The 256,965-nt window shown below is 38.8% G+C and overlaps 10 protein-coding genes across 25 annotated transcripts; 5 read left to right on the forward strand and 5 right to left on the reverse strand.

Annotated features, from left to right (window-relative positions):
* Positions 1-692: 692 nt before the first annotated feature.
* LOC117301400 (transcriptional regulatory protein AlgP-like) lies at positions 693-39,655 on the reverse strand. Of its 4 annotated transcripts, XM_033785364.1 has the most exons (10): positions 39,359-39,655; positions 39,066-39,089; positions 36,877-36,950; positions 35,805-36,004; positions 22,865-23,093; positions 13,867-14,265; positions 11,986-12,330; positions 11,158-11,256; positions 7,786-7,857; positions 3,720-3,807 (listed from the first exon to the last, which is right to left on the reverse strand). In XM_033785364.1, exons 1-9 carry the CDS (start codon positions 39,510-39,512, stop codon positions 7,792-7,794), a joined length of 1,590 nt encoding a protein of 529 aa, XP_033641255.1. In that variant the 5' UTR covers positions 39,513-39,655; the 3' UTR covers positions 3,720-3,807; positions 7,786-7,791. The 4 variants fall into 4 exon arrangements, with proteins under 4 accessions (XP_033641254.1, XP_033641252.1, XP_033641253.1 ...); XM_033785363.1 differs by lacking the exon at positions 7,786-7,857 and having other exon boundaries at positions 693-3,807; positions 35,838-36,004; XM_033785361.1 differs by lacking the exon at positions 7,786-7,857 and having other exon boundaries at positions 693-3,807.
* A 577-nt stretch (positions 39,656-40,232) lies between these two features.
* On the reverse strand, positions 40,233-50,408 carry LOC117301496. Its single transcript, XM_033785517.1, has 16 exons — positions 50,335-50,408; positions 49,829-49,889; positions 49,578-49,654; positions 49,376-49,458; positions 48,964-49,122; positions 48,242-48,365; positions 47,635-47,747; positions 47,267-47,363; positions 46,713-46,868; positions 46,120-46,200; positions 43,692-43,772; positions 43,204-43,257; positions 42,949-43,038; positions 42,383-42,451; positions 41,905-41,994; positions 40,233-41,562 (listed from the first exon to the last, which is right to left on the reverse strand). Exons 1-16 carry the CDS (start codon positions 50,344-50,346, stop codon positions 41,311-41,313), a joined length of 1,599 nt encoding a protein of 532 aa, XP_033641408.1. The 5' UTR covers positions 50,347-50,408; the 3' UTR covers positions 40,233-41,310.
* LOC117301678 lies at positions 50,360-53,335 on the reverse strand. Its single transcript, XM_033785708.1, has 6 exons — positions 53,298-53,335; positions 52,513-52,633; positions 52,052-52,112; positions 51,708-51,797; positions 51,085-51,297; positions 50,360-50,415 (listed from the first exon to the last, which is right to left on the reverse strand). The coding sequence occupies exons 1-6, from the start codon at positions 53,333-53,335 to the stop codon at positions 50,360-50,362; spliced, it is 579 nt and encodes a 192-aa protein (XP_033641599.1).
* Positions 53,336-66,317: 12,982 nt separating this feature from the next.
* LOC117301322 lies at positions 66,318-81,647 on the reverse strand. Its single transcript, XM_033785215.1, has 11 exons — positions 81,469-81,647; positions 80,075-80,179; positions 79,094-79,168; positions 78,228-78,624; positions 75,679-75,828; positions 74,773-74,846; positions 71,263-71,467; positions 70,567-70,722; positions 69,645-69,765; positions 68,607-68,719; positions 66,318-67,392 (listed from the first exon to the last, which is right to left on the reverse strand). Exons 1-11 carry the CDS (start codon positions 81,558-81,560, stop codon positions 67,303-67,305), a joined length of 1,578 nt encoding a protein of 525 aa, XP_033641106.1. The 5' UTR covers positions 81,561-81,647; the 3' UTR covers positions 66,318-67,302.
* A 4,321-nt stretch (positions 81,648-85,968) lies between these two features.
* On the forward strand, positions 85,969-144,387 carry LOC117301323 (sortilin-related receptor-like). 2 transcript variants are annotated; one of them, XM_033785216.1, is made up of 44 exons: positions 85,969-86,244; positions 94,034-94,264; positions 96,321-96,482; positions 96,815-96,882; positions 97,470-97,662; positions 98,122-98,238; positions 98,763-98,932; positions 99,601-99,793; positions 100,159-100,347; positions 101,441-101,529; positions 101,916-102,091; positions 104,216-104,405; positions 104,977-105,102; positions 105,987-106,069; positions 106,485-106,660; positions 107,128-107,345; positions 108,333-108,585; positions 109,014-109,152; positions 111,123-111,320; positions 112,766-112,879; positions 113,402-113,524; positions 114,594-114,722; positions 115,841-115,975; positions 116,941-117,060; positions 117,760-117,915; positions 118,361-118,507; positions 119,481-119,630; positions 124,527-124,682; positions 125,225-125,353; positions 126,822-126,939; positions 128,971-129,155; positions 130,680-130,786; positions 133,285-133,404; positions 134,204-134,282; positions 135,564-135,661; positions 136,642-136,720; positions 136,879-137,081; positions 138,427-138,610; positions 138,999-139,096; positions 139,438-139,630; positions 141,038-141,138; positions 142,080-142,341; positions 143,251-143,475; positions 143,853-144,387. In XM_033785216.1, exons 1-44 carry the CDS (start codon positions 85,975-85,977, stop codon positions 143,915-143,917), a joined length of 6,717 nt encoding a protein of 2,238 aa, XP_033641107.1. In that variant the 5' UTR covers positions 85,969-85,974; the 3' UTR covers positions 143,918-144,387. The 2 variants fall into 2 exon arrangements, with proteins under 2 accessions (XP_033641107.1, XP_033641108.1); XM_033785217.1 differs by lacking the exons at positions 138,427-138,610; positions 138,999-139,096; positions 139,438-139,630; ... (2 more) ...; positions 143,251-143,475; positions 143,853-144,387 and adding an exon at positions 137,937-138,029.
* Positions 144,388-146,486: 2,099 nt separating this feature from the next.
* Positions 146,487-150,478, reverse strand: LOC117301327 (trafficking protein particle complex subunit 4-like). Its single transcript, XM_033785231.1, has 5 exons — positions 150,228-150,478; positions 149,564-149,738; positions 148,848-148,951; positions 148,558-148,684; positions 146,487-148,221 (listed from the first exon to the last, which is right to left on the reverse strand). Exons 1-5 carry the CDS (start codon positions 150,400-150,402, stop codon positions 148,143-148,145), a joined length of 660 nt encoding a protein of 219 aa, XP_033641122.1. The 5' UTR covers positions 150,403-150,478; the 3' UTR covers positions 146,487-148,142.
* A 907-nt stretch (positions 150,479-151,385) lies between these two features.
* LOC117301325 (rho GTPase-activating protein 32-like) lies at positions 151,386-206,667 on the forward strand. 12 transcript variants are annotated; one of them, XM_033785220.1, is made up of 19 exons: positions 151,386-151,542; positions 160,128-160,313; positions 182,683-182,709; positions 184,355-184,451; positions 185,597-185,682; positions 189,431-189,515; positions 190,214-190,459; positions 191,724-191,816; positions 192,568-192,594; positions 193,959-194,081; positions 194,671-194,839; positions 197,110-197,118; positions 199,246-199,395; positions 200,065-200,306; positions 200,602-200,789; positions 201,600-201,733; positions 202,113-202,314; positions 203,645-203,847; positions 204,551-206,667. In XM_033785220.1, exons 2-19 carry the CDS (start codon positions 160,237-160,239, stop codon positions 206,596-206,598), a joined length of 4,206 nt encoding a protein of 1,401 aa, XP_033641111.1. In that variant the 5' UTR covers positions 151,386-151,542; positions 160,128-160,236; the 3' UTR covers positions 206,599-206,667. The 12 variants fall into 12 exon arrangements, with proteins under 12 accessions (XP_033641111.1, XP_033641116.1, XP_033641109.1 ...); XM_033785225.1 differs by lacking the exon at positions 151,386-151,542 and adding an exon at positions 175,669-176,869 and having other exon boundaries at positions 160,275-160,313; XM_033785224.1 differs by lacking the exons at positions 151,386-151,542; positions 160,128-160,313 and adding exons at positions 171,124-171,204; positions 175,669-176,869.
* A 10,024-nt stretch (positions 206,668-216,691) lies between these two features.
* Positions 216,692-221,089, forward strand: LOC117301328. The gene is made up of 2 exons (XM_033785232.1): positions 216,692-216,707; positions 217,411-221,089. The coding sequence occupies exon 2, from the start codon at positions 217,428-217,430 to the stop codon at positions 219,456-219,458; it is 2,031 nt and encodes a 676-aa protein (XP_033641123.1). The 5' UTR covers positions 216,692-216,707; positions 217,411-217,427; the 3' UTR covers positions 219,459-221,089.
* A 7,869-nt stretch (positions 221,090-228,958) lies between these two features.
* Positions 228,959-236,456, forward strand: LOC117301524. Its single transcript, XM_033785546.1, has 6 exons — positions 228,959-229,140; positions 232,008-232,114; positions 233,072-233,200; positions 233,817-233,999; positions 235,171-235,293; positions 236,384-236,456. The coding sequence occupies exons 1-6, from the start codon at positions 229,083-229,085 to the stop codon at positions 236,420-236,422; spliced, it is 639 nt and encodes a 212-aa protein (XP_033641437.1). The 5' UTR covers positions 228,959-229,082; the 3' UTR covers positions 236,423-236,456.
* Positions 236,457-238,759: 2,303 nt separating this feature from the next.
* Positions 238,760-251,113, forward strand: LOC117301653 (hormone-sensitive lipase-like). The gene is made up of 9 exons (XM_033785675.1): positions 238,760-239,149; positions 239,900-240,100; positions 243,207-243,325; positions 243,900-244,017; positions 244,438-244,617; positions 245,290-245,433; positions 247,072-247,216; positions 247,690-248,654; positions 249,510-251,113. Exons 1-9 carry the CDS (start codon positions 238,760-238,762, stop codon positions 249,753-249,755), a joined length of 2,508 nt encoding a protein of 835 aa, XP_033641566.1. The 3' UTR covers positions 249,756-251,113.
* Positions 251,114-256,965: the final 5,852 nt, after the last annotated feature.

Genomic DNA, 256,965 nt, shown 5'->3' on the forward strand with positions numbered 1-256,965 from the left:
AACTGAAAAATCACAAGGGGTAAGTTCAGCATTTGTATCCAATTTTAGCCTAAAAATGCAAAAATCACAAGGGGTAAGTCCAGCATTTTTATTAAATTTTAGCCAAAAAGTAAAAAATCACAAGGGGTAAGTCCAGCATTTTTATCAAATTTTAGCCTAAAATTTAAAAATCACAAGGGGTAAGTCCAGCATTTTTATCCAATTTTGGCCTAAAAATGAAAAAATCACAAGGGGTCAGTCCAACGTTTTTATCAAATTTTAGCCTAAAAATTGAAAAAAATCACAAGGGGTAAGTCCAGCATTTTTATCAAATTTTAGCCTAAAATTGAACAAATCACAAGGGGTAAGTCCAGCATTATCAAATTTTTGCCTAAAAGTGAAAAAATCACAAGGGGCAAGTCCAGCATTTTTATCAAATTTTAGCCTAAAATTGCAAAAATCACAAGGGGTATTTTATCAAATTTTAGTCTAAAAATTTAAAAATTACAAGGGGTAAGTCCAGCATTTTTATCCAATTTTGGCCTAAAAATTTAAAAATCACAAGGGGTAAGTCCAGCATTTTTATCCCATGTTGGCCTAAAAAATCAAATTTACACCCCTTTTGATGTTGGTTATTTGGTCCAATTTTGAAAAAAATGCTGGACTTTGCATTATGGGCCCAAATTTGAAATAAATTCTCAAAAAGCAAGATGTGAAGAAACAAAGTATTTTATTACCATGAAATCATAATGGAATAGACATTTAAAATAACACAAATAACAGAAACAAAGTTTTAACAGCGGCTCACAAATTATTCCCTTGCTTTTGCAGGATTTTACAATGGAAGTATTTTGATGTGTATGTTTGTTTCAAAACAGTTTTTCTTTCACTTAATAATAATCATTAAATCAAAAGAATAACTGAAACTCTTCTGTTTTAAGTTCATTTCAGTTGTCGAGGTAAATAAACAGCAATTATTTCTTTTGCTTATCCAACCTTTTCTTGGTTAAAGACGGGGTATACTTTTGGTAATTGTCAAAGACCAGTATCCTCACTAAGTGTCTCCCAAAATAACATATATGCACTAAGAAAAAACCTGTGAACATTTTGGCTCAATTCGTCATCAAAGTTGCAAGCAAATGATAATTTGTTTTTATTAACGAACATGGTTGCATTGAATTGTCTGTTTGTAGATGCTTGAGAAATCCTTCACGCCTGAAGCCTTTCTCAGATTCAAATTTTGGAGTGAAAAATTACCTCTCTCTCTAAATCTACATTACTATATAAAGAGCGTTGTGTCTTACATTGTTTCATAATATCAACAGCTCTCCAGTGCTCTTTACCAAGTTGTCTTATATAATCAACTTTTTGAGTTATTACTAAAAGTACACCCTACGTTTCTTAGGGTACAGTAAACCACAGCTAACTGAAATGGTAATTAAAATGTAAAATGAATAAAGTAAAGTTTAATTTCTATAAAATCGTAACGATTAAATATATACAACTGTCAACAGCACAATCTCTGTCTGTACATGTACTGTACCAATAAAACTAAAGAACATATCCACAGAAGAAAAACAAGTCTAAGTACAGTTTAAAGGTTTTTTTTTTTTTTTACAATGATTAAGACAAAGTGCATTAATTTGTTGTGTAGTTGTGTTCTTGTCAACATAAATTTTAGAGTACTTTTGATAAACAGTTTAAATCAAAAATAATTTATATAAAAAGCAAGTTTTGATAAATCTTAAGTAAATTTCTTCAAACCAAAGCTTGCCGACTTGACATGTAAGAGTGAATACAATTGGTCAAAATCCTTTGACTCAACTAAGGAGCTCTCTGATTGGTTGAAGTCGCTTTTAGCCCCATCAATCCATCTCTGACCCTTCCTGACAAGATGAAAACATTGTGCTTTTTATTTCAGACTTAACAACTTTACTCTAGTATTATAGATTGTAGAAAGTACCTGATTAGAGATTTAAGAATATTTGAAGACTGTTAAGAATAACTTACCATGTAGAAAATAATCCTCCAATAAATAGCTTTGTTGAAAACTAACAAATGAATACTACATTACTAAACATCCCACTGTTATAGAACAATAAAAGATACCCCAACCCGACCGAATTGATTGTTTCTGTAATTTTGTTGAATGTCTCGGCCATATTTCACGGTTCTGCTTACTGTAAGCAAAGAATCAGCACTTATGGAAGCTTACATCTAGCTTGTTTCACAGGTTAGTGGGAGATTGGTGCTTAATGTACTTGTGTACATTCCACGTTACCTAAACTAAGCATTCCTACAAAGCTAGCGTACAAATGCTAGCGTAGAAATGCTAGCGTAGAAATGCTAGTGTAGAAATGCTAGCGTAGAAATGCTAGCGTAGAAATGCTAGCGTAGAAATGCTAGCGTAGAAATGCTAGCGTAGAAATGCTAGCGTAGAAATGCTAGCGTAGAAATGCGACACTTGCACAGTATTAAAGTGGAGAATGATAGCCATTAATGCAGAACTCTTCGGTAAGCAGAGCCATGAAACTGGGTCCAAGTCATCTGAAGTAATAACAGAATATTAAGTAGTGGAATCTTGAGCATACTTACAGAATCTTACAGAATGAAGTCACCTAAAGTGGCCGAGTAAAGAACTTGTTAGGTTTGTTTGTAAAATGATTTTGTTAAACCAACCTTAAAGATGAATACCTCTTGCAGTTCCAAAATAAACCAGAATAAACTAATTGTTTACCTTCGTAAAAATCCAACTATTTTTTATTTAAAGTGCATAGAAAATCTGCTTTAGAGGTCTTGAAATATTTTGTTTTTCGACTGTCAACTCTCCTTGAGGAATTAAATACCTTTCAATTTTCTTTTCTTTTTCATTTTGAGAAATATTGCAATAAACTTGATGAGGTGAACACAAATCTTAGTAAAAAAGTTTCAATCTAGTGATCATAATAATACGGATAGCAATCTATAATTGATAATTTTACTGACTGACTGATAACTATAAAGAGAAAAATACCAGCGTTTTGTTATGAAAACTCTGTAAAAATGTACTACAAATTTAAGGGAGGTGTACACAATAACCTTCGAAATTCACAAATGATCTCAAAAACAAACTAAAACCAAACAAGACTTTCAGTTTTGGAAAGAACTTATTGTTAAAACAGATTGAAGTTATTAAGTCAAAGTTTGACTAAGCAGCAAATTCTGTGAATGTTCTCCTTTTGAATCGTATATTGCTACAAAAGCACCAAAAAAAACTGTTAAAACGTAGTTTTCAGTTTTGGTTAAATTTTGTCCTTCATCGTTGCTTACTACAAGAACCTTTATCGAGAAGTAGCCATTTTGTTTTTCATCGACCAAAGATGGAAGAGCAAAATAGTAAGGATACCCTTTTTGGAGGGTAGTATCATTTGTGACAGAAAAGTAAATCAAAGAACACAATTTCTTTACATTTAAAGAAAATAACAGTTCCTTTTTTGAAACATTTATAAGTCTGAATTCAGAATACCCACTGAAATTTCTCATTCCTGAACTACTGGTTATTATGTACACCACCCTTTGATATTGCTTTTAGATTACACTCATTTTAAACTCACTGCATTGATCTATACCAAATGAAAACTTGATGAATATATTTCAAGACCTCCAAACCATATTGACCTAGAGCTAGAGTCACTACTGACTGGTCCCTGACTGGGTCTTCTTCTTTTTAGACATGAGATTCTTAAAGCTGGACTGGATTTTGACGGCGGCTTTTGCGACGTCAGGGTCATTTAGATCGATGTCAATCTCCTCTTCCTCTTCGGGCTTCTTGTCTGCTACCGGCTTGACCTGAGGAGAGAGAGATTTAGGAACCATAAGAAACTTGTTTCATTGATGTCTGTTTTAGGACGGGGTAAGAGCTTTGGTTTGTGGGTGAAAGCATTCATTCCGATCTTACAGTATTCAAGAGCTGCTTGTTGTGCTTAAGCACACTATGAAATTGGCCCCAAGAGCTTGCAATGCAACAGGTTGCAAGCCACACTACATTAGGTCTTAGGAATTCAAGTTTAGCATTCACTTGTGACTTAAGAAGTCAATGTACCAGACATCAATCAAAACTAACTCGCAAAAGCCCAAGACGTGGGTGTATTTTCTTGAAAACTAGCAGATTGAAATGAAGGGAATTTGCCACAACTCACTGTATATACAATAAGGTTCTCTTTGAGATTCCTCTTTTCTTGTGATTAATGGATCTCACAAATCTTTGCTGGAGAAACTAGTTAGAGTTTTAATAAATGTGATGTAAAAAGAGCATAGAAATGTTTGGCAATGATTGAGTTTTAGTTTCTGCCTTAACCGATGGCATTAGAGGAGTGTTAATGCAAATCCTAGTTTGATACTAGCCCCTAAAGCATTAACCTACAAGTTTCTATAACCATCCTACAAGTGACCGTCATCTCCTAGTCCTAGTAAACTAAAATAAAAATTTGAGAACTAGCCAATTTGTAGTTCTATAAAATTCCTATTTTTTTTTAAACAACAAATTTCCTTTCAACAATTCCTAATCCTACCTGACTATCTACCATCTCTGTTTCTATCTCTGACCCCGTTTCCTTCATAGCTTCGACCTCTTCAGCGACCCTTGCTTCACCCTCCCCAGGTCCCGCCACTGCAACTGGCTCTCCCACACTCTCGCCCGAATCCTGTACTACTTCCTTCTCAGGTTCCTGTGCTACATCTTTTTCTGATTCCTCTGCAGTGTCTACCCCTGTCTCCTCACCATTAGCCTTTACTTCCTCTTTACTATTGCTGTCCTTGGCTTCCTCAACAGGAGCACTGACAGAACCTGAAGTGACAGCAGCCTCTACCTTGCTTCCTTTCCCAGATACTTCGCTGGAATCCTTGGCATCAGATCCTTCTTCTTTACCCTTGTCAAATTCCTCAGCTTCAACTTTCTCATCTCCTTCCTCTACATCCTTTGATTCCTCCACATTATTCTTTTCAGATTCTTCAGCAACAGGCGTTTCAACATCCATTTTCTCCAGTTTCTCTACCACAACTTCGCCAGAATTGTCAAGAATTTCTGTTTGTTTTTCATTGGTTTCAGGATCTGGAACTTCTGACTCAGTAGCATCAACTTCAGTTGTTTCTTCACTGCCTTCAACTACAGCTGAGATTTCAGTAGAAGTGATGTCAGTGGCAGTTGCTTCAACACCAACGACCTCTTGATCGACAGCTTCAATCTCTTGAACAGTTTCACTCTTTGATGCCATATTTTCCTCGACCTGAGTGGAAGGCTCTGTGGCAGCCTCTTCAGAAAGTTCACTTGAATCAACCGGAGCTTGTTCACTTTCAACAGGTAGAGTAACTTTACAGCCTTCCTCAGGGACCTCCTGGGCAGCAACTGCAACTGTAGCCTCAGCAAGAGTCTCAGCTGGAACTTCCTGGGCAACTTCAAATGTTTCCTCTTCAGCAGGTGAGGCTTCTATTGTACTGGCTTCTTCAACATCCAACGCAGCTACCTTATTTGCAGCATTTTCTGTAACCTCAGCAGGAACCTCAACAGATGTTACCTCCGTAGTAGGACCTTCAGCCTCAGCATCATTGGATGCTGGTTGATCAACGGCAGTTTCCTCTGTTACCTTAGTAGTTGTAGCCTCGTCCACAACAGGTGCAGCACCCTCTTCAACATCTTCCACAGCTGCTTCAATAGAGACCTCAATTGGAACATCACTAGATTCCTCACGAGCAAAGACCGGAGCATCTGAAATGACCTCTGCAAGAGGACATTCTTGAACTGCTTCAGACGCAACATCACCAACTTCTGTTGCAACCTCAGAGATTACTTCAGTTGGTACATCGCCAGAAATCTCATTTGTGGTGTCAGGCACTGCAAGCGGCTCAGTTGGCGGTTCCTCCACGTTAGTCTTGGGGGCTTCTTCTTTGACAACGTCAGCTTCTGCAGGAGCTGCCTCCTGAGTAGTAACCTCAGCTGGGGTAGCCTCAGGAATACCCTCAGACGGTACCTCTTTAGCCTCATCTATTAGATTCTGAATCGCCAGAATACCCTCTTGTGCCTCACTAGCTAAGATAACCTCAGTTCCTACAACCCTAGACTTCTGAATGTCCTGTTCTACTCTACCCTGACTAATTGTCTCTACATTCTCTGCTAAATCCTGAGGGGCCTCAGGTGCGGTGGCATCATGGAGAACGGAAACCTAGGAGTAAACACAAACAGAAACAACACAAGGTGACAGACAGTGGGTACATGTATGTGGGAGCGTCACCAACTTTGGAATGGCTGAAATTTTTTGCTCAGATCAAGACTGAGTTTCATAATGAAATAGCCTTTCCGACTTTTAAGACTGTTCTACAACAAGTTACACATTTAACAAATTGGTAGTGGAAGCCTTTGCTATAAATGAACCCTCAGACTAACAAAGTTTGCCTCAGAGTTTTGAGAGTGTCTCCACAGTTAGAATGGCTGGTCCGATTCCCTCAGATCATGACTGAGTTTTACGCTGACTGCCATTCAAACTCTTTAGACAGTCCAACAACAAGTTACACATTTAACACGACAGATGCAATCTAAATAATATAACAAAGTATTTTGGTAGTGTAAGCCTTTGCTATTAATTAACCCTCCAACTATCAAAGTGTTTCTCAAGATGACAAACCAACACCTAACTATGCAACAACAGTCATATTATAATGTACACACATATTTATGTAGAGAGTACACCCATTGCCAAAAGTCTGAGTTAGTAAGAGGAAAAGATTATGGTTTTAGCGGGAAGGGAAGACAGGAGGTGACTTGACCCTGTGGATACAAATACAAAATTAAAATGTGTGACAATTGGTTTCCAAGCTTCAGTTACATTTACACAATGTTTTGCTTCATTGATAAGCTTCATTTCTTTCTATCTGGAAAAATAGAGGAGTGCGCAGGAGGCAGAGTCACATATCACACAGGGGGGGGGGGGGGACTCTTTTCAAAACCGAGGCAGTTACACACAAGAGGCACTGTTAGAGTTATTTGCAAACTGTAAAACTTCCTGCTAGAAGTAGAGATGTGCAACATAGGATTGGGAGTCACTCAGCAAGGAGGGAGAGTGGGGTGCTGTGGTGTATGATTGAAAGCTGGAGACAGTGTTTGAAAAACTACCACCAAGAAATGAGTACCGTGCTTTTGGCAAGAGAAAAGGTAGACGGTCTGCCAAGAATTGAGGGGAGTGGTGATGGGAGACACACAAAAGGTGATGGATGATTTGACAATGTAGAGAGGGAGGGGGAGGTACGTCTTCTGCCACCGCAGCATTCACCCTTCAACTTTCTCAGTGACACACCAGAAGGACCTGCTAGCTTGTTATTTCATAATCCAACAGGTTTTCACTGGTCCTTTTTTAACACTTTCAGTTTAGGTCACCCTTTAGAAAAAGTAGTTGTAAAACAAACAATAAAGATTGCAAAGTTCAGATTTTTTTGGAGGTGCCATTTGCCCCCAAAAAGAGTAAACAATCAATGTTTCCATATGATAAATTTGTCACTAAAAAATGGTGCATTAAAGGGTTAAGGTTGTCTTGTAACGCTTTGTATGAAACCACAAACATCATAAGCAGGTACATGTAGTGGTTTTACACATAGCTTGGAAAGCAACGAATGACCACTTTAACTTAATTTTGACTGGTCTTCAGATTTTATAATTGGCATTTGTCCACTGTTAAAGAAGAACGCTTGGACAAAAGCTGGGGCAGAAAAGGTGATTACATCCAGTGCAGCACCAAAGGGTTAATACAGTGACAATGAAACCACAAAATCAGGACAAACCAAAACTTATTCTGTAGCTTCCTCCTGCTGGGGTTCCGGATCTGCCTTAGGGGCTTCTTCAGTTGCTTGACTCTAAACAACAAAATATTTACATGCAGAACAAAATATGTCAACAACTACAAACAAAAACAACAAAGATAAGTGTTTGATGAGGACTGCTTGCATAGTTCATAAGAAAATCACATGAGAAGTATCTAATTTGTGCAGAGTTTACAAACATGCAAGAACAAATACAAAGAAAGATCATTCAATTAAAAATAGATATTTCCAATGTCGATAAACAAATCATGATGGTTGGTATGGATGGCTGAATGTTTGCAAAATATTCAAGATGTTTAACAGATGTTGTGTACCAAGTTTAACATTTGCAACTTAACATCGTTGCAACTGGAACCCCTGCAAAGGTCTCACTAAGCAAGTTAAGTGGCCCAACAGCGCTTTTTGATGAAACATTTTTTTTTTTTAAGTGGGCCTTCATTAAAGGACCTGAAGTCTAGACTAAATTAAAATCACTCCATGTACAAAAATTGTGGGGGGACACAATAAAAAGTAAAGTAACACATACTTCACCCTTAATCTAAAAGTGCTCTTCACCCTGATGTCTGGTGACATGGATAAAGGCTTCATTCAAATGTTATTCTTAATCTTTAAAATGTCACGCGGGATGCAAAAGTCGTCAACAAATATAGATCAAGAATATCGTAGACATTTTTCATGTTGACTGTTTGCTAAGATTGGAGGTCGCAATGTCCCAAATGGAGTAAACAGTATAGCATTTAAGTGCCCCTGAGAACAAGAGAAGTTCACTTAATGTAGGGACTTGAAACACTGTGTGGACTTACACACGTCCACACAGTGTTATTTACTGTAATGAGGAGTATGAATTTCCTTGTGAGTTTCTAAACAAACAATTTTCCACACTGTGTTTTTTAACACCTAAGTGTGGACCTGGGAACAAAATAGGTTTAGATATTGTAGGGACTTGAAACACTATGTGGACTTACACACATCCATACAGTGTTAATAACAGTAATGAGGAATAGAAAGTTAACGATTGCTTGTTCCTCTACAAACATCCACAGCAAGTATAATTTAACCACTGCTAATCCTTTCAGTTTTCATGTTCCAGAACGTCGTACTAGATCAGCTTCCAAGCACATCATGCATGTTCCCATGAGCCGAGTTGATGTTACCAAAAAAGGGTTTGTTTCCAGAGTTTCATCTTCATACAACCAGCTTCATGAATCATGCGATGTGTTTGGGGCTAAAACATTAAATTGTTTTTGCAGACAGCTAATTAAATTTGCTAAATAATATTATTTTTTAAAATTTTTTTTGTAACTGTGAACATCTCATGTGCAGCTGCTGGTCAGTTGTAACTTCATCAAATTGCTTTGTAAATCTTAGTGTTTTTATTTTGTTTTTTATTTTTTAAGTTGTCTGTTTGTTGTTGTGTTTGTTTGTTCGTTGGGGTGTTTGTTGGTGTGTTTGTGTTTAAGTTATTGTTGGTGTTTGTGTTGTTTCTTTTTTGTTTGTTTGTTTGTTTGTTTGTTTGTTTGTTTGTTTGTTTCTTAGTTTGTTTGTTTCTTTGTTTCTTTGTTGTACTTAATTGGGGTTTCGTGTGTTGTTCTGTTTGTGTATTCTTACTACATGTGTTTGTTTTAATGTCCGATGTGTGTTTGTGTACTTGTTGGTATTCCCTGGTCTGTTTGATGTGGGTTTCGGTGTTCTATTTTTGTCTACTTATAATAATGTTTTTATCAATATTGTGTAATTTTTAATGTTATATATTGTTATATTTATATTCATATTTAAATTTATATTTTTACATAGTTTTTAAAGATTCCTGTAAGTGGCGGCTTTCCGCTGTTGGATGTCAATAAATAAATAAACAATAAATAAATAAACTTCATTAAGTGTACAGAATAGAATGTCTACAGAGTGACTACAACACAGAGCTGTGTCTAATTGTATGTGTGACATGTGTGCGGATGATCCAATGACTAAACTACATAATATGTGCTACATGTACAGTATACAGGTACCTCTACGAGTAGTCCTAAGTTTACTAGTCTATGTGTCAGTGCAAATTCGCTGTTCCATGAATTTTTCATACATTTTTTTAAAAAGACTTTGAGAAAGACTTTGCTATGGTCAAAACATCAGGCCATTAACAATGGACCCTTCCCATGAAATATGCTAATTACATTAACGCATGCGTACAGACCCTATTGGTTGGCAAACGCCATAGAGTTGTGCACTAAGCTACAATCCGTGTACAAAACAGCGCGATGTTCCCTCATCTTGCCAACCAAAACGTTTTTGCGCATGCTATAATGTGAAATTTACATATTTCATGGGAAGGGTCTATTGTTTGCATTTATACCTTAGGTATTTCGGTTGGTAAGCAGTTTGCAACAGCTAATTCTATTTTCTCAAATAGTGAGGTACGACATTTTGCACTGACGTGATGATGAAATGAGATTTATAACATCATCATACCGCTTGATCGTTTGTTTTTCGGACTAAATGGCCGCGATACACAGCCTGAATCTTCGTTGCTGCTTCATTTAAGTTTGTTTCTGTCGGCTACAAATAACCAAGAAAAATGGATGCATCTAGTGAATTCTACATCCATCAATTTTTCGGCAAATTTCTACTTAAAGGAACACGTTGCCTTTTACCTCATCGACTAACACGGTCGGCCATTTCGGGAGTCAAATTTTTTAATCCCATAAATGTCCGACCGTGTTAATTCGCACAGTAAAAGGAAAACCACGCAATTTCGAGGCAAATTTGTGTAGATCATTGTATTCTACTTTTAAAACATCTTTCCAATCATACGCATTTTATAACAAACGGTTACAAACGCTTTTCAAAGACCAACTCGTCCGATCCAAGGCAACGTGTTCCTTTAAAGTTAGAGAATAAACTAAGCACAAAACAAAACAGATACACATTATGACCAGGACAGTCCGGACTCTCCAAATCAACAATCACTATTCATACTTTCATACTGCATGCAAATCATGCAATAGTTAAAAAAAAATATGATACAAGACTCAACAACCCTGTCAACTTCGTTGTTTTGCTTCACAAAGGTTTGTCAACTGAGGCCTTGTCACAAACTGACAGCTTTGGCAATAGTGGCTTTGTTCCGGTCACTGAAAAAAGACTATTCTTCAACCTTGTCAATTGATAAGCACAAAATATCAATCTAATTTGTGCTCAGATAGAAACATTTGCTGAGCACCATCTTCTATTAAAAACATTTTGAGAAAGTTGAGCTCAGGTCTTTAAAAATGTGTCCCTGGTGGTAAAATATTCAAAGTTAAATTTTAGAGGGGGGCAATTCCAAGGGATTAGACTAACCTGTTCTTCTGGGGCTGGGGCAGCGTCTGTGGCAGTTGCTTCCATATCTTCCTTGGGTTCGCTTACGTCTTCCTTACTGGCTTTGTTTGCTTGGAATCGCTGTAGAACAAATTTTAAGCAATTAAGAGTTTACAAAGGTATTGTGTTGGCTTGCTGCTTGGATGCAAATGATTTTTATAAATTCCCTTGCTTGGCAACCAACACTTCTCCCTAAAATGTTCAGAGCAGAGTATACTGTTTAAAACATTGAGAACACATCAGCTTTTCCTAGAACAAAAACTTCACCCAAAGGAGTTCAGAGCAGAGTATACTATTTGGAACATCAAGACCACACCAGGGCCCAGTTTCATTGAGCTGCTTAGCACATAAATTTGCTAAGCATGAAAATTCTTCCTTGATAATAACAGGGTAAGCAACCAAATTTCCATGTGATTTTCAGGATAAGCAAACAACAGCTGAATACCAGTAACAAGCAATATGCATCAATACAAAAATTAGATTGATAAATCCTGTTTTTATCAAGGAATAAATTTCATGCTAAGCAAGTTTTTGTGCTTAGCAGCTCTATAAAATTAGGCCCATTTCTTCTCAGGGCCAACACTTCTCTAAAAGAGTGTTACACAAGGTTGTGCCTGCCAGTTTACTAATATAGTACTATTGCTAACTTTTTTATGATCCACAAAACTTCAACATCCGTTCATTTTTTCTATACTTTTTTTCTGCAAAAGTATCGATCAACACCTTGATGTGGAGCCCTTTTCTTTTTCTTTTTTTCTTTATTGTTTTTTTTTTGGGGTGGGGTGTAAAAGTTGTTTCTTGATAACTTACCCTAAATCCTCCCTGGATCTTCTTGGCAGCTTCTTGTACTTCTGGATCAGTGAGGTCAATATCAACCTCCTCTTCCTCTCCCTGCTTGGGTTCTCCAGCTGCCTCCTCTTCCTTAGCTGGCTCTGCTTCTTGAGCAGAAGTCTCTGCTGCCTCTGGCGCTGCGTCTTCTGGCGCTGCCTCTGCTGTTGGCTCCGCCTCTTGTGTTGGCTCCTCCTCCTTTTCTGGCTCTGCTTCCTTAGTGGGCTCCGCCTCTGCTTCAGCCTCTGGGGTTGGCTCAGTGGGTGCGGCTTCTGCTGGTGCTGGTTCAGCCTCCTGGTTAACGTCTTCCTTGACTTCCTCTGTAGTCTGAGTATAACATGAGATAATGTAAGAATTGGGAATTAGTATACATATATTAACTGTCAATGAGGTAACTAGTGAACGTCTATTCCCCCGAGGGAATGACTTCTGGTCACTCACTTGTCTTTGGAATGTTTTCTACTTGGTGTTTATCTTGGTGTTAAAAGCCCTACTGTTCAATCTGAGCCTTTTTTTAGGCATTTCAATTTTGTTTATATAATTTATTAATCTAATTATCATCGATTTGTGTTTGTTAAAGTGAACCACCCACGGCAATGTAACTCAACTCAACTCACGATTGCTTTTGTATGTTTGTCTGTTTGGATGTCTGTCTGTTTGTTTTGTGTTTTGATACAATGCTCTCCATTAACACAATCGGTTTCCAAAAGCCCCTTTATATGTGACAGTGGCAATTCAATAAGATGTAGCATCAAAGAAAGCAATCTCTACAACATAAAAGATTCTCTTCAAAAGATTTAGATATGACCTCACGTTGACATTTGCAAAAGGAAATACAGAACCAAGACTTATTGAGACCAACTGAAACATGTTCAAAGAAACAGGCACCATGTGGTTGATCTATTAGGAGATTAAATAATGCATGCACAGCTGCTTGTAGCTTTATTATGAGTTTCTCCGTGTGACCTTGGAAAAATGTACAACTGTCACGTTGATGTAAACACAGCAATTATCTTCCATAGTAACATTTTCCATCTCACGGATACAATTTCCATCTTTAATACATGTATCAATATCCATTTAAGGCATGTAGAGCATTTGATATTGTCAAGGAAATTTAAGTGTCATTTTTCTATCATGTACATGTACATGTACATGTAGTTTCCAATAAACAAGACACAATATAACCAACCTGAATCTTGTTATTGATCAATTTAGGAAATGATCTATATGCGGGACCATTATTAGAGATTTTTGATTTAAAAAAAAGTGTCGTCAGGAATCTATGTGTTCAAGTAATAAACCACAAGGGAAACTGACTAAGCACATTTTTTTACTAAAATGGTGTGGCTTTTGGTTTAACAGAGAAAAATTTACTATCTGGGCAGGATATGAACCTGCCATCTTCAGATTATCATTCACAATGCCCCTTATTTTTGACCGCGCGGGGGCGCTATAAATAGTATTTTGATCACTTCCGGGGGTACACGCGATTCGCCCTGCACAAATTAATAGGCGTTCTGTCACTTTTGTTGCGCCGTAGTTTCAATTTGCTTTAGAGGTGGATTATAACGGCTCCTTTTAAAGTCTTATTGTCTGTGATGGATTAGATGTCTGTGGTTATAATGTGTTCCAATCTTTAAAAACTGTTTTGCGTATGAATGAATATACCCCCGGAAGTGATTGAGAGCGCCCTCATGCGGTCAAAAATATGGCCCATTATCTGGAGGTCGCAGGCTCAAATCCTCATTTGCAGCTATTATGTGCATTTCGGTACAAGCTGTTTCCGGCTGCTATAGTCTCTGAAGCAGCACTATGAAATTGGCCACAGGGGTGTGGAGCATTCTGTATTTTAAATTTTACCTCTGCTGGACCTTCTTCTGGCTCTGTGGCTGTCTCTGCAGCTTGCTCTGTAGCTGGTTCTGCAGCTGGTTCTGCAGCTTCGGCAGGCAGTGCAGGCTCTGTGGCTGGCTCTGCGGCTTGCTCTGTGATTGGTTCTGCAGCTGGCTCTGGGGCTTGCTCTGCAATTGGCTCTGCGGCTGGTTCTGCAGCTGGTTCTGCGGCTGTCTCTGAAGCTTCAGCAGGTGTCTCAGGCTCTGCGGCTGGCTCTACGGCTAATGGTTCTGCTGCTGGCTCTGAGGCTTGCTCTGTAGCTGGTTCTGCAGCCTGCTCTGTGGCTTGCTCTGCGGCTGGCTCTGAAGCTGGTTCTGAAGCTGGCTCTGTAGCTGGTTCTGCGACTGGTTCTGCAGCTGGTTCAGAAGTCTAATACATAAACAAAAATAGAAATATGAAATTTGACATGCAGCCGTTTTAATGCTTAGCCTATAATAACAGACTTTATAAATGTGCACACTTCAATACAAATTTAAGAATTTGAGAATGTCAAATCCAATCTTCACGAGCTGTAATATGAGAATTGCAAAATAATGAACGATTCTTCTTAAAGTGAATATTGATTTTTGACATATTTTACATTTGGTTGTTGTTTGTTCGAGGTTTTTGAGGACTCCTTCACCGGAGTGTGGGTTCAAATCCCGGTCGTGACACTTGAGCAAGACACTACACTACATGTATAATTGCTTCTCTTCACCCATGGGTATAAATAAATGGGTACCTGTGAGGGTAGAGGTTGATATTGTGTATGAAAGCCTTCTGAGCACCATGGCAGCTCCGGGCTGTATACTTCCCAGGGAGATGAGAAAGATGCAAGGGAGAATATTGGCCCAATGACCAGGGCACTAATGTAAAGCGCATTGGAACGGTTATTGTGAAATGGGCTATATAAGAATTTTTTTCGTCCCTGAAAGTGGTTCTTTCATCCCAGATGTTTTTTATTTTGTGTAAATAAATATGTAAAAACATTTTCTTTTTTCTTTCAATCTGTGCCCCACAAAATAAAAACCAGAAGTGGCTTATTTTCTACATTTCAATCATTGCTCACTTTCTCAGCTGCCCTATGGGATAACAACCTGACACTACTCCCAAGACAGTGTGTGAGCCATCTGACTAAAAGCCAAGGCTACTACCCTCCCCCTTCTGCTATGTCTGGCCACTTTCTCGCCACACAAAAGTAGCACCTTGATGCTATCCTATTTTCTGCACTAATGGCTCGCAGAGACCTCAAGTGGTTAAGTGCTGAGAAAATCGGTGTTCAAATATTGATGGCGTTGGTGTTTGGGGAGCTGAGGTGGTGTGAGAGGGTCTGTGGTGGCATGAAGGGACGGAGACAGCAGGAGGGGGGAAGGGGGACAAAGGTGTTTTGGAGAGGGAAGCTTGGGGGCGTATAGTAACTGTTGATTATTACTACAGCTGAGGGGAAGACGAACCAAAGTGTTTGGAACTCTCTGCGGACTTGAGCATTTTTCAATGATCTTTTTACATCCAAGTTCAGAAATATAATCCTTCAATTACAGCTGGTCCAAAAAAACAAAACAAAAAGGGGGGGGGGGGGGGGGGCGGGAAAGGAAAGTGCCAGCAAAATTTTAAACTGTGTTTTTGAACTTTGAATGGCAAAGCTGAGAAGCCTAAACCCCAAAACCAGATGATCACCTGAAAACTTGCATGTCTAACATGGTAAACAAGTTTTTGCTAAACTGCGTTGTTCAGTTAATGGTTTTCATCAAACGATCATTTGGACTCCACACTACAAGTTTCTATCGGGAAAATGAGTGAACCACAAATATGAATTTGACTTGACAGCCCCCCCCCCCCTCTTTAAGAATTGGAAACAGTGAATTACAGTGCATTACAGTTCTGTAAATTTACATACCAGATATTCAGTATTCAGATAAATACGTGAACGAATGACTTGCTACCAATTGAAAACCTCCACAATGAAACCATAACAATTGCTAGATTCTAATTGGATTAAATTACAGTTTGTGATCTTGTTGTGATAAAGGATCTGCCTCCAAATATTTTCAAAACAATATTTGCGATTCATAAGAGCTACATCAACATCCGGTAGGAGCTGGCCTTGCTCAGATGTTATGGTCCATGCAGAGCAGATGTTGCAAGACATGGAGGCAAGACATGGAGGCAAGACTAAATATAAAAATGAAAAGGTTTTCCTGCAATTTGGAAAACGATTTCTAGGCATGTTACTTCATAATAGGCAAAAAAAAAAGCAATTGTCTCCATAACCCCTGGTCATTGCCTTGGTGCCAATAAAATTGCTCCGACAGTAGAAATGTCTTATTTCCTCACAGGGTGCCCTTTACCAAAAAGACCAAGGAGAAAATACATCGGTGCCCTTGTCCTTTCAAAAAACGAAAAATGCAGGCCTGTGTTTCCTCTTAGAGAGAAACTGAAGTTCCCTAATATTTAGCCTTCGAGAAAGACTCTGCTAGGGTGCAAATGTCAGGCCACAAACTATTTTTTTTTTTTTCATTTAAAAAACATACATTGTACTCGCTCAATTATTTATAATCACAGAATAGTAAACAAAATGGGCACATCAGTCAAACACAGGAACGTTGTATTAAATGTTTATGGATTTGTACATAATTTATGCACTCTCAACTAAATATTTTAACGATGTACCATTAAAAAAATGTCAGACAAGCAATTTAACTTCAAAAATATAGTTATCGTTTCTGACATTTCATAATGGTAAAATAGAAAAAAAATACACAGTCCTCAGCACTCAAAGCTACAAACTTAAGACACAAAAAGAAGACCCATTTCCAATTTATATATTAATACTTTTGCTATTAGTAAACACTAATAAAAGTAACAATATAAAACTTGGAAATTATTCTTAATTTTATTATTGCTTGGTCATAACCATAAATAAAAAAAAAGCAAATTTGTAGGCACGCTCTTCTGCACTCAAAGCCAATACCTTAAGACCAAAAAACGAAGACCCATTTCCAATCTATTATTATTAGTATTATTATTAATAATATTAGGGGGGCCTATTGTTTGGTTATTAACCATACAAAACTCTACCAGTTTGTAAGTGCGGTCATCGGCTAATTATCTTAAGACTAAAAACGAAGACCTATTTCCAATTATACATTACGTCACGACCATTCCCCAGTGGCGCCATTAGTACAGTCATTATGAACTCACAATCAAGGCACCAACATAATGCCTTGTCCACTTACTGCTTACATGTAAGCTAAAAATACAGTACAGTCACCCTACGGCTAAAAATGATTGTGTCGCATACTTCAGAATATTTTTTCAATGCTGTCCATTATATCAAGCATTTCCTGCGCCTGCAGAGTCGATATCAAAGTGAGAACAATTCTTGAACCTAATTTTTAGTTTCTTCTCTTCCTCGATTTCCTCCCCTGTCTACTCATTGCAAGAAGGCCTTTCCTGTTTGTCTTAACAAACGACAATCAAAGAATACCGCCCGAGGGGCCTTATACATGTAGTATGAACACAATATGACATGAGCTGCGTTCTGCTATGAATGAAAGAACCCAGCCAGAGCAGCAAGCCCTCCCTGGCAATTTTTTGTCTGTACAGTACATCAAAAATGCCACTGTCGTAGTGCTTTTCAACGGCAATTCTGAATCAATTCAAAAAAGAGAATCCCTAAAAAACAAAATCAGGAAAATAAATAAGGATGGCAATTCTGTACTACAGAGAAAAAAATTGAGCCCCCCCCCCTCCCCCTGATAGGATGACCAAGTGTTTTCAGAGACTTAGGATGTGAGATGTAATATTATATAGCGTGTATTGATCCCGCTGTTGTGAATGAATCATGGGTACAGTGTTAAGTTTACTAAGGTAACAAAATATACAAAACACTGTGTCTGTTTTGAAATGAGGAATGGTAACCAATCTAACACAGGCGTCGTGCCCCCGAAAAAAATAGGCCTACCTGTACCACACATAAAAACATCAATATTCCTCCATGAAGGCGGATCTAATTTCATGTGCTAGGCATGTAGCATAAAATATCGCTTTGCTAATTTATTTGTCACAATGCAAAGTTATTTCAGAGGAGAGATCAAAAGCTAAAAATAGAGGAAAATGGAGGCCTCAATGGCTCCTTGGTCATTGCCTTGGTGCCCCTCCAAATGATCCAGTACACTAGAGTGTGCCCTTTAATTCAGTAAAAACTGTCTTGCCCTTGCACACCAAAACCTTTCAAGAACATGGGAGCAAAGGGCTGGTCAAGTCGTTTCCAAAATGTCCTTTTTTAAAAGATAAAAAACCAACTTGTGTATATTTTATTTTGGAGAGTACTTTATAAAAAAAAAAACATAAAAAAAAACATTGATTGCCCTGTTCTTGACCTCGCTACCCTTTCACAAGTTTTCTTTAGACTGCACAATTTTCATTGGAAGTTCCTCTTGCAAAATTAAAGTGACCTTGCCTTTTCTCAAAAATGATTTGACCTGTCAGTGAATCCTAATGAAAAACTAATTGGACATCGCACTATGCATCATGAGAGTACTCTCAAACAGGGATAGTACTACATGTTAGCCAAACTCAATGCCTCTCCTGGCAAAAGCCTCAATTTTACACACCCCCCCCCCCCAAAAACAATATTATTTTGTACAATCCTTGTGTTAATGTTAGCTTGCATCCCTTTCAACCTCTATCTAGTGTGAGGGAATTCCTTGTAGGCACGCATGACAGACAACAAGACCTTCAGCAGCCCCCGAGGCTGTCTACCAAATTATACACAATCGAAAATGACGTCTTTGTTCCCGGGGACAAATTAAAAAATGACGTTGAAGCCAAAGTGGAATCGTACAAATACAGTGGGCAGAAAAGCCACACACGTCATAGAACTCATTGCGATTCACCGAGTCAATCAAGGCAAAATTTAAAATGCACATTTTGTAGTCCGGTAATTTTTCAGCCACTAGGCCGATAACCTCACAACTGGGAGGGTTACAAATTTACACTGGGTCCTCACCATAGGCCTAGCTGAGGCCAGAGTTTTGGTTGAGGACACATCCCCTCTTTTAAGCGGCTGGCAATCAGGGGGCGCCTACCACATTAACCAACCAAGGAGCACATCTTTGATTTTTCCAGAGGAAGGAAAACCATCAAGACATAGAAGAAACCAATGTAAAACTCTACTCACATAATGGCCTCAGCTGGGAATTCACTAGCAACTTATAAAATACCAGAATGAGCCAATAAACTCACAAGCATACAAGTCTAGCCAGAAAACAAATTATTTATGGTCTTGTCACAAATATTTCAGTTTCCAGTTGGAACAAAAAACTGGCATGTAGGAAAGTGTCAATTGATTACAAAACAGAATACCTTCCCCTTAAATTAAATTTTCTGCAAGTCCGTAACATGCACGGTATATTTTAACCTTGTCATGATCAATTCCAAGGTCTTCAAATCAATATTGCTTGGTCGCTCCTCGAGGCCATGAAGTCTGTTCTTTCTCGTTGTGTGGCTTCGTCAATAAGCCCTTGTTATTATACAATTACCAGAGGAAACTCTTTGCACATAGTGCTGTTAACAGAATCAGACAGATAAACTGTCTTTGTGCTTCAAGACGTCCTCTCATCTGGCATTGATGTAGTGAAAGATAATCTTGAAAGTTTCTTGAACCATTTTTTTTTCTTTTTTCAATTCAACAACATTTATTTTGATTTCACATAATATGTAGGCAAGTATTATACAAAATGATGATTTACATTAAAACAGAATACACTAATGATACTATAGTAGTAGGAACTAAAGGACAGAGTTAACTAATGTAGGCATGATCCCCAGTAAGCATTGCTTGATTTGGGAATGCCATTACAGGACAAGACAGACAACGGACACAAAATACAAAAACATTTACAGACATACAGACGACATGGCATGGAGGATGATAAGACTGAGTGATGAGGCGGATTTTAAGAGCGGATTTGATTTGAAGTCTTGAGCTTGATAATTTAGTTATCTCTTTGCCTTTTCTTTGGCTTTTCTTCAAAACAACTTTAATCACCATCATATTTTTATCTCTTCCGGGCAAAGTCGACGCCTGCACCATCACAAAATCTAAAGTAAAGGTTTTTCCTAATTTCAAAATTCCTCGTGTTTAAATTCCTTCTTAACCACTTCAGAAGAGAGGAAAGCAAAACAAAACTTATTCCAATTCAATTAGAATATTAGATAAGAAAGATGCAATTTTGATATATATTGGTTGTTTTGAGAGAAAAACAGAAACACACTGCCCTTGCTCTTCGAAAAAATGTGTTGCACCACAGAAACAAAAAATTAGACTGGAAATATAAGTTAATTGCATCTTGGATTTAAAAACAGATTAATTTTTTTTATTTTTTTAAAAACAGAAAGACACTGGCCATGCTCATCGCAAAAATTTTGTACAAGTACGCAAACAAAAAAATTAGGCTAGAAAACAAAGTTAATTGCGTTTGAGGAGGCCGCTTGCTATTTCAGTCAACATGAGACCACTCAATATTGTTGTCTCACGTCTTGAATACACGCAGACGACATGAAGACGACAAAAATACAAGATGTACTCAGGTAGAGAAGCTGGCTCCTGTGGTTTGGAAAACACTATGATCAATGACTGCATGGTGACAGTGTGCTCAGGCGTAAAAGATGCTTTGCTTGTAAGGGCAGAATGGAATTTCTTTTAGTAAAGGGCACCTCAGTCTGAATTTCTCTTGGAACATCTCAAAAGGCACCTGGGCAATGACCAGGGGCACAGAGGCAAATGCACACTGAGAGTATGATACGTCCGGCATGATACTTTAAATACAAGTACATGTAATACTGTTACTAATGTAAAGGAAGACAGAATTTCCTTCAGTAAAGGCACCCCAGCGAGAAAAGTGTAAATTTCTCTTGGAACATCTCAAAAGGCACCAGGGCAATGACCAGGGGCACAGAGGCAAATGCACACTGAGAGTATGATACGTCCGGCATGATACTTTAAATACAAGTACGTATGTAATACTGTTACTAATGTAAAGGAAGACAGAATTTCCTTCAGTAAAGGCACCCCAGCGAGAAAAGTGTAAATTTCTCTTGGAACATCTCAAAAGGCACCAGGGCAATGACCAGGGGCACAGAGGCAAATGCACACTGAGAGTATGATACGTCCGGCATGATACTTTAAATACAAGTACGTATGTAATACTGTTACTAATGTAAAGGAAGACAGAATTTCCTTCAGTAAAGGCACCCCAGCGAGAAAAGTGTAAATTTCTAATGGAACATCTCAAAAGGCATCAGGGCAATGACATGGGGCATTGGGGCAATTGCCTCTTGTGCCTCCCGTACAGTATCACGCCTACAGGCTGAGTCTATAGGCCTACATCTATGTTTGTGCATTTCTGTCATGTATACTTCATTAAGCACAGCTGGACACCGTTTTGTCAAAGACCAGTGCCCACACTTCATGAGACCCAATTCATACATGAATTACAAGAACCTGTGTTTTTATCCTACCTCCATGGTTTAAGTTAAAAGAGGGCCTCCAATGTCAAATTCAGTTGTCTGGTGCACTCATTTTCTACTTAAAACAGCACTTAAGGTAAAAAATAATTCAAGGGAAGATTTCAACCATCACCCTGAAAATATACATGAACGTGAACATCTATTTTTAAATCTTCTCAACATGTGCACACCATTTAAACTGTGTCAGGACATTCAAACAAGCATTCATGATGAATGAAGTGCCTAATAGCATACAGGATCAGGTTTTTTTTTAAAGGTTATTAGCACACAGCACTTTATTTCCCAGTGTCCTCTTAAAATTTAATACATATTTCAAGATACATACAGACCCTTTTTATAGGGAATGTTCTACCTTAGTCTAACAATGTTTTCTACCATTGCGCTAATTCTTTCCACCACGACACCCACAACAATTTTGCTGTAACCCTTTTTGAAAAATCCAAGACAAAATTGCAATTTCCCCAGATGTGCCCCTTACCAGAGGGAAATTGCCTGCCCCTTTAAGAGCAACGTTCAAGGCCTAGTATCTTCCACATGCATACACTGTGCACATGAACAGACATAAACACACAACCCTCAGAATTAACTCAATGAAAAGGGGAGAACAAAAAAAAAGTATCTAAATGCCCCGGGGAGAGAATTACGGGCCTGTCAAATCGACCCGTATAGATTGATGTCATCATAAACAGGTCAGTACTGAATGTACCAAATTTAATTAACGACTACTTGAGTATTGTACTCAGTAGGACAAGGGGTGTGTACAGTACAGTGGATGGCATTGGTGGATGTGGGGATATGCCTTGATACAGCCATCGTTGCTGACTGTTGGTCTCTTGTGAAGTTTCCACTTAGTGGTGCCTGTACGATTGGTGGTTTGGTGTGTATTGATTGATTCAAGATGAACCAGTCAATGGAACAAATTACTTTATGATCGAGGCGATGAAAAATCATTCTCGTTTAAATTCAATTAACTTTTATTGCAGTTTTATTCTTTAATAAAATGATAAAGAAATACCCTATTTTTGTGGAATTGATTGGGTTTTTGGATGCAATGAATTTCTGTGTCTGTAATGTATTACTGCAAGCCCATCAGCAGAGTCTACGACTTTCAACAGGTTTTACTAAACACAAACGAATGTTGCTTAGCAGAAACGGGCAACCAGCTAAAATTCTTTAAAGTTGTGCCCCACTTAATTTTTGCTTCAAGGTGAAGAAATTCTCTGAGCATTATGAAACTAGGCCCACGGCCCAACTTCATGTTCAGCAAAAAATACTGCTTAGCTAATTTATTTGCTACATTGTAAGCAAAAAATGTGTGGAGCACCAGTTGCAAAAATGTAAACTTTATTGAAATTCGGCTGTAACATGTTTCTGCTTAGCAATATTTGTCTGTGCTTAGGAAGTTTTTCTGCTTATAGGGTTCATAAAATTGAGCCCAGAGGTTGTTTCATCTTACCTGTACTTCTTCAGGCAATTTCTTCTCCGATAGTGTCTTTCTCGTCTTGAAGCCCTTGAATGTGGCTTGGATCTTCTCGGCTGCTTTCTGTACCTCGGGGTCGTCAAGGTCAATATCTACCTCTTCCTCAGCGCCCTCGTTGGCTGCTGCAGGTTGCGATGCCGGTTCTTCTGTTGATGTGGCTGCTGCAGGTTCTGATGCTTCTGTCGATTCGTTGGATTTCTCTTCTCTGTAAAAGAAAAGCGATCAGGAAAATAAAAAATTAATCATAGTTTCTTGTTAAGTGATAAATTGCTTTTAATTGCTTTTTTTTTCCTTATCAGATTGAAGCTCTTTTTATTCTTAGATCGTGAGAATATATGCTTGGGTACCAATTCAGGAAGCAAATATTATTTGTTATATCATTGACAGCCATGCCAACCAATCTGTTGTTGCATTAAAACAGCTTGCTGGAATAGTGTCCAGTGAACATGAACATTTCAGCTTGAGTTCACTATGTTGTGCCTTTGGCACTCTAATCTTTGGTTGCTACTGCAATCTTTTACAAATACTTGCTGAAATTCCATGACAAAATCACTGATAATGTAGTCTAGGAAATCAAATAGGAGACTTTTGGGACGCTTGGTGGCAGCAGACTTACCAGGTAAATTCCATTGTTCTCGGTAATGTGCGCATGCTCACAGCTACGTTAACAATGGAAATTTACATGGTAAATCTGCTGCCACCTAGCGTTCCAAAGTCTCCCATTGGAGTGTTAACACTTTATGTTCACTATCATTATCAAGTCATTGTAGCAAACATTATTCTAAATCTAACTCCAGGTATGTTCACTATCATTATCAAGTCATTGTAGCAAACCTCTAAATCTAACTCCAGGTATGTTCACTATCATTATCAAGTCATTGAACCAAACATTACTCTTAATCTAACTCCAGGTATGTTCACTATCATTATCAAGTCATTGTAGCAGACATTACTCTAAATCTAACTCCAGGTCTGGAATTACACAGACACCATGGCCTTAGTTGCCCCTGGTCTTGTCCCTGTGCCTTTAAAACTTTCCAGTGGAAGTGCCCTTTGCAAAATAGAAATGGCCTTGCCCTCTCAAAAATGAAATTCCAGGTCTGTAACTCACAAAAATTATGGCTCATTTAACCATCGCCAAACCAGAGGGACAATAATTCATTACTGTACAAATGTAACGCCTTATTGGAATGTGTACATGTACAGTATGCAATGTTGTAATTTTTCCTCATAAAAGTACCCCTTGACACAGGAAGATTGCTGTGCCCCTTCAAAAATGAAATGTACCAATGTTAGGCCTTATGGGAGTGTGTACAGTATGCATTGAATAGTTCCCTCACATCAGTGCCCCTTAACACAGAAAAATTGATGTGCCACTTCATGAATGAAATTCATGAACTATAATTCATTACATGGCAATGTAACGCCTTGTGGGAGTGTGTACAGTATGCATAATTTAAGAAACACCATTCATAGGATGTAGACCCCGGGGTGCATCTTGCAAGATGCAGAACAAGATGCGGAGTTAAGAATGTAGTAACAGCTGGAGATAGTATTGACACGAACACACAGAAGTTGATCATTCAAAAACAAATAAATGGAAAAAGCCACAGTCAGGTTATGCAGTTTGAGTTCAAACATAGTTCAGGCAAAGTACATTATAAGTTGAGATGTTAAAATGTGAGGTCTGAGTTGACAGAACAGTATTCTCAGACTAAAAGGTAGGATCAGAGATCGTTTTTTTGTCAACGTAATTCTGATTTATATAGGGGGCCTAAGATGCAACATTTTAAAGAAAAATGCAATAAAGTTTCATGTGAAAGTTAGTTTGTTTGAATGATCTTCCCATCAAGGGAACTCGGCAAACTCTCACAAGGGATATAAACACCAAGATGGCAACAACCAATCTCTGTGATAAACACATTGGTTTAACGTATTAACATTTGGACATGGGATATAAACACCAAGATGGCAACAACCAATCTCTCTGATATACACATTGGTTTAACGTATTAACATGGGATATAAACACCAAGATGGCAACAACCAATCTCTCTGATATACACATTGGTTTAACGTATTAACATGGGATATAAACACCAAGATGGCAACAACCAATCTCTCTGATATACACATTGGTTTAACGTATTAACATTTGGACATGGGATATAAACACCAAGATGGCAACAACCAATCTCTCTGATATAATAACAATAATAATAATAATAAGACTTGTAATGCGCACATATCCACCCTGCTGGGTGTTCAAGGTGCATATGGAAAACATATTAACATTGGTTTAACGTATTAACATGGGATATAAACACCAAGATGGCAACAACCAATCTCTCTGATATACACATTGGCAACAACCAATCTCTCTGATATACACATTGGTTTAACGTATTAACATTTGGAGTAGTTACTAAATCTATGACCCTACATTTTACCTTAAAGCAACACATTTGACAGAAAATGTTTGACACAACAAATGTACTTTTCGGCAAGGTATACCTTGTTACAAGAGCTAGTTATTATTGTTTATTATTTACATCATGCAGCAAAAGCAATCACCCATGACAACACAAATTAGAGTGGCCATGAAAATCCTCAATTTTTAAATAAACTGCAGAGAGGAACGTGGGAATTAGAAGTCCAAGTGAGAGACTGGTTTTAGATAACGCATCATTGATGAAATTCCATGGCCTCATATAGCGCTGGCACATCTGTTCATTAACTACTGTCTACATAGACAAAATATGCCTTCAATCATGTTAATCAACCCCTGGCAATCATCTTTTTATTTTAGTTTTCTATTTATTATTTTATTTTCAGGCCGGATACTTCAAGTATGACTCCTTTCAGTTTGTTGTGGTGTTTGTTTGTTTGTTTGTTTGTTTGTTTGTTTCTTTGTTTGTTTGTTTTTTTTGTGTTATGTGTCTTTTAATCATTTTCTCATTAATACTCAAAAGTCTTTATTGAATGTTTTTCTTTACCTATTCCAATTTATTTTGTGTAATTTTTTTGTGGTTAGATTTTTAGTTTTACTTCTTTTTATATTTTTATAAAATGCCTTGGGCATCTTTTAGGGCAGATTTTTGTGCAAATATTTCTTTATTTAGTAGTAAGTAAATTATTCTTGATCCATAGCATAGCCACACAACAGACATAAAAACGCTTAAAATTATACAAACAGTAAACAAAGAAAGAAAAAACGCTTGAGGCAAGTCGGATACTTTAGAATTTTACCAGACATCTTCAGGCCATGCAATACAATTAGCTTTACACACGAGTCATTTGGAAATTATCCTCAAACACAAAAGAAAGATTTTTCCTTGGCAATGGCCCCCAATTATCAGTTGTCTCAGAAGAAAGTTCTGAATAATTAAATTGTCTTCGCACTCAGCTGACCAGCGCTATCTCAAGTCTCCTTAAAGGCATGGACACTATTGATAATTACTTAAAAACAATTGTTAGCATAAAAACTTAATAACTAGCAATGGAGAGCTGGTGATAGTATAAAACATTGTGAGAAACGGCTCCCATTGAAGTAAAGTAGTTTTTGAGAAAGAGGTAATTTCTCACTCTAATATTAAAATGTTTCAGTTCTAAATCCTTTTTTAGGCATCTGAAAGTACATCAATTTGTATTACAAGGGTATTTTTTCTTTTGAATTTTCGATGATCAAATGAGTCCAAATTTTCACAGGTTTGTTATTTTATGCATATGTTGGGATACACCAAGTGAGAATACTGGTCTTTGGTAATTACCAAAGGTGTCCAATGCCTTTAAGCAAGAGCCATGGTGGCTAACTTAAAGGAATTCCTAGCAGCATTGGAATCTATGGAATGCATTATGTCAGAGATACTAGGTTTGATTTTTCTTCTTCTTCTTCCGTGTGCCTCAACCTCTTCTTCCCACAACCTCTTCTTCCCACGGATTCAGATTGAGATTCACTTTAATTCAAGGTTTTATGATAACAAAATAACAATCAGTTGGGATTTTCTATGGATAAAAATTATCCTAATCTCTCGCGGTATATTTTTCCAAGAGATAACTTTGTGAGGATGGACCTCGGATTAAAGGTAATTTTGTCGGTCACGGAGCAAGAGGATGTTAGGCTGCACAACCTTGTGCAAGTCACGCAAAGTAGAGCATTTTGTGACAGCACTGGGCAACAGAAAGTAGTAAGGAATAAAACGGCTCCTTATAAATAAACAAAAAGAAACTGGTGCAGCATTGTTTATGTTTGCTGCTGAAGAGAATCCAAAAGGAAACCGGTGCAGCATTGTTTATGTTTTCTGCTAAAACTACTAAGATTAGAATCCATGTTTTTCCATATCCGTGATATTCTTCCTACTTACGTCTGTTTTCCGTTTTTCTTTTGCACTTAGAAAATTAGAAGAGAATTTTTTTTAATGAGGACTGTAAAGTTCATTTGGTACTCAATATAAGGCATTGTGTTTTAGGAATCTTATGAGTTCGTTAAAGAGGTATTTGTCGCATTATAACAGATAAATAAGAATTTAAAAAAAAAACTATATTATTAATAAATATTTTATTTTATGAGAATGATTCATTATCCAAGAATAGCTTTTTCTTAACCAGAATCAAAATATTTTGTGTGAGTACCGAAACATTTCTTGCATTTATATTAGACCCTACATGTTTTAATACCAACAATTTTGTAGTCTAGGCCTAATTGTTTACGACCTTTTTCCAGACGCACCTCCATCATGTTCTTCAGCAGCAGGGCACAGGACAAGTTTATTTGACATGATTAGTTATGATTGAAAACAGTTAATCCCGATTGTGACTCCCAAAGCTTATGGTAAAACTCTTATGGAGAAACATCTGCCTCAAAAACATTTCCAGGTGCAAACAAAATTCCCCCTTTCCAAGACCAAAGTATAAGCACACTGTACACTGTCTGCTACTGGGTTCCTCCTTTTTAATTTTTGCTCAGAAAGGAATTCTTTTTAAAATTGTCATGGGGCCAAATTCACAAAAAGTAGCTAAGCAATACAAACTGTGCTTACAAGAAATATGTACTTGCTAAAGATCATGCCGCAGCACTATTGTGTCCTGCATATTTCTGCTAAGCAGAAAATGTTAGCAGAAAATGCTGCTGAAAAAAATCACCACTTCATATAGGACCTTTAAAGGGCAGCAAATACGCAATACACGGATTCTGGATTTAGGGATATTATTTCCAGGGTGTTTACCACAAACCTCGCAAGACTAGACAAACAGTCCATCCTGATACAAACAAACCGCTTCCTAATCAAAAATTGGGTTAGAGATGAAAGTCTTGATGTAGAACAAGGACACTAAACAAGACTTATTCATTATATGGCCAAGAAGTCTGGCTTCTGAATGGGATGGAGAGAGGTTGCCAGTGCTAATGGAAAGCTGGATCAGACATGAGTGTTATTAGATGCCTATAGGAATGAAAATATTAGCGGGGTGGTGGGGGTGATAACGGATACCAATTAAATGGACTGTCTTATCTATGCTTGGCCTCCCTTAAGTCCTATCTATGCCCCCCACCCACCTATGCCTGCCTGCATATTTAAATAAATATATCTCTTGCCATCTAAATAGCTGAATCAATGCACATTTGAACCAAGGCTTGATGTACAAGTAAGGGCAACGCTCTTTTGAAAAATGGCACGTGAGGAAAATTTAAAAAGTCAACTGGGAATATTTGAAAGGGCATGGGCCCAATTTTGTAAGCACAAAATTGTGCTTAGCACCATAACATTTGCCTATCATAATAGATTACCAGCCAGAACTCACTACAATTACTATTGCTGCGTCTGGAACATAAACACCCCTCATTCCCCGCTTTTAGCCAAGAATTTTGCTCAGCAGAATTTTTGTCTTTAAAGCTTTATAAAATTGTGCCATTTTCATGGTTGGGAGCAGACAGAACAAGCGTTTAATGAGTCGATTCTTCTAAGTACAAAATGTATACAAAAATATCAAGTCAACATTAGGACACGGAACAAGGATACATTATTTGCTGCTCACTAATCTTGATTTCCGGATCATCTTAAAATCATGCAGGCAGCTTAGGGTGAGCCTCAAGAGACGAACATTCTAGCTGCCAACAAACATTTTCCTAGGCACGCCCGAGATCCATTGGACTGCCAGAACATTGCGCTAGAGTGCCAAATTGTGCCGCAATCAGGAACAATCCTACACTAGTGAATACGCCCATAATTAGAATGTTCAGGCGGTCCAACGGAACCTGCACGGGAACACTTATTCACGTTAGATCATTCCTAATGTTCTGACTTTTGAGACGCTCCCTTATAATTTAATCTTCAAGGCCCTAGGCTACAATCTATCTGAGAGTCAAGTCCGAACGACACACTTTCTCAATCTAGATCTTGCAAGCTCGCCTGCACTGTTTTGTTTGTATACCTCAGATTTGATGGTATGAGAAATATTTATAATATTAACAAAATCCTGCATGGTAAAATTACACACTGTATCCTAACTTATTTATAACTTACAAAATAATTGATGTACAAAGTGTGTGTCTACCTCTTTACTTTTTTGTTACCAACAATATAACTTTCAATTTCTAACAAAACAATTCAAAATTTCTTGCCAGTGTTTGTGCAGAAAACTTTCCAAACAAATACTGCTATTTATTTTGAATACATACTGTGTAAGACATAGTACGACCACATACCTTTAGAAATTGTAAACCACACAGACCTTGTCTGCACAAAAATAGCATCCACACAACGTGAGATCCGTGTATTGCTGTCTGAAACTCTCCTACCTTCTAGCTATTAACACTCAAACACTGAACCCACAAACAGCACTCAGCACTGAAAAGTTACTACCTCATGAATAATGTATGTGGCCTAGAAAAAACAGGAGCACTGATTGGCCAAGAGAGTCACCTACACTAAAGAGAAATGGACTGGTCCGAATATCATTAGCATATTTTGTTTCTTTCCCAGAGAAGCTCCTTACTGCATGTGTTTTGCAGAGCCAAAATCATGAATAATACATGAGCAATTATCAAAACCGCCTGATTGGTTGTTCAGAATGAATAATGGACTAACCCAAATGAAGTCATGAATAATAAAGAGGCAGTTTGGATACACTTTGGTAGGGCCTAATAATTGTTGGTTGGTGAATGGCAAAATGAGTAAAAATGAAGAGCAGTTTATACAGCAAATTTTGCTCTGCTTTTAAAGTTAGAAATCCAAGCAAGAACACTTTTCTTTCAATGTGTTTGTTTAAATTTTTTTACTTCTTTTGGCAATAAGACAGATAAAATCTGTCTCCTGCACCAAAATATATCTCCAGAAGATCCATGTAACCATGCGTGCACACATTTGTATACGTGTGAGAAAAAACACTTGAACACGCAAGAATTTCATTGTCCGCATGACTGAGCGCCTGGCTGTGATTCTCGTCTTCTTTTTAGATACCCGCAATATCATTTCTTGTCATAATGGAAGTGGATGGGGTTTACTTAACCATGCATTATCTAGTGACAAACCAATAAGCTAAATGCACAACTTGATTGAAACTAAACACACAAATTAATGGAGGACAAACTTGGCATTATCTCTGCCCGCTGAATACTGATGTGGGAGGTCCCATTTCAAAATGAGGGGGGCGGGATTTACGAAGATTCCATCAATACAAAAAAGGGTGGTCGATTTCACACAGAGTATACTGCAACTGACCAGTTAGCCAATAAGCCATTACCGGAGTGGCACAACATAAATCCGTATTATTAAAAAAATGTAAAGAATTATCTCTGGCATTTTATCTCTGGACAATCTTAATACCTCTTTGATTAAGGAATGCCCCACGGCTACCTATATTAAAAAATATTATATTAAAAAAAAAAAAAAATACAAAAATGCTGCCTTGTTTGTAATGCAGTAATGGGTTTATTCTCCTGGGAATTTTGGGCAGGGATCAGATTCATTCTGTGTAACATAAAACAACCATCACTGCCTGAGGGTAAACAGATTATGCATTAAGAGAACAAACACACACAAAGTGAATAGTGATTATGGTTTTGGAGAAAACTGTGTGGAAAATGGACCCATGTTTAAAAGGAACTGTGGCAGTTTTTTCAAACAAATTCATTCATAAACTATCTTGTACTGCGATGAATTGTATTTTATAAAATAAAAAAAAAATGCAGTTCTGTCAATGTGCATTAAAGGTACATGTAGGGTCATAGATGTTTTTTTGTCAACAAAATGCGGATGTTTTGGGGGAAAAATTGATTTGTACAAAAAGTTTTTTTTACAAAATACGACGTCAAAATGGACTTCGAATTAAAACAGCAAATCAAAAGGAACATAGTCAAGCTAGAGTTTGTCTGCCTAGTGGAGAGCTATAACACTGGGCTCAATAATACACTTCTTTGGGATAAGACAGATCATTACAAAGTTTTTGGAAACCTGAAATTCACCCTGCAGACGCATTTTGGAGACACTTTAAGCCCGAACAAAACAGATTTCTCTTGATTTCTCCTGAACATAACCAAACTTCTACGCTACCTTTAATCCCGCTATACAAATTTGTTTATTCACTCTAGTGTACCTACCCTTCTAATATTAAGATTTACTGTACCAATTCTATAGCGATTAAGACCAATCCATCCACCATGGGGTGGAAATAACCGTCTCTTACGACCAATGGACAAACAACGATGGCCTTCCAGAATGGGCTCACACGATCCCCCTGAAGGACAAGGTAATGTGACTAGCAACGGACAACCCTTAATTTAATATAGTCGGCGAGGGTAGTTGATTTGTTAACTGATGGATTTGTCGGTTGTTTCAGGGCGCGGCTTGCATCAAATTGCTTTGTTTTATCCAAATCCAATGTGAATCAATTGCTGTTATAAAAGTGGAATTTGTGCTGGATCCTGAAGGAAAACAAAATATGGCAGCTCATTCTTTTGAGTTTAGGACTTCAGTAGAAAAGGCCTCCACACTACATGTATGTCACAATTTAAATAACTTTTAAGCTGGAGGCATACCAGATTCTAGGACATTTTACATATTTTATTTTGAATTTTGTTTATATTTTTTTTATGGGGGGGGGGGTTGACTGATTTCAAATAATTACAGGAACAATTTTGAAAGTGTTTTCTAGCAAAGTGTTTTTTTTTTCTTGTCCACTATTTTTAAAGGTAAGTTCTGTATTGTGTTTTTTTATTTTTTTATTGCTGTTGCTGTTGCTGCTGTTACTTATTATATTTGTGTTGTTGATGCTGCTGCTGCCACCATTGCTGCTGTTGCTGTTTTGTTTTCTTTCTATAGGCCGGTGTGGCCTACAAACTCCCAAGAGGGAAATTCCCCCAACACAAAAAAATAGTTTCTGAGAACTGAGCAGGTGGTTTCCTTTATGTTCAAGAGTAACTGTGGTTGAATGTACTTCAATAATTCACCATAGGCTAAACTGAAAACCTCAACTTGCAGGTGTTACATTGTCATATTATGGCTCAAGGCGACAATTATCAATTATTAATTATTGTGGTCACGTTAGACAGGGTGTCTAATTGACTACTTAGACAACCCTTCTCCATTAACAAGTCATTCTGTCACATAATCAATATATGCTCCCGACTTTGACGCCACTTTATCTGATACCGTTCTTTGCGAGTCTAGACTATTACTACCATTAACAATCAACTAATAATATTAGTATTAATAAGCTAAACAGTAGTAGCGCATATATTTTGAAAATCTTGAATGCGTTACACAGACAGAAAGGAAAACTTCTCAAACTGTGCAACCTACTTGTTTTTAAAAATGCTTAATTTCTTCCTTTTCAGAAGTGAACAATAAATTGTATATAATTATGTCAACTGAAATATTTTAGTTTATGGATAGGGATAGGGGGCCTTAGAATATATTCATTTTACAATTAATCGCTGCCATGCATCAGAAAGATATAAAAACACATGATTCAAATCTGGGTTACTAAAGCTTCCTTGGGGCAAGTAAAACTAGTCCAGTGGTCTACTTTACAAAAAGCTTCAAGAGAAACACAGCCATGCAGAAATGTACTGCACAATATGATCCATTGACCAAAGCCTACAGTAATTCATTCTGTAGACATTATCTCAAATATGCAGTGTCTTTCATTCAAGAACCCCACTACAGCACTCTTTCAGTGAAGAGGAATTAACTAACTTATCGATACAGCGCCCTCTACTGTTCAAAGTAGGGTCATCTCTGGGGCCTCTCAATACGCTGTTTAATCGTACCGAACATGGACCAAAGCCTACATAAATTTATGACAGACATTATTTCATACTATAGTGCCCTCATCATGGAACACACTAAAGCAATCTCTTTCACCGAGGAGAAAAAGTAACTGACTTATCGCTACAGCGCCCTCAACTGTGCAAAGTACTGTCAATACGCTATGGACCAAAGCCTACATGGACCAAAGCCTACAGTAATTTATTACAGACATTACATAGTGCCCTTCATTCAAGAAACACTACAGCAATATCTCTTTCACCGAGGATGAAATTTAACTGACTTATCGTTACAGCGCCCTCTACTGTTCAACAGGATCATCTGTGGAGCCTCTCTATACGCTACGTGTTACATTGGGAAGCGGAACACCTGCCGCAGCATTGACACAGGCGTGTTTTAAAAGCATTAACCGGTAGTTACTGCTGACTGCAGGAAACGCGCTATTCAATGTTCACTCTCGCAGCTGCATGCAGATAATTATAACCAAAGCCCCAGGTGCAGTTGTATGAAATTTGATTGAATAAATAATAAGTGTAGACACACTTTGGTTTAATATTGATATTGATTTCTCACACCAAGGTTATTTTTAGAATGTGTGAGTGTTGTGTGTGATTGTGAGTTAGCCATCTTTAATTGCTTGTGTTGTGTATGGAATTGTTTGGGTTTTGTATAAAATGGCTATTAGGAAAAGGGATACGTGTACAATGTGCCCCCAACCCATACCAAGTATTTCTGCCCCATAACTTGTTAACGTTGTATCCTATCACCAACAAACTTTCTGATTTTTCCCAATAAGGACTTATATAAACTGTATCTCTCGAGGGAATTATTTTACTTTTTAGGGGTAAGCCGTTACCATGGCAATTGTTTTTTGTTTGACCTTGGGTTAAATATTTAAACTTTTCTTTTGCATTTTTTCTCTCTGGAGGTTTTTTTTTTCAACAAAATGTCTAGATGTTTTCTTTTTCTTGGAAAATTATTTTCTTCTGGTAAGCATGGTACATGTAAGAGGCATTTCTTTGAGGAAAATGTCAATTTATGTTGGGACTTTGCAAAGGGCACCACAGCAAAAGCACAGGGCACCACGGCAATTGATGTGGGTGCAGTGGGTCAGTTCAAGATTAGGTCTGTGTACGCAAGCATGAAAGATTGTTTGCACCATTGCCTCTGTTGCCTTTATGCAATATCAGGCATGAATTTATGATACATTAAACGGCTTGATGAAGTACAATTAAATTCACAGATTTCAGATGGAAACCTACATTTAAAGTGGTTAGCTTGTTAGCTTGACTGGATTCTTTAAAGGAAGATTTAAACCATGGCTTATGAGATCATAATTGAATAAAATTTAAATTTAATGCAATAAAACCAAACTGTTGCGCAGGGCATGCTTATCTAGAGGAGCCTTTACACACATGCATGTTGCAACTTAGACAAACCTAACTACATTGTGTATGGTTAGGACAACCCCGATTATTAAAGGGGCAGTCAAAAGCAGCAGTTACGACAGGCCATCCGTAGTTGGGGTAAGGTATAGGTTTACACACATAATAAAATTATAATATTTTCAGTGCAATATCACCAATCACTGCAGCAGTGCTCCCAAGTCAACATCAAGCCACTACAAAGAAAGTTCACTGAACTACAACAGACACAATTTGTATTCTTTGTCTGAGGAAGTTTTGCTGGGCAGAATTGTGATTGCTTACAACAACAGACTCTAAAGCTAATGCTGTCTGCATTGAATCAGGCCTGGAATTCCATCTTTGAGAGGGCAAGGCCATTTTCATTTTGCACAGGGCACTTCCATTGTAAACTCTTGGAAGGGCACCAAGGCTGTGTAATTCAAGGCTTTGTAGGTACTTGGTCCAATAGAATAGGAAATGGTCAATTGGCAGTTGTGATTTGTAACTGTTTTCATTTCAGCAGCTAATTATACTTGCAGATTATTTTGTCTGTTTTTATTTAGGGATGAAACAGGTGTTTTCACAAGGACAAAGGGAAGCTTTCATTTTTGTTACTGATGGTTCATTTTCAGCACAACGCAGATTCAACCCAAGTACTGTTGTAGAATTTGGGGACGACTGTCCTCAAAGCCGACGCATGCGCAGATGATTCAAAATGCCATCATTACCATTGCAGAACCCTTATAAAAAAAATAGATCCCTTATAAAAATGCACTTCCACCGAGCTCAAACAATAATTGTGCCATCAACACCAGGGGTGCATTTTGCAATTGTAACTAATAACTGTTTCAATCATCAGCCAGTGATTAGCCGATGATGAAAATGCACCCCAGCAAACTCAAACAGCAAGAAATACACCATGAATAAACTGAGCCCAACTTCACAATAACTCTGCTTACTGTAAGCAAAGATTCAGCGCTAAATGAAAGCAGGTAATTTCGTTCTTTTATCAAGCGTTTTTTAAGGGTTAGCAGGGAATTTTGCATCCATGTGCGCATTTGTGCTCCATGCTAAACACATGTACAAGGCTCAGCTAGCGCAGAAATTCAGCATGTGAGCAGTAAGCAGGGATTGGTTATTGTAAGCGCAGAATTCGGCGGTAAGCAGAGCCATGAAATTGGGCCTTGCACCCCCTTCCAATGATATCGGTTAATAATGATAGAAAACTGTTTGGTTAATACGCACTTCAGAGCATTCACACGCTTTCTGGCTTCATACCCTCGGAAGCTCGTCTGTATCTTCAACGCCGCCTCTTCCTCATCGTTGGTCTGTTTGTCGCTCTCTAGTGCTTGTCTCTCTTGATGACCTCGGACAGAGCTCTGGATGGTGACTGCAGCCGCCTGTTGCTGGGGGTCGCTGACATCACCGATGTTAGCCTTGGTACCCTGACAGGGGGAGAGAAATTAGATTAATTACTAAGGAAAGTGTCACCAGAATTTAATTAATTTGATCAAAACTTTCACTAAGCTAGAATTAAATTGATTGAACACTCAAAATCACAATCCTCCAGTGCTTTTTATAAACATGAACCACCTTGATGTGTTCCTGTAAGTGTTACTGATAAAAGGGGTTTTAAGAGTGTTGGTGCAAAACAATTGTGTTTCTAGAAAACAGAGTGAACTTTTGTTTGGTTTTCTGTCATTATCACAAATCAATATAAGAAGGTTGAATTCTGCATGGGAGTGGGAAAATATATCATTGGTGAATAAAAAATTTAAAAAGTTACAGTTAAGCCTGGTTCATACTTTCTGCGAATATATAGTGCGATGCGAATTTCATTGCGTCACACAGGGAAAAGGAGCGCGTACCAACTGTTGCGTCACCAAAATTCACTTTGCATTCTCGGTTGCAGGAAGTATGAACCGGGCGTTACAGTTTGGCATATTTGTTTTGTCAAGTCTGAGCCATTTTAGTGCTACATGTTCATGAACTTCCGGGGATGATATTTAGTACTTTGTGTGCCTGAAAGAAGGGTATAAAGCCTTACGACCTTTTCCCTACTTTTCATAAAATGAACATTTAGTGAATAACTTTTAATGAACTCACACTCTGCGTTTTTTACATAGAATCTAAGATTGGGAAAGTTGCATCATGCATAAATCATAGGTGTAGATTTCATGGCAAACTGAACTGCAACAACTGACACCCTCAGCAAGCAGTCTTGTAAATGAAAATCCACAAGTGTTTTTTAACAGAACCTTTGCTGTGAAAATCTGTAAAGAGAATTGCGGGGAAAACCTTTACATAAAACACCCACCTTTCTGAAGCTTTTGTTGTTATAGTAACGGTCTTCATGTTTGGCTCCAATATCAGCCGGATCAATCCCGTGCTCTAAAATCAAATTAACAGTATTTTAAATTAATTTGGATTAAGGATTCCTTTACTAACACTTTTTAGAAGTCAGAGTGACTGACACAACAAGGCCTGTATGCTTTGCTTTTGAAAAGTCAAGGGCACCAAGGCATCTTCTCCTTGAAAAAAGGCACCCTATGAGGAATTTGTAAATTTCTCAAGAACATTTCAAGGGCACCAAAGCAATAGAGTAGGAGGCATGGAGGCAGTGAAGTATATCAGGCTTGCACAAAACAACTAACCATTTTCATGGCTCTACTGCTTAACGCCAAATTGTGCACTTGCCATTCTTCACTTTAAGGGCATAGTACTAAATTTCTGCCCTTGCTACAAAGTGAAGAATGCCTAGCTAGTGATAGTGCTCATGAAAAGCGAAAGGAAAAAATAGCGACTTTTTATAGTGCGTTTTACTTAACAAATACTGATCGCATTTGATCGCTACAACCGCCACAATATGCGCTGAAGAGGATGGTGGTTCTTTGGGGTCGCACTAAATACCGACAACTCACGACCCCTCACGACAACACTTTTTAAATGCACTTTAACAGAATATTTGAACATAATTCAACTGGTAAATATTATATGCACAAGAGTCATATGCATCAAATCACTTTCAAATTGTTGAAAAAATTGTATTTTTAAGTGTACAAAAAGTGTTTTTTTACCCAAATTTAGTAACGAACAGAAATATCCGCCATGTTGTCTTTCGACGTACTTGGACGATTCCATTACACCGCAGGGATGATACAATATGCAAGATATTTGTATAGGCCTACAACATAATATTTTTAGACACGCAAAACCAAAACGAAATTCACTGTACTAATATTTGGTTTTTTTACAAGTGACAATAAAACATTATTCTATTCTATTCTATTCTAAGATGATTATTTACCATTTTATGTGCCTCTCATAGTCCCCATAGAGTTTTAAAAAATTATTATATTTAAATCTTCCCTTTTATTGAATTCCAGAGTGTTGGCTTAGTGACTAACAAGAAAGAAAAAAAAAAAACAGCAGCTAAAACCAAAAAGAAAAAAATACAACTCAGCCCTCAGAAATTACCCATGCCCCCTACGGTGTAATAGAATCGTCCAAGTACGTCGAAAGACAACATGGCGAATATTTCCGTTTGCTACTAAATTCGGGGTAAAAAAACACCTTTTTAAAGTTAAAAGAACAAAATGTTCAACAGTTTAAACGTGATTTGGATGCATATGACTTTTGTGCATATATTTAACGGTTGAATTATGTTAAAATGTTTTGTTAAAGTGCATTTAAAAATTGTTGTCGTGAGTTGTCGTGAGGGGTCGTGAGTTGTCGGTATTTAGTGCGACCGGTTCTTTGCAGCAAAAAAGCAAAGACCTTTGAAAAGCCTTAAGCAAAATCCGCTTAGCCGTCCATTGCCAACCAAACACTTTTGTTCAAAGCCCAGCAAGCAATGCATAAAAAAAATGCCAGCGCATTTTACCGACATGGACAAAAACTTATTATGCTACCACTAACTAGGTTTGAACCATTCTTTATTGGTCCCACTCTTTACTCTTCCAGAAAATAGATGGTGAGTTAACAAACAGGCTGGTGCCGAGTTCATATGGTGCCAAATTGGTGCAAAAAAATGGGTGACGAGTTTGCACGGTGCGGAATTTGCACAATGCCAAGTTTGCACATTGTCAAGTTTGCAGGGATGCCCAATTTGTGTGGGCCGGCGGCCGGGTGCCAAGGTTGCAATGTGCCAAGTCTGCATTTCGCCTGCAAGGTGGTGAGTTTGCACAGTGTTGAGCTTGAAGTTGCAGGGTGCCAATTTGTATGTGTACTGTAGCGGTTGTGGGTGCCGAATTTGCACGGTGCCTAGTTTAAGTTTGCAAGGTGCCGAGTTTGCACAGTTCTGAGTTTTCAGTACTTGCGATAACGTAACTCTCCTCCGGACAGCGGCTTCGCCATCATATCACATGGCAGGCAGGAGGAGGGTTACATAAAAAGGCAACTATGTATGTTTTCACTTCAGGGCCAAATTTGTGGGTGCCGGGTTTGCGAGGTGGCAGAGAGTGTCAAGTGAAGTAGTCTAATAATCTGCACAAATACAAATACTACCTTCTGACTTAGTCACAGTGACATCTGAAAATTTTAAATTGAAAACATTTGTCAAAATTTACTATTTTTAATTTTTGTAAATTGTTAAAGTAAACACAAAGTCAAACTTCTGCTCTGAAATTCATATTGGATAACTTTCCGTATGGCGCCACCACTTTTTCACTCATTTTTACAAAAAGGGATATATCAATCAGGTAAATTAGATACTATATTATCTTATTTTGAATGAAAAAGTGGTGGCGCCATACGGAAACATTATTTTAAAAAAATTAAACGAGAGACTTCGTTTTTACCTTCTCGAATCTTGAGCAGGTTCTCAAAATACGCCGCCGCGTAGGCGTAAATATTCTCCGGCTGGTTTCGCAGCGTTTCACGGGCAAGTCCCTCCAGAAGATTTTGAAACCCTTTCGGTACCCTCAGCTTTGTGTTTGAAAACGGCACAGCCATATCCCTGGAATGTGAAAGTAAACCTCGAAGACTCCTTTTCGATGTTTTACTGAAGTTGACGGCACCAAAAAGTCACAATAAAGGAGTTTCTCGTGGATTTTTTCTTGAAAATTTTAAAGAACGTTCACTCAACTGCGTTTACGTGGTCGCTATGGAAAGATAATATTTACAACAGCGCCCTCTCTTTTTCGAACGTGGCCAAAGTTTATTGACCTTTGAATGCGAAAAGAATTTCAGTTCATCAAACCATGGAGGAAGAAATCAAACAGCCGTTGATATTGAGACATTACAAAATGAATCGATGATTATTACTCGAAAATTTCCCTTTTAGTCTTGTTTTGTTGTTGTTCTTGTATTGGTTTTATTTAAAGGGAACTTAGCCGGTGTCATAAATATCATACGGGATTTTTGGCCTCCGAAGTTTGCTCGTTATTTTATGACTGAAAGAATTGAGTCACAAGAGGGCGCTATCAGACTGATCAATTTGTACACAATTCAAAGTACATGTATTGTGGACATCATCACCGGGGAAAACATCCCCTGTGACACAACGAGGGCGGAGGACCTAACTAACCAAATCAAACCTCCATTAATTCGGCCTTTCCTTCATTAAAGGGTTAAACAAAAAGGTAAGCGAGAGGCAATTAGATGTGTTTAATTGAGAGCATTTTTTTTTAACACTTTAAATATTTCACAAAAGTTAACATGTTATACTTGTATTGTTATTTCAGTGTTTTTGTTCTTTGTCGTCACATAAAAAACAATATTTTTTCATCTTTTTGAAATACAAACTATTGCACATTCTTTACAACGAACTAATAATCAGCCTATAATCACGAAACTTAATAGTTTAAAAAAATTGGGTTTTGTATGTGTTTTTTTAAAGCATTTTTATGTAACCCATTCCCTCATCTGACCGTCCTGAAACGTAGCCCAAACATTGTAACATGAGTTAACATTGCTGCACCTGCATCCGATTTCACGAAGTACTGAGTATACAGTGATAACACATATCGGTGTATGGATAAAAACCAAAATTTATATTCTTTGTCCCCGGTGCAAATTTAAAATTACAATTCAATTCAATTCACTTTATTATCCCCGATGGGAAATCCATTTCGGCCTTTGATACATCAAAAATGCACTTAACCTGAAATCGGCTGCTGGGCTACATTGCAGTGTGGCCTTGGGTCAAGGTCTACGAAGTTGAGGAGGTCCGGGCTAGGAGACAAAATCCGTTTGAGCGAGATGTTTTGTAGGTCTAGGCTACATAAGAACAAAGCTGGGGCTACAATGGGTCCACATGGGTTTAAAAAGGACTGCCCTCGGACGACTGCCCTCAAGTTGGTCTTGGCTTACATGGTCTTGGCTTACATGTTTTGACCTACAATTAAGGTTCGTTTAATTCAAGGTTAGGGCTGCATTTCAGGTGTGTGGGCTTAATCGCAAAAAAGGGATGGATGTTAAATTTACATCAAAGTTGTTGTTACACAATTAAAGAAGCGAAAAAGTAAAAAAGTGTTCAACTTTGTTATGAGCAAAATTGTAAAAACATTTAAGATTGTGAAGAAAATAATTATATCAATATTAATACACAAAATATAATACGAATAATAATATCTTTGATATAAAGCAATTGTAATGAACATTGCTTTGAGGGCGTTTTGACGCAATACGCTCCTTGTAGGCTCCCACAGAATCTGCTGAGCTAGCGAACAGTAAACGCGAGTTAAGTCTTTTCTCACTGGGCTTATCAAAGATGTGAGAGAAGAAATATATTTTAACATTAAAAGTCCTTCTAAGGGGGACGCACGACGTTTTCACCAGACACGGTAAAAACGTGCCACGCCCGGCGTTTCTTTTGAGGAGGTCCGTCTTTGTCGTTATTTGGTGCCGTCGCTGGGGGCTTTTTATCGGCCTGTTTGTCGTTCTCTCTCCCGCCTGCATCTGCTAGGTTGGCTCGCCGGACGTACTTGGTGAGGCTGAAGGACAGGATGACAACGGCAGGACAGCACACTGAGATGATCGCAGTGGACAACCAGAGGGCGTGCTTCAAGAGAGAAAGGGTGTAAACAATAGTGTTAGTTTTGCAGGAGATAAATATAATAATGTTTGTACCCTTTACCGATGCTCCGTATACATCTTGCACTTTCCCCTAAGTTCTGTAAAAAGAAGCAAATTAATGTTTTTATGCAAGGACTGCTTTGGCTTCGAAATAAGCACAATGGCCCCAAAGGTCTATGGGTTTTTGTTTAAAGCCATGCATATTCAAAACCAGTATCCAAAGTGGTGGATACAGCAACGGCTGCGACTTTTTCCATGAGCATAACAAAATATTTGTGCGTCTTGACTTAAAATAATTCCAAATACAAAATGATAACATAATTCTTACAATTCCTGAGTTGAGATGTCCGCACATGTCCGTCACGACAGCTTCATATGTATTCGCCATGATCCCACACTTTCCAAAGTCATGCTTTATCTGAGTTGTAAAATAATAAGACATCAAGAAAAACAGAAAGATATAAGTGTAAAGTAGGCTGCAATGGTTTCCATCATAACGCTGATAAATTAATTGTTTTCTTTCAAATTATGTTGTTCGTAAACTTTTGCATAGTGTGATGGTAAAACTCGCAGCATTTTCAGCATTTTCAGTTTGGCGCTTGGTAGTGGTAGACAACAATTATCAGGTACCTCTCCATTTTGCAAAAACCAATACTTTTAACAAGGAAGTGCCCCCTAGCGTCCACACAGTCATCTTCAAAAGTCAAACTGACTCATAATATCGCCAATAACATGACCCAGATTCTTGTCCAGGTGAATGGAATTAGAAATAATATTGCGATATTCAAATACTTATGTCGTCTCACCTTATGGATTGGTGCAGCAATCAATTCCTCTGTTACTGAAAACACAGTAGTTATGACAGGTCCCACAGCCTATGGAGATAAAAAGTTAAAATCTATTTCATTTATTTATTTATTTATTTTAAATCTTTAGACATACACAGTAGTTACAAGTTGTGCAGGGGTTGTCAAGGTTAAAACAAAAGTATAAAAACTGTCATCAAAAGATGTGTAAAACCAGACCCCTGCCAACGATAAAAATATAATTATTCAATATAAAAAGGTGATTGCACTGAAACATTTAAAAATCACACAAAAGAAAACATTAAAACACAAGCAAAAATGCATAATGATTAGTTAAAATTGACGCTTGAAAACGCTTTGATATAGCATACATTTGTTTCATCATGGGCACAGATGCTCATCAAATAAAATATTGTTGCTATTATAATGGAGACCGCAAACGCAGGAATTGATGCCCCATCAGTTGTTGTGTCACTGGCATGCGGAAACCCGGAGTTCGCAGATATAAATACCACTCTGTTATTTTTGTTATGACTTCTTGCCGAAACGACACCGAAGATTCTCACCGTAGTTGCAGCCCTATTCACCCCCGACAACACGCCGGCCAACTCGTCAAAACCACCCGATGAACCGTCGATTACATTGGTAATGTAATTCTGTGGTTAAAAAGAGGGTGGAAGTAAAACATGGTAAGTTACCGTATTTGCAATATTATTGAAATGCAAATTATCATTGCTTCCCAATAAATACTGTGTAGAAATATCGGAACTATTCCATTTTAGGATGCGAAGCTGAGAGTAAAATTGAGAGTTACGTTATACCTTGAATTGATTGTAGACCCCCTCGAAGAATGGGATTTGGTTGACAATGGCTCCCTGGAAGAAGCAGAAGAAAATAGTTATTTGGTTGTATAATTATGTTGGTTTAGTTATTTATGAGTTCTTAAATACAGAAACAATAATTTTATGTCTTAACAAAAAAATTAATCTCTATTTTGAAAAAAAAAACAACAACAACAACAACAACAAGAACAACGACAATAAGCACAAGAAGAGGACGACGGCGGCGGCGGCGGCGGCGGCGGCGGCGGCAGCAGCAGCAGCAGCAGCAGCAGCAGCAACAACAACAACAACAACTAGTTTGTTTTTCTTCAATGATGTTAGATACAACTATTCAACGATACAAGCAGAGAACAATGCACTCTGGAAGCAAAAGAGTGCGTAACTTATTAGGAAGAGTGGGACAGTAGAAACGTGACAAAGAAAACTAATGTAATGTAAAATACAAAAATAATGTTTTTAAAACTTACCAAAAGATCCGTCAATACGGACAAGAATGCACCCAATGGATTTAATATATTCAGGATGTCGTCGATTATATTGCGTACAAACTGTTAAATAGAAGAACAAAGTAATTACTCAGAAATCATGTAATGAAATCAATAATTTAAAACAATTACACGTAGTTTTGGACAATTAGGTAATATTTTCTCAGTCAAAATAATTTTAAAAGACTTTTATTAGCATCTGAAACTAGTGTTTTTTCTGTCATTATTCTCTTGCAACTTAGATGACCAATTGAGTCCAACTTTTCACAGATTTGATCAAGTTTTATGCATAAATAATGTTGGGATACACCTAGTGAGAATGCTGGTCTGTATACAATAAAGCCTACCTCAATTCCTGGAGCCAACTTGGACCCTTTAGCAAAGTCTGAAGCAATCAATCATCACTTTGCCAACATTTGCAACCAGCTACCTTCACTTAAACTTCAAGAATTGCCATGTTATCTACCAGCCATGCTCCCACCTCCCACTATCTACAGAGCTCAAGTGTTGCATACTTGAAAGTTGAGACCATTACAAGCAGGCCATCCTTCAGACGTGCCAGTTCGACTGATCAGAGAGTTTGCTAATGAGTTGGCAAAGCCTCTTGCCCGTTTGTTCAACAAATGCCTATCGGAAGGAATTTTCCCAAATTTATTATGTGGAAAACAGCGACTGTTGTACCAATCCCAAAGGAAAGAAACATTTCCTCTTTCGACCAGCTGAGACCAATTTCACTCACTCCAATTTTCGCTCGAGTTTTTGAAACCTTCATTGCTAGATGGCTGCTAGAGGACATTTCAACCAAACTTGATCCCAAGCAATACGGTAATATCAAGGGCAGTTCCACTGTTCACTACCTTGTGGACATGCTCAATTATGTTCATCGGGGAATTGACATGCCAAACTATTAACAGGGTTAACCATAACATTGTAATTAATAAACTTATTCAATTAGGTGTAAGAAGATCCATTATCCCCACTGTCTGCAGCTTCCTCACTGACCGTACTCAGAACACTAAACTTCATGGTGTGGTTTCTACCACTCGGGATATTTCCTGTGGTGTACCCCAAGGAACAAAGCTGGGACCCATTTTGTTTCTTGTGTTAGTTAATGATGCATCAGTTGGAGGTTGTGGGCGGTGGAAGTATGTGGATGATCTTACTTTAGGTGAAGTTGTTAAGTATGATCAACAATCCTCTATACAAGATCACCTTGATAACTTATCTACCTGGTGTAAAAGTAATGATGTGCTTCCAAAACATGAGAAATGTTGCACAATGACGATATCTTTTTTGAAGCGCGATGTACCTCAAACTTCGGTTTCTCTCAATTCGATAAATCTCAGGTGTGCAACTTCAATTAAATTGCTTGGTGTGATTGTTCAAAACAACTTAAAATGGGACATACACATTGCGGAAGTTGTTTCTAAGGCATCCCGTAGGTTGTACACTTTGTGCGTACTACGTAAATCCAAAGTACCTACTACAGACATGGTGGCAGTTTATACTTGTTATATTAGACCTGTTCTGGAATACGCTAGTCAAGTTTGGCACAGCTCTATTACTGAGCGCCAGGTTATTGCTGTTGAAAATGTTCAGAAACGTGCCGCCCGCATTATTCTTGGCCTTCAATATCAATCCTATACCATGGCACTTGAATTACTGGGCATCTCATCACTCAAGTCTAGAAGAGAATACCTTTTTATAAAGTTTGGTAAGAACTTACTTGGATCCTCTAAGTTTAGGAACATGCTCCCCCGGAAAAAACTGCTACACGTGATAGGGTACTTCGAGCCAGCACAGTAACCGGGCTTCACATTCCCAAGTGTCGTACTGAAAGGTACAAACGATCCACTATTCCTGCTCTTGCCCGCATTTTGTGAACTTCTGGCCAAATCCCCTCAGCTTAAAAATATCTATCTTCTTTTTTTATAGTAATGGATGGTTTAATTGTAAATTGCCTGTTTTTAAAAAAATTGTTATTACCAAATGTGTTCTTGCCAACTGTGATTTGCCATTTCTTTATTTTTTGCCATGTAGCGACTCCTAGTCTCATAAGTAATCATTGCTGTAACTTTGATGACAATTATATTGGTTTTTCTAAGTGAGCGATGGTTGGTTTTCTGATCTCATCAAATTGTTTTTGTGCTCTTTTTAAGTTTATACATTAATATTTTTTAATAGTAATGTTTTTCAATGACTATTTGTAAACTGTGCATTTCGGCTTTTTAGCCGCTGTATTGCAGTGTTTTAATAAATAAACCATGAATAATAATAATAATAATAAGCTTTTGCGTAGTTACGTAACAGTACCAGAGAGTCCACAGTGCCAGACAATTCCAGCACAATGTTTGAAATCGCACAATCCAAACTCGCATTGTCGGGTGCGTACACGCAGTTGCAAACTTACAAACAAGAGTGGGCTGCTCCTGAATCCTGCCAGCATATCAATAATTGGCTGCAGTGGTATCGCATTCAGTATATCCTGAAGCTGTAATGAAATAAGAGCCAAAACTGCCGTTAAAAAATGCAAACAAATAAGTTTGTCAAGACATTGCTTTGTCAAACACCCACGCACATAAACGGGCCCTTTTCGAAACCTCAGATGGCTCAACGGCTTTTGCAGGCTCTGGCTTAGGCTTCGACCACCTATTTGGAGCATTATAATGAAAAGTTCTGGATTTCAACTGAAGGAGCCTATAGCTGATGACAACGCTGCCAATTCCCGAAAAGAGTCACATAGATAGCAGTGCCCAACTTCATAGAACTGATGAAGTATAGGCTGATCCCCTGTCGTTATCGGATAACGACAGGTTTGTTTTATGTGTAAACATGTACGTCAGATTTGAATGCGAGTCTCCAGGACCATGAATGCCATGCAAATAAAGGCGAGTCTACACCAATGGTTCTTTTTAGAACCACCCCAACTTATTTAGAGATTATCATAACATGGTGTTACTATAACCTAATCTAATCCAATCTAATCTAATCTAAATTACTCACGCTCTGGGTGGAGCTTTCAAAGATCTCCCTTGGAAACTCCGGTATATTAACATTCGAGAGGATGGGTTTCAACATCTCCATCAAGTCAAGAGGTTCCAGCGCCGTGATGGCTTCAGTCGATCCGTAGATTAAGAAATCCTCAATGGGCTTCAAGAACTGTTATTGGAAGAAGAAAAGTCAATTAATGATTAATTATGAATACTTCAGAAGTACAATGAAAAACACCTTAAATCTTTACAGGTAACCTGTGTGCACGTATGATGTGCAATCATGGAAAAGGCCTAAACAACCTCGTCCCCAAGGTTTACTTTGTGTCCAACCATGTTTACATGGCAACGTGCAGCACTTGAGTATTTGGAAAGGTGTATAGACCCCTTGCATTGACCCCCATCTTTGATGAAACGTCAACTTGTGAAAGCTATCATTATGGCTGAGAGTCATGCGCAGTGCACACACGCGTGTAATTTCCCATTGTTTTACATCAAAGATCCTCTAATTGAGGGCACTGTTGGAGCTCGTGACGTCATATGCTAGGGGTCACTGACTAAACTAACCTCATCTGGGCTTGCATCAAAGTCAACGATGTCCAAGTCATGAAGGAATCCTGAGGTATAAACCGCCTCGTAAAGAGAATGGTCCAGCTGACATTGCCTGGTGGGTGAGAAAAGAGTTAATTAAGTACACCATGTGTTTTCGAAACTCTGACATCCATAAACGGCTCTGTTGAAGTCTTGATCAGTTTGATCGGTATGAGCTCACGGAACGGGAATCGAACAAATTGCCTCGACAAGTGAATTCTCGACCCCACAAGAGAGCTCTTTATAAAAATGAATAATAAAACAACATTAGCAGGATCCAACGAACCGAATTCGTAGGTTGTGCGCACGCGTGTGACGTATGTGTATATAAAGACCGAACTTACTCCATAAAATGTCGGACAGTGAGGTTGTGCGGTGAGTCACCGAGACTGATGAAAGATTCAACCATAGAGTTTAAGAACGTCTTGCCTCCCCACATAGTAGGGTTATCAACCGTCTGCCAAGAAACCAAAGAAATCAAAAACATTGAATGAGTGTGTATTATAGAGCAAGTTCGGGTGGCGACTAGACTTGATTAAACCGACTAGAGACTATGGCCAGAAACAATAGAGCACATGGAGATTGACTATTTCGAACCATGCACTGGAGCATGGTCGACTATGGTCAATTCGAGAGCAACTTTTCAGCTCTGGTCAAGTCTATATTTGCTCACTCAAACTTGCTCTTAGCAACACTGTTGAGAATCAGTGGGAGATTTTCAAACGCTAGGTGGCATCAGACTTACCAGGTAAATTGTTTACGTAGTTCGGAGCATGCGTACATTGACAAGAACAAGAGATATACCTAAAGTCTGCTGCACCTAGAGTCCCCAAAACATTTACGGAGTGGTTCAGAGCACAATATTCAAGCTCTGGTGTTTCTGATCAGCAGTGTGTGGGTTCAAATCCCGGGCATGACGCATGTGTCTTTGAGCAAGATATTGAACATTACCTTGTCAAAGATGCTGAGATCCACCATTGTGTTACACATCAGAGTCAAGTTAGCCCCAACCATGAATAAAATAGCCGTCGGTATCCAGAATAACACAGCAACACATACAGCCATTGTTGTCGATCTGCATTGGCAACAACAACAAGTTGAGCATGAATTAGAAACATTCGACGCTTTTCTTGAAGAAGAACTGAGTACGTTGGTCGAAACATTTTGGGTGGTCGATCTCGCCGCGCCATTTTGTTTTCAAGAAAGCCTTGCTCAGGAGCGTCACTGCGTAACGGACCTGAGCGCTATATTATAAGAAGCCACTATAATTATTTGTATTATTAACCCATGGAATTGGTTCATCAATTATAGCCTAGAATCTGGCACATTTTGCTCATGGCCGATCCACTCTACGCGCCCCTCAAAAGTTGCCAACAAGTGTGCACGCGTAGGTGAGCCAATCAGCGTTGTTTATTAGTACATGTCATACCTGGCCGTAGGGTTTGTGACGAGAGGTATCTCCACTACGGTTTTTTTTTTTTTTTTTTTTTTTTTTTTTGGGGGGGGGGTTGCTGTTTGAAAGCGTGACGTCATAATAAAGACAACGAATAACGGATCCCCATTGTAATGATCAACCAATTAACAAAATGCATGCGTGTTCACGCGTGGTGTAAACGATTAGCTTACCATAAGACGACCACTCCATTTTGATGTGATATAAATGATTAGCTTACCCAACCATAAGACGGCCACTCCATTTTGATGCCTTTGTACGGATCCGCGCAGTAAGCAGACTAGACTTGCTGTACCTTGCAGCCCCCAACACCAAGCCGCTGATGCAGATTATTGACAGGACCAACGCCATAGTGGAGAACACTGCGAAAACTCCGTAGCTAAATAGATATACCATCGAATGGATTAGTCAAATTTAAAATTGTTTATGAAAGAGGTTTCCTCCCCAGGCCCCGGATCTGGTATCTGGCATACTCTATGGTTTAGTCAGCTGATATCTTTGGGCATAGGCAAAGGTAGCACTCAATTATCCCCGAAATTGTGCGCATGCCCAGCGTGACGTAAGCAATGACAAGCTACGTACACAGTTTGTCTGCTGCCACCTAGTGTCTCAATACAATTATTTTGACTTACATTAAGGAGCTGTAGCTTTCTGCCATGTCACCAACTTCACCTATCATGCCACTGTATTCACTCGTATTCAAACGTGCCATAGTCTACATTCAAAAGGAATGAACAGAATGTAGCCATTATTGGAGTATGGGTGCACGATGTAGTAATATCTTACCACAGACAAAGCTATACGCGGTGCGCCTTGACGAAAGACTACACCTACCTCGACTTGGGTGACTACGTCATCCGTAATTGAGGATACCATTGGCTGCATCGAAGCCAATACGACGTCAACCATACCTTCAACCAAGAACAAACAAACGCATACACTTTAAACAAATTCCAAGTAAGAATTGACCGAGATCCGGGGCCGGGGACGAGGCCCTGACCCGGACTATGTGTCAAAATGAGCCCGAAAATGGTCAAAGTAAAGTTTGGAAAATGCTTCTCATTCAAGAAAGGACAACCTCGTACCATGTAATGCCCCTGTGGGTCGACGGAGAGTTTGATGAACTTCGGTTAGAACGTCACCACCCTGGGGAAGAGAACAACACAATCTTGTTACGGCCTGCATTAGGTAAAGCAATACAAATAGGTTTTCCCGCCTTAATTTTGGCAAACATTAGAAGTTAAGTTCAGACGCATCCAAATTCACGATTTTTTTCTCGCATAGAACATGCCAGTCTCTGGCGTTTTCAAACATTCTGAATTAGGACCCCTATGGCCCCGATCCGTGATATTTCTTTAATATTTGCAGTTGAAATATTTGGCATGCGCAAGACTCGCACAGTCGATAGTCACACACGTTTCGGAACAAGAAAACACGTCAAAGGAAGAACATATTTTTTTCTGAAATGAAAAGGGTTTCACAAAGGGCGAGTGAAATTTTCGGTCTATAGTCCGATGAAATAAAATGAACAGCTGGAAAAGACGTACGCAGTGAGATCAAAGTTTGAATCAATGAGTATATTTGTGCCTACCGTATACAGCATAGCCGTCGTCACTTCACCAACCAGTGCACCAATGCCCACCAATGATGCGGACACTTCCGTCAGACTGACCTGGTGGTGTCAACAAGAATCAAAGAAGAAGAATAAATAGTTTGTTTGTCAAATCTCAAGTTTTGTTAATTTTTGTTTTCAATAGTCACTTCACAAAACAAATTCCACTGCATAAACTGAACAATAACAAAATGCAGATGCCGAAAAACAAAAACACCAAAACAGGCGCAGCAGAAAGAATTGTGGCAACAACCGCAACAAAAACGCCAACACCAAAAAATCATTAACAACAACAGTAACGCAGCAGCAATACTAAAGCAACAACGCCAACAACGACATTAACAACATCAGCAGCAACAGAAGCAGAAATAACAAGAACAAACACGACACCAACTTTAACAACAAGCCAGCAGCAAAAAAAAACAAATAAACAAACAAACAAACAAACAAACAAACAAACAAACAAACAAACAAACAAACAAACAAACAGAAGCGGCATCTACAGTGACACGTAGCGAAGTCAACACAATCATTATCAACCAAAACTATTAATTGCAATTTACATAAAAAGAAACATTAACAGCATCGAATTAATGGCTATCAAGAAACTCAATAAATATTATAGCACGAATTACAACAACAACAAGAACAACAGCAACAAACAACAAAATAGACCAACAGTAAAAGGTAACAAGAAGCAGTTGAAGTTTAAATAATGATTCTTTTTACCCCTTTTTATAAAGGAGAGATCGTCGAGAAACGTTGACGGGCTGGGGATGAGGTTGCAGATTCCCAGAATATTCCCAATATATCTAACACAGAGCTGCTTGACATCGTCGATTAAATCTGCAATAGTCTGAAAAATGGCTTCCACTAGCTGATCAAACATACCCTGGAGTGACGGAGCACGGACTATATCCGGTAGACGGTCAGAGGTGAAAACTGAAGTGACAATTTAAATAGTTAAATTTAATTAAATATAGCGCGCCCCCAAGAATTTCATTCAGAAAGGTTCGAATTCAAAGCACACGAACGACATCCAGCTTATTATATACACACACACGTTCTGTGTCGGTGTCCCAGGGAATTATGTCCCCCACATAATGGGAAATTAACATCGGCTGGAGAAGGAGGATTCAAATTAGTACACAGTTTGGGGACCGACGGGGGGACATAATCTCCTGCCTCACCTGAAAATACATTTTGAAGCCTCGCATTTAAAATAATACATAAACACACATACCGAAAATTAATGCTTTTAGCAAACTATTTTTGTCGGGGGTGGGGGTGGGGGTGGGGTGGGGGTGGGGTTTTGGAGTTGGATGTAGTAAAGCAACAGAGGGCGTTCTTACGTGTTGAGAACTGTGACAGTGTATTACTCATTGGTCCCATGATTCCAGCCAATCCGGTGTGGAACGTGGAAAACATCAGATCTATGACATCTGTAGAACAGGAGATACAAAAACATAAAGGATAAGAAGAGCTGCGTGCAAACTGCGTACCAACCAACAGGAGTGGACCTATGATATTTTAATGCAAACATTTTTTTTTTTTTTTTTGGCATTAATGCTAGGTTTATTGAACCTTGAATAACTTGAGCTTCCCATTTTGTAACTATTGGGGTACTTTGTGAATTTTTTCAGCCGGATGAAAATCACATGGGAGATACGGGAGGGATTCCAACCCAATCACTTACCATTCAAATTGTCTTTGATAGTACCGGACAGGGTGCTGATATTAAACAATTGCCGTACATCCTGAAAAGTGTCAAATAAATAAAAGTTAAATTTCCATTGACGGGTGCCAACATTTTGGTGTTGGTTGGGCCTCCATGGCTGAAGCAAAAAAAATTGTAGTCTTTATAATGAAATAATTCAGCAAGCCATACTCGATGGATGGCATATGACGCTATCGACCGCCATCTTTGAAGGCAACAAATGGACACGTGCACGCGTAAACGCACTGTGCACGACTCACAGCCAATGACTGCCTTTCACGCATAAAGTTTCTTGAAAAATGGCGGCCAATGCAGGGGGTCTATAGTGTCAGTTTAACGCGCAAACGCTCAGTATTGTTCCACTTTTGTCTTTAACAAAGTATATTAGTTTCTTTTCTCCGGGGTTGATGGGGAGGGGCGGCTATTTTCCAAACACTTACCTCAAAAAGTTCATCCTGAAAGTCGTCAACGTCGTCAAGGATATTGTAAGCCGTGTTTTCGAAGCGCATGAGACTCTGCGAGACTTGGTAAGCTGATGCTAGAGTGAAGCAAGCTGCAATCCTATTGGTTTACACAATAATGGGAGAGTTACTTATTGGCTTTTGGAAAAGGTTATCACGGTCTGAATTGGCGATTGCGAATATGTCTGGGGCTGTTGCTAAGGGCCAGTGTGGCTACGGGAATCCTTCAACGCATGTTCCCACACCATTAAAAAATAAACAGAAAAAAAACCATTAGTTTTTAGCAACCAAAATTTTAATCCGAGAAACATTACTGTCAGATACGTTTCTTAGATTGTGTAATTCATTTACGGATTATTCTTCCTGTGTAATCATAACCTCTCCGGATTTTTGGCGGTCTCTAAAAAAAAAACTATGCGACCATTTTCCCAGGGCCCAGCTTCATAGAGCTGCGTCAGCAACAAATATTGATCAACAATTTGATGCTAATTTATTAATGGCAGAAAATAATAAGCAGAACATGAGTCACATATTGTATATTGTACATGTTAATGGTTTGTTGGCTCACTGGTAATCTTTTTTGGTAAGCATAATACTAAATAGTGTTGTGCTTAGCTAGTTTTTGTGCTTAAGCAGCTCTATGAAATTGGGACCTGGTTAGTTTTATTGTATATATATGTACATTTATATAGGATTAAAACAATCAAACGGCTCAAAAACCGGTATAGTTTCACTTTAAAATGAACAAACATAATTATTCTTACAGGACTATGATGGACAGACTTAGCAACGCAACACCCATTTTGATCCCAGTGCGGTCGGTCAATTCCTTCGCCTGCTCTCCCTCTGGATGCACGGCGCTGCGTTTACGGAAACGCCGCCACACGCAGAAGATGATGCCGAAGATCGACAGCCCGAGCCCCACCAAGAAAAACAAGATGGTCACGCCAAGGAGACCTCCCTCGGAGTTTATTATCTGACCCATCACATCATCATCCTGCAGTTTACAAAGATACGCCATTTTAGTTATGAAAGTCCTATTTTTATTAATTTTCCCACAAAACCGCAAAAAATGGGTAAGATCAAATACCGGAAACTGTTTTTTCTTTTTTAAATAGAACTTTAGCTGACGGTGATTCTAATCCGGGTCATTTTGACCCAGAATGGGTCAGGCTGCCTGGGACTCATGATCGAGCCATTTCTGACCGGAAAATGTGTACGGCACTGGACACTTTTGGTAAAATGTCAAAGACCAGTGTCTCACTTGGTGTACCACAACAAAATGTATAGAATAACAAACCTGTGAAAATTTGGACTTAAATGGTCATCGAAGTTGCAAGAGAATAATGAAAGAAAAAACACCCTCGTTCCACAACTGTGTCTGCTTCCAGATGCCTAATAAAAGGCTTCAGCTGAAGTCTTTTATTATCTGAATGAGAAATTACCTAAACATTTTTTTAAACTACGATACTTTATTGAGGAAGCCAGTTCTCACAATGTTTAATACTACAAACACTCCATTGATCGTTATGAAATAAGTTTGTATACTATCAATTATTTGAAGTAATTACAAATAGTGTCTATTGTCTTTTATGACCAAGTTTCTGTCACAGGAAATGGTTTCGTAAGATGAAATTTGCCATTTTGTTGTATAGCTTTGAGCTTACCTGTATGGACTGCAGAGCTATTTCTATGGAACCTCCAGATTCGGCAAAAGCATCAACTATCGGATCTGAAAAACCACATAATGGTTTTTTGGGGGGAGTAGGTATAAGGTAAAGTTACGCTTATCAAAAATGTATGAAAAAGGCACACCAAAGGGGCGCATCACCTTCAAATCTCTCAAATTGGACACTTGGTGACGCCAGGTGGCAGCAGACTTACCATGGCCCAATGTTAGGGCTCTGCTTACCGTAGGCAACAAATCGACGCTTGCGGAAGCAGGGAATTATGTGCTTACGTCAAGCGTATTTCACGAGTAAGCGGTGACTTTTGGCTTGTGCGTGAACGTACTCCGACCACGTTACGCGTTACAAGGCATTCTTCTCTTTCACAGCTAGCGCAGAAATTCGGCGCTTGCACGTAAGCAGGGAATCGTGATCGTAAGCGCAGCATTCGGCGGTAAGCAGAGCCATGATATTCGGCCCTGTCATGATACATCCATTGCTCTCGGTAATGTGCGCATGGTCAGAACCACATAAAAAATGGTTAGTCTGCTGCCACCTAGCGCTCCAAAGTCACTCATTGTTGCTGGTTGGAATGTTACCATCGCTTATTTTTAAAAGAGTTATTCTTGAACCAAAAAAAAACCTAGTTGTAATTGTGACTAGTGAGTAAAAATGACTTAAATTTTGCTTCTAAAAATTCAAGCAGTGGTACATACGGTCTGCCATTTTGTGGAGTCAAAATTTTGTTCTACAAAATGACGGACCATGGTCTGTCGTGAAATAATATAACTCTAAAACCATACAATTTCAAGGGACATTGTGAATCATTCTATTCTAATTTAAAATAGTTTTCCAGCCCTAGTAATTTTCTAACCATTTAGCCACTGGACCGCCCAGCCACCTAAAGCGATACACTGTATTATGCGGTAGGAGGAAACCTCGCTATAGCTTTTGTTTGTAGAAAATAAGAAACATCAAAATAAAACTAGGTAGTTAATAGTATGCCTACGCATTGGTGAATCCATCTAGTTATTTATAGATCATTATTAATTTTTCTCTTCACAGTTGACTTGACGAAGCTAATGAGGATGAAATAATTTAGCACTTACCCAACAAAACGCTTATTAGTAAACACAAAGGACACTGTATTTATCATTCATGGTGATATTGTCGAAAACTTATGCCTTCGCAATTAATCAGCACTGAGCCAGATAAAAGCCTTGAAAAGCTATTGTATCCATTTTATCATTATACAAAAATAATCGCCATAAATATTACCGTAGGGTTTTTTATTTTTCCCCAATGAGGACTTGTACAAATATTACCGAAAGGGTCAAAAAATTGTGCGTTTAATTATAAATAATAAGCCTTGGCTATCTTTAAAAAATTTGAACTACGATTTCAGTAAAGTTGCTACAAGAATCTTGAAAAGAGAAACAAAATTATTTCGGCAAACTCGAGCGGTGCAGGGATAAGAGACGTTGTATATCCACAACAGCCCAAACCCGAAGCAAAGGTAATGCCCCCCGAGTGTTAACATTGACAACATAGGTATGGTCACGTTATGGACACCACAACAAAATCAACATTTACCGTAAGGGTGTTATCATTAATTTCTGCAAAAACGATTACATTTGTATTATTTTAACTTTGATTCTCTATTCGGCATGTAATTACACCCATGATGTCAATTTTAACGCCCTACCCATCTTGGTGTAGCGTTTTCAGTTGTGTCTTTGTTCCATCCCTAATTCAAGTACATGTAGTAAAAGGGGAGATTCAGTACACAGCCGAAATGGGCAAATGTCAAAGACCCGTAGGCTAATCCACACTTGATGTGACCGAACACGTTTGAAAGAACAAGACCGTGAAAGTTATCTCAATCGGTCATTGGTTTCACCTCTCCTTCAACAACTCCACTGGCTTCCACCACATGTGTGTATGAAACTGCACCCCCTTACCTTACTGAGTTTAACACTCCTAACCAGCCAAATCGCACTCTCCGCTCCAGCTAAGATTCAAGGATTCTCACTAAACCTAAAACCAGATACACTTCATCATCCAAAGGTTTTTATGCAGCAGCACCAAACCTTTGGAACACTCTTCTTTATCAAATACGTCATGCTAATTCACTTTCCGATTTCTAAATATCACTCAAAACACACCTTGTCCATACTTATTTCGCCTCCTAGGCTATTTATTTATATCTCATTGCTTAAGTTTGTATTTTTAATTTTTAATTGCTTGTAATTATTGTTGTAAGGCGTCGTGGTACCTTTTTTGTGTAAGAACACTATATAAATGCTTAGATTATTATTATTATATAATAATAACTGTTTCAACACTGTTTTCAAATATTACATTTCGGCCTCGCGAGATAAACACTTATTGTTTTCACCTATTAAAAAAAAAAAAAAAAAAAAAAAAAAAAAAAAAAAAAAACGCTTCAGACAACCACTCTGGCAAAGAGCCATATCATGACGGACAACTCTTTTAAGAGTGAAAGACGGGTATTTTAAACTCGATTAAGAGTGAAGTTCGTTCCAATTTCACCCAAAAAGAAAGAGACACATATTGACTTTCACTCTCAAAAGAGCGAAACTCGGACAAGAGAGTGAATTGGTCACTCTTTTACATTAAGAGAGTTTAGGGTTCCGTAGTGTGCACATCCTTGAATAAAAACAATGGACACCACTCGAAATAGAAAAGGTGGGGATGGAAATCAAAAGGTAAAACATACTCACCCAGTGGAAACTCCGAAGGTGAGAATCCGTACGCAATTCCCCTGGCCATGCCCGCGAGGCCTCCAAGGCCCCATGCGACGTCCGTTCTCACTGCTCTCCATCTCTGATGCGACACCCGGTCTTCCGTGCCGTTAATCAACGCCAAAGCCCCGCCGTCATCTCCCTCCTGGGCGGTGGAGATCGCGATGGATGCTGAGAGAATCAAGATTAACCTGACTACTTCACTTGACATTTTGTACTTTTTGGAAACAGTGGTGGAGAGCAGAGCTCTTCCCACCCGGTAAATAAACAACCAAAATGTGGAAATTTCAAAGCGATTTGTCTACCGGCATCACAACTGGAAAAGGCTCCCTACACGACAGTTCTTAATACAAACTAGTTTCCACTGCAGTCGTGAAATGAGTGTCTGGTCTATTAACTCTTAAATTTCCAGAATAAAATGATCAACTAGTGGGTGCTTAGTGATGTGGGTAGGGCATGCGCACTTCAGTTAAGAGCGAACGACTATGGCCCTTTTCGAACCAACGGCTTTGACTTTGGATTCGGCTCCAGGCTCCGTCCTCTCGTCTAACTAAAACCCTGAGCACGTATACGCAAAGCACGCGCAATATTGTCAAAACAACCGCGCGGGGCAAAGCTATAGCCTAAGCTGAATCTGGAGTCGAAGCCATGGTTTCGAAAAGGGCTTATGATAAAGTCATGCCCATGCGACCATGATAATGTCGTATTGGTTTTCGTTATTTTCTGATAACTGGTCCTCTCTGGACGGTGCAGTGGAAATGGCTGTTGAGAGCCAGCTATGGTTAACAGTGGTTGATAACTCAACGTTTCGATCAGTATGCTCTGATTGTCTTCAGCAGGATGCGCAAAGACAATCAGAGCTACTAGTCGAAATCTGCCGTCAAGCACCAGTTTTTCTGAGAACCAACACTCAAAAGAGATTTACACGTGGTGCTTCAGCAAACCTCATCTGATTATTACACTCAGAAAAAGAATGGTAAAAAAAAGTTATGTTAAATGTGTTAAGTAAAAAAATACTTAACATTAGTAAAAATTAATGAAAAATTTAAACAAGATGTTTGTGTAAATAAAAAACTACTCAAATAGTTAGTAAAACTAATAGTTTACATAACTTAGCAACTTTAAACACATATTATGCAAATTTTACTGAACTGGTTGTAAAAGTTTACATGGTGTTTAGTAAACCACGATATTTTACTCAAGTATTGTGCAAAATACGCAGCGTGTGACTTGTCTGCTGGGGTCGCGCTCTGCAGTTCCACAGTGTAACCACACACAACGTAACGAAATGGATCTCATGAAGGAAAAACTTCTTGAGTGAAACTTTCCTCATTTAGTTGAGACGTTTGACGGTAAGTACTATAACAGATTTCTGTGTTGATGTTATTATCTGTAGTGATAGACTATAAACGACTCGTTAGCACAGATAAAGGGACAGTTGAACGTCATATTTTGACTGACAAAACTTTTGAACAGTGACTTGAATATCACAAATACATACGTAGGTCTGATCAATGGTCCCCGTATTGTGCACACAATACACGTACAACATGCATCGTTGGAGACCATTGTACACATGTACATCGCCACTGTGTTAAAGCTTCACCACTTCATACAGCCACGGTGCATCAGGCCAATGATTGGGCTAACTTTAATCTCTCATTTGTTCAGAAGAACAATCAAATAACTTTTCAACATTTTGTCTTTACAAGATACTGACAAATGATACAATTGACTTAAAATGCAAATTCTGGGAGAGGGGAATCGCACAAACACATCTACCCTTTGTTTATTTTAACCTGTTAAAGGAATTATTCAAGAAATCTCACCCCCCCCCCCCCCACACAAAAAAAAGGAAGAAAGAAAAAGAACAAAAAGAAAAATCAGATAAAGATCAAGAAAAATCAAAGTTTTCAGGTAGCCTACTGTTATGTGGGATTGCATATATAGCACCAAAATTATCTCTCCTCCTGGGATCCTATCACCTTATTCCAGAACTGCAAGTCTCCATCATTGAACCTTTTGTTGATTTGTTTATTTTTTAAGCCCCTATGTATTTGTTTATTTATTTTATTTTATTTCAATTTTTATTTGTACTTTTTTAAATTTATGTGCATGTACATCAGGTACAAATTGTATTGCACATACATTGCAGTACTGGAACGTTGTCTCTATTGATCTATAAGTGTTGTAATATGATAATTAAACCACTATTGATATAAAATAATGATTTAATCTGACATTGTGTGTACCCCATCCTTAAGACAATCAGATTAAATCATTATTTTACAGCAAAATTTGTTTAATTGTAATATTACAATACTTTAAGTTCATTACAGACAATATACACGTGTCATACAATTTGTACTGCACCCCCATTGATATTTAACCTATTGTGTTTAATGTTATTCCCCTTTATGCAGGAAAACACAAGTTTGGACCAGTATTTGAAAGACATCAACAGGGACACCAGATCGCAACCATGGTGATACTAGGTGGGTCTGCACTGGCTCCACAGCAAGTGTTCGTAATTTTTGAGCAAATGCATTTGAACAGTCATCCCTTGTGAAAGCACTGGATGTGTGTTTCAAAACACATTTTGTCTTCGACTTGAGCTACCAGGAGAAGTGTTCTGGCGTTTGGGAGTTCATTGAATTGATTGTGTTTGAACTCAAAGGCGGTGTGAAGAGCAGCACTATTCGAGAGTTCAGGGCTTACTGTTCATCTCATGATGCTTCTGATTAATGTTGACCATTCCATAAGCATTGTAGTTAAAGAAGTTCTTGCACAAAATGTTTGCAAATACGTATCAAAATCATAAGAGATGTGATAGTTGTGATAGTTTAGATTTATGGAACAACCTTACAGTTTAAATAGGAACTCAAAGGTCGAATTCAAATTTGTATTCAATACCCTTCCAGTTTTGTCAAATTTGTCAAAATGTCAAATTCAACGTCGTTTTGATTGCTTAGAGACAATTAGGATAAACCAATAATTCCCCATACAAATTGTTCAAACCCAAAATTGAATTTGACCTTGGAGTTCTTCTTTAAGCTGTGTTAGCCTGGAAGTATTTATTCTGACCTTGCCAATTAATGTAATTTGACCATTCCAGAAGCATTGTAGTTAACCCTCTAGTCCCTGCACCGCCCGAGTTTCTGAAAACCAATTTTTCAAGATTCTTGCAGTAAACAACTGGAATCGTAGTTCAATTTTTAAAAGATAGCTTAATATTTATGCACAATTTTTTACCCTTTCGGTAATGTTTGTATAAAAGTACAAGCTCCCTTTGGGAACAATAATCGGCTCTCGAATATTTTTGTGTAAGGATAAAATGGACACAATAGCTTTTCAAGGCTTTTCTCTGACTCAATGCTCAAACTAATTAAATGCGAAGGCGTTAGTTTTCGACAATATCAATATTAATGATGAATAAATACAGTTTCCTTTGCGTTTACTAATTGGTATGAGCTAAATTATTTCATCGTCATTAGCTTCGATGAAATAATTTAGCTCATACCAATTAGTAAGCACAACGGAAACTGTATTTATTCATCATTAATGATGATATTGTCGAAAACTAACGCCTTCGCATTTAATTAGTATGAGCATTGAGCCAGATAAAAGCCTTGAAAAGCTATTGTGTCCATTTTATCCTTACACAAAAATATTCGAGAGCCGATTATTGTTCCCAATGGGAGCTTGTACTTTTATACAAACATTACCAAAAGGGTAAAAAATTGTGCATAAATATTAAGCTATATATGTTAAAAATTGAACTACGATTCCAGTTGTTTACTGCAAGAATCTTGAAAAATTGGTTTTCAGAAACTCGGGCGGTGCAGTGAAAGTTCTTGCACAAAATGTTTGCAAATACGTATCAAAATCATAAGAGATGTGATAGTTGTGATAGTTTGGATTTATGGAACAACCTTACAGTTTAAATAGGAACTCAAAGGTCAAATTCAAATTTGTATTCAATACCCTTCTAGTTTTGTCAAATTTGTCAAAATGTCAAATTCAACGCCGTTTTGATTGCTTAGCGACAATTCGGATAAACCAATAATTCCCCATACAAATTGTTCAAACCCAAAATTGAATTTGACCTTGGAGTTCTTCTTTAAGCTGTATTAGCCTGGAAGTATTTATTCTGACCTTGCCAATTAATGTAATTTGACCATTCCAGAAGCATTGTAGTTAAAGAAGTTCTTGCACAAATTGTTTGCAATAAAGTATCAAAATCATCAGAGATGTGATAGTTGTGATAGTTTTGATTTATGGAACAACCTTACAGTTTAAGCTGTGTTAGCCTGGAATATTTATTCTGACCTTGCCAATTAGGTAGATTTTTTGTAATTTTTTAAATTCACTGAAATTGTTGACTGATTATGAAACATACAGAACACCCCATTTTGCACATGTGATGTTTTGGATTGTTAATGTCATTACCATTAAATTTTTATTAAAAAGTTATAAGTTTTCTATTCACTCCTAAAAATTAATGGCAGTGCAACATTTTGGCTGTAAGCTTACATCAGAATTTGATAGTAAAGCATGGGACAAACGTTTGACTTCGGTATAAAAATGTGGTTAAGTTTTTATAATCCAAAATTAAAATTTGTATTCTTCATTTGTGGATATAATCGCTCCGTAATGTCGGCGTGATAATTAAGATGTGTACTTATTTAAAGAAGACACAACTGTCGGAACAATAGACTACCCGAATGCCGAATGGCAACCTAAATTTGGAAACAGAAGAAGCCTTCATCCAATTTTGACTCCCATAAATGGCCGACCGTGTTAGTTCGTAAAGTAAAAGGAAAACCACGCAATTTCGAGGCAAATTTGTGGGGATTATAATACTCTACTTTTTAAAGTTAGCCCAACATCTTTCTAACCATATGCATTTTATAAGAAACGGTTACAAATGCTTTCAAAGAAAATAATATCAACAGCTCTCCAATGCTCTTTGCCAAGTAATTTGTCTTGAGCATTTTTGTTTTTTTAGTAATTGCCTTTTGTATACATTTGTACCATGCCTTTTAATAATAGATCGTAGATTGAAATGACAAACAAACCAAGGCATCAAAAGTCATTATGAACTTCAGAATTCCATCATTCAAATGTAATGAGTGCTATTTTTTGTTTGGGTTGATTTCTAACATGAAGACATAAGACATAAGAAAACTTTATTGATCTTCAAAAGAAGAAAATGCATTGCTCACACAAGTTTTTAAAAACACACCAAATGTGAAAATGTAACAACAGGCAGATAGCACAATAGCACAATAGCAAAACTAGCACAAGATACACGCACAAGGATTTAAGAATAAAAAACAATTATACGCCGACAGGCCATATGCCTATACAACAATATAAAAATATAGAGAATAATTTCTGTTAAAAATATGCAAATGTGATCCAGAACTTATCTTTTATACAAAGCGTTAAAAAACGTAATACCCATGGGAACAAAAGAGCAAAGATGACGGTTAGTGCGAGGGTGCGAGCAGCCGGCAGTCTCATCCTACCACTTCTAGGAATAATGTGATCAGTAAGTTCACCATGAAGCGGGTGGCTATCATCGTCTAAAATACGACGTGACAGACTAACTTGTCACCCGCTCCTGGTGAACAGAGTCCACCGACTGCAGACACACCCCCGTCATTCTCCCTACTTTCCTCACCAGACGATCAATCCTATCTTTATCCATTTTCAAAGCGTTCCCACCGCAGCCCGTCACACAATAACTCCATACCACACAGATCACTGATAAATAGAATATAACAAAACATAGGATTCGAACTGCCTCTAGCTGCCGGGCAACCTCGGTAGTCTAGTTGGTAAGACACTGCTCTAGAATTGCAAGGGTCGTGGGTTCGAATCCCACCCGAGTAACATGCCTGTGATATTTTTTCACAGGACTCGGGAAAGTACTGAGTATACAGTGCTAACACACATCGGTGTATGGGTAAAAACCAAAATTAATAAGAATTTCATTACTGAACCTGAAAGCATTCAGAGTTAAGCTTTTTCATTACATAATCCATGTGAGCACTCCAATCCAGTTTATCATCACACTTAACTCCAAGGTATTTATATGTATGAACCCTTTCAACACAGTTGTTATCAATCACAATATTACAAGGCTTAGGCTTACTTTTACGAAAGTCAATGACAAGCTCTTTAAGGCCGAGTTATAGTCGGTCGCGCGATGGTCGGGCGTCGGAAATCTTGACGCGCGATCATAAAAAGACACGGTTTTTAGGCCTGTCTTAGGATTGCGCGCAAGATTTCCATCGCGCAACCATCGCGCGACCGACTATAAACCGGCCTTATGTCTTAAGGTAATTATCTTTGCAGTACTCAACAAAACGTTCAATTTCAGCTTTATAGAGAGTATCGTCATCATGTTTTATAAGACCTAGCAAAGCAGTATCATCAGCAAATTTAATAACTGGACAGTCAATATGACAGGATCGAAAGTCTGACGTATACACAGTGAATACACAACTGGCCTCGATTGATTCAAAAGAATTTTCTCAAATACTTTCATGGCAACAGATGTAAGAGCAATAGGCCTCAAGTCATTCATACATGCAATGTATTTTTGGAATAGGGACAATACATGTAGTCTTCAAGATATCTGGTAATTTTTGTAAGCTAAAACACATAATATTATTACAAATCAACTGGTCAGCACATGTTTTCAAAATACGAGACATTAATTTATCTGGACCAGAACCTTTACAGGAGTTAAGACGTGTAAAATGTGACCGTACTTCATCTTCGTTGGTAGTACACGCCTAGCGCACTATAAAAAAACACCATTAATTGTCGACTGTTTTTTGCCATCATGTTTGTTGTCTGTTGTATCCATGGCAACTGGTCGTCATATTATCTAAATATTCGTTCTAGGAATATATTGGGGGGGGGGGGGCTGATAGTTCACTGATACACTTTGCGTTTGCGGTTTTAAAAGCATCAACCTTATAAATGTGTAATAATCTACAAATACTACAAATTTAATAACGACCTTTACGGCTGACCGAAGGCGTCTTATAATTTATTCAGATGTTCAATGGTAAAGAGAAGGGGGAAAAATGGTCCATTAAGTCACAAAAATCATAATAGAGGTAAATAGTTTAGAAAGGGTCGTGTGAACCTCACTGAGTAACCTTGCATTCCTGTTACATTATTCAGCCCAACAAGTTTCAAGAACTGGCACAGTTCTCTTTATATCAAAAGTTGACATAAAATTAGACCGTGTAATCTTAAAAAAAAAAGTAAGATCTTAATTTGTCTGTTATTTTGTGGGTTGTGTACAAATTGTGCTTGTAAGACGTCCAGGCTCTGTGGCTCTTGTAAATATGTTCAATGCGCTATAACAATGTAGGCCAAACTTCATAGAGCTGCAAAATACTGCTTTAAATTGGGGGGTTTCCGCCCAGAATTATCGTAAAATAACACAACATGGCCACATTTAACAAAAATTTCAATCTCAGAAAGAATATCTCAGAAGGTTTACTACTATTACCATCTTCATCGGTTTAAATGGATTTCATCTTTTCACAGAGATCCTCACATAATCTGACATACTTCAAATAATTTGAGATAATTAATTCAGAATGTGACTAGAATTAGTACTGCAGTCTAATTACTGAATCATAGTTTCTTGATTAATTAGTGCAATTCCTAACCAACAATACAGTGTAGTTAGAGAGATTGGCTGTCGCCAGCTTGGTGTTTATATCCCCCTTGTGGGAGTTTGACATTCACAAACAAACAAATAAATGTATAATTTAGGGTGTTGTGTATAAGTAATTACCGCCAATTGTCGTATTGTAATAGATTGTGCATTAAAGGCACTAGCCACTATTGGAGTAATGGAGAGCTGCCGAAAGTATAAAACATAATGAGAAATGGCTCCCTGTAAAGTAACGTAGTTTTTGAGAATTTTTCACTAAAATATTTGAATTAAATTCGAGACCTTAGATGAAAAACTACAGCATTTATAAGGCGCACTTTACTGAAAAACATTTAAAAGTGAACTTAAATTCCTGGTCATTGTATGGTAGGCAAGACATGCACTGGTCATTATGGGGATTTTTCCGCATAAATTATCCAGGAGTTATACAAAATAACAGCCCATCAAGTTTCAAGAACTCACAGTTCTTTTTATATATAGAAAAAATTGAATTAGACCATGCAATCTAAAAAAAGAGTTTTTCTGTTATTTTGTGGATTGTGCACAAATTATGCTTGTATAAGAAGTCCACAGGCTCTGTGGCTCTTTTGTAAATAATGTTAATAACTCAACATGACCCCATTTCACAACAAGTTCAACCTCGGATAGAATATCTCAGAATGTTTACTATCATAACCATATTTATCAGTTAAAATGGATTTCATCTTTTCACAGAGATCCCCACATAATCTGACATACTTCAAATAATTTGTGATAGTTAATTAAGATTGTTACTAGAATTAGTACTGCAGTCTAATTACTGAATCATAGTTTCTTGATTAATTAGTGCAATTCCTAACCAACAATACAGTGTAGTTAGCGAGATTGGCTGTCGCCAGCTTGGTGTTTATATCCCCCTTGTGGGAGTTTGACATTCACAGGCAAACAACTAAATGTCATTTAGGGGGTTGTGTATAAAGCTAAATGTTCGGATCCAAACGACACGTAATTACCGCCAATTGTCGTAGTTGAAATGATGGTAGATTAAAGGCACTAGGCACTTCAGGTAATTACTCAAAATAATTGTTAGCAAAAGAACTTACTTGGAGACCTGTTGATTGTATAAATTATGAGAAATGGCTCCCTGTGAAGTTTTTGAGAAAGAAATGATTTCTCACTAAAATAGTATTTGAATTTAATTCGAGACCTCAGATGAGGTCTTGAATTCAAGGGATCTGAAAGCACACAAATTGTGCGACAGGGTGTTTTGTCTTCCATTATTCTCTAGCAAACTCGACGACCAATTAAATTCAAATTCACCGGTTTGTTATTGTATCATATGTTGAGATACGGTCTTGGACAATTATTACCAAACGTGTCCAGTAACTTTAACTATTTCGAAGCCACTGGTGGTAACCATGACCCTTTCCGGGAAACAAAAATTAACAGAGTGTGACTAATTATTAATAATTCTTCTGCAAGTTTCCCAACCCATTAAATATCTCATCCACCGAAAGCTATCTATTTCATAAAGCCTGTACACATAAAAACTTGCTAAGCACAGAAAAATCTTGCTTAACATAAACTGGTTACCAGCCTAAATCCCATACAGTTAGCATTGTTGCAACTGGTGCCCCACTAATTGTTTGCTTAGCAAAGACATTTGCTAAGCAGTATTTTCTGCTTAACAGCTTTATGAAATTGTGCCCAGAATTGGTAAGGATAAAAACATCAGTATTTGGAGGCAGGTGCACTTTGGGTAACTACTGCAGTTAGTAATACAGTTATCAAGAAACAAATATAATGTCATATTTGTACACATCTAAATAATTATAATGATATTAAATTATTAATAATAAAAGAACAATTAAATAATTGTAAGGCAAGAAGTTTGTTCTCGATCAAAGTTTCAAAGGCACATTCTAGCAAACAAATTCTAAGAAAATAAAAATCCTTAATCATTAAAGACTGATTGAGGATCAAAGAATTTGAAATGTCGTCAGGATTTTCGAATTGTGAAGAAACACCACATTTCCTTTCTAGTTTAGTCTCAAGTCATAAACCACAAAGGCAAATGACTGTCATAGTAAGGTTGGTTACCGTTTACTTGATATTTGAAATAAAAAGTCACATCCCCTTAAGTTGATTCCCTGGCTGCCGCTTCCCATGTTCTGTCGTAAACTTGGGTGTGATCATTGGCTCCTTTCTGACTGGAACCCACAAACAAATATATCGACTGCCAGTAAAATGGCTCAGTTGGTAGACCAGCAAGTTAAGCCAGAGGTCGGAGGTCCAAGTCCTCCAAGTTCTGTTATAGTCAAATTCTCTTTATTCAACCCAAATTTGTGACTAGCACACACAAACAAATATATCGACTGCCAACAATATGGCTCAGTTGAAAGACCAGCAAGTTAAGCCAGAGGTTGCAGGTTCAAGCCCTGCTAAAGTCATTTTTCTTTTCAACCAAAATTTGTTTTTGATCCCTAGTACAGTCTCACTGAAGCCTTCATTCACAGTCATCACTAATGGAGTGACCCAAATAAATTAAACCTTCTTCTTTTATTTACACAACAAAATACTTTATACATTTTTATAAAATTGGCCAATGAGCAGCTTCCATTGAATACTAATGGCCAATCAGGGTCCATCTTCAAGTTGAGAGGCGTTGTTCATCTTCATTCAAGTCTTCTAGGTCCTCCGTTAACTGATCGGTAAGCTCGGTGAGTATTACGTCTAATGCCTGTAAGAAGACGAAATAATTTCTTTATTGTCAAGGAAAAGAAGAAGGGGAAAAGAAGAAGGGAAGGGGGGCAATGTTAACAATCTTTGAACAAGGTCTGCTGGGGAGTACGTTCTTTCTTGGTTACTGCAGGGAAGGTGTGGAATAGTCTTCCCTACCACAACAGGACTGCAAGTAAAACATTTTCTTTCAAAACTGTCCTCAAAACCCACCTCTTTGCAGTTCAACAATGACCAGCGACTCTCTACAAACTTTTTCTGTTCCTTTCTTTTGAACTGTTTATTTTGTATCATGAGCGAGCGCCATGAGCGCCTTTTTGTGGCGGATACCGGCGCTATATAAGACTCTATTATTATTCCAAAAAAAGTAGAATATTTGAAAAATATTGCAACTAGAAAAAGTGCTCAGGAGCAATAGTGTCTGGACATGCACACACAGTTTTAGGGATCCTCGAAAGTTGGAGCGTAACATTTTGTGCATCAATTTTATGAACTACGTTTAAACAGCTACCTGAGCGGAATGTTTTCAACAGAAATGGTATTTTAACTTGTTTATAATGCACTTGTTCACCATTTTAATGTAATTTTGATATATGTACACTTCTGAATTTTTCGTAATTATCGATTAAAAAATCAGGCACCAACCTAAAGGTTTTGAAAAACTAAAAACACTTCTGCCGTTGAGAGCGCGCGTGAAAGGACAATGCCGCTGACGTCATCTCTGGGAGCTTGCTTTGATATGCCTCCACGCTGCAACAAAGCGGCTTTACAAATTGGAGCTCCCAGAGATGACGTTTTGAGAGTGATTACGTAACAGGACTTTTCGCAAATCTCTCAGAAAAGTGCTGGATAAGGGCATTAAAAATGATTGTTTTTTTACACAATTGAATTTTTTTTATAGTCATATGACTCGATTTCCCTATTCTTTGAAAACATTTTCAGTGAATTTCAGCAAAGTTTACGACTTGACATTTTCGTTCAAGCAGGTCTTTAAAAACCACTGATGTAGCAGTTATCTCAATGTTATTTATATATCAATTAACAATTGCTGTGTCATTGATGAATAATAGGAGCCTGAGTTTGTCAAATACAAGGTATGCAAAATTAATTAATTTTATTAATGAACCCATGATAGTGACTGTGCACTTAGCCAAATTGTTGTGACTACCAACTTTAAACAAATTGTTCGCTCAGGCTCTGGCGTGACTAACTTACCATATCGGTCATGACTTTTTCATGCAGTCGCTTGAGGGGAATGCATTCTTCAGTTGCTTGTCTGTTGTAAAGTATTCCAGTATATTGACCCAGCAATATCTTCAATAATTGATCTGAGGTAAAGAACAGAATTAATAACATATGAGTTTTTTAAAAACACACTTTTTTTTCTCTTTTTTCAGGCCTAAATGCTTCGTTTTTGAAAGGGCAAGGGCACCAAGGCATTTTCTCCTCGATAAAGGGCACCCTATGAGGAATTTTCAAATTTCTACTGGAGCATTTCAATGGCACCAAAGCAATGACCAGGGGCATGGAGGCAATTTGCCTTTGTTGCCTCCGTGAAGTATCAGGCCTTCCCTCTCCCCTTAAAAAGCTCTCATGAATTCCTGAGACTCCAAGCAAACAGTGGAGACACAATAGACCGTATTGAATAACACCAGCTTGTAGGGCAAATCAATAAAGCACGCAGCACGCAACATTTCCGGTTTGATTACTACGTGAAAGTGTCGTGGCCGAGCGGTTAAGAGCACCGAATTCAAACTCTCGAATCCCCAGCCGTGACACTGTGTCCTTGAGCAAGACACTTAACCATTGCTTCGTCCTTCAGATGGGACGTAAAGCCGTTGGTCCCATGTGTTGTGTAACGCATGTAAAAGAACCCAGTGCAATTATCGAAAAGAGAAGGGGTTCGCCCCGGTGTTCCTGGTTGTGGCTGCTTAATGCTCCGTAGCACCTTGTAAACCCTTATAAGGTGCTAAATAATTGGGTCTCAGAATTCATCACTGCAATTGCCTATCTTTCTGAAAGTTTGTATATACTCAGCGCCTTGAGTACCTTGTTTGGTAGATTTGTGCGCTATATAAGACTTTGATATTATTATTATATTATTACTACGGCACATGCACGCACACACGCATGCACACGCACAGACACCATCTTGTAGGTCAGATATTTGAATGGTGACGTCATATTAGGGGTAGGGGTGGGAATGACCAGCTTGAAAACTGCTGGGACCATTCTGGACCGAGGAGTAATTACCGTCAAGAAATCTGTCTGTTTGCTCCAGAGGGTTCCAGCTCTGGCCGTTACGGACCACCGCCAGTAAGAGATGATCAAGAAATGTGGTATCCACTAAGAAGCTTTCAGCTACTCGGGCCACCTGCATTAAAAAGAAATACACCCATGTATTGAAATAAAATCTACAAGTTTACATATAACACTTAATTAGACAGACCTGCCAACATTCATATATTTTTATATATATTTTTTTATTCGTTTTTATATTTGCAAAACAGAAAAACAATAACAACAACTCTAAAAACACAAGACAGGCAAACATGGACAAAGGACAAACAAAACAAAAACAACTGAAGATTAGAGGCTTTTATTTTAAAACATTCGTATTTGGCAATCAGGGAGATATCTACAACTAAGTTTTAGTTAAGAGGGCAAAACATTCATAATCAAGGAGTGTTTATAAATTTGTTAATCAGGACATGGACAAATTGGTTTATATTCTTGACCAATACCCCATCTCAGATTAATAGAGCAACTTAAAGGTACTGGACACTATTGGTAATTACTCAAAATAATTATTAGCATAAAAACTTACTAGGTAATAAGCAATGGAGATATGTTGATAGTATTAAACATTGTGAGAAACGGCTCCCTCTGAAGTAAAGTAGCTTTTCGAGAAAGAAGTAATTTACCACGAATTTGATTTTGAGACCTAAGAATTAGATTTTCAGGTTTCGAAATCAAGCATCTGAAAGCACACAACTCCATGTGAAAAGGGTGTTTTTTCTTTCATTATTATCTCGCAACTTTGATGACCCATTGAGCTCAAATTTTCACAGGTTTGTTGTTTTATGCATATGTTGAGATACACCAAGTGTGAAGACTGGTCTTTGACAATTACCAATAGTTTCCAGTGTCTTTAAGGACGCCATTATATTGTTACCTCTCTCCTCTCTAGTTGTTCATCTGCCGTATCCAGCGGCATCTTCCCCATGACGAAGGTTTCCTCCAATAAGACACCGAGGCAAGATTGCGTCTCTTCATCGATCAGATCCTTCACTACCGCTTCCATGGCAACCTCCATACCAGCCTCATCGAACTTTTGGGGTTGAATTTGACAAGAAAGTTATTTAAATGGTGGGTAAAGTGGCAAATTCAAGTTCTTTTTATTGGGGGTGGGGGGGGGGAATTATCCAAACCTTATCAAATTAAATGTCATCCTTTCTCCAAATAAAATATACTTTTAACAGCTGCAGTGGTTCTCAGTAAGTTTTATGGTCACTTATTTTTGGAGTAGTTACCAATCTATAAACCCTTTCTTCCAAACAGTTACCAAAATAAAAACAGTTTTGAAATTATATTTAAATACCTAGTTTCCTAAAAACATCTTCAGAAATCTACATGTAGTGTTCATTTAGTATTTAGGGGGAAATTCCTATTCTAAATTGCATACAAAGTAAGTCGATAAATGAAAAATAGCTACCAAGAGTAAGATTAAAGTAAATAGAAATATAAATAATTTCTATAAACAGATAAATAAATAAGTAATACCTCCGAATGCAGTTGAGAGAATATTTTTAAAGGAGGCAAAAAAAACCGCTAGAAACCAAAACAAAGACAAAGTTATCCCTGAACTTACAGCATCCGGAATCATTTCTTCCACGACCTCTGTGATGATTTGATTCGCTGAATCCGCAACGACCTTTGCCCCGAAGTAATCTTCTACAAGTTCATTGACCCCATCCAAGACGAGATCTTTGTATTCCTCCTGCAGCACCTCTAGAATGAGTTTAGCTGCTACCGGTTTGTGAATGTCTGGCCGTACCAGCGCCTCCCGCCAAAATCTTAGATAGAAGACAAAAAAAGAAGGGAATATTTATTCTATCGACCCACTTCATAATAATAATAATAATAACAACCGCATTTCTATAGCGCCTAACACCTCCAACAGAAAGTCTCTAAGCACTGTGCCTGGTTTTATAGAGCTGCTAAAAGACACTGGACCCTATTGGTGATTGTCAAAGACCAGTGTTCTCACTTGGTGTATCCCAACATATGCAGAAAATAACAAACCTGTGAAAATTTTTGCTTAATTTGTTATTTAAAGGATTTGGGTACTTTTTGTAACACAAAACACAATGTCCACAGAATAAATTAAACTTACAACGTTTGAAGATAATGATAGCAGAAAGCAGACCTAAAAATATTAGTTTCTGAGGTGCTGTAGTTTTTGAGAAATGTGTAAAACAATGTCATGAAAATACGTTTTTACATGCTAAAATAATTTTCGTCTCATGATCACTACAAAAAGTACATAGACCCTTTTAAGTGGCAAAAGAATAATGAAAGAAAAACACCCTTGTTGTGTGAGAAAGGATTCAGGCCTTAATTCTTTCTCAGATTCAAATGTTTAAGTAAAAAATTACCTCTTTCTCAAAAACAAAAACTATGTTTCTTCAGAGGGCGCTGTTTCTCACAATGTTGTATATTATTAAAACAGCTCTTTGTTGCTTGTTACCATTAGTAAGCTTTTATGCTATAAAAGACACACATAAATAAAACAGTAGAAAATAACACAAACAGCTTACTTATTTTTAAAATGCTTTGAATGAATAAAGCCACCAAATCTAGGGGGAAAAAGCTCTGTTTATCTGCACAACTAATTTTTTATTTTTATGTCCAAAGGCACTGTGATTATAAACTTCATACCAGTATATTATCAACATCTACAGACTAAAAGCACAGCGATAGCAGGCAAAAATATAAAATCAAAAGCATATCATATAAATACAGAACTATTTTGGAAAGTGCCGACCGGATATTGTACGGCAGAATCAAGGCCATCCCTTCCCATCAAATCCAACCCCCCCCCCTAACTCCTCCTGAATAACGCTAAGCACCAACCACCAATATTGCCGTTCTTGTTCTACAATTACCACTTCTTGGTTGTAATAATAATAACAATAATAGTGGCTTCTTTTATTGCGCTCATAATATCCACCACTCAGTGACACTACAAAGATTCTAATAACAATGCATGAGACCATAACAGCAATTATAAAGCAATAAGGCAAACCGCAATTTTTTACTCATTAGGAGAATTATGGAAGTAGGATGATTAAGACAATAAATAAGACAATAAATAAATCTAACTGTACTGTGGTGGAACCTTATAGGAACTCCAAGGTAATAGCTATTAATAAAACCTCCTAATGTGAACGAGTGTCTTTTGTGCATGTATAACAGCCCTTTTCAAATTAGAAATCCCGCCATGAAGGAATGGAACATAGTTATGGGAGAATAACTTGAAGGTTCTAAAAATGTAGGTTGCAAAAAATGCATATTAAAAAAAATTTTGGTAGCAGGATTTTGCACAAAATGCACAATCTAGAATGTTAGGGTCGTGCAAATTGTGGCCGTCATACAAGGATGGTCCAATATTGTTAGTTGTGGGAGAACAACTTCTGTTCTGAAATAAAAGTCTGAAAAATTGTACTGTATTAACAAAAAGGTCGGTACACATTAGGAGTTTGCAGATGTTTATACCAGCTAAAAATTTTGAAATTTTGATAACTTGGTTATTTTGTATAATCCTTTCAGGCATGTATGATATGTTTCGTTTTTGAAAGGGCAAGGGCACCAAGGCATTTTCTCCTTGGTAAAGGAGGGCACCCTATGAGGAAATTGTAAATTTGTACAGGGCTGAGCATTTCAAGGGCACCAAGGCAATGACCAAGGGGCACGGAGGCAATCGCATCTGTTGCGAGTTTTGGTGTTTCTCTTTCATGATTTTGATGGCGTTTTACTATTACAGTGTTTGTACTCCAGTGCTGGGCACTGATCAGAGTTTACCGTCATTAAAGATGACGTAAATAAAGATAAAGTAAATAAACACAGGTTTACTCAAATTAAACGTCCCATAGACTAATACACTAGTTGATTCATACACTGACAATCTTCTTCATCTTTATATTTGTAATCACATTTTTGACTGACATGTGGTATCTATGTTTGGACAAAGTCTAGGCCCAATTTCATAGAGCTGCTTAAGCACAAAAAGTAGCTAAGCACAACAAAATTATGCTTACCATGAGAAGGTTACCAGCTAAAATCGCATGTCACATGTACAATCTGTGACTGGTATCTTGCTTACTTTTGCAAAGCAAAACATTATTAAGCATTGTTTTCTGCTTATGCGTCTCTTGAGTTAAACCCAGTGCCATCTCCAATAAAGCCTGTAAGCGTAAACACTTGCTTAGCACAACAAAGTTAGCAAATAATAACAAGATTTGTATAGTGCCATTCTATCTAGCAAAAGTAGCTTACCAGTCAGATTACCTCAAAGTTACCATCTGTAACTGGCCTGGTCATTTCTTGCTAGCAGAGAAACTTGCTAAGCAGATTGTTCTGGGTTTTTTTTTAATGAAATTAGGCCCAGATGATGACTGACAGGGTTGGAAGGCAATAAACTCCTCATTACAAAATTGTTTGGATAAAAACAATTACTACTCAATCAATCAATCAATCAATCAATCAACTATTCAACTATATATTGAGTCCTTCAAATTGATCCTTTTACTTTCCATTTATTATTGAAATGCAAGAACACCCTGCAATTAATTTGTTGTTTTTGTTTTCATGACCAAGTGAATCAATCATGGCCAAGAGACTTAATTCATCGACCTCAAAATTCTGGGGTTCAGGAGCTCATACACGTCGTAGAAAAACGGATACTGTTTTGCAGTATAAGGGTTTACAAGGTGCTACGGCACATTTAGCAGCCACCGCCAGGAACACCGGGCACACCCCTTCTCTTTTCAATAAGTGCACTGGGGTTCTTATACATGTACATGCGTTACACACCACATAGGGGTAATGGCTTTACGTCCCATCCGAAGGACGAAGCAATGGTTAAGTGTCTTGCTTAAAGACACAGGTGTCACGGCTGGGGATGCGAACCCACACTCTAATCAGAAACATCAGAGTTTGAATTCGGTGCTCTTAACACAGTGTTTTAGCAGCAAGTTCAGCAACTAATTAAAAGACCTTAAAATAACATCAGGAAGACAACTTAACGTAATTGGATTTGTGTTAGCTTTGTATACCCAGTACTTTCCTGAGTTCTGTGAACAAGTTGTTTTTGTCTTACCTTTGAGTTGGTGTAGGGGAATGTCGTATCGTCAATGTGTTCACTACTCCCTGATGAGATGCAGTTGCCCTTGCCTGGAATTAAACATTCAAGAAAAACAAATAAAGAAGAAATAAAGATTGTTTACGGTATGCAGACATATTTTGACATAATTATTTTGATTTTTTTGATTTTTTTTTTTTTTTTTTTTTTTTTGGGGGGGGGGGGGGGTCTTCAAATGCATTTAGAACAACATAATTGTACTAACCAGAACAGAGTTACCAGCCAAATTACCATGTCACATATAAAATTTGTGACTGGTAACCTGCTCATTTCTGCAGAGCATAAAATTGCTAAGCAATATGTTCTCCTTAGAACTGATGCTGGACCGGGAGATGGTGTCAACTGGGCCCAATTTCATAAAGCCTGTAAGCACGAAAATTTGCTTAGCATGAAATTTCTTCTTTGATAAAAAAAAGATTACCAACCAAATTTTAATTTGTTTCATATTGCTTGTTACTGGTATTCAGCTGTTGTCTGCTTATCCTAAAAATCATGTGGAAATTTGGTTGGTAAGCCTGTTTTTATCAAGGAAGAAATTTCATGCTAAGCAAATTTTCGTGCTTACAGGCTTTACAAAATTGGGCGCAGTAGACAATGTCTTGCTGAACTCACTCACTCAACTAGCTCTACCAAACTGGGCCCTGTGTTTGAGAGTGAACTAAATCTACTTAGCTCTACCAAACTGGGCCCTGTGTTTGAGAGTGAACTAAATCTACTTAGCTCTACCAAACTGGGCCCTGTGTTTGAGAGTGAACTAAATCTACTTAGCTCTACCAAACTGGGCCCTGTGTTTGAGAGTGAACTAAATCTACTTAGCTCTACCAAACTGGGCCCTGTGTTTGAGAGTGAACTAAATCTACTTACGTGCATGACTTTTCTCCCTGTTCGAGCCTCCACCAGCACCTCACATACCACATCTAAGATGATGTCATGCTGGAGTAAATCCTTCAAGAAATGATGCATGAAGATACCGGCTGAAGTAGGATGCTGAAGATAATGCAACATCTCAAGACTCTGGGAAGAAAGTAAAGAAGTTATGATGAGTAGGATTTGAAACTTTGCATAGTGGAAGTATAACTAGGTAATGTTTGTCGTAGGACCATCACTGAATGTCTTTTTTGAGTAGTGTTGGTTCTAAAATAAAAACAGTACTGTAGTTGACATTTTGATCAGTATGCTCTGATTGTCGTCTAGAGAACGAATGTTACAATGAAAACACATCAATCCTCTTTCTTTTTCTTTTTGGAGGGAGGGGGGAGCTAAATACTTCTTCCAATAAGAAGGCAGGTTTTTTAATCCATAGCAAAGGGCACCTCTTTGATGTGAGAAATAACCCCTGGTTTTGGTCATTTAAAATGTGCCAAAATAAGGCACATAAAATAGGCCTGTGGCTGATCAACTCTATGCACCAGCTCTATGTGTGGCAGCCCACAAAAGAGGCATCATGTCAAAGCACCTGGACAACTCTATGCACCAGCTCTAGTGTGGCAGCCCACAAAAGAGGCATCATGTCAAAGCACCTGGACAACTCTATGCACCAGCTCTATGTGTGGCAGCCCACAAAAGAGGCATCATGTCAAAGCACCTGGACAACTCTATGCACCAGCTCTAGTGTGGCAGCCCACAAAAGAGGCATCATGTCAAAGCACCTGGACAACTCTATGCACCAGCTCTAGTGTGGCAGCCCACAAAAGAGGCATCATGTCAAAGCACCTGGACAACTCTATGCACCAGCTCTAGTGTGGCAGCCCACAAAAGAGGCATCATGTCAAAGCACCTGGTCCACTTTCATTTTTCTTTCATGTTGTGAAATTTCCAACTGCTGCCCATGGTAGCAAGACTGGGTACATTCTTAACAAGGGTTTGTAACGAGAGGTATCGATACGGCACACTGCCCATAGTGAGGCTGCCTATGGTAACGAGGCTGCCCATGTTAGAGAGGCACTAGCCTGAAGTATCAGTGTTATGTTCATCTCTGCCCCCAAAGTTACGCCCTTTTGGTATAGCGCCCTCTCGTGTTGCGCTAGTGCTCTTCGACAATAAGTTTTCTGTAGAATTTAGTTTTCGTCAAACCACTCAGTAGAAAGTGCCTCTTTTTCACCTTGTAGGCCTTTTTTGGACTTGTTGTAGTGAAGATTAGTGGTAAGCTTGGATTATATTTGTAATGGGGTTTTAGATTAATTTTCAGTAAATGTTGTCTAATTAGCATGTATTTTTCAGTCATGTTTTCCCGCCGTATCATTTTCCGCCTTCTAGTCCTTCTCCCATTCACGTAGTTTTTGTTCCTTGGTAATTAATTTTTGGCAAGGCCATTGTGATTTAGCTAATGGGTAATTCGGAGAAGTAGCCGTGCAGGCCCCCTGCTTAGTGATGTTTACTCTTTCTGGAAGTTCTGGGTCCTTTTTATGGTTGTGTAACTATATTTATGTGGGGGAGTTGTAAGGTTAAGACTTGGTTTTTGTGCGTAACAGGGCCTGCCTAAAAACTTCCACTCGCCATTTTTATTTTGACGCTATGAATATTCATGAGCTGTTTTCCTTATTTGGGCCTTGCCTGCTTATGACTGGACATCTCGCTGTGTGTACGTGTATTGAGTGCATTAAACAATTTATGCATTTTTTTTTTTTGTAGGTTGAAGATGACGAGAAGAGTAGTGTTTTGAGGAGAAGTTTAATATAGTTGAGGACATCTTGAGCCCGCAGAGAGAACAATTCTGTAAGAGTAATTTCATGCTTGGGAAATTGTTATTTCTTTAATTAAGTGGTTTTTTTGTGATCTTTTTTAGTTATTTGTTATTCCGGATGTTGTTATTGTGCTATTAGTCTTGATTCAGTTTGTACTTAAATCTATTGCTCTGTACTTATAGTTGTTGTACTTTCTGCATTAAACTTTCAGTTTTACCGTTTTGTGGTACACTACAATTGGTTATCTGTTTGGAGTAGAGGGCGCCCCGGCACCCCAAGTCCTTCACAATCAGACAGAGATGGGGCCTTCAGACCTCAAAGTTAAAGGCAAGACTTAAAGGAACACGTTGCCTTGGATCGGACGAGTTGGTCTTTAAAAAGAGTTTGTTACCATTTGTTATAAAATGCAAATGGTTAGAAAGATGTTGTAAAAGTAGAACACAATGATCCACACAAACATGCCTCGAAATTGCACGGTTTTCTCTTCGACTACACGGTTGGCCATTATGGGAGTAATTTTTGACTCCCTTAAATGGCCGACCGTGTTAGTTTGCAAAGTAAAAGGAAAACCACGCAATTTCGAGCCAAACTTGTGTGGATCATTGTATTCTACTCTTAAAACATCTTTCCAATCATATGCATTTTATAACTAACGCTTACGAATGCTTTTTATAGACCAACTCGTCCCATCCAAGGCAACGTGTTCCTTTAATCTGTATCTGACCATACCTTCCTCGTTCTGTAGCCTCGGTAATGTCGCTGAACCACAGTCGCTGAATCATTCTCTAACTCTGCCTCCTCCCTCGGATCGCTCCATACATGCCTCCCATGGAGACCGACCTCATGCCGCCCGGCAACCCGCATTCCCCCATCCTGCGGCCGCCGAGCTTGCCGATGCTTCTGATCAGCCGGCAAGAAGTACCTCATATCCCTCTTCACCTTAGTGGAGGTGTTCCAGGGGTCACGGTTTGCCTGTGGGTTCGGATAGTGACCCCTGGCCGTACCATTATGAGAATAGGGGGGACTTGAGGATTGGAGGGAGAATGTTGAATAGTCCTCGTTAAGGGATATTGGTATTTCAGAATCATAGCTTTGAAGGCTGAGATTGTCGTCACTTTCAAAATATCTAAAAAGAGAAACAGTAAGTGTATCAAGACAGAATGTTAATGTCAATTATTGCATTTCATCTTTTGTTACTTTGTATGCATTTTACTCCAAACAGGGCCCGTCCCATCTCAAGCATGGTTTAGTGTCTTGCTTAAGGAAACAGGTGTCTAGACTGGAACACAAACCAACACTCTGCTTATCAAAAACACCAGAGCTTGAGTCCGGTGCTCTTAACCGCTATGCCACGACTAGCGTTTTTATAAGAAGCCAGTAATAACAATAAATAATAATAATAAAACATTCTTATATAGCGCTTATCACCGTGAGGTCTCTATGCGCTGTAAAAGGAGATCAACAATTGTACAAAGAAAACACATATGTTTTTAACCGGGTTTTGAATTGTTCTGATGTCTCAGCCTGTTTGACAACCTCTGGAAGACTGTTTTATAACTGAATTGCTGCATATTAGAAGTCTTTTTAAACCTTACCTATCGTTGGCAACAGGAGGTATGACCGGGTAGTGGGTGCCACGAAGAGGAGCCTCAGGGGGTGAATCCAATAATCTGCATAAATTAAAATATTGGATCAAACAAAAATGACTTTATAAAATATTATAATTGTTTATTTAGCCAACCAATAAGGTTGAGTACATCAGAGATGTTAAATTTGCATCGGGGATAAAGATTATTAATTTTGGTTTTTACCCATACACCAATGTGTGTTAGCACTGTATACTCAGTACTTTCCAGAGTCCTGTGAAAAAAACTATCACAGGCATGTGACAAATCTCAAGGTTGAGTACCTTGCTCAGTGGCACAAGTGTCATGACCGGGATTTGAACCCACATTCTGCGGCTGACAACACCAGAGCTTGGGTAAGGTTAACAAGACCACTCAGCCACTACATGCCAGATAAAATTATCAACATTCTACTTTCAAGATGTCGTCATCCCAAGATAAATCTTCTCATGATAACTTCATCTTAAAGGCAGTGGACACTATTGGTAATTACTCAAAAACTATTAGCATAAAACCTTTCTTGGTAATGAGTAATGGGGAGAGGTTGCTAGTGTAAAACATTGTGAGACACAGCTCCCTCTGAAATGACGTAGTTTTCGAGAAAGAAGTAATTTTCATTGAATTTGATTTCAAGACCTCAGATATAGAATTTGAGGTCTCAAAATCAAGCATCTGAAAGCGAACAACTCCATGTGACAAGGGTGTTTTTTCTTTCATTGTTATCTCCCAACTTTGATGACCGATTGAGCTCAAATTTGTACAGGTTTGTTATTTTCTGCATATGCCTTAACTTGAGATACAGCAAGTGAGAAGACTGGTCTTTGACAATACCAATAGTGTCCAGTTTCTTTAAGTAAATGATGTTATCATCCTGCAGTCAATTATTTCAGAATGTTAAGAAGTTGGTCGCCACTTCCAGAGCCCAAGATCGTTTTTCTTTTTTCTGTGTACCTTGGAAGTGGAGCTGGTTGCGGCTTCTTGTAACCGTTGAAATGTTTCCCACCACCAGAGTCACGATGCGATCCAAAACCAAGTTGATGTCTTTTCCTCCGTAAACTGAAACAAGAAATATTTTGAAACCATCAGAAGATGAATAATTTGAATGAGGTAACACCTTTCATGTAATAATACCATAATGAACAAACTTGAACAAATCGTCTGTCATAGCTCTAGTTCTTATAATAATAATAATACTTGTTTTTTATAAAGCGCTTTATACACCATGTCTCAAAGCGCTTCCAACATTATTACCCTGATCGCTGGGCCATTTTTTATTCCTTAAACCATCTCAGCTCAGCCTGTGTCGCCCCTGTGTCGCCAAATAATTTATATAGTGCACTAATTAAGCTAAACCATGGCTAACCCAACTACGAGAAGAACCATCATGACTGCCCTAACAGGTACCCATTTACCCCTTGGTGAAGAGAAGCAAATTGTAAAGTGTCTTGCTCAAGGACACAAGTGTCTTCACGGGGATTTGAACCCACACTCTGCTGAACAGAAGCACCAGAGGCATGACACCCGACTTTATAGGTCTATCGGGCAAAATCTCTGGGCACTTGTGTGGAGAAAGTACAACTATACCATATCAGACTAGGTTGCATTTGACATCACAAGCCCAAAACAGTTCCCTCTCCTCCTCATAGGTAGAACTTCGCCATTCTAATTGGTTGATTTTGGTATAATTATAAAGCAGAAAGCCACTTTGGGAAAAAATGAGGACACTGTATCATGTGTGTTTGCCCCCTTATCATTCCCACAGTACCTTTCGGCTATTCAGCAAAACCAAAAAGGTTGAATCGCGATACGGTCTATTGGCTGAGACTGAGAGTCGACGCATCACATTTTCATTATTTCAAAAGAAGGCGGCCAAAGCAAGGGGTCTACTCTTACACAGTTCACCTTAATTTTAAGTCCCTCCTTGAAAATATAAAATTTGCCACAACACAACACAAAATCATTAATACTTAAATGCACAATTGACAGAGTGAAGGCACCGAGTGGAAGTGTCTATCTCTAAACTAAACTAAAACTAGTAAAATTAATTGGATTATTGGAGATATAAAAAATCCACAATCTTACAAAAAATACAACTTCAAATTGCACTGCAATTTGCAGCATCTTCTTCTGCCTGACAAAAATTGGCATCGAGTCGAGCCGACTGATTTGGCATATGGTAAGACTCCAGATGATTTAAACCTATTCTCTCTTAATCAAGAGACAACAGGTAAAACATACAAAGACAATGCTAAGCGCCATCCGTTTCCATGACAACCAATAATGATAGAAAAATACACAAGTTTGACGTTTTCGTTTCTTAACAAAATTAATAAAAATTAGCTTACTTCTCCTGAAGCTGTGCCCATGTTTGCTCTTGTGGAGACAGGGCCATCGTAGTGCAAGTAAATTTCACATTTTTATAAGAGAGAACCACCATCAATTGTTCATTTACAAATGGTGGAATTATTTTTATTCTTTCTTCGTAATCCTAGGCCATAAAAACTCACTGAATTTTTAATGGGAAGAATGCTTGCAAAGTGGTACATAGCGCCCTCTCTTGACACTAAAATATCGATTTATTTTATTTTACATTATCTTGGTTGAGTGTTTGTTTGTATGCGTAGTGTCTTAGGTTATTGATCACTTCTCGGCACCAAATCGATTTTCTTTTATTTGTGATAAACCAGTGTGGAATCTGCACGATTGATTTTGATCTAGATGCGGACTCCAGCTGATGGGGTCCCACAGGGGGATGGGAGCATGTCTGAGACTGTCTTTGACTTTGTCTAATAATTATTTATTATAATCCAGAAGATCCTTCTAAGCACTGCAGCCGAAGCCGCCGCTATTAGACGTAGACACGTCGCGCACTTTTCAAGGTAGTGGCAGTCAAAGTGATGAGGTCTGAATCTAAATTCTTAGACCACCAGTTTCATGAATCAAACACCCGGACAAAATAAAATTAATTTTAGATTTTAATCATGTACAAACAATACATTGGACACTATTGTAATTTTGTCAAAGACCAGTCTTCTCACTTGATGTATCTCAACATTATGCACAAAATTACAAACCTGTGAAAATTTGAACTCAATATTGGTCGTCGAAGTTGCGATCAAAGAAAGAAGAAAAATACCCTTGTCACACGAAGTTGTGTGCTTTTGATTTCGGGCCTCAAAATCTAATTCTGAGGTCTCGAAATCAAATTCAAAAATTATTTTAGTGGACAATAATTTACTTATTTCTCGATAACCACGTTACTTTCACAGGGAGCCGTTTCACTGTTCAGCAGCTCTCCATGGTGCTATTATGCTAACCATTATTTTTGAGTGTATACGAATAGTGTCCAGTGTCTGAGACAATGCTTTTGTATAGTCCGAGTTAAAAAGTGGGCACTCAGCTCAGATAAAGAAATGTTTCCCAAAACCGCGTGCTAAAAAGGTTTGAGTAGCCAAATTCACGATTTAGGACTTGCATAATAAAGTTAATCATTAATGGTTAGTTTGTGGGCTGGGGGTTGGGGTTGGGGGACCGTCTCCTCTGCGGGTCCCGGCGGCCAACGCGCGCGATATAGTGTAGGCCTTAAGTCCGCTCCTTCAGTGCTCCTTGCACCTTGGCGTTTGTCCACTTTCTCCATCTTCATTATTTTTATAATTTCACAGGAAGTACGCTGATACCAACGAAGATTGGGAACGCAGGCAGGAAAATCATGGCACCCGATGGATTTCAAAAAACAGGAAACTAATCCTTTTCACCAGTTACTTCATGAGCTACTTGGGTCAATAGGCTTATGGGTCGATATTAATGATTAAACTTAGGCCCTATATATAATGGATGAGCAGCTAGATAATCTACCTGGGCAGTCAGCACTGGTTTGAAAATGATCGAAATGAAGTTTAATGTTTAGAGCAGTAATTACATGGAGATAACATGTGTTAGTTGTCATCAGATGAAAGGATGTTTATCTGACCCAGATTCACTTTAAAATGTTAATCTACCACATTCAACTCTTTTCTTTAAAAAAATGAAAGTTTTATCATCTTATCGTCTAATCTCAAATCATTGAGCCACAAACTTTATAGTCGGCATTACGAACACTGCCGAAAGCATGCAGCGGGTACGGTGTGCTCGCGCACGAAGTGCAACCCGTACAAGTATGCAGGGCGCCCTCAGTTGATTTCTCATCGTAATAAGTAGTTCCGTCACTTTGATTGTTGCCCCCGCCCCCCCCCCCCGACACGGATTTTATGGTACAGACATAGTTGTTGTGCAATCGGACGCTGCACCTGTGGCTGCTATTGCACTCAGTCAGTCAACTCAGCAGGCGGATGGGGATGTCCGATGTTATTCAATACAATATTGAAAGTCAAAAATAGGAACTTGCATTTAATGGTTGGTCATGGTCACGAGTTCCTTCCCAGCTTCCTATAAGTTCGTGGCCATTCTATTGCGGCGGACCACCCTCATTTGATCAAACTCAAAGTGCAAACTCCCCCGGCTCACAAACTCGCAACTCTATGAAAAATAACCAATTCGCAATAGTAATAATTATTTTGTTTTCGTTCAAAATTTGAAACGAGCTCGTCTTCTCCTCTTCTCGGTAACCATTATGCTCCGTTGATAATGCTGAACGAGCCGGTCCATTACTCTTAAAAAACTGTGCTGTAGTTTCCATGATGATTTTGAGCTTTGTGTTTAATTAGAATTAATTTACCTGCGGAGTTTGAAACAACCAGATTTTGAGTTTGGTTCATGGGGCAGCACTATATGAGGCCCCAATCCCACTGGGACCCCTCAAAGCTTGGTCGTGCAATTTGAGAAAAGGGTGATCAAAGGGAAACAAACGTCTGGAAGCAGGAATCATAGGCCTAGATACAAGAAAAATAGTAAGTGTTGCAGTCCGGCCCGCGGCCCCGCCCGCGCTTCAATATGTCAAAAATACCAGTCTATGTGATTGCGTGCGATGTGGCGATTTAAGCGCATTACATCATTCATTTTTATAGACGATGCCATCACCTAGTTTCACATTGAATGAATTTGCAGTTGTTTCCTCGTGTATGTAGAGCTCATAATTAAATTGTATGATTCAGTCCCTGAGGCCATAATTTCACATTGGAGCTTGTGCACTTGAGCGCATCAGTCACTTTTTGTCCCGATCATAAACACAGCAATACACAGTGCCTAGACTTGATTTCAAGTCTGAGATTGTGGTTATTCCTCTGCACAAGCCACACCATAGGCTATATAATACATAATTATAGCTCTATGCTAATAACGGAGGTTAATTTACAAGAGGGCGCTATTTCGGGCAGAAATATACACCGAGATGTATTAGCTATCGGTTCGGGTAGACTAAAATCCACAATCGCAGACTTGCAATCAAGTCTATACGGTACCAGGTACGGGTGGTGCTGATAATACAATACATAAACTTCACAGCTATACCGCATCACTTTCCATGCGCGCAGTATTTCTCTTAATCTTTTATTTTCAATCCTATTATTGGTAACTTATTGTAAGTGAACAAAAACGAACGTATGTATGACAAGTATCCATAATTTTACATTGTGAAAAGCAATTTTTCAATTAAAATTCATTTGTTAATGGTACTACATTTTGACGCGTAGTCCAAATGTTCTATGGCCCATTGGTTCAGTAGTCGGCACCAAGCAAACTCGGCACTGCCAAACTCGGCACCATGCAATCAACAAACACAGCATCCGGTTTGCATGTTTTTCTCCGCATGCAGTATAGATTTGCCGTACCATCCTCATAATTATTCTGATTGTTTTTCTTCAAGTATTCTTTTTTTTTAATCGAGTCTTTATACAACTAAATTCCCAATTGAAAACGACAAAAATGTCATCCGGTTGGGGGAGAGGGGCCGACGACGACCACCTGTTGTGAACTAGCTTGGGCCATTTTTTCAAAACCCCCTACGTGACGTCAACGCCCCAGCCCCTGCTGCGGTCATGAAGACTTATCATTGGCTGAGAGTTAAGCGCGCGCGTACACATTGAAATGCTCCCTCCTCCCCCTACCTCTCGACCAAACCATGCCACCAAAAAGGCCAAGTGTGCGTTTTGCTTTGGTCGATTATATTTTGATCTAAAGTTTTTGTTCTTTTCTTTTAAAGTGCAAACACTTTTTGGTATCTACATATACATGATATCAACGACTATAAATAGGCATTGGCTTTATAACTGCAACTTTCAGATCAAATTGAAACTCAAAATTACTGCACACACAGAGTAGAGAGTGAGGAGAAGCAAAACAAATTCCAGGAAACTAATTTAATGCAGCACTAAAACAGTTTACAGAGATTATTTTTCAATATTATAGTATCCACACTCGCACTTTAGAATCACCACGGCTCCCAAAAGAAGGCCTCACTTGAGCATTTCGCATTTTTTTTTTTTTTTTCGATTAATGAACAAGTGCATGTACAGTGCCCAATTTCATAGAGCTGCTAAGCACACAAATTTGCTAAGCATGAAAATTAAATTTCTTGATAAAAAACAGGTTACCAACCAAATTTCCATCTGCTGCAAACTGCTTGTTACTGGTGGTCCTATTCAGCTGTTGTTTGCTTATCCTGGAAATCATGTGGAAATTTGGTTAGTAATCCTGTTTTTATCGAGGCAAAAATTTCATGCTAAGCAAATTTTGATGCTAAGCAGCTCTACATGAATTTGGTATAGCTAAAGCTGCCGACTTTCCTCACTAACCGAGTTGGTGTCGAGTTGGTTGTGTAGCGATTTCGTTGGTGCCGAGTTTGCTTTGTGCTGAAGTAACCGAGAGAGTCGAAGTCATTCAAGCACGCACGCAGCAAATCCATAAAGCCAATCAAAATGGCGTCTGCCGTGAAAGTACTTTTGGGAGTGGGGCTTGTTTTGGCGTTCATTTCGCCTTTACTTCAAGCCGAAAGGTTTGGCTCCAGAGCCAAAACTCTTCATCTTCATTCCTCGAAGAGAAAGGACGATCTTGGGGATGGATTTGTGAGGATTAGGCGCTCTGAAGACATGAAGTTTCAAGAGGAAGAAAATCATGACAGGGCTAGACGGTCACCCGACGACAGCAGCCGTTTTGGGGATGTTCACGACAAGGCGAAAGTGACGAAGGTTAGCAATTTTTCTTTTTACGATTTAAACATAGTTCTCATTTTAAAGTCTTTGTTTGTGTTAATTTTCAACATTTTTAAACCTGACTTTTACTCAGCAGCCATTGTTTTCGTTTTGTTGTGTTTGTTTTGGGTAAAAATAAATATGACGTATTTCATTTTGAGGAACAACAAAACCGTAAATCTGCGTATGATATATAACGGTATGGTACCTGGACGCACTTTGTCGTGTCTTATTTGTTTATTATTATTCATCTCCTTTTTAATTTAGCTCCATGATCTGACATTCATTGAATTGTAAAAAAAGAATGTAGTTTTCTAATCCATGTTATAACTGTCGTTATTCTTTATGAGAGTATTGACATAAATGTATTCTTGAATTGGACAAAAATATTGCTGTTTGTAAGAGACAAAACAAATACAACATTATATAATAATTTTTGTTTTGGAAAGATTTCCGTATCCTATAGTACCAGTATCAGTATCACCACTTTTTTGCTAATTATTTGTTTGCCCAAAATGATCGAATATAATTGTTAAATATTATATTGAGTAGGCCCAAAATAAACTAATATCAATAATTAAACATTTTTATATTTATGAATGATAAAGTTATTTTAATAAGGAAGGAATAAAAAAAGTGGTAGGCCATGACATAGCAGGATGTCTAGAAACAAGGCTCCTCCGAGCCTCATAGTTTCTAGAAGTAAGCAGGATATAGTTGCGATAACGTAACCCTCCTCCCGACGGCGGAGCCGGAGCAGAATGCACAGCTTCCCTATATTTTCTTTTCCCAAATCGAAGATGTAGTAACCCCTTGCCCACCTTGTTGAGCTGAATATGGCTCTCTTTTAACAATCAATTCACCATTGCGACGATGAGACCGATGTTAAAACTAAAGATAGCCATATGATATAACAACTCTAAGAGGTGGGCTAAGTAAAACCCCTTGCCCCCAAAACATCAGTAATATGACCTGCCATGCTACCACTGTTTCACTCATTGTTCACAACAACAAAAAATCAACAGGGAAGAAGTATCTCATTTTCTTATTAAATTAGATGCTAATTTATTTTTTAAAGGTTGAAAAAGTGGTGGCTGGATACGACAATTTTCCCCTCAAATAGTTGTTAGCGAAAATGAGGCCTTACACCATGCTTGCACCATACTAAACTTCGAAAACGGCATCTCCTTAGTTAGAGTCATAGAGTTATATAAGAACAAGAGGGCGCACTGACCTATATATGCGACCCGGCATGCGCGCAGGCGGCCATTTTCTAAGTTGACAAAACAGCATCGCGTATCGTTCAATGAACACAAACTCCAACGTGTGTTTCATATTCATCGCGCGTATAAAATGGCGCGTGCGAGTCTCCTTGCGGTCTCGTCACGTTTGTTCAAGAAGCATCACCAGTGTGCCCTCTAGTTCTTATAACTCTGTGGTTAGAGCATGGAGGAAGAGCCAAGTGTGGAGGGCCCATAGACATTGTGAAATTACTGTATTGCTCATCACGTGGAATTCCCAACTTGCTGAGTGAAAGTGTGCAATAACTTTCCGTAGTAGCAGTACCATTGCTGCTGGTCTACAGGCCTACTGGTGGTAAATCCATTAGGGATTGATTTTCCAGGTACTCTACTTGACCTTGACTGATTAGAGTCGTGACCTGTGACCTGTTCCCTGGCATGCTTGTTAAATGTACACTTACTCCATGTATGGAGGGCTCCATGGAGGAATGAAATATATTTTCTCTAGATATATTTGTGTATAGTGTCTTTATTCGGAACAAAAAAGACGTACTTCAAAGCCCAGGACAAAAGGTTCACAATCACAGACTTCAATAAATGATGAATAGCAATGTGAAAAGACAATGTAGGAAAGGCAAAATAAAACAAGTATTGCAAGTTAAAAAAATTACACATTGTTTGGTATGTGTTGGAACTGTAAGTACATTTTACAAAAATAACAAGTAAAGTCTTTAAATACTTAATAAATAAATAAATAAATAATTTATACAATAAGATAAATAAATAAATAGTTGTTTTTTTCTAGGTTAAAATTCTAATAAAAAAACACATTGTAGTAACTGCATAACTTTGTGACGACTTTTGGGTAAGACATTTTGCACTTCTGTGTAATTATAGAAATAATCTTTCCAAGACGCTAATAATTTCCTGGTACACAATACGCGTGATCCAGTGCACATGTTTGTAGGTTTCCTTTAATCCGTGCAGGCATGATAAATAATAATAATAGTAATAATGATATTCTTCGAGTCTGATTTCTGATTTATTGTCAGAAAAAAATGTGCTTTAAATGTACTAGGTAGCCTGAAAAGTCTTTCTAAGACCTACACCATCATATACATGTAATAAAAATAGCTGTGTTTGTCTGAATGGATAAATTAAAGGAACATATTACCTTGGATCGGACGAGTTGGACTTTGAAAAGTGTTTGTCACCGTTTGTTATAAAATGCATATGATTAGAAAGATGTTTTAAAAGTAGAATACAATGATCCACACAGGTATTACTCGAAATTGCATGGTTTTCCTTTTACTTTGCGAACTAACACGGTCGGCTATTTATGGGAGTCAAAAATTTGACTCCATAAATGGCCAACCGTGTTAGGCGACAAGGTAAAAGGAAAACCACGCTATTTCGAGTGATACTTGTGTGGATCATTGTATTCTACTTTTAAAGTCTCTTTCTAACCATATGCATTTTATAACAAACAGTTACAAATGCTTTTCAAAGACCAACTCGACCGATCCAAGGCAACGTGTTCCACAGGGTATGTAGTCCCATATTTTGAGCTTTCATAGGGGGACCACTTTATTGGATACAATTGAGAGGACTTGTAAGCCAAGGGAAGTGCAGACAATGATCCTAATGTAGTACCTAGTACTAGTAGATCACAGAGAGTTAGGAGGACTAGTCCTACTAGGAGATACAAATTGCATGGATAGTCCTAAGTTAGGATGAGTAACTGGTCCTAACTCATGATAAGACTAGTCCTAACCCTTTGTGAAATCCACCCCCTGCTCTCAATAAAATTTGTATTGTGTACCTACTTTTTTTTCAAAAGACCAAATTATGCCTGCATACAGTGTTTGTTGTGTCACTGACGTGTGACCTTGGAAAGGCCTCTTTAGTAAACATTTGTCATGTCATGTGTTGATTTAATCCACTTCTACTAGGGGCCTTCCACTTCAATGGAAATAAACCAAGATAACAAATGGATAAGGCAGACTGAACTTTTGTTTAGATGACCTTTTTATTGTTAGTCAATAAGTTTCATAAGTTGTTTGGAATCATGTTATGTATAGCGTGACCTTACTTGAAAAGTTTCAGGGACATCCAAAATGGAAAAACCCAGAGTGAGTAAACTGCCCATGGAGTCCATCTCGGAAATCGAGCCCAAACGCTCAGCAAAATAGGGCAATTTCAGAGAAGGATACTACCCCAAATATTCCAGGTTGAAAGTCAACCAGCTTGTTGAAAGTCAATGGGCATTTACTACAATGAGAACATGACTGAATTCAGAAAATTTGATTTTCTGAAACGTTGTGGTTCTACCTTCAGGGGTAAGGTTGAACCGCAACTTTTCACCAAATCAAATGTTTTGAAGTCATGTCATGTTCTCATTGTAATGTGCCCCTTGACTTTACTAGTGTCGATTCACTATACAAATGTTGCACGAATGCACGCTGTGACCGGGTCCATGGCGTTTTGTACACTCGAGGGGGAAAATGACATCCAATGCGATGCCGAGGGTGCCATTTGCCCTCGAGGGTGTACAAAACCCATGTACCCCAGTCACATCGGCAACAATTGTTTTGTTATACCTTTGTTTAATTGTTATTCCTCTTCTCAAAGTTTTGTTGTCATCTTCAAACATTATCACAATGGACTATTCATTGTTTAACATGTTTAAAAAGCAGACGAACAAGAAACAATTCCCTTGAACCCGTGGTTGTTTCGTACACAGCGCTGGAAATCAACCAACGCTGGGAACGATCAAGCTGATGTACACCGGTGTACATCACTTTTCATGTTACCCGGCGCGTCGAGCCATGTAACATGCGTTTTTGTTGCGCGTCACATGATTGGTTCTCGACCAATCAAACTTCACAGTTTGTTACCGAGGTATAACAATGTTTATTGTGATGATGCACGTCGACAGAGATGCTTGATTGGGGGGATATTCATGGATATAACCATGCTGATGTAGTGAAGCTATAACTTGGGATATTCATGGATATAACCATGCTGATGTAGTGAAGCTATAACTTGGGATATTCATGGATATAACCATGCTGATGTAGTGAAGCTATAACTTGGGATATTCATGGATATAACCATGCTGATTTAGTGAAGCTATAACTTGGGATATTCATGGATATAACCATGCTGATGTAGTGAAGCTATAACTTGGGATATTCATGGATATAACCATGCTGATGTAGTGAAGCTATAACTTGGGATATTCATGGATATAACCATGCTGATGTAGTGAAGCTATAACTTGGGATATTCATGGATATAACCATGCTGATGTAGTGAAGCTATAACTTGTGACCTTCCATTTTCTGAAACAGGGCCCAATTTATTAAGCACAAAAATTTGCTTAAAACATGAAATTTTTGCCTTGATAAAAAAGAGATTACCAACCAAATTTCCACGTGATTTTTAGGAGCAAACAAGAGATGAATACCAGAAACAAGCAATATATGCAACAAATGGAAATTTGGTTGGTAAGCCTGTTTTTTGATAAGGAAGAAATTTCATGCTAGCAAATTTTGTGCTTAGCAGCTCTATGAAATTGAGCAAAGGTGACCTACATACGTACACATACTGTAGATAACATTCATTATTCTGAAACAGGTGTTATAAATTCTACAGTAGAACAGTGCCAGGATGACAGCAGTTTCTGTTTTCAAAGTGAACCAATTAATTAGCCACAGTGAATGAATTCCCTTGTATTTTATTAACAAATTTAACTAGGAGAGTAAATATTATTTGAGAGCAGTCTTCTATATCAATCAACTGCCAATTTTAGTAATTGTTGTATTATTAGAAAATTATTGGACTATTTGCATAAATTTAATAAAAAGCTTTCTTTCAGATTAATTAGGCCTTAAAAAAATAAAGCGTTGTTTACCATCCTTCCTTTCCAATTTCTGCAGTTCGTGTGGGACTTTTTTTCTTCCTTTCTTTTTCCCCCCCACAATCACTCACAATTCCACCATCAATGTCTTTTTCGCCAGTCTGGTAGGAACGCTTAGCAACGGAGGTCGTGGTCTTTGCCTGGATGAAGGTTCCCATTCATAGACTGCCATAATTTCTAAAATGGAAGAGCTCTTTGCTAAACGTGACATGTAGGGTTGTATTATACTTCCTGCTACAGGCATAACATGCACCGATGCATAGAGTATACAATTGTTGCACGCTGTGATGCGAGGGTGTACAAAACCAATGGACCCCAATCACAGAGGCAATAATTGTTTTGTTATACCTTGGTACACGTTGGTAACATTAATATTCCTACTCCGCGGCAGTAGAACAAAGCAAAACAGTTCTCTGAGAACAACTCTACCTGGCAAGTAGATACACACATGGTGTTACCGCAAACCAAATATACATTGATACCTCACCATGCAATGCCTCAAATCCTATATTAATATTCCTCTTCTCGAAATTCTGTTGTAATCTTCAATTATTATTACGACGGAGTATTCATTGTTTAAATAAGCAGATGAATTAGAAACAATTCCTGACTGTTCCCTCGAACCCGGGGATGTTTCGTACACAGCGCTGGAAATCTACCAACACACTGGGAACGATCAAGGTGATGTACACCGGTGTAAATCATCTACCAACACACTGGGAACGATCAAGGTGATGTACACCGGTGTAAATCACTTTTCTTAATACCCGTTGCGCTGTGCATTACGCGCACATCCTTAGCCATGGTACGTGCGTTTTTTTTTTATTGCACGTCACGTATTTGGTTCTCGACCAATCAAACTTCACAGACTGAGGTATAACAATGTAACATGCAAAATGTCGATGAAACCATTGCAATAGACTATATTACAGTATAAATGCATTACATACTTATATATATCCAGACACAATAAACAAAATTCTATGTTTACATACAACCAATGTACATTGTACACTGAAAACCATGTCTGTGTACCAGGGAATGTACACCAGCCAGTCCTGCATTGCAGAAGTCTATACAGTCCATTTATTGAGCAATCAATGACGTACTGTTCCCATGGATACCAGTCTCCTGATAACAAAACACTTAATGAACAGAGAGCTCTCATAAAAAAATATAACATTTGTCATGTTTGTTATCATGTTGATACATTGGTGCACGATGTAAGTCATACATTTTTAACGGCTCTACCAAGGTAGGATTATGCGATTTTGCGCGAGACAGCTTTTCTGCAAGTTCTAAAGATGCATAATTTTTAAAGCCGGCCTCAGGTCGACCTTGTGTCAATAAAAAAACAGTCGGCGACTAACTTTTTGAGTTTTTATGAGTGCTTGGATTTATAGTTATTTTTTAACATGTATGTTTTTTCCTCTGTAACTGTTTATTATTTTATTTTTATAGAGCATTTTGTTGGTTTTTGAAAAAAATAACTTTAAATACAACTTTTTTAAAGTAGTTCCCCGAAACGAGGATCTGCATTCAACACTCAACAAACGAGGAAGCTGCGTTCAACACTCAACAATCAGGAATCCATTTAATTTGGAGCGTTTTGAGTTTCAATTGAAAAAAAGCAAAAGAAAAGCGTGGGAGTTGCTTGACAAGTTGCCAAAAAAATAATAATGGGTGGTCACACCACATGCATAGTTGTGGGGACTTATACACAATGGAATGGAAGGTTCTCATGCTGTTTTTCGTTGTTGAATCAAGTAACCACATTTAGAATTGTTCAAAAAAGGGAAAAAAATTCAGTATTTGGATCAATAGTCAACTTGCAGATCAGCAAAAAAAGAACCTCTAAAATGGAAGTGGGCCTTGAAAAGTTCAGGGCAAACCCATTTGTGCATGCAATTCCAGGTTATTCCACATCAAGAAGACTATACATTTGGTCGCCTGTTTTCCACATACATTACATTTGCTATTCGGATGGCAGTATAGAACTTAAATAAAGCATGAAAACAAACAAGGAAGTTGAGGGTGGTTTGAAAGTAACAGTGTAGCCCTAAACATTGATACACAATCCTTAATTTCCTTTGGTATCTTGCATTACAAAGGTAGAGTCATACATTACTTAGGTTAAATGCCGGTCTAATACTTCATGATACTGGAGGCAACGATGGTGATTGCCCACTGGGCTCGATACTCTTTGTCCTAACTTAGGACTAGTCCTAAGAGATCAAAAACGTATAGCTAGTCCTATTAGGACGAGTTACTCTTCCTAACTCGAGATAAGACTAGTCCTAACTCTTTGTGAAACCCACCCCTGGTCATTGCCTTGATGCCCTTGAAATGCTCCAGTAGAAAATTACATTTCCCTCTTTGGGTGCCCTTACCATGGAGAAAATGACTCAATGGTGCCCTTGCCCTTGCAAAAATGAAGCATACTGGCCTGGAATATAACAAAACAAGAAATTGTGGTTGTACAAATTTTGTGAAATTGTTTTGCTGTCTTATTATTAAGTTCATGTAGACTAGACTCTGTATTCAGCTGTGTTCAGCTGAAACCCCAATATTATTATTTTATTTTTGTATTTAAAGTATTTTTCTTTTTGATTTTTTCCGATAGTTTGACCTGCACGATCACAATCCTGAACTCATCGTCCACTGGGCTGGTAAGAATAGCGACATGATTGTCTGTCTGACTAGACAGATTACGCAAACCATTGGCAGCGAGACTCACGTATATTTCTCCTATGACTACGGGAAGAACTTCACTGAGAAGACAGATCTGTTGTTGGAAAGTGGAGCTAAGGCGGTCTTTGATAAGTTCTACCACAGTCCTGCTAACAACATGAGGGTAAGGTTCTAAAATGTTCTTTGATCAACCAAGAACAAACTGGACAACGGCCTGAAAACCGAAATGATGTTATTTTTTAAGATGGTCCCATGTAAGTCCACTTTTTAGCAAATTGTTCACAATCATATACATTGAACCCCAATTTACCCCTAGATGAGAGAAGCATGTGTCTTGCTCAGAGACTCGGGGACACAAGTGTCACAACTCCCGAACCCACACTCTGCTGAACAGAATCATAAGAGCTTGAGTTTGGTACTCTTATCTGCTCAGCTACATGTATCATAAGAGCTTGAGTTTGGTACTCTTATCTGCTCAGCTACATGTATCATAAGAGCTTGAGTTTGGTAACATCTTATCTGCTCAGCTACATGTATCATAAGAGCTTGAGTTTGGTACTCTTATCTGCTCAGCTACATGTATCATAAGAGCTTGAGTTTGGTACTCTTATCTGCTTAGCTACATGTATCATAAGAGCTTGAGTTTGGTACTCTTATCTGCTCAGCTACATGTCAGGGCTGTATGCTTCGTTTTTGAAAGGGCAAGGGCACCAAGGCATTTTCTCTTTGGCAAAGGGCACCCTATGAGGAAATTGTAAATTTCTACTGGAGCATTTCAAGGGCACCAAGGCAATGGCAAGGGGCAACGGAGGCAATCGCCTCCGTTGCCTCCGTGAAGTATCAGGCCTGACATGTATCATAAGAGCTTGAGTTTGGTAACATCTTATCTGCTCAGCTACATGTATCATAAGAGCTTGAGTTTGGTACTCTTATCTGCTCAGCTACATGTATCATAAGAGCTTGAGTTTGGTAACATCTTATCTGCTCAGCTACATGTATCATAAGAGCTTGAGTTTGGTACTCTTATCTGCTCAGCTACATGTATCATAAGAGCTTGAGTTTGGTACTCTTATCTGCTTAGCTACATGTATCATAAGAGCTTGGGTTTGGTAACATCTTATCTGCTCAGCTACATGTATCATAAGAGCTTGAGTTTGGTACTCTTATCTGCTCAGCTACATGTATCATAAGAGCTTGAGTTTGGTAACATCTTATCTGCTCAGCTACATGTATCATAAGAGCTTGAGTTTGGTACTCTTATCTGCTCAGCTACATGTATCATAAGAGCTTGAGTTTGGTACTCTTATCTGCTCAGCTACATGTATCAGAAGAGCTTGAGTTTGGTACTCTTATCTGCTCAGCTACATGTATCAGAAGAGCTTGAGTTTGGTACTCTTATCTGCTCAGCTACATGTATCAGAAGAGCTTGAGTTTGGTACTCTTATCTGCTCGGCTACATGTATCAGAAGAGCTTGAGTTTGGTACTCTTATCTGCTTAGCTACATGTATCATAAGAGCTTGAGTTTGGTACTCTTATCTGCTCAGCTACATGTATCAGAAGAGCTTGAGTTTGGTACTCTTATCTGCTCAGCTACATGTATCATAAGAGCTTGAGTTTGGTAACATCTTATCTGCTCAGCTACATGTATCAGAAGAGCTTGAGTTTGGTACTCTTATCTGCTCAGCTACATGTATCATAAGAGCTTGAGTTTGGTACTCTTATCTGCTCAGCTACATGTATCAGAAGAGCTTGAGTTTGGTACTCTTATCTGCTCAGCTACATGTATCACAAGAGCTTGAGTTTGGTACTCTTATCTGCTCAGCTACATGTATCATAAGAGCTTGAGTTTGGTACTCTTATCTGCTCAGCTACATGTATCATAAGAGCTTGAGTTTGGTACTCTTATCTGCTCAGCTACATGTATCAGAAGAGCTTGAGTTTGGTACTCTTATCTGCTCAGCTACATGTATCAGAAGAGCTAGAGTTTGGTACTCTTATCTGCTCAGCTACATGTATCATAAGAGCTTGAGTTTGGTACTCTTATCTGCTCAGCTACATGTATCATAAGAGCTTGAGTTTGGTACTCTTATCTGCTCAGCTATATGTATCATAAGAGCTTGAGTTTGGTAACATCTTATCTGCTCAGCTACATGTAGACACCCTACGTTAGAAGGTCCTAAATCATTTCATTGCTTCCCCCCCCCCCCTCCCCCTCCAGTATCTCTTTGTGGACGTCATCAACCAGCAGATCTTCTCAACGACAAATGGCGGGCGGACCTTCATCTATTTCCCGTCGCCGGTGGCGATGACTACCATCTCGATGCATAAGACAGATCCTAACATTATTCTGGGTATGGATGATAACGACAGATATAAACGGGTAAGATTTTTACACAAAATTCTGAATGCGAGCTCGCCCCAAACAAGGCTTAAATGTCCACAGATTTACGTCAAACTTACACACTTTGAAGATAATGATAGTAGAAAGCTTCCCTTGAAATATTACTTGCTGAGGTGCTATAGTTTTTGAGAAATCAGTGAAAAACAAACCACAAAAATAATTTTCGTAGTTTTTTAAATTTCATTCTTGTAACAATAAAAAGGGTGTGTTGAGTGAAAAATGCGGTGAAGTTTTCAAAGAATAAATCACAATCCACAAGTATGGTTTTTATTTTTTATTTTTTCTGATTTGTTTTTCTTCTGTATTTGTAGCTTTGGAAATCAGAAAATTTTGGAGGATCCTGGGTCGCAATTCAAGAGGATGTGAAATCATTTTGGTGGTAAGTTTGAGTTTTTGGGGTTTAATTTTTGGATTGTATTGTTTATTCTTAATCGTGCTAAGCCCAATAGAGTTGCTTAAGCAGTAAATTTTGATTAATCAAATTCTGCTGTTTGCAACATTTAGCATGAAACTAGTCAAAGGCTGTACTTATGGAATGGTAGTTCTGCTGGTAACCTTATCCAGGGCCTAATTTCATAGAGCTGCTTAAGCAAAAAAATCCTTGCTTAGTAAAATCAGATTACCGGCCAAGAATCCACTCAATTGTTATTCTAAGTAAACAACAGCTAAATACCAGTCACAAGCAATGTATATGGCATGAAATTTTGGCCAGTAACGTGTGTAAAATAAGCGAGCTATTTTTGTGCTTAAGCAAATTTTTTGCTTAAGCAGCTCTATGAAGTTGGCCCCTGGTCTTTCCCAAACGAAAACAATAAAAGATTTTTTATTTTTTTAAAGTCCCGTAAGTTGTATTTGAGGTCTTTGATTTGGGTTCTCTATAAATGAATTTGGTTTAATTTTATGTTGATTCATCAATTCTCACTCTGCGCCTAAGGAAAATCTTATGTTTTTTTTCTGACCTTGTAGGGGTGATGATGTGTCCAGTAAGCCGGACACACTCTACGTGGAACGACAGGAGATAACAGGATCTTCAACAGTCGTCATGTCCGAACATTACTTTGATTATGACTACCGTCAAGAGATGGTGATCAGCAATGTGGTGGACTTTGAGCTTCATAGCAATTACATGTTTGCCACCAGACATGCGGATGGTGGAAGGGTTAGTGCTCATCATTATTATAATAATAATAATAATAAGGTATTTATTCCCAATTAGAGACAGACAAGGATGGACAAAACTCAACATGATTCTAACCTCAGTCCACTAGAGTGAGAGAGAGATTTATATAGCCCCTTATACTAGGCCTCAGAGCGCTCTACACAAAAAACTATTGAAGTTTTTGTTCTTTTCTTTGTCTAATACATGAGGAATAATAATAATACACAGTATCGGGAATAGAACCGTTCAAAGGTGCCGGTTGCTAGCAAGCTGACAAATTGAGCAGATAAGTATTGAGGTTGCGTTTGAATGTTGACAGATCAGGTGTGTCCCTCAACTGATGCGGTGCGCAGCTGGAAAAAGCATGGTCTCCGTAGCTTGCCGGACGAGTTTGGGAACTTGGTTGTGAATGACCAGGAATAACCAGCAAGTGTTTGTTTGTCTGTTTTCCCTTCACAGATTGATCGCCGCCAGGCTTCTGATGCTTTAGATAACCGGCCCAAACTCGATCTCTTCGTATCCCACAATGGTGGGAGCTTCGCCAAAGCATCATTTCCAACAGAGCTCGATAAATTGGTGAGTTTGATTTCATTGATCGCCTCTTACTGAGGCTTGGCATGTTGTGGTGGAGTGGATAAAAACATCGGACTCAAGCTCTGGTGTTTCTGTTCAGCAGGGTGGGTTTGAGTCCCAGTCAGGACACTTTTGTCCTTGAGCAAGACACAAGTAACACTGTTATTGCTTCGTCCTCAGTGACACAATCCTTTAATCCTTTCAGCGTGAATGTTTGCTCCCAGGCCTAAAATTGGTTATAAATTGCTTCTCCCCTAATGGGTACAATTGGTTCCTGTGAGGGTAGGTTTTAATTTTCTGGAAAAATCTAAATTTGTTCTGTTTTCATTCAGTATTTGTACATGGCAGATGCGGCAGAACCCTATGTCGTTTGTTTTCGTATTTAAATTTTAACTTTTTGTTTTCTAAAAAAATGTTTCGTTGTTTAACTTTTTAACATTTTTTTAAATTGTTATTCAAAGTGTTCTGTATGAATTAATTCAATTGTTCTTGTTTATAAATAATTCATTATTATAATTTTCATTCAGGATTTCTACATTGCTGATGCCGACGAGGACCAGGTGTTCGTTTGCGTCAATCATGATAAGATCAAAACTAATCTCTACATCAGTGAGATCGCTGGATTGAGCTACTCTCTTTCCCTGGAGAACATTGTATACTACAGTCCGAAAGGTCCTGGCAACACCACCTGGCTGAGGTAGTTTGTTTGTTTGTTTATTTATTTGTTTGTTTATTTATTTGTTTGTTTGTTTGTTTGTTTGTTTGTTTGTTTGTTTGTTTGTTTGTTTGTTTGTTTGTTTGTTTGTTTGTTTGTTTGTTTGTTTGTTTGTTCGTTTGTTTGTTTGTTTGTTTGTTTGTTTGTTTGTTTGTTTGTTTGTTTGTTTGTTTGTTTGTTTGTTTGTTTGTTTGTTTGTTTGTTTGTTTGTTTGTTTGTTTGTTTGTTTGTTTGTTTGTTTAGATCACCAAGGGAACTCTGCAAAGCTCCCACAAGGGGTATAAATGTCAAGCTGGCAACACAAACATTGGTTTAGCGTTTGTGAGTATGAATTGCAAAAAAAAAACAAGAAATTGTGATTTAGTAACGACGACAAAACTAATTGTGGTCATTGTGAAATCAGAATCAGCTTTGGGGATTGGAACCCACAACCTTATTGATTAGGAGAGGAGACTGTTTATGTTACTTCATGATTAACGTCAACGTTTCTTGGATTACGAAAAATCAGAGTTTATTATAAAATAAAAAATATCGTAACTTAAATTTGTGTCTGATTGTAATTCATAGTGTTCTGTATGTATTCTAGTGCTTCTTTTTAGCCTGAGTGAATAAATCAGTCATTAAATAAAAGCCTTTGTTGTTGTTAACAGTCGATATGCTGATGAGGCATTCGTTGATTTACATGAGGTGGAGGGTCTACGAGGTATCTTCATTGCCTCTCAGTTTAACTCCACTAAGGAAGAGTTTGTAGAGAGTAACATGGTGAGCGTCATCACGTACGACAAAGGAGGGGAGTGGAACCCGTTGGATCCCCCACTATCGCAAGAGAAACAATGCACACCGGTAAGTAGAAGCAATCTCAATTTTATTAATTATTTTATATTTTGTTTGATTTTGTCTTAACCCATATTGGCCCAATTCACTTGACGTCATCATCAGAATAATTTTGGAGTCGTCAAACTGGTATCGCCACTTTGCATTATTCATTGAAGTGCACATTTTAGGTGATGCAGCGTTTACATGTAAACCTATTGCCCACCAAAAAGGTGAGCGCGGCACAGTGGCCGCATGTGATGTGCGTGCAATGGGTCAATACATCAATGTGTGTTAGCACTGCATATCTAGTACTTTCCCAAATTCTCTTCATCCCCAATGCAAATTTAACATCTATTAAACTCTATGTTTCTTTGCTGTTTTCCACTCCACAGCCGAGTTGTTCTCTCCACTTGTCGCAGCGTTTCAGCCAGTATTACCCAGGCTCCCGATCGGTGCCAATCTTATCCAAGGAATCCGCCCCCGGTATGATCATGGGAACGGGTACAATGGGGGCGAATCTGGGCGCCAGTACAAACTTTGACGTCTTCAAGTCGTCATCAGCTGGGGCATCTTGGTACAAGGTAAGAAGGTGTAACCTATCGACTTGGCCCAATTTTCTTAAGCAGAAAATGTTGCTTAACAACTGTCTGCTATTGGCAGAAATGAGGAGGATACTAGTCGCAACAAATGGTACTGGTGTTGATGACGAGTTTGGCTGGTAACATTAATCTGGTAAACTTAATTTCATTGTGCTTAGCATTTATTGATTTTTTGCTTAAAGGCAGTGAAAGTGGTGGCAGGAAATGGAAAGTTTTCCTCTACCAATAACACTAGCCAAGAGTACATCGTGTTGGAGCTAGTAAACACCATTTCTCAACTTGTCATTTGGAAAACTAAAAACTGTGTGACATACTTTTCACTGTAATGGTCATATTTCTTGTACTCATTGCAAAGACTGAAAACTAGCTGAGTATACTGTTTAAAATGGCGAGACCAAACGGGCTCTTTTCAGAGCCAACACTCCCTCAAAAGAGAGTTAGTACACGGTGTTGACGGTTGTACCTGCAAGTTTGTTTTTATCCTTCTCAACATGCAATGCTTTAAACATCACTTAATAATCACTGTATCTCGCAAGCCTGAGGATACCAGGGCCCAAGTTCATTGCTCTGCTTACCGTAAGCACAGAATCTGCACTTAGGGAGGCATGGAATTCACTGCTTATATCAAGCGTATTTCACGGGTTAGAGGCGAATGTTGGCTTCTGCGCGTGCGTACTCCACGTTACTAGGCATTCTACACTTTGCTAAGGCAAAAATTTGGCTCTTCCGCGTAAGCGGGGAATCGTGACTGTAATCGCGGAATTCGTCGGTAAGCAGAGCCATTAAATTGGGCCCTGTGAACAAGGGTGTTTGCTATGCAAAACAGAAACTCTTGAGGTTAACCCTTAAGTGTTCTGGGTTCATTTGTGTGCACCACCAACACACTGAACCTATAGCTTAATGTCTCATCCAGAGGTCAAGGAAATTATAGAAAAGTATCTTGCTCAAGGATACTAGTGTCATGATCAGGCCTTGAACTGTTGTGTTTTTTTAACTAATATTACTGTAACTATTTGCTCTAACGTTATTCTAGTAAGAACATGAGAATAATTTGAAATTGTTATTTTTCTGACAGGTTTTAGAGGGGCCTCACTTCTTCTCATTTGGTGACCATGGGGGCGTGTTAGCAGCTGTCAGTCAGTATGGATCCACCAATGAAGTCAAGTAAGCACCAATCAGCAGTCTGGATTATCATAGCTCCGCCTTTTGGATTTGCATATCTCTGCCTCGTTTGCATACTGAGAACCTGTATACTCATGTTAGGATTAAGGATGAGGGCATTTCATACGTGGTATATGTTTGTGCATCTTTCAATGAGGAGGTTGGAAGCGACGTTCAAATTCAATAAAAATGTGCACGGAAATTAATTTGGTATGTGGGAGTGCGGTGTTAAATTATGCTTTTATTTAAACAAGGTTACCAGATAAAATACCATGTAACATGTACAGAATGCAACTGGTATCGTGATTGTAAGCGCAGAGTTCGGCGGTAAGCAGAGCCATGAAATTGGGCCCAGGTCGTAACTGTTTCTTGAATCTTTTTTAAATTAGATATTCAGTGACCGAAGGCGAGGGCTGGACTACAGAGGCATTCAACGATGAGAAGATCATCGTCTATGGGATGATGACCGAACCAGGAGAGAAGACAACAACCTTCACTGTGTTTGGTTCCCTGACTCGTGAACATAGCTGGCTTATTGTGCAGATTGACATGAAAAATGCTCTAGGTAAAAGCACCACACTTACGATATTATGGGTCATATGAAGTTGATGGCTTTGTTCCTAGAGGTGATCGAAGACGACAACGTTCACTGTGTTTGTTTCCCTGACTCGTGAACATAGCTGGCTTATTGTGCAGATTGACATGAAAAATGCTTTAGGTAAAAAGACCACACTTTAAATATTATGGGTCATATGAAGTTGATGGCTTTGTTCCTAGAGGTGATCAAAGACAACAACCTTCACTGTGTTTGTTTCCCTGACTCGTGAACATAGCTGGCTTATTGTGCAGATTGACATGAAAAATGCTTTAGGTAAAAAGACCACACTTTAAATATTATGGGTCATATGAAGTTGATGGCTTTGTTCCTAGAGGTGATAGATTCGCAGCGCCATTTCTTTGTGTGTATAGATGTTCGACCCTGACTAGAATGGGCATCAGGCCTTAAAACCAACATGATGATGGGAACCGGAGGGTCAAGACAGTTGTGTAATGGATTGATCCGCTGGAGTTATTTAAGCTGCCTGTGGTTGTATGCTCCCCAGGGAGTTATAGGAACAACAATGCCTTGGATCGGACAAGTTGGTATTTAAAAAGCCTTTGAAACTGTTTGTTATGAAATGCATATGTTTAGAAAGATCTTTTAAAAGTAGAATATAATGATCCACACAAGTGTCATACGATATTGCACAGTTTTCCTTTTTCGTCGTGATCTAACAATTTTATTTCATAACAAACGGTTTCAAACACTTTTCAAAGACCAATCGATCGATCCAAGGCAACGAGTTCCTTTAAGAAAGTTGGAAGAGTGTTCTAAAAGTACGTCCACTAAACAGATATAGTGATGTTGTAAAGGGCCTTGATCTACAATCCCGGCCCTTTCTTGTTGGCCCCCTGGCCCACCGTTAAATGTTGAGTCTCATTGCACAGTCTGTGCTCCAGCTGGGGTTAACAACATTGACCAGGGGACGGGGAGAGTATGGCCGTGTCCGAATTGGTGACTTCAGCTACGGCTAGTGCACGCGCGTCTGTTATTCTTCAACTCTGACAGACACGCTGATCTAGCCGTAGCTGTAGCCAAAGTCACCAATTCGGACACGGCCTTTGTTTATTGTCACATGGCCTAAGCATTTTGCCCGGAATTGTAGCTACTAGGTCATGTTAGAACTTTTTGACATGTTAATTTCTGTCATGTTAGAACTTTTTGACATGTTAATTTCTGTCATGTTAGAACTTTTTGACATGTTAATTTCTGTCATGTTAGAACTTTTTGACATGTTAATTTCTGTCATGTTAGAACTTTTTGACATGTTAATTTCTGTCATGTTAGAACTTTTTGACATGTTAATTTCTGTCATGTTAGAACTTTTTGACATGTTAATTTCTGTCATGTTAGAACTTTTTGACATGTTAATTTCTGTCATGTTAGAACTTTTTGACATGTTAATTTCTGTCATGTTAGAACTTTTTGACATGTTAATTTCTGTCATGTTAGAACTTTTTGACATGTTAATTTCTGTCATGTTAGAACTTTTTGACATGTTAATTTCTGTCATGTTAGAACTTTTTGACATGTTAATTTCTGTCATGTTAGAACTTTTTGACATGTTAATTTCTGTCATGTTAGAACTTTTTGACATGTTAATTTCTGTCATGTTAGAACTTTTTGACATGTTAATTTCTGTCATGTTAGAACTTTTTGACATGTTAATTTCTGTCATGTTAGAACTTTTTGACATGTTAATTTCTGTCATGTTAGAACTTTTTGACATGTTAATTTCTGTCATGTTAGAACTTTTTGACATGTTAATTTCTGTCATGTTAGAACTTTTTGACATGTTAATTTCTGTCATGTTAGAACTTTTTGACATGTTAATTTCTGTCATGTTAGAACTTTTTGACATGTTAATTTCTGTCATGTTAGAACTTTTTGACATGTTAATTTCTGTCATGTTAGAACTTTTTGACATGTTAATTTCTGTCATGTTTTGTCAGTTATTCCTTATAATATATTGTGCTATTTTATGTAATATAATGTTTGTATCCATCCTGTTATAGGAGGTGCGCTGTTGGATGTGGCTGGAAAAAAAGAAACTTTTATTCAAACCGATTGCTATTTTTTTTCTGGCAGGACCAAACTGCACCAAAGATGATTATAAGAGTTGGTGGCCCGGCGAGGAGTTCCCTGGTACCCACTGCCTGCTGGGTAAGAAGATGGTGTATGAGCGACGTATCGCACATGCTGTGTGCTACAACGGACAGAACTACGATCGCCCGGTATCCGTACAGAACTGCACGTGTGAAAGGGAGAACTTTGAATGGTGAGCCGTTGTCTTGAACAATAGACTTATCCATTAGGCTCCGCCCACGACACACCTGTGAGCAAGAGCATGTGAGCCTCTCAAATGCCTTTCTGCATAACTCTGCCGCCCGCACCAAGCATACGCGCATGCATGTCGGACTTTATTTGTCGGACCTTAGTTGTGTTGTGATTGGTCAATACGCAATAGCTCCAGCAGAGCTTAATGGATCGGTCTATTAAGAGGGCCATAAGTTAGAAAGCTTTTCAGCAGAAAGTTTTACTCTCGCTAAACAAGAACTTGAAGGGAACCCAGCGTTTTTCAGCTGCATGTTATTGTTGTTTTTGTAAAAATGTAGAATAAAGATTATAAGCTTGGAAACAGTGATGGTGATTCTTTAAAAAAAAACTTGATTTGTTATTTTTTCCAGGAACAATATTACCTCCGGTTTAACGACCCAGCACTCTAGGCAGTCTCCCTTTTTTAGGGATTGTCTAAGGAGCATGCAACTATTTTTCCAATATCAAGTGATTAGCCTCAAAGGAAACTTACTGGGTTAATATTAATGTTTTTCTTGTCTTTTCTTTGGTAGTGATTTTGGGTACATGGAGGTATCGGACTGGCAGACGTCTTGTATACCTGACCCAGAAAGCCCAATTGATCCCCATCAGATACCCACGCCCTGCCCAGAAGGATCATTCTATCGACGAACCAAAGGGTAAGATCCAGCCTTAATCATAGCTCTTTTATCTCTTAACCTTTTTTACTATGCCTCATACATATTCATGACCGAGAGTCAAGTTCTTACTGGTCCATTCATCATCACGTGCCATGTGCTATTTTTGCTATTTACCAAGCGGGCACGCAAGTATTAATGCAGCCCAGGCGCTATTCTACTTGTCATGCGCATTTACCATTGTGCAACCGGTCAGCCCAGGTGCTGTTCTACTTGTCATGCGCTTTTCGATCGTGGTACTGTTTCTTACACACGCACAAACATCGCTTTAGCTAGCGACATCCGTCAAACATACAGTATCATTGTGCATTTTATTTCAGTCGTCATTTTCCCTTGCTCAAAACAACTGAATATGTAAACAGGTATAACATGGTTTATTTCGGGTGACTAGTCAATATGCGGTCCCATCGGTAGTGGAATTTGGCACCCTGGTTCCCTCGGCTTCGCCTCGGGAACTAGTTCGTCAACTTCCATTACCTCGGGTGGCTAAAATCGACTAGTCACCCTCTAACCATGTTATATTTGTATAGTAGACCATGGCCTGCTTTCATAGAGCTCTTAAAGGTATGGCCATATTCGTGTGCCTGCACAGTGAAATCCTATAGCTTATGAGCCTCTTGGAACGGGCTCGATTAACAAGACAGTCTCCCTAAAACTAAACCATATGAGAAAATCTGACCCCTGTGACATGTCATGACCCAGAAGTCTAGTTCACCGGAACCAAGCTTAAAAATGTTTGAATATTCACAAGACTTGCTTAGTCTTATTGGTCCCCCCCCCCCCTAAACAAAAAAAATAATAATAATATATAGAATAAAAATCTACGGCAAGCATTTGATAATTTTCATGTGACCTTTGACCCACAGATACCGCAAGGTCGAAGGTGATTCGTGCAGCGGGGGTGAGGAGTACATGTATGAGGCAGATCAGGTGATGTGTCCAGTGAGAGGTGAGTTTCATGAATATTCATTAGGGGTCATGAGGGGTCAAATTTACATGGTCTCTAAGAACAACTAATTCAAATAGATATGACCTTGTTGTACATACCCACAATGCACTGTATCAAGTCTGCAAGATTCAAAACAGTGACAACCTCCTTGCAATTGCATGAAGAAGTTGTCCTGAACTAAATAAAAAAATAAAAATCTGAAATACTGCTTGCAAAAATTGAACAGAAACTAATCGAGAGATTCAACCTAGGACCAATTTTATAGAGCTGCTTTTGCACAAAATAATTTGGTTACCACCCGAAGAACCATGTTTTCGTGTACAATTTATGACTGGTATCCTGCTCATTTTTGCTAAGCAGGAAATTGTAAGGCAATTTTTTCTTCTTGAAGACGTTTTTTTCTGATTTCTTTTAGAAATGCCAGAGTTTTTGCTGTACGCCACTCGGACGGAGATCCATCGCTACCTGTTGAATAACGATCAGGATGAGAGATTGAACCTTGGTGTGACTCTACAAGCAGCGATCGCTGTAGACTTTGATTGGCATAGTAACTGTCTGTACTGGGCAGACATCGTTGAAGATGAAATCCATGTAAGTTGGGAACTCACCACTATTTTTTTTTTACTTCCTGCTCAAATATGGATCCCTAAGGCGCTGGGTTTTGATACCTTTCGTAGATCTAATTTTTGGCCATGACATAAATTCCTACTCACTGTGAATAAAGATGTGTGTGCTATTATTTACATGCAGAAGTTTGAGCTTCATTGGTCGTCAAGTTGTTAAGAAAAAAAAGAGAAAAAAAATCGCTGAACAACGTTTTCAGGAGAGTCACATAAGTACGTTGTACATGCTAAAATAATTGTTGTCTCACTGAGACCTTGTTTTACTCATTTCTCAAAAACTACAGCACTTCAGCAAGTATTTTTTTATTTATTTAACAGATTTAAATGTAGGCTGCTATTAGGCAAATCGGTATAAGCCACTTGCAGCTGATATATACCTAAAGAACTGAATATACTTCTTTACTATAAAATAACCTTTTTTTTTTTCGCTCATAGAAATACTGCTTGGATAACGGAAACCACACGATAATCGTAGATAGCCGTATGTCTACAGTAGAGGGCCTTGCTTTTGATTGGTTGGCTATGAACCTTTACTGGGTCGACTCAGGACTGAACAAGATTGAGGTCGCTCGTCACGATGGACGTTTCCGTCGGACCATCGTCAATGGTTCACTGGACAAACCTCGTGCGATTGCATTGGATCCAAAGAAAGGGTAAGAACACATTTGGTGAAAATTAGTTTTTAGTGACTGTTTTCCAAGGGAAATGTTATTCCTCCGTTTTAAAACTGGACTTTTTTATATATTTTTTTAAGATCAAATTCTAAAAGAATACATATAATAGGCCTCAGAGTAGGGCTTTTAAAACTATAGATACATTTTAATAATTAGGGTTCGTGCTCGCAAGTTTTTGAGCTCACATGCTTTCGCGCTTTGCACTCAGAGTTCAGTTTTTTTCTCGACAGCCTATCACATCTTATTATTCATTCCGTCTGTTCATCCACACTAAAAGGGAAGGTATTCATTTGGTAATCGCTTTTAAAAGTAAAAAACTTTAACAGAAGCCTCCGATTGTATAAAGCATTTTGAAAATCATTTCACTATGAAGTAATGTGGTAATGGCAATAGATATCAGTTTTTATCCCCCAAAGTTTGAATTTTAGAATCGTTACTGTCAAAACGTTTGTTCAGATAATGTTTTTCAATCATGGATTATTCTTTCTGCGAGGACATAACCAGTATGGTTTTTTTTTGCGTTATCTAAAAAACGCTACTACCTTTTGAAGTTCAATTCAATTTTAAGTTGTTAAATACTACATTTATAAAGGATTGAAACAATCAACAGTTCCTAAACCAAAGGTATGCATGACCTTTATCTATACCCTTATTCATTTTGTTGTTAAGACAGAGCATTTCTGCTGTCTCTTATGGTTTCCTATGCCTTCAAAAAAGGACTTTTTTTATTGCATTTTTCAAAATTCAATTATCTATAACAAAGAGTGTTGATCACGAACATGAATTTTGATCAAATATTGGACAGTGCTTGTATAGCGCTATTCCAAAGAGCATGATAATAGTGCTTTACAATGGAACACTCATATACACCAAAGTTGCGAAAAATAGACAAAGCAAAACAATAATAATTTCTTAGCAAAGCAACTACCCCCTCTTTTGCAAATGTTCATCTTGCTCCCTTTTCAGAATGATGTATTGGACAGATTGGGGCAGCTCTCCCCACATTCGTAGTGCCAGCATGGACGGTAGTAATATCCGCTATGTGATCTCCACCAACATCCATTGGCCTAACGGTATCGCTATCGATGATCAGACGCAGAAGTTATACTGGACCGATGCTTACCTTGACCGAATTGAGATGGCCGAGCTGGACGGCTCTCATCGACGGGTCTTGCTGAGTGAGAATGTACCCCATCCATATGCTATAGGGATTTATAAGGTATGTCAAGAAATCATTTTTAGAATTTTCCTGAAGATGATCAGAGCAAATTGATCGAAATGTTGAATTGTTTTAACCAATAGTTCTTTTGAGAACCAACACTGCTCAAAAGAGATTTCAAATGGTACTGGACACCTACAGTATTTTTCCAAGACCAATATTCTCACTTGGTGTATCCCAACACATGCATGTAATACAAAATCTGTGAACATTTTTACCCAATTGGCCATCAAAGTTGCGAAATAATAATGGAAGAAAAAACACCCTTATTTGGGTAAGAATTTACCTCTTTCTCAAAAAATCCATTTCTTCTCACAATTTTTCATACTATCAACAGCTCTCCATAAATAGGTTTTTATGCTAACAATTACTTTTGAGTAATTACCAATAGGGTAATGAATTGATCAAAATAATCATTTCTTTCTCAGGATGAAGTGTACTGGGATGACTGGTCCCAAGAAGCCATCCTCAAGGCCAATAAGTACACCGGGGAGCAAAGGTTTACCGTCAAGGGAAATCTCAGTGGAGTTATGGATCTTAAGGTCTTCCACAACGCTTCTCAACAAGGTGAGGCTGTGTATGAATAAGCGGCTATGGCTACTGCTATGGCTAGATTTCTGCAGCAACACGCGTGGAGGTATAGGATGTCCTTAGCAACACCCTTAGCAACATTTGTAGCCGTGGCTGTACGGCTATGGCTAGATTTCCACAGCATCATGCATTGAAGTATAGGATGTCCTTAGCAATACCCTTACCAACAGACATAGCCGTAGCTGTAGACGCCAGTTTGGATATGGCCGAAGTTCAGATAAAACGGAATGGTGGCTTCAGATTGGCTGCTTTGTGATAGAAAAAGCATTAATAACTTTGATATGAATATGGTTGGAAAGATGTTTTTAAAAGTAGAACATAATGATTCACACAAATTTCCTTTGAAATGGTGTGTTTTTTGTGTAATGTCATGAAAAAAACACGGTCCGCTAATTTGTTGAAGCAACAACACAAATGACTCCTCAAATTATCCAGTTTAGTTATTATTGCTATTATTGTTATTCTACATGGCATGCCATGTATATATTTATTGAGTATGTCTTCTGTTGGTAGGGGACAATCCGTTAGAGGTCCAAAACGGAGGATGTCATGACAGGGATTCAAACCAACACTCTAATGACGTAAAGGAACATGTTATTTATATTATTTATTTTATTTTAAATCTTTAGACATACACAATAGTTACAAGTTGTACAGGGGCTGTCAAGGTTAAAACAAAAGTATAAAAACTGTCATGTTGCCTTGGATCGGTCGAGTTGGTCTTTAAAAAGCGTTTGTAACCATTTGTTATCAAATGCATATGGTCGACTAACACGGTCGGCCATTTATGGGAGTCATTTTTGACTCCCATCGACTTTTGTTAGCAAAAGGAAAACCACGCAATTTTGGGGCAAATTTGTGTGGATCATTGTATTTTACTTTCATAACATCTTTCCGACCAATGCACTTTGTGTATCACGACTTATATATCAAACAACAAACCTGTGAAAATTTAGGCTCAATCGGTCATCGGAGTCGGGAGAAAATAACGGGAAAACACACTGTTGTTTCCGCTCTTTTCGCCATGTCATGACATGTGTTTAAAATAAATCCGTAATTCTCGCTATCGAGAATTGATATTGTTTTAATGTTTTTTCAAAAAGTAAAGCATTTCATGGAATAATATTTCAAGAGAAGTCTTTCACCATTACCTTCTGTAAACCCTGTAAATTATTTGAAAATCTGTGAACTTTTTTTTTTTCTGAAGTGTATAATGGCTTTAACCACCAGGGCCCAATTTCATAGAGCTGCTAAGCACCAAAATTTGCTTAGCATGAAATTTCTTCAGGATTATCGACTAAATTTCCATTTGTTGCATACTGCTTGTTACTGTATTCAGCTGTTGTTTGCTTATCCTGAAAATCACGCGGAAATTTGGCTGGTTATCCTGTTTTTATCAAGGAAGAAATTTCATGCTTAGCAAATTTTTGTGCTTAGCAGCTCTGTGAAATTGGGCCCAGAACTTGAATGCAATGCTCCAAATTGCATGCCTGTGACACCCTATGTCCAATTATTCTTCTTCTTCATAGCATGCAATGTATATTGAATACGTTTTTATGGTTTTCTTAAATACACAATATTTATTTTATTGATTGTTTTCAGTGCTTTATTGTTTCTTGTTTATTTTTTCTTACTTGATGATACCTGTTACAGGCATGCAACTTTTCCTCGGATTAGCTGATTTCCATTTTTTTAAATCTCAGTTTTAACATTCAAAATTATTATTATTATTTGTATTATTATTATTATTGTTATTTATTTGACCAATACAAGCAAACCAAAGTTACAACTGCACAAGAAAGAACAAATTGAAAATTGAAAAATACTATACAAAATCATTGACATTTTGTAATTTTTTATTTTGGTGAAGTTACAGTTGCATGCCTGCTGTTAGTAATCAATAAATAAAAATAAAAATCAATAATTAATACGTTGTCTGTTGACAGGAGACAACCCGTGTAAGGTCCAAAATGGAGGATGCACCCATCTCTGTCTAGCGGTGCCCGGTGTTGGAGTCGGCTCAGTCAGTAGAAAATGTTTGTGCCCGGATGACTTCCGGAAGCAGATTGGACCAGACGGCTCGGAAGCTTGCCTTTGTGACCATGGCGAAGTACTGTTGCCCAACGGAGACTGCCAGAGAAGCGGTAGGACAATCTTATGTATTTGCTCACCTTTAAAGATACATGTACTGGACACTATTATTAGGAGTCAAAGATCAGTCTTCCCACTTGGTGTATCTCAACATATGCATAAAATATCAAACTTCTGAAAATTTGAGCTCAAAATTTGGCCCCTGTCACACGAAGTTGTGTGCTTTCAGATGCTTGATTTCGAGACCTCAAATTCTAAATCTGAGGTCTCGAAATAAAATTCGTGGAAAATTACTTCTTTCTAGAAAACTATGCTACTTCAGAGGGAGCCGTTTATCACAATGTTATATACTATCAACCTCTCCCCATTACTTGTTACCAAGAAGGGTTTTATGCTAATAATTATTTTGAGTAATTACCAATAGTATCCACTGCCTTTAAGCTTGTGAATTTATGTCAGAATTTTGATTTCACATTCGCAGGAAGTATGAACTGGGCTATATAAAGATGGGCTCCAAGGTTTAATTTAGTTTTGTGATGCACTTACTTTCTAAATAAAAACAGTCCTTATAAACGTGTGATAAATTACAAAATCTGTAAACCTTGCCTTAGGGGATCTGCCTAAAATTTCCCTGAAAAAAAACCCCCAATAAAACGAATCCCAATTTTAGCCAAGAGTAAGACTTGCAAAGTCTGTACTCAACAAAGCCTTTCTATATTCCTTTTTTAAAGCGCTGGACACCTTTAGAAATGTTCAAAGACCAGTCTGCTCACTTGGTGTATCCCAACATAAGCATAAAATAACAAGCCTGTGAAAATTTGAGGTAAATTGGTCATGGAAGTTGCGAGAAAATGATGAGAGAAAAAACACCCTTGTTGGACGAATATGTGTGCTTTCAGATAGGAATATCTTTTATTATTTTAGTGAGAAATTACCTCTTTCTCAAAATCTATGCTGCTAGGGAGCAGTTTCTCACAATGTTTTATACTATCAACAGGTCTCGTGATTTATTTTATTCACGATATATCGCCGACAATATATCGCGATATTCGATATAATCCCGATTAATTAAATTTGACAACATCTGTCTTCAAACTCCCAGTGAAAGTTGTAGAAGAGACAGTCATAGCATAAGAGAGGTGTTCTAATGACCTATTCTCCTGGTTTTACTCCAAACCTATGGGGTGCAAGATGTCTCAGCTAGAAAATACATCCCGATATTGCGATATTAAAACGATATCGCGATATGTCGCGATATATCGATATTTCGATTAAAACCAAATCGATCCGATATCGAAATCGTTTCCAAGTTAGTATCGCGATATATACGATAATATCGTGATATCGCCCAAGCCTAGTCTCCAATGCTCGTTACCAAGTCAGTTTTTAAGTTAGTATTTGTTTTGAGTAATTACCAAACGTGTACCTTCTCTTTATGTAATATCACGCTTGCCTTGTTTGAGTAAATGTTGTTTCTTCTCCTCTTTCTGATACTAAGGTTCAACTTGTGATCCTGATCAGTTTCCTTGTGCCAATCAAAACTGTATTCCACTGCTTTGGAGATGTGATCGAGATAATGACTGTGGCGACATGAGTGATGAATTGAACTGCCGTAAGTTTGACGCTTTTTTTTTGTTAAGCTTTTTTTGCTCTTGAATGCGATCACATTGCTACAAAACTCAATCCATGTTGGAATAACGAGGATAATTTCAGACCTTTATATCTTTTGTGGCGTAGGGGTTCGATTCCCAGCTAAGGACATATTGTGAGTAGAGATGTGCGCTGTGTCTTTTTCCTGAGCAGCTACCAATTTATACCCCTGGGTAAAGAGAAGCACTTACAGTAAAGAAGTGTCATGACTGAATGGCAACATACATCTTAAATTCAATGCTCTAACTAAACCCAGACAACAAACCACCCATGTGAACACCTTGTGCCGGGACTCTGGACTGCGTCGGGAAGTGCTGTGTACAGCAATGGAGGACCAACGTGTTTGGAGATCATCCGATGCTCCGCATCGACTGAATGATACCATGACAAAAAAAGAAAGCAGTTGCTGAATGAAGAAAGAAATAGTTCAAATTGTGTCTAATTGTTCTTTTTATCGTCTCTTTTATTTGTCTTTCGCTCACAGCCTATGAAGATTGTCACAGTGATGAGTTTAAGTGTGGAACTACTGGACAATGTATTCCACTGAGCTGGAAATGTGATGGTGATAATGACTGTGGTGATATGTCCGATGAGCCAGAAGAATGCAGTAAGTGGTTATGGATCACAGACAAAAATTAATCCCTAGTTTTCTTGGGGGTGATCTAAAAAGGAACAGTTTCCATTTTTAAATTTAGTTTTTTAAATAAAAAATGATTTTCCTTCTTTTTAATTACAATTTTTTTTAAACAATTATTACTCATATTTACTTAGTTTATTTATTATATTTTTTTCTGGGTGGGGGTAGGTGGGAGGGCATCTAAAAAAAATGTAAAAATCTAGGGGTAAATCTAGAAAGGAACTTTTAGGGGGGGGGGAGGGGGGGTAGGGGGGCTGAAATTCTCTGATGGAAATGTCCACTATTGTCTTGGAGAGGGTGAGTCTAAGAAGGAACTATTCCTTTTGTTTTTCTTTTCGGGGGGGGGGGGGTGTAGAATCCCCACTTAGTTGGGTGATATTTAACGTAATTGTACCTGGATTGATCTTGAGACCAAGAAGAGACTGTCTTGAAGGTTGTGTTTACACCTGTCTTGCTTGTGAATCATACTCCGCTTGGCAGCAAATACAATGCAATACAATACAGGGCAGGCCTGTCATATCCGCTTTTTTTATTGATCAGGGTGTATTTGTATTTCCTATAGAGGCCTTGCCATGCCTTATGTGAACTCGGCAACAATATTGTAAAATTTCAATTGTGTGAGATAAGCCTAGTTATTGGATCAATGGGGTGCCCCAATTTCCACCAGCATAAAGTGCGTGAAGCGCGCTCACTTGGCGTTACACGATTATTCTTACCTCATGTAGTGTTTCAGCTCTTTTTTTTGAGGGTCCACTCACAGGCCTGACAATGAGCCTTTATAAAGCGTGCGCCATTTCATTTAAACAGCGCTTAAATCAGACAATAGCAATGCAAATAATAAAAAAAAATAACAATAGCAGTTAAAAAAACAAAAAACTAAAAGCACTCAGGAAAAAATGTGTTTTTGAAGTGCTAATGACAATAATAATAATAAGACTTTTAATGCGCATGTAACCACCCTGCTGGGTGTTCAAGGCGCAGACAAGGTGCTTTCTTGAAAATAGGTAGCAAACATTTCCCTCTTCCATTTTCCCCGCAGCCTATGGAACATGTTCCACTGGTCAGTTTACCTGCGCCAACCATCGTTGTATCCCAACAACCTGGGTATGTGATCAAGATGATGATTGTCACGATGGCTCCGACGAGATGACGTGTTCATCTGCACCACGTAAGTATTCCAAGTGACAAACCTTAGACAAGTGGAGACAATCTGATAGACTCTGGCAAATTACATCAATGGTATCTGAAGGATTCTGGCAAACTCCTTCAATCACAAAGGCCTAAATTCATGGCTCTGCTTACCGTAAGCAGAGAAACGGCGCTTACGGAAGCAGGGAAGCAGGGAAGTCTGTGCTTACGGCAAGCATATTTCACATCTCACCGGCGACTGTTGGCTTCTGCGCATGCGTACTCCATATTACTAGGTATTCTATGCTTACAAGGCTAGCGCAGAAATTGGGCGCTTGTATGACAGCGGGGAATCGTGATCGTAAGCACAGAATTCGACAGTAAGCAGAGCCATGAAATTGGGCCCTGTTGACTCAGGATGCAAGCTCTTGTCGGTTTCTAAGAAGAACCAGAATTATTTGTTTATATAAGATGATGATTGACACGATGGCTCGGATGAGATGATGTGTTCCTCTACACCAGGTGTGTACAGGGCCAAATTTCAAAGAGCTGCTAAGCGCACAAATTTGCTTAGCGTGAAATGTCTTCTTTGATGAAACTAGGATTAACAACCAAATTTCCTTGAGATTTTCTGGATAAGCCAACAACGGCTGAATACCAGTACCAAGAAACATTCAACAAATGGAAATTTTGTTGGTAACCTGTCTTTATCAAGGAAGAAATTTCATGCTAAGCAAATTTTGAAGATAATGATAGTAGAAAGCTTCCCTGAAAATATTACTTGCTGAGGTGCTGTAGTTTTTGAGAAATTAGTAAAACAATGTCATGAAAATAATTTTTGTCTCACTGATCATGAGACGAAAATGATTTCAGCTTGTAAAAATGTATTTTCATGACATTGTTTTACTCATTTGGCAAGAGCTACAGCACCTCAGCATCTAATATTTTAAGTGTGCGTTCTATTATCATTATCTTTAAACGGTGTAGGTTTAATGTAAATCTGTGGACGTTGTGTTTTGTGTTACAAAAGCAGCCGGCCCTGTTTCTGCTTAGCAGGTAGGTTCTCTCGGTTGCTCGTTGACTTGGGATGAAATGCTTTATAGAAGTGGTTCAGCATCTATCCATTAATCAACACCTTTTTCCCCCTGCTATATTTAGCTCCCACAACGCATTACAGCGGGACATGTAATTCAAACGAGTTTCATTGCACCAGTGGACGCTGCATCCCTGGGAGTTGGAAATGTGACGGTGACAACGATTGTGGCGACATGTCAGACGAGCCGCCAAGTTGTGGTAAAATGGCACTTTTCTGTCACTGATATTCTTATCCTGTATTATTTAACTTTAGGGACGGTGATGACTCTGTTTTTAACCGTGACTTTTTAATTTTTTTCCCCTCAAAAGAAAAAAATAATAATAATAATAAAAAAATAGTATATAATATTTTACCATTGAAGAAAAGATCTCATGCATGAGCAGGTTTTTAGGTTTTCAGTTGAGCTTGCAGCCTATGAGGTCGTTCACACACAGTACTCAAGTCGGTTTAACTCATGGTTCAACCAGATCGAATTTAACTCTGTGTGTCTGAACGGTTCTAAAGTTAGTCCGAATCGAGTTCAACCCACAAAAGATAGACCGTCCAGTGAGGGGGTTTATCTTTAGACTGCTCTGGTTTGTCTTTTAACACTGTGTGTGGACAGAATAAAAAAGATCACATCCGGTTTAACTCACAACAGAAGACCCGTTGACCTCCGTAATCATTATGTAAACACACGGTGACCAATGAACAAGACAATAAACCGGATGTTAGAGTAACGGGGTCGCATTTGCTTTGACCTCTTAAAACCAGAGATAAACTGTATTGGTTCAACAAGGGGAACACATTTTTACGACCACCTCGAAAGTTAAATCAGTTCGGGTCTAACTTATAGTACGCTGTCTGAACAGACCCTATCACATCCCTCTCTGAAGGCTGAGTCACACTGCAGCGATAATGATAATGACTTAAAGAGAACACATGCTATTGGTTTAATTGCTCCATGCAGAAATACAGCCACGCTTTTTCAACCAATCGAGGGTGTGCATTTTTACCATTATCGTTTTCGTTCTCGTTATCGAGGCCTGTGTGACCAGGCCGTTACAAATACCCAGGGCTCGAGTTTGGAGACAAATCAACAAAACAGCATTCGCTTGTAGCTCAAAAGAAATTTGGAATGTAAATTTAATATACAACATTGAAATTAAATCTTTGCCTACAGCCAGGAGGACTTGCAACCAGTTCCAGTTCAGCTGTGTTGGAAACAACACCTGTATTTCGTTGGGCTGGGTATGCGACGGTTATGATGACTGCGGTGATGGAAGTGATGAACGCTCATGCCGTAAGTACCCCTTTCACACCAGAGCAATTTAGCAAGGGTCCCTTGTTATTATTGGTTATTGTCAAAGACTAGTCTTCACAGTTGGTGTAACTCAACATATGCATAAAATAACAAACCTGTGAAAATTTGAGCTCAAACGGTCGTCGAAGTTGTGAGATAATAATGAAAGAAAAAACACCCTTGTAACTCTAAGTTGTGTGCTTTTAGATGCTTGATTTCGAGACCTCAAATTCTAAATCTGAGGTCTCAAAATCAAATTTGTGGAAAAATTACTTCTTTCTCGAAAACTACAATACTTCAGAGGGAACCGTTTCTCACAATGTTTTATACTATCAACCTCTCCCCATAGCTGGTTACCAAGTAAGGTTTCATACTACTAATTATTTTGAGTAATTACCAATAGTGTCCACTGCCATTAGAGAAAGTTCGGGTGTTTGCGTATTTCTTACTTACATGTATTTGTTTTAATGTTTGTTCTGCGTGTTTGTGTACTTGTTGGTGTGCCACAGTCTTTTTTTGTGGGGGTTTCGGTGTGTTATTTTTATTTGTATCAATTATTGTGTAAGTGTTATTTTCAACTATTATAGTTACACATAGTTTTATCTGGTTTTAATGATAACTGTTAATGGCAACTATACGCTGATGGATAAAATAAAAAACGACATCTTTTAACGGCATTTTGTCGGTGTATCCTTTCAGCAACCAGTCCAACACAACCCATGACCACATGGTGGTTCCCTGAGGGCTCCTGCTCACCCTCTGACTTCCACTGTCTAAACGGAAAGTGCGTCTACGCAAGCTGGAAATGTGACGGAATCCCTGATTGCGAAGATGGCTCCGATGAATTTGACTGCAGTTAGTAACAAGGCCCCAAGAAACAAAAACATGTTTAGTGTCCCCACCCACTTTCTTTTTAGAAGCAGCCTCCCTTTTTTTAAATTTTTTTTTTAATTAATTTTTTTATTTTATTAATTTTTTTATTACAAAAAAATGATACTTTTTAACGATCCCAGACAGATTTCTTTTTTTTTTTTTGCTAAAAAAAAAAGGGAATAAGTTTAAGTGACCTCAGACAAAAAAATTAATGTTGAAAAATAGCAAAGGAACAATAAAAAAAAAAATTCCCTCCTTCCTTTTTCCAAAAGAACATGAACTCTTTATGTTATTAAAACCTTGCATAGTCTTGGCTGTGATATGGAGAACCTCACCTTTGCCCTGGTCCTTTGTTGCGCGGCCACCTTCCTGCTCCTTGACACAATTTTTTTTCCTATTTTGAAACTATTTAATTGTTTTTTTTCAGTGACCGGTGAGCCGACAATTTCTCCCGACCTGACGTGTTCACAGTACCAATTTAAGTGCAACAGCGGAGCGTGTATTCCAGCGAGTTGGAAATGTGATCTGGACAATGACTGTGGGGACTGGTCAGATGAATGGAATTGCCAAGGATGTAAGCATTAGACAAGGTGCTGGCTGGCTGGCTTGCTGGCTGGCTGGCTGGTCGGGTTTGTTGGCTGGCTGGGTTGGTGTTGGGTGGCGGGCTGGCTGGCCTGCTGGCTGGCTGGCTGGTTGGAGGGTGGATGGTTGGCTGGTGGGTGGGTGGGTGGTTGATGGGCTGCCTGGCTGGTTGGGTGGTGGGCTGGCTGTCAGACTGGCTGGTTGGTTGGTTGACGGGCTGGTTGGTGGGTGGTTGGTTGGCTGGTGGGTGTGGGCTGGTGGGTGGCTGGCTGGTTGAATGACTGGCTGGCTGATGGATGGGCTGGCTGGCTCTTGGGCATGCTGGTGTGCCAGCTGGTTACCTGACTGGCTGGCTGTTAGGCTGGCTGGCTGGTTGACTGGCTGGTTGGTTGACTGGCTGGATGGTGGGTGGTTGGTTGGCTGGTGGGTTTGGGTGGCTGGCTGGTTGGATGACTGGCTGGCTGATGGGCTGGCTGGTTGACTGGCTGGTTGGTTGACTGGCTGGTTGGTGGGTGGTTGGTTGGCTGGTGGGTTTGGGTGGCTGGCTGGTTGGATGACTTGCTGACTGATGGGCTGGCTGGCTCGTGGGCTGGCTGGTGGGTCAGCTGTATACCTGACTGGCTGGCCATTGGGCTGGCTGGCTGACTGGCTGGCTGGCTGGCTGGCTGGCTGGTTAACTGGCTGGTTGGCTGGCTGACTGGCTGGCTGGCTAGCTGACTGATGGGCTGGGTGGCTGACTGGCTGGTTGGCCGGCTGGTTGCTGACTGGCTTGCTGTTGGGCTGGTCGGCTGGTTGGTTTGCTGGCTGGCTGATAAGATAAGACCTTTTGACATTCTAAAACTTATGTTTCTAGTAAACGCTAGTTTAAGAGAAATTACCTTGATGCACTTACACAACAATTAGAGTTCCCCAAGGATCAATACTCAGTCCATCATAAGAAAGCTTTATGTCTTATTCTCTTTCAGCCACTACGATGCCAACTACGACGGCTTCCTGTTACTATTGGCAGGTACCTTGCGGACCAGGAGCGAGTGTCCGATGTATCGCCTCCAGTTGGGTCTGTGATGGTGATAATGACTGTGGGGATGGAAGCGATGAGAGGAACTGCCCAACAGGTATAGATGATAAGGGAATAATAATAATAATAATGGAAATAATGGACACTTTTATAGCGCCATTATCCGCCGCAAGCGGCGCTCATGGCGCTGCTTTACAAAAGAACAACCAACAAGCAATGAAAGTAGCATGACATAGTAAGAAAAATAAACTTAACAAAATGCCTCTCTGTGTAGATGAGTTTTTAAACTGTTCTCTGAATATGTTAAGTGAGTTGGAAAGTTTCACAGTTTCAGGTAGGGAGTTCCAAAGCTTTGGTGCTGCACTCTGAAAACTTCAACTCCCCCAACCATGATTTGTCGGTTTTTTTTTAAGGAGTTTGTGTGTTGTAGATCGTAAGCGACGATGTCCTGGGGTGTATATCTGCACAAGATCACTTAAATACATGTATGATGGGGCATCACCTTGTAAGATCTTGAAAATAATGAGGCACAGTTTATATTTTACCCTTTGTTGGATGGGGAGCCAGTGCAAGTCGGCTAGCACTGGTTTAATGTGTTCTGTTTTCTTGGTGTAAGTGATCATCCTTGCTGCAATATTCTGTAGTCCTTGAAGACGAGAGTTGTGTGTTGTCAATTCCATAGCAACCAGAGTAGCGACCTGTTCTTAAACGGCCGTTAAAAACCAGCAGGGTCGTGGCCGCGCAAACCCCACGGCCATGGCACTGCAAGGTTTTAAACGGCCATTTGCAGGAAAATACTGAATGTTGAAGCCCATGCTTGAGCATCACTAAGTGCGGATATGAGCGTTAAATAAAAAAACACTATTATTGTAAATACTTTATCACATCCCTAGGGTAACGTTACCCTAGGGACAACGTTACCCTAGGGACATATCAAAGCGCTCAACATCCCTAGGGACATATCAAAGCGCTACATCCCTAGGGGCATATCAAAGCGCTCACATCCCTAGGGGCATATCAAAGCGCTCACATCCCTAGGGACATATCAAAGCGCTACATCCCTAGGGTAACGTTACCCTAGGGACATATCAAAGCGCTCACATCCCTAGGGTAACGTTACCCTAGGGACATATCAAAGCGCTCACATCCCTAGGGTAACGTTACCCTAGGGACAACGTTACCCTAGGGGCATATCAAAGCGCTCACATCCCTAGGGGCATATCAAAGCGCTACATCCCTAGGGGCATATCAAAGCGCTCACATCCCTAGGGGCATATCAAAGCGCTCACATCCCTAGGGGCATATCAAAGCGCTCACATCCCTAGGGGCATATCAAAGCGCTCACATCCCTAGGGGCATATCAAAGCGCTCACATCCCTAGGGGCATATCAAAGCGCTCAACATCCCTAGGGGCATATCAAAGCGCTCAGTATTTTTTCCGGTAGGTATGTGGAGCTACATTTTGAAGTGACATACTGTTTTACGGCAATTATAATAATGAATAGGGTAGATGGCCTTAGCTTTCGATCCAATCCGGACCTTCTTCAGAGGCATAAGACAAGTACAAACAAATACATATCCATTTATAGAAAAAGAGAGGGGGAAAGGGATTAAGGAAAGGATCCAGAAAGAAGCGGGAAAATAACAGCCAATCAAAGTTCCTATTTCAGAAACAATATTGGGGGCTATGAACCAATAGGAGTGAAGTGGCGAGGACAAAGGATGTTTAGAATGAAAGGAAGGGTTACTGGACCATAAAAGTGGTAAATGTATTGTTCGACAACAATGGAGGGAGACATGAAAGGGTAGGATTAGAGAGCAAGTTGCATCATGATGCAACTAACAATGGTCAATTAATAAGAATAGCAAGATCAAAGGTATGATGATTTTAAAAATAGGTATGAGGGACCTGTGGAAAAAAAGGGGGGGGTTACTTACATCAGATAGTTACAGTGATGAATTTATAAAAACAACTTTAAACTAGGTTAATTTATATTTCATGTACAGAATATATACAACATATGAGTTCTTAGGCAGAAGTGAAGTGGAGGGTAATGAGAAGTTATTTAACACCAGTGTTTATGTTAAGTCCAAAGGGTTTGACTGTCTTGAGTTGGTGAATCCAGTGTGATTCTCTATTCTTGCGGTGTGTGTCATCACCATTGCAAGCTTCAATCACCAGAAGTTCAACATCAATGACACTATGATTGGGGCTGTTGAAGTGGATAGAGACTGGGTACGGTTTCTTAGTCTTTATGGAAGAGACATGATTCGCAAAGCGAAGACTAAGTTTGGTCTTAGTCTCTCCCACATATTGTAGCCCACATCTCTTACATGATATGACATAGACTACATTAGACGTGCTGCATTCAGAGTCGGTCTTGATGTTGTATGAAGAGCCAGTGGTATGACTCTTCACCTTAAGTGAGGGCTTAATGTGCAGACACGTTTTGCATTTGGAACGGGTACATTTGTGACAGCCCAGTATATCTGTCGGGGGTTGTGTTTGGACTGTACCTGGGGGAAGTTTGGCCCTGACTAGTATGTCACCAAGGTTCTTAGGGCGGCGGAATGCAACCATGGGAACCTCAGTGATTGCTGAGTGTAACCTGCTGGAGGAGTGAAGTATAGGCATGTTATTATTGAGAATTGAGGGAAGTTTGGGTAGTTTGGGGTGGAAGGTGGTGACCAAAGCAACTCTATTGGTAGGAGGTTTTTTAGCTCCCGTGTTAGTCAACAGAGTATGACGAGGTACGTTGAGAGCCCTGTTGATAGCAAGGGTTTACTGTAAACATCTGTGACAAGGCCATTAGGAGACTTGGTTATTGTCACATCTAGAAAGTTCACACTGGTGAGAGATTGTTCGGTAGTGAACTTTATGGTGGGGTGAAATGAGTTGATATGGGCAATAAACTCATCCAAGCTGTCTTGGTCACCACACCAGATGGAGAAAATATCATCAATAAATCTCCACCAAACTAGTGGTCGGTTGGGGGCGGAGGATAGGAGTCTGTCCTCCAACTGAGACATGAATAGGTTAGCATATGAGGGTGCCATTTTGGTACCCATGGCAGTACCCTGTACCTGTAGAAAATGCCTGTCAGAAAATGTGAAATTATTCTTCATTAGAATGTGGCTCATGAGTTCCTTAATATGACTCACTGAGGGGCGGGACTGATTACTAGCATTGAGGGCAGAGACACATGCACTCATGCCTTCATGATGGGGTATGTTAGTATACAGTGATGAAACATCAAAAGTAACCAAAATAGCAGAGTCAGGTATTTGGTGCTTGACCTCATCTAGTTTGTGGAGAAAGTCTTTGGTATCCTTGATGAAGGAAGGAATACGGCAGACTAAGGGTTTGAGGTAGCTATCAACAAACTCAGAAATGCGCTCTGTGGGGCTACCATTCCCAGATACAATAGGTCTCCCCGGGTTATTGGGCTTGTGTATCTTAGGTAGAAGGTAGAACCTTGCTGTACGGGGGTCATGTGGGAGGAGATAGTTAAATGTATCTTTCTCAATATCATTGGCATTATAAATCTTAACCAGGGTGTCACTGATATCTTGGGAGAAAGATTCAGTGGGATCAGAAGCACATTCAATGTAATGATCAGTGTTACTGAGCTGTCTAAGGCCCTCAGCAATGTAGTCATGTGTGTTCATGACTACAACTGCGGACCCCTTGTCAGCCCGTTTAATCACTATGTCTGGTGATTGGCGGAGTTGTGTAAGGGCGTGACGCTCATCTTGGGGGAGGTTGTTGGGAGTAGGGGTACTGGGGGCCTTAAGAACCTCGGAGTTAACCGAATTGATGTATGTCTCTAGAGACACATCTCGGTTCTTAGGGGGTACCCAAGTACTCTTTTCCCTGAAGCGGTTGCGGGGAATAGGTTGGGTCTCCACAGATGACTCGTCATCCATGGAGGGCTCTACATGAAAGTATTCACGTAGGCGTAACCTACGATTGAATTGGGCCATGTCCTGTTGGAAAAGAAGTTGGTTAGGTTCTCTGGGTGTGGGGCAAAACTTAAGACCCCTTGAGAGGAGTTTAACCTGTGGGTCAGTAAGGACCATGTCAGACAGGTTAACTACAGTATTGGTCTCTGGCAACCTAACAGTAGGAGGAGCAATGGTGGCTCTCTTACTGTGGAAACGTCTATGGGTGTGTTTCTTATGGTTAGCCAGGACATTCATACGTTTCTTGTTCTGTTTGTCCATTAGGGTGGACCTTAAGTGTTTGACGTTACATAGTATGGTATCTTGTAACTGTTCAAACTCTTCAATAGAGCATGACTCCTGGAGTTGAGACTCAGTGTTTGTTATCTCAAGTAACTGATTATCAATGAATTGTTGGCATTGATTTTCCAGCAACTTGATCAAACGGAAAGACGTATTAGTGAGTGTCTTGTTCCATTTCTTCAAAAAGGATGGGTCAAGGTCCCCAAAGGAAGGGGTACACTTGATCTGTAGGCAATTATGATTGCAATGTGATGCTAATGGTTTGTCTCTTATCACTTTCTAGTGAGTGAGGCATAGTCCAATAACCATTATTTCCTTTCTTTTCTTCTTGTTTGTTATCGTGGGATGGTCTGTTGAAATAAGCCATTGGCTATACCTATGGATATTATGCTTGTTTTTTATGAAGTACATTGTACTCCTTAAAAACAAAAAAACAAAAATAAAATAGACCCTTCCCATGAAATATGTAAATTGCACATAGTGCGTGCGCACTAGCGTTTTGGTTGGCAAAATGAGGGAACGTCGCACTGTTTTGTACACCACTAATGGCTGCGTGACGCAGATGCGATTGCGCGTCTGCTCAGTGCACAACTCTATGGCGTTTGCCAACCAACAGGGTCTGTACGCATGCGTGAATGTAATTAGCATATTTCATGGGAAGGGTCCATTTATAAGGTATACATAAAGGATACGGTACCCAAAAATACTTTGCCTCAGAAATTCAAAAAAATATTTTTCTCCATGACAGATTTGCCAACAGATTCTCCAATTGTTTACACCACCATCACAACTTGCCTGCCTGAAGCTTTCCGATGCGTCAATGGGGAGAAATGTATTCCGATGACGTACCGCTGCAACGGGTATTACGACTGTGAGGACAACAGTGATGAGCAGGGTTGCACTGGTAAGTATTCTTCTTCTGCTAAGCAATAATAAGCAGGATACCAGTCACATTGATACCAGTCACATTGATACATACTAGGGCCCAATTTCATAGAGCTGCTAAGCACGAAAATTTGCTTAGCATGAAATTTCTTCCTTGATAAAAAAATTTGTTGCTTTTCCTAGTTACTGGTAATCAGCTGTTGTATGCTTATCTTGAAAATCATGTAGAAATTTGAATGGGAAATCCTGTTTTTATCAAGGCAAACATTTCATGCTAGCAAAGTTTTGTGCCTAGCAGCTCTATGAAATTTGACCTTGATGGTATTTCACGTGGTAACCTTTTTCTGGTCAGCATAGATGAGCAGGGTTGCACTGGTAAGTATTCTTCTTCTGCTAAGCAACAATAAGCAGGATACCATTTACAGATGCTACATTCTAGATGGTATTTTAGCTGGTAACCTTTTACTGGTCAGCATAATTTTGTTGTGCTTAGCTTATTTTGGTGTTCTATGAAATAGGGCCAAGAAGTAAATGGTATATTTTTTTATTATTTCTTTATAGTGGGCACTACCACCGAACTACCATGTCCTGGATTTAAGTGTTTGAGAAGTTACGGATGTTTGCCGGCTTACATGAAATGTGACGGTAACATTGACTGTTGGGATGGATCGGATGAAGCCGACTGTAGAAGTAAGTGTTTAAAGCAATTGACACTATTAGTAATTGTCAAAGACCAGTCTTCTGAATTGTTGATCTCAACATATGCACAAAATAACAAACCTGTGAAAATTTGAGCTCACTCGATCGTCGAAGTAGCGAGATAATGAAAGAAAAAAACACCCTTGTCACACGGAGTTGTGTGCTTTCAGATGCTTGATTTCGAGCATCAAATTCGTGGAAAATTACTTCTTTCTCGAAAATTATGTTACTTCAGAGGGAGTGTTTTTCACAATGCTTTTTTTTACTATCAACAGCTCCTCATTACTCGGTACCAAGTAAGGTTTCATGCTAAAAACTATTTTGAGTAATTACCAATAGTGTCCACTGCCTTTAATAATAATAATAATAATATCAAAGTCTTATATAGCGCATGTGTCTACCAAACAAGGTACTCAAGGCGCTGAGTATATACAAACTTTCAGTGAGAAAGGTTATTGCCGTGATGAATTCTGAGACCAAAATATGTAGCACCTTATCAAGGGTTTACAAGGTGCTTCAGCGCATACAGCAGCCACAGCCAGGAACACCGGGGCGAACCTGTTCTCTTTTCAATTAGTGCACTGGGTTCTTTTACATCCGTTGCACAACACATGGGACCAACGGCTGTACGTCCCATCCGAAGGGTGAAGCAATGGCTAAGTGTCTTGCCTAAGTGTCACGGCTAGGGATAGCTATGTTTACCATAGAGCTATTTATATTGACTAGAACGCTAAACTTGTTCTGCGTTTAGAAGCCATCCTGGGTGCAGACATGATTGATGTGGTGCTTGACCTTGGAACAGTTTCCATTTTTAGAGAACAAACTGCCCATTTGTGTACGAATGCATGTACCTCTGCTATTAAATAAAGGATTCAAACTGATTCTAGCTACCAGGCAATCTCAGTGGTCTAGTTAGTAAGCCATCTGCTCCAACTGGCAAAGGTCGTGGGTTCGAATTCCACCCGAGTAATTTGCCTTTGATTTTTAACAGAACTTGGGAAAGCACCGTAATTGGTGTGAGGGTAAAACCAAATAACAGAGTTATATCTGGCTATGAATATTATATTTCAAAAATATGTCTTAGAATGTTTGCGTCTGTTAAAGCACCTTGGAGACCTATTTAATGGTAGATACATTCGCTGTTTAAGACCAGGCCTCAATTTAACTCATGGCACCCACTGGAATTGCTGTGGTGCCCCTGTGCTTCTGCTGTAGTTCCTTTAGCAAAATTTCAATAGGCCCCTTGCATTGCCCACCATCTTTTATTTAAAGTGCAGGCATGAAAGGCTTTGATTGGCTGAGAGCCATCTGCAGCGCCATCTGCAATCCATCTATACGAATTGACATTTCTTAGAGGTGGCTTAACCAGAATTGCTGTACCCCTTGGAGCCAAGCTCAAAACCTGCAAGACTATATTTATTATGTCAAATTACTTTTTATTCCCGTATTTGCTTTGTAGGTGACGAATACCAAGTTTCCGGTTTCAGTGCTTCTGCCATTTCGTCTACCTCTGTTAGAATAGTTTGGACCCCACCTTCCCATCAACCTGCACTCTATTCATACAACATCACCGAACGGTAAGCAAGAAACCCACAAATTAGGAATAATATTTCACAATAATCGTCTCAATACGTTTTTCACTATTCGTACACCATCATCGAACGGTAAGCGCGAAACCCAAAAATTAGGAATGATAATAATAATAATTACTAGTTCTTATGTAGCGCATTTCACAATAATCGTCTTAATGCGTTCTATATATCAGTGCCCTGGTCATATCAAGAAGGTAGTGGTGAAAGACTTCTCTTGAAATATTATTCAATAAAATGCTTTACTTTTTGAGAAAACATTACAACAATATAAATTCTCGATATCGAGAATTACAGATTTATTTTAAACACATGTCATGACACGTCGAAATGTGCGGAAACAAGGGTGGGTTTTCCCACGACACCGATGACCGATTGAGCCTAAATTTTCACAGGTTTGTTATTTTATATATAAGTTGTGATACACGAAGTGTGGGCCTTGGACATCACTGTTTACCGAAAGTGTCCAATCGCTTTAAGCAAAAAAATCCTTGCTTCGTAAAATCAGATTACCGGCTAAGACTCCACTCAATTGTTATGCTAAGTAAACAACAGCTAAATACCAGTCACAAGCAATGTACATGGCATGGAATTTTGGCCAGTAACATGTGTAAAATAAGCAAGCTATTTTCGGGCTTAAGCAAATTTTTTGCTTAAGCAGTTCTATGAAATTGTCCCCCTGGGCAACTGTAGCGCTCCAAAGGCTTTTTCATACACAATATCAACCTCTACCCTCAAAGGTACCCATTTATACCCTTGGGTGAAGAGAAGCAATTATAGTAGGGTATCTTGCCGAAGGACACAAGTGTCATGACCGGGAGGGGGAAGGGACTAATTTGTACTCAATATTTCAGTGTTGGTGTAAATTACTGGTAGACAAGAAATATTTTCTGCATTCTTGTGAAATATTTTCTGTATACTTTATGTCCCTAAGCATTTTTCACTTAGTCCAGAAATGCGGCGCTTACCCTCTTAGTGGAGAATGCGGCGCTTACCCTCTTAGTGGAGAATGCGGCGCTTACCCTCTTAGTGGAGAATGCGGCGCTTACCCTCTTAGTGGAGAATGCGGCGCTTACCCTCTTAGTGGAGAATGCGGCGCTTACCCTCTTAGTGGAGAATGCGGCGCTTACCCTCTTAGTGGAGAATGCGGCGCTTACCCTCTTAGTGGAGAATGCGACGCTTACCCTCTTAGTGGAGAATGCGGCGCTTACCCTCTTAGTGGAGAATGCGGCGCTTACCCTCTTAGTGGAGAATGCGGCGCTTACCCTCTTAGTGGAGAATGCGGCGCTTACCCTCTTAGTAGAGAATGCGGCGCTTACCCTCTTAGTGGAGAATGCGGCGCTTACCCTCTTAGTGGAGAATGCGGCGCTTACCCTCTTAGTGGAGAATGCGGCGCTTACCCTCTTAGTGGAGAATGCGGCGCTTACCCTCTTAGTGGAGAATGCGGCGCTTACCCTCTTAGTAGAGAATAGTGACCGTAAGGGAAACTGTTCTGGTAAGCGGAGCCATGAAATTCAGCCCTGTTCATAAACGTATCAGACTTTTTCCCCCGAACTGTTTTGCAGAAAGTGATGCTTAGCAAATTGTCTGCTAAGCATAAAAAGGGAGGGGATTCAGTCACTAAATAAACAGTATACTTTACAGATTTGTTTCAGCTTGCAACCTGTTTCTGCTAATCAAAAGTTTTTAAAAACTCTTGATTAGCAGAAACAAGTTGCTAAGCACATTGCTAAGCACTTAAAAGTGCTTAGCAATTTGTTTCTGCTTCTCAAAGTAAAAAATAAGAAAATGGAGAAACAGTAAAAAGCAGTACATTTAAAGCACCTCAGTAAGTAATATTTGAAGGGAAGCTTTCCACTATCATTATCTTCAAACCCTGTAAGTTTAATGAAAATCTATGGACATTTTGAAAAGGTACCCTAACCCAAATCCTTTAAGATGGTATCCCGGTTGGTAAACTGTTTCTGCTAACCCTGAGTTTTGATTGCTTAGCACTTTGTTGTGTTTTCTTCCACACAGGCAAATTGCTGTTGGTAGCAGCACGGTTGAAAACTCAGTTATCGTCCCTTCTACAAGTTTGTCTGATTACATTTGGGATAATCTGAGTCCAGGTTTTGGGTACCAGTTCACGATGAGTGTTGTCGTTGGGAATACACACTACAAGCCTGTCGATTGGTTTACTGTGTACCTAGTGGAAGATCAAGGTAATTATATTTATATTCATTTCATTTATTGGGTAGATAAACAGTACAGTTGTGGAAGTGTCGTGGCCGAGCAGTTAAGAGCACCCAATTCAAACTCTGGTGTTTCTGATCAGCAGAGTGTGGGTTCAAATCCCCCAGTTGTGACACTTGTGTCCTTAAGCAAGACACTTGACCATTGCTTCATCCTTCGGATGGAACGTAACGCCGTTGGTCCCATGTGTTGTGTAACGCATGTAAAATAACCCAGTGAGCTTTATCGAAAAGAAAAGAGGTTCGCCCCGGTGTTCCTGGCTGTGGCCGTTAAATGTGCCGTAGTACCTTGTAAACCATTATAAGGTGCTACATAATTGGGTCTCAGAATGTATAACTTTCAATAACCTCTCTCTCTGTTAAAAGCACCTTGAGTACCTTGTGGGTAGGTTCGTGCACTATATAAAAATTGATATTATTTATTATTATTACAATAATGCAAGTGATATTTTAAACTTAGCATGGTGGAAACACAATCTAGTGAGGTTTGCGGTAACACCATGTAATGATAATCTCTAAATGAGTTGGGGTGGTTCTGAAAAGAACCGTTGGTTTCAACTCGACGTTTTGATCAGTATGCTCTGATCATTTTCTGGAGAAAGCTGGAGAAATCATTACATGGTGTTACTGCAAACCTTTCTTTATACAATAATGCACACCAATGAGTTGAAAACATTAAAGGACTTGGATACTTTTTGTAACACAAAACACAATGTCCACAGCTTTACATTCAACTTACACAGTTTGAAGATAATGATAGTAGAAAGCGTACCTTCAAATATTACGTGCTGAGGTGCTGTAGTTTTTGAAAAATGAGTAAAACAATGTCACGAAAATACTTTTTACATGCTAAAATAATTTTCGTCTCCTGAGACGGAAATACTTTTTGTGACTTGTTTTACTCATTTCTCAAAAACTTCAGCACCTCAGCAAGTAATAATTTTAAGGGAAGCTTTCTACCATCAATAACTTCAACTGTGTGAGTTTAATGTAAATCTGTGGTCGTTGTGTTTTCTATCCTACAAAAACTACCCAGACCCTTTAAAAGAGACAGCAGTGAGTAAGTAAAATACAAAGGAAGGAAAAAGGAACAGCCTTTGGAAAATCTGGAAATTGTGTCTAAAATACCTTAAAATACTCTAGTAAATATTTCTAGTTCAGGCCTTTGTGCATCACCAAGCTAATCCGCATCATCAGTAATTATGCAGCATCAGAGTCCCGCTTTCTCCAGAAGACGATCAGAGCATACTGATTGACACGTCGAGTTGAAACCACTGATTCCTTTCAGAACCACCCCAAATCATTTAGAGATAGTCATTACATGGTGCTACCGCAAACCTTTACTAAAGCGTATTTCCACCATGCAAAGTTTCAAATCCTACTTTACAAATTTTAATTGTTTTCCAATGACCAAATATCGTGCCTGGTTGATACGTGCCTTAGCTAGAATTGTAAATTTCTTTGAAATTATTTTTTTAATTTGTTTAAAAACAGTGCCTGGTGTTCCAAGATCTCTTCAAGTTTCGTTGGTGAGCATAACTACAGTAAAGCTTCAATGGAGTCCTCCCAGTGTAGTACACGGCCCATTGACCAGTTACAAGGTAATAATATGTCAATTTCCCATTAATAATAGTGGATTCTTAAATAGCACTCAGGTCCGTCACGCAGTGATGCTCATAGACTTCCAACACTATTATCCCTGGTCCCTGGGGCTTAAATCATTCCTTAAAACCATCTCAGCTCCCTGGGTAGTATACAGCCCTTGCCGCCAAATATGTAGCACACTTAAGCTAATCAATCACATGAACCAACTCGGCTCTCACAGGTACTTATTAGGAGTAGACCTGAATTTTCTAATGATGTGGTCGAGTGGTCTGGGTCACAGGATCAAAGCTCTGGTGTTGTCTGCAGCAGAGTGTGGGTTCAAATCATAGAGTTATATATAAGAACTAGAGGGTGCACTGGCCTGTATACGCGCCCCGGCATGCACGCAGGCGGCCATTTTCTAAGTTGACAAAACTTGCATCCCACAGCGTGTGTATGTGCGGCCGTTTTGTAAGTTGAACAAAACAGCATCGCGTAGCATTTAATAAACACAAACTCCAACGTGTGTTTTATATTCAACCCGCGTACAGAATGGCGCGCGCGTGTCTCCTTGCGGTCCCGTCGCGTTTGTGCACGAAGCATCACCCGTGCGCCCTCTAGTTCTTATAATATAACTCTATGTTTCAAATCCAGCCCTGGCCAATTTCCCAATAGGAGTAGACCCAAATTTGCCTATGATGTGGCGTGGCTTGGTCGAGGGAGGAGTAGACCTGAATTTTCTAATGATGTGGTCGAATGGTCAGGGTCACCGGATCAAAGCTCTGGTGTTGTCTGCAGCAGAGTGTGGGTTCAAATGCAGCCCTGGCCCAATTTCCCATTAGGAGTAGACCCGAATTTGCCTATGATGTGGCGTGGCTTGGTTGAGGGGTCAGCTTAACTCTCCTCAAAAGATGCATTAAAATTGAAGGATCTTGATCCTGTTCTGATCCTGCTTAAAGACACTGGACAGTGGACACCTTTGGTAGTTGTCAAAGACCAGTCTTCTCACTTAGTGTATCTCAACATCTGCATAAAATAAAAAACCTGTGAAAATTTGAGCTCAATTGGTCGTCGAAGTTGTGAGATAATAATGAAAGAAAACAACACCCTGGTCACACGGAGTTGTGTGCTTTCAAATGCTTGATTTGGAGACCTCAAAATCTAATTCGGAGGTCTGGAAATCAAACTTGTGGAAAATAACTTCTTTCTGGAAAATTACGTTACTTCAGAGGGAGCCGTTTCTCACAATGTTTTATACTATCAACCTCTCAGCATTACTCGTCACCAAGAAAAGTTTTATGATATTAATAATTTTGAGTAATTACCAATAGACTTAAGCTTGGGCGGTTCCAGAAAATTGGGGCTCGGTTCCGGTTCCAAAAAAAAGCTCGGTTCTGAGACATACCCGGTTCCACTCTATATAAAACATAAGCCGCCCGTCCCGAGCTCACACACACACAATTGAGCCGATCTATTTTAACTGAAAATAACCAAGTTAATCAGACATCGGTCCGGAGCTCACACACACACAATTGGAGCCGATCTATTTTTAACAAAAAATAATACCAGAATACCCACCAAGTCAATCAGACATCGTGCCACCGAGCACCTATTCTCCATGCATTTATACAAGTCTTTGATTTGGCCGGCAGCAGTACGTCCGTAATGCAGTACGGCCGTAGTGCAGTACGTCCGTAGTGCAGTACGTCCGTAGTGCAGTACGTCTGTAGTGCTGTACGTCCGTAGTGCATGCAGTGTGCCGTCTCTGTACATAGAAGTGTACATGCCTGTACATGCATACAGTACTGTGTGTTTTGTGCATGGGACAAGCTTTTATGAATATGGATATATCGGCAGCCAATCACAACTAGCTGTCTGGTTGGACTTTGGACTCTGTATATCTCAGCATATACCTATGCATCTGTGCACTGTGTGTTGTATAATAATGCAGCCACATGTGATAGTTGATGCTCATGTCGGCTTGAAGCCTTTGCACAGTGTATCTGTGGTCACCGTTTTCAACATCAAGCCTCAATTTGTGGAGCCGGTTCGTCCCAGGATCGGCTCCACAGAGTCTTTTATAATTGGGACTCTGTCTTTTGAAATCGGAACCGACTAAAGCGGGTACCCGGTTCCACAGAAGAGTGGAACCGCCGGTCCGGTTTTCAATTTGGAACCGGGTAGAACCGGGTAGAACCGGGTAGAACCGGGTAGAACCGGGTAGAACCGGGTAACCGAAGGAACCGCCCAAGCTTACCAATAGTATCCAGTGCCTTTAAGATATGGGTTTGATCCACCTTTCTGTAAAAATTGTTAATACATTTGCAATACATAAATTACTTTTATTTCATTTATTTATTAATAAATGTATTTTTTAATACATCTATTTGTGCTCTAGTGTAAAGATGGTCCCATGGTGCACTGTTTATCTTCTAATAACTTTAAGCAATGGTGTCTAAGAGTGACACCCCTCCTTCCTTTTGTGATTAATTGATTGATTGATTGATTTGAACAGGTGTCGTACAGGGCGATTGGACAATGGGTCATTCAAGACCCAATTGTAAAGACCGTGCCAGGCACTCAAAGCTCACTGCTGATTAATGGTCTGTTAACACAGACGATGTATGTGTTCCAGGTACAGTATGTGTTTCCCTTGAACCTTTCTTGAAGAACGTGCAGAGCACAATTCTGCTATGCGCCAAATTCCGCGCTAATGTTGTGCTAGCCTTGTAAGGGTAGAATGCCTGTAGTACGCAAGCATACAAGCCAAAAATTCCCTCTTACCCATGAAAAAGCTTGGCGTTAGCACAGAATTCCCTGCTTGCGCAAACGCCAATTCTTTGCTAACGGTAAGCAGAGCCATGAAATTGGGCCCTGCAGGCGATTTCACAAAACTTTACACATCTGCGTAAGTCCAGTTGCGCACGTTTATTACGCAAAACCCTACACTTTACGCATCTGCGTAAGTCCATTTGCGCACGTTTATTACGCAAAACCCTACACTTTACGTATCTGCGTAAGTCCAGTTGCGCACGTTTATTACGCAAAACCCTACACTGGTACTGCAGGATAAAACACTGGTACCGGTGTGATAACGCATGTTAAATTTTTCAATATTCCCTTAAGCAAAAAAACAAACAAACGTGTTTTTAATAGCGTTGTGCCTTTTTGAAAGAGGAAGGAGGGCCTCTTTTTTTTTCAAAGACAAATTTTTAAAGACGACGGGCTCAGCTTCTTTTTTTATTTTTATTTGCATGAGATCGTTAAATTGTATCCTCTTTTTAAAAATTTTGAAACAAATCTATATATATTTTTTTTTTCATAAAAAAACCCTGGAGGCAGCCTTTTAAAAGGAAGCCAGGAGGCGGGGACGCTAAATATGTTTGTTTTCTTTTTTATCTATTTAACCTAATTGTCTGTTTTATGAATTGAAGGTGGCCGCTAGCAACGCAGCAGGCATGGGATTGTATTCACCATCTGTGAATATCACAACAACGCTGAATCCTGATCAAGGTACGTTGTCAACCAATTCAAAAAGGCCTGGGAAATCTCCGCTTTAAAGGATTTGGGTACTTTTTCAAAATGTGTATAGATTTACATTAAACTTACAGGGTTTGAAGATAATGATAGTGGAAAGCTTCCCTTCAAATCTTACTTACTGAGGTGCTGTAGTTTTTGAGAAATGAGTAAAACAATGTAATGAAAATACGTTTGTACATGCTTTAAATAATTTTCGTCTCATGAGACGAAAATTATTTTCATGCCATTGTTTTACTCATTTCCCAAAAACTACAGCATCTCAGCGCGTAATATTTTCAGGGAAGCTTTCTACTCTCATTATCTTCTGTGTAAGTTTAGTGAAAATCTCTGGACATTGTGTTTTTTGTCCTACAAAAAGTACATACACCCTTTAAGAGTGGATATACATTTTATTTTTTATCAGGCAGATTTTTTATTTTTTATTTTTTTTTGGGGGGGGGGGTCACCATCCCCCCTACCTTCAATAAGCTTGGTAATAATTGACAACTACATGAAGCGAGATAAGTTACTGGAATAATGGGGTGCTCTAATTCGACCAGAGTAAATGCGTGACACACCCTCACTTGACATTACACGATCATTCTATGTACGAAGCATCATGGTGTCATGCTTTAAACGCAGTGGAATACAACCGTGTTGTAATAGATGCCAGTATAACCTTTGTGGTGATCCAGTTGTGTCTTTTGTTCAATAACCTCATTATAGATATCAGATTTGTCCTTTTTTGCACAGATGTTTTTTTAATATTTTTTTTATGCAAGACACTAGACACACAAGGCCTGAAGGCCACTTCAAGGTGTGGGCTAAAATTTTTGTTCAAGAGGACGTTGTCACCTACTCCTAGGGCTGAAACAGGGTTACACTCTTTACAGTCCATACAGATAGGCTTGGGTATCTTTGAAATTATTGCGCTATCCAGGATCCTAAAATACCGGATTTAAACAGCCACAATGGTCTAGTTTATAAGACATAGCTCTAGAATGGCAAGGCCGTTAGTTTTTAATCCCACCCCTGTAATTTGCTTGTGATTTCGTTTATAGAACTCTGGTAAGTATTGAGTGTACAGTGCTTACATACATCGTGAAATAAAACCAAAAAAATTGTTCTTTCTCCCCGATGCAAATTTATTATCAATTAAAACTTGTTTTTTCTTTCTTTTTCTTTTTAACCTTATTGTAGATGTCAGGTTTGACCTTTTTTGCACATATTTGACCTCATCGTGTTGATGTCTTTATGTCTTTTGTTTCTTTCTAGATATCATTACAGCTCCTACTGATTTGTCCGTTGATGATGCAACAGATTCTGGAGTTCATTTGAAATGGAAGAAACCTAGAACGTCAGCTGTTGTCAATGTAAGTAAGGTGTCAGATCTTTTCTTCCCCCCCCCTGCCCCCTTGTATCGCACCCAGTGTCTTAAAACCACTTGAGCAACTGGTTGTATCTTCTGAAACCAAACATTAGACACAACCTTAAACTGGGATTAATCCCCTAGAGTCAATAATCCTTTAACAATCGCCCATTATGCTCCCATGGAAGTATGGTCAGGGAGATGGCTCAGTAAGCTATTAATCCTAACTGCTTCAGTAACTTTAAACTAACAGCTCCAGACCAGCCAGGGCCCAATTTCAAGGAGCTGCTAAGCACAAAAATTTTCTTAACGTCAAATTTCTTCCTTGATAAAAACAGGATTGCCAACCAAATTTCCACCTGATTTTCAGGATAAGCAAACAACAGCTGAATACCAGTAACAAGCAATATGCAACATATGGAAATCTGGTTGTTTTTATCAAGGAAGAAATGTCATGCTCAGCAAATTTTTGTGCTTAGCAGCTCTATGAAATTGGGCCCAGGAAACTGGTCTGGAAGACATATGGGTTGGGATGGATGTGAATATCAGGTGAGCTTATCAGGGGCAGAAGTATCTCACGCCTAAACCGGCTTTAGCTTGTTCATTTGAAATTCTTGTTTGCTGTGGAAGTGTTGTAGCAGAGCGGTTTAGAGCACCACATTCAAACTCTGGTCTTTCTGGTGCAAGACACTTGACCATTACTTCATCCTTCAGACGTGCTCTACATGTATATAAGACTTTGATATTATTAATAATGAATAGGGTAGATGGCCTTAGCTTTCGATCCAATCCGGACCTTCTTCATATAATGAATAGGGTAGATGACCTTAGCTTTCGATCCAATCCGGACCTTCTTCATATAATGAATAGGGTAGATGGCCTTAGCTTTCGATCCAATCCGGACCTTCTTCATATAATGAATAGACTTTGATATTATTATTATTATTGTGTTAAAGATTTTGTACTTTTATTATTCTTTTCCAGTTCTATCTGATTTATTGCGGCAAGTCATCGATTGCACAGGACAGACTCTGTGATAACACCACACAAACAGAGCGCACTGGTAAGTAACCTTTAACCCTTTCCTTACAAACTAGGTAGCAAAAGTCAACTGCACTCATACCCCCTCTTCCTTACATCATCATAATCCCCCCCCCCCTTCTTTGATTTGATTGAGTGTCAATGTGATAACCACCATGATGTTATTTCCATCGGTTACAGTTACCAGTCTTTGCCCAGGCACCAAGTACGTCTTCTCAGTGAAAGCCGGCAACGCTTACTCCTTGGGTCCACTGTCCGACCGTGTTACTTCAACAACCACAGGGGATGCCCTTCAACCACCAACCAACCTGACAGCACAAAAGAAATCATCTTCGTCTGTCTTGCTCTCATGGGATTATGAGCAGAGAAACAAAGAAATTAAGGTATCGTCTTCCATCAGAATGATCATACAATGTTCATACGGACTCTAGTTTTCAGCATTTGTTAATTGCTAAAAGTAATAAGATCTTTTCGCCATTTTAATCATGTCATGGTTTTTCTGTTTAAATAATTTAATTGTGCAATTTTATGTAATTCAATGTTTTTATCCGTCCTGTCATTGGCGCTTGCACTGTTGGATGTGCTGAAATAAAAAATATATATAAAAAAAAAATCAATAAATACCTCAGACAGTTTCGCTATTCCTATTGGTGGAGAGCGCGTCACGTGGGTGTGTATAAACCTTTGTTTATGACCAGTGAAAAGTGTTGAAACATGGGCGTGACACTCGAGTTTGCACCTGTGCTTATAAGACAGTTTCTTCATTCCTATTGGTCGAGAGCAACGGCCGAGACAGTTGTGCCACATCACGCGATATGCGTGACGCGCACAGCATTTCCTTATAAGGAGTTGTTTACCCGAGGGCCTTGACTGAGCCTTACCATTTCATAGCTGGAGGGGTGTTGTGTTGAAAGAAATCATTGAAAAATTATAATTTTTACCTTTATTTTACTTTTTGGCCTTAGTTGATGTTTTTTGACCTAAAAGGTATTTATGAATGGGAATCAAAGTGTGTTGAATCGGTTTTCAACTAGTGGTTTAAACCCGCCGAGGCCTGGTTCTTGACTTCGTCTCGGTAAAATTATCAAGAACCAGGCCTCGTTGGGTTTAAACCACTAGTTGAAAACCTCTTCACCACACATTGAATCCCTTTTAATAATAGCCAGTTTTGATATTGCAACTTTTCACACCCGATTATACTCACATACCTAATACTATCTTCTCATGTTCTACTTCAGGCCTTTGATATTTACTACGGGACTTCTGGATCCCACATACCTAATACTATCTTCTCATGTTCTACTACAGGCCTTTGATATTTAATACAGGACTTCTGGATCCAACATACCTAATACTATCTTCTCATGTTCTACTACAGGTCTTTGATATTTACTACGGGACTTCTGGATCCAACATACCTAATACTATCTTCTCATGTTCTACTACAGGTCTTTGATATTTACTATGGGACTTCTGGATCCCACATACCTAATACTATCTTCTCATGTTCTACTACAGGTCTTTGATATTTAATACAGGACTTCTGGATCCAACATACCTAATACTATCTTTTCATGTTCTACTACAGGTCTTTGATATTTAATACAAGACTTCTGGATCCCACATACCTAATACTATCTTCTCATGTTCTACTACAGGTCTTTGATATTTAATACAGGACTTCTGGATCCAACATACCTAATACTATCTTCTCATGTTCTACTACAGGCCTTTGATATTTACTACGGGACTTCTGGATCCCACATACCAAAGCAGGTGGTATCAAGTTCAAACCCTTTCTTGGTGACTGGCTTAACGTCTGGAGAGATGTACTTCTTCCAAGTCAGCATTCATTCAGACAGCTGCCCGGACCCTCCGAGGTCAGAGCTAGCCAGTGGGCGAACGGATTACGGTAAGTAATCTCAATGCATGATGGTTTGGCAGAGCTGCTGACTGTTCCTGATTCTACAGAAAGTTCCCTGAAATTTAAAGACACTGAACACTATTGGTAATTGTCAAAGACCAGTCTTTTCACTTGGTGTATCTCAACATGTACACGCTTGAAGACGCTGGACACTATTGGTAACTGTCAAAGACCAGTCTTCTCACTTCCTGTATCTCAACATATGCACAAAATAACCAGCCTGTGAAAATTTGAGCTCAATATCTACAATATCTCTCTGATTACTAGATGCAAATGTTGGTAGCTCTGGTGTTCTGGTGTTGGAATCTAGCCAAAGTCCTAGCCCTAGCTGTAGTCACTAATTCGTACATGGTCTATGTATATTTTGTCCTACTAGATGAAACTTTGCCGGTTCGCAGTTTGAAAAGGAAGAGTTCCGCCCTGACCTCAATAACTCTAGCATGGAAGTCTCCTCGAGATATGCCACAAACACTGGTAAGTCTCCTCTTTGTTTGATTAATGTATTAAAGGATTTGGTTATTACTTACTTACTAATAATATTACTTACTGAGGTGCTTTTGTTTTTGAGAAAAGAGTAAAACAATGTCACGAAAATAGGTTTGTTACATGCTCAAATATTTTTTGTCTCAGGAGCAGAAGTTATTTTTGTTACTTGTTTTACTCATTTCTCAAAAACTGCAGACCCTTTAAGCGATGGATTTATCCTAAGCATCAAATTTACAAAAATCACATAAAATAAAGTTTTTTTATACCAATGGTGTACCCTGCCCATCATCTTCATTGTCAGCTTTTCTTTTCTTATCCATCCTCCCCAGGGCTACGTGATCGATTACTGGCAAATACTGACAGATAAAAAACTTGGACCGCCCAGCCACAAGATCCTCGAGAAAAGTGCAGCCGTGGAGCTGAACTATACTATCGTTGGACTGATCCCAGGTGCTAAGTACCTTGTCAGTGTCCGTATTGACGCTGAACACTCCAAACCAATGAATATCAGTGCCAAAACAAGTATGTAGTTTACATAACTGTCTTTCATCCACTTCTCAATAGGGACTTTTCGTTTTTGACGACGGATGGTTCTGTGATGGTAAAGATGACATTTGGCGTCATCTGCGCATGCATCGGCTTTGAGGACGGTCGTCCCTCAATTTCTACGACAGTACTTGGGATGAATCTTCGTTGTGCTGAAAACGACAACGTTTAGCTGAACAACCGTCGCAGAACCATCCGTCGTCGAAAACAAAAAGTCCCTATTCTTTTTTTTTTTTTTTTTTTTTTTAATGATCTTCCCATCAAGGGAACTCGACAAACTCTCACAAAGGGATATAAACACCAAGCTGGCAACAGCCAATCTCTCTCATACAAACATTGGTAACGTCTATGATTATGAATAACACAAATCAAGAAATTGTGATTCAGTAACTAGATGACAATATTTATTCTAGTCATTGTGAAATCAGCGGTTAGCTGGGTGATTTGAACCCACAACCTTGTGATTGAAAGTCCTGCAGTCTAACTACTTGACCACGGTGACTTGTTAGTTTGTATCGCTTCTGCTTGAACTGTTCTGCCATCTTGTCGCTAATATTTTGAACTCGTTATATTTCCTCTGATCTTATGTCAGGGTAGTTGTCATGTCTTGTTCGTTCGTCCTTTTGTTTGCGCATCTGTCTGTTTGTTTTGTTTCTTTGTCTGTCTGACTGTTTGTTTACAAGCTTCTGCTTATCAAAGCAGCCCCATGCTCTATTTATTACATTTATCCTGCTAAATGTTATTTAATGGTACTTGTTTTACCTCGTAGTACATGTAATTGTCAATGTTTTTCATGGAAGTATGGAAATAAATGTGTATTTGAATTTTAATTTGATTTGAATTTGAATATTTTGACTAATCCCGATCCATGAGATTTCTTTTGTTTGATTATAAAGCTTGATTAAGTGGGATTAATGCCTACTGGTTCTACCCGTTTTTTATTTTATATTTAATGAGATATCGCCCAACTCACAAGGCCAGACGGCCACTTCAATGTGAGTGCTACACTTATTAAACTGATGTAACTGATTTGGGCTGTCGACCAAAATGAAAAGCCACCAGGGGCACTTTGCAGCCTAATCGTGGGGCTGAAACAGGATTACCCCCTTTACAGTCCATAAGGATGTTTCAGCTTCATAAGTCGTCAAGTTTTTGAAGAAAAAAAAGTGAAAATCACAAGAGTCACGTAAATCCGTTGTACTGAGACAAAGGTTATTTGTTTTACTAATTTCTCAAAAAGTACAGCACCTCAGCAATGTTTCAGGGGAAGCTTTCTACATGTACCATAATTATCTTTAAACTGTGTATATTTAGTGTAAATCTGTGGACGTTAGTTTTTTTGTGTTCCCAAACCCTTTTATGTTCGTCTTCGCTTTTTTGCAGGTTTGCCCGCTGCACCTGAAGAACTGTACGCTGTACTTGAGGAATACAACTTTATTTTCCTCTCCTGGCAGAAATCATCTAATCCATTCAATGAGTCTTTGGTGAGTTTCATTTTACAATGACTGTGTTTTTTATGACTTGCATTGCCATTTGGATTGTCCCGCCTCGTTCCCTACGCTCCTTCTCAGAGAACCTCTTGGCCGAACATCGCACCGTCTCTGCAATCACATCACACCTTGGCCATGCAACTACACTTAAACAATTCAAGAAACTTTATTAGACTCATTTATACAGAAATATTTGACTGTTTTATTTGACTATACATTGGAACATCTTGAGGTCGGACTTTTTGTCAGGTCTTCTGCAGGCGCTTTATAACCTGAGGAAAAAGGCGCCATATTTTGTTGCTGATATATGTATATCTATCATGGCTTTTGTTTGCTCCTGGCTTTTTACACCTGCCTTGCCTTAGATTAACCTTACTGTCCCTTTCTCCATTTTTTTTTACCTGTGTATTCAGTTTATGTATAGTGCCTTTTAAGTATGTTTCATAAATGTGACCCGCTCTGTGAAAATGAGTCACATGTAGGCAATTTCAAGAATTGAGTTATATGCATGGCTGGAAAGAACACATCAGCAGCAGTAATTTGGTATGTGTCTAAGCTTTGGGCCGTATCGCGTTGCTGAGTTACTCCCATATGAAATTAGCCACTACACCATTTTTTGTGAAAAACGAATTACAAGTAAAATGATATTTTAAACTACCATTGTGTGCAAAAGGATACAAATTAGACATAAGTATGATCACAAAATTGTTGAATTCATAGCTTTATTGCCTAAAAGTAAGTGTTCTAAAGGTTAACCATGCAACTAAAGATCTTAAAAAGGAAGAAAAAAAAATAATTTTTTTTTTTTTCATTTTCCACATTAAACTCATTTGACTCATTTTCACAGAGTGGGTCACAAATTGCTTGTATTGTTCAAGGCAACAACATGCCTGTTCTACCTCCTCTTGATCAACTTGATCTTCATTTTTTTTCAGGGTTACACAGTGTTCATGTCTAATGTGTCCTACGAACCACCCCAGCCAATTGAAAATAGAAAGCGGCGGGAGAATTTAGGTTGTGAGTACATGGACACCAACAACAGAACGGAATTCTTTCAAATCGGGAATACTTCGGAGCATATCTGGCGTGTGAAGTTACCTCCGGGTAAGACCTTCATGTTTAGCGTCAGTACGGCTGCCTATAAAGGGTTCTTCGGAGAGATGTCAGAGGTGGCTTGTGTGATGACGTCTTATGACGGTAGGTAGTAAGGGCAAGTGCCCAATTTTTATCATAATAATTTGGGGGGCTAATCATCCTTACTCGCTTGCGAAGAACGCGGCTACAACGTGTTCGAGAAGCAGGTATGCGAAAGTGTTTGATTTTTCCCTGTGGGGCAGAAAATACTGCTTGACAAATTTCTTTGCTAAGCAAAAATTGAGCGGGGCACCAGTAACAACAATACAATCTTGTAACCACGTACCCCTCTCAGATTGTGTATTCCTGTTAGGGATTTTTCTTCTTGCGTTGATATAATTGATTTACTTTGGATTTCCAACGATACCTCAAAAACCCGACCAATGAAATGAAACTTTCAGATGTTAGTTTTATTGTGTGCATCTACATTCATATTCGTTTATGTTCCAAAAACCAAAGGTACACTTTGCTTTTCAGGGGAATTTCTAATAACTGATGATTGCTGCTTGACAACTTTTTTCCTTTCAGCTTTCTCCAGAAGACGATCAGAGCATACTGATCGAAACCTACAGTTCTTTTCAGAACCACCCCAACTCATTTAGAGATTACATGGTGTTGCCCGCAAACCTTACTATGTTTTATCAATTTGTATTGCTATTTATGGTCATCCTATACAAAAATGTATTTTGTAGGGCTTCAGTTTTAATTGCAAGGGAACTCGTTTTTAGGTGGTTTATTTCATAGTTGGGTTCATTGTATAAGAGGGTTCCACATCACCCTGTGCTTTTTATAATGCCCTTTCAATGATTTTGGTGGTGCTATTAATTTTATGTCTTTTATCTGTGTAATTTTTAACAATATTTTTACCTTGTAAGGCCAAATAATTCAGCTTTGTGCTGTCAGTTGGTTTTTTAATAAAAATGAATGAATGAATACCTTTTTTTTCCTGTTCCAACCCATTTTACCCATCAGGTTACAAACCCGGTCCCGAACCCATCGGTCCTGTTGCCGGTCGAACCACTTGGATAGCTGGTATAGCTGCAGCTGGTGCCCTCATCCTTCTCCTGGTCGTGTTTCTGGTTTTCTTCATCGTCCGTCATCGTCGTCTTCAACGTAGCTTCATGTCCTTCGCTAACAGTCACTATGATCCCCGCTCCGGTACGGCTACGTTCTCTAATGATGACGATAATGATCTAGGTAAGAATGTTTGGAAGGAGTAAGCTACAGCCAATGATTGGCGGTTTCTCTTAGGATGAGGATTAATTAACATAAATGAATACTAATGATTCATAATAGATGGTAAATTTGCAGCGGGGATAAAGAATATTAATTTTGGTTTTTGAATGATTCACTCAATCCAATCACTTTGCATGTGATGAAGAGGATCAGCCAATGATAGGTGTTTTCTCTTAGGATGAGGTTTAATTAGCATAAATGAATACTAATGATTCCCTTTGTCCAATCACTTTGCAGTTGATGAGGAGGATCAGCCAATGATAGGTGATTTCTCTGAGAATGAGGTTTAATTAGCATAAATGAATACTAATGATTCCCTTTGTCCAATCACTTTGCAGGTGACGAGGAGGATCAACCAATGATACGTGGTTTCTCAGATGATGAACCTCTAGTGGTCGCCTAGAGAGTTAGAGAGGATGATAACCCATTCTGTAAAAACACCACAACATCAACAAAATAAAAACAAGTAACTTCTTGCTTTAAAAACAATATTTTTAGATAAAACATTGATGCAGTAAAAAACGAGAAATAAAAAAGAAATAGATGAGATTTCAAGTGGTACATGGAATAAAGAAACAAAAGAAGATGATTTGGTAGTAGTTGCTCTGTATCAAGAAAGTTGGTAATCTAAAAAATAAGTTCAAATTCAGAGATAGATTGGGAAAAATATCAATGTTGAAATATATAAAATTTAACAATTTCTGATGCAGTGAGGATAAACATTTCAAGTAGAGTTAAAAATTAATATAGAAATTAATTTTAACTTGTTCGTTGGGTACATTTTTATTTCTGTGGAGCTGCCAAAAAGAAAATAAATTTGCTTACGAGATTCGTTTAAACTTTAGCAAGAAGTGGCAGGGAACCGGGTACAAAGGGAATATATTGGCAGGTGATTTAGAATGGTAACCAGTTTTACCATGTTGGATTGTTCTGTGATAAGGTCACTATCTAACAGGGCCAAATTTCATAAAGCTGTTCAGTCAGAATCATCTGCAACATAGCAGGCGATTGATTTATGCAAGTTAGGTCACTACTGTTTGCAGAAACTGGTTCACCCTTTTCTTAACTTAATATGTAATCTTTAAGTTGACAACACACATGCTCCTCTTCCTTTACCATAGGCAAATTTAATTCACCAAGGTCACACACAAAACAGCAGTTAAGCCTGAGCACAAAGGCTAAAGCCAAGTTGACTGTAAAAACTGCCTCGTGTGACAAGACCCAGGCCAAATTTCAAAACTCTGCTTACCGCAAAATTCTGTGCTTACGATCACTATTCTCCATCTACATGTACGTGCATGGAACAAGGTTTCTGAGTAGTTGTGTAAGCAGGTAATGCCTAGAAACATGAAGTAGGTATGCGCACAAGCTGAAATTCACCGCTAACCTGTGAAATACGCTTGACATAAGCATATAATTCCCTGCTTCTGCAAGTGCCGATTCATTGCTTATGGTAAGCAGAGCCATGAAATTGGGCCAAGAAGATAGATAATCCTAGCAGCTTTATAAATCAAGAAGGTGAAAGGCAGTGGACATTATTGGTAATTACTCAAAGTAAGTATTATCATTAAACCTTACTTGATTACAAGTAATGGGGAGAGGTTGATAGTATAAAACATTGTGAAAAACGGCTCCCTCTGAAGTAATGTAGCTTTCGAGAAACAAGTAATTTTTCACAAATTTGATTTCGAGACCTCGGATTTAGAATTTGAGGTCTCGAAATCAAGCATCTGAAAGCACACAACTTCGTGTGACAAGGGTGGTTTTTCTTTCATTATTATCTCGCAATTTCGATGACCGATTGAGCTCAAATTTTCACAGGTTTGTTATTTTATGCATATGTTGAGATGCACCGACTGTGAAGACTAGTCTTTGACAATTACCAATAGTGTCCACTGTCATTAAAATAGTGTTTCTATATGATTCACATTGAAGAGTATATATTGTTTAGATATATTTTATACAGTAAGTTTAAAATTTGCTTGTATAATTTTGCTTTGATTTAGTATTTTTTTCATTTTTAATTTCAATATGCTAAACAGTTATTGTGTTTTGGGATTTTCACTTAATGGTATTGAAGTAGGTTTTAAAAGAAGCAGCGCTAATGTCTGATTATACTCGAGAGTCTTGTCAGAGTCATTGCCTGTGTAGTTTGTGTAGTTTTCATTAATACCGAAGCGATCAACACACCATGGTAGTTTGCATGTATCAATCTTGTCGCTTGCGCAGTCGTGGTTTATCATAACTTAAACAAAAATGGGGGGGGGGGGGGGTCTTCTGTCTTTTGGATACTGTGGCGACACTCCATGTTACGATAATTTCTTTGATTCCGAGTTGATTAGTTTGTGTTTACGCTGAAGAACCAACATTAAAACCAACAGTACTGAATTCGTTTAAAATTAAAATTTTGATATTGATATGAAAGTTTACTAGAAGTAGAATTAAAAGCACATGAATATTATTGTTTTTAGTAAGCCCCGCCCACAAAGATATTGTCTAGCAACACAACTCCGCCCCTTGATCATCAAGCAGCAGTGCTCTATATGGGGGCAGCTCATTTACGTGAGCTCATTTACAGCAGTTGTGATTGTTCAATACGAAAAGAGGCGGGGCTTAATGAATCCATTTCAATGAATCTAACAATAAACTTATATGAATTGAAAAGCGATTAGTCTTTATGCATTACTCAGCAGTAAATATGAATTCATTGAAGTATTTCCACTTATAGGTTACTCCAAGAGAGAAGGTCCGATCTACATAATGACACAACACCAACAAAAAAACTGAACTGAATGAGAATGATGATTCAGTGTCAGCTGTTCATCTTATTTCAGTCACTCAGTCAAACGATTGTTTAGGCCAGTTTTACAAAAAACCTTGGCAAATTTTATGAACTTCACAGCAAACTTCATGAACTTCACAGCTAATTTTACAAAATTCTTGGATTGAGTTTATCCACACAATGGTCCGCATTTGATTTTCATGATTTTTATTTTATCCACCATAGTTTTTCTATATATGCTAAAAGTACTGTAAAATTTATTTAGATTTACAAAAAGGTCTTTCTTGTACAAAAATTAAATATTTACCACTATCAGATATAAAGCCTCAATGCAGAGTGACAAGTGGAAGGACTTTGTCAAGTTTATTCTATTAGTTTTTTTGTATGTTTTTTTTATATGATTGGTCTGGTTTTAGACTTTTGTTTCACCTTCTTGTTTTTCTCCAATTTCAAATCAAATTAACTGAAACCACGGCTCGCTTTACATGATCCTTTGCGTATGTCAGAAGCTCATAACAGCGCCCTCATTGAGGATAAAGAGTTATGCCTAGCACGTCTATGTTCCATGTTCAACATCCTGTAAATAGCCCCTGGAAAAAGGGAGATTATGAGCATGATTTCCAGTTCCCCCTGAGCACGCTATACAATAGTGTTTCCAACGGCGGGTGTACACGTCATTTAATTTTTGGTTCGGATACATGATTGCGAGCAGTAGCTGGTTTTTTAAGTAAACATGGGTCACTATATTTTCGACTTACCTACTCAACTAGTTTTATGTCTAATAAATATTTTACGAACCTTTTGTTAATTTTGTTTTCTTATTGCAGTAAGTATAAAAATCACTTCTTGTATTTTCGCTAAGAGACATTCCGTTGTACTTTAAACATTTACAATAATTGTTTTATTTACCCAGTTGAAATAATTGAATCAGTTGTTTGCACAGACTGTCGCGATGTGAAATAAAAATGATTTACATTAATAAAAAACAAGTGCTTGTCTCTCATGGTTGTGATTTGCAAGTAATTAACCCTCCATAATAATGTACACTTTTAATTAATGAAATAAGTCCAGGGGTTACCATAGAGCTAAACATGCATGGGATAGTGGCAAGAGCAAACACACAGAGAAAGAGGTTGACACTCACATGATAATCTTTTCCATATTTATTTACAGTATTTATTACACAATATTTTATTAATTGTTTATTTACATATAAAACATTAAGCCCACCCATAGTTGGAGACTTTAGTCTATGGAAAATATGTGGTGTTGGATAAAAAAAGTCTGGCCCGTATGCTTGGTTTTTGAAAGGGCAAGAGCACCAAGGCATTTTCTCCTATGAGGAAATTGTAAATTGCTACTGGAGCATTTCAAGGGCACCAAGGCAATAACCCGGGGGAATTGGGGCAATTGCCTTCGTTGTCTTCATGAAGCAGCAGACCTGAAAGGTGTGTTTCATCGTACTAGATATACAAGTAGTCTAGCTGTTGTGTTGCTTTTGATGCAATCACCTCATCACCACACAGTACACAACTAAATAATGTGTAGGTGAGACTACAAGCTCAGCCTTGGAAAGAGACTAGCCATGGTTTGTCATCCATCTAGATTATACAGAATTGAGATAGTTTTTGCCTTGAAACGGAGACTAGCTGAACTCCAAGAACATCCAGTTCACAATAGGGAGGGGCTGCTAGGTTGAACTTAGACTTTTGTAGTTTCTGCTTATCACAGCACTAAGCATTGCAAACTTCCTTGTAGTTGTTCACGCCTTGTTGAAAGACTAGCCATGAGCCTAGGCTATCAAGAGGGCTACCTGTATCAGTGTCTTGTAAGAAGACTAACCTTCTTATATTCCAGCTCCATACATGCCAGAACGCTCAGAGCTTTCTACTGCTGCCTGAAGATTGGTTTCAAATAAATCACATCTGTGGCGATAAATAAAGAGAGAGAAGTACATGTAAATTGCCAAACAAAAATTGTTTGTGCCCATCGGCATTGTTTGGAACTTGCCATGGGTGTGACAGCTTTTTCTGAACTTTTTAGAACTTTTTGGGAGAGTCGCTTTGAAAATATTGTTGCCACGATAAAACCCTACCTTGATAAAGGAAAGTCAACCAAGGTTCTCATTTAAAGCATCAGGATTGGTTATTGTCTGGTGAGAAAAGGTTGAGTAGGGGATGTTAGGAGCATGATCTCCAGTACCTTCTGTCCTTCTTAAAACCAAAACATTGGATTTTTGGAGATGACATTTTGATTCTTACCTAATGGGCATGTCTATTGAGTAGAAAGGATTCTTTAAAGCGAAGTCTGCGTACACCTCGGAAATCTTTCTTAGAAGGGCATCCACACCTCCTTGACGAGGATCGGCTAAGATGATCAACTTGATCCCTGCAGGTCAAAGGTCACAAAGGTCAATTATCAAGACACATGATCCTCTGACTAATTTTGTTTGTTTGTTCTCAGTTGACTTTGTACATACAGCACATTGGGACTCAGTGTGTAATGCGCTTCATAAGAATGGTTTATTATAATTATTATTATTATATAATACCTGTGTGCGTCTGTAGACAGTGAAGTTTGAAGGAATCCGTCTCCAAGACCTGTATTCCTGAAGACTTCATCTCTGGTGACAACTGACATCCGATGGCATACAAGCTGTTTAGGAGAGAAAAAACACATAAATATTACCAAGTTTTTATATAGCGCTTTATCGATGGCGTCCAAAAGGCACCTCAAAGCACTCTAATATGCCTCAGAAAAATTGCAAAGTGCACTTGAGTAGGACTGCTGTTTAATGTTACAAACACACTGTATGTTTACATTACTGCTTTGAAAGCTTAAGACAAGAGTTTGGTGTGGCTTTATGTTTCGACCGTAGCAGGGTCTTTTTCGAAGGCTGAATGAGGCCTCCGGCTACTCACTTAATTTTGCATTCATACCGACCGTACAGTACATGTTCATGTAGGTTGTTGGTAAGCAGTTTGCAGGCCTGATACTTCTCGAAGGCATTGAAGGCCTTTGCCTCCATGCCCCTGGTCATTGCTTTGGTGCCCTTGAACTGCTCCAGTAGAAGTTCACAATTTCCTCATAGGAGAAAATGCATTGGTGCCCTTGCCCTTTCAAAAAAGAAGCATACAGGCCTGAGTTTGCAATTAGCTTAATCTATTTTGGGGGTTTTTGTGGAACATACTAGCAAGCATGATGCGTTCATTAGTGGAGAGTTTGGGACGGCCAAACTTGATGGGTTTGGGTAATTGTCATACTTACGAGTGGAACATACTAGCAAGCATGATGCGTTCGTTAGTGGAGAGTTTGGGACGGCCAAACTTGATGGCAATTGGGTAGTTGTCAGGGTTTGCAATCATCTCCAAAACGTCTCGACCGTCCTCCAGCTGTCTCCCTCGGACCAGTTCACCATTAATCCCAAGAATAGTGTGCCCAACTGTGAGGAAAATGGAAGGAAAATTATTACCATTCAGGAGAAACATTTGAGTACATGTATGGTGTCAGTCAACTCATCGTATCCCCCCTACCCACCCCCACCCACGTCGTGGAGACGAGCATAGCGGAGTGAGCCCCGACTCATTTAATAGGTAAAGTAGTAGAGTAGGTTCAGAAAATCCATCTCACAAAAACAACGTGCGAAAATCAATAAATTCTCACTCTCTGCGACCGTTGGGAGGATAGAGGGTTACGATTTACAAAAAAGTACAAAAAAGTAGGCCTTTTGGAAAAGTTTCCGCATGGCGCCACTACTTTTTCATTCGATATGAAATAATATAGTAAGTATCTAATTTACCTCAATGAGATATCCCTTTTTGTAAAAATGAGTGAAAAGTTGGTGGCGCCATACGGAAAGTTATCCCATGGGGGTATTTACATTGAACGACCCCGTGTGAAGTGGGTGCGGTGTACTGTTTAATGTTTTTACCTTTAATCCCGTCTCGTTGGCCAAACGACACGACAACTCGTTCGTCGTAGATTTTCAGCGTCAACTCCAGAGGAAAACTGAAGGTTTTTTCAACTTCCGTCTTGGGCATGGTGTGGTCCATCTGATAGATCAACCCACCGGCCCGGTTGATCACGTACACGCTGTAAATTGTCATTTCAGTGGTCTTAATTTGCAAATAATAGTCGTACAAATGTCTAAATTCGTCTACTTCTCAACATTAAAATACGCCTTTTTCTTCTGCCTCTTGTTTGCTGGTGATACCGCCCTCAAGCGGCGGGACACTAAGGCCGTGTCCGAAACGGCGACTTCGGCTACAGCTACGGCTAGATCGCGCGCGTCTGCCTATTCTTCAACACTGGTAGACGCGCTGATCTAGACGTAGCTGTAGCCGAAGTCGTCGTTTCGGACACGGCCTAACCCTAAATTGTATAAATAATTAAGCCATAATACAAAAAAATCTGCCACTGCCAGCGCCAGCCCATTTTGTGCAGTTAATTAAAAACAAATCGAGTGCAGTTTCATATTTTCGTTTTTTGTTCTCGTATCCTGCCTTTATTTTATTGAACTTGAACAAAACTTGAATAAAACCTAAATAAAACTTGAATAAAACCATGGATGGAGTAAAACCTTTATGAAATCTCAGTAAAAGCTGTATAAAACCTGACCTGAATAAACCCTAAATAAAACCTGAACAAAAACTGAATGAAAACCATAGAGCTAGCTATATAAAAATATAGCTCTATGATAAAAACCCATCAAAAAATAATCACCAAAAAATAAAAATGCCATAATATATTATAGAATTATTATTTCAAAACGCCCTCCTGTGGTTGGGCTGGTGGGTCTTCCCGTTAGCCAAGTGAACTTGTTCCAGTCGACTTCCAGTTCTATTTATAGTAACTGTTATGAAACGTGTATATAAGTGATGATATTGATTTACACAGATACGCGCATAGACTTGGTAAAGTTGAGTAAATCTGTGATGAATCATGCTGAGCTGTGTTTTGTGATCACAGAAAAAAACATAAAACCGTAGTGACTAATAGTCTGATCTCTGCCTCAGCTTCACCGCTTGACTTTCTAACGTAAATGAAGCATAAATAGTCTGGTGAAGGAGCTCATGATAATTTCAAAATGGCCACAGAGTAGAAAAAAATTATGAAAATGTCGCGCAACAGATTATGATTTACTGTATAAACGAAATACTTCTGGGCGCTGTCATCCTCGCTTGAAACTGCTTTCACGAGAAGGATTTGGGATTGTCTGTGGAAGATTTGTAGCCGTTTTGAGAAAGGTAAGTGATATTTTCTGAAGATTTTGTTGTGGGTTTCCGCCCTCTGATGTTTAATACCGTGAGCAATGCAAAATATTACGACTACGCTAGCTGCTGTGCTTCACGTCTGCCTGCTGGGAGCTGGGCCGGCTATACGCGTACACAGCCGGCAGTCGGTGGTGCTATTTTTCCGAATAGTCCTCGGTGAACTTGGACTCAGTGCTGCCAAAAAAGGGCACAATAAAAGGCAGCAATTTATGTATAGACTGTTGAACATTATTTTAAAAAGATGATTTACACCAGATGTCAGAAAAATGAGGAAAACAACAAGGACAAAATGTCCAAATTAATAACAAATATAAAATTTAGCCTATAAATTGCTTTTTGAAAATGATTAGATTGGTTAACATCACTGTTGTAATTTATACAAAGTGTCATTGATGCATGACTTACCAAATTATAATTTTTAAATAGATTTAATAATGTACACTTACTACTCATTACTAGTTAGTAGAAACAATAAATGTCTGTTTGATTTTGATTGATGAATGTTTTATTAACTTAAATTAGATTATCATTTCTGTAAACAAATAAATTAATAAACTACACCAATGAACATCATGATGAAGAGAAATAAATCAGCAAACTAGTTTGTCAACTTGAAACATCTGGAACGTCGGAAGGCCATCCAATGTTTGTCCCTTCTTTACAAGTTCTGTCCACGAGAGACACTGATTCAAATCTTAACAAAGTTTAAGTCCCTGATTGCGTGGGTTTTCCCTGAAACATATTGTATCTCTCAACAGGTTTTCCTCCCACACCTAAGAAAACCCCTGTCAGTGAGTGAGTGTCTTCCTTTCTTGTCTTCTCTCCATGTTTTAAAGCCATTGGACACTTTCGGTATTACAGTATTGTCCAAACTTCGTGTACCACAACTTATTATGATATGTATAAAATGACAAACCTGTGAAAATTTAGGCTCAATCGGTCATCAACATCAGGAGAAAATAATGGGGAAATCCACCCTTGTTTCCGCATGTTTCGCCGTGTCATGACATGTGTTTAAAATAAATCCGCAATTCTCGATATCGAGAATTGATAATTGTTTTAATGTTTTCTCAAGTTAAGCATTTCATGGAATAATATTTCAAGAGAAGTCTTTCACCATTACCTTCTGTAAACATATGTTATTTGTAAATCTGTTGAACTTTTTTTTTTTTTTTTGTTCCGAAGGTGTCCAATGGCTTTAACACAAAAATATGATTATCATATTTTTTTTCTTTTGAGAATCCTTGGCTTTACAACCAGGTCCCAATTTCATAGAGCTGCTAAGCACAAAAATTTGCTTAGCATGAAATTTCTTCCTCGATAAAAACAGGATTACCAACCAAATTTCCACGTGATTTTCAGGATGAGCAAACAACAGCTGGATACAGTAACAAGGAATATGCAACAAATGGAAATTTGGTTGTTAATCCTGTTTTTACCAAGGAAGAAATTTCATGCTTAGCAAATTTTTGTGCTTAGCAGTTCTATGAAATTGGGCCCACACCAAGTAAACATCCAAACCAAAGTTTAAGTTTTACTGAATACCTTGCTTTTGGACGTTTTTGAAGTTTAAATACTTTGCATCGAAAGATACAAACAATGTCACCCATGAAAGTTTCAGTTGAAATACAAAATTGTTGCATTATTTGTTATAAAGAATGTCCAATCCAATGGCTTGAAGTTGACACTGGACTGCAGGCCCAACGCCAGTGATGTCAGCCTCGGGCCAGTAAACTCAAGACAGTAAACTCAAGACAGTAAACTCAAGACATGACAACTAGCCTGTTAGTATTGTGTTTTTGCACAGTCGTTGACTTTGAGTTGAATAAATCTTACTCAAAAAATTAATGAGATTTAAATCTTCTCTGATTACTTGTTCAAATTACAACAGATCAAGTGTAATAATTTGTTTGTTTTTGTTTGTTGCTTTTTGGCTTAAATTTAATTAATGGACACATCTGAAATTTGAAAACATTTGCCTGCCTGCCGACATCTTAGGGGATTATAATTTCAGAAGGGCAAACTAATGAAAATGATTTGTAAAGAACTGTGGAATAAATATTGAATAATAATAATATCAAAGTCTTATATACATTTGTAGCGCACATATCTACCAAACAAGGTACTCAAGGCGCTGAGTATATAAACTTTCAGAAAGATAGGTTATTGCAGTGATGAATTCTGAGACCCAATTATTAAGCACCTTATATAAGGGTTTACAAGGCCACGGCACTTCCACAAATGTTTTGTTTATGCTGCCTCCATCTGTTGGCAATGAATATTCCCTTGTTACCAGTAGCAGTATGGATGCTAGTATTCATCATACAAAAAGGAACCAGACTATTGGCCCTTGAAGCCTCAATTTGATTACATTGTTGAATGGGGCAAAAAACAAAGATGGTCGCTCGATGATAAAGGTCTATTGCCTTGACAAAGATGTTTTTCTTTTCATTTCATTTCATGTTCATGTCAACATCAACCTAAGTACAAAGTGTGATAACATTGCTCAGTTGGTTAAAACATGCACTGTAACTTGTAAAATGAAAACCTGCTCTGGGTATTAACATCATGGAGAGCTAAAAAGGATACCTCCATGTTAATATGTAGGAGGAAGGAGAGGCAATGTGCTTTATGTTCCCCTTCATGTTTTAACTGCATGACAAAGATCGTTTGGCATGATGAACTATTCGTACACAGAAAACCATAACACACCACGCTGGATGCATAAAGGCACTGGTCATGTTTGGTAATTATTGTCAAAGACCAGTATTCTCACTTGGTGTATCCCAACATAAAATACCATAGAAACAAACCTGTGAACATTTGGGGTGGATTGGTCATCGAATTTGCGAGAGAATATTGAAAGAAAAACACCCTTGTTTACTTTGAGTGCTTTCAGATGCATAATAAAAGGCTTCCTCTGAAGTCTTTAAATTTTATTATTTTTTGTGAAAAATTACCTCTTTCTCAAAAACTACGTTACTTCGGAGGGAGTCGTTTCTGACAATAATATCAACAGCTCTCCATTGCTCGTTACCAAGTAAGTTCTTATAACAATTATTTTGAGTAATTACCAATAGTGTCCAGTGCCTTTAATAATGGTAGCTCCCCTGTTGACATCCTAAGTTTAACCAGATGTGTAGCGTTACAACAACCTGTGCCCATATTAATGCCTTTAGCAGGAGGTTCATCAGACATGTGTGCAAATACAATGACTCAGGTTTCAGCCTCTAATCATTTTTGTATAGTCAAGTCCTTACTCTATGGTTAAGTGCATACTATGATGCTCATTTAGTACAAACACAGTACATGTACAGACAGTACATGCTTTTATCATGGAGGTAGAATACACTTCATTGCACATCAAGTACAGATGTATGTACAATGTATAGACAATGTGACCTGTGACATCACATGTTTACAAAAGAGCCACAGAGCCTGGACTTCCTGCAGGCAGTACTTGTACACAGCTCAATGGAAGAAAACATCAAATCTTATATTTTATGGAGATTGTACTGTCCAATTTTTGTAAACTTTTGATTTGATGAAAGGGGCACATCTCAAAACTTGTCCAGCTTTTACTTTCATAACTCTTGGATGTATGTGGAAATTATGACACAAAATGTCAACTTTCACATACATGTAGGACCAGTGTAGTATCTTGCCTGCCAGAATACAGAAAGAATGCAAAGCACAAGGTCACAGTTATTGTTAACAAAGTTCACATAGTCTATACAAGTCCGTGTACTGACTACAATGGCAGGTATACATGTAGCCTAATGATGTACACTTAAATTGTTGACATTCTGTTATCAAATCCTGGCTAAAAGCTTGCGCACTTACATTTTAGTACATACACTATTACACTGTACAAAAATACACTGAACATTATAGTATGACTAAATGAGTTGATTTTGTTCTCGCTTTTATGAAGGGGTTTGCCAGTTGTTGGTACCCTGTAGGGTAGGCATCCTACACACATTCCTATCATGAACTGTAGACTACAGCTTGTTACCAGCTTTGGTCAGAAGTCAGAACACCAAATACGTGAAATGAAATATTGCGGTCAAATTTAATATGACAAGTATTTATTACAAGAATACGATTAGACGAAGAATGTAGAAGCACTGTTGGTACGCTACAACATGTAGCTGACTAGTGTGTGTGGTACAACAGGGCTGTACATGTTGCGTTTTTTAAAGGGCAAGGGCACCAAGGCAATGACCAGGGGACACGGAGACACCTTGGTTGCCTCCATGGTGAAGTATCAGGCCTGGTACAATCAAGGGCACCAAGGCAATGACCAGGGGACACGGAGACACCTTGGTTGCCTCCATGGTGAAGTATCAGGCCTGGTACAATCAAGGGCACCACGAGGCAATGACCAGGGGACACGGAGACACCTTGGTTGCCTCCATGGTGAAGTATCAGGCCTGGTACAATCAAGGGCACCAAGGCAATGACCAGGGGACACGGAGACACCTTGGTTGCCTCCATGGTGAAGTATCAGGCCTGGTACAATCAAGGGCACCACGAGGCAATGACCAGGGGACACGGAGACACCTTGGTTGTCTCCATGGTGAAGTATCAGGCCTGGTACAATCAAGGGCACCAAGGCAATGACCAGGGGACACGGAGACACCTTGGTTGCCTCCATGGTGAAGTATCAGGCATGGTACAATCAAGGGCACCAAGGCAATGACCAGGGGACACGGAGACACCTTGGTTGCCTCCATGGTGAAGTATCAGGCCTGGTACATGTACAATCAAGGGCACCACGAGGCAATGACCAGGGGACACGGAGACACCTTGGTTGCCTCCATGGTGAAGTATCAGGCCTGGCACAATTTTACCCTGTTCAATGCAAATCCAGGGCTAGAGTTTTTGTGGAAACCCACAAGACCCCAGGGCTTGTACATTTGAAGCTCAATTATTTTCTGGACCAGAATTTTGTGTTCAAGATTAAAATTAATTTTGAAGAAGAAAAATGGCTAGTACACTTGTTAATAATTTAAAGTTCTGTGTTAGTTTGAAAAAGCACTACAAAGAGAACATTTATCACATTTGTATGGTACATTGTACATTTTTAAAAGTGGTCTTTGATAATCAACAAAATTATGTTTATCAGACTGAAAGGCAACATTTGAAGAGGCCATGACCTCAGTGGCCTGCATGGGGAACGGCCTTGGTGCCCCTTGAAATGTTTCTGTACACAGCTAGAAATTGTTAAATTCTCTCATCATAGAGATGCCCTTTACTAAACTACCTTGCCCTTTCTACCTCCATGCAAGAATGAAGTACATCATAGGCCAAGGCCAACATGACCAGGGGCAACGGGGGCAGTAGGTTTAATATGACCATCATCAAGTACACAAACAAACTGCAAACTCTCCCCGATTCTGCAGATTGGTTTATTTCATTCATATAGTACAAAGGAATGAACAGTATGACAACCGATATGGTTGAATTGCACTAGAACATGTACAGTATAACAATTTCTTTAAAAAGAGCTAAAAGGTTAAACGTTAAACAGTTAAAACACACAATAGGTAATTAGCAAGAATTACAAACAATCAAAACAACAAATAATCAACCAGCACTAAACCAAAAAGAATGAGACTTAACGGAAAAAAAACATAGTCAATGGGACAACTTGTGGATAAAAAGCCAGCATTAAAATCCATAAATAGTTAAACTTAAAAGAATCATAAATAAATCTGTCCGTGTTCTGATGAACAAATTAAAAAATCTCCCTGATAAGGCCTATGGAAACTTTTCACCAAATTGCAATTCTATAGTCTACTTTCATGTCTCCCTGGTTGTTGTACACAAGCTAACTGAGTTGACAATGTGTGATACATAAGCCTGGCAATTGACAACAATAAACCAATCAAAGCAAGTACATCATAAAACATGACAATTGGCGATGAAATAATCTTTGAAATATTCAAAACGAACAGAAATAGTGAATAGTGAAACATGAATATTTGAACAGGATCCATGTAGTGTGAGTCATAGCTGTACTGACTATAAACTCAACTCTCATAATGTCAGTTTCTACAGTTTAAAGGGAAGTCCAACATTCACAAAGTTACATGTAGCACAACAAATCTGGGCCCAATTTCATAGAGCTGCTAAGCACAAAAAATTGCTTTGCATGAAATTTCTTCCTATGAAAACAGTATTAATACCAAATTTCCATTTGTTGCATATTGCTTGTTACTGGTATTCAGCTGTTGTTTGCTTATCCTGAAAATCACGTGAAAATTTGGTTGGTAATCCTGTTTTTTATCAGGGAAAAAACTTAATGCTCAGCAAATTGTTGTGCCTAGCAGCTCTTTGAATTTGGCCTTTGTCCTAAATCAACTGATACATGAGTTGTGTAGGAATAAGATCTACTTTATTCTACTGCCTCAATCCTCTAAAATCAACTGATAGTGATATTAGTTTATTTAAAGGATTCCTCTGCCTCACTCTCCAAATCAACCGATTATGAGTTGTGTAGAATCCCTACACTACATGTACATCAATCCTTCAAAAATCGACTGGGGCAGACCTGATACTTCATGGAGAGGCAACAGGCAATTGCCTCAATGCCCCCTGGTCATTGCCTTGATGCCTTGAAATGCTCCGTTCGAAATTTACAGTTTCCTCATAGGGTGCCCTTTACCAAGGAAAATATGCCTTTTATTTGTGCCCTTGCCCTTTCAAAAATGAAACATACAGGCCTGGTTAAAAAGTAGGATTCCTGTTGCCTTAATCTTCTCAAATCAACTAATATGAGTTGCATTCACCATTCTCAAGAAAATATAAAATTCAGCCTTGAATTGATTTAGATCAACAAGGGCATTTCAGAAGAAATAATTTTGCAGGGTGTTTTACCATTACATGTACCGTTCTTTACAAAAAGTATGTAAGCCTGCAGATAGAAAGTGCACATTTTTGTTATGGGGTTCATTACCAAAGTATGACCCTTGACCGTACCTTCATGCACTGTTTGGCTGATTCAAGAGAACATCATAACAGATGGTTGGCAGTGATCATACACAAGACCTTGTAAAAGTGCCCAATACAGAAAACGGATAGATTCAGATGTCACTTCAGCACCTGTTGAATAGTTGTGTACATCTATTGTTAAAAACGAGCTGACAATAAAACATCAAGCCAGCTTTTAGCTTCATGGCGTATACATGCAACAATAAACTTTTTAGCTGATTTCCTCTTTTTGATCCTAGAAATGCTATTGAAACTAAAAAAATCATGAATCTTGAATTTTGAATTGCTGCTGTCGCGGAGAGGTTTGGTTGCAAAATCTATTTGTGCTTAAATGCTGTCATTATTGTGCTTATCAGTTGTGGTATTTTCAATTTGTCCTGAGAGAGATTGGAAGATCCACCCCTCTTATTTATAGCTGGCAGTGCTTCTCTCTGGAACCCTTGCAGATTTGTTGAAGCATAGATGGTTGAAGCATGGAGGAAGGAAGAGAAGGAGCTCGAACGAAGGGACTTCAAAAGTCGAACCCGTGGTACCGCGGTTGTTTAACGACACCTCGTAATCACCCACATACCTTACACAAACAATGGGCGACCTGGCGTGTGTGAGTTTACGCGTGCGCACTTGGTTCTTCACCAAACTATGGCGTCATATGTCGTATGGATATAATAAAGGAAAAACTACTTTTTTTGAGACACGATAACATTTTTGGACGCTATCGGACACCTAAACGATGAACACAATTGAATACCAACCACCCTCGTGTGCTTATACCGAAATTTGGATCCACCGCTAGTGACCGGAAAGTTGCAAAAAATGAAAAAAATATGCTACACGCGTATGATATTTCCATGTAAACATCACAAACGGTTAATGTGTATTCACAATTCTTGTCTCCAATGATTCAACTTTACACGAAGGCAACGGTGCAGAGCGGCGGTACCACACCTTCGGTACAAAGGGATCTAATCCTGCTCGTTAATCGGCCGTCCAGCTGGAGGTCTCCTATCTTTTTCCACTGGTCAGACAGGGGCATTGTCAGGGTACTCTTTTGTTACTCTGCGGTTTTGCGGGTCGTTCAAGCTCCTTCTCTTCCTTCCTCCATGGTTGAAGTGACTGCAGCCAGTAGCCTGTTCCATAAGCCTTTTTGAGGTATGATGGACACTGAAGGAGTGTGCTGTTTGGTTTGGGTCTAATCACACAAAATGTACCCAAACCTTATAGTGTTGTAGCGTTGTGTCCGCCATATCTCATAAAGGCTTTATAGAGCTGCTTAAAAATAACAAAAGTAGCTAACCAAAATAACATTATGCTTACCAGAATAAGGTTACCAGTTTAAAATACCTTCCCACATGCACTATTTGTAACTGGTATCCTGCAGAATTCTGTTAAGCAATTTTTGCTGCTTAATGAAATTGAGCACTGATACTACATGATATTATTTAAACAAAAATTCCCTTTAATAATTTAACATTTTAAAATCAGTTTCTGGTACAGAAAACCTACTTTTACTTATTAGTTTAAAAAATCCAAAGACATTTCATGTTTATTTCTTTTTCCACTAGGAACCCAGGCTGTGAACTGATGACTTCATTAACTGTCGCTCCGCCCTCTGGGTAGCCGTCCCACTCTGCCTGTACAACATAGCAACGAGGGCTGGTTCCAGAGGTGGTAATGGCAGAAGTATCATCAGCCCGTGCATCATGCCCCACTGTTGTAGGGTGCAGTGATGACTTTGACATTCTTGATGGGTAAGAAAATTTGATCCTTGACCTTTGACATTGTCAGGAGACCCTTGACCAGAACATGTAAGGTCATGTCACACAGGGTAATTTTTTCAGGCATTTTGATGCAGCCACATCCCAATGTCAAGGTTTGCCATAAACTTTTTTAGTGACTGGCAAGCAGGACTAGTTCACTTGTCATTTCACTAGTCCGTCAGTTTGTTCAATATTCCCTTATTCAAACGAAATAGGGAAGCTTTTTAACACTGAACTAGCCGGCTGGACCACTTGGAGCGAGTTTTGACTGGTCCTCAGGTGTTTTAACTTGCATTGCCTGTAAAATGTAAGTTACCTCTTGTAACATGGTTCTTATGCACTTAATGTATTCGTACTGCTTGTAAAAATAACCTGAGACTGAGGGCCTTTGCAAAACCACTGCGTTTGCTCAGGCTCTGGTTTGGGCTCTGTTCAGCCGTTTCTATTCTGAGCTTTTTCTTCAAGGAACCACCAGTGATGTTATGCGCCATCCCTTTAAGCAAATTTCTTGTAGGGCAATTTGATAGCAATCGGTCGGTGTTGAATGCCAACCGATCGGGTACAACTTCTAGGGTGTGTGTGCTCCGCCACGTGGCTCAACTTTCTCTCCAAGTATGATTCAGAAAAGTTTCTTCCCCCCTCTAGGGGGAAAGAGGGATTTCTAAATTTAGGGTTTGATTCATGTCGTACATTACCGTCCGACGTCTGGCCTGAACACCCTCATGTTTAGGACTAGGTTTGTGGATCATTTTTCTAACCTAAAAGTGTCGTCTCGTGAACATGATGGAATTAGTGAGCACGGATTTGATTTTAGTCATCTTCGGAGCTGCAGAGTTTCTGTTTTGAGCTTCTTCCTGAGTCTTCACCATTTTTAGGACTAGGTTTGTGGATAAAATTTCTGGTCTAAAAGTGTTGTCTCATGAACATGTCGGAATAAGCAAGCGTGGATTTTTTTTAGTCCTCTTCTGAGCTGCATAGTTTTTTCGGTTTTGAACTTTGACTAAAAGATTTTTAAACAAGGTGAACCCCAGTGTGGAAATAGTTGCTTATTTTGTGCAATGTTGAATCGTTGACTCATCTGGATTTTACGATTGTGAAAGATTATCTGTGGATGCGATGTACATGTAGGACTACCAGTACCTGTACAACATCATCACCAAAATTGGATTACACGACTCATGCAGTATCCTCTTCCTAATGTATTGGAATAAATTTGACAGCAGTCTCAGATGATTGCAACCTCATCGATTATTTGTAGGCATTTCTTTTGATGTGATATTTCAGAGAGCTTGTGGAATTAAATCACGTACATGTTTTGACTTATATCTTTGAGAGCGCAAGGCCATTTTCAATTTGCAAAGAACACTTTCATTGGAGAGTCTTTAAGTCAATGGGAAACTTTTAAAGGGTACCAAGTCCAAGACTAGGGGTGACAGAGGCCAAGACTAGGGGTGGCAGAGGCCAAGACTGGGGGTGACAGAGGTCATGACTAGGGGTGACAGAGGCCAAGACTAGGGGTGACAGAGGCCAAGACTAGGGGTGACAGAGGCCAAGACTACGGGTGACAGAGGCCAAGACTAGGGGTGACAGAGGCCAAGACTAGGGGTGACAGAGGCCAAGACTAGGGGTGACAGAGGCCAAGACTAGGGGTGACAGAGGCCAAGACTAGGGGTGACAGAGGCCAAGACTAGGGGTGACAGAGGCCATGACATATGTGGCCTCCATGTAATGCCAGGCCTGCTTCTGACAAAGTTAAGCCACCCACCCGAAATGTTTTTGCAACCCACTTTTTGGTCCAACGGAACCAATAGTTTGTTTGCACGAGGTGTTTTTAGTCAACAATACACAAAACATGTGTAATCTTGGCTTCCTTTTTCATTGTACAGTACGTGTGTCAATCTTAAGTGTTTTTTTTTGTTTCACTCTTGAACTTATTTCATGTGAGCGCACGTCGTTCAATGTTTAGTCTTTGAACGAACCCACCTTTCCTATATGTACACTATGTATGTGACTCATTCATATCCTAAGTCTTGTTTCCGGAAGACAAAAGTAACATTTGTACAATGTTTGTGATGGTAACCTTACTATAATGCCAACATTTGCCATCGGGCAAGTTCTGTTCTTTCAAATGTCAACTTAGAATTCTATGTGATTTTGAAGGACAGAGCGCAGTTGAAGTCACACGGACAGTGTACATGTAGCACTCTGACCCTTTGCCTTCATCTGCTGACGTCTACTACATGTACAGTAGCACATTCCTCCTAGATTCCCAAACCAATGATGGATGGAGTGTGTAGCCAAACCAATATGAACTGACATACTGTGTGTACTGCACATAAATGTTTAGCAAATGATTTGTAGGTCTAACCAGCTCCATGGACTATCACACCCCTTCTCTTTCCTGCAAGATCTGCAAAGCAGTTACTCAATGGTCTGTCGTTCAATTGGTGTATCTTTGTTACAAAAAGTGTACCCTCGACTGTGGCTGTGCACTATTTCTATGCACGAGTAGGTTTTGAGAATCAGTAAAAAAAGACAATAGTTTTGATCTTGCGAATCCAAAACCTGATGTTTGACAACCCTGAAAACATTTTATAAGCTTTTAAATTCACTATTTTTGGTGCGACTTTGACAGCCGATTGAGTTTAAACATTGACAGTTATGTTTTTTCATGAGTGATTTTGGGACACAAAAAGTGTGAATACTGGTCTTTGACAATAGCCAAATTTATCCGTATGTTTTATTTTAATTTGATTTACATGATTAGAGTTATCGCAATGATGTTCTCTGTCACTGTCACTGTCAGTATAGCCTGAGCCTTCAGCCTGACGTCAATTATTTTACTTGTTGTTTCGGTCAAAAGGAGGAACCAGGAAGCCACCAAGTCACGTACTCGTGTAGTTTTGAAATAACTGGGTTTGTACATTTTGTAAACGGCAGAAGAGTTGCTGTTCGTGCAACCACCTCGTCAGAATCAAGGTTATGGAATTAAATAAACCTCAAAAACCTCGGCAACACGCTTTCAACAACTTTCAGTTTGAACGGCTTGACGTGATGTTGGTCACATGTTCAGTTTGGGAAAAACAAAGGAGTAACTTGGATCGATTCCAAATGAGCTTCAACAATGCAAGGGACGTCACTTATTGTAGGAACTCACTATCATTCCTATCTTTACCACAGTCGTATTGTTCTAACAAAACCATCAGGAAGTATTCGGTTCACATGATTGTACTCAGTGAAACTCCGATTTAGAATTCAAAAGTTTGTTTTTCTTTTCCTGAAACTACTTTGGAAAAACTAACTCTGACACACGGATGATGAAGCTGTGTAGCTATGAATGGATCGAACTGAATAATCAATCTCTGACACCACTCCCAGCCTTGGCGTTGGTTTTGACTTGAGTAGAGACTAGAAAGTAAAAAATAGGGTTGGATTTTTAGAGTTGGATTTTCACATTATTGGGGACATTGACTCCGAATTGACGATAAGAAAAGCTCATTACTGCTCAAAAAGAATTTGATTTTTGACATTGTTGGGGTATACTCTGACTCTAAAGTGCCGAGCTCATTACTGCTTCGCTACATTCAGATCACCAAGTGAGCTGTGAAATTTAAATACAATATAAAGCTTGCCAGGTCTTTAATCTAATTTGGTGAATGTTGCCTGCCACCATTGACTTCTCACCACGGATAGAGTTTGGAGTTGTCATGGTGTGACTGTTGTTACTAGTTTAATGTGATCTACAAACTTCATTGACTTGAGTCATGTTCCGTAAGAAGAATGTACGTGTTAGGTCTTCATTTGCTGGAACTAAAAGATTCAAGCGAGCCTTAAGTACGTCTAGTACATGCAGGTGAGTCGCTGTGTTCTTTTCTTCTTTTTCATCGCATTTTAAAAAATTTCTTTTTGTTTTGCATGGTCCATGGATGAGAAATTTATGACTTTTATCTGAAATAAGACTTTTGAAAACGGTCTGCCTGTTCAACAAAAAACTGATGTAATTTTCTACACTAGGCCTGTATGCTTCGTTTTTGAAAGGGCAAGGGCACCAAGACACCAGGTGTGGCAGCATTTTCCATGATCAATCTACTTTCAGTTGGGGAGTGAACAACTTCAGTGCAAGCAACTTGTATTGGGGAAGCAAATTGCCTCCACTTCTATTGCCCATGGTCGTGTTACTAGAGCTACATACATACATACCAACATCAGTCTAACATCAGTCTAAATTGTTTGCTACATGTACATGTATGCACAAATTTCTAATTTGGGTCCAGAATTCCAGACAGTTTTGAAAAAATCCTGGGGAGGACCCTGCATGAGCTACACTTTGGTTTGCTCGGTTCTAAATACCAGGGACAAAGTAAATAGTTTTTAAGTTTTTGAGTTCAGGAAGCGAGTCGTCTAGAGAACAGGATGGGTAAAGGTTGTTTGGATCCAGACCTTGAACATAATGAGGATGCAAGACGCTGGCCTTAAAAATACAAACCTCAAAAGACAAAGTGCAGTACATACACATGATTGATATTATTTTAATTATTTTGTTGACTTTTACTTCAGACAATGAATTCACAAAAGTTTGAAAGATGAAAGTGATTAAAAATGGCCCAGCCCCGATTGTACGGTAGGGTTTTTAGAATTGTGATTTAAGCACCAAATAAAACAAATTCAGAGTATTTAAACACCATTCCAGGACCTCCAAACTTCAACTATTTGAGTCCAGAACGCTCGACAGTTATGAAAAATCCTAGGTAGAACTCTTGCTTCGACCCAGTCGAGAACTTTGTGTAGCTTTTGATTGCACAGGGCTTTTCAAACCAAGATACACTGTACATGCAAACAGCAAGTAAAATACATCCTAAGAACCTACATTCTGGACCCAACATTTTGAAGTGTGTACATGTACAAACTTCAATGTTTTTTTGGTCCAGAACGCTTACGGTTTAAACAAAATTGTGGTAGAACGGTTGAGAGCTGAAGTGTGTATTGCAAAGCTAGGGAAGACTCTGTGAATCAATAGTACATGTGTACATAGTACTGTATAAATATACATGTATCATGTACATTATAGGAATCACTCAGCAGAAATCAATATACATTTTGTAAAATGACTGGAAGAATGTCAGCAACATCTGGTGAAAGCTCTAACTTAAAGGCAGTGGACACTATTGGTAATTACTCTAAATATTAACTAGCATAAAACCTTACTTGGTTACGAGTGATGGAGAGAGGTTGATAGTACAAACAAATTACGAGAATCGGCTCCCTCTGAAGTAACGCAGTTTTTGATAAAGAAGTCATTTCTACAAATTTGATTTCGAGACCTCAAATTTAGAATTTGAGGTCTCAAAATCAAGCATATGAAAGCACACAACTTCGTGTGACAATGGTGTTTTTTCTTTCATTATTATCTCGCAACTTCGACGACCAGATGAGCTCAAATTTTCACAGGTTTGTTATTTTCTGCATATGTTGAGATACACCAAGTGAGAAGACTGGTCTTTGACAATTACCAATAGTGTCTAGCGTCTTTAAGGGTTGAAGATGAGATGATACACATTGCTACTGTGTGGATGTACATTGTAAATGGATACCAGGCCTGGATTACATTTTGTACATGGAGGCCACAGGGACCAATTTCATAAAGCTAGTATGAAACAGAAAATACAGCTTGAAACATTTCTTTGCTAAGCAGAAAATTTAGTCTGGCACCAGCCACAACAATGCAAACCTAGGGTAGTTTGGACTGGTAACCTATTTCTGCTAAGCTAGACTTTTCTGTGCTTAGCAAAGTTTTGTGCATTTATTCAGGCTTTATGAAAATTGAGCCTGACCAAAGTAAAATTATGCTTATGAGAATAAGGTTAGTCAAACCACCATGTCACATGTTGATTTGCTGTTATGCTGATCATTTCTGCTTAGCAGACCATAGTTAAGCAATATTTTCTGCTTTAAAAGCAGCTCTTTGAAATTGATCCTTGGTCTTGGCCTTGGTGCCCATTTATGGAATACACAATCTGAGCAGTATCACTTCTCATTCCATGGAGGAAGATTTCCTTCTTCCATGTCATTCCCTTCTAACAAAAAAGGAACACGTTGCCTTGGATCGGTCGAGTTGGTCTTTGAAAAGCGTTTGTAACTGTTTGTTATAAAATATGGGTGGAAAGATGTTGTAAAAGTAGAATACAATGATCCACACAAACATGCCTTGAAATTGCACGGTTTTCCTTTTACCTCGTCGACAAACTCGGTCGGCCATTTAAGGGAGTCAAATCTTTGACTCCCATAAAAAGCCGACCGTGTAAGTTCGCAAAATAAAAAGAAAACCACGCAATTTTGGGGCAAATTTGTGTGGATCATTGTATTGTACTTTTAAAACATCTTTCTAACCATGCATTTTATAACAAACGGTTACAAACGCTTTTTATAGACCAACTCGTCCGATCCAAGGCAACGTGTTCCTAATAAGAGCACTTGATTACCATTTCTATCTTCCCTTTAATGACCTTTATACATTAGTCCTGAGCTAATGAAATGTGTTTGTACTAAAAGTACCAAAAAAAGTGCAAAGATCTTGGTCATCACAAGATAGACCAAGATAGGATGTGTCTTGAGCTTGAGAAGGGCAGCGACCTCTTGATTTGATAAACCATGGATGTTAGAAACCTTCACTGGACTGGCTGGACAAGGGTGTCATTTGCACTGTGCACCTGTACCTTATTAGCATATAGTGCTAATCATCTGACCATTTACTTTTAAAGGCACTGGACACGTTTGGTAATTGCTAAAAATAATTGTTGGCATAAAAACTTATATGTTAACAAGCAATGAAAAACTGTTGATACTTTAAAACATTGTGAGAAACGGCTCCCTCTGAAGAAACGTAGTTTTTGAGAAAGAGGTAAATTCTCATTAATTAAAATATTTAATTTGAAATTGGGGCCGTGTTCATGTTGTTCTACTTTGTACGTATTAGAGTCGATAGTGGACAGGTTTTCATGAAATTTGAATTCTAGAGATCTATCAACAATTTTAGTGAGAAACATGAAATGTTTTCACATAAATCACACTTAGGGCTGAACAAGTTTTCTGTTTGTTCACTGTTTATTGAAAGAGGGCACACCTTAAGCATGGTTCCATTGGAATGAAATCTGGAATGATTTTATAATTTACTGTTTATATGCCTCCTCATGTGCTGAGCAAATGTTTGTATTTTCCCATAATGTAAAAAAATAATCCCAAATCATAACAACTTTCTGTTTGAATGGACATTCCTAACCCAGTGTCGAACCAAAAGAAAGTTATTTAATAAACATATCCTACAACTCCACATTGTCCGTGACAGCAGCCCCGGGCAGTTTCTGTACTTTAAACCAAATGGAAAAAGTATAATTTCCATACCAGTTGTCTTGAATTATTATCAAAAACCCATTGGAATGGCTAGTGTGGAAAGAAAAAGGAAAGAAACCCCACCATATTCCGATGCATTGTGTTTCATATGCCATAAGAATTACATGTAGTGAACTGTGAATGGTTAATGGTGCGTTACACCATTCATTGATAGTGTTATGTGTGCCTCAGGCCGACCGTCGCAATTCTATACAGCAACATGTACCAAGATTGTACATAGAAACCTATAGCTTATAATTGCGTATTTCAATCCTATGCTACAACCCAATACTAATCGTTTGACACACAGTACAGTATTGTAAATTGGTTTTATATTGCTTGCAAATTTATGGGCTCACTTTACGTAGAAGTGTGTGGTTTAGTAAAGTTATGGTAAATTACATGTACTACTTAATTGGAGGTCGTTTAGACAGTCATTCACATGCCATTAAAATCAGTTGGACACCATGAGTATGAGGTCACCGAAGAAATAACTTTAAGTATTTTATTGAATCCTTGATTTGACCATTTTAAGCAAATGTCATGACTGAATGAACGGGAATGGCCTATAACTTTTACCCCAAGGTTTATACAACAAATAGTCATAGGTGAAATGTGTTTGTTGTAAAGAAAAGGGAATTTAGAATTAGCTGGCTGCAAATTGCTTGCAAATCACAAAGACCTATATAGGTATTATGACTTTAAAAAATTAGTCTTCACACACAAAAAGTATTCAAGAGAGATTATATGCTAGTGTCAAAACATCAGACCATCAACTATTGTTAAATAATTTTATTTCAAGATGATACAAGACCTGTATGATGTAAGTCAATTTTTTGCAGATTTTAAATTTTAAATGGTTGTACACGTACGTACATTAATATTTGAGAAAATTACAAGTGATCAAAATAAGGTATTGCTATAAAAAAATGTGCAAATGATAAGTGGTAGTTAATTAACAACTTAAATGTTCAGGTATGTGTAGATCAGCCCTGGCTTCACAGTAAATGTTCCTACTTTTTTTTCAAAGACCAAACATCAGACCTGTCCTACATGATGTAGGATTCAAGAAAAAAATCTTTCAAAAATGTCTTCACTCGTTGGGTCTATTTATTTTGTTACTGAGCAGTTCTTGGCTCATCGGCTTGCCTTGACGTCATCGAAAGTGTTATTAATGACGACTAAAGCTATGTTTATCTCTGAAGGGTGGTGCATTCATCATCATGCCACAAAATAACCCACAGCACCCACAGGTATTGGAGACTTTTGAGCATCGGCGGCAGCAGAACACAAAGTTCTTTTTTTTGCAGGCTGAGCGTGCGTACACATTCAGTATTGCGCATAGGTCTGAGCAGGCGCACTACTGATGAGAACTGTGAAAAAGGACCGTCCAAAAGTCTTCCATTGCTGTGGTGCCCTGTATTTTTGCTGCGGTGCCCTTTGCAAATTCCATTACAAATTTCAATTGTGCCCCTAACCAGAGGAAAATTTGTTTTCCCCCTTCAACCAAGAAAGAAAGAAAATGCAATGCCTGAATATAAAACCAATGCATAGTATTATTGCCCTACGGTCCATGCAGATCTGATAGTAAAGGTGATTGCCTCCATGCCCCCAGGTCATTGCCTTGATGCCCTTGAAATGCTTCTGTAAAAAGTTTACAATTTCCTGATGGGGTGCCCTTTACCAAGGAGAAAATGCCTTGGTGCCCCTGTCCATTCTTAAACGAAGCATAAAGGCCTGTACATCTACAACTATTGAACATATTTGGTGTATGTATTGGGGTTTTTTTTTTCAGTGGGGGGGGGGGTGGGGGCTGGTTTTTTTTTGTTAGAGAGCAGAGGGTTGCCCATTAGACATGTTACAACAGGATATGGTGTGCAGCATGTATTTCCTATGATTCAACGTCAGCCTTAAACTCACTTGGCAGGAAATCACCAACTGTAATGTACCGAGGTGAAGGAACGCAGGTTTTGCTCGTAACTTTTTTAATGATTAGCCAAGGGGACCACGGGCTGGTTTCACAAAGGTAGTTCAAACTAACAATGTAGGATTAGTCCATACTTCACAAAACCTTAAATTACTTCACAAAACTACAGAATGTGTTGTTCACAAAGTATTGTCAAAGGAAAACTAGGGGGAAACCAAGACTCAAAAGTCAATTTCAGGAATTTTCACATTTGGCAAATCTTGTTGCTGATCAATAAATGGTGCAAAAAAAAAGAGTTAAGAATTGTTTTTAAAATGCTAAAATAACAGTCTCTGTATAAAAATAGCAAACATTTGTACGTTAACTACATACTTTTACAAAGGATAGTTTAGAAACGTATTTATAACAATAGTTTAGTTTGGTTTTGTATCATGTGGTTTCCAAATGACTGCATTGGGTGCCTGGGAACTTTTGGGCTATAAAAGTAGCCTCATGTTGTAGAAAAAGTAGCCCAAGACTGTCAAAAGAAAACTTATTGTAAATTGACCTGTGTAAAAACAGACAACAGGAAATGGTCACAGGGTTTTAAAGGATGTCAAGCTTCAATACAATGTACATTTTGTACTCTTTCATGTACAGACTCAAAACGAGGTCTCAAGTTCAGCCTGACCCCTGACACTGAGGTCAAAGAAAGCCCAAGATCATTGGCCAAGATTTGTGTTGGTTCGTACATGTGCACAATTTCCTTTGTTTGACGTCAGCACTGGTGGTAGAGGGCAGACTGGGGTCAAATATTTGACTCAACAAATTTATAGACTTGGTTAGCCCAGGAAGTAACAAAGGAAAACCTTCACAATTTCAAGGGATATTTGTGTGATGCATTAAATTCTAGTTTTGAGACATCTTTCTAACCATATTAATTTCATAACAAATGCTCTTTATAGCTGGGAGCACCCAATCCAAAGGCTTCATGTACACACGTCAGGTCCCTTTATAAAACAAAAAGTATGTGGGCATGTTTTTGCACTTGTCCCCTGTTAAAGAAACGTACAGCATGTAGTTTTTGAAAGAAGTGAAAACAAAATATTGTTAGTTGTTTGGTTTAAATTTGAAACTCAAAGTTCACTGATTTTTAAGCCACATCAGAACTATTAATTTGTACGATTGGATGTTATGTACGTGTACAGTTACTTTCTTTAAAGTTGTTGTGAGCCTCCTAATTTCATGGGTTTCTACAGCAAAAACAGCACAGTAACTTTCTGAGCCTACAAATGACAAAAAGAGCCCAACAAACTTAGAGATAGCAAAACACCAGAATCATTGTGAGAAACAGGAAACAGTCATCTGACACGGCAGGAAGTTGAAGATCCTGTGGCCGTTCCCTGCACGTTCCCTGCACGCATCAAGTAGTCATTTTAATTCATTAAGTTCATTGTCATTGAGGATGGATTACTTGTAATGTGCCTCGCGAGACCATCCAGCAAAATCGCTCCTTGGCAATAGGAAGAAACTGTTCGATCGGCTCGGGATCGCAGGTTGGAGAAAATCGTCATTACGCAGGAATACAATGTGATTATCCGTGGTTTGTTACTTGATTCAGGATTTTGATTTGAATCTACGGTGGAAATCAAGGTGGTTTGAGCTTTCTTAGACTGTGTTACATAAGTACGTTGTGTCTGTGGATTTTGGTTGGAATATTTGCAAATGTACGCACACTGATGTGCGTTTTGAGTTAGTACGCTTCTCTAGAGGGGGCTCTATTATTTTCTAGCCTGTGACAGAGAGAGGAGAACGCATGATGATCCAAGTATTGTAAACTTCATGATGTATGTTTTTCTTATTTTGTTTGCGTAGTGCGAAATAATTGACACACAAGTTGAATGAGTTCACAATGTTAGTCATACATGTATTTCAACTTGAAGACCTGACCGTATCTTTCTTAATTTTGCAGTTGTTGCAAATTTTACTTATTTCCTGCTGTCTTGTGCCCAATTTCATGGAGCTGTCGAAAAGCACAAAAATAGTCCGAAACATTTTTTTGCTTAGCAAAAATGAGTTGGACACCAGTCACCAACGGTCACAGATGTGACATGACACTTTTGCTTTGAACGATGTTCCATGGTAAGCGTTATTTAATTTTTGCTTGGCTACTTGTTGTTCCTTTAGAAGTAGCCCCTGAGGTGGGCCCCACAAAAAGCCCTTGTCGCAGTCTGCGTTTTCCACGCTACATTCATTGTACTTAAGTCTTTAGTTTTCTTTGTCAAGTCTTCCAAGAAACCAATGACATGAATTGTGTGAACTGCGTCTTGTGATAATTTGTAGACTTCGCTTGTCAATGAAAAGTGAAACTACTCATTTGCCACATTAAATTTGTTTCAGGCAACTCTTAAAGCGGTCTTTAGTAAAGCATCAATGGCTTTTCAGAATGCGGTAACCCACACACAGATGAAAAAAGAAAAAATGCACAATAAAGTTGCTAAGTGGAGTTTGACATTGCACACATTCAAGATTGCTGGCAGGTCATAGTTAAATGTAGAGCCATAGTTTGTTTATTGTCAATTTAATTCTGCTTTTCTGGCAACATTATAAAGAAAGACACAATAAAAGTCACCATTCAAAAGTTTCAGCTGAATAAAGTATCCATTTGTTGAGAATCCGGTATTTTTAAAAGAACATTGAATCCATCCCTGGTTAGCGGGGTGATAGTGGGAACCAACCACATCTCTGGCCGCAGCATTCACAAATGGACACCAACTCTCAAAAATCAGAGAAATCTGAGAAACATTCATGCATGAATCTTTTCTCAGATTCAAATGTATTCAGGTGAAAAGCTATCTAAACCACCTTCACATTCAAAGAAAATCCTTTCTCAAAATACATAGTTTATACTATCAACAGCTACAGCGCTCTTCACCAAGTAAGTTTTTATAGCCATTATTTTTTGGAGTACTTTTCAAATCTATGACTCTACATTTAAGCACATTAATGCATGAAGTGTTTCTCAGATTCAAATGTTTTTGGGGGTTGAAAAGTCATCAAAACCATATTAATTGAAGGGAAACCTTTCTCAAAATAGTTGATACTATCCACATACAGTACTTCTCACCAAGTAATTGTTAATGACATTTATTTTTTGGAGTATTTCCGAATCTATGACCTTACCTTTAAGCTCATTGGAGTTCTGCCAGAACGATTGCCAATCAATGCATCCCTCAGTTTTGATCCCCAACGGGGTACATTTGTCAATCAGGCGTTCCCCCATCGGGAGATACTTGTGTTGCCGATAGGAAATCAACATTGATAATAAAGATTACAAATTGTTGCAATTTAAAAGTCCTCAATGTATGAGAACTTCCTGCAAACAGTCCTTATTCTTTATTTGATTCTAGGAAGGTGGCTTTGTGGTTCTTGAACATTTTAAGTCATTCTCTGGAAGATGGTCGGAGCACACTGATAGAAATATCAAGCAGAAACCGGCTCTTTTCAGAGCCACCACTACTCACAAAACAGATTTGAGCATGGTGTCACTGCAAACTTTACGTACCGTGTTTTAAAACCCTGTGCCTCAGCATCGTACGTACATTTGGACAAAGCTGACCCTACAAAATAACTAATACATTTTTTTTCTGTGGCGTTTGCAAAATTTCTTGTATGTTTTTCATTTTGGAACAGCAAATTTCATTCCGAGAAACAAATTTAAACACAAGTTTCCTTTTGGCAAAAATTGGGCCATGCAAGTTCAAGGGTAGAGAACCTGCAGTGTCAAATTTTTTTTAGTGTGGGTCCAACTTTTCTCACTTTTTGTGAAATGTGTAGTCTTCCAATACATGAAATACGCCTAAAACATATAGTGGACTTTTATTACCACCACTTTAGACTTCATTACTCATATTATATGGCCTTTGTCTACCTACTATTATCCAATTTTCCAATAGCGTCCTCAAGCGAAACCCAACCTTCTTTATTTGTAACCCAATGCCTTGGCACCCCATGGGATAAATAACCCTTTCTTTGTGTTGGGGGGCAAGGAGGGTGAACTGTGGTGGCGTGTAGTATTATACCCAGTTTCAGTGTTATACCCGGTTTCCAAGTCTAGCTGTTTGGTACAGAAGCGTGACCTGAGGAATGGCTTACAAATTTATTTATTTTATCCTCTGGTAGCTTTTTTTTTTTTTTTTTTGGGGGGGGGCAATAAAACAAATCAGTGACAGAGGCAACACTTTACAATGTACGCAGTTTGTACAAATGTGGAATTATTAGTCTCTGTAAGAATGCGTAATGTACTTTGAAAGACCCCTTGTATTGACTGCCATCATTTAGGTCAAACAATGGAAATAGGAAATGTGCCTGCCTGTACGCACTGCGCACAACTCTCAGCCAATGATATGTCTTCATTAACCTCAGCGAGGGCGCTGTTTAGGTCTTGTGATGTCATATAAAAGCGGTCTATTTTGGAAATTTAGGTTTTGATACGAGGGGAAAACCCCAGAGAATTATTTTGAGAAAAACACACAATCAGGTTGGGACTGAGAACCCTTTCGCTTGTTCGAACAGTTCAACTCAGGTATTGTAACAAAACTTATGTTCCAGTAAACATTTTGAGCTAACGTACATGTACAAGGCCTGAGTTCTTTTGAATTGTATGCCCAAGTTCAAGCCCTGGCGCAGATAGTAACTGGTCTTTTTTGTTAAATCCCCCTTTTAGTCACCCTCGCCACACCCAATGTGCCACATCCCCCCCCCCCCTACACCTCACTTAACCTCACTTATTTCTCGGAACCCTAAAAAGTCAAACATCCAGCGATGTAGTTTCATTTTCATAAAGAAGATTGACACTCTGTTTGTTTGGGTAGGTCCTGCATTCAACTGGTCTTATAAAACCCGTCATGTGACCCTTTCCCCCTGGCCTGGCGAACGAGCGACTCGCTGAATTCACAAGTTCAGCCAACGACTCACCGATTTCACAAGTTCAACTCATTCATTCATTCCAGTATTTGACTCTTTACAAATGTAACGGTCTCTGATCCCAGGAAGCATTGATCAAGTTGAACCGAGCGGTCTTTATTCACTACTGCGGGCTGTCATCGTGTTTGTAGTACTAGACATTCTTGAGAGTGTTGGGCTGTTATTATTCAGGTAGGCCGAGATTTAGACTGCACTTAACCAGTTGAGATTGTAAGGACATTTTGTCGGACGGAAAAAACGCACGTAGATTCTGGGCACAATTTTGATTGAGTCGTTTGCTTTGGTGAGCAAAAGTTTTCCGTAAATGACTGAAAAGATACTTTTGCATTTAGCTTTGGTTGGTTATCAGTGTTCCATGTGTGTGCTTAGCAAATTTGTGTGCTTAGATTGTGACCGCGTTTGGAAATTGGGGCTAGAACCCAATTTCATACTGGCACCTTCAAACAAAGATAGGGAGACCACCAACATAGGGCTAGATAGCTCAGTTGGTAGAGCACCGGAACTTTAAACTGGCAGTCATTGGCTCCGATCCTGGGCTAGTTATTGGTTCTTTGTTCATCCTGAAATTATAATAAACTTTACCCAGTCAGTTCCCCTTTAGGTTTTATCTTGATACTACAAAAGCTGACGGACTAGTGAAATGATGAGCCAGCTGGTCCTGCTGGCTCGCCGTCACTAAACTGTTGACTTGCACCAAAAAAGTTAATGACGAGACCCTGATAGTATTTGACTTGTATTCAGAGCCAACACTTCTGAACTTTACAAAGAGTGTTTCTTGAAAATTGTAATGTCACAGAAAAGGTCAGTGCATTATTTACTTGTTATTTGGCTTTGTTCCATTTCTAAAATGTGTCTTGCTATGTCTGGCTGTGGCTACAGTGTACAGAGGAGGGTAGATCACTGTACATATCTCCATGGTAACGTGCACATGTACATGTAGCCAGTAGCCGCAAGCCAGTATACATGTAGCTAAGTACATCTTAGCCACATCAGGGCAGGTAACTACTTAATTACCAATGACGCACACCCTCCCATAATTAAGACGTTGTGGTTTTATTCTTAATTCAGTCGCCTTGACATGATGTGGTCACTTTGGATTCGGAGGTTGTTATGTGAGCCCTGAATATTCAAGACGAGAGTTGAAGAACTGGAGAAAAGACGAACGACGAGGACTATTTTTTTCTGAAAAGAGATGAGGAGAACACTTATGTTATCACATTTAGCGAACAGTTTTGTTTGGCGGTTGTATTTCTGCTACTTGCGCTTCATGTCTGCTGAAGACGAGCGATTGTCCGTGATGCCTTCAATAAACATTCCATTGTAAGCGCATGTTTTATAGTTGTCGTCCAAGCTTGTTTGTTCTCTACCAGCAATCTACGGTACGTGTTTGCTTCATTTTTGAAAGGACAAGGGCACCAAGCCATAAGGAAATTGTAAACTTGTACTGGAGCATATCAAGTGCACCACGGCAATGACCAGGGAGCATGGAGGCAATCGCCTTCATTGCCTCCGTGAAGTATCAGGCCTGGGTGTTTGTATGACTGATGACACGACATCGCTTCTGGGCTCCGAGGTAATTGTACCACGTACATTGAAATACTAGTCATTTTGGGTGCCGGGTTACAAACATCGACACTGCATTCCAGGTCATCAACACATTCTATCATCCATAAGCGTGTAAGGAGTAGCAGGAACTCCTCTTTCCAAAGAGACAAAGGAATAAAACATCCTCCATTGATGGCTCTGTCTTCAAGTTAAGCGACGCTGAACTGTCAGTTTGTCTACATAAACTTCATGTATGGTGGTATTAAATCCTTCAAAAAATTGACACTGTCACTCTCTATGCATGTAAGGAGTCACCAGAAGTTCTCTTTCAAAGGGACGACGGAATACACATTTTCCATGGCTCTGTCTTTAAGTTAGGCGACACTGAACTGTCGGTTTGTCTACATGAACTTCATGTTCAGGGTGTATGATGGTATTAAATCATTAAACAAAATTGACGTTGTCACTCTTTAACCTCGGAAGGAAACAATCTGTAATTTGGATCATGCCATGTTGGCAGGAACACAATTGACTGTCTCCTAAGCTTTAAGCAGCCAACTATGACAGGAACGGGTACGTGTGTCAATTGGAAATCATTTTAAGTTGTCACCTCGGAGTACTGATTTGGATTATATACTGGGAGCAGAATGGTGGATTTGGCGGCTGTGTTGGCGAGACGGCGCTGGACGTGGTCAAGCAATCTCTACGAAGGATATCTTTATAGGTAAGAGGACTTCTCTGGGATACAGTTGGGATACAATGGGATTTATGTAGTTGGGATACAGTTTGGATATGGTTGGGATGCAAATGGCATTCAGTTGGGATAGGATACAGTTGGGATAGAGTTGGGCGACAGTTGTGATACAGTTGGGCGACAGTTGTGATACAGTTGGGCGACAGTTGTGATACAGTTGGGATACAGTTGGGCGACAGTTGGGATAGAGTTGTGATACAGTTGGTAGACAGTTTCCCCATTGAAAAGTCGGCAACTTGTGATTTTAAAAATAGCCTGAAATGTCTATTAAAGCCTTTACATGTGTAGACTTATTGACAAGTTAAATGTCTGTCACGGTGAGAGCGTTCCAACTCTATTCCGAATCTCCCCGCGGTATTCTCGCGTGACTGCTGGCCCCGCGAGACTACTGCTCTCACGACTAGGGTTAATGAGGAGTAGAATTCGTCAACCAACAGTTCGGGCGAGAGCATCGCCACAACATCGACTATCTCACCGCGGCAGACCATCAACGACTTGTCCACAAGTCTAATACATGTTGTACCATGTGTAATGTATATTGTAGGTCAGCCCTTGTAGTCAATAAAATGTACCTACTTTTTCCCAAGCAACAAATATAAAGCCTGAATTTAAGACAGAGAACTGAATAGCGCTCTAATAACTAAGGTTTCTATATCTAGTGATGCCCAGAGTCTTTAAACCTCCTGGGAAGTTGGAACCCAGGCGCCCGCAAGCTTTTCTTGTCAGGCATTTCCACATTTTGTAAAACCTCATCCCGTCCTTGTAATAAGTAATGTACAATGTACATGTACACCATGTACATGAACAGAACTCTGTAATTTGGAACAAGATTGTGTCAATACTTCGACTGGACTTCAGGGAATTTAGTTTTCACACTTCCGTTGAAAAAGTTCCCTACGGTGGAGTGTACCTATAACATTGTGCATTTGGTCTTCAGCCATTGTTTGTGAGTGTTACTCGAAACCAGTTGATTGTACTTCGCTTGGTGTGAAATTGATGAAGTGTGGTTGATTTAGTCACAAAGAAATGTAGGTCATAAGGACCTAATGACTAACTTTATTGGTGCATGGATGTTACATTTGTATACACCACTGTCAAAGCTGAAATTTTTCTTTATACATGTAGTGACTAACCTTTTCTGCTGTTTGAAATTGTAAAAACCGACCACTTAAACTCACCTACGCATGATGTATTGTCTGCGCCATTTTCTGGATTAAGTTTATGCTTTTTAGTTAAATTTTTGGTCAGTGTTCTACAGCGCTATTTCAAGTTCTCCTGTCAGTGAAATTGTGTTAATCGTTAAGTAAGATGGTGACTGCTCTATATGTTGACACCCTTAGGCCTATGTTCCCACAAACCTTGTGATTTACTGTTAAGGTTTGGTTAAAGGAACACGTTGCTTTGGATCGGACGAGTTGGTCTTTGAAAAGCATTTTGTAACCGTTTGTTAGAATCGATATGGTTAGAAAGATGTTGTAAAAGTAGAATACAATGATCTACACAAATATGCCTCGAAATTGCGTGGTTTTCGTTTTACCTCGTCGACAAACACGGTCGGCCATTTATTTGACTCCCATAAATGGCCAACCATGTTAGTTCATGACGTAAAATGAAAACCGTGCAATTTTGAGTGATATTTGTGTGGATCATTATATTCTACTTTTAAAACATCTTTCTAACCATATGCATTTCATAAGAAACAGTTTCAAATGCTTTTCATAGACCAACTCATCCGATCCAAGGCCACGTGTTCCTTTAAGGTTTGGAAAACATAGTTGCAGTGCCGGAACATAGGGGTGTCTCAACAAAGTAACAAGCAAGGCACCTAATTCCCATTGTGAAGTAAAGAAGTCAAAGTGGCTCCCATGTCCAATCAGCTGTGTCTAATTCACATAGTAAAGTAAAAAGACAACTATTTTTCCACGTCTTTGTGTATAAAACCTTGTTCTGCCGGTGCTCCAGCAATGGTGATGTGGTCTGGCATCACTTGCGCATACGGATTGGTCTACTAATGGTCTATAGACCAATCTATTGGCCGCCCTTGTATCTGCCACCATCATTAAAGGAACATGTTGCCTTGGATCGGTCGAGTTGGTCTTTGAAAAGCGTTTGTAATAAAATGCATATATGGGTAGAAAGATAAAAGTAAAATACAGTGTCCACACAAACATGCCTCGAAATTGCACGGTTTTTCTTTTACCTCGTTGACTAACACGATCGGCCATTTATGGGAGTCAGACTTTTGACTCCCATAAATGGCCGACCGTGTTAGTTCGCACAGTAAAAGGAAAACCACACGATTTCTGGGAGTCGGACTTTTGACTCCCATAAATGGCCGACCGTGTTAGTTCGCACAGTAAAAGGAAAACCACGCGATTTCGAGGCAAAGTTGTGTGGATCATTGTATTCTACTTTTAAAACATCTTTCCAACCATTTAAGCATTTTATTAAAAAAACCGGTTACAAACGCTTTTTATAGACCAACTCGTCCGATCCAAGGCAACGTGTTCCTTTAATGAAACACTGCATGAAAGGCTTGAGTTTGCTGGGAGTTGTGCGCAGCCCCTATACGCACGCACGTTGTTGTCATTGAAGATGCCCGTCACAAACGTCATGTGCAATCATTCCACAGATTGGGCTACACAGGGTTAAAGGTCAATAACCCATGCCCTAAAAGAAATCATTGTAATCAGATTAATCTCTTTATAAAGGTTGGTTTCCTCTTGGAAGACTCTTCGTTTCCGCTGTAAATAAAAACAGGAATCGAGAGAGGAAATGTTGAGGTTTTGAGGGTATGGGGTCATGATTTATGGGGTGTTTGTTTCACTCATGCATGTCATGATGGTCAGAAGATCATGTGGTGTTGATTCACCCATTTGAAAAACTGGAAAGAAAAAGTCCTGGATTGTAAATGGTTTATTTCTGTTAAACAGTTATATGAGTTTTGAGACAAAATATTGTAGGCACCGTTCTCCCTCAACATTGGTCCACTGGACAGTGTTGTAACCAGAGCGAGTGGTCCACTGGATAGTGTTGTAACCAGAGCGAGTGGTCCACTGGATAGTGTTGTAACCAGAGCGAGTGGTCCACTGGACAGTGTTGTAACCAGAGCGAGTGTAAGTTACTTTGTAATGGTGACTTTTCTCTTTGGAGTTGAACACAGTTTTAAGCAAATGCCAAGTATTTATTGTAGAATAATAATAGTTGCTGCAAAGTATGAGCTGACCCATTTTAAAAGTTAGTAACAGATGAATAACTTTAGGTTGACAAAATAGAGAAACTGCCAAAGGGCAAGATACATACTGTTCGTACATTGTAGCTCAGTTGGTAGGGCGCCGGTTTGTTATATTTTATTTATAATAGCTGAAGAGCATGAGCTGATCCTTTTTAAAAGTTAGTGAAAGAAGAACACTGTGCTTTCATTTGGTTCTACATGTTCCTGACTTCCTTTTACCTCTTGTTGGAGATAAATAGTTTTGTTTACTCTTGTAAACAACTGGAAGTGGTCAATGATCTCACTATCACAATGATTGCGTTCATTGTTCTGATTTCTAATTATAGTCGTCAATGTGTGGAAACCACAGACATTGAATGAGATCAAGACTGTCTGTAGAGGAAGGAGGGGATGGGTTGGCATGGTAACAGGGTCGGATTAGGAAACAGGAAGAGGTTGGGCGAGGGGGAGAAGTATAAATTGGCATGTTGGTTTGGGGTTTTATTTATGTGCACTGTGCGTGTGCAACAGTGTGGAGCATGTTCATGTTCATGTGCGTTACATACTCAAATAGCTGCTAGTATATAATGTGACTGACATACCACAAACACATGTATGTTGACACATTACATGTACATTGTGAACTTCTCCATGTTCTCTTGTTTGGACCCAAATTGTTTTAGCGTCATTTATTTGTTGCGTAAACAGTATTCAATGTACAAATGCGTAATGATTGATTGATTGTAAGTCTACATGTATACCCGAAACAATCAGCAAGTTTGGTGGACTCCTGCGCTTGGATTGAAGTCTAACTTGTATCAGCAAAAAATCCTGTTTCTTGTTAATCTACCTGACGTCTTGAAGTCAACGCTGCCATGCCTGTGATTTGATACTCAATAGAGTTTGCCCTTAACCTTTATAATGACTGGCTAGCAGGACTAGTAAGCTAATCACTTCACTAGTCCATTTTTCAGTAGTCAATCTTTCAAATGGAATATGAATGCTTTTCCACACTGAACTAGCCAGCCAGCCGAACTTCATGCGTAGTTACATGTAGAGTGAATTCTGACTTGCCCTCGAGTGCTTTAACTAGTATTTGGCCAGCGGACAACTAATAAGAGAGAACGCTGCTCATAACATCATCAAAAGATGAGCATTATTCCCTCTGAGTCAGCACTGCAGGCAGTCAGCTGTTAGCGTATTAAGGAGTTTCTACTTGTGTTTTCCTGTCCAGGCAGGAATCACATAATACAAAATCAACCCACTGCGACAGAGCATGAAGTCTAGTGACTAATCCTAGGATTTCTATTGTTAATTCGACCTCCAAATTTCCTGGGATTTCTATTGTCAATTACCTCTGAACTTGTATGCTGTAATTATTGATTACAAACAGGGGACTTGAACAATACATGTACACATTTTGTTTATTGATTGGAACGAGTGTACTTGAACAGTAGGTAGACATTTTGCTCCTGCAGTGTGTGTGTACAGTTTTAAAAATCGTTTTGGGCCAAGAGACAAAATCAAAAATCATCATATCTGTGGGTTGTTTTGGTGACTCATGTTATCAGTGAGTCAAGTTGATGATCCATCAGCTAGCTTTGTTTACAATCCCGGACATTGCGACTCTCACAGGATTATTCTCTGCAATGTCCGAGAGACGTTTGTAGTTTGTCCGTGAGTGTTCGCAATTCACAAGGTGCTGTTTTAAGTGTTTTGGAGAATCTTGAGAAGGTTTGAGGAGTGTTTTTGTGGAATTCTATTATCTGTGTTTCTCTGTCAATGCGGTTGCCATGGTTAGCCAGGACGGAAACGGTCGATTGTGGATTGATTCAGTGAAGCCGACTTTGTGGCGACGTTGGAAGGATCAGTGTCGGAAACTGCTGCACAGGAGAAGGTGATCGGGGAATATTATTGTTTTTATATTTTATAGTTTTTATTTCATTTTATTTTCCTTTTTTGGGGGTGTGGTTATTTTTTTTTTTAAAGGTTTGTAATGGATCATTGTAGGTTTTTGTGTCTGATTTAAAATTGTTTTTGTTCACCCAGGGGTATAAATGTGTATGTACCTGAGAGGGTAGAGGTTGATATTGTTTTTGAAAAAGCCTTTTGAGTGCCACGGCAGGCCAGGACTGTATACTCCCCAGGAAGCTGAGAAAGATGGTATTGGCCTGAATCACCAGGGGTGGATTTCACAAAGAGTTAGCATGGTTAGGACTAGTCTTATCTCGAGTTAGGACCAGTTACTTGTCTTCACTTAGGAACAGTTACTTGTCTTAACTTAGGACTATCCATGCAATTTGTATATCTCCTAGGAATAGTCCTAAGTTTGGACTAGTCCTAACTCTTTGTGAAACCGACCCAAGGGCACTAATGTAAAGCGCATTGGTATATTATTCTAAGAATTATTATTATTTATGACACTTTTTGTAATGATCATTTATCTTTCAGGAATGACAAAATTCATGGAGCAAAAAGAGCAGTCCAATGTTTCTTCGTGGATGTGTATCAATAATTAATTTATTTTTGTATCTCTTTTCTCTTCCATGTACCCTCGTTCCATCTACAGTGCCAATTCCCCCTTAGGATCATGCAGGTAACAATTACAGCTGTTTTAATTATTACAGTTTTTAAATAAGGGAATAAAAGGGTTGCGACAAGTTCTTAAACTGTCGTTTTAAACCGGTAGGGTCGTGACCGTGCAATATATCGCCTTTATCGCACAACCCTGCATTGCCCTGCAAGGTTTTAAACGGCTGTTTAAGAATAAGTCACTACTCTTTTTATTCCCATTCATAAATGCCTTTTTGGTTAAAAGACACAGTAAAGTATGAAACTCTGTAAAACTATAAATCCATTTTCCGACGTCCTTGAGCTCTGTACGTGTGTTGCATTTTTATGACTGAGACAGTTTTCGGATATGCATTCTTGCGCGTAGTATGCATCTAAACGTATCCGAAAACAACCGGTTGTAAACAGCTCCAGCTGGTCATTATCGAAGGTTTAAACACCCTCACGTGATGCGCTCTCCTCCATTAGGAATAGCGAAACTGTCTGGGGTATTAATGAATAAAGCTTCAAGGTTTACATGGGGAAGGATAATAATAACTATTTTTTTGCGATGACAATAATTCTCTTTTGAGTGAGAACCAGAGGACTCAATGATTGTCTGTCAATCTCCTGAGGATGGACGGATATAATGACAGAGCAGACTGTCGGAAACTAGAGCAGACTGTCCAAAGCGTTGAGCTCTCAGGTTATTATACACATAATGAATGTTTATGAGTGCAATGGTGCGAATATGTTCATGAGTTGAAAGATGGAATGTTCTATTCAACGAGGCGGAGCCGAGTTGAATGGAACATTCCAGCTTTCAACGAATGAACATATTCGCACCATTGCACGAATGAAAAACATTCATTATTTGTTTTATATAACATCCAAGTAGATCTTTGTCATTTTGATGAAAGATACAACTTTCAAAACAAACAATTTCAACTGTAGAAGCTGAATGCTAGTAATTTTACTATGCCTTCTTGCAGTAACACCTGCTGCGTTACCAAAGACACGCGCACGCAGTGATGTTTTTACTCAGCTTTTTCGTTCCATCCGAAAAGTACCATTGCACGCTGCCAGCGTGCAATGGTACTTTTCGGATGGAACGAAAAAGCACGGTGAGTGACTCAGCATGCAATGGTACTTTTATTTGCTATCACGTGATGGACAATCCTCCAATCAAATGGCAAGGATCTGCTTGGGTGTTATATAATCTCAGCTAACCATAATCACCCAAAAGAAATTGATCTGCATAACATAGGCCTATTTCTTGTTATTTGACCTTTATCTTGTTTATTTATGATACTTTTTTTTAAACCTTCATGGGCATAGACTACATAAACTCTCCATTTGCTTTTTAAAAAAAGGTTAATATTGTGAAAAATATTTCATATTCATTACCTTTTCCTTGACAACTTGTTTTCTTTTTCACTTTAAAATTTTTGATACAATGTACGTTGTTAAAAGAAAACGAATAGTATTTTCAATAACAGTGGTTTGCTTTAAAACCAAAAGAGCGATAAAGACGCAAGATGGGGAACTGAGGCTGAAATGTGAAACGTGCAATGGATGCAATTTCAACAAGCACCTCTTTTGATGCAACAATAGATCAGTGCAAATATTGACCATTGCTATCAATAAATAATCAATAAATAACATTTGCTTGTTTTTTGTGCTATCCCCAGAGGGAAAAAGATCCGCAAGTTCTCGGAGAATGACGCCGATATTCGCTCGAGGGGGCTTCATTCGGTGGATGAGGAGAGTGGACTCCTGTTCTCAAAGGTACGGTTTGTTTTCAGTCCAGTGGGTCTACACGATATTTGCTGTAGGGTCTCTACAAAAATGGCAAACAGAGAAAAACATTTTGAGTCATGATTTTGATTTTTTTTAAAATATGAAACCAATTTCGTGTAGCACCTTTTTAGTGTTTACAAGATGTTAGAATATTAAGAAGAATTTTTTTTTGTAAACTCTCACGGGACCTCCAGCTTTACATGTTTGTCCCATCCAAAGGACGAAACAAGAATGTTTTAAAAGGTGTCTTGCTTACGGAGGAGAAGTGTCAAGACATGAACTTGAGACCACTGCTGATCAGAAACACCAGAGCTTGAGTACAATGCTCTTAACCACTCTGCCAGGATCCCTTGTAAAGATTGCTCAGTTTCACAACATGTCTCTTTGATTTCTCGTTCCTCCTGAAGATGCTTTAACACTGTTTCAAAGCGCTGTACAACCATAAAAGAATGAGCAGAAAGAGCAATATGGTTTTAAAATACACAACAGTGATCGAAGTGTTAAATCTTTTACCAACAGTCATGCCAGTTCTTTTCAGAACCGACACTCAAGGGAGATATTCACATGGTGTTACAGCAAACCTCACATAATTAAGAGTAACTATAACTATAACTATAAATATGAATAGTAAACTTGCGGGTACAACCGTGAGTAAAATCTCTTTTGAAGGAGTGGTGGCTCTGAAAAGAGCCCGTTTGGTCTCGACGTTTTGAACAGTATATTCTGCTCGTCTTAAGGAGAATGAAGACGTTGATCTAAATGAAGATGTCGATCTCCTGAAGACGAGCAGAGTATACTGTTTGAAACGTCGAGACCAAACCGGCTTTTTTTTAGAGCCACCACTCCTTCAAAAGAGATTTTACTCATGGTTGTACCCGCAAGTTTACTATTCATATTTATATTTATAGTTACTATTATTCTCTACACCATGCAAAGCTTCAAACACCACTCACATAATTAATATACTCCCACCATGCAAAGTTTCAAAGCATACGTCTCTATTCTTATGGACTTGAACCCACACTGATAAGAAACACCAAAGCTTGAGTCCGGTGCTTTCAACCACTTTGCCACAACTTTGATTCACAACATGTCTCTTTGATTTCTCCTTTCTTATATTTTTCTGATTCCAGGTACCTCTGACACCATTAGAGAATAATGGGGAGCCAAATATTAGGAGACGAGCTAGTCTCCGTATCAAGAAGATGTCGTCATCTTCGTAAGTAGCAAATGAGTTTGTCTGTTTATTGCGTAGGGTTGGGATGTTTAACCAGTTGAGCCTTAAACTAGAAAAAAAAAACGTGTTGATATCCGTTTCTGAATTTCCAAAAATTAAATGGAATCAACAGATGAATAATTTTTAACAAACTTTTTTTTCTTCTTTTAAATGTTAGCCCTAGATGCTAACCAGGGAGAATAATTGACATATCTTTTGTTGGTGGAAGAACTGACTTTCCCCTACAAAACGAATGCATTATTTTCATTCCTCTACAATTATAGGATAACAAACATTATTGCTTTTAAAATTAATTGCAGTCCGAACATTTTCAAAATAATTCCCTCAAGGAAACTGTATCTGAAAACCTAAACGAAACACAGCTAATATAAGTTGTAACAACCTAAGTTAATGACATTATAAGTTATCACACAAGTGCGAGTGGAATACGGAAAAATATAGCGCTTCTGCGTCCCATATCCAACGAGGCCGAAGGCTGAGCTGGATATGGGACGCAGGCGCGCTATATTTTCTGTATTTCCACGAGCGCGCGTGTAATAACGTATTTATCTTCAAGTAAACTTAGCGCGTGACCATAGAACACACAAGACGCAGGTAGTGATATTAGCCGTGCAATGTAGGTTTTTATCACCACTCCATTCTGCGAATCTGATTGGAGGATTAGCGCGTACTTGAAGATAATGTGTTATGCATGCTGAAAATTGTGTATGGTTTTTCTCTTATTTTCTCGTGACTCACCCAACGGATTTAGCCCAAATTGTCACAGGTTTGTTACTTATTGTATGGGTATAAATTGTTGATGACACAAAACATGAACGTCCTGTCTGTGACTGCTTCATCAACTCAACCAACATTGTTCACCTTTAAAGGACTTGGGTACTTTTTGTAACACAAAACACAATGTCCACAGATTTACATCAAACTTACACCGTTTGAAGATAATGATAGTAGAAAGCGCACCTAAAAATGTTAGTTGCTGAGGTGATGTAGTTTTTGAGAAATGAGTAAAACAATGTCATGAAAATACGTTTTTACATGCTAAAATAATTTTCGTCTCATGATCACTGAGACGAAAATTGTTTTCATGGCATTGTTTTACTAATTTGTCAAAAAATACAGCACCTCATCAATTAATATTTTCAGGGAAGCTTTCTACTATCATTATCTTCAAACTGTGTAAGTTTAGTGTAAATCTGTGGACATTGTGTTTTTTGTCCTACAAAAAGTACACGGACCCTTTAAAGCCATTGGACCCTTTCGGTAAACAGTGTTGTCCAAGGCCCACACTTTGTGTACCACAACTTCTATATCAAATAACAAACCTGTGAAAATTTAGGCTCAATCGGTCATCGGAGTCGGGAGAAAACATCGGAAAAAACCCACCCTTGTTTCCGCGCGTTTCGCCGTGTCATGGCATGTGTTTAAAATAAATCCGTAATTCTCGTTAACGAGAATTTATATTGTTTTGCTGTTTTCTCAAAAAGTAAAGCATTTCATGGAATAATATTTTAAGAGAAGTCTTTCACCATTGCCTTCTGTAAACCCTGTAAGTTATTTGTAAATGTGTGAACTTTTTTTTTTTTTTCTGAACCGAAAGGGTCCAATGGCTTTAAGCAGCTCTATAAAACAGGGCCCTTGTGGGATGACCATTCTATAAATAGAAACATGACCTTCAAAAACCCCACACCCTGCCGGCTTTATGAAACAAAAAAATGATTAGTCATTCCTATAACTTTGTCTCTACCCAAACATCTTCAGCTTCCCGTCTTATCTTTAAGTGATTCATTTAAAAAATGGATTGTTTAAAGGCACTGGACACGTTTGGTAATCGTCAAAGACCAGTATTCTCATTTGGTGTTTCAGGCCTGATACTCCATGGAGGCAATGAAGGCGATTGCCTCCATGCCCCCTGGTCATTGCCTTGGTGCCCTTAAAATGCTCCAGTACAAATTTGCAATTTCATCAAAGGGTACCCTTTACCAAGAAGAAAATGCCTTGGTGCCCTTGCCCTTTCAAAAACGAAGCACACAGCCCTGGTGTTTTCCAACATAATGCAAACAAACCTGTGAACATTTTGGCTCAATTGGTTATCAAATGTTCAAAAGAATAATGAAGAAAAAAAAACACCCTTGTTGCATTACTTTGTGTGCTTTCAGATGCATTATAGAAGGTTTCAACTGAGGTCTTTGAGTGAGAAATTACCTTCTTTCTCAAAAACTATGTTACTTCAAAATTGTTTCTCACAATGTTTTATACTCTCAACAGCTCTCCACTGCTCGTTACTAAGTAAATGTTTTTGCTAACAATTATTTTTAGTGTTTACCAATAGTGTCCAGGGCCTTTAAAGACACTGGATACTATTGGTAATTGTCAAAGACTAGTCTTCACAGTTGGTGTATCTCAACATATGCACAAAATAACGACCTGTGAAAATTTGAGTTGAACATGTTGAAGTTGCGAGATATTAATGAAAGAACAAAACACCCTTGTCGCACCACGGTCACACGAAGTTGTGTGCTTTCAGATGCTTGATTTTGAGACCTCAAAGGTTAAATCTGATGTCTCAAAATCAAATTCATGGAAAATTACTTCTTTCTCGAAAACATGTCACTTCAGAGGGAGCCGTTTCTCACAATGTTTTATACTGTCAACCTCTTCCCATAACTCGTAATCAAGAAAGGTTTTATGATAATAAGTTTTTTTAGTTATTACCAATAGTGTCCACGGCCTTCAAGTGATTCATTTTAAAAATGCATTGTTTAAGAAAACAGAAACAGCAACTTCACAGTTCTTTGTCAAAGTGAAAGTAATTTCAAAGGTGTCGCTTCCTTCGATTGTTTCCTGTCCTATTGTACACAAAGTCATTAGTTGAGAGTTCATGTACTATTGTCTTTAGTCAGTTCTGGATGGAACAAGGTCAAAGGTTGTATAAGAACCATGTTGTAGAGATTTGGTCGTTATGGCACGGTTCTCACACAATTTTCAAAATGTAAACACATTTTCTTGGTTTTAACAACCGAAACCAGCTGTTGCTGTTTTAATATGACTTGATTTCCTGAGAAAAATATATTTCACTGGAAATTTTCACAGGCCTAGTTTGTGCACAGCTCAATGGAAGAAAACATAAAATCTTATATTTTATGAGAATATTATTTTCATCAACCTTTGGTATGATGAAGGGGGCACTTGTTACTTTTATAATTCTTGGATTTATGTGGAATGTATGACACAACATGTCAACTTTCCCATCTGACCTGTGCAGTATCTTACCTAGTAGAAAGGCCCAAGAATGTACAAGGTAACACTTATTGGAATGGCACATGCTTTAGATTCTTTATATTTTGCTAAAACTCTTTGAACTTTTAAATGATCTCTTTACAGGCCTGATTCTTCACGCAGGCAATGAAGGCGATTTCCTCCATGCCACCTGGTCATTGCCTTGGTGCCCTTCAAATGCTCCAGTAGAATTTTACAATTACCTCATAAGGTGCTCTTTCCCAAGGAGAAAATGCCTTGGTGCCCTTGCTTTTTCAAAAAACGAAGCATACAGCAGGCCTGCCGTTTCAGAAACCAACCAATATCAAAATAAAGTATTAAAATTGTTTTGATTGGCACTCACTGCGTTATCACCCAGCCACAAAGTAGAATAAACAATCCATTGGCATTCCATGTTTTCTCTTCAAGAATTCTAAACATTGAATTTCTTTATGTTTATTTTTGTGGTTTTCAGTTTCCATGATGGTTCGAGTCGTTTCCCCAAGCTTAACGACTGTGCTCACTTTCATTACGACAATGTGGAGCTCGGACGTATCACAGTGAGTATTCCTTTTCCACTTTTATGAAAATAAAAATAAACAGGAAACTGATTTGCAAACTGCTTTACCAGCCAAAGTTACCTGCAATTGTACACAAAGTTTGCAACTGTTCTGCATTGTTTTACCTCTTTTAGCCTTTGAGAAAGACTCTGCTAGGGTTGAAACATCAGGCCATTAACCATTCATTTTTTGCACTTTTAAACTACTAGACCTATGATAGTCTTCCAATCTTTATTAAGACGAAGAAATAAAATACAGCCAGAATGCAGAAACATTTTCTGAGCTTGGTCTTTTTTTTGCAATCTGGAGCATTTTAAATGGTAATAGTGAATCATTTTTGTTGAAGTTGAATGGTAGCTTGTGTATGAGCAGAACCCTAAACTCAACTTCATAAGTTACTTAAGCATAAAATACTGCTTAACAATTGTCTGCTAAGCAGAAATGAGCAGGATACCAGTTCACAAATTGTACATGTAACATGGTAGTTTGGCTGGTAACCCTTTTCTGGTAAGCATTATTTTGTTGTGCTTAGTTCCTTTGGTGCTTAAGCAGCTCTATAGAATTGGCCCCAGCTAAAGTACCATTTCACATGAACAAAATATGACTGGTATCCTGCTTATTGTTGCTTAGCAGACATTTGTTAAGCAATATTTTCTATGTATTTGGGCTCGATGTTTGATCAAATTTTGTTTTCGCAGTTATCTATGCACGAAGACGCGGATCAAGAAGAAGCAATACTCCTAGCCTATCAGAACGGTACCTGTGACATCACTGATAACCCCTTCACCATCAAAGTCTACAGCAATGGTAAAGTGTGGCTGGTTAAACGCTGCTATGAAGACTTCCGGGTACTAGACAAGCAGCTGCATAGCTGTATCTACGATCGACGGTTTAGTCAACTGGTGGAGCTGCCTAAAGGAGAAGCAATGATTGGAAATCGAGAGGTAGGTTGGTGGAGATGTTTATCGTTGGCTGACACCAATCAAGAGATTTCACTTGAGACTCGATTTAATATGAACCATGGACTGGTGACTAAACAAGCAAACTGGCACCAATTTCATAGAGCTGCTAAGCACAAAAATTTGCTTAGCATGAAATTTCTTCCTTGATAAAAACAGGATTATCAACCAAAATTTCCATTTGTTGCACATTGCGTTGATTGCTTATCCTGAAAATCACGGGGAAATTTGGCTGGTAATCCTGTTTTTATCAAGGCAAACATTTCTTGCAAAGCAAATTTTTGTGCTTAGCCTCTCTATGAATTAGGGCCCAGGTCCTTGTTAGTCACTGAAAATGTTACAAGGGCAAACCCTGCTGCACTTAATCTGGGTCTCTGATGTCAACTTTTTCTGATTTTCTCTTCTTTCCTATTCCAGTGCTTTGTATATTATTACTTTGCCACCGTTGCATTCTGCATTGCTTGGTACTTTGCTTAAATGTACTTGACTACAACACCTTTAATACGATCAGTGGTAAACGGAACAACAGTTGAATATCATTTGTTTGACCCTTACACCATTGCGAGCTATTAGTGCTTAAAGCACTGTATATATGCTAAACAAAATCCTTTGGCAATCCACTTGGATGGTGTCTGAACTTACAATCTTTGCATTGCTAGAGCAAGCCTGGTGGCTAGAGCCAGTTTGAACTTGTGCTGACAATTTAAAGGAACACAATGCCTTGGATCGAACGAGTTGGTCTATAAAAAACGTTTGTAACCGTTTGTTATAAAATGCATATGATTGGAAAGATGATTTAAAAGTAGAATACAATGATCCACACAAATTTGCCTCGAAATTGCGTGTTTCTTTTATTTTGCAAACTAACATGGGCGGCCATTTATGGGAGTCGACTCCCATAAATGGCTGACCGTGTTAGTCGATGAGGTAAAAGGCAAACCGTGCAATTTCGAGGCATGTTTGTGTGGATCATTGTATTCTACTTTAAAATCATCTTTCTAACCAATTGCATGTTATAACAAACGGTTGCAAATGTTTTCAAAGACCAACTCAACCGATCCAAGGCAATGTGTTACTTAATAGATGTTAGTTTTGCATCAGACATTCCTTTATTTATTTGTTGTAGGTAATTACTCTTTCCTCTGATTACATAACAAAGTTTTTCTTTCACTCACCGTACTCATCCCTGCAAGGTTATTTTAGTTTTGATAGAAACCCTAACATCCCTCTATGTTTGGTTTCATTACAGGGTGTACGAGCGATGCTCGGCCGCTACCTTGGCAGGTTCTCCCAGATAGCTGGTGACATGATCAATTGCGGTCCTGTGTTAAACTGGATGGAGGTAGGGAACCAGTTATTACTACTCTTTCCTCATCGTGGTCTTAAATCATTTTTCTTCTTCAGACTTTTAAATCACAGAGTTAACCACAGACCTTACATATTAAGGTAAAATGATGATAATGATTAAATGGAAATGCTCGTCGTTGTCAAACTGCAATCTTTTTTTGACTTTCACCCGTGGTTGCTCTACTCAAATGAGGCCAAATGCATACAGTCAACTACTCAAATGAGGCCAAATGCATACAGTCAACTACCGAAGTGCTTGTTTTTTTCCGACTAGACATTTTTTACCAGATCGTGCCTCGCAGAATTTGATTTCTGTTGAATACTTTGGTTAGAAAGGTGTATCTGTATCGATCATTATATTTTACTCTATTCTAATCGCTTTTTAAAGCCCAAAGTGCCCAAATCCATGGCAAACTGTCTCTATAAGATGAATCTTAGGGTTATGTGAAACAGACCCCTGCTTTAATCGTGGAGAATCACAACAAACCTACATTATTTGGGCCGCCTAAAGCTCAGTTCATACTTTCCTGCAAAATTTTATGTGCAAAGCAAGTTTGACGTCACAGCTCCTTCGCTGCAAAGGTTTCGCAAAAGTTTAACACAGCTGAACTCTTCCGAATGAATCATTGCGAATTTGTGACGTCAACATTCGCATTGCATTTGCAGAAAGTCTGAACCAGGCTTAACTCTTTTACACCTCATCTCTGAAATTTTTATTTTCTTCTTGATTGTTGATATTTCCAAAGCTTGACAATCATGGCCATCAACTTAAGGTAATCATTGTGACCATATAAGGTCATCTCATTTGCATGTCAAAGGTCAAAGTGGTTGTGTTTGTCAGCTTCGTTAACTTCTGCTTTTATTTTTAGGAGGGTCTGCAAAAAGTATAATTTGTTTTTTACCCTTACACCATGTGTTTTAAGCACTGTATATTCCAGAGTTCTACGAGAAAATTCCGCAGGCAAATTACTCTTACTCGAACCCACAACCTTTGCATTGCTAGAGCAGATGTCTTACCATATAGACCGCTAAACTAGCCCGGTGGCTAGTGGCAGGTTGAATCCTTAGCAGCAGGTATTGCAACGATTTATGTTAATTTTGCATCAGGGATGAAGATATAAACTGAAAGCTGTTTTAGTGGCAGGTCCCGGGAATGGGTTCAAGGGGGTTCAGAAATCTCCCTACTTTTGACGAGTTTTTAAGATTTTATTTTCTTTCCTTACCATGTCTTTCCTCATGTAAACTTTTGTAGCCCCAATTGCTTCACAGACTTTTAGCTTAAATACACAGTGTAAATGTTGTAATTCAAGCCCTGTGGTCCGTTGTAAACTTCAATTCCAGAAGGCGTTCCAACACATCAAGAATAACGTTCCAATGTTAGCACTAGTATTGTTATGAACATGTACAGTGTAGCAAGCAACCCCTGCATGTAGTATAAACAAATCTAGAGAATTCAAAACATCACTCAAGGAAATTTCAATAGAAGTATAAAAAAAAAAAACAGAAAGGCAGCCAACTTTTTTGAGGGCGGTTTAAAAAATGTAATATATAAAATAAAATAAAAACAGGATCAACTCAAATTATGTTCAGTATAAGCCTGCATGTCCATTCAGATGTTGGAATATGTTTTGGGTTAGTGTCTTTAACTCTAATTAAAAAATCCTACTTAATTCATGAGATTATTTTAATTCTTGTCATGATATTTTGGCGAAGAAAATGTAACAGACAAGAACTTGCTCCTCCACATATTGTTTGCTGATTTATTATTTTTTGTACACATGTGCTGTGGTCTAACTGTTCTTGATATTTTTATTTTCTTTTATTTTATTGTCAGTCTCTCGAAGCAGAGTGTATTCTTTCGTGTTTAAAATGTACATTTTGTTTTCTCGTTCTAGAAATTATTTTGTTTAATTCGTCCAGTTGTATTCACATAATTTTCTTATTTGTCTTTAATTACATTTTAATTGAAGATCAATGTATTTGTCTGCAAGTGAAATTCAAGTTGTGGATTGTGGACCAAGCTTGGAGTTTCATCTTTGAGAGGGCGACGCCTGTTTTCATTTTGCAAAGGGTTTTTCAATTGCAAAATAGGAAACTTTATTTATACCAAGTTACATTTTGTTTTGTTTTCTTAAAGCTCGATAACCATGGCAACCATGTTGTTGCCAGTGAGGAATCCGCAATCAACATTCCAGCAGTCGCCGCTGCCCATGTGACTAAACGCTACATGGCACAGGCTCCTGATGAAATATCACTTGAGGTGAGTTACTTTACACATATTGGACATCGGGGAACTAGATCAACCACAAATTTTGATTTTTAAATCTTGAATGGCTTAATAATATAATTGATACACTGAAGAACAAAGTAATGCCTCAAATTAACCAGATATTTTATATCAGTTTTCAGTGATTTTTAGTTATTTCTTTTCACCCACCTTCCTTCCCACAATGTTGAAGAATTTTTGAAATGACTTTCTCTAATGAGTTGGGGCGGTTCTGAAAAGAACCGTTGGTTTCAACTCGACGTTTCGATCAGTATGCTCTGATCGTGTTCTGGAGAATTATAATTTTGTATTTATTATTTTTTTTTTTTACAACTATTCAGAACGGCGTCTAAGTTTAAACAACATTGACTATTGGCTCTTTCATTAAATTGTTCACAAAAAACTGAGCTTTTCCTTCAATTTAAATGTACCTTGTTGGCAGGTTGGTGATATCTGTGATTGATTTTAAGTTATTTCTTTTGACCCACCCACCCACAATTTTAAGAACAAAAAATTTCAAGTATAGATAATTTAAAAAATTGGCTCTTTCGCAAATTTTTTTATGTTTCTTGCATTTTTCTAGGTTGGTGACATGATCTCTGTGATCGATATGCCGCCCCCAGAGGACACTTCCTGGTGGAGGGGGAAGAATGGTTTTGAGGTCGGTTTCTTCCCTCGGCAGTGCGTGGAGATAATCAGCGATAAATTACTGCCCTCTGTTGCCAACATGATGCCAAGGTCTCCCAAACCAGGTATGGTATGACCGCATTGTTTGATGACGGGTTAACGTGATGTCACGGAGCAGAAATTTTAACGCAGTAGTTTTCCTTCTTTTCAGTTCAGTGAAAGCTCTTTTTAAATTTTGTTTAATGAGATATCGCCCAAATCCCAATGTGGGTGCTACACTTATAATGATACTACTGATTTGGGCTATCAACCCAAATCAACTTCCACCAGGGGCACGTTGCCACCTACTATGTACAATGTACTCCTGGGGCTGAAACAGGGTTACCCCTCTTCACATTAAGCTTGGGCGATATCGATTTATTTTATTCACGATATATCGCCGACAATATATCGCGATATTCGATATAATCGCGATTAATGAAATTTGACATCATCAGTCTTAAAACTCCAAGTGAAAGTTGTAGAAGAGACAGTCCTAGCATAAGAGAGGTGTTCTAATGACATATTCTTCTGGTTTTACTCCAAACCTATGGGGTGCAAGATGTCTCAGCTAGCAAATACATCGCGATATTTAATTGATATATCGACATATCGCGATATATCGCGATATATCGATATTTCGATTAAAACCAAATCCATCCGATATCGAAATCGTGTCCAAATTAATATCGCGATATTCGATAATATCGTGGATATCGCCCAAGCTTACTTCACATCACGCACAAGGATTCCCTATTTGGGATTTCCCTCCCATATACTGTATATTAAAATGCTATTTCTACATCATATTTCTTCATTTCTCTTCATCAGAAGTACGAATCACAGTGCTAGTTGCCGCTGAGAGTCCCATTGTTTCCTTAATAATAATAATTAGAATAATATTGTACATCTGTTCAACTAGTACCCTGACTTTGTTAGTTTCTTATCTATGTGTTTCTTAGGGTATAATGGCAGTCAGCGACATTTACCAGTGAAGCAGTATCGCAATGGTACGCTATCCATTCCAATTGTTTGCATTGTGGCAATGCCCTCTTTCCCACCAAGAGGTGGGTTCGGGGGTGGCAGGGGTCAAGGGTCGAGAAGTTGGCCCTTGCCACCCTGTTGTCTGCTTTATGCCTGCCAATGCTTGCCAATAATTGCATTTGGGTTTCATTGCCTGGTCGTTCTCATCTGACTGCAAGATGTTCATTTTGAAAATTAACTTCAGGAGAATGTGTTTAGGTCTTCAAACAAGTATTCCTCATACAAATATCATTTAAAATTAGAAATAAAATCTGGAGAATTTTGTACCATCAAGGTACCACATAAAAAAGGGGGAAATGTCCAGTAATTTTGCAGTAACTCCTCAACCGAAGTACTTCTATGGTCTTGTATTAATACATCCTATGAAGACTTACTGACCCTCTTACAGAATAAAACGAAAACTGTAGTGTTTCAGAAAGCATGTATACTAACAATGTAGTTTTAAATGTTGAATCTAGCTTTACGTCTTTGGAAAATGCTTTGAGCTGTCTCTTTTAATGAGGGTCTTCTGTAAAGATATACTAACTATATATAGCAGGAAGAGGGCACTGTTAACTTTTCACGAGGTTATAAAATTGATCTGTTGGCAAATGGTAAGAGGCGAGCCAGCCATGCCTACGTCTGGTCTCACAGAAAAACAAAAAATTCTGCGTTCTCCAGATTTTATCTCTTTGTAATTTTCAGACTCTTTCTTCATCCGGACTGTTTTCCTCATCGTTCTCTTTTATCTTTCTAATCTTTTTTCTGAGGCATTTTTGATTGTCAGTTTGTCAGTTTGATAGATGTCATTTTTGCACCAGGGATACAAATATAATTTGTTTTTACCCTTACATTGAAGAGTTTTAAGCACTGTATACTCAATACTTTCAGAATTCACATGCAAATCACTCAAGTGGGATTCGAACCAATTTGACAGGATTCAAATTAAATGTCTATTTAGCAGAGTCCCCAGTGCTCAATGAATTTTAAATCCAATTTTCAATATTTTGTTTGTTAACTTGCTTTCCGATATTTGCAACTTTAAATTCAAGGTTAACAAAAAACTACAAACGCTTTGACAGAGTTTTGATGAAATGTTCCTGTTTGATGAAACGTTCTTTATGTTAAAATACTCTGTTCTACTTTTTACATTGTAAATAATCTTTCCCATTTTAGGTTTTTTCATCCTCATAGTACTTCCTAACATCACTTTTCTATTTTTTGTTCTCGTTTTTTGATGCCCTATTCTTTCTTTTTGGTCGCACTTTTTTAAATAATCGTGTTGAAATAATCACATGGTTCTTTAACTCCTGTGTGCTGCATAATCATACAGAAAGCCAAGGTACAAGACATTTTGTATTCACATGTTTTTTCTGTATGCTAAGTGGTGTAAATCGTGTTTGTGTTTAGTGTTAGTTGTGAGATCACTTGTTTACTAACAAAATTGGCAATGTGTAAACGATTATGTGAAACACAACAATGTTGACAATAGATGAAATATAGTTTAATATAATTGTGCACAGATTTGCACACAACTTACATACATGTACATGGTATATAGGTGATTACAGAGTTAAATATCCCTTGAAATATTTGGCTTGGAATATCAAGGTTTAAAACAGTGTAAACATGTATAATTGGAAGTCCTCCATGGACAAACTTAATATGTGTACCTTCTAGGTTATGACCTGTAACCCCTGACCCTGTAAAGATGCTATGTCAGATTTTTTGCCCCAAACATTAAAAAATAGATTTTTTTTTAGTGAATGGTATTTCATAGAGTATCACCCGCTCTAACGAAAAAAAGTTTTACTTTTAATGGTCAGGAACCATGGCATAAATTCAAAACGTTTCTTATAAAACACATAAGAATTGGTCACGTGATATATTGTCGGGATCCCGTCAAAAACTAATTTTGAGCACTTTATTTCACTGCTACTAATAATTGGCGGACTTTCTCGACCCCTATCAAAATACCTATTGAATTTTAAATCAAAATTTTTGGCTCAAATCGGCCAAAAATCTGACAGCATCTTTAAACCTTGACCCTGTGACCTGATGACTCAAAGCCACTCATCATTTTGTAAACATGCGACATTGTTCTTTTGTGATTGGTCCGTATAAACCTGTGGTGTTGTTGCATGCTTCATATGAAGTAGCCGTATTTAATCAATGTTTTATCAAAATAGTGAACCTTTTTGACTTTGATACTTGATTGTGTTCTTTGATTGACAGTATTTGTATTGATGTATTGAGCATGTGAACTGATTGTTGTAACCAATTTGTAGACCTGCGTTTTGCTGGTGTGTTGGTAATGTGCTTTTTACAGTAGAATGTGTTGTGGCACTGTAAAATGAGGGTACGATTAATGCTTTCAACCTGGGTCCCTCTGCAATAGCTACATGTATGCAAAACAGGTCATGAATATTCAATAGCAGTTCAGTAATTTATGCAGGTTCGCTTTGGTTACTTAGTTATGCTGAATTCTTAAATGGTCGCAGTTCTTCTTTTACTAAGGGTTAGCGCTAAGTTTCTTAATTACAAGAATGCTTACATATAGGACACACTACAGTAGCATAAGCAAAAATGCCTTGCCAACCAGGGCCCAATATTATAGAGCTGCTTGAGCCAAAAATCAAGTTCAATTTTGTTCACACCATGGCGTATCGCCTGAACGTAAGCCAACCTATGCGAAATATCGAATGTGCACCCTGGTTTTAAAGGATTTGGGTACTGTTTGTACGTAAAACACAATGTCCCAAGATTTACATTAAACTTACACCATTTGAAGATAATGATAGTAGATAGCTTACCTTAAAATATTACTAGCTGAGGTGCTGTAGTTTTTGAGAAACGAGTAAAATCTTGTCTCCTGAGACAAAAACTACAGCACATCCGCAAGTAATATTTCAAGGGAAGCTTTTTACTATCATTAGCTTCAAAACTGTGTGAGTTTAATGTAAATCTGTGGACATTGTGTTTTGTGTCAGTACAAAAAGTACACAGACCTTTAAAGGCACTGTACACTATTGGTAATCACTCAAAATAGTTGTTAGCATAAATACTTACTTGTCAACGATTAATGGAAAGCTGTTGATAGTATAAAATTTTGTGAGAAATGGCTCCCTCTGAAGTATTTAGTTTTCGAGAACGAAGTAATTTCTGTATGAAATATTTGAATTTGATTTCGAGACCTGAAAGCACACTTTGTGCGACGACGCCGTTTTTTCTTCCATTATTCTCTTGAGACTTTGTCGAACGATTGAGCTCAAATTGTCACAGGTTTGTTATTTTATGCATGTGTTGAGATACACCAAATGAGAACACTGATCTTTGACAATTACCAATAGTGCCCAGTGTCTTTAAACATGTTTAAGTGTACTAATCAATGGATCATTTCATCGAGTATTAACTCTGTCTTTTCTCTTTCTTTCCCCCCTTCTCCTCTCTCCGTCTTCGTCTTCTACAGTTCTTAACAAGCATGGCAAGTTGATAACATTTCTACGCTCATTTATCTTAGCGAGGCCAACAAGGCGCGGGTTGAAGCAGAGAGGGATTCTAAGGGAACGTGTCTTCGGTTGCGATCTTGGAGAGCATCTTCTGAACTGTGGAACAGATGGTAGGAGTTTGCGTCTGTCTGTCTGTCTGTCTGTCTGTCTGTATATCTGTCTATCTGTCTTAGGGATCTTAGCGACTAGGGAACTTAACAAACTTCCACAAGGGGGATATATAAACACCAAGCTGGCAACAACCAATCTCTCTCATACAAACATTGGTTTGTCTATGATTATGTATTGTTGGCATCAAGAACCAGTGAAATCAGCGGTATTAGCTTGGTAGGAACAGATGGTACATGTATGCGTTTTTAAGGGATTGTATACCTTTGGAAGTTAGAACCTACTGTTTGCTTCAATCCTGTGTATTTAATCAACCTGTGAAAATTTCATTTCAAATGCGTAAGCGTTTTTGAGTTATTGCTGAAAATCTGTAGTGGTTATGTCTACACAGGAAGAATAATTTGCAATTGGAACACACAATCTGAGAAATGTTACTGCAGATTCAAATTGGGGAAATAAGTGATATTTTTTTTCCATAATTGCATAATCGTGAGTTTCTGTAGATCTCTAATTTGATTGTTGTGTGAACTATTCTGATTGTTGCATATTGGGCCTCAAAAATCACATTGAATGAAAAAACACATTCCTTTTTATGTACATTTTTTGTTAAACTAGGGTAGAAATGTCAGGCCATTAACTATGTCTTGCCTTTTCATATTCCAAAACACCAGTTCCTAGTATCATCCAAGCTTGCACAGAGTTCATCGAATCCAACGGTGTCGTTGACGGAATCTACAGGCTCTCAGGTGTCTCATCCACCGTCCAATGGCTCAGGGATGAGTTTGATAGTGAGAAGGTTCCAGACCTAATGCAGTATGATAAGGATATCCACTGTGTGTCATCGGTCTGTAAACTGTACTTCAGAGAACTTCCAAATCCTCTATTGACTTATCAACTCTATAAGAAGTTTGAGGTAAGTCGTCATTGAATGGTTTCTAACCCAATACCGACTATTCTATATAATCGTTGCCATGACTCAAACAGGGTTTATTGTTGACTTTTTGATACAAATTTTTCTTGTAAAAGTGTCTGAAAAAATGTGACCACACCAGAAATGCCACACGAACTACCACTCTCTCAGGATTCTTGTGAATTTTGTTGAGGCATCAATATGGGTCTCTTGACCACACCATAACTACCTGCCTTGCCCATTTCTCTCCAAGGACTAACATACATTATGTTGGTGTTTTTTTTTCTTCTAAAATTAGGAGGCAGCAACATCCAATGAGGAGAGACGTTTAATCAAGATGCACGACACCGTCCAGCAGCTTCCACCTCCCCACTACCGTACTCTGGAATTCCTCATCAAACACCTCGCTAAGATGGCCGCTCATGGGGACCAGACCGGAATGAATACAAAGAACCTAGCCATAGTATGGGCACCAAACCTCTTAAGGTCAGTTGGCATTGTTTGTATTATTGATGTTGATCTATTTTCTTTCTATTATCTGGTTTAATTTCCCATACTAACCATTAGTGTTAGAGTTATATTCTCAGTACTTTCCCATGTTCTGTGTAGAAAATCAAACACATTACTCGGATTGGATTCCAACCCATGACTTTGCAATTCTAGAGCAGTGTCTTTTAAGACAACTAGATCAGCGAGATTGCCTGGTAGCTTAGAGGCAGTTTGAATCCTGGTAGCTTAGAGGCAGTTTGAATCCTGGTAGCTTAGAGGCAGTTTGAATCCTGGTAGCTTAGAGGCAGTTTGAATCCTGGTAGCTTAGAGGCAGTTTGAATCCTGGTAGCTTAGAGGCAGTTTGAATCCTGGTAGCTTAGAGGCAGTTTGAATCCTGGTAGCTTAGAGGCAGTTTGAATCCTGGTAGCTTAGAGGCAGTTTGAATCCTGGTAGCTTAGAGGCAGTTTGAATCCTGGTAGCTTAGAGGCATTTTGAATCCTGGTAGCTTAGAGGCAGTTTGAATCCTATATTATGGCAGTGGGAACCACAATGCTTTTATTTTATTTCTTGTAACACAAATCAGCAAGATACAATTTTCTGGGGATGAAGACTTTATTTATTTATTTTTTTATTTTTTGTTATACAGTTTTTTGACAAATTTTAAAAGCTGTTTATTTACAGGTATACTCCAAAGCGCAAAAACAAAAAGCGGGCACTGGAAAGAGTTAAATGCCAAATATGTGTACATGATTGATTAGATTCAAAAAAGTGTGAAGTTTTAAAATTCTTTTGGCAACTTCTCCATAGATCCAAGGACCTGATCCTAGCCACAGCTGCAGCCTTCATGGAGATCAAGATCCAAGCCACTGTGGTGGAGTATTTAATACGCAAAGCTGACGTCATCTTCAACGATAAACTCTTTCCCGATGTGCCAGGAAGATGTAAGTGTTTGATTGAAGATTTGAAAAATATTATTTGTTTTTACCCTTCCACCGATGTGTGTTAGCACTGTATACTCATTACTTTCTTGAGCTCTGTTAAAACAATTCACAGGCATATTGCTCGGGTTGGATTTGAACCCAAAATTGTTTGCAATTCTAGAGCAGCGTCATACCAACTAGACCACCGATAGCTAGAGGCAGTTCGAATCCTACAGTTTGGATGGTGGTAGAACAATCTTAAATTATTTTGGGGTGACATAAGTGTGATGAAATTTGTTCTTGTTGAGCTGTGGTTGCAATTTATGAAAAGCTTAAAATTTCACTAACTCCTATTTTTGTTGGTTTTCCTTCTGGATGCGTTATGTCCTTCCTCCTACAGTGATGGGACAAGAGATGCAGCGACCCAAGTCTCTAATCCTCTCAACTCCAACCAAACTACTCTCCCTCGAGGAGGCGAGAGCAAGGACGGCATCCCAAGGAGCCGAAGCTGTCGATGATAAACCAAAGTACATTGAGGTTGGGGGAGGGCCAGCGGCTCTACCCAAACAATACCATACAGTCATTAACTTCCCTATGGAAAGGTACGTAGGTAACATGTTGTTAAGTCAAGGTTGTTAACGTCAGGTCAGTGCAAAAACATTGTATCTTCAGTGAACGATTACCCTTGTAAAATGCTAAACTAAACGTACCAGTTGCTACTTAATCTTGTCATTCAGTTTGCACTAAGCTTGTTCAGTCTTAATGTTTTGCTATGCAAAATTGCTGGACAAAATTGTTCTGATCCCGGTTTTTACAAAAATGTTGTATCATGGTTTTTGGGGGTCAAAATTTCATATCTTTATGATCTTGCTTTAAAAATGCTCCATGCAAATACATTGTATCTCAGCTCAAACTCGTTTTGGAAGCACATCCTGGCTACGTTAAGTGTTCTGGGCATTTTAAAGGCAGTGGACACTATTAATTGTCAAAGACTAGACTTCACAGTTGGTGTATCTCAACATATGCATAAAATAACAAACCTGTGAAAATTTGAGCTCAATCGGTCATCGAACTTGTGAGATAATAATGAAAGAAAAAACACCCTTGTCACACAAAGTTGTGTGTGTTTAGATGGTTGATTTCGAGACCTCAAGTTCTAAATCTGAGGTCTCAAAATCAAATTCGTGAAAAATTACTTCTTTCTTGAAAACTGTGGCACTATAGAGGATGCCGTTTCTCACAATGCTTTATACCATCAAACTCTCCCCATTACTCGTTACCAAGAAAGGTTTTATGCTAATAATTATTTTGAGTAATTACCACTGCCTTTAAAGGCATGGACACTATTTGTAATTACTCAAAATAATTATTAGCATAAAACCTTACTTGGTATTGAGTAATGGGGAGAGTTTGATGGTATAAAGCATTGTGAGAAACGGCTCCCTCTGAAGTGACCTAGTTTTCGAGAAAGAAGTAATTTTCCACGAATTTGATTCCGAGACCTCAAGTTTAGAATTTGAGGTCTCAAAATCAAGCATCAGAAAGCACACAACTTCGTGTGACAAGGGTGTTTTTTTTTTAGGTAATATCTCGCAACTTCGACGAACGATTGAGCTCAAATTTTTACAGGTTTAGTATTTTTGCATATATTGAGATACACCAATTGTGAAGACTAGTCTTTGACAATTACCAATAGTGTCCACTGTCTTTAACGTGCACTACCAATCCTTGAAAACATGACCTATCACTTGATGTCCAATCTGAAGAACAAAGCAAATTATGGTAAAGCATCTTGCTCAAGGATACAAGTGTCAAGACCGGGACTTGAACCCACACTCTGCTGATCAGAAACACCAGAGCTTGAGTTCGGTGCTTGGCATCGGCCTGCCAATAAAGATAAATTACTTTAAACAAAATCTTCTTTTTTTTTAGGAAAAGAGGTTCCTTCTCGTCCAAGTCTAAGAAGTCTCCCGGCTGGAAAAATTTCTTCACCCGCTCCGGCTCCAAAGACGGCAAAGGGAAGAAAGATGGTGATAAGTCCCACGGCAGGGGAAGTCTGAGATCCGTGCGTAGCGTCGAGTCCCTGACATCCAGCAACTCCAGCTATGATGGACAGAGATCGGGAGATGGCAATGGTAAGTTTGGTCAGGTGATTAGTAGGTCATGTGATTACACAACCCTGATTGGGTCATGTGATATAATCATGTGCTTCCTTTGATGGTTAGCTGAACTGAAGTCCACTAACTAGGCCCATTTTCGTAGAGCTGCTTATGCAGGAAAAGTTGCTAAGCGATTTTCTGCTATGCCAAAAATAGCTTAAAGCGATTATACCCTTTCGGTACAGGAAAACAAAAAAAAGTTCACAGATTTACAAATAATTTACAGGGTTTACAGAAGGTAATGGTGAAAGACTTCTCTTGAAATATTGTTCCATGAAACGTTTACTTTTTGAGAAAAAATTAAAACAATATAAATTCTCGTTAGCGAGAATTACGGATTTATTTTAAACACATGTCATGACACGGCAAAATGCGCGGAAACAAGAATGGGTTATCTGCAATAACATATCTTTTTGTAAGTTTGCATACACTCGGCGCATTGAATACCTTGTTTGGTAGATACGTGCGCTTTATAAGACTTCGATATTATCTGATTGTATTTGCAACTTTAATTTTATTTTGTGGCAGGAAGTCTTTTCTGAATTTTCCACCTCCGTTGTATCTCAGGTGTTGATGCTTGTTTGGTTTTCATAGCTTCATCTCATAGGAATTTCAGATCAGAGTTGTTACAAGTAATTCACTTGTTCCTGTATTAATCTTGAAATATATTTTGTTGCAGGTGGTCATAGAGTAATAATGCGGAGGAACTCGGTGGCTTGTGTTGACAGCCTCCAGAGGGCCTCCTCCCATGACTCCTTCTTCGAGGTGGACGCAGCGACCATCGCCGCAGCAACAGAGGATTTCCTCGCCTCGACGTCACATCTCAAGAAGGATGAGGAATCAGAAGATGATATTTTCATCGTTGAGATACCGCCGGAGAAGAAGAAAGTGGAGAAGGATCGGAGGAAGTCGAGTCCCCTCTGGATCGACCAGAGCATCAGCAGCTCCGAGTCGAACATCACCTCTCCAAAAACCCCAACCCCGAGGGATATCTCCACCGAAGCCAAAAACAACACGAGCAGCGATAATAACCTGCTTGAAATCAGTGCCAAAGCTCTCATGACCGACCCCAGCAAGATGATCCCAATCGTCAACGGAGGAGAGAGTCCGTTGATTGGCGATAAGAACCAGAACGGGCGATTGTCACCTCAGGCTCCCGTTAGACGGCGGAGCAAAGCGATGGGCATTCCATCTCGGAGGAAGATCCAGAGCTCACCTCCGATGGAGCTTCAACCTCTTGGGATATCACCACCTCGAGATATGGACATCACAGAGGAAACTCCGAGCCCTAAGTCCTGGAGGAGAAAGGGCTCGATGGACAGTCCTGAAGGATCAAAAGGAAGCTCTGTTTTAGAGAAGCTCACGAGGGCCATGAAGCCAAAGACTAAAGTGAAACGAGAGTTTAGTCTCGGCGTTGAGATGGGGAAGCAGGGACGGGGGACCCCGAGTGACGGGAGCCAAGTTGAACTTCGGAGTGTTGTCAAAGTTGAGGATAGGGACCTGTTGGATTCTTCGAGTACCCAAGATGCCAACTCACAGACGGCGGAGGACTCTGAGCAGGATCAGCTTAACTTGGAAGGCAAGGACCACAGCACGCACGCCAGACCCAGGTCACTCTCTGCCCGGGTCCGCGCAAACACAGACTCAGACCTCTTTGAGGATTTCTTGTTCACGCCTGAGACAAAGTTTAGTCTGGACACGGTGCTCTCGGAATATGACCACATCATGGAGAAATATAGCAATCGGGCTCTTACGCCTGAATTTGACACTAGTACAGAGGAAGGGCTGTCGGGGAAACGGACTTCGTTCCCGCGAGCACCTCTTGAAACGGAAGAGTACCAACCGGTGCCTCAGTTCTTGGATACGTTGAATGCCAATTATAATCACTCATCCGATGGAGAGGGTGATGAAAGTACCCCAAAGAAATCTGATGTGCCACTATTTATTGTCAAAGAAAATGATTGTGAAACTCCCCTGGAGTCTACAATGGAATCACCCTCACACAATGAAAGCCTACCTCACAGGAACAATCCATTATCGTCAACAGAGGGGAGGCAATCCTCAGATGAAGTGAAAGACGGTGAATTAGTTGAACGTTGGGAAAAAACTCAGAGCAAAAACTTGGATGTGAACTTAGAGTTTGAAGTTCTAAGCAGGGAATCTGACATCACCGACTTTGAAGACTTGGCGGACGAATCAGAGAGTGTCGAGAAATCGAAATCGCCGGATGATAAATTGGACGACTCTGTTGAGACGTCTTTCGAGGAAGCCTCAGTTGATCTAGTGGAGATTGAGAACTCCGATCAGGCAATGACGCACACTTCTGTGGATGAACCAAGCCCGGACACTGAGCAAGAGGAATACAGTTTGAGCCTCGAGATCGGAAACCAGTCCACTGAGGAGGACCTCGGATTACATGAAATGAAATTCCCAGACGAGGATGAATTAGACTCGGACATCCTTGGAGTAAAAAGAAATCTGGGTGACATGGCGACAGAAATCCGCATCAGTCAACAAACGCTCTCCTCACAGTATGATAATCTGGACGATAACACGTCACAGAGTTCATCTGACAGAGGGGTGGATTTAAATGTTAGAACAGCCTCCCCACCTGCTTTTGAGGTTGTTGAATCCCCTTTCTGTACCCCCTCTGACGAGAATGGTGAGCATGATCTAGTGTACAATCTGGCGATCGACGATATCGTGGAACACGTCATAGAGTTGTAGTTATGATAATTAGGGTGTGGTGTAGAGGTTTGTTGCTCTTATTTGGTAAGGTTTATAATATCACCCACTAGACCCTTTTTCATTGACCTCATCCAGCCGCCATCTTAGAGGTAAAACGATGACGAAACAATCAAAACGCACAGATCTGTATGCGCGGTGCACAGCTTTAGCCAATTAGCGGCCGCTTTTTTACCTCTAGTTGAGGGCGCCCTGCTGGTATGACATGTGCATAAGGTCTATATGGATGATCATGATAATATTCAATACTCGCTTTGTCCTACCCAATGTTACACATGCTAAAGTTTAAAATCTTAAATCCTAAGAGTGATTGATTTGGATCCATTCTCACTCTCAACAAAATCCAACACCATTTAATGACTCAACACCCAAACCTAAGTGCAGTCTACTCTTCATTCCAACACCATTCAGTAACTCAAAACCCAAACTGTTGGACTCTGATTATGGTGGTATGCCTGATCCCATGTTAACCATGATTAGTTAACAGTCCTCATTTAAACAAAATTAAACAAAACATACTGTTTCTAGGGTTTAAAGGGGTAATGGTATTGGGTAAATGTGTTCCAATTTAATATTGCTACCTCCAAGCAAATAAACGCTTAGCATCAATAAATAACAAGCAATGATCAAGCATCACATGGCTGGTGGTAAATCAGTTTCTGCTTGAATCAAAAACTTTAGATGCGCTAAGCAAATTTCAGCGCTATGTAAAAAGAAAAAATCCACTCCATCTTTGATCGCAATCGGCCTTCGTGTGTGTGTTTCTGACCAAATTTCTAAATGCTTGGTGTATTGTTATTGCCTTGAACAAGTTGACAGTGCCTAATATAAAAAGGTATTCAAATGGGTTTGTGGTATAAATAAAGTTACGCAAGTTTTGAAATAGTTATGGGATATGCTGTTCATGTATTTCAGATTCCGTGCACTTTTTATGAATGTGAAGGGGTTATAATATATATACCTATCTGCCCAGTACTGGCCAAAGTCTATCCATTTTAGCACTGGGCTAGTACGGGGCCTTCTGAACTCTGGTTTCAGGGGCCAATGAAACACTTGTGCCTAGAGCCTTTGGACAATAGTGGCGACTAGGGCCCACAGAACACTGGTGTTCCCTAGGGCCTGCGGAACACTGGTGTTCCTTAGGGCCTCTGGAACACTGGCTGGTACTTATGGCCTCTAGAACACTTGTTGGCGCCAGGGGCTTACGGAACACTGGTTGGTACTTATGACCTCTAGAACACTTGTTTTGCGCCAGGGGCCTACGGAACACTGGCTGGTACTTATGGCCTCTAGAACACTGGTGTTCCCTAGGGCCTACGGAACACTGGCTGGTACTTATGGCCTCTAGAACACTTGTTGGCGCCAGGGGCCTACGGAACACTGGCTGGTACTTATGGCCTCTAGAACACTGGTGTTCCCTAGGGCCTACGGAACACTGGCTGGTACTTATGGCCTCTAGAACACTTGTTGGCACCAGGGGCCAACGGAACACTGGCTGGTACTTTTGGCCTCTAGAACACTTGTTGGCGCCAGGGGCCAACGGAACACTGGCTGGTACTTATGGCCTCTAGAACACTGGTGTTCCCTAGGGCCTACGGAACACTGGCTGGTACTTATGGCCTCTAGAACACTGGTGTTCCCTAGGGCCTACGGAACACTGGCTGGTACTTATGGCCTCTAGAACACTGGTGTTTCCTAGGGCCTATGGAACACTGGCTGTTACTTATGACCTCTAGAACACTGGTGTTCCCTATGGTCTCTGGAACACTCAGGCTGTTACTTATGGCCTCTAGAACACTTTTTGGCGCCAGGGGCCTACGGAACACTGGCTGGTACTTATGGCCTCTAGAACACTGTTCCCTAGGGCCTCTGGAACACTGGCTGTTACTTATGGCCTCTAGAACACTTGTTGGCTCCAGGGGCCTACGGAACACTTAATCCAGCCCTGTATGTAACATGGGCTAGATGTTATTGATTGTATGTAAAGCAGTGTGGTCAGAAGTCTTATGTGCAGAAAATAATATTAACATTTAACAAAATGACAGTACATTAAAGATATCTATATATGAAGAGTCATGCCGTAAACTCTGCTGTAATGAAGCTGCTTTGGTGTAAACTGAAAAAGGAACTGCAGTGGTTCAAATGTGTGTAATCCGAAAAAGGAACTGCGTTGGTTCAAATGTGTGTATTCCGAAAAAGGAACTGCATTGGTTTAAATGTGTGTAATCCGAAAAAGGAACTGCAGTGGTTCAAATGTGTTTAATCCAAAAAAGGAACAAAATTGGTTCAAATGTGTTACCCGAAAAAGGAACTGCAGTGGTTCAAATGTGTTTAATCCGAAAAAGGAACTGCTGTGGTTCAAATGTGTTTAATACGAAAAAGGAACTGCAGTGGTTCAAATGTGTTGTAAGTATTACTCAGTGTAATAAAGCCTAGGAAATATTATTGCTAAAAGCAAACATGTACATGTATATATAAACCCCCATCCCCCCGGCCCACCCATGCAATCTGAATTCCCCTGTAATGGTAGACCACGTGTAAGCCACTAACCCTGTGTGTGACATCAGTGCATACACGGTCTAAAAACAAATATTTTACACGTGCTGCTAAAATTATTTCAGAAACAAAGTATATACACACATGTTTGTGTTACAAATTTTAAGGTTTCACTGAATTTAGGTCCATGAAATTAAAATGTTTTTTTTTGTGGGCAAGTTATGTTCTCACTAAAAATTTACTACTTAAAAAAGGTGAGTTTGAAATAGAAAAACCTTTCCTCTGAATTCATGTTTTACAATTGTTGCTATTTACACTGTTTGCATTTTGCCACAATTTGTTTGTAACAAAAACTAGAGAAATTTTACCTCAATTTGTTTATGTTATTGTTTTGTTAATTTATGTATTAATTTATTTTTATATGTAAATGAAACTTAGAAGTATTGGGTCAAGGTTAAACAGCGCCCTCACAGAGGTCAAAGGAAAGCATAGACGAAGTTTGGAAACCAGCGTTTCTGTGAACATTAGACTGGCTTCCAAGTCTGTTCAAGTTTTTTGACCACCTGTTAGTCATTACAGTATTGCCTATTATAGCGCCCTCTTGTGTCTTCAAGCCCAGACTTTAGAATCCTTATCATCTGTTTGTACACACCATATGGTGAATTCTGATTGGTCGGAATCGCAAAAGCCTTATCAAAATAAATATTCAATTTTTAAGTGTCTATATTTGTTTTAATTTATGTTATTTATTTATTTCGGTTTTATCCATTTCACGTTGTGGTTTAATAAAAGGTATAAGGCATAAATGTTACTTATCCAAATAATTAGATTAACCTTATTTTGCATCTGAAATTCTTCTAGTTAATTTAGCCGTCTGATGATACACAGCCATTTTCAAAAAAAAAAACTGTTCCCTATTGTTCCTGTGTTGTTTAAAAAAATCATTTGGGAACGTCATTTTGATTTTTGACATAAGATAAGGCTCACTAGAAAAGTGCGAGTTTTGGAATCAGGTTGTCTGACGCTGAGGAATTCAAGGGCAATAAAGAGGGCTCTCGATGGTTGAAAAGTTCACTCCTTAATATAACACATTTTCGATCAATGTGGGTTGACATATATTCATATAATTGATAACTTATTACCTTGTCACACGAGGCAACTTTTACAGGCAACTTGGAAGCAACCAACTGCCGTGCATGCTACACGGCCACTTTGGTAGCTCAGGACTCATTCTTCAACAATATCTGACGATCTTCAAGAAAAATAGGTGAAGATTGAAATGTGAATGGATTCTCTTCTTTGAGATTGTCTGGAAACGGTTGCCTGTAAATTACCTTATGTGACATGACCCTTAGATTAGCTGAAAAATCGCCTCATGCATGCTGCGCAAGGGATGTTTTTCTCGTTTAACATGATCGGTTTTGACAAGAGCAGTTCACACCAAGTGTTGCAGGACCTTTGTTCAAGTGAAAGTTTTGTCTTCTTCAAATGTACGGAGTCCGTTAAGGGACAAGGAAGGGACTAAAAGTGCTTCTTGTAAAAATTAAGATAACTGTATGCAAACAAAACAAAGTGCCGCCTGCATTATTAACTTGTTCGTAAATGATTAATATCATTTTTGTTCCTTCTGCTTGAGTTTTGATGAACTTGTTTAAGGGTTGTCAGAAATGTACACAACATTAAACTTTGTTTTCTTTTTGTACCAGCTTTACGCCTGGACCAAATTTCATAGAGCTGCTTAAGAGCTGATTACCAGAATAATGTTATCAGCCAGACACCTTGTGTCGTGTACCATTGATGACTGGTGGTACCCTGCCCCACCCAAAGCAGAACACCTTTAAAGCCATTGGACCCTTTCGGTACAGAAAAAAAAGAAAAAGTTCACAGATTTACAATATATATAATAATAACTTACAGGGTTTACAGAAGGTAGTGGTTGGCTTTAAGCAAAACTGTTAGATTTTGATGGGTTTGAAGTAGGTAGAATACGTGCGAATACGTGCCGGGCTACGGTGTCACATTTCTTGTAACCCTTGGAATTGCTTCTTTTTTATTCAATCTTGTTCTGCCGAATTCCTAACAGCATCATATTTTAGTAACGATCGGATAACTAGCATGAGGATTATTTAAGGGAATAGTGACTTCAAAACCAGGCATTCGTGTGGCTTTCGACGGGTAACGTGACTTCCTTTGAAATAAGTAACCTTCTCCCTCCTCCTGAGTAGTTACGTATTTAGTGTAATTAATTTTACCATAAAGAACAGCGCAGTTATTTAAAATTGTCTCCTCCCAGTGGCTTCCATTTTTACGTAACTGTATTTTTTTTTAAGTCTCCTTTCCCCCACTTTATAAGGTGACGGTTTTTGTATGGAGCTGCAACACTTTGAAAGTCGTATTGTACTTTTGTATTGTGTATGGGTGATGTAACAGATATACAAATAGATTGTGAAAGTCCCGCGCGTTTGCGAGTTTCAAAATGGCAGCCACTTGTGTGTGACGTCATATTAGGCGCGCTACCTAGTCAGTATAATCATGGAGCAAATCTCCATGATATAATCGAGATCAGTGGTTCCACTCTACAAAAAATGTCTGCATCGTGTAACCTTTGACCCGTACCTGAATATTTATTAGCAGATCAACCCTAAGTTTTCGATTTATTGAATTGTTCAGGGAATTTCTAGGTGGCACATTTTAGACCCAAATGTTTTTTGTTTTGTTCGTTATTTAGTCTGCTGTAACTTGCCATTATAATAAGATGTAAATTGCTTCTCAGTTGTAAATATTGCTATGTGTACTACCTTGGCATTTAAATATGCATTACTTATTATACATGAATGTTTATTCATACAGGGTGGTTCGTGGTTGGCTGCTGCAAGCATGCCTATGATAATTTATGCAAACCGTATGCGTTTATGTTAATTTATGTTAAACCATGTGTATGGTGCTTTGTATGTGTACAAAGATATTGTCGATGTTCAATAAAATGTTGAATAAATTATAGAATTAAACGCAGTTTAGAATGAATTTGTGTCTTATTTTGCGGCAAAAAGGGGTGAAAGTAACACAATGCAACTCAACATTTTGTTTTTCGAGGATGATGGACTAACAAATAAACGACAATTGAGAGAGTGGGATGGATAGCCGGTGATGAACATGACACTGTCTTCCTTGAGCAAGGCTTCATAACAAGTTGGGAATGTAGAAAAGTCTGCTCTATACTAGCCATGTACGTCTCTTATTCTTAGTACAAACAATTGTTTGGCCCTAGTCTGAAAGCTCCTTGGCTTTGGCCCTAGTCTGAAAGCTCCTTGGCTTTGGCCCTAGTCTGAAAGCTCCTTGGCTTACAAAGTCCATCCCTATGATCTCTCCAGAAATATTTCCATCTGAACCGTTACAGTCATTTAGACTTCCAATTTCTCCGCGCTAAACTACGTCGGTTCCTTGGGAGAGTGTTTTTCGAAAGCAGAGAATTGGAAATCTAACGATATTATTTTAAAAAATGTACTTTTTGAGTATCACCGTGCGCATCTGTACAGTAAATGTTTGGAAATTAAAAGAAAACAAAAAAACGCGTATTTCTTGGGCAATTTTGTGAAATTGGCAGATATCGAACCTGCCTTTGCGCTTGCCAAGATTGATATTACTATGTATATAAAACTACCTAAGTCATGCCAGGGTCATGTGAAACTATGCAGGATTGTTTTAGCATGTGATGCGTTTAGTGTGTCTATTTAGTGTCCCGTGATTTTCAGTCCCGTGTAGGCCTACAAATCGTGAGGTGGAAGGACGTTTCGATGAAAGGGCTTCATCCGCTCAGAAAAATCTTTACCTTGTGGTGCCATCTTAGTTTTTGCCGGAATACTTGACCCAGTGAGCGGCCATTTTGGGTTATGCTACACATGCACACAGTCTTTTTTAATCCATCACTTTGCGATTGGCTTAAGAGGGGCTTGCCCCAAAGGTCGGCTGGAAGTTCAAAAACGCGCGAGACTTACACATTTTGTTTAGGGAAAGTTGAAAAGACGCCATTTAAAAAGTTGCGCGGTGTTATTCAAACTTTGTGTGATATCTTTTTGTAAATCTGCACATAGAATAGAAATGCTCTCCTCATCAAAGTTAGTTGCGGTGATGGATTTTTCTTGAATGAAACGACGCAAGCGTTCTCGCAGAATTTCTTTGGACAAAATGTATATCCCCCCCCAGCACTTTTCTTTTTGTGTGTGTTTTTGTCTCGAGCGCAATGAAGTCCTAGACCAAGACGGGGAGGTCCAAGACCAAGAACAGAAAGTCCGAGAGACAGTCGAGAAAGTCCGAGAGACAGTCGAGAAAGTCCGAGAGACAGTCGAGAAAGTCCGAGAGACAGTCGAGAAAGTCCGAGAGACAGTCGAGAAAGTCCGAGAGACAGTCGAGAAAGTCCGAGAGACAGTCGAGAAAGTCCGAGAGACAGTCGAGAAAGAACACGAGAATTTGGTCACAAGACCAACAAGTCTCGACGAGTAAATACTGGTAATCAAATATCAAGTTTGGAAACAAAGTTCAAAAGGCTGTTAAGAAACAGTTTATCCATATCTGGAAACATACCTCATACTCCTTCCCAGACATAAAAGGCGCCAAAATTCATGACTTAAACTTCGGTGACAATATTTTTACGACCCACTGAGGACAGCAGATGGATTTGTAATGAACTGAACTTCAAACTTTGTTGTTGAACCACAGAGGACCCTGGGGTTAAAGACACTGAACACCTGGGTAATTGTCAATGACCAGTCTTCTCACTTGGTATATCTCAACATACGCATACAATTACAAACCTGTGAAAATTTGAGCTCAATTGGTCGTCGAAGTTGCGAAAGAATAATGGAAGAAAAAAACACCCTTGTCGCACAAGTTGTGTGCTTTCTGATGCCTTGAATTCAAAACCTCAAATCTTTTAGTGAGAAGTTACTTCTTTCTCAAAAACTACGTTACGTCAGAGGGAGCCGTTTCTCACAATGTTTTATACTATCAACAGCTCTCCATTGCTTGTTACCAAGTAAGTTTTTTTGCTAACAATTATTTTTAGTAGTTACCAATAGTGTCCGGTGCCTTTACACTTGGTATTAACGGTTTTTTGTAGTGTAATTCACACCTTCACACTAATGCATTTATCACACCTGTCCTTGTCGTTATCAACTTGACTTGTATAACCAAAGTATTGCAACTTAAAGGCAGGATATACGTTAATAACTATTTTTGCCAAACACATACTTTACTTTGCGTATGCATAAAATAACAAACAAGTTAGTAAACATTTGGGCTCAAACTGGTCAGTGAGGTTGCAAGAAAATACCGAAGAAATAAAAAGTACCCTTGTTGCATATAAATATAATAATTACAAATAATTATAAATGTTCTGTGTTTTTTTGTTTTGTGTTGTGTTGTGTTGTGTTGTGTTGTGTTGTGTTGTGTTGTGTTGTGTTGTGTTGTGTTGTGTTGTGTTGTGTTGTGTTGTGTTGTGTTGTGTTGTGTTGTGTTGTGTTGTCCTCCAGAAAGACTCTTTTTAGTCGAAACGTCTTTTTCTCCAACCTGTATATAGGGGCAGCAATAACAAAAAAATGTGTGTAAAATGAACTCTATGATAAATAAACTCTATTGTTCGCTCAATAAGAGGAGGCAAACTCTGTAGTACTCTAGCAAGTATAATCGACCACAAGAGAAACTGACTGGGTAAATTCTACATAGCTTGGATTTATCTAAGAACAATTGAAGGAAATAACTTATCTCACATTGAAACGGATAAAAGGGCTCACTGGGGTCACAGAAAAGGGTCATGGATGTGTCATGCTTTCATGATGAGAGCACCAGCATTGCATCTAGACTTTAAAAATGAGTAAACCATACATGAACCTTACATAAATCTGAATAATGGTAAAAACAGTATCCAGTTTAGCTGAGTCTTATTGCGAACGAACGGACACATGATCTAGGCCCAATTTCATGGCTCTGCTTACCGTAAGCACAGAATCGGCGCTTACGGAAGCAGGGGAATTCTGTGCTTACGGCAAGCGTATTTCACGAGTTTTTGGCTTCTGCTTGTGCGTACTTCACGTTACTAGGCATTTTACGCTTACAAGGCTATAGCGCGGAAATTCGGCGCTTGCCCGTAAGCGGGGAATCGCGATCGTAAGCGCAGAATTCGGCGGTAAGCAGAGCCATGAAATTGGGCCCTATACGCGTCCATAAAAATGGATGAGCGCACCACATTCTATAGCGCAGAAATTCGGCGCTTGCACGTAAGCGGGGAATCGCGATCGTAAGCGCAGAATTCGGCTTTTGGGGGTCAAAATTTCATATCTTTATGATCTTGCTTTAAAAATGCTCCATGCAAATACATTGTATCTCAGCTCAAACTCGTTTTGGAAGCACATCCTGGCTACGTTAAGTGTTCTGGGCATTTTAAAGGCAGTGGACACTATTAATTGTCAAAGACTAGACTTCACAGTTGGTGTATCTCAACATATGCATAAAATAACAAACCTGTGAAAATTTGAGCTCAATCGGTCATCGAACTTGTGAGATAATAATGAAAGAAAAAACACCCTTGTCACACAAAGTTGTGTGTGTTTAGATGGTTGATTTCGAGACCTCAAGTTCTAAATCTGAGGTCTCAAAATCAAATTCGTGAAAAATTACTTCTTTCTTGAAAACTGTGGCACTATAGAGGATGCCGTTTCTCACAATGCTTTATACCATCAAACTCTCCCCATTACTCGTTACCAAGAAAGGTTTTATGCTAATAATTATTTTGAGTAATTACCACTGCCTTTAAAGGCATGGACACTATTTGTAATTACTCAAAATAATTATTAGCATAAAACCTTACTTGGTAATGAGTAATGGGGAGAGGTTGATAGTATAAAACATTGTGAGAAACAGCTCCCTCTGAAGTGACCTAGTTTTCGAGAAAGAAGTAATTTTCCACGAATTTGATTTCGAGACCTCAAGTTTAGAATTTGAGGTCTCAAAATCAAGCATCAGAAAGCACACAACTTCGTGTGACAAGGGTGTTTTTTCTTTAGGTAATATCTCGCAACTTCGACGAACGATTGAGCTCAAATTTTTACAGGTTTAGTATTTTTGCATATATTGAGATACACCAATTGTGAAGACTAGTCTTTGACAATTACCAATAGTGTCCACTGTCTTTAACGTGCACTACCAATCCTTGAAAACATGACCTATCACTTGATGTCCAATCTGAAGAACAAAGCAAATTATGGTAAAGCATCTTGCTCAAGGATACAAGTGTCAAGACCGGGACTTGAACCCACACTCTGCTGATCAGAAACACCAGAGCTTGAGTTCGGTGCTTGGCATCGGCCTGCCAATAAAGATAAATTACTTTAAACAAAATCTTCTTTTTTTTTAGGAAAAGAGGTTCCTTCTCGTCCAAGTCTAAGAAGTCTCCCGGCTGGAAAAATTTCTTCACCCGCTCCGGCTCCAAAGACGGCAAAGGGAAGAAAGATGGTGATAAGTCCCACGGCAGGGGAAGTCTGAGATCCGTGCGTAGCGTCGAGTCCCTGACATCCAGCAACAGAGATCGGGAGATGGCAATGGTAAGTTTGGTCAGGTGATTAGTAGGTCATGTGATTACACAACCCTGATTGGGTCATGTGATATAATCATGTGCTTCCTTTGATGGTTAGCTGAACTGAAGTCCACTAACTAGGCCCATTTTCGTAGAGCTGCTTATGCAGGAAAAGTTGCTAAGCGATTTTCTGCTATGCCAAAAATAGCTTAAAGCGATTATACCCTTTCGGTACAGGAAAACAAAAAAAAGTTCACAGATTTACAAATAATTTACAGGGTTTACAGAAGGTAATGGTGAAAGACTTCTCTTGAAATATTGTTCCATGAAACGTTTACTTTTTGAGAAAAAATTAAAACAATATAAATTCTCGTTAGCGAGAATTACGGATTTATTTTAAACACATGTCATGACACGGCAAAATGCGCGGAAACAAGAATGGGTTATCTGCAATAACATATCTTTTTGTAAGTTTGCATACACTCGGCGCATTGAATACCTTGTTTGGTAGATACGTGCGCTTTATAAGACTTCGATATTATCTGATTGTATTTGCAACTTTAATTTTATTTTGTGGCAGGAAGTCTTTTCTGAATTTTCCACCTCCGTTGTATCTCAGGTGTTGATGCTTGTTTGGTTTTCATAGCTTCATCTCATAGGAATTTCAGATCAGAGTTGTTACAAGTAATTCACTTGTTCCTGTATTAATCTTGAAATATATTTTGTTGCAGGTGGTCATAGAGTAATAATGCGGAGGAACTCGGTGGCTTGTGTTGACAGCCTCCAGAGGGCCTCCTCCCATGACTCCTTCTTCGAGGTGGACGCAGCGACCATCGCCGCAGCAACAGAGGATTTCCTCGCCTCGACGTCACATCTCAAGAAGGATGAGGAATCAGAAGATGATATTTTCATCGTTGAGATACCGCCGGAGAAGAAGAAAGTGGAGAAGGATCGGAGGAAGTCGAGTCCCCTCTGGATCGACCAGAGCATCAGCAGCTCCGAGTCGAACATCACCTCTCCAAAAACCCCAACCCCGAGGGATATCTCCACCGAAGCCAAAAACAACACGAGCAGCGATAATAACCTGCTTGAAATCAGTGCCAAAGCTCTCATGACCGACCCCAGCAAGATGATCCCAATCGTCAACGGAGGAGAGAGTCCGTTGATTGGCGATAAGAACCAGAACGGGCGATTGTCACCTCAGGCTCCCGTTAGACGGCGGAGCAAAGCGATGGGCATTCCATCTCGGAGGAAGATCCAGAGCTCACCTCCGATGGAGCTTCAACCTCCTGGGATATCACCACCTCGAGATATGGACATCACAGAGGAAACTCCGAGCCCTAAGTCCTGGAGGAGAAAGGGCTCGATGGACAGTCCTGAAGGATCAAAAGGAAGCTCTGTTTTAGAGAAGCTCACGAGGGCCATGAAGCCAAAGACTAAAGTGAAACGAGAGTTTAGTCTCGGCGTTGAGATGGGGAAGCAGGGACGGGGGACCCCGAGTGACGGGAGCCAAGTTGAACTTCGGAGTGTTGTCAAAGTTGAGGATAGGGACCTGTTGGATTCTTCGAGTACCCAAGATGCCAACTCACAGACGGCGGAGGACTCTGAGCAGGATCAGCTTAACTTGGAAGGCAAGGACCACAGCACGCACGCCAGACCCAGGTCACTCTCTGCCCGGGTCCGCGCAAACACAGACTCAGACCTCTTTGAGGATTTCTTGTTCACGCCTGAGACAAAGTTTAGTCTGGACACGGTGCTCTCGGAATATGACCACATCATGGAGAAATATAGCAATCGGGCTCTTACGCCTGAATTTGACACTAGTACAGAGGAAGGGCTGTCGGGGAAACGGACTTCGTTCCCGCGAGCACCTCTTGAAACGGAAGAGTACCAACCGGTGCCTCAGTTCTTGGATACGTTGAATGCCAATTATAATCACTCATCCGATGGAGAGGGTGATGAAAGTACCCCAAAGAAATCTGATGTGCCACTATTTATTGTCAAAGAAAATGATTGTGAAACTCCCCTGGAGTCTACAATGGAATCACCCTCACACAATGAAAGCCTACCTCACAGGAACAATCCATTATCGTCAACAGAGGGGAGGCAATCCTCAGATGAAGTGAAAGACGGTGAATTAGTTGAACGTTGGGAAAAAACTCAGAGCAAAAACTTGGATGTGAACTTAGAGTTTGAAGTTCTAAGCAGGGAATCTGACATCACCGACTTTGAAGACTTGGCGGACGAATCAGAGAGTGTCGAGAAATCGAAATCGCCGGATGATAAATTGGACGACTCTGTTGAGACGTCTTTCGAGGAAGCCTCAGTTGATCTAGTGGAGATTGAGGACTCCGATCAGGCAATGACGCACACTTCTGTGGATGAACCAAGCCCGGACACTGAGCAAGAGGAATACAGTTTGAGCCTCGAGATCGGAAACCAGTCCACTGAGGAGGACCTCGGATTACATGAAATGAAATTCCCAGACGAGGATGAATTAGACTCGGACATCCTTGGAGTAAAAATAAATCTGGGTGACATGGCGACAGAAATCCGCATCAGTCAACAAACGCTCTCCTCACAGTATGATAATCTGGACGATAACACGTCACAGAGTTCATCTGACAGAGGGGTGGATTTAAATGTTAGAACAGCCTCCCCACCTGCTTTTGAGGTTGTTGAATCCCCTTTCTGTACCCCCTCTGACGAGAATGGTGAGCATGATCTAGTGTACAATCTGGCGATCGACGATATCGTGGAACACGTCATAGAGTTGTAGTTATGATAATTAGGGTGTGGTGTAGAGGTTTGTTGCTCTTATTTGGTAAGGTTTATAATATCACCCACTAGACCGTTTGCATTGACCTCATCCAGCCGCCATCTTAGAGGTAAAACGATGACGAAACAATCAAAACGCACAGATCTGTATGCGCGGTGCACAGCTTTAGCCAATTAGCGGCCGCTTTTTTACCTCTAGTTGAGGGCGCCCTGCTGGTATGACATGTGCATAAGGTCTATATGGATGATCATGATAATATTCAATACTCGCTTTGTCCTACCCAATGTTACACATGCTAAAGTTTAAAATCTTAAATCCTAAGAGTGATTGATTTGGATCCATTCTCACTCTCAACAAAATCCAACACCATTTAATGACTCAACACCCAAACCTAAGTGCAGTCTACTCTTCATTCCAACACCATTCAGTAACTCAAAACCCAAACTGTTGGACTCTGATTATGGTGGTATGCCTGATCCCATGTTAACCATGATTAGTTAACAGTCCTCATTTAAACAAAATTAAACAAAACATACTGTTTCTAGGGTTTAAAGGGGTAATGGTATTGGGTAAATGTGTTCCAATTTAATATTGCTACCTCCAAGCAAATAAACGCTTAGCATCAATAAATAACAAGCAATGATCAAGCATCACATGGCTGGTGGTAAATCAGTTTCTGCTTGAATCAAAAACTTTAGATGCGCTAAGCAAATTTCAGCGCTATGTAAAAAGAAAAAATCCACTCCATCTTTGATCGCAATCGGCCTTCGTGTGTGTGTTTCTGACCAAATTTCTAAATGCTTGGTGTATTGTTATTGCCTTAAACAAGTTGACAGTGCCTAATATAAAAAGGTATTCAAATGGGTTTGTGGTATAAATAAAGTTACGCAAGTTTTGAAATAGTTATGGGATATGCTGTTCATGTATTTCAGATTCCGTGCACTTTTTATGAATGTGAAGGGGTTATAATATATATACCTATCTGCCCAGTACTGGCCAAAGTCTATCCATTTTAGCACTGGGCTAGTACGGGGCCTTCTGAACTCTGGTTTCAGGGGCCAATGAAACACTTGTGCCTAGAGCCTTTGGACAATAGTGGCGACTAGGGCCCACAGAACACTGGTGTTCCCTAGGGCCTGCGGAACACTGGTGTTCCTTAGGGCCTCTGGAACACTGGCTGGTACTTATGGCCTCTAGAACACTTGTTGGCGCCAGGGGCTTACGGAACACTGGTTGGTACTTATGACCTCTAGAACACTTGTTTTGCGCCAGGGGCCTACGGAACACTGGCTGGTACTTATGGCCTCTAGAACACTGGTGTTCCCTAGGGCCTACGGAACACTGGCTGGTACTTATGGCCTCTAGAACACTTGTTGGCGCCAGGGGCCTACGGAACACTGGCTGGTACTTATGGCCTCTAGAACACTGGTGTTCCCTAGGGCCTACGGAACACTGGCTGGTACTTATGGCCTCTAGAACACTTGTTGGCACCAGGGGCCAACGGAACACTGGCTGGTACTTTTGGCCTCTAGAACACTTGTTGGCGCCAGGGGCCAACGGAACACTGGCTGGTACTTATGGCCTCTAGAACACTGGTGTTCCCTAGGGCCTACGGAACACTTGCTGGTACTTTTGGCCTCTAGAACACTGGTGTTCCCTAGGGCCTACGGAACACTGGCTGGTACTTATGGCCTCTAGAACACTGGTGTTTCCTAGGGCCTATGGAACACTGGCTGTTACTTATGACCTCTAGAACACTGGTGTTCCCTATGGTCTCTGGAACACTCAGGCTGTTACTTATGGCCTCTAGAACACTTTTTGGCGCCAGGGGCCTACGGAACACTGGCTGGTACTTATGGCCTCTAGAACACTGTTCCCTAGGGCCTCTGGAACACTGGCTGTTACTTATGGCCTCTAGAACACTTGTTGGCTCCAGGGGCCTACGGAACACTTAATCCAGCCCTGTATGTAACATGGGCTAGATGTTATTGATTGTATGTAAAGCAGTGTGGTCAGAAGTCTTATGTGCAGAAAATAATATTAACATTTAACAAAATGACAGTATATTAAAGATATCTATATATGAAGAGTCATGCCGTAAACTCTGCTGTAATGAAGCTGCTTTGGTGTAAACTGAAAAAGGAACTGCATTGGTTTAAATGTGTGTAATCCGAAAAAGGAACTGCAGTGGTTCAAATGTGTTTAATCCAAAAAAGGAACAAAATTGGTTCAAATGTGTTACCCGAAAAAGGAACTGCAGTGGTTCAAATGTGTTTAATCCGAAAAAGGAACTGCTGTGGTTCAAATGTGTTTAATACGAAAAAGGAACTGCAGTGCTTCAAATGTGTTGTAAGTATAACTCAGTGTAATAAAGCCTAGGAAATATTATTGCTAAAAGCAAACATGTACATGTATATATAAACCCCCATCCCCCCGGCCCACCCATGCAATCTGAATTCCCCTGTAATGGTAGACCACGTGTAAGCCACTAACCCTGTGTGTGACATCAGTGCATACACGGTCTAAAAACAAATATTTTACACGTGCTGCTAAAATTATTTCAGAAACAAAGTATATACACACATGTTTGTGTTACAAATTTTAAGGTTTCACTGAATTTAGGTCCATGAAATTAAAATGTTTTTTTTTGTGGGCAAGTTATGTTCTCACTAAAAATTTACTACTTAAAAAAGGTGAGTTTGAAATAGAAAAACCTTTCCTCTGAATTCATGTTTTACAATTGTTGCTATTTACACTGTTTGCATTTTGCCACAATTTGTTTGTAACAAAAACTAGAGAAATTTTACCTCAATTTGTTTATGTTATTGTTTTGTTAATTTATGTATTAATTTATTTTTATATGTAAATGAAACTTAGAAGTATTGGGTCAAGGTTAAACAGCGCCCTCACAGAGGTCAAAGGAAAGCATAGACGAAGTTTGGAAACCAGCGTTTCTGTGAACATTAGACTGGCTTCCAAGTCTGTTCAAGTTTTTTGACCACCTGTTAGTCATTACAGTATTGCCTATTATAGCGCCCTCTTGTGTCTTCAAGCCCAGACTTTAGAATCCTTATCATCTGTTTGTACACACCATATGGTGAATTCTGATTGGTCGGAATCGCAAAAGCCTTATCAAAATAAATATTCAATTTTTAAGTGTCTATATTTGTTTTAATTTATGTTATTTATTTATTTCGGTTTTATCCATTTCACGTTGTGGTTTAATAAAAGGTATAAGGCATAAATGTTACTTATCCAAATAATTAGATTAACCTTATTTTGCATCTGAAATTCTTCTAGTTAATTTAGCCGTCTGATGATACACAGCCATTTTCAAAAAAAAAAACTGTTCCCTATTGTTCCTGTGTTGTTTAAAAAAATCATTTGGGAACGTCATTTTGATTTTTGACATAAGATAAGGCTCACTAGAAAAGTGCGAGTTTTGGAATCAGGTTGTCTGACGCTGAGGAATTCAAGGGCAATAAAGAGGGCTCTCGATGGTTGAAAAGTTCACTCCTTAATATAACACATTTTCGATCAATGTGGGTTGACATATATTCATATAATTGATAACTTATTACCTTGTCACACGAGGCAACTTTTACAGGCAACTTGGAAGCAACCAACTGCCGTGCATGCTACACGGCCACTTTGGTAGCTCAGGACTCATTCTTCAACAATATCTGACGATCTTCAAGAAAAATAGGTGAAGATTGAAATGTGAATGGATTCTCTTCTTTGAGATTGTCTGGAAACGGTTGCCTGTAAATTACCTTATGTGACATGACCCTTAGATTAGCTGAAAAATCGCCTCATGCATGCTGCGCAAGGGATGTTTTTCTCGTTTAACATGATCGGTTTTGACAAGAGCAGTTCACACCAAGTGTTGCAGGACCTTTGTTCAAGTGAAAGTTTTGTCTTCTTCAAATGTACGGAGTCCGTTAAGGGACAAGGAAGGGACTAAAAGTGCTTCTTGTAAAAATTAAGATAACTGTATGCAAACAAAACAAAGTGCCGCCTGCATTATTAACTTGTTCGTAAATGATTAATATCATTTTTGTTCCTTCTGCTTGAGTTTTGATGAACTTGTTTAAGGGTTGTCAGAAATGTACACAACATTAAACTTTGTTTTCTTTTTGTACCAGCTTTACGCCTGGACCAAATTTCATAGAGCTGCTTAAGAGCTGATTACCAGAATAATGTTATCAGCCAGACACCTTGTGTCGTGTACCATTGATGACTGGTGGTACCCTGCCCCACCCAAAGCAGAACACCTTTAAAGCCATTGGACCCTTTCGGTACAGAAAAAAAAAGAAAAAGTTCACAGATTTACAATATATATAATAATAACTTACAGGGTTTACAGAAGGTAGTGGTTGGCTTTAAGCAAAACTGTTAGATTTTGATGGGTTTGAAGTAGGTAGAATACGTGCGAATACGTGCCGGGCTACGGTGTCACATTTCTTGTAACCCTTGGAATTGCTTCTTTTTTATTCAATCTTGTTCTGCCGAATTCCTAACAGCATCATATTTTAGTAACGATCGGATAACTAGCATGAGGATTATTTAAGGGAATAGTGACTTCAAAACCAGGCATTCGTGTGGCTTTCGACGGGTAACGTGACTTCCTTTGAAATAAGTAACCTTCTCCCTCCTCCTGAGTAGTTACGTATTTAGTGTAATTAATTTTACCATAAAGAACAGCGCAGTTATTTAAAATTGTCTCCTCCCAGTGGCTTCCATTTTTACGTAACTGTATTTTTTTTTAAGTCTCCTTTCCCCCACTTTATAAGGTGACGGTTTTTGTATGGAGCTGCAACACTTTGAAAGTCGTATTGTACTTTTGTATTGTGTATAGGTGATGTAACAGATATACAAATAGATTGTGAAAGTCCCGCGCGTTTGCGAGTTTCAAAATGGCAGCCACTTGTGTGTGACGTCATATTAGGCGCGCTACCTAGTCAGTATAATCATGGAGCAAATCTCCATGATATAATCGAGATCAGTGGTTCCACTCTACAAAAAAATGTCTGCATCGTGTAACCTTTGACCCGTACCTGAATATTTATTAGCAGATCAACCCTAAGTTTTCGATTTATTGAATTGTTCAGGGAATTTCTAGGTGGCACATTTTAGACCCAAATGTTTTTTGTTTTGTTCGTTATTTAGTCTGCTGTAACTTGCCATTATAATAAGATGTAAATTGCTTCTCAGTTGTAAATATTGCTATGTGTACTACCTTGGCATTTAAATATGCATTACTTATTATACATGAATGTTTATTCATACAGGGTGGTTCGTGGTTGGCTGCTGCAAGCATGCCTATGATAATTTATGCAAACCGTATGCGTTTATGTTAATTTATGTTAAACCATGTGTATGGTGCTTTGTATGTGTACAAAGATATTGTCGATGTTCAATAAAATGTTGAATAAATTATAGAATTAAACGCAGTTTAGAATGAATTTGTGTCTTATTTTGCGGCAAAAAGGGGTGAAAGTAACACAATGCAACTCAACATTTTGTTTTTCGAGGATGATGGACTAACAAATAAACGACAATTGAGAGAGTGGGATGGATAGCCGGTGATGAACATGACACTGTCTTCCTTGAGCAAGGCTTCATAACAAGTTGGGAATGTAGAAAAGTCTGCTCTATACTAGCCATGTACGTCTCTTATTCTTAGTACAAACAATTGTTTGGCCCTAGTCTGAAAGCTCCTTGGCTTTGGCCCTAGTCTGAAAGCTCCTTGGCTTTGGCCCTAGTCTGAAAGCTCCTTGGCTTACAAAGTCCATCCCTATGATCTCTCCAGAAATATTTCCATCTGAACCGTTACAGTCATTTAGACTTCCAATTTCTCCGCGCTAAACTACGTCGGTTCCTTGGGAGAGTGTTTTTCGAAAGCAGAGAATTGGAAATCTAACGATATTATTTTAAAAAATGTACTTTTTGAGTATCACCGTGCGCATCTGTACAGTAAATGTTTGGAAATTAAAAGAAAACAAAAAAACGCGTATTTCTTGGGCAATTTTGTGAAATTGGCAGATATCGAACCTGCCTTTGCGCTTGCCAAGATTGATATTACTATGTATATAAAACTACCTAAGTCATGCCAGGGTCATGTGAAACTATGCAGGATTGTTTTAGCATGTGATGCGTTTAGTGTGTCTATTTAGTGTCCCGTGATTTTCAGTCCCGTGTAGGCCTACAAATCGTGAGGTGGAAGGACGTTTCGATGAAAGGGCTTCATCCGCTCAGAAAAATCTTTACCTTGTGGTGCCATCTTAGTTTTTGCCGGAATACTTGACCCAGTGAGCGGCCATTTTGGGTTATGCTACACATGCACACAGTCTTTTTTAATCCATCACTTTGCGATTGGCTTAAGAGGGGCTTGCCCCAAAGGTCGGCTGGAAGTTCAAAAACGCGCGAGACTTACACATTTTGTTTAGGGAAAGTTGAAAAGACGCCATTTAAAAAGTTGCGCGGTGTTATTCAAACTTTGTGTGATATCTTTTTGTAAATCTGCACATAGAATAGAAATGCTCTCCTCATCAAAGTTAGTTGCGGTGATGGATTTTTCTTGAATGAAACGACGCAAGCGTTCTCGCAGAATTTCTTTGGACAAAATGTATATCCCCCCCCCCCCAGCACTTTTCTTTTTGTGTGTGTTTTTGTCTCGAGCGCAATGAAGTCCTAGACCAAGACGGGGAGGTCCAAGACCAAGAACAGAAAGTCCGAGAGACAGTCGAGAAAGTCCGAGAGACAGTCGAGAAAGTCCGAGAGACAGTCGAGAAAGTCCGAGAGACAGTCGAGAAAGTCCGAGAGACAGTCGAGAAAGTCCGAGAGACAGTCGAGAAAGTCCGAGAGACAGTCGAGAAAGTCCGAGAGACAGTCGAGAAAGAACACGAGAATTTGGTCACAAGACCAACAAGTCTCGACGAGTAAATACTGGTAATCAAATATCAAGTTTGGAAACAAAGTTCAAAAGGCTGTTAAGAAACAGTTTATCCATATCTGGAAACATACCTCATACTCCTTCCCAGACATAAAAGGCGCCAAAATTCATGACTTAAACTTCGGTGACAATATTTTTACGACCCACTGAGGACAGCAGATGGATTTGTAATGAACTGAACTTCAAACTTTGTTGTTGAACCACAGAGGACCCTGGGGTTAAAGACACTGAACACCTGGGTAATTGTCAATGACCAGTCTTCTCACTTGGTATATCTCAACATACGCATACAATTACAAACCTGTGAAAATTTGAGCTCAATTGGTCGTCGAAGTTGCGAAAGAATAATGGAAGAAAAAACACCCTTGTCGCACAAGTTGTGTGCTTTCTGATGCCTTGAATTCAAAACCTCAAATCTTTTAGTGAGAAGTTACTTCTTTCTCAAAAACTACGTTACGTCAGAGGGAGCCGTTTCTCACAATGTTTTATACTATCAACAGCTCTCCATTGCTTGTTACCAAGTAAGTTTTTTTGCTAACAATTATTTTTAGTAGTTACCAATAGTGTCCGGTGCCTTTACACTTGGTATTAACGGTTTTTTGTAGTGTAATTCACACCTTCACACTAATGCATTTATCACACCTGTCCTTGTCGTTATCAACTTGACTTGTATAACCAAAGTATTGCAACTTAAAGGCAGGATATACGTTAATAACTATTTTTGCCAAACACATACTTTACTTTGCGTATGCATAAAATAACAAACAAGTTAGTAAACATTTGGGCTCAAACTGGTCAGTGAGGTTGCAAGAAAATACCGAAGAAATAAAAAGTACCCTTGTTGCATATAAATATAATAATTACAAATAATTATAAATGTTCTGTGTTTTTTTGTTTTGTGTTGTGTTGTGTTGTGTTGTGTTGTGTTGTGTTGTGTTGTGTTGTGTTGTGTTGTGTTGTGTTGTGTTGTGTTGTGTTGTGTTGTGTTGTGTTGTGTTGTGTTGTGTTGTGTTGTGTTGTCCTCCAGAAAGACTCTTTTTAGTCGAAACGTCTTTTTCTCCAACCTGTATATAGGGGCAGCAATAACAAAAAAATGTGTGTAAAATGAACTCTATGATAAATAAACTCTATTGTTCGCTCAATAAGAGGAGGCAAACTCTGTAGTACTCTAGCAAGTATAATCGACCACAAGAGAAACTGACTGGGTAAATTCTACATAGCTTGGATTTATCTAAGAACAATTGAAGGAAATAACTTATCTCACATTGAAACGGATAAAAGGGCTCACTGGGGTCACAGAAAAGGGTCATGGATGTGTCATGCTTTCATGATGAGAGCACCAGCATTGCATCTAGACTTTAAAAATGAGTAAACCATACATGAACCTTACATAAATCTGAATAATGGTAAAAACAGTATCCAGTTTAGCTGAGTCTTATTGCGAACGAACGGACACATGATCTAGGCCCAATTTCATGGCTCTGCTTACCGTAAGCACAGAATCGGCGCTTACGGAAGCAGGGGAATTCTGTGCTTACGGCAAGCGTATTTCACGAGTTTTTGGCTTCTGCTTGTGCGTACTTCACGTTACTAGGCATTTTACGCTTACAAGGCTATAGCGCGGAAATTCGGCGCTTGCCCGTAAGCGGGGAATCGCGATCGTAAGCGCAGAATTCGGCGGTAAGCAGAGCCATGAAATTGGGCCCTATACGCGTCCATAAAAATGGATGAGCGCACCACATTCTATAGCGCAGAAATTCGGCGCTTGCACGTAAGCGGGGAATCGCGATCGTAAGCGCAGAATTCGGCGGTAAGCAGAGCCATGAAATTGGGCCCTATACGCGTCCATAAAAATGGATAGCGCACCACATTCAAAGGTTTCACATTGGTCCAGTGGTTATACTATGTGACTTGCAATCACAAAATTGTCAGTTCGAAGCTATTGCACTGATTTCACATTAACAGGTATGATCTAGTCACTAAATGTTTCGATGTAAGTTTTTTTACATAATACATTGACTCGTTGCGAACTTGAACTCATTGTCACTTCAATGACCCAGAACTGCTGACACCCCGGCCTTGAATAAAGTTGACTTTTACATAATTATAATTTATTTGTACAAAACGAGCCACGCCCTGCCATTTTTTTTTTTTTTTTTTAAGTGCGGTGTCATCAATTTTTAAGGTTGCGCTTGTTTGGACGAATAAAAACAGGTGGAAATGAATGCTTTATAGAAATTCGGTTTGCGCCCACTTCTTCAAAACTAACCTTAACACGTGGTATATTATAATGATTGGTCAATAGTTGCCGTAAAATTGACGTCACAGAGAGGGGGTGTGTCTGAACAGTGATCAAGTGTCGCGAAAGGGGCGGGCGATTCGAGAGCCAAAACGGTGCCGGGTTGTTTCAGACGGGGTTGGCGCTTTTTACACTCTAGATCTTACCAGATTTCTACACAAATTGTGTGTAAATGGGCGTTTCTAAACTTACGCACTGCATGGGTAAGTTTTGACGAGTGTGCGCCTATATAAAGAGCACTGATTGGCCATACAGTCACACTTCGTTGGACGCACCGAGTTGGAAAGCAAGAGCCAGAAGTGACACCCATCACACGACAACTTACGAAGAGCTTCAGAAGACAGCAGCCAGTAGCATTCAAGAAAGAAACATGGCATTGACATGGGTACTCGTGGTTGCCTGTATGGCTTTTGGTGTGAATGGATATGGTGAGTTATTTTTAAGCTTTTGTATAAAAATAAACAAATAAATAAAACCAAATATTACCAGGGGTGGATTTCACAAAGAGTTAGGACTAGTTTTATCTCGAGTTAGGACGAGTTACTAGTCCTAACTTAGGACTAGCTGTACGTTTTGATATCTCTTAGGACTAGTCCTAAGTTAGGACTAGTCCTAACTCTTTGTGAAATCGACCCCAGCTCTGGTTATCAAAGGTCTTTTACTTTGCGAACCAATACGGTCGGCCATTTTGTGGAGTCAAAAATTGACTCCACAAGTTGGCGTGCCGTGTTAGTTCACGACGTATAAGGAAAACCGTCCAATTTCGAGACATATTAAAATTGTGTCAATCATTACTTTTAAAACATCTTTCTAACCATAATGCATTTCATAACAAAATGGTTTCAAACGCTTTCCATAGACCAACTCGCCTGATCCAAGGCAACGTGTCCCTTTAAAGGCAGTGGACACTAATGGTAATTACTCAAAATAATTATTAGCATAAAACCTTTCTTGGTGAAGAGTAATGGGGAGAGGTTGATTGTAAAAAAACATTGTGAGAAACGGCTCCCTCTGAAGTGCCATAGTTTTCGAGAAAGAAGTAATTTTCCACGAATTTGATTTCGAGACCTCAGATTTAGAACTTTAGGTCTCGAAATCAACCATCTAAACGCACACAACTTCGTGTGACAAGGGTGTTTTTTTTCTTTCATTATTATCTCGCAAGTTCGATGACCGATTGAGCTCAAATTTTCACCGGTTTGTAATTTTATGCACATGTTGAGATACACCAACTGTGAGGGCTAGTCTTTGACAATTACCAACAGTGTCCATTGTCTTTAAGTATCAATCAATCAGTTTATTTTCCACAGTTTCAAAATCACAATCAGTATCAAATCATAGGCAATGTATTAGTTGGAAATAAAGAAATAAATAAATGTTTGATAAGATTAATTAAATGAATAATAAGCATTGACATTCGTGAAACTGTGGGGGACCCATACAGACACAAGGCTTGTAAGGGTAGGGTTCCCTGAGCAAGCTTGTGCATTGAGCCGATAATTATTTAAATTGATGTGTTGTGGAAGAAGATACCCCTCCAGGTAGGAAACATGTCCCGGAAAGGACAGGTGTACTCAAAAAGGCTCAATGCACAAGCTGCTAACAATGACTTTATAGTAACCTGTAACAACGAACAATGGACAAAACAAACAAAGACAAACAAAGACGGGTCAGCAAAGTAAGAAAGGCAACATCTACTGACAATATGAATTCATTGAAAAGTACACTTAGATTTACAATGTAGGAAAGACATTATCTATCAACAATATGAATTCAACAAATTACCGCTTAAATACAGAAAAACTTTTTGAGGCTTTAAGTTGAGAGTTGAGCGAGTTCCAGAGCTTGGGTCCCTCAAGTTTAACTGTTTTATAAGTAAGAGAAGTACGGGTATATGGTATATGAAGGTTGGAGGCTTGACGAGTAAAGTGTGAGTGAATCTCATGATTGTGTGTAAATATACTATTAATTGAGGATGGTAAAGTATTACGGGTAGACTGATACACGAGGGACCCAAGTTGGTGATAATAAATGTCTTTGACTTTAAGAGTCTTATGTTTAGTAAAGTAGGGACTTGTATGTGAACGAAAATCAGCAAAATTAATGGCACGTAAAGCCCGTTTCTGTAGGAGGAGAATTCTGTTCAGTTTGTTGATTGAACTACCTCCCCATGCCAGTATACCATAATTAAGATACGATCCGATTAATGGGTTATAAAGAGAATCTAGTACTTTTGCTGGTACAAGAAATTTGATCTTATTAATCACCCCAATATTTCTAGAAATTATTTTACATAACTGGTCAATATGAGAATCCCACTTTAATCCCGCGTCAATATATAACCCCCAAAATTTACAACACTCAGTTTTTTTAATAACAGTGTTAACAATTTTAACATCGCAAGGAATTTCATTGGCAGTATTGCTAAACAACATGAAATTGTTTTTTTCAATATTGAGAGACAGTCCATTGACCCTGAACCAGTTTGTGACATGTATCAGTTCAGTGTTGACCTTATTAATGAGGTAATTAAGATTACTATGGGAATAAAATAAATTTGAATCATCAGCAAATAATATAAAAGAAAGTTCATCTGAGGATTGTGTGAAATCATTAATATATATTAAAAAGAGTAATGGTCCTAATATTGATCCTTGAGGTATGCCATGTGTTAGGATTCTGGTACTTGAATTAGTACCATCTATGGACACATATTGAGATCTGTTAAAAAGATAACTTCTAAACCAATCAAGTGTAATTCCTCGAATGCCATAATAGGAAAGTTTATGCAGTAAGATATCATGGTTGATTGTATCAAAGGCTTTCGAAAGATCAAGGAATATCCCCAGTGTGTGCTTAGAGTCATCGATTGCTTTGGAAACCTTATCAATAAAATATAAAAGGGCATGGGAGGTTGAATGTTTACTACGAAATCCAAATTGGGAGTTTGACAAAATACTGAATTTATCTAGAAATTTAATAGTACGTGCATAAACACATTTTTCAAAAATTTTAGAGAAACAAGTCAGGATAGATATTGGTCTGTAATTGCTAACACAACTAGAGTCATCTTTTTTAAAAACAGGGATAACCTTTGCAACCTTTAACTGAGATGGTACAACACCTGTCATAAAAGAAGTATTAATAATATGTGCAAGTGGTTCACATATGGCAGTTATTGAGTGTTTGATAATAAACATGTTTAGAAAATCGTGCCCACAACTCTTTTTGTTTTCTAGATTGTTAACTATATCAGTAGGAATGAATGCTTTGCATGTTGCGTTTGTTTGTGTAGGAATCCAAGTTGACCAGCCTGTCTGTGATGGCCAGCAGCTGGCTTGTACCTACTGCTTGGACACAGTCACATTTCTCAAAAGTACCGTCGACGACATCGATACTGGGGTAAGTCAATCACATGACTCATCTTTTATAAACCGTATTCATTATGACATTGCTAATGAGTAGAGAGCCCTCTGCCGGCATAGTCCATTAATGGAAGACTTAAAGGTGTGGACACTATTGGTAATTGTCAAAGACCAGTCTTCTCACTTGGTGTATCTCAAGAATGCATAAAATAACAAACCTGTGAACATTTGAGCTCAATTGGTCGTCAAAGTTGCGAAATAATCAAAGAAAAAACACCCTTGTCACACGAAGTTGTGTGTGCTTTCAGATGCTTGATTTCGAGACCTCAAATTCTAAATCTGAGGTCTCGAAATCAAATTAGGGGAAATTACTTCTTTCTCGAAAACTACGTTACGTCACCAACCTCTCCCCATTACTCATTACCAAGTAAGGTTGTATGCTAATAATTATTTTGAGTAATTACCAATAGTTTCCACTGCTGCCTTTAAGGAAACGGTTTAAGGAAACGGTTTAAGGTGACAACGTACTTTCCCGGGCCCAATTTCTGCTTAAGCACAACAACTAGCTATAAGCACACCATTATTATGCTTACCAAAATAAGGTTACAAGCCAAACTACCATGTCACGTGTACAATTTGTGACTGGTATCCTACTCATTTCTGTTTTGCAGACAAGTGTTACAGGGAAACATAGGTGAAACAAAAATGAAAAACAAATCTTCGTTCAAAGGAGGGTTTTTCTCCGCCGCTCCCCCCCCCCTTATGCCGTTCAAAAGCCCCTTAGAGTCCTTATTACAGTAAAATATTCGATACGAACAATGTTCATTAACATGTTTACGATGAATTAGTATAATGAATAGGTTAGGTGGCCTTAGCTTTCGATCTAAACCGGACCTTCTTCAGATGCATAAAACAAGTACAATTACGATGAATTAATATGATACAAAAACAGCTACACAAGTTTTTCCCTTTTTTGTTTTAAATATGATTCCAGAATGCGATTATGCAGTTCATGTTGGTGATTTGCGACTTCATGAATTCGTCGACCCCAGCACACAAAGCATGCACTGAGCATTGTGAGAGTTTTCCGATGAGGATGAGGATACTGGCTGACCTCCTGATGGTAAGTCCCATATTATGACGGACAATAATAAATTAAAGTATTAGAGGGGGTATATATAGAGGGCGCCACATCGAATGATTTGGAGGCTGACTAAGAGGCATTTTTTTCTGTAGTATAGAATTGCCATCCTCAAAAATTGCTCAATTTTGTTTTAAAGATTTCCCTTTTCTGAATCGATATAGAAAAAAAACACTGAAAGGCACTACACGACAGGGTCAATTTGGATATAACGGTACAGAAACAACAAATTGCGATCCGGATGGACTGGGCAAATTAATAAATCTGTATCGTTTTATTGAGCCGATGTTTGAACATGGAGCAAATTTGTGACACATTTCTCTTTTCCAGTAATTCATGTCGCGATATTCTATTAGAATTTAATTTATTGATTTGAAGATACGTGTCTCGACTTGCTTGGTATCTTTATATGAATTATCTTCTTGACTTGATTTAACTTAACTGAGAATTGTTCAATATGGAAATGGCCTGACCCTCTCAAACTTGAAATTCCAAGACTGGCCACTACCTTCCTTGTTTTAGGGCTAACAGTAACCCGGCCATCTGGTGTATCATTGTATATAATATGATTTGATTTAACTTGGTTTTGATTTAACAGGCTCGCCCCGAAGAGCTTTGTGGCTTCGTCTGTGTCTCTCGTGGTCGACCACTCAGCGAGAAGTGCATAAAGAAGCCTGTGACCAGCGAAGTCGCCCTGAACACTAGTGACAGCATGGCTTGTGAAGTATGCAAGAGCGTACCACTGCTGGCACAACAGGTCTTGACTAGCAAGGGGTTCTTGGTAAGTTCCTGTGAAACACCCTTCCTACTTTACCCCCATAAGGTTAATCTAATACATATCCCTGTCAAATACAACAGAATGCGACACGGCTGAAATGAGAACCATATACCAAATGCAAAAAAAAATGCAACGAGGGATTTATTGCAAAACAAATTATAATAATAATACGTGTCTCGACTTGCTTGGTATCTTTATATAAATTATCTTAACTGAGAATTGTTCATAAGGTTGATCTAATACATATCCCTGTCAAATACAACAGAATGCGGCACGGCTGAAATGAGAACCATATACCAAATGCAAAAAAAAATGCAACAAGGGATTTATTGCAAAACAAATTATAATAATAATAATCCAAGATGGGCAGACCAGCTTGTGGGTCAGTATTACCCTTCTTTCGGGTCAACTTGGCTCAAGAAACGAGTAAAAAAAAAAGCTGACAATGTGACGTAGAAGTCACACTCTATACAAACAAATGGGCCAGATTTGACCGGGATCCAGACCCATCGGAACCGGACCCATCTCTTGGTTTGTATGAACCAAAATACGCGTCAAAATAACCCAGAAATGAGGCACACTGACGCTGATTCCGATTTAAAAACCTAAATATTATTGTCAACCACTTTCGCGTCAGTCTGATCACTTTTAGCAACGTTTTCTTTTTGCTAATTTTTTGTGACAACCTTTTTTCATATTTTATTTCATTGCTATAAATCCATTAATGACCTTCTCGTTTTAAAGTCTGCCGGTTTTGTTGTTGTTTTTTTTACTTAAGGGCAGTGGACACTATTGGTAATTATTCCAAATATTTTGTTAGCATAACTTACTTGCTAACATAACAAGCAATGGAGAGCTGTTGATAGTATAAAACATTGTGAGAAACGGCTCCGTCTGAAGTAACGTAATTTTCGAGAAATTTTCCACGAATTTGATTTCGAGACCTCAAAATTAGATTTTGAGGACTCCGAAATCAAGCATCTTAATACACACAACTTCGTGTGACAACGAGGTTTTTCTTTCATTATTATCTCGCAACTTCGACGACCAGATCAGTTCAAATTTTCACAGGTTTGTTATTTTATGTATACGTTGAGATACACCAACTGTGAAGACAGGTCTTTGACAATATAGTGCCAGTGTCTTTAACCATTACCAACATCATTGGCCATAGGATGCAGTGGTGAAGTTTTTGCTGATAAATTGTGACCTACTACCCACTGGACCTGCGCAAGTCAATTGCATCGAGCACACCAAAAATATCAGTTTGAAGATCCAGCTCTTCGCTGCTAAAATGGTAAGTTTACAAACACACAAACAAACACACAAACAAACAAACAAACAAACAAACAAACAAACAAACAAACAAACAAACAAACAAACAAACAAACAAACAAACAAACAAACAAACAAACAAACAAACAAACAAACAAACAAACAAACAAACAAACAAACAAACCAACCGACAGACAGACAGACAGACAGACAGACAGACAGACAGACAGACAGACAGACATACAGACACACACACAAACAAACAAACAAACAAGCAAACAAACAAAAAAACAAAAAACAAACAAACAAACAAACAACCCAACAAAAAAACAAAAAACAAACAAACAAACAATCAAACAAACAAACAAACAAACAAACAAACAAACAAACAAACAATGATTTCGTGTATCTTATTGCGTAAAAGTAATGTCTGTATGTATATTTGGCTTGCGGTTACACCATGTGTGTATCTACTTGCCAGGTAGATTTTGTTCTTAGAGAACTGTCTTGCCGCGGAGAGACCAATTTAAGAACTGACTCCGCGGTAGTACAGTTAAAGTCACCTGGAAGTGGTATTTTTTCAAAATAAAGCTTTTGTCACTAATAAAACACTTTTTGAAATGTACCAACTCACGACTTGGACGTACATGTACTTTGCACGTGTGTTTACTATACGCATTGCAGGAGGCGGTGTTAGCCCCCAAACAACTTTATATATTTTTTAAACATATAAATCGTGACAAACAATTACTAAAAAAATTGTTTTATTGTTCGTAAGCATATACTCTTATGTTTGAAATAAAAAAAAAACTATTTCCAGGTGACTTTAAGCACGATCCTATAAGCTAAAGTAGTAGTCCCAGCCTATGTTCTATACAATCCGCCCGGGTAATTGTTAAAAGCAGGACAGATCTTTTCAGAACTGAAAAATCTCACGAACCCACAAATCAAACATCTACTCAGCGGTAGTAAAATAATGAAAACTGTTCTCTAAGAACAAACTCTACCTGGCAAGAAGATACACACAATGGTGTTACCGCAAACCATTGATACGTCACCATGCAATGCCTCAAATCCCATAATGTCTGTATGTTTGTTTGTTTGTTTTACAGAATCCAGATACTGGTTGCAAGTTCATTTGTGACATTTAGACGAACTAAAGGAACCCGTGAGGAACAGATCTTGGAAGACAATGCTTGATATTCCTAAACGACCATTATTTGGGCCTAATCATAATTAATCTTATCCTAAAAAAAGAGCGAACATGTATAAAATGAATGTATGCTTTTAGTTGTAGTTGCATGTCTCTAATGGTAAAGTTTATACCTGTGGTTAAAGGAACACGTTTTGCCTTGGATCGGTCGAGTTGGTCTTTGAAAAGCGTTTGTAACCGTTTGTTATATTACAATGCATGGTTAGAAAGATGTTTTAAAAGTAGAATAGAATGATCCACACACAATCATTTGCCTCGAAACTGCGTGTCCTTTTACTTTGCGAACTAACACGATTGTCCATTTATGGGAGTCAAAAATTTGACTCCCTTAAATGGCCGACCGTTTTTGTCGACGAGGTAAAAGAAAAAACAGGCAATTTCGAGTGATACTTGTACGGTGTGGGTCATTATATTCTACTTTTAAAATATCTTTCTAACCATGCATTTTAATAATATAACAAACGGTTACAAACGCTTTTCAAAGACCAACTCGACCGATCCAATGAAACGTGTTCCTTTAATAAAGAAAGTATATTTTCGAGGATTGAAAACTAGTTGAGGTTTGTGGTATTCTTCTTAATAACCACAAATGATGAGTTTATGTTTTTTCTTTATTAAAGTCATACAACAGGACCGTGAATTCATCTGCGTTGAGGGAAGGGGTGAGTGTCGTCATGATCAAAGCACTTTTGTTGGTTTTCTTATTGCGACCAAAATGATGAGTTTCAAAACACTTGCAACTTCTCTCTTGAAATTTAAGGACAGATTCGAACCCCGGGAGTAGGTCTAGGTTAAAACCTTTAATGAGCGCCGTTTAACGGAACACGTTGCCTTGGATCAGTCGAGTTGGTCTTTGAAAAGCGTTTGTAACTGTTTGTTATAAAATGCATACGATTAGAAAGATAGTTTAAAAGTAGAATATAATGATCCACACAAGTATCACTCGAAATTGCGTGGTTTTCCTTTTACCTCGTCGACAAACACGGTCGGCCATTTATATTTACTCTAAATGGCCGACCGTGTTTTAAAAACGCTTTTCAAAGACCAACTCGACCGCTCCAAGGCAACGTGTTCCTTTAATACCGAATGCAATGTTGCACACCTCTAGTTCCAGTTAAAGCCATTGGTCCCTTTCGGTAAACAGTATTGTCTAAGGCCCACACTTTGTGTACCACAACTTCTATATAAAATAACAAACCTGTGAAAATTTAGGCTCAACGGTCATCGGAGTCGGGAGAAAACAACGGAAAATCCCACCCTTGTTTCCGCGCTTTTCGCCGTGTCATGACATGTGTTTAAAATAAATCCGTAATTCTCGTTAACGAGAATTGATATTGTTTTGCTGTTTTCTCAAAAAGTAAAGCATTTCATGGAATAATATTTCAAGAGAAGTCTTTCACCATTGCCTTCTGTAAACCCCGTAAGTTATTTGTAAATCTGTGAACTTTTTTTTTTTTTTTTCCTGAACCGAAAGGGTCCAATGGCTTTAACGTTAGTTCCAGTAACCTTAACATAATTGGAAGTGTGCCAGGGTTTGGGTTGCGTGGCAAGCACAGAGCTGACATTGAGCTATTAACATTTAGTAAAGTATTTTTCAACATTTAGTTTGCAAATAAAAGTTTCCTGTATTTGAATAATGTCATGGTTGCCTCCTCATTTATTTTGGTCGTGCAATTACTATAACACTTTTTTTTGTCCTAACACGTAGGCACTGCAGACCTACCCCCACTAAAAAAAAAAAAAATAATTTAAAAATGTGGAAAATCAAAACCAACAAAATAAACAGTCCTTGATAACCCCTTGAAAACCAGGCAACAACCCTACAAATCGGGGGGGGGGGGGGGGGGGGGGGGGGGGGGGGCAGGGTAGGCGTGAAATAATGGGCGGGGTTTGGGCTTCGCTCGGCTCCACAAACCCTTTTGATGGGGTGCTGGGGGACGACCGAGTGATGTGTTTGGTGGGGATTTTTCGTGCGGTTTAGAGCTTGCCTCCCCCTCCCAGTAATTTCGAAAGATAATTTGGGTTACCCGAAGCAACGTGTTTAATGGCAATAACAAAATAATTTTGACTTTCTTTTCGAGTGAATAAAAAATAAACCGTTTTAGACATCTATTTATTGACCCGCCCCCTTCATTTTTACATACACTCGAATACGAGGTTGCAGAAATCGACTGGTACGCTCCATATCACAACGTGCATTTCAATACACACAGGTCAAGGTGCCATCCACTCCATTGCATTCTTGTCTATCGTCCCAAAACCCAATTTTTCCAACATGGAGCCGCCGAGCGAACTACAAAATAGCAACAGCTCGGCCCAAAATGACACAGAAAAGCCCGTTTATTCCGCCGTTCTACCCATCAAAACACTGCGACAGCTAGTCATCAATAACATAGAGCACTACCAGAAGTCGAGGAGCAGTACTGGCGAGAAATTCTTCACCATATTCTGCGTGATCGAACAAGAGAGCGATGCGTTGCGACCGGCCATCGAGACTTTGGAAGCGATTGCCCCACGGTTCGACTTCGATGAGAAGACACCGGGAAATGGATACCGGAGTTTGATTCGCGTAGTGGATTGTTGTGTAGAGAAGTTGATACAGATTTCGCGATATGTGGCGGTCAACAGAGACAGCATGCTGTTCAGGAGTAGTCATTATTTAAAAGTAAGTACCATTTTTTAACATGTTGAACTATACTGCAGTAATCAATATTATTGCCGGTCGGTGTGTCATGGAGTCGGACTTTGTCCCCCCATGTGTGTGGGGTCAATGTTGGTCGGTGTTCTGTTTTCGTCTGTTGTGATGCCCATGGTATGCCATGGTATATTTACATGGGCTGAATGTAAAACTGGCCACCGCCTTCTATTTTTATTTAATTATTTTTCATTTATTTTGTTGTTGTTGGAGGCATTTTTAAGGGAGATTTGATTAAAAATCAATGTTCTGTTAATTTAAATGTTTGGCAAATTTTCAGCACCTCGACCGAGCGAAGATTTTAAAGGTTGCATTTTTAACTCTATAATTAACATTTACCAACTCAGTTTCCTTGTCATGCTTGGGATTTATTATTCGACTCTAAACATGGCTTGTGCCTATGAAAAGTGAAAGAGTTGTGATGCACAGTTGTAGTGCCACCGTTCATTTATACACATATAGCAATTTTTTCTTCAGGCCCTTCTTGTTAGCCTGGAAGCACTTGTATTCCAACTGCTTGAGCACCAATCAACCACCCTTAGCATTACGTCAAAACTTGTGGATCCTGCTGAGTAAACCAACGTAAACCTAAATGTAAACGTAAACGATTGAAAGTTGAGTTGTCAAGCACAGACTAGTCACTACTCAAACGAGATTAACACATTGTGCTAACACAAACCTCAACTTATTTCTTACCTTCGTTTGTTTTATCACTTCAAGGAGCTTGAAGCTTATGGAAAGGTCTTGAGTCAGTTGAGGGTACTCCTTGGGTATGGAGAGAAACTCTTGGCTTACTCTGACGTCGAGAGTGGCCAGCTGTTTCCAGACAGGGAGCAATTGGATCAGATGCCGATTGACATCATGCTGGAGGTACAAGCTCTGGATAGGGAATGCTTCTACGGGCGCTGCCTGGGCTTTCAGGTAAGTCAGTTATTATAAGTTATCACACAAGCGCGAGTGGAATACTAAAAATATAGTGCTTCTGCATCCCATATGTAACAAGGCAGAAGGGGATATGGGACGCAGGCGCTATATTTGTTTGTATTTCAACGAGCGCGCGTGATATAACGAGGTTATCTTCCAGTCGCACATGCAATGCGCAAAGTTTTAAATTTCAGAAAGTGTTATTTCGCAAAACAGCATGCACGCGCACAAAGTTTAGAATGTAATTTTGCACTGTCCGTATACGGAGCGTGAAGCATTGACACTCACTGTGCAATAAAACACTGGAAGGATCAGGTTTTTACACCATCCTCCAGTTTGAGCATCTTATTGGTGGATTAGCGCGTACTGGCAGATTAAAAAAGAACTTTGTCTTGAAGGCGCCCAGCAATTTCCCTAAGGGGCACTTCAATGAGGGAAATGTATTGTAATGGAAGGTTGCAAAGGGCACTACAGGAAAAGCACAGGGCACCTGGGTTATTGCCAGGCCTGAATGTTTATTTATTCGATAGATATCCAACAGCGGGAAAATGCCATTTCAAGTTTTTTTTATAAAATTTGTATAAAATTACAATAACACAATAGATTTGTATAAAATTACAATTACACAATACATGCCTAAAACCTAATAGAAAACCAAACATAAATAACTAAAACCCATTTTTATTTTTATTCGTTTGTGTGTAAAAATCTGTTGTTTTGAAATGAGTATACATGGTTTTAAAAGTAGAATACTAGATGATTCACACAAATATCCCTCCTTTTACTTCTTAAACTAAGCACGTCCACCACCATTTTGCAGTTCTAACTTATTTTTTGACAGACCAGATGAATTCAAGTATACAAGTATTTCCCCCCCCCCCCCCGCCCCCCCCCCCCCCCCATGGACCAAAAAATACATGTAAATAAATAAAATGGTCCTGCAACTGAAATTGTGCAAACAATACTTCTTGTTTCCTAACGCCCACAGACAAGCAATAACTTTGTGACTCCATTTTGGTGACTCCATCATAGCTAGTGCTTAAGTGAAGCGTACAGCAATCGTTCCTCTGTCATCAAAAAGTACAATAGACGCTTTTTTTTTTTTCTTCCTTTGCTATTTTAATTCCTGCTTGCATTTTTTGGGTTACACGCTTGAGCACATTCACTTGAGTGAAGGACAAATCTATTTTTGTCTGTTGGTAAGTTTATTAAACTAGTTTGGTTAATATTGTAATAATACAGTAGCTGTGGAACATATTCTTGCAATGTTTACTGTCTGCTAAGGGAGTACAAAGTGCATTACATGTATGTGGTAACAATTTTTACATAGTGGGGTGTTTTGTAACAGGTTACTGGTTTTAATTAACCATACTTGTACAGTCCAAACATATAAAAAATAACCCTAGTGTGTAGAATTACATGTTTTTCTGATGATTAAGTCTGTTCCAGTAACAGGCCTGGGCCCAATTTCATAGAGCTGCTACATTTGTAGCACAAAAATTTGCTAAGCATGAAATATCTTCCTCGATAAAAACAGGATTCCATTTGTTGCATAGTGCTTGTTACTGGTATTCAGCTTTTGTTTGCTTATCCTGAAAATCACATGAAAATTTGGTTGGTAAACCTAGTTTTATCAAGGAAGAAATTTCATGCTAAGCAAATGTTTGTGCTTAGCAGCTCTATGAAATTGGGCCGTGGATGCTTCGTTTTGGAAAGGGCAAGGGCACCAAGGCATTTTCTCCTTTGTAAAGGGCACCCTATGAGGAAACTGTAAATGTCTACTGCAGCATTTCAAGGGCACCAAGGCAATGACCAGGGGGCATTGAGGCAATCGCCTTCATAAAGTATTAGGCCTGCAGTAAAAACAATTCAGGTCCAGTAAAAATTGTGACCTTCATGAAAAAAACTGTAACTGGGTGAGACTCTAAGAGTTCATTAATTGAGTCTGTACTTACACAGAAGAGGAAGCCAATGTACAGCCATATAAATGCCAGCTATGATCATGACATTAACAGCCCCTTAAAATAACAAAATTATAAACTACATTTGTAAACGGAGTGTTTGTAGTTTATGCAGGACATAGTTTATGGTTTTTTTTATATAAAAATAAATTACTTTGCTTCATTGAATGGAACTGGACCTGTAGAATTGTTGTTTATACCAAGCTGAGAAAATCAATATCAGCGCTCAGGTGTTATTTATAGCTCTGATTCATATGATAATGATGACTTTGTGTTCTACTATGTTAGGAAATGAGTCGCTCTAGGTATTTTTGTATGTTACATGTTTTTAAAATAAATAGCACCTTGGCAGACAAAACCAAGGATAAAAGGTACAATATTGTAGTCAGAGGTGTTTGCACTGTGGTGTTAATTTTACCCTAAGATTAAAGGGGCAACTGTCGTCACCGTCACAATCAAATCAAGCCAGTGGATGTACATTGTACATTGTTATGAACTCTCATCCAGTTACTACATGTTTGCACTTTCTATGGATCAGGCCTAGTATGTTGGTACTGAAGTGCCATCGAGTTACTGCAAATTTAGTATTCCATGTACAGCCACATGCTAATTTGAAAAGGAAACTATAATAGTAATAATAATAATAATAATAACAATATCGAATTTGAACCCCTTCTCTTTTCGTCAAGTGCACTGGGTTCTTTTACATGCGTTACACAACACATGGGACCAACGGCTTTATGTCCCATCTGAATGACGAAGCAATGGTTAAGTGTCATGGCTGGGGATTCGAACCCACACTCTGCTGATCAGAAACACCAGAGTTTGAATTCGGTGCTCTTAACCGCTCAGCCATGACACAAATTGAAAAAATAAAACCCAATAAAATAAAACTATGAAAAATGCTCCAGAGTTTAGTAAAGCTTACATGTACATGTACCTAACATAAAAATTATCAAGGTACTCACAAGAACTTTGGATAGTTCATAATAAACAAACCCTGTTATTTTGAGAGTTTTTTTTGTGTGTGCGTATTGTCCGCGATGGATTTTAGCATACCATGGTGGTCTCCAAAAACTGAACAAACGCTACACATAGTTTGACCCCATTTGACCTCTCATAATAATGCTTTGTTATTGTAGTTCTGTGACAGCATGTGGCAGTCTCTACAGACCGTTGCTGTTGCTCTCGCTTCATACAGTGAGGGTTATCATAAACACGAGGGTACATTCTCACGAGCAGCATCGTCAATCTTCCATGGGTAAGTTGGAGTGGCTGGCTGGCCCAAGTTCGCAAGACGACCATTTGCTGTCAGATTGCTAAATGCAGGTGAACACTTCCTGACACTGTGACAGGCCACCATTTGCTGACAGACGACTATTCATCGACAGATGACCATTTGCTGACAGATGACTGCCAGCAGGCAACCGTTTGCCGACAGATGACCGATTGCCAGCAAATGACCATTTTCTTATAGACGACCAATTGCTGACAGATGACTAATTGCCAATAGATAATATTCTCAGACAGCCGACTAGTGACTGACACAGACAACCATTTACCAAAAGACAACCATTTACCAAAAGACAACCATTTTTCGACAGGTGACAGTTGGTAAAGGACAGACATTTGCTTGAATAATTATTGTATTCGTTATTATTTTGATTGGTTCGTTGCTTTTCGTTTAACTTTTGCTGTGCTTTTTGATGTACTTGTATTTGTTGAGGTCAAATAAATAATAATAATAATAGTTTTAGCACTCTAGGCAGTTAATATTTATACACTACTTTTATGCATGCTGTGTTGACATTGTACATTGCTTTACCTACATGTAGGAGTCGGTACCTGACTAACCCAGAAGCCAGGGCCAAGCAGATTGTCAGCGTTACTAACAAGTCAGATATTAGATTCTGCAAAGCATTCTGGTCAATCACTGAGGGGGACGTCATTGCGGTAAGATTAGACTTTCATTCTTGTGAAGAAAAATCAAATTGCAAAATCAACTGAGTCCTGGAATAAAAGTGTTTTTGACGCAAGTGTGCCTTCAATCTTACTTGGTCCTGATGCAACTTTCTTATTTGCATATTTCTGTACAAATTTGAAGTTTGTGTCCACAACCCTTGTCTTTTCCTATTTTCAAGCTTTTGCCACAAGCTCTGGTACTTCTGATCAGCAGAGTGTGGGTTCCACGTGGAAAAATGTAATGCACAGAGATGCTTTTCAACACTAAACTAACCAGACTAGCCCGGCGGACCACTTGGAGTGAATTTGGACCCCGGACCACTGTTAAAGGGGAAAGCTGTCTTCATGTTATTTTTTTAAGTGTTTGTGCCTAGATAACTTTATTCCTCCCTTTTTTGTTTTCTACACCAGGATATGTGCAATCTGATGGCTGGTACTGTCGCCATTAACAAGCTGATTCAGATTCAACCGCACACATTTGAATTGGACGGAGAAGAAGGGGAACCAGTGACTATAGTACCACCATGTGCACACACAGGGCCTGCCTCGGTACAGATTCGTCTGCTCTCATTTGTTGAACGAGAAGGCCAGGTAAAGGCAGTGTTTGAATAGATCCTTCTAATGAATGCGTACAGACCCTATTGGTTGGCAATTGCCATAAGAGGTGTGCACTAAGCAGACGCAAAATCGCATCTGCGTCATGCCGCCATTAGCTGCATACTAAACAGCATGATGTCCCCTCATTTTGGCAACAAAAATTGTTGTGCGCACGCGCTATGTGCAATTTACATGAATATTATTTCATAAGAAATGTCTATTGGCAGATAGCTAGAGGGTTTTGTGTGACCTTGTTTAAAAAAAAAACATAGAACTAATTCACTAGGGTTTAATATTATAAATCTGTAGCAAAGGGAGATCGCCAACATAGGGCTAGATAGCTCAGTTGGTAGAGTGCCGACATGTCAATCCGGAGGTCGATGGTTCAAACCATGCTCTAGTCAGGTTTTCTTTGTTCAACCCAAAAGCATTTGACAGAATGAAATTGTCGACTCAGTTGGTTACTCGGGCTGGGTTGTTTTCCTGGTTAAATGTAATGTGAAGAAAAAAAATTGAAATCCATTTTAAAATTTCCATATTGGTTAAATTTCATAACGGTTAGTTTTCCATAAACGGAAGCACAGAATTCGGCAGTAAGCAGAGCCATGAAATTGGGCTATGGATTGGAAAGTTGCTTAGGAGATCTCAAACTCTTTCTTTTACCAGAGCTGGCTGCATGAGGTCACTCCCAAGAAAGACGGCAAGGTGGACGAGGACACGCCCCCTAAATCAGCTGCACCAATGTCTAAGGGTTTACTCATACATATTCATGGAGGTGGATTTGTTGCACACACTTCAAAATCACATGAGGTATAGTTTATGTAGAATCATAAGGTGTTTCTAGTTCTATTCATATTCATGGTTGATTTTAGTTGCACACACTTCAAAGAGGTGAACGTATCATTTATGCAAAACCAAGGCTTTTATTTGCATATATATGGTTTATTTATTGCACACACTTCAAAATCACATGATGTATAATTGATGCAAAACCAAGGACTTACATGTTTTTATTGCAAATTCACAATGTGAACCCAAGGGCTTACTCTTGTTTTAACAATGATTAAAATCATTCATATTCATTAAAGCCATTGGACACTTTCTGAACAGAACAAAAATTAAAAGTTCACAGACTTACAAATAACTTACAGGGTTTACAGAAGGTAATGGCGAAAGACTTCCCTTGAAATATTATTCCATGAAATGCTTACTTTTTGAGAAAACATTTATACAATTATCAATAACGGATTTATATTAAACACATGTCATGACACGGCGAAACGTGCGGAAACAAGGGTGGGTTTTCCTGTTATTTTCTCCCGACTCCGATGACTGATTGAGCCTAAATTTTCACAGGTTTGTTATTTTATATATAAGTTGTGATACACGAAGTGTGGGCCTTTGGACAATACTGTTTATCGATGTTGTGCGATTGCTTAAAGTGGTTTTGTTGTCCGTCTTCAAAATCACAGAAGGTATAATTTATGTAAAACCTAGGACTAAAACCAAAATTGCTTGTGTTCCTGGTAAATAAAGATATACATATTTGCATTCAAAGACACCCAGATGCCATTCTGGAAGAGGACAAAATTGAACCTCAACCTTTTTATATCTGCATTAAAGTTGTCTTGGATCGGTCGAGTTGGTCTTTGAAAAGCGTTTGTGACCGTTGGTTATTAAATGCATACGTTAGAAAGATGTTTTAAAAGTAGAATACAATGTTTCACACAAAATTGCCTCAAAATTGAATGGTTTTCCTTTTACTTTGCGAACTAACACGGTCGGCCATTTATGGGAGTCACAAATTTGACTCCCATAAATGACCGACCGTGTTAGTCGACGAGGTAAAAGGAAAACCACGCAATTTCGCGGCATGTTTGTGTGGATCATTGTATTCTACTTTTACAACATCTTTCTACCCATATGCATTTTGTAACAAATGGTCACAAACACTTTTCAAAGACCAACTCAAACGATCCAAGGGCAAGGTGTGCTTTTTTCAATAGAAAAACCTTAGTTGATCTTCTTCTTTAGAGCTAAGGATACTGTTCCCCAAAGCTTCTTGAAATATATTAATCCAGGGGTTACTGAAAGGTGCAAATGCAATATAGACCAATTTCACCTGACGTCATCATCAGTATTTTTTTTTTAATGCGCCATACTGATGGGCAACTTCACTGTGCGTTTTTATTTATAACTCTATGCTGTGCGTTAAGCAGTGAAGTGCATTTTTTTAGGAGACGCGGCGTTAATAAACGTAAACCTAACTGCCCACCAACATGGTGAGCGTAGCATCAGTCGCCGCGTGTGATGCACGTGCAAGGGGTCAATAAGCATGAAATTCCTAAACCTCCTAAACTTTTGATCCTAGTCTCAGATTCTCAGATAATTTTGTCAGCAATGACTCTCACCTCTGGTTATCCTTATTTTGCGTTTTTTCTCTTGTAGATTTACCTGAGGTCGTGGGCGAGGGATTTGGGGGTACCGATTGTTTCCATTGATTACTCCCTGGCTCCGGAGCAACCCTTCCCAAGAGCCTTTGAGGAATGCTTCTTCGCTTATGCTTGGGTCATCAAGAACGCACAGTTTCTAGGTAAAGATGGTTTTGAAAACAGTGGCAACTATGTCGAAGTTGCGACTAATTGAAGCATGCCTAGACGCGTAGTGAATTTCACTCGTCGTCAGCCCTAATTCTCATTGTCTGCTCTGATATATTGTTGCATCAAAAGAGTTGCTTACCACAATGGCGAACATTGAAAGGCATACTTCACAATTCAGCTTGAATTTTACCATCTTGTGCCAGCGATTATCCACAATCTATGTTTTGAAAATAGTTATTACTAGTGTCAAGTAGTGAATTTCACTAGTCGTCCAGGCCTAATGTTCAACAATTTTTGAGGATCAATTGGTTTCTTTAGAAAGACTTAAATCAAAACAATCTGTTACATTCTCAATGCTTGTTGATTAAAAGGTCAAACTAAAATATTTCTTTGGTGTTCATCAAGAACTCAAATTGTCAAAGAAAAAATGTTTTAAAATCAAAACAACTTTCTGAATTGTTCGTAGGGTCAACTGGTGAGCATATATGTCTAGCAGGAGACAGCGCTGGTGGAAACCTCTCCATCGCTGTTGGTATGAGGGCAGCGTCTTACGGTATCCGACCACCGAATGGCGTCGTGACGATGTACACCCCCTTCAACATCCACTACCAACCCTCCCCCTCCCGTATGCTGTGTCTTCTAGACCCACTACTACCCATTGGGATTCTAATCCGCTGCCTGGCAGCCTACGCCGGGTTAAAAGATGAGTTTATCTCCGAAGAAATGGCTAATGAGATTATTGAGAAGGCTAACGATAAATTTCATGTCATAGCAGCGCGGAAGATGTCACGTGGAAATAGCGTGAATAGCACTGGATCGGGAACAAGTGAGAAGGAGCGACAGATCGAGGCAAAGAGTCCTGAAGCTCACAAGAAAGAGGAATCGATTCTCGATATCGATAACAACATTAAGGAGAGACAGACGGAAGATCCAGATGAATTTCTGAGAACTTTAGAGATGAACGACTCGGCGTGGTCGGCGAACATCGACGATGGGGATCTGAAGTTGCCAGATGACAGTTTAGATGAGACCATTGCCAAAATGTCCTCAAATGGGGATGTCATTCGGAGCAAAGAGATTGAGGAGCCTGAGACCATCGCTGTTGTCGACCCAAACCTACCGCCCGGGTCGCCGTCGATGAAGACAAAGGTCATACGCAATTCAACGCAGCCGGCAACAGTGGAGGTCAAATCAAATTCGGCCTCTCCACCACCATGTGACAACGACACTCAGTCCAACCTCAACAAAGACAGCTTGACCCTTGACCTAGGGAAAGTGCCTGTCGTCAAGGAAGGAGTGGAGACTCCCTCAGCCTACGTGACATCACCAATCAGGAAGCTACGAGAGGTGCCTATCATGAAGAATTCTTATATGTCACCGATGTGCGCCACAGATGAGCTTCTACTGGGGCTGCCCCAAGTTCATATCATTGTATGTTGTATTGTAGTTGTCTTAAATCATTATACGGTAATATGTTTGTTTTACCAACTTCTGCTTATGAAAACAGCCCCAAATTTATTACATTTATCCTGCTTACTACCACTTAAAATCAGTGAATACTATTGGTAATTACTCAAAATAATTGGGTATCGTCCATCATTTTCTATTTGTATTTTAATCTAAGCAGCAATTGTATATCAATGTTACTGTCACAGACCTACTTGGTTTATTTTTGTATATTATCCATTGTTTTTTTAAAGGCAGTGGACACTATTGGTAATTGTCACAGACTAGCCTTCACAGTTGGTGTATGTCAACATAAGCAAAAAATAACAAACCTGTGAAAATTTGAGCTCAATCGGTCATCGAACTTGCAAACTAATAATGAAAGAAAAAAACACCCTTGTCACACAAAGTTGTGTGCATTTAGATGATTGATTTCGAGACCTCAAGTTCTAATTCTGAGGTCTCAAAATTACGTCTTTCTCTAAAACTATGGCACTTCAGAGGGAGCCGTTTCTCACAATGTTTTATACCATCATCCTCTCCCCATTACTCGTCACCAAGTAAGGTTTTATGCTAAAATTTATTTTGAGTAATTACCAATAGTGTCCACTGCCTTTAAATATTTTGTTATGTAAATACTGTTGTATTATAAACACAAATCAGCATTTGGCTTGGATGTTTGAATATTTTTAACAAGCCAAGAATAATAATAGCAATATGTTTGGTCACACAAAGTGCGCACTCTGGTCTCGGTAACAATATTGTCTGCGTACTTTCAGTATGAGCTATTAACAATACTAGTTTTATCTTCTCCCCTCCTCTTGATTCTTCCTTCTCCAGGGTTGCACCTTCGATCCACTTCTAGATGACTCCATCATGTTTGCGCGACGCCTGCGCTCCCTCAAGCGTCCAGTCCACTTTGAAATCATCGACAAGCTCCCTCATGGATTTCTCAACTTCTCGCTAGTGGGGAAGGAATGCAAGGCTGCTTCTATGGTCTGCGTACGTCACATCATGCAAGTCCTTTACGGATTCGACGAGGCACAGCAAGAGGAGTTTGCAGATCTGGAGTCCGAGGTTAAGTAACACTCAGTGCAATTAGGGTAAAGTTCAAGCGAGGGACTAAAGTTGACCATTGTAGGTATTTGCCTGGTACCCAGGATGTATTTCATGTGTAGGTAACCATGGATTTAGTGACTAGTGGTTGACTATTGGTCGCCACTCGAGCTTCGCCTAGGTAGTATAAAAGTCTGTTTTTAAAAACGTCTGTGGTGTAGAGCGTTCCTGTGTACATCATCGATACAGCAATTTTTATTTTGATCGTTAAGAACATTTTACATTCTGATTGTTACAAACAACTTACATTGTGATCATTACCAACAATTTGTATTTGGATCGTTACGAACAATTTGCATTTTGGCTTCAAGCATCGTCAAGCATTGAAATTTTTCTATGCAGCAAAGTGGTTTACCCAAGAAATTTGATTAAATTCCTGCATTCCACACCAAGGTTTTAGCCAGGGTTTGGTAACAGGGTATAAAAAAATTCTCAAAATTAAACAAATGGGTTTCCAAATCGTAACTTATAACACACACATAAATGACGACACCGAGACACCCCTTTGGCTTTGTTCCACTTGTAGTATTTGCGCACAACGCGTAGTTATGCGTTAAAAAAAATCCATTTATCATTGCCCATAAATGTGGCAAAATTTTCACTGTGTATCTTCAAATAGGAATACTCTATTGCCTTTTCAAAGTATGTGTATATGTGTTGGTAGTCTGTGACACTCAGTTATATTTCTCTTTTAAATCATCACAAATTTCTGCTGATGAGAGCATTAATCGTATTGAAACATGTGTTTCTGAAATTCGTGTTTGGATGCAGGACAACTTCCTTAAGCTAAATGATCACAAGACAGAATTTCTTATACTCGGTTCACGGCAACAACTTTCTAAAATGACTATTCCCCACATTAATATTGGTGACTCCGAAGTCACCGCTGTTACAAAAGCTCGCAATCTTGGTGTTATATTCGACTCTTCCATTACACTTAGTTCACATATTTCTAGTATTTCACGCTCTACAACATTTCATATCCGTAATATAGGCAAAGTCAGGAAATATTTGACACAAAATGCAACTGAGCAGATAGTCCACTCTGTTGTAGTTTCTAGACTGGATATGTGCAATTCACTTCTATATGGCCTTCCTTGTACTCAAATTGAACGTCTTCAACGAATTCAAAACTATGCTGCTCGTGTTATTACCTGAACTAAAAAGTCCTGCCATATAACGCCGATTTGAAAAGAATTACACTGGTTACCAGTAAGCAGTAGGATTAAGTATAAACTTTTGCTTTTCGTGTATAAATCGTTCACCAGTAATGCCCCTGCATATATTGATGATCTTCTCAGCTCATACAATCCTCCTCGAAAACTCCGGTCTCATAATTCTAGCCTCCTTATTGAGCCCATTTCCAAACATTCATGGGGAGACCGATCTTTTTCACATGCTGCCCCTCGTCTATGGAACAAACTGCCTGCACTAGTAAAATCATCCGTTTCTTTGACCCAATTTAAAAAACAACTGAAAACACATCTCTTCAAACAGGCATTTGATTCAATGGTTTAATTATTGTTATTTGTGTTACCTTTTAGGATGTTTTTTCTTAAATATTGCATTTGTATTATTGTATTCTATACCACATGTTCTAGATTTCTCTCAACTTAGGTTTACATTTTAATTTGTGTTGTTGTTATTGTATATTAATTAATGCTATTGTTTGTATTTTAGCGCCATGAGCACTTCGGTGGATTTGTGCGCTTTATAAGTTTTCATTATTATTATTTTATTATTATTATGTGTACAAAGTATGCATTTCATGTGCATGTATCGAGTCACTAAGTGTTTACATAAAGTTTTTTACAAAATTTTAAACGTAACGCCAAAAAATGTGAAAAAGATAAGTATAATTTGTGGGGGGGGGGGAGGGGGGGGGTCAAAGTGGCCTTTTGTTTTCCACACCTGTCTTTCTTGTCTGTGGACCATGGTTTCAATCCCACCTCAGACCGGAGCCTTGTATGTAGATTGGGGTTTTCAGTCCTAACACCATTGGCATTCCTCCAACATCTTGAGATATATTTAACCTTGAACTTTCCGCTTCTTTTTTTTTATATCAGGCATTACAATTTTTTGGTGAAATAATGATGGTATGAATAATGTTTGGTTTGCTGTAACACCATGTGTGTATCTACTTGCCAGGTAGAGTTTGTTCTTATAATATTACGAGAACTGTCTTACTGCAGAGTAGTTTTATCTGATGTTGGGGAGACTTCTCAGTTCTGATATGGTAAGGCAAGAACTATTGCCAGTAACAGATCATACACGATTAAGAAGTAACTATAAATAGTCAACTTGCGGGTACAACCTTGTGTCAAATCTATTTTAGAGGAGTGTTGGTTCTGAGATGAGCCGTTGTGGTATACTCAGCTCGTCTTCAGGAGAATGCTGGACTGCTTTTATGGTAATGCAGCGGAAGTAAAACTTAAGGGATGCATACATGTCTTGAATACATGATTCATTATTCGTAAAGGTCATTCATGCATGATTAATTACTCATAAAGGTCATTCTTGTTAAAGGTCAGAAAGCTGATGTTATTGAACTGCGCAATTGTCAATAGTGGATTATGTATGTGTATATATTTTGTTGGTTGTGCATGTAGAATTCTTTTTATAAATATAGTATTTATGATATCAAAATTAATTACAGAATCAAATTAGGATGAAAGTTTAAACGTTTGATGTTAGGCTTGGAATTTTATCTTTGAGAGGGCAAGGCCATTTTCATTTTGCAAAGGGCACTTCCATTGGAAACTCTCGAAGTCTATGAGAAAGTGTTGAAGGGGCGCCAAGACCACGGGTAACAGAGGCTATGACCTTGGTTGCCTCTTTGTAATTCTAGGTCTAAGATCTGTTAAAGGCAGTGGACACTATTGGTAGTTACTCAAAATAATTATTATCGTGAAACCTTTCTTGATTAAGAGTAATTGGGAGAGGGTGATAGTATAAAACATTGTGAGAAACGGCTCCTTCTGAAGTGACGTAGTTTTCGAGAAAGAAGTAATTTTCCACGAATTTGATTTCGAGACCTCGGAATTAGATTTTGAGGTTTCAAAATCAAGCATCAGAACGCACACAACTTTGTGTGACAAGCTTGTTATTTCTTTCATTATTATGTTGAGATACACCAAGTGAGAAGACTGGTCTTTGACAATTACCAATAGTGTATACTGTCTTTAAAGATTTTCATAATGACTTGAAGCCCAGGGTATATAATGTTATTTATATTATGTTGTAAAGACCACACTGCTAAGTTATATTCTGCAACATTTTATTCAAAAGTATGAAAGATATATTTTTCACTCGGATTTTGCTGCAGGAGGATAAATTTATGATTGATGTGATACCTGTCTCTGTATTCCTAATGATTTATGTGAAATCCTTTTACTACTCTAGTTATCTGGTGTAAATTGCTTATTAGCGTATAACTAATTTATATTACATAAAACTGCAACAGTGTGTATGAAGTGACTGACCAAATTTGATGCAAGTGTTGTTATTTATATCCATGGAAAAGCAGGCATTAATCAAGATAAGGTAGCAGTGGTAAGTTTTTAAAAGCTTGCATGGTGTGAATGGTGTAATAGTAAACTTGCGGGTACAACCAAGTACACGTATTAAATCTTTATTGAGGGAGTGTTGGCTCCGGTTTGGTTTCGACATTTCAAACGGTATACTCTGCTTGTCTTCAGGAGAAAAGGGATGTGTAACATGGTTGTATCTCTTATTTATAGTTTCTTCATTTAGCAGTGGTGTTGTTGGCCTAACTACTGCTACATGTACTTGTATGGTACAACACTGGAAGTGTTAGCAAAATGGCTGCCATTTGTTTCTTTACTCTATTTGAATCAAAGGGTGCCTTCAACTAGCTTCCCATCCCAGGGTCGACCCCGGTCTGCCCCCAGTACGTTCGAATAGCTTTGACGTAATTCCAGGGGCTCACCCGGGTCAGCCCCAAGTGCCCTGCTTGTGGAGTGGGTCACTTGGGGCTGGCCCCAGGTGCATGACTTCACTACGAGAGCGGTGAGTGATCGTTCGATTTCCTCTTGTCAGGGGCTCACCCGGATTAGCACCGCGAGGTCGACCCATGGAAGCTAATCGAACGCACCCAATATAAGGTACAGAAGCGGTGATATTTGCCAAACTATTGATTCTTCACATACGAAGTAAACTGCCTTGCATACTTCAACAACAAACCTCAGCATTTGAATCCGCGCTAAACACGCAAAGTCTTGCAAAGTCTTGCAAGATCTTTTTTTTTTAATATGTGTCTTGAAAAATATTATTTATCATAAAAGTAGTATTCAACTTTATTTGTCTTTACCTATCTCTTGAACATATGTTTTCAATGCAAGTAATGTTTTATATATTAAACATACTAGTTTTTATTTGGTAATTTGAGGGTTTTATACAGACTCAAGGATTTAAAACACCTTGATTTTAGTCTTTAAGATTACTGATTCCTGTGAACCTATCGACTCTTGACACCCCTTCCCTTTTCAAATCAAACTTGTTGCACCTGTTGATAAATATTGATCATAATATGTGATGCCTTGATGTAGCTACTAGAGCGCGCGCTACATTAGTACACGTAATGTTATGAATAGTGTGTCACCTTTAAGCTGTAAACTGTTATGGAGAGATTTTTTTTAATGAAATAATGTTTATACCAAAAGTAAATTTAACTACATAACAGTATAGTACATGTAAAGGTATTGGAACTTATTCTAATGTATGTGGAAACATTATCAATAGATTAGGAATTAGCCATTCTGATTGGTTGGAAGTGTATCAGGTGGTCTTTGTGATAAACAAAAGTTATATTCAGAAAGGGGTGTGGCTATTTGTATTGCACCTGTCACAAATCAATTAGTAATTGATAAATATTTTAATTATTTATGCAAATAGTTGTTTCTTAAACTGCCTCTTTAAAGGGAAATTGTATCAAGGAATCGCTATGAAATAATTTTTTTAGGGATTAGTGTTGTGATCTTAAAGCCATTGGACACTTTCGGTAAACAGTATTGTCCAAAGGCCCACACTTCGTGTATCACAAACTATTATAAAACAAGCCTGTGAAAATTTAGGCTCAATCGGTCATCGGAGTCGGGAGAAAATAACAGGAAAACCCATCCTTGTTTCCGCACGTTTCGCAACTTATATATAAAACAACAAGCCTGGGAAAATTTAGGCTCAATCGGTCATCGGAGTCGGGAGAAAAATAACGGGAAAATTCACCCTTCTTTCCGCACGTTTCGCCGTGTCATGTGTGTTTAAAATAAATCCGTAATTCTCAATATCGAGAATTAATAATAATAATAATAATAATAATAATAATAACAATTTATATTGCGCCCCTTACATACAAAATGATCAGAGGCGCAGAACACTTGTGAATTGATAGTTGTTTAAATGTTTCTCAAAAAGTAAAGCATTTCACGGAATAATATTTCAAGCGAAGTCTTTCACCATTACCTTCTGTAAACCTTGTAAGTTATTTGTAAATCTGTGATTTTTTTTTCTGTTCCGAAAGTGTCCAATGGCTTTAAAGATGGGCGATTGCACTGGACATTATGTTAATACCACACCCAATCCCACACTTTAACACTATTCCTCTCGTACTGAAGTTGCTCCTCCATCTAAAATCCTCAAAACGAAATTCCTGAGATTCAAAGCAAACAATTAAGACACAATAAAGACACAATGGGGTATCAAATGTCCTGCAGTTGTTCATGGTTGAATTCCAAAACAGATTTTTATTTTTTTTTAATTTTTTTTTTTAAATGTACTTAGATATTTATTTATTGTTAAATTATTCATTGTTATTTTTGCATTGATTTTTTTATTGATTTTATTTATTTGTTTATTTTTTTATTTTTTTTATTTTTATTTGTTGGGTCGTTTATTCAGTTGGTATTGTTTTCATCTGTCAATGTTCTGGTGTTAATTTAGGGCTACATGGGCCTATATGGTTAGAAATATTTCTTTCAATGCAATAAGTTGATTTTTAAAAGAGTCGGTAATAAATATTTGTGTGATTGTGGCATAATGTAATAATCTTTTTGAAAACAAAGTGATTTGTAGATAATTTTTCCAAATTTTATTTTAAAGATAAACCATTTACTTATTGCCAATAGTTTACTTTTTTTATGCGTCTGACCAAAATATTTTGTCGATTAAAAAAGCATAACTGGTGTGTTTATATTGATAGCCTACTTGTGAGTTTGTTGCATGTACTTTTTGTTAAAGACACTAGACACTATTGGTAATTACTCAAAATATTTGTTAGCATAAAAACTTACTTGGTAACAAGCAATTGTGAGTTTTTAAAGGTATAAAACATTGTGAGAAACGGCTCCCTGTAGTTTTCGAGGAAGAGGTAATGTCTCACTCGAATACTAAAATAACTTCAGTGGCGGTTTCCAAAAAGAATAGCTAAGGAGAGACCCCGATTGTGCGTGTAGCTTACATGTACATATTGCACACCGAGTTTTCATTTGTATATTACATACTATAAAATGAATTTTATGTAATCTACTTTTTAAACACTTGAGTCGGAATATTGACCTTGGGAAAGTGTTTATAATATTCTCATTATAAAGTTCAAACCGAGAAATAGAATCCCCATACAGAGAAATATCTTTGTCCGCAAAATTATAGCAACAAATTTGTGGAAGTATCATTAATTGAAGACGCCACAAAATGTTTATATTATGATTGCCGAAAAAGGGCAAAAATATTATTGTAATTGCCGAAACAAGGCAACAATACACGTTTAAAGGGAAGGTACACGTTTGGTAATTACTCAAAACAAATATTAACTTAAAAACTGACTTGTTAACGAGCATTGGAGAGCTGTTGATAGTATAAAACATTGTGAGAAACAGTTCCCTTTAAAGTAGCATATATTTCGAGAAAGAGGTAATTTCTCACTTAAATAATAAAAGACTTCTCGTCAGAAATCTTTTATTCCTATCTAAAAGCACACAAATTCGTCCAACTAGGGTGTTTGTTCTTTCATCCCTTTCTCCCAACTCCGATGACCGCTTGAGCCCAAATTTTCACAGGTTTGTTATTTTATGCATATATTGAGATACACCAAGTGAGAACACTGGTCTTTGAATTTACCAATAGTGTAACTTCCCTTTAAAAAAATCGTTGACAAAATTAAGGC

Source organism: Asterias rubens, chromosome 17 (assembly GCF_902459465.1).
Source record: "Asterias rubens chromosome 17, eAstRub1.3, whole genome shotgun sequence".
NCBI lineage: Eukaryota > Metazoa > Echinodermata > Asteroidea > Forcipulatida > Asteriidae > Asterias > Asterias rubens.

Excerpts from the sequence above, each read along its gene's own strand:
- LOC117301400 (XM_033785361.1), bottom strand. The coding sequence starts at position 39,512 with ATGGCTGTGCCGTTTTCAAACACAAAGCTGAGGGTACCGAAAGGGTTT. Across the intron at positions 36,951-39,065 it reads CACTGTGACTAAGTCAGAAG|AGCACGGGATTGATCCGGCT; the intron begins GTAGTATTTGTA and ends ATTTGATTTTAG. Across the intron at positions 12,331-13,866 it reads CAGAAGAAGGTCCAGCAGAG|ACTACAGAGGAAGTCAAGGA; the intron begins GTAAAATTTAAA and ends TGTTATACTCAG.
- LOC117301496 (XM_033785517.1), bottom strand. Across the intron at positions 46,869-47,266 it reads TTGATGCAAGCCCAGATGAG|TTCTTGAAGCCCATTGAGGA; the intron begins GTTAGTTTAGTC and ends TTCCAATAACAG. Across the intron at positions 43,039-43,203 it reads GGGTCTACAATCAATTCAAG|AATTACATTACCAATGTAAT; the intron begins GTATAACGTAAC and ends TTTTAACCACAG.
- LOC117301678 (XM_033785708.1), bottom strand. The coding sequence starts at position 53,335 with ATGGGTGTTGCGTTGCTAAGTCTGTCCATCATAGTCCT. Across the intron at positions 52,634-53,297 it reads AGTCTGTCCATCATAGTCCT|GATTGCAGCTTGCTTCACTC; the intron begins GTAAGAATAATT and ends GTAAACCAATAG. Across the intron at positions 51,798-52,051 it reads TATCAAAGACAATTTGAATG|ATGTCATAGATCTGATGTTT; the intron begins GTAAGTGATTGG and ends CCTGTTCTACAG.
- LOC117301322 (XM_033785215.1), bottom strand. The coding sequence starts at position 81,560 with ATGGTGGTTCTCTCTTATAAAAATGTGAAATTTACTTGCACTACGATG. Across the intron at positions 78,625-79,093 it reads CCTCCTGTTGCCAACGATAG|ATATTTTGAAAGTGACGACA; the intron begins GTAAGGTTTAAA and ends TTCTCTTTTTAG. Across the intron at positions 68,720-69,644 it reads AACAGACAGATTTCTTGACG|ATCAATTATTGAAGATATTG; the intron begins GTAATTACTCCT and ends TCTTTACCTCAG.
- LOC117301323 (XM_033785216.1), top strand. The coding sequence starts at position 85,975 with ATGGCGTCTGCCGTGAAAGTACTTTTGGGAGTGGGGCTTGTTTTGGCG. Across the intron at positions 113,525-114,593 it reads CGATGAGCCAGAAGAATGCA|CCTATGGAACATGTTCCACT; the intron begins GTAAGTGGTTAT and ends TTTTCCCCGCAG. Across the intron at positions 129,156-130,679 it reads GTACCTAGTGGAAGATCAAG|TGCCTGGTGTTCCAAGATCT; the intron begins GTAATTATATTT and ends GTTTAAAAACAG.
- LOC117301327 (XM_033785231.1), bottom strand. The coding sequence starts at position 150,402 with ATGACAATTTACAGCGTGTACGTGATCAACCGGGCCGGTGGGTTGATC. Across the intron at positions 149,739-150,227 it reads CCAACGAGACGGGATTAAAG|TTGGGCACACTATTCTTGGG; the intron begins GTAAAAACATTA and ends TTTTCCTCACAG. Across the intron at positions 148,685-148,847 it reads CTGTCTACAGACGCACACAG|GGATCAAGTTGATCATCTTA; the intron begins GTATTATATAAT and ends TTTGACCTGCAG.
- LOC117301325 (XM_033785218.1), top strand. The coding sequence starts at position 164,087 with ATGTTCCGTAAGAAGAATGTACGTGTTAGGTCTTCATTTGCTGGAACT. Across the intron at positions 185,683-189,430 it reads AAGAAGATGTCGTCATCTTC|TTTCCATGATGGTTCGAGTC; the intron begins GTAAGTAGCAAA and ends TGTGGTTTTCAG. Across the intron at positions 191,817-192,567 it reads CTGTGTTAAACTGGATGGAG|CTTGACAATCATGGCCATCA; the intron begins GTAGGGAACCAG and ends ATATTTCCAAAG.
- LOC117301328 (XM_033785232.1), top strand. The coding sequence starts at position 217,428 with ATGCGGAGGAACTCGGTGGCTTGTGTTGACAGCCTCCAGAGGGCCTCC.
- LOC117301524 (XM_033785546.1), top strand. The coding sequence starts at position 229,083 with ATGGCATTGACATGGGTACTCGTGGTTGCCTGTATGGCTTTTGGTGTG. Across the intron at positions 229,141-232,007 it reads TTTTGGTGTGAATGGATATG|GAATCCAAGTTGACCAGCCT; the intron begins GTGAGTTATTTT and ends TTGTTTGTGTAG. Across the intron at positions 234,000-235,170 it reads TGACTAGCAAGGGGTTCTTG|GATGCAGTGGTGAAGTTTTT; the intron begins GTAAGTTCCTGT and ends CATTGGCCATAG.
- LOC117301653 (XM_033785675.1), top strand. The coding sequence starts at position 238,760 with ATGGAGCCGCCGAGCGAACTACAAAATAGCAACAGCTCGGCCCAAAAT. Across the intron at positions 244,018-244,437 it reads CTGAGGGGGACGTCATTGCG|GATATGTGCAATCTGATGGC; the intron begins GTAAGATTAGAC and ends TTTCTACACCAG. Across the intron at positions 244,618-245,289 it reads TTGTTGAACGAGAAGGCCAG|AGCTGGCTGCATGAGGTCAC; the intron begins GTAAAGGCAGTG and ends TTCTTTTACCAG.